Source organism: Scaptodrosophila lebanonensis, unplaced genomic scaffold (assembly GCF_003285725.1).
Source record: "Scaptodrosophila lebanonensis strain 11010-0011.00,11010-0021.00 unplaced genomic scaffold, SlebRS2 tig00000131-arrow-arrow-pilon, whole genome shotgun sequence".
Lineage (NCBI taxonomy): Eukaryota > Metazoa > Arthropoda > Insecta > Diptera > Drosophilidae > Scaptodrosophila > Scaptodrosophila lebanonensis.
The window spans coordinates 1,480,460-1,743,276 of NW_022060584.1; the positions used below are offsets into that span (position 1 = coordinate 1,480,460).

Below are 262,817 nucleotides of genomic sequence, written 5' to 3' on the forward strand. Positions count from 1 at the left end.
TCATATTTTATATATTCATATTTACAGATTATGATGAGAAATTACCATTTTATTTGACTTTAAATAGCATTGTCCTCAATAATAAATTGATAGTACATTTCATCAGTAATCCAGTAAAATTATCAAAAACATTCTATGTACGTATAAAACGATTTAGAGTCTCTGATACAATTGCAGACTTTATTACTTAATTCGCTCCGATTATCACACGTCTTCTAGTTACATCACTGATTTTTGTTACAATTCTGTATCCAGCTCTAACTAACTTATTAATAAATAATTTCAAAATAACTTCGTCGCAAGAAAATTATCAAACTGATTGTGTTATCTCAAATAAAATCATTTTTATTTTAGGGCAATGGTGGTGGAAGGACCCATTGGTGTTCCCCACCTTATATATTAATGGCATTTCACTGTATCTTCACGTCTTCGATTGCGCTCTGTCTAGAGTCTAGACATGCTTGACTTCCCTCATACGCACATGGGCTGAGTATTTTTTAGCATTTAGCACGTCGGATGAACGTCTTACCAGTTTTATTGCGTATGGCAAGAGCGCTGCCGATTGTGACCTGTTTGCTGTTGAGTCAGTTGCCTTCGATGTGTGTTTTCACAGTTAAATAATGAAACAAGTTACAAGTGCATTTTAGGTGCAAGCTCAGAAGTGCCCGAATCTGAGGGTGTTAATCAACTACAAGCTTTCCGGATTATGACTTAAATTTTGTTATATAAAAAGTAAAAAGCGATATTTTGTTAGGCATAAAGAAAATAGTTCAAATTCCTGTAGAAAAGAGCTGAAGAGTACGAATATTCTGATAATTCTATCCTAAATTGGGGAAACATTTAGGAAAAGAAAGGGGAAAAATAACACTAATGAAGAGTACGTATGTTCTGATAATTCTGATAATAAAAATTGGGGAAACATTTAGTCAAAAGAAAGGGGAAAAATGACAACTAATGAATTCATTAACTTCTGGTAGCTACAATAGTGAGTACACAGATGACACTTGGGTGGAAGTTTGCTGAAAATTCGTACCCAAAATGGGAAAACATTTGGGCAAGAGAATAAACAGAAAATCTAAAAAAATTATAGAAGAGGGTAGGTAGAACATAGAGAGTTGACATTGGGCTACTAGTTTGCTGAAAAATTGGTCGCTGATTGAGGAAACATTTAGGCGAGGAAATGATACTAACTACTGATAGCTGGTACTAAAAGAACTGATATTGGAGTACACATGTGCGCAAAATTCGACTTACAAAGAAATTGTTGTTCTTAGCACAGCAACTCTTCGGTTAAGTCGAATAAGAGTTGGCTATACAGATGCCTTCAAGAACATTTCATTACTATGCAGTAGCGTAAAAGTATTGACCATTTGGACAACTACTTAGTAGCTGCTACAAAGAGTGTCAGTTGTTGACGTATCTTGATGACCGCTTTGTTAATAATTGATAAGGTGCGGTGAAAACTTTTCACTAATTGAATGTATGTATTAATAAATCAAAAACTATTAAAACGCTGAAGGCAAATAAAAATTGTGTGACGCAATTGGCCAAGTTGACGCGATAAGTTCTGCTATACTATATACAGACTGGTCTATATATACGTAAAGCTTCTTGTGGCTGAGTGCGTAAGAATTGGCTTTGAATTTTTGTCATATGGCTAGCAGCAACTGACCGCAAAGATTTGTGATTTCAATCTGTGATAGGGACGAGCAAGCGCGCTCTATCTTATCTTATCTTATCTTATCGTATCGTATCGGGTATATTGTATTTTGTATGTTGTGAGTACGGCAATTCAAATTTACGTAACCCTGACGTAGACAGCTTTTGAGAAAACCCATGATTGGTTGGTTATCTGGAAAAAAAGTAGAACTTGTAATGCATTCGATTTGTTGTTGTTCTTTTTGGTACAATTTTTTCTTTCAACGTTTTATTGAAAATGTTATTGAAGTGTTGGATTTTGTTTGTTTGTTGTTGTTGCTTCACATTTAACATTAGAAACTTACAAATTATCTGCACGAACACTTTATTTTGTTTCCCATTCTGATTGTTTCACATTGCTTAATATTTGTAGTTGTAGAGAAATTTAATACGTACATCTAAAAATATGCAAAAATTGGTTGTTTGTGTTGTTTGGAAATATATAATTGTAAATATGTTTAGATTTAATTTGAAAATTTGTAGACTTTGAATTTTTTGTTTATTATTAAGGGAGAGGAGTTTTGGCGCCAAATTCTGGTCAGCAGCTTAGTTTGCAAAGTTTGGTCAAACAGTTCACATTAAATATTAAATTTTAAATCGTTTTAATATACTTAACAGGCCCTCTTACTCGTCTTTAAATGGCAGTTGAATTTTGTTATATTTATAAGCAATAACAGGTTAAGAATTTGTCGTAAATGAGATTCGTACTTGGTTAGTTAGCAATACAATTCATTGTTCAATTGCGATTCTTTTTCATTTTTAAATAATTTTATTCACAAACTCTGCATGTCACTCAGCAATATTAGTTAAATTTAGTTAATTGTATTTGTAATGCAAAAATTGCTCATAATTATTAGAATCAGCTTAGTTGGTAGACTATATATTTCTTTTTGTCTATAGGTATAAATGGTATATAATAAGAAGCTACATTCAAAAATTTGACTATCCAAAAAGTGTGTTAGTTTTTCAAAGTATCTTTCTATTTGCATTTCTTGGTTTTTTATAGAAAGTTAATGCCTCTCGCAGACAGAAAAAGTGTGTGTGTTTTGGTGTTCCTCTTGCTCTATATATCAGACTGTTAAGTGTCTGCTACTCTATCATCTAATAACGCCCCTGATCGTCCACATTAATCGATCAAGAGCTCATAGTGTACGGAGCCAATTCTCTCCTTGCGATCGTGAATAATGTTGCGGGCCCATGCTTTGCACTCCACATTGATGATAATGCCACCTAATGGGCAAAGTTATAGGTTTCATGTTAGATCGGAAATAGTTAATTAGAGGCCAAATGATACTCACGCTTGGGGCGCTGGAAGTGCACCGCCACTAGTGGACTCAAGTAGCCCTCGGAGTTCTGATACGGATAGAAGTAGCCGGGGAAGCCGCGTATCGGCAAATAGTTGATGGCGCCAATGTTCTCCTGATCGGCAGGGTTCTCACCCTCACAGGACACCCAAATGGTATTTAGCTACCGAAGGAAATGCAGCTTTAGAACGACAATCTTTAAACGCAGTATGTATTTGTAACCCACCTTGTGCGCCTGCGTCTTTTCGATTTCACTAATGTAGGTCTTCAGACTGCCGGGCATGTTCTCGGGCAAATCGTTCGAGTTGTTGTAGTACTCTGGTATCCAGCCATAGATTTTGTTCAGCTTCAGGAAGATGCAGGGCGAGCTTTTGTGATAGCTGTAGTTGTTCTCCTTTGTGCAGGGGGACCACGACTTGATGTCCACATCGCACACCTGGCCCTTTGGCGGTGGCTGATTGTAATCGCAATTGTAGATGTTCTGGCCACGACCATGTGTCAGGCCAGGCACTTTGTAAACTGTTTAATGGCAGAAGAAGAAAAGGCCATTAATAAAGTCCAGTAATTTCAGAAAAAGTACTATAATCCTAAACGTAAACTCCTCGCCATTTTATTCTGTTGTCCATTTTTTGTTAACTTTAAAATGTATGTGCAACTCTTACTAAAGCAGCAGGAAATGAATCAGCAAAGGCTTAAGTACCATTTCACATATTTTGTGAGGCAATGTATCTGAGTTATGGTCGTAAAAGCGACAAATCTATTTATACTTAGAAGAATGTCAATTTCGAAAAATAGAAAAGGCTTTGCAAAAATGTAGCTTTCTAATCTAATTGCAATTAGTTAAACAATTTTATTAATTGATGTGCAAATTATTTACAGCAGTTCAATTTGCTGGCCTAAGTCAAATTCAAAATGTTTCAAGATTTAAGTGAAATAAAAATCTCCAAAGCTATTAACACGTTCTCTAACAGTTTTCTTTTTTAATGTGAGAGCATTTGTTTGTCTGTACGAATGCACTATTTGTATTCAGTATATATCTGTAAATCAGTATATAAATATAAAAGCTAAATTATTTAAAATATAACTTAATCCCCACCACTTTAACGTTGCAAATTTATAAGCAAGTGGTCCCATGCGAGCAATTGTTTGTCTGTATGAACTTTTATACATCTTTTATATACATATCTAAAAATATTGGTTTCTACATTTACGGCCAAATACATAATAAAGTAAATTAGTTTTTAGGCAAACATAATCATCGAAAATGGCTGCGATGCAAAATCTTGAAGCACATCTAATTAATAAAGACCAAAATTTAGTCGAAAAGGGTTTCTTCAATAATAGATACTATTAGTGAGCTATTAAGCTGGTATTCGGCTGGCCCTTTGAGCGCACATTTTGGTCAGTTCTTCGACTGATGTTTGTCAAGTTCAGTATAAAATATGTAATGTTTGTTTTTAGGCCCGAAACTTGATACATTGTTAATTTGGAAACTTTAGCCATCGAGCCAAATACAATAAGAACTTTTTCAGTGACCTTGGCTACCCATGGCTTGGTTCTCACAGTTACAGAGAGCTTAACCCAAAAACCTATAAACTAATAATATTTTTTTGAAAATATTTGGCTTAGCAACGAGACATTGTTTGACCCCATTTGGTATTAGGAGCAGATGGAATCGATGTACAAAAATCTCAGCGCCTTCAGCATAACTAGTTGTTGCCGTGGGCTAGAAAATCGATAGTATTTTATTTTAATTAAAATACATGCATTTATGCAAAGCGAGTCGCGTGTCGTCAACCCTATTCCCATTACCCATTCCCCTAGTAACACAATAAAGCAGTCCATGGCCGTTTTGAACATAAACCTATGGCACATGCACGCAATTAATGTGCAATAATGGCGATGTGGCATGCCCCCCACACGTGCAACACACGCACCTGCCAGAAAATCATCCAGCGAGTCCGTCCAATGCTTGTAGTTTTCATGCTGCGTTCCCTTGTACCAAATCAGTGTGCTCTCCACATTGTCCACCGGAGGCAGTGGACGGAATCCAAGACCTGAAACGAATTCAAAATGAGTTGCCAAAAAACAACAACTATTTCATTCGGCTGTTCACCGCTTACCTGGATTTGTGCCAATTAACGAACTATCCAGCGTCCATTTGGGTATGCGCGGATCTAGGGTCTGGAAGAAGGCCCACATACAAATGGCCACCAAGGCGCCGAGCACGCCATAGAAAGCAATGTAGAAGATGCCGATCTTAGCTGCAATTATTTAAAAAATATGGCTGATTAGATTACTATTATTATTTATGTATTAAGAAGAAAACTCAATCAAGAAAAGATTCCTAAATGAAGCAGAATGCTGCGCTCTCAATTGAGTTGATCGAATTAATCACTTGAAGACTGACTGAGTGACTGCTTCGAGCACGCCCAGCTCAGACAAAAGTCACATGTGGGTTAATTTTTAAATTAATTGCCTCGTTGTCGTCAACGTCGTCGTCGGCGTCGGCGTCACAAGGGCCACAACTTGTGTGTTGTAGAGCGTTATTTTGTTTATGTAGATAACTGCTGGTCGGCATTGAATTACCGTAATGAGAAAATAAACAAATAACAATAACTGTCGCCAACAGCTCCACTCAAATTCACAGAAAACAACACACTGACGCCCAACTGAAAAATATTGCTGTTTTCCAAATAAATTCGCTGTGAATCATATCAAGCTTTAATAAGATATTTGCTCTCTCCAAACTGAAGCTTTGAAAAGTGCATTTGTGTATCTCCATAAGAGCTGACCTAAAAACAAGGCTCAAGAGCATCAAAGAGAAAAGAGATCAAGAGCTGATCAAATTTGAAATTAAGAGCGCGCGCACACACACATCTGCATCTGTGTTGCCAGCAACATAACCTCAACTTGGCCAACTTCTTCACTTTCGTAAGTGTTAGTGGTAATGGCTTGCAATAGAAAATGCGAGAGAACAGACAGAGAGAGAGAGATAGAGAGAGAGAGAGAGGGAGAGAGAGAGAGAGCACAAGATCGGAGTGTGAATTGACTGCCATAAAATATTAAAACAATGCAATATTTTGAAATATTAAAAAAAAACTATTGACAATCCGGAATAAATTAATGTGCTGTAATAGTTGATAGTACTTTAGCTGTAAATATCTGCATATTACGCAAAATTGGAAACTCGAAAAGGAGTTGTTCCTCTCATTTATGCAAATCAATTCAGATTCACGCCTTTGTTTCAGAGTTTCTTTTGGATAAGATGTGGCTTAGGGAACTGCAATTTGTTTATCTTAGAGAAAAAAGCTGCTTAAATATTTTCAATAATTAATTCAATGTCGAAAGGGCTCAGCTATTGAACTGTAATTTCTCCGAAAATCCATTGTATTATTTTTAATATACATATGAATATAAAAATTCTTATATTAATGTGGTACTCATCGAATCATACGGTTGTGTCTTTAAAATAAAGTTAAAATAAAGTTTATATTGTCATGTTCCTTGGATGGCAATAAACTAAGCATTTGCGATGCATTTCAAAAACAACTGTATATTCAAAAACTGTTAACAACCTTTTTGGATAACCATGGAATCAGTTTTAAAGATGAACATAATCTGAGAAAGCGTCTGCAAAACTTCAATACATTTTTGAAACCAAAGCCACTAGCATTCCAACTCACAAAGTAAACCCAATTATATAATACTTGTATTGTTTTAGGATTTTTTGTTGATATGCTATTCTTAGTTTGCTTTTTCTTCTTTCCCTATACCAACTCCGTTCTGCTCGAATATGGAATAAAATCAATCAATTTTATAATTATATTTTATTCAGAAAAGTTTCCAGTTCATATCAAAATAAATTTAATGCCATTGTTGTGTCACGATCATGCTTTCAATTTTGTTATTTCCCAACATCTTTTATCAACAACTACTGATTAGACAACATATCTGTCACTTCTTTTCCCAAACTAAATGATATTTTACGAAATTTACTCGTTAATATCCACAATTTTAAAAAAGTTTCTTGCTTGCTTTGAAGAGTTTTTTCAAATTGATTTTCTGGAAAGCTAAAAATCACAATTCAATTCCAGGTTCGCTGTTAGAGAGGTTCAAAATATATACTATAGTGGAACTAAAACTGATACAAGAAATTATATCATTTTTCACAAATCGGGAAGCCGAGCCAAAACTATTTACTATTTAAATTTGATTGAAATAGGAATCAGAAACATGTTTGATTATCTATTTTCTACAAAAATCAGAGAGTTATATGTACATTACAAATTAAAAGAATAATTTCTGATTATGTATTATTAAGAATCTGTAAGAGTAATACAATAATACATTTTCAGAATGTAAAAGTATAAGAAAAAGATTCGCATCTATTGATCTATTTGCACAACAACATTATACAAAACCTATTTATAATGTTTATGACACTTTTTAAGGAATAAGAAATTAAACTAGAATTAGGGAAAGGTAGTTCAACCAGCAAGTGAAGAAAAAGAAAAGCTCAAAAGATACAAGCTGATAGAATACATCAAAATTTATTCTAGTTCTGTTTATTGAAATTATAAACAACTTTTCTATAACAACTTGACTTAAATCCTGTGACACTAATAATCTCAACAATTGATAAACCGATAATTGGGGAAAATATAGGTTGAGTAAGTTGGCTTTTCAAAAATTGGAGCTAGCTTTGCTTTCAAGATTATTTTGATTAGATTTCTTCAGATGACGAACATCCACATTTGGACGAAATAATTACCATTAATTTAAAATAAAACTAAAATATTGGATAAATATGAAGACGCCCTAAATAATGAAGAAAACGATGTTTGGTTCCTCGAAAATATGGCAGAAATATAGCTTTCTAGTATTTTCAAAAATGTTAGATATTCCCTATTTATAGTTCATCGTTTTTCTTGTCTTTGGGCCTTTGACATTTGCCAAGAATTGAGAAAATTATTTTTAAATGGCTGCGAAAAGGCCAAATACGCTTAACGCAGCTGGTAATTCTCATCTTACTCATCTTCTCATGCCACATATATCTGCAAAATAATTTATTTTCTTTATTGCAGCAATAAAAGGCATCGATTTTTCCGCCAAATGATGTAAGCGTTCGCCTTGGGATAACCCAAATAACCCAAAGAACAAACTTCAAAACACTGGTAGAATACCGAATACAGGAGAGAGAAAATAAAGCCAACAACTACTATAAGCATCTACTTATTTGCCGCATATTTACATAAATAGTGCCAACGACGACAACAGCATAATCTCAAATATTCTCATATTGTCGCAATTGCCAAAAAGAAAAGCTGCGAAAAGTGGCAATGGAATATTTAATAATCAGCAAGATTTCAAGGATAAACGCGACTAAAACGATTCACAGCCTTTGCCAAAAGCGCAGAAACATTTCATTAAGAGTTTGGCAATGAGATTGAAATCGAAGTTTAAAAAAAATAATAAAGGGTTAACAAATTACATTTATATATTTAATAGTGGCACTTTTTCTAAAAGTTCTCTAGCATACAAATTTAAGCCTCAAGCCCCCAAAATGTTTTTATGGGTTAAATTTTGATGTTCATTATATATGACAGAAAAGTTATTCGTGCCAAGATTCAATGCCTTAGTTTTTCTCACAATACTCTACAAAAACGGCAATCATAACCAGACTGGACAGTACGAATCTGTGTACTGTACATATGATAATATTATTGATTAGTTGATTACAAGAAAAGTACAGGGAGACAGAGGACTTCAACAAGAGACCCATTCTGCAGTTTGATTTTGTTTGGCACTTTGGAGCCATCTTTTGTAATCAATAAGAAGAGCCAACTCCCGAATGCTGGGTTCGTTTTCCAAGTCCTGTCATTATCCGTATCCCATTCTGACAAAAGTGGTTGATTGTTTTCTTAGGACTTTATTGTGGCGATAAGGCTCCTTTGGAAACCTTTCCGTGCACACTCGTCCGCTTTTTTGCTGTTTTCTCTAAGGATTTAATCATTGCCTGTGCCTGAAAGACGCTGCACCAGTGAGGCATTCTTAATGACAGCAAAGATGGCATTTTCTTATAATTTCGAGCCTTCTAAGCAGTTCGAAAGACACTTCCAGAGAGTGTTGGAAAATCAATAGTGAGATTTTAACATTTCCAGTCAGCTAATGCTGCACGTCATCGGCGCTTATCAATTCAATTCTTAATGCATAAACTATATAATTGTTGTTTGTATTTAACTAGACATTGAGTAGTAGTAATCTAATTGGCGCGTGAATTATATTCTAATCGGGTAATATCCCACCCAGATAATGGGAGTTCTTTAAAGTCTACAGTTCACGTAAAGAAACAACTCGAACGTTGGAAACTCAGAAACAAACTGGGTCGCAAAGTTTAGCAAAAACAACTCAAAAGGTTTTTATATAAAAAAGACGTGATATTTCCTATTAAGTAACTTGAAGCACTCTTTTGTTCAATATTAACTGAAGCTAGTATCACACCTAAAGAAAGTTCGGTTTTGAAAATTAATTTCCAAAGAAGTTTTTGTGGCATATAAATTGATTTCAGTCCATAATATAAATTTATTTTAATTTAAATAAAATTAAATTGATGATAGTTTTGGAAACTCATTTGTTTGCAATTTATTGGCATGTCTGGACATTCTTTTAGCAGCTTACAAAACTGTACAATAGGAATGGGAACTGGTTTGAAATACTCATACATTTGCTTTTAATAAGTACTTTATGATTATTTTATTGTATTTATATAGCGCCCAATCAGCAATATCATAATTTTAGTACTAGAAGAACTAAAAGTGGAAACTATAAAATAGAGTTCCAGTGAAAATCAAAGGAAGCATACATTTGAATACTTCCTTGTAGGTTTTTTTTTTTTTGATTGTATTTCCCAAACGCTTTCAATATCACGAAAACCCGGTTGAACATAGTTCCCAATTAATAAAATTACATTTTTAGTTCTACAAGCATGAACTAAACAATTAAACAAAATACTCCTGAAAAGCTGTAGAAGGGCAGTTTTAAATATCTTTTATCTTTTTTTTTATAACATCCTATGTAAATAAAATTTCACATATCGCACATTTCTGCAACTTTTCTCATTCAACTGCCAACTTTTGCGGCAGCGAGCTAATTATTTCGCACAAATGTTATTTTTCATAGCATTCCTCCACCCACTAACCACTGCCAGCTGCATTATGTTACTTTAGCGAGTGCATAATGTGATAATAATAATAATAATTATGACTCTTAAAGTATGTCAACGATATTTTGAATATACTTGTAGTATGTGTATGTGGTGTGACTCAACGCTTATAATAAGTGTTTCGCCAGCAGTTCTCAAAAATAAAGCTTACTCGATAAATAATTTATGGCTAGGTGGGCGCTGAATCTTTCAATAATAACTAACTAGAAGTCACGTCTCAGATTTGGCTTTAACAGCAATACTATATTGTGAATGTTTATGATGGGGGGAGGGATTCATAAATCACAATTTTAAGATGAAGGTTATGACAGTTGGAGACAGATTTTGGAAAATCGTTAAGTTTGAAATATAGTATTTAAAAAACGAATATAAATCACAATTTATGGAACTGTGTCAATATATGTATGTAGCTCCAACGAATAAAATGCCGACTCTTTCTCTGCTACAACCTTTCAATCAAAACAAAAAAAAAATTAAAATCTACTAATCATTCCAAGTTTTTAAGTTTTTCGACATTCTAATCATATATGTGCCTTTAACATGGCGCCTGAAAGACGATTTGTTCGTCTGTCTGTATGAACGCCGAAATTCCAGAAAGTATAAGAGCGCAAATAACCACACTGGGAATGCACCTTCTTCTAAGTTCAATACACTCTTCAATTTTTCAAAATTTTAATTTTGATAAAAAAAAAACAAAAAAAATGTATTTAGATTCCTAGTGCTGCTTCCTTTCGTTTCTTTTTTAAATAGGACCTAAGATTTTACTACTTTTTTTAATTGTAAACAATTAATATGATTTGAATTGAATTTTTATAATTTTAAATAATTTTTTTATAAAGAGACTTAAAATTGTTTAAAATCTATATTAAACCTACATTCCAAAATAGCAATCCATTTCTAAAAATAGTATTGTTGGTATATAGGGACAAACATAGGCCAAGAACATATTTTAAATAGGTATAACTTTTTTACACCCAACGAAAGTCGGCATTGTTTTTAAAAATAGGTATAAAAACTGGCCATAAGTTTTTAAAAATAGGTATAAAATGGTTTCAATTTTTAAAAATAGGTATACAAATAGACAAATGCCCATACATATTACTAAGATTACTAATAAGTATGTCAATAACTTTAACGCTTGTTGCCAATCACCTGATCTTACAAGACATTTCGAAATTTTAACAACAACACTTACCCCATGATTTACGATCTCGTCCCATAACCGTGCCTTTCTCGGAGTTATATAAAAATGTGCTAAACTTGAATGGGATGGGCTTGCGTAACATATTCAGATCCTCATCCGTATTGGAGTGTGGCATTGGTACGGGTTTCGACATTTTGGTGGGTTTATTTACGATACTTTGTGATGTGAATTGAGATTCGTGGTCTGTGGCACTTCGAGGTTGAAGTGACAGTCAAGTTTGATTTATGTTAAGCACTATAATTTAGTTTAATAAATTACTATGAATATTTGGTGGCTGTACGAAGTAATTGCACTTTAAAGTTGTTGCTTTAGATAAGGTAAGTTTTTTAAGTAAAGGAGACCTAAGGGTTGCGTAAACGTTTCGTTCTTAAATTGTTGCGCTGTTTTTGTGATTATTTTTGATGGCAATAAGTGAAAAACCTTTTTTGAATAATTTTCCGTGTGCTTCGTATGTTTATAGCATTTATTTATTATCGGTTCTATTGTAAAGTTTTATTTATTATACTTTTGTGGGAAACTTTGACTTTCGTGTCTGCATTTGAATTTATTTATAATTGTTTCTTTTATCTTAAAATAAAGTAAATAAGTAAATAATAAATTGTTTTATTAAAATGTAATACTTTCATGTTGATGATGATATAGTCTATATCTATGTATAGTCTATCGAAATTTATTTTCCTTTTATTTATTTAAAATCATAAATAAACGTTTTTTTTAATGTTTTCGAAAGCTATTTAAAAAAAGTATAATAAAGTCTCATATTATGTTAAGATATTGATTTTTACCAAACATATTTACTGAATAAATGCAGTAAATAATATTATTTGTGATTTTCTTTTTCTTTATTCTGTATTCTAGCAGTGTTGCTAATTTGTTATAGGTTAATTAATTTAAAAAAAAAAATTCAATAAATAGCTTTTCAATTTCAAAGAAAAATAGAATCGAATATGAATCTCAATGTTGAAATATAAATTTTTACTAAATATTTTATTGAATATATCCTTTAAATTTAATATTTGTATTAAATTTGTTATATATTTATTTATATCAATTTTGATGAATTTTTTATAAATTATATTTAAAATTATTAAAAAAACGGTTGATTTCAATTTTTATTATTCATATTATTTATTTTTATTTATTATTATTATTATTATTATTATTATTATTATTATTATTATTATTATTATTATTATTATTATTATTATTATTATTATTATTATTATTATTATTATTATTATTATTATTTATTATTATTATTATTCTCTTTAATAAATAAATAAATATTTATGATTTATCGTGGCTCTAACATTTAGTTTAGACTCGTGATTATCCAAATTTTGTTTGAAATCGTTAAATCTATATTCAATTCAATATGAATATATATCTAAATTTCGCAATAAATTACAAATGTAAATGTATTAGGTGTATTATATAATGTATTGAATATAAAAACTTGAACTTAAACTTGTTTTACATAATTTTGTTTTCATAAAAGTTTATTTAAATTGTTTTTGAATTTCAAAATTAAAACGTTGTTTTCTGTTTCCAAGCAGTTTAACTTTAAATAAAAACATTTAATTTCTATATTCTAAGCAATTATTTGTTATTCAACAATTTGTTCAAACAATAATTTGGGTAAAACATTTTGAACACTTAGAAATCATTTTTTAAAATTTTAATCAATTTATTAAAAATGGAGATTGCGATTTTCGTAGTAATTTAAAGGCAACTTTAGTATGTCAATAATATTATTATTTATTACTTAACATATATTATTTATTTATTTGTTTAATATGAGCAATTGCTTCTATTATTTATTTCGATCCTTTTACTAATTTGATTGTTTTTAAAAGTTGTTTTTCTTTCTTTTCTAAAAATTATTTTCTTCACAATTTGTTTATGCATTCATGCTCTTTTTATATATTTCAGCTCACTTCCACTTCGCTAGCTTCGTTTCATTATTTTCTCTCTACACTTTGCTTGCCCACCGGATATGGTTCCAGGTTTCGTTTTTGGCGAACTTTTGGCGCTTTTTGTGTCACTGCCGTGGCAACAAGAACAATGGCAGCAACAACAAGCAACCCTCTGAACCACTCAAAGCATCAAGTTCAAATGCCTAAACGGCTTTTGCGGTTTCTGGCGCGACACAGAGAACAAGAACTGGGCCACAGATACATATAAAATACCTATGCGTATATGTACGTTTGTATATGTATCTAGATACTTTTGTGAGCCGATGCAACAGGCAAAAGGTTGGCCAAAGAAAAAATATTAGGTAGCCAGCAATATGTTAATAGGTATTTCCGCGTAGCTAACAACGTCTAGCTGGCTTCTCCAATATATCGTGGGCAACTGATAGATACATTTGTATCTTATTTTGGCATCGCCTGCATGTGCATGACAATATTTATTTTGGTTTGCCATTTCGCGGTTTGTTTTATTTTGGTTTAGTTTTTGTTTTAGAAAATGTGCACGCTCTCGCAGCACAGCTACGCACACTTAAAAGAAACAAAACACACACAGATACACACACACACACACACACACACACATTTGAATCTCTTGGGCCGCTGGTGCTCTTAGCGGCTCCGTTGCCACATACAAACAACCACACCTTTTTAAGCAGCGCGCTGCGGTCTTCTGAGGCCTCGCTTTAAAAACTGCTCAGCACCAGCAGTAGCAGCAGCAGCGGCAGCTAATACAGCCATCCGTCAGATACTTTTTGTGAGTGCGTATGCGTCTGTGTGTTTGTGTGAGTGTGTGTGTCGGGCGTGACAAAATTTTGGACACTCAATGTCTCATTGTTTTTTATATTATAATCTTATTTATTTATACGCATACTTAGCTTAGCTTAACTTTGATTAAAAGCTTAAGCTAGCCACACACACACACAAGTGAGACAAAAGGTTTTTCATTTATTTGCGCGATTCGTCAGCAGCAACAAAATAACAACAACAACAAGAACAGCGGTTGTAGCAACCACAACACACGTACACAAAACAAAACACTCCTTCTCTGCCACGCTTTTTAGTGGCTTCGGGGTTGCTTTCCACACACAACACAACACAATACCAACTACCGGCCCAAAGGACCAACTAGCCAAGCACTAAGAACCGACCGTGTCCGTCCGTTAAGTCCGTCTTCCTTTGGCGCGACCAAGCGACGCCTGATTCACTATTTCTTTAAGTAGGAAGAGATAAATATTTCTTATATTCGCTTCGTTTCGATTTGTTTCGCTCGCTCGCTCCGTCGCACGTTTAGTTGGCTCTCAAAACAAATTTCAGACTGAAACCAAAACCGAACTCTGTCAATAACGCAGCCCAATGCTTGATGTCCAACAGTCTTGGCTTCAGAGCCCGCAGAGCGGGTTTCAAATATGGGTTTGGAAAGCGCTTCAATTTATTCTACTCTCTCTCTCCCCTCCCATGCACACAGCTGTGTGTACAAGAGAGAGCCAGGGCTACGCACACTCTCTGCCGCTCTTTGGTTGAGTTTGTTTTGAGTGCAACACTTTTGGCGGCATTTCGTTTCGAGTGAGAATTGGGAGGAAAATGGCTCGTACCTTGGCTGTAGATTTTGGGTTGGGCTCTCCTCTAATCGTACTCGTACTTCTAATTGGCGTGGAAAAATTGTCGCTGTCGCCTTGCACTTGTTTTTAATTAGACGCGCAGCTGTTGTTTCTGTTGTTGCTTTGCAAATTTTGTGCAAAATTGCACTGTGCCTTGAGTACGATACTCACAGATGCACACTGTCAGATAATAAGCAGTACCTGAACTTGAATTTATTGTGCTTCAAAATTGTTTTCAATTGTTATTTACTAGGTTAGTTATAACTTTTCTATATTTAGAAATACAATTATAATGCTTTAGAAGAAAATGCCTCAATCATGGTATTTTAAATTGTGATCAAATTTTAAAACAAAATTGGTAAATAAATTTTCTAGGTTTTCATAAATGATTAAAGTTTCTTAAATTTAAAAATCATCATTAAGAGTTAACGTTATTATTGTTATGTGCGAATGATTGCTAAATATAATAATGATCTTCTACTTCTTTATATATCTAAAAGCTATAATGATTTCAAAATGCTCAAACATTTTTTGATACCCAATATTACTTTCAGTATTCTCTAAATCTTTCTAAAATTTGTAAACAATCTCCAAGGTTTGTAATCAAACATAACCGTCTGCTTGCTCTTAATATTATTTAATTTCTTTTTAATAACAAAATATAAAAATACAATTTTATTATGTTTAATAATATATGCAAACTAAGAACTAAGTTAAATATTGATTTACAAAAAAAAAAAAAACGAAGTCCTTCTTTGAATTCCGAGGAGATTATAAGTATTGGTTAAAAGCTAAAAATTACAAAAAGTTGTAAGTAAAAAGTAAAAGTAAACCGCTCCCAAAACAGAACTATATTATTTCTGCTGTAAGTGCGCTATAATATTTATTTATTATTTATTTAGAAATTTAAAAAGGAATTTAATTTATTCTTCATATTTAAAGCGGATCCTATGTTTTTCGTATTTTTTTATTTATTCTTCAACAATAACTAAATTTTTTAATTAAAAGATAAATATCGTAATGCGATATATAGTAATTATTAAATTTAAGCTGCATATGAAATATTGAAAAACTCTATTAACGCCTATTAACGCGCCTGAGCTGCTGGCTGTTGTAGAGAATAATATGTTTTAAACCATATTTAAAAAAAAAATCTGTAATACATCTTAAATTGTATTATTATTATTTATTTATCATTATTTTATGTGGATTTTTCTAGGGATTTTTCATTTTTCATCTTTTTTTAGGTTGTTTATCAACTTTTGGCTTATAAACAAATTTCTCTCACTGCACCATTACAAATTGCCTTTCATGTCTAAAAGCCACATTTAGCTCTCGAGCGTGTTCGCAAGATGCAAGTGCGCAGCTAAACGTTGTGTGACGTTCTATTTTTGTAGATGTTGTAGTCGTTGTTGCTTTGGAGCCTTACCCTGCAGACTGTTGCATGTGCGTTTACACACACAGACACACTTTTGATTGCAATTGCAATTACCATTGCACTTGTGGCGCTCATGAGTGGCCCTTTTGAGTGTTGAGTGAGAACCCTCTCTCTCTCCCTCTCTCTGCTTGGCTGCGCTCTTGGCCTTACTCTGCTTTCACTCCACACTCATGGCAACAACAACTTGCGTTGAGGGATCAGTGCTGAAGTGCGTGAGTTACAAAAAAAAACCAGCCATAAGCAGCAGAACCTGCTGTTTTGTGTCGGCCACAATTGAGCTGAGAGAAAAACCTGTTTTCACACACACACACACACACAGATACACACACGGACACATACTCCTGCTTTGCACAACTTCAGGCTCAGGCCGAAAAACTTCCTAAACGCCGAAACGACACATGAGGGTTGTTGTTGTAGTTGCTGCGGCAGCATTAGGGGTTGCTGGTTTCTGAAGCCCACCCTGTGCCGTCCTATCGTCCTGTCGTCCTCACGTCCTGCGTTCTTACTTCACAACACTCCGCTCTTCGCCGCTTCGCGCTACACGAAATGCAAATATTTTTACAATCTATGAATGAGTTTTGCACTTGTATGTGTGTGTGTGTGTGTGTGTGTGTGTGTGTGTACGAGCGTTCAAGTGTGTATGTGTGTTTGTGACAAGGATACATCAAAATGTGTGACAAGCTCTACTTGTTTCTTCTTTTTCTCTGGCTGCTTTCCTGAAGTGAAGCACATTCATTAAAAATGCGTTGCTGCAAATGAAATATTGAAGAGCCGTTTAAAACAAAAAACAAAAAAAAAAAAAAAAACAGCAGAATGAAGCGACTTCTGACTCTTTAATACCCTGTAACAGATTGCTTAATTAGTTGAATGTTTTTGTTTTATACACATTTCTTGTCAAATTAAGATTTGTTTCAGTTCGGAACTTAACATTTTGCACTCCTCCTTTCCACAAAGGACATACTACAGTTCCCATTGTCCAACAAATATGACTTTCTGATAGTTTGTTGTTTTAAGGCATAGAAGTTGAAAGTTTAAATATAACAGTAGTAATATATGAAGTATGGGGAGAAAGCATGGAGATTAAATCCAAAGATACCCTTTGTTACATTCGTAAATAGGCATAGGAAGTACATACATATGTACATATCAGAGAACTGAAACGGCATTCTCGGACATCTCTGTGACAAATCTATGACTGGTTGTGAACGAGCTCTCACCGAACCCTCAGTTCGAATCAAAACTGCAAATATTCAGAAGTAAGCAATGGTCCATCGTCGTATTTACAATCATACTCGGATGACCGCAATGTTCGCTAAAATACGGGTATTTCTCGAGTCATGACACCGACAATTATCTCGGCACTTGCGCCGACAATGATCTCGACATTGCAAATTTTCTATTGTTTTTTCGGCCATTAGTTCATTGGCGACTTCATATACAAGAATAAGCATATAAATTGAGGAAACCAACAAAACTGTTAGCGGAAGGAAATACTTTCCTTGTTATTTACAAATAATTATGCAATTTTAATGTATATTAATTTGCTTACTTTAACACTTTGGGTTGCTTTGTTTAAGAAATGAAATCATAATCAAAAATAGTAAATAAATATGTTTAGTTTTAATTATTTGCCTCTTTATTTAAAATACGTACATATAGTATATATGTTCTCGCATAATTGCAAACAAAACTGCACAATACTCGAGTAATACAAGAACAAGAACCGAGCAATACCCTTTAATTGACTCCTTTGATCAAACGCACATGCTCGATCGTTCGGTTTGTTTCGATCAGGACCCAGTCATCATAAAGGAAGTGACCGAGCCTGATCTGTTCGAAAGCAAAACAGTCAAGGCCGGTTCTCAACTCGTTCGAACTCTTTTGCTGCCAAGCAAAGATCTGAATTTGTGGCAAGGGTGGTCGAACACACTCGATGATTACAAATCATAAGCCGAGAGCATTGCTAAGGAGCGCTAAGAATTGGAGGAGTTGTAATATAATGGTAGAATGCATAGAAAAAATAATATAAAGCGAAGCTTATCGGTTAAAATAATTGTATAGTTATTCATTGGAATTCCACTTTAGAAACAATCGCCAGAACCAGCAAGCTGCGGTAGTTGGAAAAACATAGTCGTTTGCATTGTTCTTCAGTCAAATTTCTCTTCATAATCGTAGTTTGAAAATATTATTCAACATACTTGTAGGTTATTCTATGTATATTTTTCAAACAAAAGTAAACTGTAACTATAATACATTCTGATCTAGATAGTTCACTCTAATTGAAATGACATGCAAGTATTTTACAAAACTATAACTTTCCCCTTTTTACCAATTCTTTTTCGAAATTATATTGATGACAACAAAATTTGTGATTCTCTTGTAAGGGCGAACTCACGCCTTCATGTCATTTGCGTTGAATAGTTGTGTAATTATTGAATTTTTGTTAAATATTATAATTTCTGTTAATGATTGAAGAAATCAAAAATGTCGTGAAATAATTTAAAACTTGTCATAAATATTTATACATGAAGTAGCTTACATTACATATTGAAACTTAGTTTTAAAAAGCTCAAGATGTCGTGCTTAAATATAAATAGTTTCCATAATGTTCAATCTTGATCAAAAAATGTACCGTTCATTGGGCATCTTTTTATTTGCTTCAATACATTTTCCTTGTTTTAATTGAAAATAATTGTTGCGGTGCCAAGTAATAGTTTTTACGAACATTTCAAAGTAATTTGATTTGCAGTGCTTTTTATATGAAAGTTGTGTAGATTTGATATTATTTCTGAATCTTGAATAAATAGATTTTCTGAAAAGTATGCAGCCAACTCCTAGAAAAACATACTAGTATAAGCTTTTAAAAACAGTGGTATCAGTGATAAGGGCTCGCATATAAAACTGTGCATTTTTTATCTTTTCCCCGGGAGGTGGAATGTTAGTACAAAATATTTCGAGATATGCGAGTATATCAAGCAATAATTTAAACTAATTCTCTCACGGACTTGGCAGAATCTGCATTCTAAGAAACAAAAGTCCTACCGTTCAAACACTCAGACAAACCATAGACGTTACAAAAATTGAACGATTTCGAAACAGCCCTTTACCCTTCGACTAGAGGGTATACAAACTAAGGCGAACATTTCATGTGTGGTTTTTGTTTTTGTTTCTTCACATCCGTCAGCTGCCGGCGCTTTTAGTAGTTTGTCTGAGTAGGAGGTCGTACTTAGTACATAGCGCCGGGCTCTGAAATAGTCGTAACATGCTCTAATTAAGCTATCGTGCGCTAGTTTTGCATTTAATGAGTGTCGCTCCATTGAGTGGTTGTCGCTACAAATGCCTGGGATGGGTTGGGGAGTGGGTGTGTCGGGGTTCGACTCGACTTGACAGCCCGAGATGGACAACCAGATAGGAAGTCCATTCAAATCAGATAACCTGTAATGCGTTTGATGTTATAGGCTTGTGGCATGCACGTTTAAGGAAGTGCTGAATACCGGTGGTAGACGATAAAAGTCTAGTAAAGCCACTAATCTGTAAAGCCTCGTTATCTAAACTTTTCACCATATAACATTTTATTTCTTTACAACAAATAAATTTTCTCCGCTAAGAGGCAGGCACATGTGCTATTTAAGATGGCTTATCAGTGCTTTCTTACTTTCATTATCTTTACATTTTGCCAGAGCACATTATATTTGTCATTCAAAAACTGTGGAACTGAATGTTAGTTTCTAGAAGAGTTGTAAACTTTCCTATGCTTTTTTTTGAGGAACAATGAAATACATTACATTTCGAAATGTGGGCTTTCATCAACGGAACGATATAAAGTAAAAGTAACGAAGCCTAAAAGGTAATTTAACAAAATGAACTTTGCTTGAAAGATAAAGTAATGCCAGAATTTATTTTCTTTGAAGATAGTAATCTACACTTGAATGCCAATTTATTTTTGGATTTAATTCTATTATGTATTTATTTACAAATTGTGCAAGTCAATTGAAAAGTAACTCTGACCTTTGAATTAAAACATTGTAGTGGAAGCTCTCGCAAGTAAAGCAAAGGAACCTTTTCAATAGACTTCCTTTCTCTTTCTTTCTTTATTATATTCATCGTTGGTTCTAATTAGTTCCCAGAAAGAAGGAACAAAAGGAGCAAAAAATCTTAATAGTTTTTAGTATTCATCTTTACTACTTTCTGTAATAGGAATTATCTTTGTATTAAGTTTTTTTTTCCAATCGGGTTTAAAGTGTTCATAAACGTGAACTTAAGCTGCAAAGCTTCCTGAATTTTATTCAAAACTTTGCAACTCATTAGCCAAGTTATTTATAAATGAGCCGATCTAGAAGTGAGTAGCCTTTGGAATAAAAGATTAAAATTATCGAGCCCTTGGCAAAGAGGAAGACACAGAAGAAGCAAAGGGACTACAGCCCAGCTTTTCAACGACTGTTCAGCCCCAGTCTGGAGTAGAAGGAAGCATCAATCTCTGTCCAAATGATGCATTCTGGAACGAGAGAACTGGTATCCTTCCTAAGGGATATGGAGCTACTTTATTCCGCATAGGGAGCAGATAGATTTAGTGGAATAATATAACCCAAAAATTAAATGTCCCACTCCTGCTGCCACTGACTCTCTCTCTCTCTCTCTCTCTCTCTTTCCTCTGTCATATGTTTTCGAATCCCATAAAGGAAATAAGGAGACTACACACACACTTCCACATTAATGTAAACACTTCATCGAGACTATTTGTTTTATACATATGTACTACTCGTATATGTAAATACCCTTCGAGATGTGCCAAAACGTATGTAACATAGCATAATCGACACATTTCGTATTAGTTTTTGAGATTATGGCCTAATGCACACTTTTTCAACGGAGGATTCCGTTCTGAAAACTAAAAACTTATTTGCGTGAAATGCGCCTAAAGCTAAGCAAAAATATATGATATAAGAATATATAATAGCATATGATTATTTTAGAAAAACACATTTTCAAAAATTTGTCAAGACTTCTTTGAAATAGAAATATTAGAAATATTTTTCAACACACATTTCAAGTTCGATTAAATTGATTTATCAAATTTTCTAAATTTATGAGAACCATTTAAAAAATATTAGAAATTACGGCTGTTATTACAAAGTTAAGGAAGAATATTTGTTAAAAATATAAAATTTTGATAGACTTAAGAGCGCTTTTCATTTAAGGACAATTTTCTTAAAGCTGGAAATTTTTGCTGTTTTCTAACTTTATAATTTGTTTGTCAGAAGGATATAATCATGTCCTTTCTGTCATTTACTGCTTTGACTTGGGCCTTTTTTAATTAATAAATTATTGGCGGTACAAGTAAGCGCAGCTTTCGTAGTGATTTCATTCGAATTGGCAGCTATCTGTGTGGCATCCATCTAGGCGTGCAGGCAAACATAATTTGATTACATAATGACATAATTGACCGACATTATGTGTGTTTGCCCGCCAAAGGTCAAAGAGACAAAACACAGAGCACAAAACACACATCACACATACATACTTGGAAAACAATTCTGATTCAGAAGGCAGGCGGGCAGTCAGGCAGCCACTGGAGCTTGGAAACAACCCCACAGCGAGTGCCATTGCATAGGAGGATGGGTAATAAAAAAATAAAAAAAAATTGAGCACATGAGGCTGTGAGTGCGGATTTTCATAAAAATCGCTAATGTGGCAACAAAAGATTTTGATTAAATGCGCACAGCATGACAATTTTATAAAGATTTACGTGCCCGTTCGCATCGAGTGCTTTACGTAACCCACGAAATACTTGTAATATGCCCCTCTCCTTTTCTCATTCACTTACCCCAGCTCTCGATGGTGCGCCCAAAATAGGAGTTATCGTCGACATCGTGGATCATTTGTTTCAACGATTTCTTTTTGGGACGCTCTGGCGGCCTCGAATAATACTGTTGGAAGCCATCGATGCAATCCTCGGTTATGGTTGGCATTCTGCACACGAATTTCCGCCTTAAATTCTTCTTCAGCGGGAGAAAAAGAGAATCTTACACTAAGCACTTTACTCGGTATCTTAAAGATACTATTTTTGTGTATGTATTTATTCCTTTTTCTATAGAGCGTATACCGTACCCGTACACTAAGTCGTTGTCGCCCGTGCGTTCGCCTCGTACTGCGCAACTCTGATCGACACTTCCCGTTCCAGAATCTCGACTGAACTCAACTGAAGAACGCAGGAACGCAACTGAAGGCGTCGCTTGCGCATCGCGATCATCGCTCGTGTCATAATCCAATCCAAACCAATCCAAATGCCAAGTCGACGTCGACGTCGACGGAGGCGTACGCGTAGGCGTAGGCGTCAACCAGCAGCATCCATCATCATTATCAGTATTGCTATCAACATTATTATCATCATCATCGTGTTACATATCAAATGAATAGCTTCATTTATCTCGCTTTCGCCCGCGTGCCAAACACACAGATTTCCATTTTTCGGGCTTAACAAGTGCAGCGACTTCGCCTCAGTCTCTGCCTCTGCCACCGTCGCAGTCGCAGTCACAGTCGTCGTCAACGTCGGCGTTGATTCGTTCATATGCAAAATTACTGGACGTGTTGAACGCAACACACACAATTGTCACACTTAATCAACCGTATGTGTGGAGACCATAAAGCAGATAGCTACATATAGTACAAGTATATATCAGATGCATTAGTTATCTGGAACTTTTAGCTTAAATTCTGCTCGAATCACTTCACGCGCACAACTATCCGGACAAAGGAATATTGCAGAGAAAAGCATTATTATGTGGTCTGTACACCAAAAACAAACACTGTAAAAACGCAAGTCTGAAATTGAAATTGGGAATGCAGCTGCCTTAAGACTTAAAAGATTCGACAGTCTTTTTTATTTTATATACACAAGTAAACTTAAAGCCAACATAAAGCAGCTAGTCTTGGCTATGGCTTCCAAGTGGGACGGAAAACAAGCCTCTGTACGACCATCGAGCCTTTGGGAGTTTAAACATCGATGTGCTATCGAAATGGTAGAAAACTAACACAACTAGATTTTTGTGTATAGACAACAGAATTCAATCAAGAATATTGTAGGCAGCACCTGCGTTCTGCCCCAGCCATGCTTAATATCTTTGCAGAATATTATCTTGATTTTAGTTTCTAATAGAACATATCACAAGTAAACTTAAAGTATGTATGTAAACTTGTATGTATTTGAATTGCAGGCTTTTTATTAACGTACTTATATCTAGAGAGAGCTAGCTTCCCTTATGTGAACAGAGCACATTCGTTTGATATTATATATACTATACTTTTACAAACTCTCATAATAAATTAACTTTTCACTAAATGAACAATTTCAGAAAGTGGACAAATAGGAGCCAATCAACTAAAATAAACAAATGCATTTTAAAACATCTATAGATATGATAGAGCTTACCAATTATGATGGACCTTTATTTTATCGTGAATATGACAGTAATATCCAAAATGTGATATATAGCGTATATTAATTTTTAATTGTATTTAGTTAATTGTATCTTACTGATATACATTTGGATAAAGCACCGTCCTAGTTCATATCTATGCCTCGATAAGCGACATAAAGTGTCTCAGCTAATGAAGCTACTAACCATATTAGAGTATGGTTTATATATTTAGTAGATTTGCGTTTAAGTTTAAAGAGGAATACCTGAATAAAGGGGAATTTTTATAAATATTTCATTATAAAATCTCATAATTAACAACATTCCGTATAAGAATAAAATTAGGATTCACAATCGCCATGGTTCTTAAAACTTAGAGAAATTCAGTATAGTTCTCAATTTAAAATTTGTCTTATAAGGAAATAGTCGAGATTCATTATAAATTTCTTCCCACAACAAAAAAAGAATAATGCTAAATGCACTATTATTTGAGAGATAAGTAATTTTGTTTCAATCTTTTAAAGGCAAATAATTTATTTATGTAATCAATGGCCCTGCTTTTATACTGTATTATTATATAGTTTGATGTCTTTGAAATTACTAAAAAAAAATTAAGAAATCATTTCTTTGATTTTTTTAAACTCCATAAATTGTATGCATTTCTACTTTTTAGCCTAAGCGAGATATTTTTGTCCGTCTAGTATGTATATACTTGTCCTATAAAAGGGAGTAGCAAGTTAATTACACACTAATAAATATTATTAAATCTAATTAAATAATTTGCTAATTGCAAAAAGTAAAAATGATTCAAAACTACTTTGTCATTTTGTTGATATGTTATTTCAAAACTTTGCTTTACAAATCTTTTGTAATTACATAATTACAAATTCAAAATCATAAACACTCTCAATAATTTCATTCTGTTTTCCAGCTGAAACTGCTTACTGCAACCACATGTTGTATCTTACGAATTCCAACACGGCTGCCACACAGTCGAACAGACGCGCGTGACACAATTCCGCTTAATTGAATTGGAAGACAGTGATTATGTCGGGCACATAGAACTCGTATACCTACAGATATACTTGTACACATATACTATACACGCATAAATCCAGCTTCTAAGTCAACTCTGGCTGGCAGAGAATATCGGCTGACATAATTAAAAGAAATCTGCGACCGACAATGCGAGGCAGTTAGTCAGTTAGTCTAAGCGCTCGCCTCTGTCCTCGCTAATTGCCAGATGAAATATGATTTCCTTTGACACTGAACTGACGCCTCGAATTGTCAGATTCTTGACTGCTCGTACTTGCGAGTGTGCAGTACACGCGTATATGTGGATTTTTATTATTACTATATTTTTTTGCTTGCTTGTTTAACTTTTGCACTTTGCTTCTATCAAGTATATACTATAAAATACGATTAGTTGGCTGTCGCTCTATATATAGTATATTGTCATATTCTACGAAGTTGAACGTGTCTGCCATTCGCGTTGCTTGATGTGTAAACGATTCTAAGCTGAGTCTCGAATTACTTCCACCGATTTGTTTGGCTATCCCATACGAGTATAAGCACATATATATTTCCACTTACTGGTAACTGTACAAATGAAACTCTTGTACATACGTATATAGGTGTGGAAAATCAATGACTTGACATACACAAACATACACACAAATATACATAATTATTGTAAATACCGAGAAGGATACACTGTCGCAAATTTCTCCTTAGCCACACTTTGTTGTCAGAAACTGTACAGATAAGTAAGTGGACTTTCTAGGCAGTGATCTGTATTCCCCTATTTAAGATTTAAAAAGTAGCATTGTGTATATACTTGTAGTCGCACGAAAAGCAAACAATTTAATGGACTTAAGACCGATTAAATTTCTATAAAAACATCTTTCCATTTTATTAGCAGCAATTAAATTCCGCAATTAGAGTAATTGTAGTTTAATATTAATTCTGTGAATTTTTGATCACGTTCAGAAAAGTTGTTGCTGTATTTGTACAAAAAAAAAATAATAATAATCCATGATTATTAACAAAATATGCTACTCGTACTGAGCCTATTTTAATTGTCCTTGTTTTGTGTCAGCGAGTTGTTGAGACCGTTTCATCTTAATTGTTAACAGGGTTTAATTTAGTCCATTTCTTTTTTCATAAAACATACAAACATAAATACATTGATTTTTCTAATTATAACTGCATTCTATCAGCTCTCCATTTATGTGACACTTTTGTTTTTATATTCTATATTGTTTTTATTTACATATTGGCTCTTAAATTTAATTCTAGGACATTCTTCCACTGTAAATTCCACTGCTTCAATAATATTTATATTATTATGTTACAATTTATGTTGAAAGTGTATTACATTCGAACATTACATTACATTAGAACGTTATACATATATATTTATATGTATATATGTATTATATGTTCCCCTAATCAATACAGTTCAGATATTAGTTGGCAGTTGTGTATGTTATCTATAATTATGTTGCATTTCTTTATTAGCATTTGTGTTGTTTCATTCCTGATAGTTTAGTACTCTTGTTCTCTTGTCTATGGGATAAAGGGTCAACATCTTGTCAAGATAGTCTTTATATACCCTGTTCCCATAGGGTAACATGAGTATAACCAGTGAAATAACATTTTATTAACATTGTAATACATTTATCACTATTTCATTCACATATGTAGCTTTAAATAGTGTGCCTAAGTTTTTATACCAATCCTTATTTCTTTACGTCTCCATTTACTTTTCTTTCTCCCTCTATTCATGCGGCGAACCTGATGTAATTTTGAGAAGAATATGACCGATTTGAACAAGTCAAGTGATTGTCTGCTATTGGTCCTTTCAGGTCCTTTCTGATTAATATCAACCTCACGCGCATAGACTTAATTCATATGTGTCCTATTGGATATACTCGTCTCGTCTCTCCATGCTGCTATTGCTCTTTAAATGAACTGTTATTTACCACTTTTCCCCTTTTCTTTATCTGTTTCAGCTGTGTGCGTGGGAAATTGCAGAATCCAACCTTCTAGTTGTGGTGATTGCTTTTATCAAGTATCTCATATATACATAGCTAGTCAATAATCGTATTGGCATGTATTTTCCATTTTCAAATTGTTCGCATTGAGCGAAATAGAGAATAGTTAATTTGTTGTGATGAAAAACAGTGGAAAGCGGCATTATTGGCATTTATAATGGGCCATGAAATTGTCGAACATGCAATTGCACTTTTTATAGCTGCATAAACACATTTCAAGCATGAATAAATGAGTAACTGAGTGAATGAGCGAATGACTTATTGAATGCACTTTGCAAAGCGTGTGAATTCGATTGTCAGTCACTGATTGATTGTTGCTTTAATGGCAAACAAAAAAGAAACAAATTTTAGGAAATTGTAGCAAACAGTCGAAATCAAGCTTTGTTCAGCTTTGGCTTTCATTTCGCTCATTCAGGATGTATTCTTATTAATGATCGCGGGCGTTTTCAAGCATATAAGTATATGTAGTATGTATGTATATGTATGTATGCTGAAAATCGACAATTTCCTGTTGCTTACGCCCACCGAGCGCCAGCCGTGTGGCTCGATATTAAAACATTCTCGCCAGTCGCGACCTGCGAAATAATCTCAGAGGCAGACACACGGCACGGCCAATTGTTTGTCGTGGCGTTACGTCAAACTTTTCAGTTGATTACCAAGCGGTTCTTTGTGTCGCACTTTAATTGGAATGACTTTCATTAGAAATGCATTGCACGGTCGCTCGCTTATTTCAAATTTGAAATTCAAATGCCGAATTTATATCTCATCTGTAGCTGTCTGGCTTGCCCGGCGTATGCGCAATGTGGGACAGTGGCGCCACCTCTTGTACTGCCGGAGTACTATTATCATGCTGTGTCGCTTAAGTCTTTAACCAATAGATGGCGCATAAAGAAAAATTGACTGAAATACAAAATTTAAAGAAAGCGGAAATAAAATACTAGCTTCTTTGCACTGATTTTTAAAATGATCTGAATTAACATCTGCAATTAACATCACTTTCAATGAAATCAAATCTGGCGACTGCTATATTAATAGCCTATTCGATTTGATTCTCAGCTCGACCAAATGAGAGAAGGTGTTTCTTAGCTTATAGGTATATAGATCTATACACAAGTCTAGGGTAGTTAAAATATATATACATATATATTAATTAAATTTGTGAACTAAGCAAATGAACTCATGAACCAAAAATAGAAGAAAAAACCTTATTATTTTCCCCAAATACAGATTTTAAGAAACAAAGTTGTTATACTTGAAAAACAATAAATACAAATTATTTCTAATAAATCAATTCGTCTGGATTTCAATCTTCGAAAGGTTTTTAGGATTATCAGAAAACTAAAGTACCAAACAAAGAAGAGGTCAGTAGCAAATTTAATTAACATTTATTACTTCTATTAATTTGTTATGCATTTAAAGACAGTTGTATTTATTTATATTTTCAGATTACATAAATAAATACTTTAACTTATGTTACATGTAAAACTTAAGTACAATTAAATAGTACACGAAAGGTGGCAACTTGTGGCAGCAAATCTTTTTATGATTGGCCTGATTGATATCCTTCACAAGAGCGAGTCCTTGGTTATTAATATATATTTGATGATCAAAAAGCGATACAAAAATATAAGGTAAAACTGCAAGTAAATTCTAAGTTTTTCGGACATTTTTTCATCATTGATGATATTCTGGCCATTTTCATCTTCTAAAAAGGACACTCGGAATGCACCAGGAAGTAGTCTGCCCGCTGAACTTTATGTGCGATGTTCAACTATTCCTGAATGTTAAAATGCCACAATTATCTGCATTATTGATTCACGCCGTTGCTGCATTTTCAGACCCAGTTTGATACTGTTTTTTATAAATTTCGGATCAATGCAAATTAACAGAGTAGCGATTAGAAATTATTCTACTTATGATTACTCTATTTTATTGTTTACATACCTATTATGCCACCCAGTAATTTGTTTACTACTCGTATATCTGGGTTTTCAGCGGACTTATCTATTAATACATTCCACAAGTCCACGCCTTTGTGTTGTTTGCAGAACCCAATGGATACAAATTTGGAATAAGACAGTAAGTTTTATACCTTATGTATAATATTAAAGGGCGCCTCCATAATCTTGAAGATCAGACACTTCCGGATAGGTGCTTTAACATATATTAATAGTTTCCTGTATGGCACAATCCTTAGAATTAATACAGAGAGAGTGTTACAAGACCGAGAATGGAATACCCCGTACCCAAACAAATTTCCGGAACTGAGTTATATGTGTCCATCGCAGAAGCAAAACTAAGAAGAAGAAGGGCTAACTTGATGAAGCAGTTAGTGCTCGAGTATAATTGTTTTGCTAATAACTTTTCTTAGAATTAACGGCAATTGATTGAAATTTGAAACAAAAGTAGAGAATTATACATTATTTGCATGTGCAAAGAATGGTTTATGAAGCTTTGTAATCGTGGCCAGTATTGAAAAAATTCTGTAGCGGGAAATCATAAAAATGAAATAATCTCGTGTTGCCAAGTTTGGTCAATATGGGTTGAGCCGTTTTCGAAACCCAGACGGTCAACTAGGCAGACGGAGGACATGTCAAGATCGATTATACATATGTGTTAACTTTATGGGTTCGGAGATGTTTTCTTCTGCTTGCACAAACCTAAGTGTAAAGTAAGAGTTGGGGGATATTTTTTATTCAAATTAGCACTCCAGTTTTTTTTCAAAAAGTAAAAACAAGTTTTTGTTATTTTTCAATATTTCGATTTCAATATTTCGATTTATTTTTCATGAATTTCTTACAATAATTAGCAGCTGCTTTCGTATTTCGTTCTGTATTCATGTTTTGCTGTCTTTGCTTGTCACTTACTTTAGTCATTAACTTTTCGTTATGTAGCTTAATTGTGTCTAAATATGTATTGTTGTTGTTGTTGTGTGTGCGTGTGTGTGTGTGTGTGTGTGTATTGGTGTAGCTATGTCTGAGCGTGTATCTTTTCGTAGTTATAATTTAAATTATTTTTCACATATTTAATTTATAACTTTTACTTAACAATTTAAATACATGCTTTTAACACTTCGTTCGTATTCGATTCCGTTTTATTTTTGCATTAAACTAATAGTTAACGGCTAAATGTTTTACGTTTCGGTTTTATTCTTTTAATAATATTTATTAAACAATTTGCTCATAAAAAATATAAAATAATTACAAATATTTGTATGTATATATATTAGTACATATATATGTAAGTGTATGCTTTATTTAAACATTACATTGAAATGATGTTTGCATATTATGATTTATTTTATTTACAATATTTAGACTAAAAGCAAAACTATTTTTTTCGCTAAGTGCAGGCCATTCAGATGCGCGTAAGAGTTTCTGGCTATAAATGCGATAAAATACACTTAAATAATTCGCGACCATTTTGAAATGTGACTAAAAATGTTGCACAATATTTACATATTTTTTTCAACTTTCATTTTTCATTTTTCTTTCTTTTTGTTTTTCACATTAGGTAACGGTAACAGTGCAGCGTTTTACTTTTAAATACTTAGCATACTTTTAGGCTTTGCATTTGGTTTTAATCAGATGAGAGGCGAACATTTTTCGTTAGTCTGGGAAAACTACCAGCGTTGAATGTCGGAAAAGGGCTTTACTTTTTAGTTAGACATGTGTGCTGCTTATGTTATTCCTTTAGCTAAACTTTCTTTAGATTACTAGTTGAATATTAGCTTAACACTTAGTTTGACGAATTACCTGTTTTCCTTTTCATTTTAGCATTTGTGGCCAATTGACAACAATTGAGTTGTTGTCTAAAATTGAAACTGTGGGCCTTGAATCGCGTTTTCCAGCATATCAATAGCCATTACTTCTTTTTTGACATTTCATTACAAAACACAGATATTTCCTGCAAGCACATTTGTATTTCTTAAGCGAAATCGATGTATGTATATAGAATTGTGTATTCCTTCAATTGCAATTGAAAATATTGCCGACTATGTAAACGAATGAGGAATTTAAAAAATATTATTAAACAATTAGCAGCTTAGCCTGCTGATGCCTGGATTTTAAATTGAAGTATAACTTGCAGTTACGAATAAGTAATAATAATTGCATATTGGATGTTGTAGTTTATTTATAAGAAATGCTTAGAGACCTTTAGGGTTATGCTTAATTTCAGATAAAAATCAACAGTTTTTTGAAATCAGTTAATGCCAAATGCAAGCCGATTGTCAGATAAGAGGAATGTTTTTGAATAAAAAGTGAATGAGATATATGCATTATTGTATTATATCAATTAATTAATAAATTTTGAATGCAATATTTTAAATATTTAATTCACTTTTATATTCTAAAACATGCAATTTATCTTGCAAAAGATTTGGCAAATATTGCAAATAAACTACAAGTACAAGATTCATTTTATTTTCCAAGCAGAAAAGAAAAAACATTTCAGAAAAAACCAAAACTCAAGAAAATAAGGAAATAATTGTATAGTTCATTGAAAACAAAAAGAAATTTTTGAAATTGTATAATTACTTTATTTCATTCAGAGACCTATCTTTAATGCGTTTGAAGGTACATTTAAATACATTTTCTTCCAGTATTGAACGACTCTTTTCTTTTATTTATCCTTGCATCGAGAAATGGCGCTTACATTAAATTTTTGTTTTCATTTATATTAAACATTTAGTTTAGCTTTAGTTCGTTTTTAGTTTTATTTGCTTTAAGCAAGCTTCTAAAAACCCGTTGAGATAGTTTTATTATTTTCAGCATTTTTACTAAAATTTGTTTTCAAATAAAAACAAATCTATTTATTATTGAAAATAGTTTATGGAAATGTTTTTATTTAAGGTAATCTATTTGAAATAATAAGAATAGGTGCTAACATTTAGAATACTGCAAGCTTTTTAAATTGATTTTTTAAAACTGAATTTTTTTCTTAAAATATGAAAACCACCTCAACGTATGTTTAGAATTTTTTAAACATAGTTTACTTTTGTCATAATGTTTGTTAATCGTTTTAATTCTTTATTTAAAATATCTCCCGTAGTCCTTAATGTTTTCCGCTGAATTTTTCAATCAGTTACCTTACATTCTTGCAGCTAATGTTGATGTTGATGATATTTATGCCATTCCTTATTATTATTACTTTGACTGTTTTTATAACAATGTTGCCATTTTAGAAATGAAATTTTGCTATAATTCAGTTGACATTATGTTGACGTTTATGAAACAATAAACGAAATGAATTGTAAATACATGCTATAAATATATCAAATACCTCGTTAGTTCGTATGCGTTATGCTTAATTGTATGTTCTGCTATAGTTTAGTTTTCTTCTTTATCCTTTATGTATAATAATTGCTTCCAAAACATCGTAAAGTCCTCTGCGCATTTGGTTGCTGTTGCTGTTGCTTTTGGTAGGCTCGCTCACCCCATAGAGCTAATGGAATATATATTGGGAGGGCTGGCAGGAGCTGCAGCACTTCTCCTTGTACCGATGCAGCCGACAGAGACCCATGGCCCGAGCATTCCGGCAATAACGCGACGAGTCCCGACAATGCGCGACGTCTGGTGTGTGCACTGTGAAGGCAAGTTGGATTAGACCTAGTGTTCTTAGTCGACTTCTAGGGACTTACTTTTGGACAGGCAGGGCGCACTCTTGCACACCTTCATGACTTCCGGTCGCTGCTGATGTTTGCAGACGTTGCCCGCCGGCCGGCGAGTCCCATACCAGACGCACTGCAGTATGCGGTATTTGATGCCCTGACGTCCACAGGGCGCATTGCACTGCTCACACGCAGAACCCGATGGGAGAACATGAAAAAAAGTAAAACAAACACAAAGTTGAATTTTTCAATTAATATGTAATGCAGCGCTTTAAGAGTTCAGTCAAGAGTGCTGTGCAGCAAATCGCAATTTTATAATTTCTCCATTTCACAACTCTATTTGAAGACCAATCGAGTTGTTGACTTCTCTTTACAATCCCATTTCTTTCAATTGAAACTGTTTAACTTAAGCTAAAAGACTGCAGAAGTGTGAAGAGCTAACATGTAATGACCGACCAATTATAATAAGTTCTTATTGAAAACATGATTTATTTTTAGATTGCTCCTAAAATCTGTTATTATAGATTTCCAAGAACTAATAGAAAAACTAAAATCCGCCTTTAATATATATGTTTTTCATTTATATCAAAGTTGCAAGTGAAAAATATTTTAATTCCCTCTTTCTACAGAAGATTGCAGCTATTTATTATATAAATTTATTTATTATATATATGAATGTATTCCTATTGCAATTTATATTTTCTTGCTTTCTCCTCTTAATGTAGTTGCTGTCTTATTGCAGCTCTTTTCTTCTTTATTGATATCGGCAATGAACTTGCTGCCTTCTTTTGTTAGCACTTCGTATGTAATGTTTTCAGATTTTAATGCGGTCTTTTACTTTAGATAGAAAAGGCAGAAAAAGAATAATTGTTTTTTCGTTTTTTGAAATTTTGTGATTTTCTTGTATTATTTAAAAAAAAAACTATGTGTTGCATTTCTGCATAAAAGTTGTTAAAAGGGTAATAAAAATGTCTTCTATTAAATTTAAATGAACATTTAAAAAAATGATTCCTTGCAGTAAAGCATAATGCGACCCCACATTTATCGCATTCAGTTTGCAAAAAGCCAGTGGTATTCAGAAATTTTAATCATAGCCGTCTATCGGACCGTGTAGGCCAATGGCCGAACTGATCCTGTCTGGTCAAAACTTAAGCTATTTGAGCCAAAAGTGAACATATTTTCAATTCACCAGCTTATTTAGTTCAACCACATCAAATAAACTTAAAGTAAAACTTTGCTGATTTTGCGCATATATATAAATAATTAGTTTAAGCAATACGTTCTAGATATGCCTCATAGACATACGAAGGCATCAGGCATCGGTGCACTCTTATTGAAGCTATCCAGCTGAATTCGATCGATATTGACGTTCGTAATCTTAAGAAATCGCAAGCCATTAATGAATTACCTTAACAGTAATGATTAACATCGATATGTGCTCGCTGCATTTATAAATTCTTAGTGATTGTTTTCATGTCTTTTTATCGATCAATGAATCGTACATTTTAGCACACCAGTTATATACTTGTATATCAATAAAAAAGTGAAATTATTGCAATCACGGTTTCTCTCAACACCATCGCCCCCCCAACACTTACCTCGGACCAGGGCTCCACGCGCCACACGCCCTTGCAGCGTTCGTTATAGCATTCCTGACGCGCCGACGGCTTTTCGTATTCATCGCAGGCGTTGCCCACGCTCCCGTTCTCGTACCGGCACCGCACCTCCCGCCGCTGTATGGCCGTGTTGCGTCCGTGGCAGCGCGACTGGTGGCACAGACTCCAATCGCCCTTCGTCCACTGCGGACAGGGCTCGTTGCCGCAGCTCTGGAACGTGTCAGGCATGTCCAACCCACGGGCGGCGCAGTGCGCATTGTCCACAAGGCTCGAACTCGCAGAGCCGGTGCTGTTGTTGTTGTTGTTGTTCGATGCTGCTGCGGGCTCGCGCAGGCAGCTCAGCGTGCGGCGCTGCGGGGGCAACAAATGAAACATTTTCTTTATTTTTGCCACACAACAACAGCAAAAAGGGAGAAAAAATCGGAGTAATGCGAAGATTGGCAGAAGCCCCCCTTCCCACCAGGCACACACACACACTGGCTGTTAAAATATTTAATCTTGTGCTTGATTTTATGAACCTGGACCGCTGCCCCAGCACTTTGTCCAACACTTAGCCCAGCACTTGGCCCATGTGCATTTGGCTAATTATTGCATAAATGTCCTCCGTTGCTCCGGGGCCGACCATCGTATTGGACATTTTTATGGCCTTTGCTTAGCTAATATGTTTGGGGGAGGACTTCTTCGCCTTCCGACACGTCCGAATCTGTCGGGCTTGGGGCAGAAGTAAATCGTTGACACAACTTGTATGCCTCCCCATGAAGATACTTAAGCTCCACGGACCACTTCAGACGTTGATTTGAACATTTTTCTATCTTGAAACAACATTCCAAGTTTGTTCAGACTGGAAGGCATGTATTTAACGTTCAAAGGTGAAGGAGAGAACGTGAAACCTTACCTACCCAGCTAAGCGAATTTAAGCCAACAATTTAAAACTACAACGGATTTTTCTCTTTTCTATTTTCAATCATAAATTTGCTATCTAACAGCCATAAGTTCCATGAAATATTTGTAATGTAAACATCGATTTAAGCGATAATTAATGCAATTAGATGAAGAAAATAGCTTTGAAATAATTTTGTTATTATTACAAAGCACTAAAACAGCATTATATCAGTGCCTAATAATTAAGCAATGTAAGCACAAAATTAATTAATCTGCCATTTATAAGTATTTACTTAATGCTGTCATTTATTTTTCAGTTTTAATTTTACACATTAGATGTGAAATAGAACTTAACAAACGCTTTTAACTGGATGACGCCACAAAGATGAGAGTTTCAGTTATTAGGCGATTAATAAAGATTAAAGTATTAGATAATACCTTCCTTAGATGGTGTAAGGATATATATGTAACACAGTTTGTTTAATCTAGTAGAAACCTATCAAATATTATCTACAAGTAATACTCTAAAATGCGTTTTTTATGTTTCACCTAAATTGAAATAAATATGCTTAACCTATTCGAAAGCAGTTCTTAATTTTCAATCTGTTTCAAGAGTTCTTCCTGAAGTTGTCAGAATTCCAATTTAAAATCTAGCCGTACTAAATCATTACACACTGCTTTGAGTTCTTTTAAGTTCCATAAACTAATAAATTGTGAACGATGGTACTGACATCTTGAGCTTTAATATTTTTTTTAGCACTTTTCTTTTATTTCAAGCGCATCTCCTCTTTTTGCTTAGCTATTGATAGTATATTCTAGTATATTCCAGACAGCATTATTTTCTTATTTTATTTTTAATTATGTTTCTATAGATTCTCTAAGATTAGCTTTTGGATTTATAGAAAAAAACTTTTCTGTTATTTTTAATTAAGCTGTATTTTTCAAACACAGTTCCGTTTGACGGACGACGCATAACCTCGTGATAGAAAATTGGAGATGGATGCTTGCTGTTCTTCACCACACATGGTTGTTAAAAAGGGCAGAGCTTGGTTCAGAAGTTAATAAGCCCGCCAGCACCGGGTTAAATGCTTTTCAATATCCGACAGCTTTATTGGTACACTTTTAATTCATTAATTTTTTCTCAGTTGTGCATTTAAGTGTCAGGCCAGTTAGTACAATTATACAGCATTTTCTAATCGAGGGCAAAAGCTGCAGAATTAAGAGAAATCCTCAGAGTCTCCATTTCTATGATAAACTATTTGCTGAAATCCTTCAAGTAAAGCGCACGAGAGCTGGACAGGTCAAAAAAGAAAAACTCTCACCTGTGCCAAGCTATTAGAAAGAGTTTGAACTTGCATGCTTAGCTCTCTAAAAGTCGTTGTTATGCCTGACTAGATTATTGATTAATAATAAAGGGAGCTATTAATTGGAAAAATATTTGGTTTCTATCTATTCTTCAGTCTTTTTCAAGTTCCGAGCATATGATTAGGCATTTACTTAGCATGGTCATAACACGCTTTTCTATCAAAATTTTGATGCTCTTAGCATTTGAGGCTTATCTGATATGCAAATGGGGATCGATTTCACCTTGACCCCTTGAGGCATTAATCATGACAACTTTGTGGCTGCTTTCTACATTTTACTGCCACATTAACCTTCTTTGCCACTCACCCTGAGTCCGCTGCCGGCGGCGCCACATTGTTGCGAGCATTTAGACCATTCGCCCAGTTGCCATTTGTAGATGAAGTCATTGCTATTGGCCATCGTCTCCAACTCACTGACCACCAAGCTGGCCGCTGTGCTGGCCAGGAGAGTGTTGGTCGCTGTCGTTGCCGTCTCCCAACGCACGTGCGGCATGTGTGGTGGCATATCCTCTGAGCCGGTTTGGGGGGCGGGGACGCCAGCCAGCAATCGTCCTGCTTCGGTGTGCAGCTCCTTGGTCTGGACACGCGCGGGCTCATCCTGTTCGAAATTTGGCTCCAAATCGACGCCATATTTCATAGCCTCGCCGTGCAGCATGAGCTGGCCGCGTGAGTCCTTGAAACGCTGTAGCGGCAAAAGGAACTGTATGTGTGTGTGTGGGTGTGTGTGGGAGTATGTGGAAAAATGTTAGTTTAAGTGTGGAGAAATGCGCGACTCTTAAAACTACACAGCGTGGCACGGCCGCAGCAGCCGCGCCTGTTGGTATGCTAAGGTAAATTGCCCTCCACACATTGCAACAGTGAGTGTGTGTGTGTGTGTGCGTTTCCGCTTTAATATCGCGTATCGGCATATGCATCGCTCGTGCACATGTACTTGTGTGCGAGTGTGTGTGTGTGTTTCCATGCATGCACACTTGAATTGGCCTCATCAATTGCTTCGCGATGAGTGACTACGACTGCGAAATACGATTAGCCATTGACCTGCATGGATCCTGTGCCCCCTCCTCCCCAGTCCCCCAGTCCCCCAGCCTGGTCAGCCATCCTGACGCTTTCCCACTAATTTTACCCGCATTCTCTCTTCCTCGCCACTGCTGTCCCAGCAGAGCACGAGCATTTAACTTGCAAATTTGGCAAAGCTTTTTAAGCGCTTCGCGGACAATACACTGAGAGAAGCAACTTGGCTATCAAGTGATTTTTTGAAACTGGCTCTGACGATACAGTACTTAGAATTCTTTTAGGCTTATGAGTTTTATTAATGGTAGAATAAGTTTTCTTATTTCTTTACTTTACTTTATTTACTAATATTTACTTGTTCTTTAATTCTTATTCAAATAACAATAGCTGGCCTGAGTTTAAGTAAATTACTCCCAATGAGTCGAGGTCGTTAATTTCATATCGTAAATTCCTACAGCTAGAAATGATTCAATCAAAAATCTTGCCCCAACAGTAGTTAAGCTTATAAGTGAGGCATTAGTTTATAATTGATTCGTTTATATACGATTTAAAACATTTGGTTTCTAAAAACTCGAATCTACTTTTCTGATCAGCGAAACGATCAGTAAATCTATCCCATAAAAGAGTCGCGAATTCCACTTAGATTGTGAGAATTCCAAACGTATCTTATCGTCTTAAGAACTTTATCTGTATTCTGTTCGACTCAGATGAAAATAGCGACCTCAGCCTTATTTGATCAACTATAGAAGCAACCGAAACTTGGAAAGTATGTAAACATTAGGTGCAATTTGTCTCCAATATAGAAAGGAACGTTAATGCTTTCTTTCGTTTAAATATCGCCTGCTAGCTATTACGGTATTGACTGTACGTTGATTACAAATCCGTCAATCAAATTATCGTTTTCCAACTCGCACTCAATTAATACTCGTATTCAAGTCAGGTGACATAATATAAATGACACTGTGTAATCTTTAAACTGTATGAGTAGATTTTTTTCAAACCAACACAAATTTGAGTCCGTTTTGTTGGCCAACATTTTCTAACTGTACGCCCAATTTGAAATCTATCCTGGCCAGCAAATGGCTCGGTCTCTGCCCCAACCAGTTGCCAAAAATTGTACGCCGCTATGCATATGCAGTTGTCAGTTTTTGACTTTTGCAGAGCCCCCATGTCGCCCCTCCGCCCACGCCATTTGTTGTTATTGTCAAACCCCATTGTCTCTGGTAACGGCAGTGCAGGCTGTTTTCTTGTTGTTGTTGTTGTTGTTGTTGTGGATGTCATTGCTGTTGCAGCTGCTGGTCGTTTCTATTTTACAGGCACAACGTGCATCGTGCCGAGTCCTACAAAGATGATTTCCCAAGTGGCACTTGAAACCAGCGACAAATACGATGCTCAGTTTGTTGTTCCTGCAACTGCAACTGCGCTTTTATGTGTGGCAGCTGTTTGTTCGACTGCCTCTGTCTGTGTGTGTGTGTGTGTGTGTGTGCCACTGGGCCGCTGTCTGTGTCTGTGTGTGTATGCTTGCTATTGTCATTTGTAGTCACGCTGTTGCTGCTACTGCTGCTGCCTCTATCGTCCCCACCACCCCCTCCTCAACTAGCTTTTATTGTTGTCACCGCAATCGTTGCCATTGTCGTGCTGCTGCCGACTCCTGTCAATATTGTAACAGCCATGAACCAAACTATACCCGATTTTAAGCACTGCCTGGCAACCGATTTCGTATTGCCTTCTTCTTGTTGTGGTTTTCCATGGCAGCTGTGCTTCTGTCGCAGTTCTAATTAGTTATATAATTTGCCATCAAATGCAACATGGCTTTGAACTTTTGCATGTGGTTATTGTACAAGTAAGCACAAATATGTCTAATTGAACTTATATTTTAAATATACATCTAAATATATAAAGATTTGCCCATCTTCTTAAATCGAAATGCCACCCAAAGCGTTCAGCTTGATAAACTGTTCCATAAATCGCTCAAAAGCGCGGAAAACTATTAGCAAGGCTGCTAGAAATTACGCATTAGCTTTGATCCTTCACATAATTTATACAGCAATGGCAACTGTAGGAACAACCGCAACTAAGGGAAGTCGCATCTTCTTCTATAAACATGGAAAATTACAAATTATGTTATTCTTTTATTATCGAATCGAAGACTTCGTTTTATGAATATTTTTCATATTTTGTCAATAAATATATTTGCCAACTAGAAAGTTTTTAGAAGTGCTTAGATCTTTTAAAGCTTTATATATCTCTCTTCAGCATGTTAGTTTAGTTTTTTTGACAGGTACATAAAACCAATATCTCTTCGAATAACCACTAACGACTATCAAACACAATGTGCACTGGCTTTTAAACTTTACCCTTGAACAAGTCTATTAACGGCTTCACATTAATAGGAACTTCCATAGAATAATAGAAGCCACTAGATAAAATTTTCATTTGCATGAAAGACGCCTGCCTGAACGTACACAGCAATTTCTGTGAATTGTGCCTTGGAGATGCTGCTAATTAAATAATCCATGTAGCTTTTAGGCTCATTTGCATTTAGCACCGACGTCCTTCTGTGCTCCTGCTGGCTGGTCATAAATTTCCAATCCCCCCATTGACTTGCCTCTTTCATGAGGCTCTTAGCTTAGTGCTAATCTCAGCCTCTGCATTTCCATTGCATTGTTGCGGAGCCTGGACTCAAGACCAGCTCGTTAGCAGCCACTTGGCTGGCTAATAAAGCAAGGCTCTGCATCAGCCATTGATTAGATGGCGGACTGCATTCATTGATTACTGGGCTTTTATACATACTCGTACATTGAATTACTACAGATACTCATCTTCTATTCTATTGTATGCTGCCTCCTCTCCACCTCTTCTCCTGCCATCATCCTAATGTACTTTCCATGCAACACTTGTAATTGAACTAATTTGCCTGCGGGTCAGATAGTTCACTAATTAGCTAAGTATAGTGGCCATGTCAAAAAGTTTTCCATTCAGCTGAAAACATAGTACTAGGGGGCAGCGTTCTCACTCACTTTTAACAACAATTTATGGCTGCCTACTACTTGGCCTATTAATTATAATGCGCACTTTTGCTTTGCCTCCTCACATGTGTATATATAGTACCTATATAGTATATATACTTGTATATATATATTTATGTACATGTGTAGGATATTGCAATAATTCGTGAATGGCGCTGAAGCGCGTTAATAAATTTTCACAGGCACAACATATTTCCACATAACTGTCGCCATCATGGCAAGATGCGCTTTGCCTCTTTGTAGTCTGAAGCTATCCTGGCTGTACTGTGGGACAAAACACTTATAATAGTTCAAGGCACTTGGAATTCGAGCCATAACGAAATCAATGTGATTCTTTAATATAGCAATCAAGCAAGAAGTTCTAAAGCGTTTATTGAATGGCCCTATTTGGAATACATTAAGTAGAAACAAAAAATGGAATAAGCTTGAAAACAAATTGAAAATAAATATTTCATATATCATCGATTCAACTTACTAAAAATATTTATCAACAGACACACACATTTCTTAAATCTTACAAATATAGTATAATTTTATAAATAAAACCATAACAATTCATTGGGACCTTTTCGATCCGATATCAGTAAACGGTCGCTCTTATTGGATTTTTAATTTAATTTACTATTCTGCCAACATTAACGGACTTAATACGAATATGTAGTAAGTTTTATAATTTTTGGTCACTTTTGTTATTGAATTAACGAAAATGAAGTTGCTCGTAAAAGTAGAGGACTTATACGACTTAACTTGGAGAGTATTGCTAGTTTCCTGCAATGGACTTTATGGAAAATGTGCCCAAAATGCACTTTTGAACATTTCCTTTACTGCACTAATTAGAAATTCTTCCTTTCTTGTCTACAGGATAACTATCGCAAACAGAAACTCAGGAATATCATTAATTTATTTATCGTCCATTTATATATATCTTGGACCGAAATAGAGGACTCTATGACTCTACTTTATCGAAAACTATTTCCATAAAGATTTTTCAAAATTATTTTCAGAAATATTATAAATTGAGTAAATTTTTATATATCTTGAACCGAAATAGAGGAGTCTATGACTCTGTTTTATCAAAAACTATTTCCATAAAGATTTTTCGAAATTATTTTCAGAAATATCATGAATCAAGTCAATTTATATATATCTAAGACCGAAATGCAGCAGTCTAAAGCTTTACGACAACGATTTCCATAAAGAATTTTTTAAAAAGCCACGATTGGTTTGAAAAATTGTTTTCCTAAAATGAAGAGCATATTTTATTTTGGAAGCGAGCGTCCATCCCATGTGGTTCTGCAATCTCTTGCGTCTCGCTGCCTATTCCAGCTTAGGCTCCACCACTACTGTTCCTGCTCCTGCTCCTGCCTCCTGCTGCTGCTGTTGCTCCTGCATTCCTCATGTTACGCTTGCGATTTATTTGTAGAAGCGAAATGAATGCGCACTTTTGTTGCATTTAATTTGAGTTGCGACTATTTATTAATGTCGAGGCAGGAGGCGAGCAAACAAAACCCGCAGTTGCCGCAGTCGGTTGGTTAGCTATGCGCCCCACTTAAGCTGCATGCAATTCAGTTTTTAATTTTTCTCCATTTGTTGTGCTTTAAATGCTAAATTCATAATGATATGACACAGATTTTAGTTTGTCTGCGATGCGATTTCTCAGGCGTGAGAATTTAACGATGCTCGCATTGGAGTTACAGATTCGTAGTGCTGCTAATGAGGTTCTGCCAAATGTGTTTCAAATAATAGAGCTCCGACAGTTTTTCGAAAGAATAATTATTGCATTGAGTTTGTGTGGAACACATTTAAGGATAGGTTTTCTTACTAGAGACTAACGAACTAAAGGCAGCGGCTTGGATAAAATTTGTTGCTCACTAATTAAGAGCTATAGAACTGAATTTGAATATATGTCAGATCCAATAGGTAGAGGTACTATTTACTTATTATTCGCTTTATTTATTTACATATAATATTCAGAGACGACAGCTTAAAAATATGTGAAATTCTAATTTATAAAAAAAAAAATTTTGAAAATAAAATAAGCTGAACTAAATCGACATCTGTGATTTTAAAACTGAACCATTTTCCTACAAACTTTTCAAAGATATGATTTAATTTAAGTAAAGAAGGTTCCAATATTTCAAAACTGAAACGGATGATGTTTTCAAAAGGCACAAAGTATTGTATTTCTTTCTTTTAATGAAAAATTAAATTTAATATATCTTCAAAGAATTACAAATTCCTGAACAAATATAAATACAGATGAATTTAACACACATATAAATAAAAATGCAAATAAATTTTTGACCTATTAGACAGCTTCTAGGAAGTTATTTAAGCCAATTTTTTATAGATTAGTAAAATTTAATTTTACTGTGATTTTTAGCACAACACTAACAAAAACTATTTTAGCTAATCAGATAATATACATTTGTTACTAAGAACTAGATCTTTAAGACATTTAAGTTAATATTTTAAAATAAAGCAGCTAAGACCATTCCAAGATGAATAAAATTTAATTTCACTGTCACAACTAACAAAAACTTTATAAGCATTAAGGTTTCTTCGATTAGGTATAGGCCTCTTAATGTTAAGAGGCAACAATCAACACATAACCTCAGACAGTTTTTGATATCTTCCATAACGAAAGACAAACAAAATTGAAGAAAGGACAAGAATGCAAAATATAAGCCAGCAATGCAGAGGTGGAGTCTGCGGTCGAAGGCTATTTTGAGGAGCTCGTTGCTTCTCACTATAAACACAGTATCAAAAGGGGACTGTGTAAAGAAACAACAATAATTCTTTCCTAGCTTTTAGTGTTTTCAATTTTAGTTCGAATTTCAAGCTAATTGAATTTTTTTTCTTTTTACTGCTGTCTGCTTATAATCCATGCTTCATTGCACATTATAGATTTATTTCACCCACAAGGCCATTATAAATTAGGTCACAAATTAAAATCGCTTGTATCGTTTAACTCTTTATTACATTTTAAATACGTGCTATAAATTCTGTTTTTATTGAATCTAAAAACTGCAAAAAAAGCGTAATAATAAAATCCAAATAAATATAATTATCAGAATTGTGGAAAAATATGAACTACTCCTAGCTAGGAGGCAAAGCCACAAAGAGTTAATCAATGTGTCAAACCTGCTGGTTGTTGTCCACACTAACACACATACACAGGCTAACGGACACATTTTATAAAATGGCCGCACCGCCCACATCCTATGTGACCGCAGCGCGTTTTTTCGTGTGTCCTTTGGCTAACCAGAAATGTGCATCAACATTTTCAAATTATTTAGATAGAATCGCCACGATATAATGCCGCGTGCATACAAAAGTATCTAAACAAATGTAGTATATAAACATACAAACGAGTGTGGCTTACAATTTTACGGTAACTAGCTTTGATAAATGTCAGCGTCGGAGGTGTTACAACACGCACACACACCCATACACACCCATACACACCCATACACACCCACATACACCCACACACACCCACTCACACACATGCTCCGAAACTTTTCCTGGATTGCAGACACGCGCCTCAGTTGGCTGCACATCATAAATTATTTTTGGCTAATCTGCATACAAGCATACTATGTGTATGTACTTATTGTACATAAGGGTTTATATACGTACATATGTATGTAAGGCTGCCGGAGCGCTGCGATTCGAGCGTCACAGCTGATACCGAAGCTCAGACTAAGGCTTTATCGGTGTAATCTGCTGCATGATTGCACAGTACGCGCCAAAAGTTAACGAACAGAACTACTTTTAATTTTTCTATACTGAGCTTTTAACATAAATATCAAATTGAAGCCAAAAGAGTATTCATATTTTGTAATTATGGTAATGGTATGTGCAGACTGGCCAATAATTTGTACCAAAAAATTATATTTCAATGAATTTTCAGAGTTTGTATTTCAAAGAACGCATTCACCAGGTAATTTTGGTTTTTAAATAATGATTAAAAAGCATTCACCTTGTAGACTGTTCAGTTATCAAATAGAAGCTGTTAACGCAATCAATATGTATATACAAGATTTATTGTATTTGTATAAAAACAAAATTGTAACCATTGTATTATAGTAGAAAGTATTTACGACAAGTAAAAACCGTAATTTCTAATCTAAAAATTGGATGAATCACATTCTTAGTTTTTTTCTGCCAGAATCCATTAAATAAAGTAATAAAAACATAGATAAAACCTGTTTGTCCTTTAAACTACAATGATATCAAATAAATAGTATTTAAAAATATATATAATTTTTTTCAAAATAATATTCTTAATACATATTACATTAGGAACACCATCAGAAGAATAATATATTTAAAAGACATATTTTTTCGCATATAAAATGTTTGCTACTAGGCTTTATCTGCAGAATATTCCATAGTCGCCCAAATATAAATATCAAATAAAACTTCCCAAAATGTTTGGCATTAACTAAAAACTTAAAAACAAAATATTTTTAATATGTTAGAGCTGTCGTTACCATTAACTAAAGAAATGCAACATTAGTGCTCTAAAATTCAGACGAAACATACTAAATTTAAACTCCATATACTTAATAAGATCCATTCAACCAAAATCGACATTGAAACGGAGAAGAAATCAAGCCCAACGGGGTGATATACGAATATTAATCTTGAATAAAATATACGACAAAGAAGGCGTACATTTATAATTGTTTCTTTTTTGTCATTCATCGTACTATTTGCAAACTGCAGAAAAAATCCTCTTTAATCGTTTAAGTCGTTCTAAAATGCCATTAAAACAGTCTATAATCAATATTCTTCGAGATTGAGAAAAATATTAGATTCTTATACACGATATAAGAATTTTCAAGTAGCCCGTATTCATTTTTAATGGATGGAGGCAGTAAACTTGTTCATGGTTTTAAAAAAATTATAAAAATTCTAAACCTGCCTCATATTATGATTATACATATGACTAAAGTATTTGAACACTTCGAACACTTTACAGAATTTCTAAGCAAAAATATCACCATTTAAATGATATTTAAAATTAACAACTATTTTCTTTAATTAGTATAATTTTTGCTTCCAGTTTATGCAGTTATCGTTTCTCAAATGTCCTTCCTATGTGCTTCTGTCGTTTTTTTACCCAACCAGCTGCTATTCGCTCTCCTGTCTCGAGCTCTCCAGTCTCAATGGTTTTCATTTAAATTCTATTGCGTTTTAAATTTTTGGCCAACCCGACTCACACACTCATACTTAAGTATTTATAAATTTGAGCTCACAACGTCAGGTGAAAGCAAGTTTTCTATGCCAAAAATGAGCTTCGTGGTATGTTTCCATTTTTGTATATTATGCACATAACTTTGTGGCATGGAAACTCTGTTCACTGTTGTGGCGGCAAAGTTTTCAATTAATAAATAAGTTTCACAAAAAACAAAAACAATAACGAATTAAAGTGTGGCTTAATGTTTTTTTCGTTTCACCAAAGTTGTTCCGATTATTGTTGCAATTGTTGTGGCTTTGAGGGGCACTTACCTTTTACCAACACAATGCAACTGCTGCGGCACTCAACGAGCTTCTGAAGTTCAATGCTCGTCACACACTTAACGTACATTATTTTTAGTAATGCGATATTAATTAAGTAATAAATGAGCTTACTTTACATATGCCAGGACATTTAATTTCCATCATATTGGCGTATGTGTGTTTGTGTGGCATGCACTTATTGATTATTTGGTGGCATGCAGCAAAGCAACAACAACAAACATAATTATAAACAAAAATCTGCTCGTTTCGCATTTATGTGTTAAGTGCGTTCGGTTTTGTACAACTTTTTCAATATACACTTTTTGCAGTCTGCCAATTTCCGAGGCTAATTGTTAAAGCCAAGCGAAAGTGCAAAAAAAAATATAGTATGTATCAATATTTCTTTGCATCGCTGATAATTCATTATTGAACATATGCAGAAATATTTCGAGTTACACGCAGACATTTATTTACATATTTGTGTGCATTTGTGTGTGTCTGTTTGCAATTAAATGCAAATATGATTTACAATAATTTCAATTAAACTCAATGATTTATATTTCGCATCAATGCTACTTTTGGTATTGCTGGGTTAATTACGAATGCGAGTAAGCGCGTAAAATGCAATACTGAATAGCGCGGAAATGCTGCTAATTATGAAATATGCCCTAACCAGTTGAGGATAGTCTGTTTATTTATCTGTTTGAGTTTTAAATACCCTTTAATCCATGGCAATTTACATTATTTTAATCAAATCAGACAAAAGTCTTTTTGATGTTCGTTAATAAAAATTATTTTTAAAATTTGGATAACTTAAAGTTTTACATAGAAAAAATTAAACTTGATATTTGGCGTTGAATTACGGATTGGTAATTATTCTCATTAAAAATAAGAAAACGAAGCAATAATATAATATTCAATCATCTCAAAGTATAACACACACCTAAACAAAACAGTATTCGATCCAAATAATTATTTTTTTGAAAATACCTTCATAAAATCTATTTTATTCTTTTGTTTTTTAATTCACTCTTATTATTCAGTCCAAACGACGCTTCAACTAGTGTTAAAATGAATATAATTATAACGTTTTATCGCTTTGTATTATATGCTCAACAATGAAAAATAATTAATTAAATCATATTATAAATCATCATACATACTATTTATAGTAGTATGTGTGTAGTAACTGTGTTGAATTCCCAAAAATTTTAAAGTTCTTATCAGAGATATCACATTATCAGAAAAAAGACTATTAAAATACCATATTTTCGAGAAATTTAGCAAAGCTGTAAACGAATTCAACGCTGGTTTTGGAACTTCAGAGCACTTGAAGTAGGATTGCCTTTTACTATTCTCCAGTCTCTTTTTCATAAATAGACGGATATATTTCTGATCTTTTCATCAAAAATGTACACTCGAATATACATTTTTTTAATATTTTTAATTTATTACTACATTTAATTAATTTTTGCCAAGCAGGAAACATTGTGAAGTGTTCCATTGACGTCAAAATATCGCAGGAATTCTTAACTTTCTGACACTTTGACATCAAATGCCAAATGGAAAAAAACCATAAGACTGACGATTTAGTAGATTTTGATATACAAGTATGAGTATTGTCTGAACACGTAATGCATCAGAAGATGCATATTTCCATGAACCTTGATTTTGATTAATTAGTAATGAAAGCTTTGCATTTCCTAGCCCCCCTTTTCGTCTTTACAACCCTCCAATGTAATTGCCTGCCCTCAGACACATGGGTAGCCACGCAAAAGTATTTCTGCAATTATGGTTGTGGCAGCTATTTGTTGCAACGCCCCGTTAATTATATGCCAGTCCCGCAAATGAAAAGCATTTGTAGATGAAGCAGCAGCAGCGTTTAAAGGGAGCTACCTCCGCAGTCCCGCCTGAAGCATTAACGTAGCAGGAGCGTGCAAAACAAATTTCATGCACATTTTCATATTCAGTGTACTTTGCCAATTTTCTACATTTCCATTCTCCTTCGTTTTCTGCTTCTTCGTCTCATTATTATTATTATTACTTTTTTCGCTAGCAACATGCAACTCTTTTGACTCGATTTTTTGTTTTTCTTGGCTTTGTTTCTGCCATTATGCCAATTGTTTGCTCATTTCACAATGCACAGAAAAGTCAGCAGAAAATGTTTTTGATGGCGGAGCGCGCAAAAAGTTGAATCAGAGTGCTGGCTTTTAGATTTCCCAGTCTTCTTAAATTTGTTGTTGCGTCGCCAATCGATTTGTTTCGAATTTTTAATCAAATTAATGCAACACTGTTTACGCGCTTCATTGCAGAAATGGTTAATTGTTAAAAAACTTGATATGAAAAAGTAAATCAATGGAGTATGTCTTAATTGATAAAATCATTACAAAGTTTACCTACGTTGTGTTTTGGTATTTTATTTGTATGCGAATTGTCGTAAATTGTTGCGTATTTTAAAGGTGTTTCCACATTTGTTTATTGTTGTGTTTGTTTGGCATAAAAGCGCCCCCCAAAAAACGAGCACAAGTTAACGGAAACGTTGTGTCAGTATCATATAAAAAGAAATTAGTACAAAAATAAGTATGTAAATAGGTAGTGCTTCTTATTTGCAATAAGCTGGAACATACATGCAGTAACAGAGTGCAAATCATCTGAACGTGAAGAACTCACATGCAATAAGTAGAAAAACAAACCGTTGACATAAAACCTCATGTAACTCAACAGCTACATATATGCAACAATGTCAAACAATGTGCATTTTTTTGATAGACTTTCAATAAGCGAGTATATTTTTTAAGTGGTATGAATGGAATCAGTGGGTTTTCGAATAAGGTCTTGCGGAATTCAATAAAATTCTTTGCCCCACTGCTTTGATCATGAACATTATAGCTCTAAGTTTTATTTCTTTGTGAATTATTGGTTCCTGCTAACCTCATGTAACTCAGCTGCTCTATGAAAAAGCTTTCAGGTATTTACAAGTAGATCTATATATTTTGTTTTTAGTTAGCAGATACTTTGAATTAGTTGAAAACTTGTGGTTATTCGGTCTGTGGCATTAATCTGTCTAAATTGATGAAAATTGTTGATCCCATTCGTTTTATTATAACAATTTCATCCGCTTTAATATATTTATTAATGCTAGCGTCATTTAACTCAACTGATGTATGCAGTAACAAGAATCTGTATTCACTCACAGAACCTTAGATAAGTTATTTATCTTTATGAGTGAGAGCAATAATATTGAAAATTTTAATAAAATGCTTGATGTCATTGGCTGTATTTGGAATAAAAGGACTCTTAAACATATATTTCATGAGCTTATATTGAAATGCAAATTATTCTATCCTCATGTAATTCAGTGAAGAAATCAGTTACTAATGCATCATGATCTTTGAAAGTTGATTTATTCTACACCTATTTAACTCAGATACTATGTAAGGCTACATTTAGTTCAGACATAGAGCTGTTGCTACTGAATTACTCTGTATTAATGAGTGTGTTGCAAACTTCAACAAATTTTCAATAAAGCTTATGACAAATGAGTTCAATTTAGTACATTCTTGTTAGTCCCAAGTAACTCACAAGCTAATTAGAAGGAGCTGTCTCTTCTTTAGGAGGAACTGAAGGACATGCAATGAAAATAATTTGATGCTCTACGCAACACACATTCCGAACAGTAATGGAATGGCAACTCGTACCCTAAGCTCAACAATTATTACAAGGCATCTGCTGCTTTGCATAGCCAGCACATTAACGTATGCTGCTTATTATGTGAGTTACCAAGCGTAAGAAGCACCTTGTCCATTCAGACTGAAGACAAATATACACACGCAGCAAATTTATATGCAAGACCTTGCCAATTTGTACGCTCCGACAGCCCACACACAAATTACATGAAATCGTGGGTGCAAAACGATATATGGTTTGCTGTGCTGTTGGGCCATGAAGTGAAATTAATGGAAAAATTGTACACGAACAGTAAAATGGCGACAACTTTTTCTCCAATGAATGAATTTAAATCAACAAAAAAATAAAGGAGAATAAAGCAATCATAAACGAATGAACGAACGAACGAACGAATGTTACGAGCAACATGAAGGAACTGAAAAATAACCGAATGGCAAGGCAAAAAGCCACAACGAATAATTGAACGGAACGAACAAGCAAACGAACGAACGAACGAACGAACAAACGGAAAGGATGCAAAGGATACCTCACCTGAAGATTACTCAGCAATGCTTGGAAATACGGCATGGCCAGCAGGGTCTTAGTGCGGCTGCTGCCGCTGCTGGCACTCGCCGGTTGTGGTATTGTGTCCTGTGATTGCACTAATTGCGAATGCTATATAAACGGGACGATATATGTACAAGTACAGCATTCGCAATTGGTTATGCATTTGTGTGCACAGCGGAAGAAAGTCGGGTTAGGGGGGGAGAGAAATGTGAAAAGAAATTTGTCATTAATTGATACGACATTATTTACTACCAATATACAATCGTATTTGTTCTCGTGGGGTATGATTTCTAATATTTATTGTTGATTTGTGCAGGTAACGTGGTGGCATTAATTTTAAGTGTATTTCGGGTTATTGATTAGTTTCCGTTGTAAGAGCGAAAGAAATTGAAATCAATTATTCGCAAGGCAAACTCCTAAATTATTTAGTTCAATGATTTCAGCTCAATAGAAGGACAACGCTACATATACTTTTCAACTTTATGATGAATTAGGAAGAGCTTTCAAATATAATGGATTAAGCAGGACTGATAAAATTGCTGTGCCTTGAAGTAGAATATCTCTGAAAGACCAATAATATCGAATCAATTTCAAACAATACTGGAATTACGTTCACAAAAACGGTTAACCTAACTTTAGATAAAAAGAAGTTCTTGAATAATCAAAAGATTCAAATTGTGCTTGTTATGACGAAGATTTGTTTTATTAAAATCTTTACTATTTACAGAGCCGATCAAATTATGGGGAATGGAATTTTACTGGTTTTCGAAAACTATAGAGAAAATGTTTCCAATTTCAAATTGAACCATAAGGTCTCTATAAAAGAATCATTCAATAAACATAAATGAAATAAAGCTTTCAAGTGTGACTTCCATAATTTGATCGACTCCACAATCCTGAACACAAAACATAGTTTCCAACCACTAGAGCTCATCATCAAAGCATCGGCACTAATTCAACGGCTTATATAACACTTGGCCAACGTGATTCCGCTGTCTAACATACAATTTGGCTGTGGCAATAGGGGTCGTTGGAACTAAGCCTTTACGAAAATATCAACATACGAATGTAGAACAACAATATACCATAAAATCAGGTTATACTTTTTCCGCTTTGTTGTTGTTATTGTGGCCTTTATTGTCGTGGAAAGAAATTGGGAGCATTGTAAAGTGCCGTTAGATGTGCTCTGCCGCTGTCTGCCAACAACGTTACGTATACGTAATTTCATTTCAAAGCGCATTATATGTTTGGACCGGCGCGCACCCAAACAAAAAAAGAATAAAGGGAAAGGGGGAAAGGGGGGGGGGGTTCTAAAAAGGGAAACGTAAGCCAACACATACAGCCGCAAAAATCTCGACTGCCAACAAGACAGGACAATACAGTTGGATATAGTAATCTACAGATATTTGTAAAGTTGATATGAGCGCAAAAGAAAGGCAAGTGGAAAAACTATCAAATTACGTATGTTGACAAAATAGGGACGAGCCCCAGGACGACAACGACAACGACCACGCTGCCTGCCAAACAAATCCAATACAGGACAAAATTGTGTAGACTCTGCAGCCTGCAATGCAAAGGCGACAAGTTAAGCTGAACGAAAAGCAAACCATTGTTAACGAAAAGACAGAAGAAGAAAAAAATGAACCCAGCCTAAACATATTTCGAATGCGAACATGTACAGGCTGCGTTCTGAGAGTCCTGTGGGTTGTTGTGTTCTGTTCAGTTCTGTTGGCACCATCATAAGCCAGCACTCACCTCATCATCCATAATGCTGCTGTCCGCATGCTGCACACCATCAGATTTTGGCCGACGATTGCGTTCACGTCCATTATTCTGGCCAACTTGTCCCTGCTGCTTGCGACGTGTATTGCCATTTTGCTGCTGGTTCTGTTGCTGTTGTTGTTGTGAGCTGCAAATGAAGTGAAAGAGAATTGAACAGAGAGATGGTGAGTGTGTGTGAGAAAAGCTAATAAATGCATACCGAATATTTGCATAACCTTAAGCATAGGAAAGCAACTTCGAATGATCTCATAAATACACGAGGTTTGTTTAAAAAGTATGCCCAACATTTCTTGAAATCATAATTGTTGTTAACTCGTATACATATTGTGAAATTATTTTTTACATTCGATATAATATAAATTACATATGAGTTTCAATTCAACTTTTATTCTAATCAAATGATGATATGTTCTTTGATTGCACTTATTTATGTGGGCTATCTATTTATGATTTTAGATCTGTATTTAACACGAGCTTCGAAAACATTTAACACTTTTTTTAATTGTGAGACTTTTGATAATTTATAGAATTTAACATATTTTGTTGCAACAATGTTGTTTACGTCTCAATCACACCTCATTTGCATTTGATTTTCATTTGCTATTCGCTTGAGTAAACAGCATATACTCGTCTGGGGGATTTTAGCACTGTATTCCACATCCATCCTTACTTAACCCCAAATAAACACAAGCAGTGATTGTTTCACCTCTGACAAACACTTAATGTAACAATAGCCCCGTTTCGACCAAAAATAAAACAACCAGCAAACAACAATGTTTTGTTTCTCCGGAAAACTTCATAAAATTCTGCTTTTCTGTATGGCCAAATGTCAAATGCACAGTCATCCAGAATGGCCGTACCTTTCGTGCTTGTCTGTCCTCATCCTGCCTGCCACAGGATTTGTGTGTTGCAGCGACTGGCATTCGGTTGTTGCCAGCCAACGGCTTTCACACAATTTTATGCAACAATTGCGCTTCACTGGCTGAATATTTTGGTTTGTATGCACAAGACACATGCACAACAAACTACCAATGCCCATAAATTGCTTTAAAAAAATAGAATAAAATGTGTTTATTTGAAGAATATATTGTGAGTGCCTTAATAGTAGACATTGAATGTAAAGTAGAACGAGCTAAAAAGTTAAGTTGTGATTTCGTACCCGCGAACTACATATCCCGCTGTTCCCATACTTTCTTGTTTATTTGCGATTTTCTCAAGTATGATTAGCAGTTGTTATCAGGACATACTCGTATTATATGCTTTCGTCAAAAAGAAGCCTCTGTACAAAATTCCATGGCAATTAAAGTGATTGAACCAAGCAGTTGGATATTGTGATTTGGATTATTAAATTGTGGTACAATATTACATACCAAAAATAATATTCACTTCACCCTTTTGGTGAAGCGTTCTAGATACAATCTACAAACATAACTCAATAAATAAATATAAAAAAAATAATACTTACTATTACAAGCAGTAGATCCCAATTAAGGGACACTACGAATATTTTAACATTTAAACAACATTTTAAAGCGGCATAGTATATCTAATTCAAACTAGAATGCTACAATCTAGCAAACCCGGAATAGATAAAGAAAATGGAACACGGTACTGCAAATTCTGAGCGCAAATGCTTAAATGCTGTAGCAGTGGAATTGGGAACAGTATTGACAAATCTGTGTAGCGGGAGGAAGAATTTAAAGTTTTAAAATAATATAAAATCGTGTTGCCTAGGAACTAAATAATAAATCAATTTACCATACTGATTAAGTATATACTCGAGTATACACTCGTACTTTACTTTACATCGCACAAACCTAACAATTTGAAGAACTCCAGTTCCTAATATTGGAATTCTTACAAAAATTATTTTATCGTGTATGAGTGAATTAAACTTTTCAGCTTCGTGTTCATTAAATTTGTAAAACAGATTTAATTGAAAACATATTCATTCTTTTGTTGTGCTAGAGACGAAAAAAAAAACAATTTTGTTTGTTGATGCATGAATATTTCAATGCTGACGTAAAATTATTCATGTTTTTTCATAAGCAATAAATGTGGGAATTAAAACATATGCATGGCTAAACGCTACAGTATAGTCAGGCATTTAACTGCCTTCCCTTCCTTTTAAATATTTTCTTAACTTTGTGAACATTCTTATTTGTTAAAGCCCTTGATCAATATTGATTCAAGAATCAAATGCCACAGGTAACATTGCCTTCGTCAACGAGATAAAAGCCATTTCTGCATGCCAGGCCTTTGCACTATTTGCTAATGGTTTATTGACTGGACATGGTAATTGTTTTTGCAACGTGAAGAAAGCAGTTGAATGGGTTGGCAAAGGAGCTGTTTTTGTATCATATTGATAGTTTATCAATATCGTTTAGCATAAACTTCGCCTGCACCAGTAATAAAAATGCTGTACGTACTTTGAAATATATTAGTTATTAGAGCTTAGGTGTGCTTCAAAAATATTTGTTTAAATTTAAGAAATTGTTGCTTTATTTATATAAGATATTTGATAAACATTTTCAAGCAAAGATCTAAAATGCTTTAGCAGCAAGAGATAATTATAGTTGCAAGGAGCTTTAAAAATATAATTGAAATTCAACTACTTTTATAGAAAGGACTACTCCATTAATAATATTAATAATAGTTTGGCCTGATCCGACTCACATGGGTTATTGCACTGGTTCACATTAATGAGTTAAAGAAAGAATTGCTTCGCACACTATTTGGCTAATTAAGCGAATGGTAAAAATGTATCAAGAATATTGTGGGCGAGTCTACGGTTGATAGATATTTCAAAGGTAGGGTATCGAACTTAAAGGGGACTGTTTACAAAAATAAACATAACTTCAAATGTTAGCGAATCGTTGCTATGTCGCATTAAGCAGTTTTTAAAATTTTTCTAGATGTTTTTGTTTCCGTAAATCTTTCTATAATTACCTAGAAATGTTGCAACGTTAGATGACAAAGAATATAATTCAATAAAATGGGATCAACCTAATCTAATAATTCTAATTATAAGCAAAATAAAAATTCTTAATATTGACAAACACTAGCAGCAAAAACATACATTAAAAAATTGACATTTTATTGTTTTATGAATGCATATTGTTAGTCCTTCGAATTAGTTTCAGTTTACTACATAACTGTAGACCGTTGACGCATTTAAAAATGTTTAAATGCACATAAAAAATGTTACGTATGCAAATATCTTATGAAACTGTGCTGGACACACTATTGGCTCTGTCTATATCTCTCTCTCTCTCTCTCTCTTTAAAATGCGAAAGAACCATAAATAATAATTTAAGTTCATTCAGAACCATATATCAAAAAACGTTTAATGCAACACAAACACACGCCCAAATTGCGTTTAAATTGCAAAGTACGAGTACGAGCGGCCAGTATGGACAGCTAAGCAGAGGAAGAACCTGCACTGCTGGTAGTAGTCCCTTAGACCGCCTACGGGCCCTGCCCCTTGGCTCATATTTGCATTTTCATGCAGAATAAATTGAAAAAATGTAGTAGAATACGACCGAATTTTGCTCTGCTGCTGTTTGACAGAAAAGCGAAATTTGTTGACCAACGCCACACATATTTAAAACATTTGAAATGCGATCAAATATTGCCGGGGTGGCCCATTCAGTTATACTCGCATATGTTCATATTTGTTTTTACGGGTATGGCGCGCCGAAAGTTAGGCAACAGTTTTTGCAGCCGCGTCGTTGATGATGTTGAAGATTTTGATGGCAATGGTGATGGTGATGGTAATGTTGATGTTGATGCATTTGTAAACCAAAATGACGCCTCTGTGGCATGCGTGTGGCTTTGATAAAATGCATTTTGCTGTTGGCTGTTTGCTGTTTGCTTTTAACCATTTGCATTAAGCAGCAACGGCGTAAACATTTCGAATTGTTGCATATATTCCTGGAAATGTTGAAACACCAAACACGTAACCTAAATTGCAAAATAAACCGCACATACGTACACGCTGGCCGCTGGAGGGGGAACGAAAGAGCCCTTCATTGAAAGTGGAAGAGAAAGTGGCAGGTGGAAACAGCAAGAAAACGAGTTAAAATTCAGTTGCCAGTATACACGACTGGGGGCTGAAATAATTTAAGCTACACTACGTGATTTAAGCACATATTAATAAAACATTTCTTTACATTTCAACATTCCTTTTTTGTAAAGATGTTATTTTATCCAATGAGTCTGATTCGAACCACATAATTGTACAATGGTTAGAGCTGGCTAAGTTTGCAGATATTTCAATAAACAACAAGAGTTTGCATGTTTGAAAGCTGCTTCAAGTTTTTAACTATTCAATTATTTTTTATTTACCAAAAAGAATGTAGAATTTATTTTGTTTCAAAACTATACAGTTGATTTATCATTAATAGCAACTACTTCACTACACATATGAAGCATTTACTAAAACATAAAATATAATCCCCCGAATTAAATCATATTGATGTTTTGTGAATAATGCGTACAATTGTTTAACAAATACCACTCATGCCAATTTAGGTTTGATTTCGATCGAGAATATTCTGACTCGAAATGAAAAACTGTTTTTATTCAATTAACTTGTTTTCAACAATTCAGCTTTAACAACTTTCATAGTGCGGAAAAATGTATTTTATTTAAAAATAAGTGAAATATTTTTCATTGTGTATATACAATTCATGAACTCAATTATTTCCTTTCCAAAATGAAAAATTGTATTCATAAAATTCACGTGCCATTCAAAAGATTTATCATCATTTTTTTATTAACGACTAAGTAAATTGCAAAACTATTTATTTAACTGCTTTTTTAACTAAGCTATTCCATGCATCATTTTGTGGTTTATAATTCTTCTATTGTTCACACTAGCGATAAAGGGTCGAAATCAACGAATCTAAAGCCATCTACCAAGCAGATTGTACGCATCAGAAGTTATTGTACAAACATAGATTGTACCCTCTACGTATTATATCTATATACAGGTGCTGTACATGACTTATCTATCTTATCTTATCTCAAATTAAGTCCGTGGTATAATTATTATCAAAAAGTCGTCTTTTATTATACAAAAATTTGTAAATTTTAAAGCAACAAATGAACAATATAAGAAAATATAAAAAAATTAGTTAGAAAAAAAACTAGAGAAACCTATTTAAATAATCGGGTTAATATAATTTATTCTGTCGAAGCTGAGCCATCACTAAGAATATTAAACGTCTATGGTTATTTAAAACATAAATTTCCATATAGAATTTTTAACACAAATCCTAAAACATTTCAACTGAAGATATGCACAATTTCATAAAAATTAATAATTTCAATCTTATTTCTGTATCGCTTCTGTTTTTCAGCCAGATGAAAAAATATAATATCCAATTGCGCTTGAGGCTAAGAAATCATTTAATATTATTGAAGAGTGTGGCAATTGGAATAAATAAAAGCATTTAAAACTAATGCTTTTGGCATGTGTACAGCATTGCTGTCCTGAAGCAGAAGCTACTCAATGAACTAACCGATGGTTATGTGATATTGGAGTGATGGCAACGGCAATGGCAATGACAACCACCTCAGCAGTAAGATATTTTCAACTCGAAAATATAATTACGCCAACTTAAAGTGGCCCCGACATACAAGTGGGAGGTTGTAGTGGAGGGAATCAGTTAGGCAACCATGAAATTTACTTACAGTTTGCACAGGAAACTTTAATGCCAAGCAAATACTAATAAAAGGCGTGCAGGATATAACACTTAGACCACAACACGCATACGCAGCGTAGGCCGCCCCAGTGAAGGGCATTCAAGGAAAGGCTGCAAAAGTGTTGTTGGCGAAGGGAAACTCAAGTTAGATAAAGACAAGACAGGAAACAAGCGCACTGCCACGTCCAGCCAGAGAAGACCTCGTTTCAGCTAAAGAAAGTGGCGTGAAAATTGCATATTATGTATACGACAAGGTGTGCGAAGCGTAGCAGGAAATGCAAAAGGAAAATGTTGAAGTTAGATAAGCAGGACAGGAAGGTCATAATCGTTGGGCGGTCAGCAATGAGCAAAAACAACGTGCTAACCCATAACTGGACAAGGTAGTGAAATGGAGCCGTTGCGTATACGCCATGTGCAACCAACTGCAATATAAACCAGACGACCATGGTGCGATAGTAGTACGAGTGGCATAACAATACAGACAGCACATAATTGGCAACAGTCTGAACTGCTTATTGTGTTGCTGCTGCGAAAGTGCCAGGAATGCGAAAGGAATGCCAAGCGGTGGGTACTCCATGATAAAGCTTTAAATAAGTCTTCGAAAAACTGTATCTGTAGTTCATAAATAGCGGTTTAAAGAACTGTATAACATATTCAATTTATGCGTTCAAAACGAGTCGTTCTCAGAATCAATTCAAACCACTTTTCATATCATTGAAATGAAATTCAAGTATCAATATTTTCTATAAATAATAATTTCTGTTTTCCTTAAAAAACAATTAGTTAATTGGTATTATTTATTTTCTTTTGATAAGGTTTTAATATATATATTTATAAAATATCGATGAATCTATATACTTTTTAATTGACCTGCGTCTATTTAAGGATCATTTGAAATAGAGGTAAATCTTCTGCACAGTAGTTGAACTTAAGTGCTCGTTATGCAAAAGCCCCTAAACGGCTTTAAAGCAAAAACAAAGAGTGTAAAACTTATAACAAGGTCACAATGACCGTTTTAACAAGTACTCACCCATTTGGGCCGCCATCGACGTCAGAGCCAGCGCCATTTGTTGCGAACGTCATGTCTGCCGATGTGAGGGCCTCCGTGCCGCTCCGTTCACGCACCAGTCGGTCTATTTGCCCGGGGGAATAGAAGTGGAGGGTTGTAAAAATGGAGGTGAGATAAACATAAACAAGTGGCACGCTCATTACGAGGCGAGCGCTCGCACTTAACACAGTTAAGAATAGTTAACGATGTCTGTAAACTGACCTGCCTCCTGGCGCACCAAGTCCTCGGCCTGCTGTCCCGGCTTCGCCTTCACCTCGATGTGTATTTCGGCGGAGCTTAGGCCGGCATGACACGAATACACGCCCGCATCACGGAATGTTATGTCCAGTATACGTAAGGCACCCTTCTTGGACACCTTAAACTTGCGCGAACGTGCTAAGGGTTTGTGGTCCTTGCTCCATTTGATTTTCGTGCGATTATAGCGCTTAACGGGACACTTAATCTTAACTTGCGTGCCAAAGAAGACGATGCCGGCGCCGCCCACTTTAAGCGTTATCTTCGTCTTCCGGGGATCGTGTTGTATGTGCGTGGTGTTGCTGATTTGTATCACCGGCTTGGGATCTTCAGGCGGACAGGGCTTGACATTGCAGGGCTTCTTATCGGGCGGCTTGACGCTCGGACACATGGACTCTGGTCGCTCTATCTTATGCTCCTGTGCCATTATCTGCTTGCACTCGACCTTGCGATCTTTGAAGCCATAGCCGCAGGTATGCGAGCACTTCGACCATTCGCCCACTTCCCAACGCACGGGACAGTCTAGCACATTACAATATTGTCGATCCGCCGGCGGTGGCTGTGGACACATGCTATTGGGGACAACCATTGTGTTCTCACCACCACGCGTCACCTCATGAATGCATTGCACCTCTCGCGTCTTAATGCCAATGCCACAGGACTTGGAGCACGGTGTATAGTCCGAGTAATTCCAACGCGGCGGACATGGTCGATCATTGCAGGTGCGTACACGTGCCTCCGGCTTGCTCTCTGGTGTGCATAGAAAGGGCGAGACCACACGTCCATTGTCCTCACGCACACAATTTATGATGAGCTCCTCGACGCCGCCCAGACACGAGGCACTGCATGAGGTATAGCCCTGTTCGCGCCACAAATACGTTTTCCCTGGCTCCGAGACTCCCACCTTGATGGAATCGCGCGGAAATTGATCGTCATAGCCATGGGAGGGCAGCATGCACGGCTCCTCGACACAACGTTCCACCTCATCGTGTGGCTTGGGGCCCTCGCAAAGCGTATCATTTACTGTGGCAACTGTGCGTGAATATTCGAGGAATATTTTGCATTTGAAGGCCCGTCGACGGATGCCCTCACCACAGGTAACGCTGCAGGGCGACCATTCGCTGTCCTTGATGAACCTGTGTATAGACACAAAGAAGATGAACATACAACAATGAAGGGCTACTTAAATACACTGCATACAAAATGTAAAGAATTTTAATAGAATTTTATGCATACAATACAAATTAATGGAACTTATGTTTAACGTGAAAAAAAAAAACTATGCAATATAATGTATCCTTCTGCAATATTTATCTCGTTGGCAACAATGTGAAACATTTTTTAAATTAGACTGAGTACAACTTGTTTGTTTTTAGAAATATTGCATTCCACAGCATCAACAACCAAAAAGGCAGCTCTAAAAAATCAACTAAAATATATTTCGACGAATTAAAAGCACTTGAAAATAAGAGCTTTGCTTTCATTCAGCGCAGAGCACTCTTTTCAAAATTGACTATAAACGGTCGTTGAGTCGCGCACAATGCCGAGTACATTGACCCAACAAGGCCTACACTCGTACAATATCTTACAAATGTAACGAGCCGTCAAGGGCCAAGCCCACACAACAAAGTGCCGCTTTTTATTTCACTAAAATGCCTTTTCCAACTTATCTTCTGGCAGTAAAACTATTGGCGCTCTCTTTCAGGCGGCGCCACCAAGTCGCGTCTTTATGCCGCCAAATAAAAACCTTGGCCTCTGTGCCGGCGGCGTCTGTGGCGTCGTCGACTACAAACTAGACGCTACAGACAAACAAAAAACAACAAACTTTCCAGCGGCAAGCCAAAATGTCGACACGCGTTTTGGCCATGATTTGGTCTGGCCTGCTTGCTCCCCCTCCTCCTCCCCCTCCTCTTCAACCACAACCCCTTGCCGCTTTTCGTAGCCTATGCGGCATGTGAGAAGCGCGCTGTTACGAAATCAGCTTGCGACCTACATTCAACGCCTCAGACAGGCTCAGTGTTAGAGATGCTGCAACATTGGCGCCAACATTTTAGTGCTCGTGGTCGTGGCCTTTTCTACAATTTGACTACAAATCAATAATGAACAGAACAGAACGACAAAGAGGTTGTCAAGGGCGGTCAAAAACTATACGCTATGTCAACAGCTTTGCGATTGTCAACGCGGTCATAAAAACCAGTACAGCAACAATAGCAATGACAGCAAACACAATACACATAAAACTATGGCTTTGTTCACGCAAACATTTCGTAGCACGCTTTTTCGGGCAGCACCACAATGCCAGTACTACCTACTACGAACTTCTCCATCAGCAGACCCCGTCATAAACCTAAGTGCTCTGTAGCGTGAAATGAAATACTGCACAATGTCTATATACTTGTATGTTTATATTTGTGGCTGACTGGAGAATTTTCAAATTGTAGTCGTTGGCAGCAAGTGTAGTTGAGTTTTAAATTGTTTATCGCCGCACGAAATACACGGCGTATACGTAATATGTTTGTTTATGATGCTGCGACTTGCTGATAGCTAAAGTCTGCTTACGTTTAAGACTATTGCAAGTCGATAGTTTATTTATTTTAAGCCATTTACGAGACAATTTCAAACGGTTAGAGACTAATTATGGAAGACACTACCGTCCCATTTATTATTAAAATATATTATTTAACGTTGTATGTACTTATAAGCTTAATATTGTTTCGATATGGAGTATATTTATACGAGTGTTTATCGTGAGGAAAGAGCAAAAATGTAACTAGTCATTAAATTGAATTCTATTATGGGAGAAATTGAAAGGGATTTACTCTCGAATAAACATTATTGCCAAATATTTGACGTTACATTTGATGGCTTTGCAGTCTTGCTTCAGTTTCGGCAGATTAACAGATTAAACTAATGAACAACTTAAAATTAGTTGCAATATTTTGTTTTTACTTATTTTGCAGTTTAACAAATTAACATGACTTTGAAATATTTGATTTCGAAACTTCTGAACGTGTTAGTATACTTTTATTGTGATTTATTTTTTAAAAGAAAGACTTGTTAAGAAAATCTTGAATCAAATTGTTTGTTATTTACATAAATTAAAGTATTTTTTCTTATCAGATGAATACATAGCTTGATAAAGAATCGTCCAATACCATTATATTACTCCCGAATCGAAGAGGTATTTTCCTTCCTAACTACTGACGACAAAGCCTATCATTTCCTCTAATCATATTATTAGCTTCTAGCTAAATGGCAGAAAATGTCAAAGCTTGGCAAACTACAGGAAGCGCCATTGCCACCAGAACGACCAACAATACGCCCCCGTACATTATTCCAAGTATTTACACAGACTAATTTCCTCAGACATACTATACTTACTCGTAGTCCAATCAAGGCTGTAATTTATTACTTCCCCACGCACCAATTAACCGTTGAAAGAATTTGATTTGTATGTTGGGGAAGCGACTCTAATGATTTCATTAGATGCCGGCGCTCGACTTCAGCGATGTTTGAACAATACTTATATCGCGCTACTTTATCGCTATCCAATACGCAGAACGAGTGACCAGACCAGCAATTTTCCCTGGCCCAACTTTAATTGTCATACCAGGCTCTTTACTGTACTTACATGCTACTTGTCGATACTACTTGGCACTAGTTGGAAGCGTTGACGACGATACGGCTAATAGCCTTAATTTTAGGTGTCGACAATGCTCAAGGACATTATGACAAGGCATAGGCCAGGCAAAGGACGTTGACGCTGTACATGTTGTTAAGTTGTTGTAAGCCAAGTGGCTGCTGGTAAGAGGCCCAAGGAGTTGTGAGCCACCAATGTTTAAATATGTCAAGTGTGTATGTTTGTATGTGTGTGTGTGTGTAAGTACTTAAGACACTCGTCGTAGGCATTAAGCCTAAAAGCTTGTCGGCAAGGTGCGAGCGGCTGTAATATACGAGTATGCGTTTAGTCCGACTATAGAACTGTGTTTAAATTAACTTCCCCGGCAGACTGTTAAGCGCCCGTCTGCGGCTTCCATCGAGTGTCGTGTGTCTGCCAAATAAAGCATGACGACAGCGAAGGGGACGCTCAAATAGCAATATAAGTACCAGTAATTATTGCAATGTGAACCCAGCATATGGCCGATACATTAGTCAGACATTTGTCGGCTGGTACTTACTGAATTTTCTTTCAGACACTTTCTCTCTCCCCCAGAAGCTTCAAATTGAACATAAATTCGATTCACATATCTATTATAAATCTATACTTAAAACAACGCAACTGTAGATATATTTTTAAGTTTAACAATGAAATTCTACAGAAGAAGAATTCTAAAGAAGAGCGTAGGACGAGATATTGAAGAAGGAAAGTCAGCTTCCCTTTCCTACATTTTGGTTAAATTTATTATATTCCTTTTTTAAAAACTCCTCCTTCTGCAAGCGAAGGAAATGTGTGATTCAAAAATGCAGAAGTAAATTATTGTTCCCGAAATAGTTTGGTATTAAAATTTGTGTTAATCTTCAATTTGTTTTATACTTCAATTTAGCGGTCTTCCTGAAGAATACTATTTAAAACAGTCACTACTTGTAGAATTATGATTTTTAAAAACATCGATCAACATCCACAATTGTTTTCATAAATGCGAATGCTGTCATTATTTATTGATTAATGAAAGGTAAATTGTTTTATTGTTAAATTCTAAAGGTGGAAATGGAAAATTCACCACACAGGTAAAAAAATTTAGATATTGTTTCTTCTTATGAGAGCTTCTGTAACATTGAATTGAAAATTAAACGAAAAAGTATTTTCCAGCCATTAAAAAAAGCGCTGATATTTTATATTATCCCACGTATTTTAATTTAGCATAATCCTAATGTCCTCAAATTGAAATAAACTGTTTTCTGTACTCACGTTGGATCCAGAGATGGCGAAATGCTAGCGCCATTTCCTCTGCCATTCTTGTTGTAGCTGTTACTGGAGCTGCCGCTCATTAGACGCATTGTGCGCGGCTCCTCTTGCGTTTCATGTTGCAAGCGACTTTGCGTATGATGGGCGTAGCGCGGGGGCTGATCCGCATACGACAAGCCCTCACCATCATCTGTATCCTGACCCGATTCTACATCATCCATGTCATCTGCTTCCTCATCTTCTTCATCTTCTTCGTCCTCATCCAGGGCGGAACTGTCCATGTGACGCTCCGAGCGCTGTATGGCAGGACAAGTTATGAGAGTACTATCCGATTAAGATCTGCCTGCTGTCTTACCTCGTTCAAAGGACGACTGCTGCCCAGAATAATGGTACCGCCGCCCTTATTCTGGCCACCATTGCTGCCACCCCCATCGCAATGAGTGGCTGTGGGGCATTGTTGCATGCTGGCTGGCTTCGTAAGCGGATCGCATTTGGCACTTAGGCTGCCATCCGTCGATTTGCATTCCACACCGCGCATTTGAATGCCCTGGCCGCACGAGACGGAGCACTATAATGAGTCAAAAGTGAATAAGTTCGCTCGTAAGCTTTATAAATTATTTCAATATGTATGGAGCAATAAAACGGTATTTGCATAAGACGGCAGACGACATGGCATTGTTTGTACAAAAGATGAAGCTCAAGATGACGAAGTGCTGTCGAGCAGGATTCGCAGGAGCGCCAGCAATAAAAATGATGGCAAGGACAACGACATAACAACGTCGCGGGCAACAGCGAAAGTGAAAGCAAAAGTGAAAGTGGCGCGGCTAAAACAAAAAAAAAGGCAAGCCATAAAGACCATAAGCACCCTGCACTCAAACCCCTCACAAACATATGCAAATGTGCGCCATGCGTTTTTCGCTGTCAGTTGCTTTTTTTTGTTTTTGTTCGCATTTTGTCAGTCGACAACACAGTGGCACAGAAGCTATTACACTTAGTTTAAATATTAACAGAAAAGACATATTCTTCGATTTCAATTATGTCCAAGCAAAAACATATGAATGAAGCTTCTATATTTAGTTCATTTAAAGTTATCAGAAATTTTAAAATCTTAAATGAAGACAAAAGATTACAAATATTATAAATATAAATGAAAAAAGTTAGTTGATTGTTTTAAAATATAGCAGCTTTAGACCTCATAACAATTATAACCAACTATTATTACGTAAATAAAATTCCGAGACGTTGATATAAATGAATAGAAAAAGCAAGACAAATCAGAGGTTTGGGGTTTTGTACAACAATTGTACGTTCATCCTTAATCCTTCAAAGCCTACATATAAGATTGTAATTATTGAAAAAGTTGTAAAGCATGAAAACTGCTCCGTTTATTTAAATCACCCTTCCACTTCGTAATACAAATATGTACTCTTTCACTAAGTTTATGTAAATAAAGGGTAAAATCAAACAGTTGACAACTATAACTACCCCATCCCAATAATATGAGCATATATACATCATTATAGGAGCAAAATCGCCTGACAAAATTTTATAAATAAATTATAATACTACTTTCCCAACAAGATGTGCGCCATTATAGTTCATTGATTAGTGATTCTTTTATTAAAATGTTTAATGCTGAAATACACTTTTTTTTTAATATTCCATTTGAATTCAGTTTCGCTAATCAAATGTCTAAGAGTTGAATAATTTTTGATGTTAAGGTATCAATACTCCAATTAGTAACCGAGTGTATGAACACCTGGAGGTATAAGCAATAGTAATATTTAATAACCGATAGTACCGTTAAAAGTAACCTATAGTTGACGGAGATCGCCGACTTTTACGTGTAATTATAGACACATTAAGTTTGTTAAAAACCCCCATAACTGCAATTAATTTTCGTATAATTCTATTAACTTTTTTACCACTGAATAACTAATATTACGCCCCAAAAACAGGCAGCATTGGCAGCACTTATTGGTTGTCAGATAGAGTATAGTTTTGAATGCAAATGCGAAATTAATATTACTTTCATATTTATTTTAGACAAAAAAATTAATAGAAATTAGAGAATAGTGAATAATTGTTAAAATAAATAGTCTCAAATAATAGAGGAATTCAAATATATATTTGAAACAAATAAATGTTATTTTTAATAACTGAAAGGGGAGATCACGTTGCCTTAACACACTGTGCGTTTAACCATCGCCAGTTGGTTTCACGCGGCGTATGTGTAACGTGGCATGCGTGCAAGTGACTTTGCTTTTGTCGATTTGGTTTTTGTTGTTTGTGCATTTGGTATAAACCATATGGTTGTACTTCCCGCCCTATTGTTTTTATATTTATGTACTTTTTTCAACTTGTGCAAATTTTAATGGCGCTTAATTTTGTGGCATATTTTATTAATGTGCATAAACGTTAACGAGGTTTTTTATAGTCTCGCTCACTCTTACTTCCTTGCACATCCTTTTTGGTGTTCATATGGTTGCTTTCATTATGCACAAGAAGCCTTATTATGGGCTCATGTACAATTCTCATTTGTGCAAATGTATTAGCATAATAATTTTAATGTAACTTTTTATTTTTAAATTAAAGTTCTCCCCCTTTTTTTTATACGCATGCTACTATTCATTAAGTTGTTAATAGCCTACTGGGAGCTGCAGTTAAGTTGCTGTGTGAAAAGTGAAAAAGGATTTTTGCTGAACATATTTGAAATATTACAAATAATGATAAGCTGTTTGTGGCTGCTGGAACTTTTAATCAGCTAATTGGTGCGCATATGACTCGATCTTTAGGATTAAACTGACCGACATTACGCTAACTTATTGAAACTCGATTCATTTCGTTAAATGATATGCTGTTGTATTGAGAAATATGAGCCAAAGAAATACACTTCATTAATGCAAACGAAATATTTGGGATTGAAAATGTATCTATTTAAAATTTCCTATCCTTTCCATCTGCTATCAAAGCGAGAAGAGTATCTATGACTTTTGAAATAATTGTAACTGCGTGAGATTTTCCAATTACCTAAAAAGAAATATGCAGCACTCACAACCGAAAGCACCCCCCTGCCTAACTTGTCCGAAAGTTTTTCTGGACCAAAACTTGCAGTTTCATAAAAGTGGCAGCCAGTTTTCCTTAACTCTTATGGTATTTGAAAATTACTTGAAAACTTTAATTAAAGCCAAAAATATGCTGCCTGCCAAACTAAAGACAATTCAATTAAACAAAACATAAACTTGACACCCCACAGAGCCGGAGCTAACCAACCCCGCTGTGCTGCTTAGCAACCGAAGACCCAACCAAGCGTACAAAAGTATAGAAACCCACGAGCAAACATTAATAAAGTTGCAGTTTAAATGAACAGCGCGAACAGCGAAAAAAAACAACAACAAAAACAAACTAAAAACCCAAGAACGTCGAGGAACTGCAACCAGACGGGCAGACTAACTTAAGCACCGACGCCGCCAACTTGATTAAGTTGTATGGTAAAGAGAGTGGCAGAAGCGGTAATAGCGGTAGCAAGAGTCTAGCAGCTTATTACGAGCCAGCAAGCAAAGTAAGTGAGGCAATGGCCAGAACAGGCCAGAATGCACAGCTAGACATTTAGCTAAGTACACAGAGCGGACAAGATGGGCCGCCAGCTCGTGGGCAACTCATCATCGTCAGGCTCCTCAGCGTCGTTGTTGGGGTCATCATCGTCATCGTCATCGTCAGCTGAAGAACTCGAGCTAAGTGCACGATTATTACACTGTACGTCAATAATGCAGCACAGTTATAGGCACTACGCTTTTCTCATCTACACTTGGAGATGAAATATTAAATATAGTTCTTGAAACGCAGAACTAACAAATGAAAAGCTAGTTCCATTCTCTATTGAGAAAATACTCAAAAGATAATGTAGTCTTTCGGGACTGTTCAAAATATTTTGCGTTTCGACTGAGATTTGAGCACTTTTAGCTCTTAATTTACATTAAATGAAGGAAAAAACTTTAACCTTATGCTAGCAAATGTAACGAGGACTTAATTGGAAATGATTGTTACCACTTTATGGTTCTGTGGCCTATACTATTCGATATGTGGACATCAATTTATTAGGGTTCTGTTTATACAATGCTTTATCATTCGTAATTTCCAAAATACTTTATTTATTTAATAGCAGCAATATTTTACTTCTCTTTACATTCTTTTCATGAATAGAGCTAATCCTGCTTCTACTATTAGTGGGAGGAAATATGAATTCATAAATCCAACAGCATGCAACAAAAACCAAAACATGTCGGGCTTCGAAGAAAGTGTTCGCCTATAGACAAGTAAACGTTTCTAAAATTAATTAGGTGTACTAACATATATTGCATGAATTTTTGTGAGTTTGTTATAGCAAAAAAAATTAAATTTGGGATATTGTAAAAACACAGAATGGTAGGTTTTTGGTTTCATTTTGTCTCTTAAATTTTGTATGTTGAAATTTTAATACTCTCAGATTCCTAGGTCAATTTTTATTTCATGTTCAAATTGTATTTATAAAGACTGTCTGTATATGTGCCATCCCAACTACTTTAATATAAAATGATAAATATGTTCCATTTAATTTTAAACTCATTTCAATAATTAAAAATATTTGCAATTTAAATGCAGCCTATAAGGCATTCGAAAACGAGTTGGAATTAACGAACAGTGTTAGTAAGTGTTTTTAACACAACATTTTGTTTGTTTTTAGTTTTACAAATGAAAATCGTCGAAATTGCGTTCTTCTAAGCCGTATTTACAGAAAATGCTGCTTGTGGGAAAATGGGAAACTATAATCGCTCACTTCATCTTTATCATATGATCGCCAACGACATTTCTCTACGTGTATTCAACTCTATGGTACTATGTGGTTACTTACTGCTGTCCAGTCCTCCACCTCCCAGTGCGGACATTCCTCAATAATGCAGGTCTCTTGTGTTGGCGGTTTCGGTGTACGGCACATAATATCTGCAACCTGTTATGCAAAATAGGCGAGCAGAAATAACACAGTAGGAGTGTGAGAAAACATGATGATAATATATGCATAGCTCCTAACTCGGCATTGTACCTACACAGTAGTAGAGTAGTGCCAAATTAGCAGTGGCGTGAAGTGGGGGGGGGCCCGGCTAGAAAGTGCTCACTTGGTAATGGCCACTTTTGGACAACTTTACGCTGCAGTTTACAAGCCGGCCACTTTTACTTACCCTCGTTTTAATACCGTTAGTTTCCTCGGCGCAAACAACCATGCGCTCACGGTAGCCATGTCCACAGAGGCGACTGCAAGTGCTCCAATCGTCGGTTATCCAACTGTGCATGTGAGTGGAAGAGAGAGAAAAAATATGCCAAAATATTAGCACACACAGGCACAGGGCGAAGTGCAGACTCAGGCCAAGCAGCGCTGAATTAGCCAAAAATAAATAGTTGGGAAAATAGTTTGCGGACTGCTGCTGCTGTTGGTGCAGCAAAAATCGCACGCTTTTGGTGCGATGGTTGCTACAAAGGGCCGCCATACGTTGGCTAAATGTTGCTATTAGCCACGGCAAAGTAGCCAAAAAATTGACAGTTTATAAAAGGGAAAAACGGTGGGTGGTGGGTCACAAAAGCACTACACAAATGGTGTATCTTTTCATTTGCAAAATTTTAGGGTTTCAAATGTTTTCAGCACACTGCAGTTGCTCTTGGAAAGGGGGTCACCAAAACTTTTGAAAATGTTACTACTAACAAGATATTGTCCAACAGATTATTTTACAAGGATACTGGAAAAAAGCCACAGCAACTGCAGCTGTTCTGCACTGCAACTACACGTTCATTCTACATAAATAGAATACATGCGGATGTTAGGTTAAATGAATACGTAAATCTTTCGATTAACTATATTGTAACTCATCTAGCAAATTTTTTTAAGCAGCAATCTAGTTAAATTGGCTTGTTTCGGCAACTACCAAATCACCCCTAAGTTCTTAATTTCCTTACAAAGCAATCGTACTTGTATATATTGGTTCATGTTCACCCCCACCCTAAGCACAAAATGTCAGCCATTAGCGACCCTCTCCAACTATTAACAGCTCCCTCGTTGCACCCGGCGCCAATAAAAAAAAAAAGAAGAAGAAGAAGAGGAACATTGCCAAGAAAGCATAACAAAAACCTCAAGACAGCCAAAATCAAAAGCAATAATTGATGTCTCACCAACACCAAAGCCGCAACACAAACGAAAACAGCAATAAACAGGGGAACAGTGTGGGAACATGGAAGCAACAACAGCCAGAGGACAAACAGACAAACAAGCAAACAGACTGACAGACAGACAGGCACACATACCAACAGAAGGGAGATTAGAATTTGAGGCGTTGGTTGCGCGACAGTCGAAAATTGGCGTAAAGTTGTCGGTTTGAAAATGTCACAGAACGATAAATAAGTGCGGGGGAGCTGAGGCACAAGAAAGTCGCCAACAACAATAACGACTAAGCCCCAAGGCAGAACAGGCTGGCAGGCAGGCAGTCAGGCAGTGAGGCAGGCAGGCACAGCGATAATAGTGGCTCTGTAGCAGTGGGACTAGAAGTTGACTTGAACCGGAGTAGGCAATCAGAACGTGCGCACGATAACCAACGCCATTTAAATTGATAGCTAGTTGACTAGGGGCTGGAGGAAATACGCAGACTTAGTGTGGGTTGCTCCGGAAGGACAGGTGAACAAAAAGCCAAAACAAAAGCTTTCCATCTAACTTCATATATCAAGCAGGCATGCTTCCTGTTGAGTGCAATGCTAACTAGCTATCTAGGTCGGACTAAAAATAAAGCATACTTGTAGTATGTGCTTTTACTTTTTCCAATGATATCTATATCGATGCGAAAATGTCTTCATTTTTTATATACTACTCGTATATATACAAAATTAGAAGGGGGTTTCGAAATACTAAAACCTATTTAGATAACTTCCATTTGAATAAGGATATATTTGCTACACGACTTAATGCTTTAGTCTAACTAGCATATAAATAAATATTGTAAATAATTTATACCACGTTGCCTTTGTATTAAAGTTATTTATTTTATATTCACGAGCAATTCAACATTGAAGATAAAGTGTAAAAATAATTTTAAAAAAAGCCTTAGATAATAAACACAAAAAGGCTAAGCATTTTGTTGGAAATCATGAATTGTAAAATAATTCTGTGTTTTCTTCAAGTTTTATTATTAATTTATAATTACTGTATTTTAAATAATTACTACGATAAATTCAATATCTGTTATTCCTTCAATGGTTGAAAGGAAATGCAGCTTAAAGAGCTCTATGTCTCTTTTTCTCTCTCTCTCTCTCTCTCTTGCCCTCTTTTTTAAATAAAGATGATTTTAAAATGTGAATAACACTGCTGACTTAACCCAACGAGAGCTTGTATTTGAAAGTCTTTTTAAAACTATTCAAAATAACAAAACATAACTTCCGGGACCTAATAAAAACGCTGCCTTTCAATTAAAAAACTACACAATACCACTTGGACATAAACATCCTCGATAACAGTCAAGACCTAAGCACCAGCAACTGAACCCTTCCCTATAAACTGAATTAGCTAAGTATAAACATTATAAACTTTGAATATGTAAGATCTGAGATGGTTCGATATTTTGTTAAATGTATTTAGCTATTATTTGAAATATACTGTCATTCATTACAGTATATTAAAAAAAAAACCTGTGCTTTATTTTGTGTTGTGAAAACACTTGAAACACATACAAAATTTAAGGCTAAGAGTCCATTAAGATACACAAATCAATTTTTTGTTAAATTCTATGAATGCTTATCCTCTCCAAAAGCGTTTTGTTGTCGATTTCAACTTAAGTTGTATTCTTTATTCTGCCTAATCCAGAAACACTCTTATTCAAGCGCTTAATGTATGAAAGAACATTAATAAAACTTTTTTTAATATTCTGAATACTATTCCTAGCATTTATAAAAGTTCTGTTACTGTTATACGCCAAAAATGAGGTGAACAACCAGTCCCTCTTAACTCGTTATTCGGCAACAATTGTTTCCAAATCGAAACACAATTCTACTTAGTAGCAACAACGATATAAACCCACGGAATACGATTTTATCTGCCTGTGTAGGCAATTCCCACCACTGTGCTCCCACTGTGTGGTTAGTGGTGTGCAGGTGCCACTGAGTTTTACTTACCGCGGCGGACAGCTGTGTGTATTACATGGCAGGACCGACGGCTCCGGGCGATTAGCAACGCTGCAGAGCGTCTCATCGACATCAGCGCCAGTCAGTCGATTCCTGCATATAGGACGAGATATTTTGTAACCTAAAGCGGGGAAGAAAGACAAATGCACAGAAGTTAGTAAAAGGCAGAATCGCAAATGGCAGACGACAATTTTTTTTCCGCTGCAGCTGCACTTTAAAATCAATAAAAGTCATTGCACATGGCCTGGGCGGGCTGAAGGCTGACGGCTGATGGTGGATGGCTAAGAGCGGAAGGTGGAAAGGGGGGCGTACTATGCTGGCAAGTTTTGTGTTTGCAACTTTAATGTCACTTAGGCACTTAAGACAGTCACGGACACCAGCAGGCAGCACGTAGTCAGACAGTATGAAGGTTTAAGTGGTACGGAGAAGAAAATGAGAACCTAAATAGATTTTTTGTTTCAATATAAGAGTGTATCGATAGGAAGGAATATACAAGTAAATAATTCAACAATAATATATACATATTTTTAAGTACGCAATTAGTTAAAAGCAGAAACGCACATTCTGACTAAATACTTTAAAATTAGAATTTGATTTGAATTAAAAATTTAGTAGTACTAGAATAAATATCTACAATTTCACAGTGAAAGGTTTGAGAACAACCAAGAGCTGCACGTGCACGGCAAAGCTATAGACGCCCATGAACTGCACAAACCACTTCGACCACAATTTGAAATAAAGTTGTCATTAGCAGAATAATTTAGGAACGAGTCATAGGACCAACCACAAAACACCATTACTTCAGTTAAATTGACCGTGGTGCCGAAATTTAGTGCTCGGCATTCACGTCTCTTGTACTACAAGTATATGGTAAAAATTTAAAAATCATAATACAATTTTTCATAGCAACATATTACCAAAATAGACAATATTCTAATCGTTTTTCTTATCTTTATTTTACTAATCAATCTACTTTGCCCCATCTATGTTAACGAAAGAAATAATGATTCTATTTAGCTTTTTTCCTCTCAAGCTAAATATAAAGAAAATAACCATAAATTTCAAAAAATGTCTAATAACTAATAGATAAGCAAACATTTAATTACACCGAAATAATTACACAACTATAAAAACATAAGAACATCTCCATAAAATATATAAATATTTGACCTACACTTTAGAAAAACGTTCTTAAGCAAGAACAAATTCAAGAAAACAATGCTTGTATCTGTTAATGGTTTCTTATTTTTAAAGCGAGTTTTTTAAAAATATTAATAATAACAAATGAAAAGTTTCAAATAAAAAATCCAAATTATTATAAATAAATAAATAAATAGAAATTAAAATTAAGTTAACTACATTTTTAAAATGCATTGTTCAAAATCAAACTTATGCAACATTTTAGCCTGTTTTAGTTTTTAAATTTACACCAAAAATGCCAACCAATATATTCAAATTATATGTTAATATATTGTTTGTATATTCTCCGGGAGAAATTATTAAATAAAATCCATTAAAAATTAATGTTTTGCTTAAAGAATTATTATCACTGTTAGTACAATTGCTATTTGTTTACTTCGCATCAACCTCATGTAGTGTAGTGTTTGAACAGCTAGCAAGAAGAGGTTATAGGGTACAGGAGTCTATTCTAAATGCTTAGAGCACAGGAACAGCTGCAGCTGCTGCTGTCGAATTGTGTTAGCCGGAAATTGGCAAAGCAAACACAGGCAACCCACACACGCCCACACACATATGCACATACATCTGAGCACACATCATGGCGGGAGGAAGAGCGGAAGAGACAATTGTCATGCAGAACCCCAAAGTGAGTTTTTGCTGTTTGAAAAATAGCTGCAACCCAGTGTTGAGAATTTTTGTTATAAATACTCCCAGCTGCGACAATGTCACAAAGACGATTTGCCTTGATTTTGCAGCTATTGAATTTCGTTTATAAGCTTGGCAGACAGCTGAGACAGACAAGATGGCTGGCAGCGAACTGCCAGGCCATTGTGCGCTACACATCATCATCATCGTTATCGACATCATGATGGTCGCTGCCACCGCTGCGTATTCATGACACAATTGGCTTAAGGCAATTGGTAATATCCTCTTGGCATTTATGTCAATTGTTATAACGTAAAGACGACTTCATGCTCACGGCGTGCACCGTCATGTTGCATAGCTCTGCGAAGGGGAGAGGCAGGGATTGACTCCTGGCAGCACAGCAGTTGGACTAACGCGGTTGTCGAACAGAAGCGCAATGTTCGCTCTCGGTTTTGTATTCCCCATATTTTATGGTGATTTGTGGTCAGGAAGCGCCGATTCCATCAGCAGCGAAAAGTAATGTGTAAATGGCTTAAGGATCAGTTATAATATATCAAAAGACATTTACCAATCGTATTAATAGTTTACTATTTTCGAGTGCAAAGGAAATTGCAATTATGTGCTTTATTACATATGTACAAGTATATAATAAAGTTAGCTCTCAAAAAATAAATAGGAAGGAAATTTTTTCCATATTATCTTCCGGCTTTGAAGCAATACAGCTGCTTATAGCTATTGAAACGAAAAAGTGTCCGATTAAAAGTCCTCTCGTCCAATGTCTATACATTAACAAACAGTGGCGACAGAGATAGATCGCTTGCCCCCATTACTAATTTCGTTATTATTCATACAACTTGGACTTATTTGATTGAATTTCGCCAGCGAAGCGCGCTCTAAATAGAACTCCTCTCATCATAACTCGATGTTGGCACGGCATGTTTGCGGATATAATAATTGTTCAGTTCTCAGCAGATTATAACTATAAAGCTAATTACCTCTATTGTTATATATTTGTTACGTGTTCAATTTTTTAATCGAGCCGAAAAACATAACTTAAAGCATACGCGGGAAAATATTTTGCAACCAAAAGCCCAACAAATAAGCCTACCTAAGTATCAATAATATCTAATACTAGAATCAACTCATTAAATAAATGCGATTTACCATAAAGACAGAGCTTAATTTATTTAGAGAAATAACAAGGAACACAAAAGTCCTTTATAGTCATTGTAGCTAATTGCAATTTCTTTTGAAAATACATGTTTTCAAAGTTCCAAACTAATAAGTTCCTGATAGAGTAACCTATCTTTATTTAAATTGCGATATTTTGAAAAAACATTTTAAAATTATTTCAAAACTTATTTGAAACTCAATTTGGGTATTCTATCCAGCTAATAAGCTTTTAGTAACTTACTACTTTCCTGTGGGAATTATACCATAAAGGGATATTATAGTTAATTATTATTTTTAAAAAATTGGTAGAGCGTTCATAACTTATTTAATTTAAAAAGATACTTCACAAATAAAAACCAAAGGAACTGGAAATATCAAAAATTTTAACACACTTTTCATATAAAAGGCATTTTCCAGAGAATATAACTTTCAAGAGTGTGCTTACTAACATTACGAGGTTGTTCACTTTTATCCAATACATCATTCTTTAATAAGCTTCGTCCCCAATTTCTGGTTTCAATTTTTATAAGCCGTTTGACTGCTCCGCTTCTGCCAAATAGCATTAAAAATGAATGCATTTCACACCCACAGTGCTATTAACATACACTACAATCCTTTGCTCTGCACCCACTCCAGGCCCCAAGTTCATCTAAAAGGATGTCTTGCACTGACCTGAATATAAAACGTCTGAGGAATTTGTGAGGAACGGAAAACTGACATTAATTAATCTTGGCTAAAATCGATGCGAACACGATGGCAAAGCATTCAAAAACGAGCTGAACATTTTCTGGCACGCAATTTGGCCAAATGGCTTTCAGGTCGTCAATCGAGTCCCAGTCATCGTCTTCCTCGTCGTTTGTCGTTTCCAAATATTGTTTGTAACGCCTGCTCTGTGAGTTTGCGTTTATGTGCGTGTGTGTGTGTGTGTGTGTGTTTTTGTGTTGGCCACTTCTATTGCCTTCAGACTGCATGCATTTTTAATCAACTTTTGCCCGAATGCTTTTAAAACTCTATGCCAATTTCCACTGATAAATGCCGAGGCACGAGTAGTAGCTTATACGTTTGGACAGACAAAAATCAACTTGTACATTTATGACAGTTTTATGGGGCATTATCCTGCCCCTATTCCTGCCCCCTCACATCAATTTGTTTTCCAATTTTAATTGCTCTATCATTTAACGCGCACTTAGCTGCTTATTTCCCAAACGAAACCGGAACGGGTTTGGGGCGCTGCCATGGCGATGACGCCAACGATGACCCACTGACCTATGCAGACAGTTGTAGCCATCCCACTATAATTAGATTTGAGCATTTGTCTGTGCATGGGACGGTCGTTGTTTGCTTTAATTTCAGTTTCAGTTTTAGTTCTAGTTCTAGTTCTAGTTCGCACCTCAATGTCAGTTAAATGTCAAGTGCAGTGCTTAGAGGCGGGCTCTGAGAAACAAGCAGCAACCATGCTGGGTTTCTAGCTAAAGCGGTGCATTTAAGGTTTGGGCTTCGTCGTTCTACAAACGGAAATAATTGCACACATTCTACGAAATCAATTATGTCAAATTATATGTACATACTTGTACCATTTCATGTCCATATAAGTGAAGGAATTTCATGTACTTTCATGTACGTGCTAGTTTCCAAACTAATAGTCACGAAATGGTGGTCTAATTTCTTTAAATAGATACTTGAAAGTTGTTCGAGTAACCTAATATGAAGTAGCGTCGGTAATTCGTTTCTTGGAAGCGATTCAGAATGTGTGGATTAATCAAAAATATTTGTTACATTGTGCAAGTGCTGTGCTACTTAAAAATTCAATTATCGTTAGAAATTGATTAAAATTTCACTTTTAAGCCTAATTATATTTTAGGTATTCGTATTTGTAGTTTTTTAGCAAAACCAAGAATTACCTAAACCACTTCATATATAATATTGATCATCTTTGCTACCTCAAAGAGCAGCTATTGCTGAACAAATTAATATGAATCAACCATAATTATTACCATATTAGAAAAAACATTGTTATCAAATATGGGTAAAAGGTGTAAAATCGATAAAACGGCTAAGAAGTAAACGAACGCGAGGTAACACTCTATTTCGATGGCATCCAGATTAGCAGAGTCTGGGAAGGATCAGACTGACCGCGGAATAGTTTTTCAATCTACTGCTAATAGATCAATTAAAATTAAAGATATTTGCGAAACAGAATAATCAGTGAGGTGTTAACAAAAACAGGTAATCTGAAGCTGGTTCTGTAAGAGCCAAACACTCTATTCAGAATATCCTAAATTGTACAGGAAGACTTCAAACCTTTGGTACTTATCAGGCCTCATCCTTAGATAAAAAAGGCTTAGTAAACTTTCTTGATACCTATTAAACGGATCAACATTATCTTCATCAATATATATTCTCCCCACTTTCGAAGTCTCTTGGCTATGATATCGGATATAATGAGTCATTTATTTGTATAAAAATCTGAAAATTTGTGTAACAAATCATTTGCTTCAATCTACAAGTATATTTAAATAAATATTATGTTTAAAGGAACATGCACATGCAAATCCTACAGATTTATAGGTCTTAATGCTCTGCAATCTATATTTTCAAATTGTTCAGTTGCTGATCGAATTTGGTCGAAATAGCTTTAAAGCTTCTAAAGATGAAACCTGATTCAAACAACTTATATTAGTTATTTTATTAAACAAAAATCTGTCACATTGAAATGAAGTCATCGCACATAGCGTTGCCTTGCCTTACCTCATTATAATATATATTGGTTTATATAAACTTGAGCTTGACTTCCTTTCATTATTCCTTTGCTACCAAACTATTAATGCGAACAACATTAGCTGCACTTTGAAACTCTTTATTATTTTGCCAAGTTCCACCCGCTAGCTGCTTATGATTTGGCAATTTGGAGCACTTAAACTTGTATCCCATTAGGCCACCCAACAAACATATGTATACCATACCCATTCATCGCAAATATATAACCCCAATTACGAAAAAGAGGAGGCACAACATATAGTATTAGCCTAGCTTCCTTCACTGGATACCAACCCATGCAACACACATAGCCGCGCAGAACTTCAACTGGAAGCCTAATCGACAAACTTTAGTTTCAAATATATTATTTCCTCAAGACTATTAATCATATATATGGTACCGGTAGCAGCAACAAAAACACGCAGCTTTAAGCACCTGGCAGCAAATTTCAGCACAGTTTTCAAACAACAACAATTTGTGAGCTATTTCAGCACTCTCCCCCGCCCTTCCAGCAACGTCTGAATAGTTTGGGTAGATGAGTGTGGCATGCGATGCCAGCAAAGACACGATACGTAACCGACTCCTAACCGGGCTTTTCTTTGCTATTACGTACTCCTGGGTCCTGGAGGGTGCTGGGGGTCCTGGTGGGTGCCACTCGATTACCATGCAAACATTCAATCGAAACAAATTCCAATTCAATGAAAATAAATGAGCACGACAAATAGCTGCTTGCGTTTCTACGTTTCCACAATGGTTGCCGCAACGAGGGGGCGGTGCCACCAGACGTAGACTCGTAAAAAATTTGACAGCATTTTCGCGTACAGAAAACACGAGAGTCATTCCGAAGGGTTTGTCGGGGGCTGGTGATTACAAACGGCAATGTGGCACGCCAACGCGTTCGACTTCGAACACTAGACATTGCCAAGCACTATAGTAATGGGCAGATATATTGTGACACCTAATATCGGAGTTCTGTTAAAAACACTTTCTATATAAAGCCAATAAATATTATTCATACTACAAAAATCAGTTAAAATTAGATTAAGTGTTTGAAAATGTAGAACTGAATGATATATAGTAATTAACTAACAACTTTATTTTCTATCGGTGTTGTCTAAACGATAGCCGTATACTCTTATGGATTTTTCCTAGAAATATTTTAAAAAACATAATTGCAGAAAGGAAATTAATAACTTTTTTAGTTAAGAGCTTGTCGAATTGTTTAATTTGCAGTTAGTAGACCTAACTACTTCAAAAAGTTTGAAATTTAGTTTTCTATGAAAATAAAATAACATAAAATTAAATATCAACATTAAAATTGAAATGAAGATGGCATTAAAAATATGCTCCTTGATATATTTATTTAAATGTTGACTTTATATTTAAATTTTGTCAATTTCTCTATTTGTAACAGAATTAAAAATTATTATAAAATATTCAGTTATAAGGTAATAAGTAAAACTGTGTAGAATTAAAACGTTTATCTATCTAAAATATTGAAATGCGAAATTAGAAAAAACCTAATGTATTATTCTCTACAATTAAAAATTTTCGGCCACATATTCGTACATGATTTGGATAAGTCATTATTAATTCAATAGTTTAATTTGTCAAAATACGTTCAGTTAACAGTGTAGTTCGCACCACGCCGCCGCTTGCCATGTTCTTGACATATTCCACTTGTTTATTTACACTAAGGATTTGTCGTCGTTGTCGACAACTTTGCCAGAAACTTACCCCCACCGCAGGTGACGGAACATTGCGACATCGGTGCCATCTCCCAATAATAGAGCGGTTGCGAGCAGGAGTTCCCATCGCCACCACACACGCCACAGCCGTCGATTTTCTTCGTCGAGCCTATTTTCAAATCGCAACCGACGCGCTGCAAAGAAAAGAGAGGCAAGACCCATGAGTGAACGAGAGAAGGAAAGGCAAACAAAAAACAAATATAAATTCCTACGTAAAGAAGTGTAAATCAACTGTTAGCGGTATCATATCGTAACGTATCGGCAAAAGCAAACACACACACACAACCTCGCTAGGTAATAAATAAAATATGGAAATCAATGAAATTTTTGTTACATTCAGCTTTGAGCGCCATTGCTATATACTTTTGTGTATACAGATATACATAGGTAGTGTTATATATAAGCGGCCTTAGAACATAATTTTTAGGTTCCCAGGGAAAATATATACATAGTATGTATATGTATTTAAGAAATTAGACCCTGAATAGGAGGCGTGTTTTATTTCTAAAAGAAAGCTCTTGTTAGCTGTGTATGGAAAAAGCACAGAAGGATTTTTAAATTATTAATCCACTAGCTAAGTAGTGATTCTTATTTTAGTTTCCTTCGTTTCTTAGTTGTTTTTATGTTATTATAACGTTTGTAAATTTCAAATATCTGCTTAATAATTAAATAAAAATTAGCCCTCACAAAATGTGTGGCTTAGAATTCTTTCATACACTGAAAAAAATGTTTTACTGTCTTTAATAAAATAATGTTGGTATCAATAGATCATGAAATTAGCAAAAATTGAACTCAAGTGAAGGAAGATATAAAATCCTCCTACCCAAAAATGAATGACAAAAGCTATGATGAAGTTATATGTTTAAGTTATAAAATATAACATGATATCAAATACTTTCTGACCCAGGAAAAACTAACTAATACTTCAGATTTTGTTGATTATTTATACATATTTAGAGGAATTAACCAAGGATGTTACAAAAAATATATGTATATTGAAGAACAGATCTTAAAATTATAATTGGATTTAAATGAGACATTAAAACAAAACATTCAGCTTGCTTCCATAGGCATGCATTTTATAAATTTTTGTTATATTTTGCATTTCTGTTCCTATAGTTTTACTCACAAATGTGCCACAACTATCCGCAATTAGTTGTTTTTGCTTACTTCGTACTAATTAATTGCTTTCTTTAGATTTTAAACTTTCTTTAATGTTAATGCAACAAGTAATTTTTCTCATTGTTGCTTGCTCGAGATTTAAAGGCTATGAAACACTTCAAATGCCGCTCCTATTGGTATTCCATGTTTTTTGCTAACCGCTTTGCCTAATCTTAGCATCCATTTTATCTGATAGGCATCTGCTTAATTATATTCCAGTACTTGCACACAAAATCCTTTTTTCATTACCTATAATTAATGCATAGCGTGACCGCAAATTTCTGAGAAATATCTTATTTGTAATTTAAAATCCACTGACAGCAGCACAACCCAAAGCCCAAGTCATTTGAATACCCATGTCACAATCCCCCTTAAACTATGATTATGTAGAGACCCAAAAAATTGCTTTCCGGCTCTTGTTTCAATCAAGATCTGCGTTGCGTTTTACATAAACAGGAAGAGAAACAACGCAACGAGCAGCTCGCGGGCAGCATTAAAAGCCGCCAAACTGGCAACATAGACTTTTAGATTTATTTATATCAGATATAAGTACAAATATGAGCAAAAGTAATAATATACACAACAACACGCACACACACACACGCACATAACTAAGCGCCATAGGCAGCTGCTTCTAGAGAGAGGCGCAAAATAAAACACAACGTAGACCAAACTCATGACATATTGGCGTTTATTACAACAAATTGAGGTGACGATTTGCCGGTATTACCGAGAGGAGCGCGAAACTAGGCAAAAACAGGATAAGGCTCCGCAGCAACTCACAAACACATACACACTCGCAAAGCAAATTCAACCGAAACTCAAACAACTACTGAGCTGCAGGCGAACATTTTGTTGTTGTTGTCGTTGTTGTTGCTGTCGCCAACTTCGTTTTTGACATTATTGTCGATGCGAGCATGCCAGAAGGTATGACTGTGTGTGTGCATGTGTGGGAATGTGTGTTTATCAACTTTTCGTAGCATACTTTCCAGCGCATTTCATTGCCTGCTTGACGCGCCAACGCCATCATTGCCTCAAGCACACTTTATTGGCATTTCAATAGTTGACTTTTGACAGCAACAGCAGCGGCAGCGAAGGAAATGCCTTGCCGCTCTACACTGAACCGTCATACCGCCCTCCCCCTCCCCCCTTTCTGCTTACCTGACCCCTATTTTATGATTTATTTATGCTCAAAAGCATAATGATACAAAGGAGCCTTCCTTATGCAATACTCGTATACGTACAAACACACACACACACACATACATATATGGTAGGTACCGACATATGTTTAATATGCCAGAGTTACAGTGGTTCGAAAGTTAAGCTAAATGTAAAATTTAAACTGCTGGAAATGTTACCGGTATATGGAAAAAATAATAAGCACATAATTGTTTAAGATATTTTATGCTGATATTATATAATTAAAAATTAAAACTGCGCCAACAATGTTTGTGGACTGAGAAATCAGTAATGAGTTATATCAAAAAGATAGGACCACACGTTACATGTGAGGCCACGACAAACGTAAAGAAAAGAAGAATGACGATTGCGTTTTAGTTAAGAAGACATACGATTATTCAGATGAAAGGACTGACTAATACAAAATGTAAAATCGAATCGTGATCTTGTTACATTGAGAATAGAACTATATTTTAGAATTCAGCATTTAACATTCACATTTTAACAGTTTACTCAACGTGTATATATATTATTGAATAGATTATATATTCGCTGAAAAGGGAAGGGCTCAGTAGGAGTAAAGTAAAAGACAATAGTCGCGGACCGCCGTGCGTCTGTTCGCTTTAGAGTTTTATTGGAGACTGACACTTTTGCTATACATATTCTTTATGCTTACATTCGTATGCAACAGTGACAGATAACTTGTAGATAACATAAGATTATTATCTGCTTATATTAACATGCGTGCATTGGTACTTATGTTTGTATTGATTTTCAACACCCTTCCTCAATGCAAACATGTTTTACAAAAATTTTCAAATCAAATTTAACAGCTTTGTAAAATGAACATGCTTCGCTTTAGGGAGATTTTTCGTTAAAATATCAGCTATCATTTCATTGGTTGATGTATACTGTAAAACAATTTGTTCTTCGTTTACAACCTGTCTTGCAAAATGATATCTAATATCAATATGCTTTGTTCTTTCATGGTGTACAGGATTCTTAGCTAATTGTTGAGCACTTAAATTATCGCCATGAAGAATAGTTGGAGTACTCGAGTCACCGCAGCCAATCTCCACTATAAGACGCCGTAGGTATATGGCCTCCTTACACGCAGTTGAAAGAGCCATATACTCCGCCTCCGTGCTGCTAAGTGCCACGCTGCGTTGCTTTTCAGATCGCCAGGATATGGGTCCTCCAGCCAAGTAGTATACATAGCCAGTATACGACTTGCGATCGATGCGGTCGCCACCCCAGTCTGCATCCACATAGCCGGTAAGGGGTTGTCCACACTCTTTGTAGTGCAACTTCAGGTCCACAGTTGACGCCAGGTATCGAAGCACATGTTTTACACCCACTAGGTGCTCTGCATGCGGATCTTGATTCCGTTGAGCTAACTTGGCAACGGAATGCAATATGTCTGGCCTTGTTGTAAGCGCCAGCCACATTAACTCGCCAATTGAAGACTGGTAGGATGCAATGTCAACCTTTTGACAATGCTCGCTGGTACATATCACTTGGAAACCAGCATCCAGTGGGGTCGCTGTAGGTCTACAGGTCTCGCATCCATGTTCACGCAATATGTCTTTGATGTATTGCGAATTGCTTAGCGAAATTTCGCCAAGCTCACCGTCGCGCTGCACTTCCATGCCAAGGAACAAATGCAGCTCTCCCTTGTCAACACATTCAAACGATGTTGTAATGGCTGACTTGATGTTGGCCAAGTCCTCTTTTGATCGGCATGCTATAATTATATCATCAACATAAACAAGGATTAATGATAAGTCACCTCTTCCGTTCCTTTTGTAAAGACACGGTTCATTTTCACATGCTACAAAATCTATGCCTTGTAGTACACAATCGAGCTTGGAGTTCCACTCGCGCCCCGACTGCTTCAATCCATATATTGCCTTTTTAAGCAATAAAGCCTTACTTGGATTATTGGGATCTGTGTATCCCTGTGGCTGCTTCATATAAACAGTTTCATGCAGGTCGCTATTCAAATAGGCGGTACACACATCTATCTGGTGAAGGTACAGCTTCAATTCCGCTGCTAACGCCAAAATAAACCGCACGGTTTCCAATCTGCAAACGGGTGAGAACGTCTCTACATAGTTCACGCCATACTTCTGGGAGCACCCTTTAGCAACGAGTCGTGCCTTGAAACGTTCGACTTTTCCATCAGAGTCACGTTTCAGGCTGTATACCCACTTGCAACCAACTGCTCGCTGATCTTTTGGTAAATCAGCCATCTGCCAGGTTTCGTTTGATTGTAGTGCCTGATATTCCTTTTGCATCGCCTCTTGCCAGAATACTGCATGTGTGCTACCAACGGCCTGATCATAGGATGTCGGAACCATTACGTCACTAGCAACCAATGCTCCAAGCACATTGTATTGCTTTCTTGGACGACCAGGTTTACCATTTCGAACAATTTTAGGCCGGCCTGGCCCAATCTTCACAGTATCCTCGTCAGAGTCTTCTTTTTCGACTGCACTCTCATATGCGTTGGAGCTGCTGTCGTCAGAACTGTGCTCACTGTCATCGTCGTCGATGCTTCTGTCACCATCCGTGTGAGTGACATGCTCTTGAACCTCGCATGCAGGAAAATCTACCGTAACGGTATCTTCATTGGTATGACCACCACAACGCTCATCAAATAGAATGTCTCGTTTTTCGACAATCGTCCTCGTCTCTGGGTCGTATAACCGATAGCCTTTGGCTGCTACCGAATACCCAACCATACGGTACTCATGCCCTTTGGGTTTGAATTTGCCTTTACGGGGACCCTTTGCAAGTGCAACTGCAATGGAACCAAAAACTTTTAGATGGCTAACACAGGGTTTCTTACCTGTCCACGCTTCCATTGGAGTCAGGTTGTTCAGTGCACTGGTAGGTGATCTGTTTCTTATGTATACTGCTGTGTTGACTGCTTCGGCCCACAAAGACTCGCCTAGGCCCGACTGCACCAATAAGCATCTGGACATCTCCGTTAATGTCCGGTTTGCTCTTTCCGCCACGCCGTTCTGCTGCGGAGTATAAGCCACGGTCAATTGCCTTGCAATACCATGGTGTTTCAGGAAACCGTTGAATGTTGTGTTGACAAACTCGCCTCCATTGTCGGTTCGAATACATTTGAGCTTTTTATCTGTTTGCCGTTCAACCAAGTTTTTAAATTCGACGAACTTACTGAACACTTCATCTTTCTTCCGCAAAAAATAAACAAATATACGCCTGGACTTGTCATCGATGAAGGTCAGAAAGTATTTGGATCCAGCAAGTGACTTCGTGTCGAATGGGCCGCATACATCAGCATGAACCAGTTCCAACAGCTCTTCGGCACGGTTAGTGCTTACCTTTGGGAATGGCTGTACATGTATTTTGCTTAGCATACACGTTTTGCAATTCAAGTTGTCTGGGAAAAAAACCTTTCCAATACCACGCACTAGCTCTTTGCTGATCACTTCCTTCAGACTGGTAAAATTTAAATGGCCATAACGCTTATGCCACAATGTACCATCTGATTCAGTTGCGGAATAACACCTATTTTGTTTGCCTTGAAACATATAAAGGTTCCCAACTTTATTCGCTTTCAGTATACACTCGCCGTTTTGTATAACTTTAGCAAAATGTGGCCCAAAATGTATAACATTGTTCTTTTGCACTGACCGGCTGACGGACATAAAGTTGCCATTCATTTTCGGTACATACAGTACATCTGACAACACCAAGGTACAAAGTTCTGTCTGTAACTTCACCTCTCCTCTGCCTTCGGCCTTCAGGAAACCAGCGTCAGCTAAACCGATCATTTCAGTGTGCGCAATAAATTTTGAAAATAACGTCTTATCGCAACACATATGGCTTGTTGCTCCGCTGTCCAGACACCACATGTTGTTCTCTATCTTTCCAACGTCCAACGCATTTAACAAGCTGCTCTGCTTTTCCATCTCTTTCTTTGTCGATTGCTTTTTCCCTTCACCGCGAATTTTCTCACGCTTGCACTGTGCCTTGTAGTGCCCTTTTTCGCCGCAGTTGTAGCAAACGACGATTTTTGAATTCCTTTTTGAATTCGCTTTGGAATGCGCGACGATCTGCTGCGTAGCTATAAATGCTCTTGCATTCTCGCTCTCTCCATCTGCATTGCCTCTGCGCTCTCCCTCTTCCATCAGCTTGATACATAACACATCAAATGACGGTAAATTGTCACGCGTCTCAATGGCGACGACAAAATTTTCGTATGGTTCGGGCAAGCTTGACAACAACACGATTGTTTTTAACTCATCATTTAATTCGATGCCAACTGTACACAAACCATCCAGAATTTCGTTAAATTCGTGTATGTAACTTGAAATGCTTTGGCCTTGAAACATGCGTTTGCCTAGCAATTTCTTGTACAGCGACACTTTCCGTACAGGTCCACTCGGCTGATGAACGTCCTTTAACTTTTTCCATGCCTCGTACGAAGTGTTGCAATTTTTAATGAAGCCCAATTGTGAAGCTTTTACACTTAGCGTTATAATTGCTAATGCCTTTTCATCTTTTGGCCTTGAACTCTCAGTATTACTAGGTTCAGCACCTGATGCCACACTCCACAATTCCGCGTGCACTAAGACAGATCGCATCTGTATGCTCCATGAGTCATAGTTATGCTCTTCCAATTTGTCTATTTGATATAGCGCACTCATTTTTTAAATGTTATATTTCTTGAGTCACCAAACGATTACTATTTCACAATACTTTGAACTTCTCCTATGAGCCTATATGCCCTGGGCCCATAACCTATTGAATAGATTATATATTCGCTGAAAAGGGAAGGGCTCAGTAGGAGTAAAGTAAAAGACAATAGTCGCGGACCGCCGTGCGTCTGTTCGCTTTAGAGTTTTATTGGAGACTGACACTTTTGCTATACATATTCTTTATGCTTACATTCGTATGCAACAGTGACAGATAACTTGTAGATAACATAAGATTATTATCTGCTTATATTAACATGCGTGCATTGGTACTTATGTTTGTATTGATTTTCAACATATATAATACATAGTTTTCAGTAAAGCGTGTAAAAACATTAGAAATATTTTATAAAGTTGAAGTAATATTTAAGTTTAATCAATGTAGAATACTTGTAATTTTTAAGTAATTTCGTAATTTGTAAATATTTAAAAAAAAACTTCAAATTCATAAATCTGAATACTTTAAACAAATAAGATATCTTTCAGCTCTAATAGCATGCATTTAGCATGCATGCAAAGCAATGGAGATAACAGAATTATATATTATGTATGCATATATTGCAAGGTTCAGTAACAACAACAAACATACAGTTTTATTCCACTGTAATTGAGCGAGCTTAGTTAGGAAAGGAAATATGTAAGCCTTTGTTTTTCGAGTGTGCCGCTGCCGTCGTCGTCGTCATCGTCGTTGCGCTGACAACGTATAATTTATCATCTTTTAGTTGTAGGCGCAGTTAAGTGGAAGCGCAAGGAAGCCAGTCAGCCAGTCAGCCAGCCAGGCAGGAAGGAAGGAAGCTAACAAGCTTTATGCATGCACACATACACACTCATATACACTCATATACAATATATGTACAAGTAATCGTGCAGATGTGCGTCTACATACATATACGAATGTGTGCGTGCCTCACTCAGTTTGCTTTAAGTTTACCGTAACTCTACCTAAACATTATCATTACATCAATTCGTTGGCTCACTCACACTCCTGCCACACACAACACACACACACTCGGACGCATTCAGTCTGCAGTCGTCTTGCTTACCTGACATTTGCCCTGTATGCACATATCCAGGCTACCGGAGCGGCAACGTGTCCCGTCCTGCACACGCGCCGACAATTGCACAATGACGCTTTGTTCATCATAGTGTTCGGAGTCCTCGGCGTTGCCGCCAGCCGTCTCCGGGGAGATGTCTTCGGTGAGATGTGCCGGGTGTCCTCTGTGGATTACAGAAGTAGATATTAGGTCGATATGCCATTGAGTGTGCCCAGACTTAGATGCTACGAGTGTGCCCTTAAGATGCAGTTGTTTCACAAATTTTATTTGCTTGGTTGCGCATTGAATGTAGAACAGGGAAAGGTGTCGAGGTCTTATGCACAAGAAGACTAGCTCAAGAGACTTAAGTGACATAGATTTCGATAACTGTTGGAGCCAATTTTCTACTGAATCCCATTAAGTGTGACTAAATAATTGATATTTATGTGGTTTTCAAAGCTAAATAGAAAAGGGTTTTGCAATGTCTTTCAACTAAGCATGAACTCGTATGTAATACACACAAATTTGTATGCGCACCCCAATATTTTCTAAAATATTAAAAAAAATAAATTTAAAATAAGGAATATACATAAACAAATCTATTCTAAGTCTAACTACTATTTTAAAGCTGAGTATTTTTTACTGAATTCAATTTTTTTTTTCAATAACATCATTTTGAATAAAATATATATTTTCTTATATACTCATATTTAATACATATTTGTAATATTCCAATTATATTACGTGATTAATTAAAGAACGCTTGCATGAAACTTCTCGTTTTCATTGCTTTTACTAAAAATAAAATAAAATCATTTGCTAATGAGTAAATAATTATTTGTTTCAATTCCAATTACCTCCCACTGTGATTTTAAAATGTAATAGAATTCGGGTTACTCGAATACATATCCTTCATAATTTATAAATAGAAAAAAAGTAACTAAGGACTTCACTTGATTGGAATTAAATTGTTAATAAATCGAAAACAATTTATAATGTTATAACATTTCTCTTCCTTTTTACTGTTCCAAATGATTTCAAACTGTTTCGAATCTCAAAGTTAGCAATGGGTTTAAAAGATTCTCAAAGTGACCTAAAGACACTTTTTGAATACCTGTAAATAAATTTGTTCAAAAAGTCTTGAAGATTTAAGTTTTCAAACTCACTTTGTCCTTTATTTTCCATATCTTAAACTGTAATCTTCCTTATTTCTACGCCTCCCAGCATCATTTACTTTGCTGCTTCTTTGCTAAAAACATATTCTCTTTGCCGAATTGTGTCAAATGCGCTTACTAAATCCCAAAAATTTAAAGCTTAACAATAAATATATCCGTGCAAAAATGTTGCACAACCCCAACCGGATTAACCACAAAGCTTAAAACCACAAATTCCCGTTTCCAAGCCGCGAGCGAGCCCCAATGGCTGCCACTAATTTAGACCGCAAATACAAACTGGTTGCATGAAAGGAAAAAAAAAACAGGCAAACAACTTTTTTATTGCCACATCGTTGGAGTGAATGTGTGAAAAAAGCACAACAACAACCACTTGAGAACTGCGACCTCACGGATGCCAGATGAATAATGAGTGCATATCCGCCTGGGCCAGTCGTGCAGCAACAGAGGCAGCAACAGAGGCAGCAACAGAGGCAGCCACAGTAGCAGCTGCCACAGTGGACACCAAGCCAGCAAGCCACCAGCCAACCCAAAAGCCGGCGCTGACCGACAACTGACCAGAGCCAACTGGCAAGTTTTTAGTATGCAACAAGCGGTGGCAGTCGCAGTGGTGGCAATGCCACCCTTTGTCGTGGCACTCACCTGCATGTCAGCGCACAAGGCTCAACGTAGTCGTAGTGCGGCGTCCATTTGTAGAGTGTGCCATCGTAGGGCACATCGTTGTATGCCGCACACTGATTCGCTCGGAAGTCCTGTTGCTCCGGACAGGGCTGCATGTTGCAGATGCGATAGCGAGCGCTCTCGCCTCGACAGCCGTTCTGGGTGCTGCAGCGACGCATTTGCTGCATAACACCGCCGTCGCAAGTGCGCGAACATTGCGACCAATCCGACCAACTTGACCACTGACCAGGACCACTTGATGTAGCCGATGATCCTAATGAGCTGCTACCGGCATTATTTTGAGTATTTTTCGAGCGCTTTTGTTGCTGTAAGGAAGGGAGATTACAAACATGAAGTTTTGGTTAGAAAAACTTCAGATCTATACGATTTGATTCAAATTAATAAAAACTAATGATAAGGTGTAGTTTTTTAATGGCTAAGAATATGGTATATTGGTTGACTTTAATCTAACTTTATGGAGCTAAGTACCGCGTTGCAACATTGTTACTTTATATACGCATCGTCTCTCTTTAAAAGTTCAGGCATTCAGGACACTCAAGCGGGACAATCTGTGCCCCACGTTGGACGCCACGCCAATACAGTGCTGATTTTCCAAAAGCCATATTTCTTACCGTTTGTATGTTATGTTAAGGTAGGCTTGCAAGGCATTGCCAGTGGATGTTGGTTTATTCAAATAATATTCTCTTCTGAACATAATATGATTTATTTTATAATATCTTACCTCCAACTCATTTTCCAAATCAGATGCCGTATTCCATGTATCATCAAAAGCCTGACTTGCATTCAGTTTCTTTGCCCAGGTGGCATTAGTTTGCAGCAGACAAAAAGCAAACTGCAAAGTGAATAGAAAAAACCAGATGGTTAGAGAGAAAGTTGAGTGAGTGATGGGATCAACAGAGTGTTGCCTTTGACATTAAAAGTTCAAATGATGAGTTTTATTTGTGCACGTCCCCCACAAGTTAGTCACGTTAACAATTTGCATTTGACTTCAGCATCGACTTGAGCCATGTGGGTTACATCAGCGACGCATTAACCCCCCAGCTTTGCGTCACGTATCGAAAACAATCTCGACGGGCGTGTCAATGGGTTATGCTTGTGGGCGGAGTTTGTGTCTGTATGTGGGTTTGGACGAGTGTGTGCATGCTTTATCGCGTGTCAAGTCACGTGCCCGTTCTTTGGTTAACCTAATCATAAGGATAGGTGAGAGATTTTGTATACTTAGTCAATTTAAAGAGTATATTAAATTATTGACAGTTAATGTTAGCTCAAGCGAAATGTCCTTTGGTTCGTTTTTAACAATTTCATGAAATTTAACCCTTAACCCCGCGCTGATTGTGGGAACGCTCATTGGCCACTGCCCAGTAGGGAGGCATGCTGCAAGACATGCAAGGCATCCCTCACAATGACTTCTGCAGAAACTGTAGAGATGAAGAAGAGGAGGAGAGTGTCGAACAACTCCTCTGTCACTGCCCAGCACTCAGTAGACACAGGCTCTTTGCTCTGGGAAAACCGCTCTTTAATGATATCTCAGAACTGGTAAATATCGAATGTGCGAATATCGCAAGATTCGTTAGAAGCACCGGGTGGCTACAGTAGCGAGGAAGGACAAAGGGGTTACATGATATCACAAGGGGCCTTTCAGGCCTAAGTGAGCGGGTAATAACCATTCCCCCAGCCATACCAACCTAACCTAACCTTACCCTTAACAGAAACGCCTGAGCTGATTATACTTGCAAGACTAGAGCTTAGTAGGTTTAGGAAAATCTGTAGTTCATTATAGATTTCTATATAATGGCAGTTTTCTCTTTAAACCCTCAAGAGCTGAACATACACTTATTTACTCTCTGATTGCTATTGATTTTATTTGGCAGGCAGCATTCGGAAAACGGAATTCGTAGTCGACAACATCAAAGCTATGAAGATTAACAATATACTCGTAATAAAAGGTCCCACTAGTCGGCTTAGCAGCTTGTCTAAGCCAAGGCTTAAAACAATAACCCTGGACGTAAAGCAAAGGCAACACAAACACGCCTATCTTAAAGACAAATCAGCGCCAAATGGACCACACACAGCAAATGCAAAACAAATCAACATCGCAAACAGTTGAGTTGTGGCCAAGCCACAAATCCAAAACACCCAGCGCCCAGAACCCAGTACCCTTCCTCGTCAACCCCCGTACCACCTCCCGGCACAAACTGTCTTTTGCATGAAACATGACCCAACACACACCGAGACTGTCTAAGCCATTTTATTGCAGTTTAGCTTTATATGTAAAACCCATGGCCTTCCACACACTCGCTCAGTAGGGCCGACAATCAAGCAAACCAGATGAAATGTCCGATAAAGCAAGTGTAGAGCAATAAAGGCTGTAAAAGCGGAGGCAACAAAAACTCTTAACAAAATCGGCGTAAAATCTCATATGTCCATCCATGCGGTCACAAAAGCTACTAAATTACTATTTAAGTATCTATTACCACGTTTCAAGTGTTTCGGGGCTGGCCAGCGTAATGGAAAGCCACCAGCTAGGGCGTAGATAGAGACAGAGATGCAAAGAGCCAGTGACGACCTTTTGAAAGGCAAATATACAACAGTGGGACCAAGATATTCCGACAGCTCGACAGTGCTTGGCATTTTTGGGGCAGTCATGTGGCAGGTGCTTCAACAAGATGCTCTCTGTGTATACGTTTTTGGGTTGGTGGTTAGGCCCTTGGAAAGTAGGAAAAACATTATCAGACAGCGCTGGGCAAACAAATTTTATGCACAAGCATTTTGTGCGATTCCGGTAATTATTTATTTATGAGTTGAAACAGTTTCAATAACTCACTTCTCCCTAACCGCTCGTGCCGCCTCGATCTAGGGAAGGAAACAGGCAGCTTGGGCTTCGCAAACGTCAAGCTACACGGCAAATGTCGAGCCTTGTGTGCCGTAAGTGCTCAGCGCTATTCTCGACGGCAGCTACTACGTCGGCGTCGTCATGCCAGGAAGTCATTCTAGGTAGTTAGTTAATGTGCACATTGGTGCAAGAATGATGAATTGTTTGCACGCTTCCGACATTAAAGACTACTTAAAGAAGATATTTCAGCCCTGAGCTTGATGGAATTTGAATGCGCACAGAAATACAGTTGAGTTTTATAGATGGTGGGTACATTTTGAACCTGTAAGCTCTTTCGCAGCTATTTAATAAAAAAAATTTATATTGCGAATTCATCCCAAAATCAAGCAGCTACTAAAATGAAATAGCCACTACCTTTATGTTTTGAACATATAATTATTATGTATTCAAACAGTTTTCGAAAAAGAAGTTTCATGATGTTCTGATGATGCATGTTAAGAACTTAAATAAACAGTTTCTTTTTTAATGAATTGACTTGAAACTTACTAGAAATTCTTCAAAACTAAGAAATATGTTAATTGCTTCAACTATAAGTCAAGTATTTGTATTAGTATTAATAACTTAATGGGGCCTGGAATAGATCCATATGTATTTGGTTTATACAACTGAAATTAAAAATCCATTACAATTGAATATAATACTTAAAAATGTAAAAACCACTTTAAGAACATAAACCGCTCTAAAAACATAATTTCTTGCTGGCAATATATTGTTATTGAATTAATAATTAAAATAAATAAATTAAACAAAATTAAAATGAAAACACAACAAATCTACGAATTTTTTTATACATCGCTTATTTTTGCCAATGGTTTTGGTATATATCCTTATCTTAAATCAAGAGCTTTAAATTCGTTAATATCTCACAAGTTTGAGTTCTTGCCGTGGAAAAAACGATTTATCACAAAAATATAATTTAAAATGTATTATTTCAAGTACCCTTAAATCATTTACATAAATATATGTAAAATAAATATAAATTAAAAAACTGAATAACATCAAATTGCTCATTTATTTTTATTACCAAAAATTTGTTTTAAAAAAACTAGTTCAAATATAAAAGAGTTCCTAAAAGAACAAAGGTATAAAACATGATATACTTTTAAATTGCATACACAAGGTACACACAAATATTTCTATTAGAACTTATTTATTATTTGGAAAAATATATGTTAATTTTAAAATATAATATAAACATACAGTACTTATATGTATGTGGGAATTGTCTGACAAGGGCGCACTGCCCAGCGAAAAAGTTTAAGACGATTATTGAAAACAGAAGGAAAGCCGAGTCGATGGACGAGGGAAGTCGCGTATAGAGAGCTAAAGAAGTAAGACTTATTCTAAAATACATTTTTATAGTTGTTGACAAGCACATATAGAAAATGTAATCATGAAAGAAGATAGTCGAGTAGACCAATTTCCTTATTTATAGTATGTGAAATATTTGTGGTATTTGAATGTTTCCTAAAATCTTATTGACTTAATTAAAATCAATGATTCGATGCGTAATCTTTTTTATTAAACCAAAATATTGGATATAGAAATTATATACGGTACATTAATATCCAATAACGATATCAAATGGTAAATTTTGAATTTTGTCAGACACGATTATTACAAGATGATTAGATGATTACTAGGAAAATATGCTCTGATTAACATCAATAATAATATCAAGTACAAATTAAGAACTAAAAACAACTGATACCATCTTTAAATAATTTAAGGCAATTTTTAATAAATGAATTCCATTCTAAGTACTACATATACCTATATATACCCGTTGGAATTGGGATTGTTATAAATTAAAACTTATGAGTTAAAAGTAGCTCTCTCTACAAAATCAGCTTCGAATTGCTTATATTTTACAATGGATGAGTGTTCTAAAATTCTTCTCTGAATTGAAATTTATATTAAATGCAGATTTTTTAACTTAATTTAATAATTTAAAATTGAAACCATGTGATAAATAGTTTTAAATTATTATAATTAATAAAGTAAATACAATATATTAAACATCTCTGATTAGTCTTATTTTGAATGCTCCAGTTTCTACTCTACGAGCCTTTTTGTGACTTTCATTTAAATATTTATTTTTAAGCCTTAGCCACAGTGCGCCCGCAGGCGATTCGGGTGGAAAAAAGAAGCAGCAGACAGAAGGTCTATTTTCAAAGTATTACACAATACTTGTGGAACGGCAGCTCAAAGTTACAGGCAGCAGAAGGTAATTTTTGCATAACTGCTGGGGCGATGGAAATGGTTGGTTAGGTCGGGAGGTTTGCCCGCCTCATGGTGTGGAGGATGGATGCTGTACGGCGGCTGAGACCGAAGCGTTCCGAGTAGCTCCTTCTCTGTCTGGCATGCCCTATTTGACAGCCAGTGAGTCAGACGATTAGATTGTCACTCAGCGAACGAAGTTGGGCTAAGGTAGTCATTATATATATGTGTGTGTGTGTGTGTCGAGCACTGTTGATTGTATTGTAACTGTACAAGTTTGTGTGTGTGTCGTGTGTGTGTGTGTGTGTGTGCAGTTGGGTAATGTGTCTGTGGCATCACGTCAGTTATTCAAAGAGCGACAGGCGGCATAAAACGTCAATGAGCAAAAATTTCCGTATGCAAAGTCTTTGCCGCCGGAGCGAAGGCGGGGGGTGGATGTGCCGGAAACAAAGGTAGCATTACAATAACTACCATACCAACAACAATGAAAGCGATGGTAAAGTTTAACACGAACTCGAGTTGGTCGCTATGGCAACACTGAGAAGGCAACGTCACGACAAAAGTTCTGACTCTATGGTATATATAGTACATGTGTATGTGTGTATGTTTGTGTGTATGTGTGTCGTGTCACTTGACAAGGGATGGATGAATATTGTTTGGCTTGTTGTAATACCATTCGGCTTGGATTGATGTTTGGCGGTTCCACAGGCTCTTAGATACACAAGGTCCATATGCCTGTCTAACTGTACTCTCCCATATACACACACACACACACACACACATAACCATTCGTATATGCCTGTCTATCTATTTGACTGACATTACTTTGTCATTAATTTTCGATGGCAGAAGTTGACGTGTTGCCTTTACTTCCCACACATAGACACACAAAGGTCAAAAGTCAGCAGCAGAGAGTAACCGAGTTTCCATCTAAAAATAAAACTATGCTAGCACAATGACGCAATAAGCGCACCAAAAATAAATAAATAAAAAAACGGCGCTGTCCAACACACCAATGTCTAATACCATTTAACAGCCCTAAGTGCTTCACGCAGCTTAGCCGTTATTAACTGTTTCCGGTTTGCAGCTCCACAACGTATGCAACACTAATTTTGCAATCGGAGCATATTGGCTAACCAGTCCCTTATATGTAGCTGTGAATACGCATTGCTTTTAAGTCATAGCTCATAAAGGAAGCAATTAAAATTTGCCATGAACTGTAAATGCGATTAATAATCAAAAACTGCAATATGTAACATACCTCATTGCTTACTGAGCTTACATTTAAGCAGATGTAAAAATTTAGATCTAATATTTATTTTTAATTATTCATTTTTCATTGTACATATTAAGTTTTTATGCTAATAGGCATTTTATAAACGCCATAATCAGTTGAATAGATGTTGATTGATTCCTATTTAGTTAATATTAAGTTAATATCTCAGTCTAACTTTAGCTATACATATTCTGATTTTTTTATCATGTTTAAATTATCTATAACGATAACTTTTAGACAGTTTTGAAACACGAATAGCGTTTATGAATTTTTGAGCTGTTGGTAATCATTTTAAGATGCCTTTTCCCATACACTTCGATGTTATATAAAAACTTGAACAGTTTTGATTAAAATATTTAATAATATAGTATATATTAATATATATATAGTATATAGACAAGTCAAGTAATAGTCAAAGTAAATCAGTTTCTTTTAAACTAAACTCAATTATTCAGGTCAGGCTCATTATTTCAGGTGCTTTGCCCACTAAAATTTTGCAATCGCGCTATCATTGTTTTACCATGGTAGTCACTTATTTATTCAGCCTGAAGGTCTTAATTGCTCTGGCTATAAACAAACTTGCAATTTGGGATAGTTCTAGGTTGCATTTATTTTCCAAATGTATTCCAATTAATATTAATTTCATATTATTCTTAAAGGAATAGTAAGTATTTTTATTTATTTTTATTTATTTATTATTTATTCAGCCTAATGGTCTTAGTTGCTCTGGCTTTAAACAAACTTTGCAATTTGGGATTAGTTCTAGGTTGCACTAAAATAATTTTCTATTATTTTCTTAATTTATTTCAATTATTATTAATTTCATTTAAATTTTTATCATTTTAAATGATTATTCTTCAATCTTAAGGTTTTTTTCATTATTGTGAATATTTGTTTTCTTTTATACATACGAGTATCTTATATTACTTTTTCATTATCGTTTATAACTTTCTAAAGGCTTACAATTTTCTATTAGTTTTTTAATTTGTATACAAGTATTATATAATTTTTCTTTTTATTTTTCCTAATATATATTTTTTTATTATTTTTTATAAAATATTTATATTATGTTTTATTTCTATTCATTTTTATGTTCATATATTTTTTCAGGTTTTATTTCTTTCCAATTATTTTTCGAAATCAATTTTATTTCATTATCTTGTATACCACTTTCCCAATTTTTAATAATTTAATAATTTTATAATTTCAATAATTTTAATTATTTTATTATTATTTTAATTATTATCATAATTTTATCATCGATTTATATTCTCTTTTAATCTAAAATACTTTTGTTTAAGTCACACATCAAAAAGTGCAAGCAAATTTCTGCAAAAGCTTGCAAGCGTATGCAAGCTTCGACATACAATATCTAGTTTTTTAACGCTATCTGTCGCTTGCTTTTTCCCTCTTTATCTCTGCACGCTTAAACTACTACTATGGCTTCCCATAATGGCGGCGGCGTCAACTGTTTGGCTGTTCGGCACACTTCGCTGTCCCCTTTTGGGACACAACTCTGTTCGCCCTCTAACACGCTTTTCATTTTATTATTTGTATTTTTTTTTACTCTACTCTCTGCCTCAGTTGGTGGCGCTGTGGTTGATTTTTTTTCTTCCCCAACGTTGTAACAACTTTTAACGTTCGCTTTAAGGCTGACTGTCAAGCTAACTGCCTTTTAATGGTCGCGCAAAAAAATAAAATAAAAAGTGAAACTTTTTTGACATTTACAGCGAAACATAAAAAATATTATGAGCTAAAGTTTGTCAATAAATATCGTTCGGCTATCGATGGCGTGCTTTTACGTTGAAACAATCAAAAGGCAACTGATGACACCAAACTACAAGATTTCCTTTTTGCAAGATGTTTTAGAAGAAAATGGTAAAATTTAAAATCATACTTGTAATACCCTATGCCTATACCCTATAATAAAAAATGCCTTTTGAGGATAAACGTTCTATTCCCAATCAGAATTACAATAATAATGACACACTAATTGTTGCCTTACAGACCTCTACATTTCACCATCGTATATAAGTAGAAAGGCTTTGATAGAAATCCAAGAATCAAGCAAACGTAAACATAATTAAGAACGTTATTTTTCATCAAATAATTATTAAAACACATACCTCAATGCATGAGCTACGACATTGGGCAGTTGAAAATTAAATTAAAATACAGGGAAATCGTCCCAAATCTGGTTGTTGGCGGAGCTGATTTTTGTGTCTAATGAATTTTCCTTTCCTTCTGATCAACTAAGAAGACTCAACTAGTCTTTGAAACGTTATTTAAATCCATTTGTTAGATCATCTTAACGGTAGTTTTCTTTCTAAGCGAATTTTATTGCTCCTTGATTTAACATTGAAACTTCAATGTACTTTAACTGCTGATACATGTGAGCCCTCTTGGCTTATTCCAGATTTTATACAATTTTTAAAAATCTGAGGTATGATCTTTATTAACTGACTGCATCGTCCATCACAGACCAGTTGGCCAATTTCTTTCAAGCCACTTATTCTTCAAATTTTTGATTTCAATTTAAAAGAGAGGAAATTCTTCTTTTTTTTTGTAGCACAGTGTAATATGCAGTCAATTGACGAACTTCATGATGTCGTCAAACCCCATCCAACCCCGTTTTATATGCCATCTTTAGTGTGCTTGGAAACTCGCGATATTTTGCATGTCCTGCGGTCATTAACTCAAAAATCGAATCGAAACGAAATTGAAATAAAATGCACACCGACTGGAGAATAACAGCCGCCAACAATAAAAACAACAGCAACAAGAGAAGTCGTTGTCAAATGAACTACATGAGAGTGTTAAAAATTCGTTGCCTGTTCTACACGTCGAGCTACAACGGAAAACAGAGAAAGGACTACGCTCGTTAGCTTGTTGCTGTTGTTGTGAATGTTGTTCTTGTTATGCTCATTGTTTTTGTTGTAGTTGGTACGTGCCTGTTTGCACAAAAGACCCGAAACCGGCATTTTAAGTGGCAAAGGCAAATGGTGTGGAGTTCCCGCCACTGTTTCCATTGCTAATGGCTTGATGGGGGGATGCTTGGGTCGGCACTGGGTACGCAAAATTGAGTTTTCATGTACACTATTTCCATTTATTAATTGGTTGGAAAGTGTGAACTGTGACAGTCAAAGTGGGGACTGCCTATTAAATGTGAGCAACTCAATTGCAAGTATGAGGAGTTCAATGTTCGAAGTTCACGTTTATAATGAAGTAACGCTTTAAAGAGATATACATATATACCTACACAGAAATAAGTAATATTCAAACATTTTTATAATATAAATACATCGTTTTTTTATCTATTAATGTCTACAAACTGTGTTTGTTAACTAAATAAATAAAAAGTAACCAAGAGAATTTAGTGGTAAAATATAATGATAAAGATCTCCAAATAAACAAAAAACCGAAATGACTTTCTTACAGCTGACTAAAGGCAATGATCAAATACTTTATAATTTAGTTATTATTTTATTTTAATTGGAAGATTACATGTTTTTTTTAGGCCCAATAAATTGATAATAATTTAAACAGATCAATACTATCGTTATCAAAACATACATACTTTCTGTACCTAACTGATATTCGATATAATTTAGCTTCGAATTTTCAGTTTTATATAGAAAGAAATTCGATATAATTTAGCTTCGAATTTTCAGTTTTATATACCTATAGTGTAATCTGACTAAATGATATCTAATGATCTAAAATATAAATTCAATATATTACATATAAGAACAAACTAAGTACTACTAGATACAAAGTAATTTTATAAATGCATATAAATTACTTTTCTCTTTCATTATAAAAGCTCTAATATTTAATTTCTTTCTGATGGCTTTCTGAAAACTTTCTATTATATAATCACATTCAGAAACTAGAAGAAGGACCTGTCCATCATTCCAAAGTTGCAAAAGCTAATATTTTGTGGATTTAAGATATATATAACTACAAAGTACTGGATATATTTGAACCAAAGCACTAAAGATCGTAAAATATATATGAGTTTTATTGGGTATTAGAGGTATTATATAATTAAAACTTGGCCGTCATTTTACATTTAACCAACTCCTTATTTTTTATAAAGTTCATTTCCTATATTCTTAGCTAAAATCTACTACATATGCTGCCTAATCAAAACATATTTTAATATTTTGTTTTCCTTTGCAAATGAGTTTTTGTCCTATTTTGTCCATATATTCTTTTTCAATCAACTTACATATTGTTTAATTATTTTTTTCCATTTTTCTGTCTACTTTTCTCTCGTTTTCCATAACGACATCTTATTTCCTATGCCTTGCTCATCCTTAGTTCATGTTTATTCCAATTTGTCTGTCCTTTACTTTTATCGGACCATTATTAATCCTTTTCTGGACTCTTCTGCAAGGCCCCGTTTCCCATTTTATTTGTATCAACTCTTTTAATATTCATCTCCACTGATACAGAATAGTTCTTTTAAAGCAGCTGCCCGGTTTCAACCTTCAACATGAACAGCCACCCCATATTAATCATTTCAGCACAGCTTCGCCTGCTACTATGTGGCTGCTGCTACTATTTGCCTTAATGCTCTACCACTTACACACAAAAGTTGTCAACAACGCCTAGGCCATTAACACGCCCTCGACCACAGAACAGAACTGAACAGACACACCAACCACACCTCCCAAGCCAGCAAACCAATATTCACGCAGCCAGACAATCGCATGCAACCTTACGGATAGACGGAAAGGCAAATTGCAAAAGAAGTCGGAAACGAGAAAAGGGGAAAAGCTAACAAGAAAAGTATTCACTACACAGACAACCTAACAATAAATCCACTCGGGAGGGGTATTAGTCGGCAGGAACATGAGTGGAAAATCGCTCCGAGTCCGGTTCTCGTGGATCATGGCCCACATTAGCGAACCCTTTTCTGGCATCGACTGACTGGCTGCCACACGCCAAGTCCATTTTTTATTAAGTGTAACGCACACTTCGACAAATTGATATCAAGATTAAATCTTGACCACGAAGCCGCAGTATGCCAAGAAAGTTATCCAAAAGGCAAGTCATTCTAATGGCAGCGGCGACTCATAATTCATGAGACAGTAAGAGAAAAAACATTTTGCGGTAATTAAATTTAAGATAAATTATTGATAAACCGCCTGAAGCCAGTGGCTAGCAGGTGTTAAGGGTCATGCGCTGGACTCCGACTAATTATCAGTCATTGGCCAGCTCAACAATGGCCGCCCTTTTGGCCAGACGCCATTTCCAATTTCAATTTCCTGCTACAGCTCGATTTTTCGACTCATGTCGCGCCACAAATGACGCCAAATGTCCAATGACAACGTCGTCGTTACTGGCCCGGCATTAAAATTAATTACCACAAATGGGCAAGTCTCATTACGGGCGTTTCTTTATTTTCGGCGCTGTATGTGTAACATACAAATACTTGTACATATAGTATTATACAAGTAGTGTGTTTATGTTTGTATGTGAAAGAAGTCGTTGGCGTACGAGCATACAAGCCATGGCTATTGTTGAAAACTTGGAGCGAGTAGGGAGCTGCACTCAAACAAAAGACTATACACAAAAGTAACCATACTAAATCATTAATTTCTGTGTCGCATACAACAATATTTCTCGGGCATATTAGCAAACTTCCCAACCAAGTTGAAAGCCACACAGACACTAAAGCTTGAAGAACAATTTCTAGAACAGTTTTCAGAGTTTCCGACTGAATCGAAATTAAAAGCTATTATTTTTCGCAAAACACAAAAATTATTAAATGGTGTATCAAGTTTTAAAAGAAAATTGTTTGTAAAATATTATATATAAATAAAGATCTGTATGCGAATATCTGTAAAATTTGGTATATATGTCCCTTTGATCCGAATTTTTTCTTTTCCTTACATACAACTTTAGCATTTAATAAATTAATATAATAACAGTATGTAAGTAAGTAATAAAGTATGTAATATATGCAATGAATAGGAATCCCATTCCTATATAGCATAAAATAAAATATTAGCATACTTTTGGGGATCGTTTTTTAGATTCGTAGAAATGATTTAAAATGGAAAGCATTTGATGAAAATAATTGTAATTCATCATAAACCAAAAATACAGATTCAGTTAAAAATACAAATTATATTCATTGCTGATCGAAAATTCCTTATTCTTTACTTTATGAAAAAAGTAGAGCTTAGCTGTCAATGGAAAAATATAAATTTCTGATTAGACACACATGTACAGTAAATAGATAATAAGGTATAATGCATATACCTTTTATTTGTAGAATTATTTCCAATTGCTTGAAAAAGTTGTGCATAGTAGCGTATTAATTGAACGTATTCTAACCGATAATGTCTGCCACAAAAAACCACTGATGTTCAACTTTCAGATTCCCCCATTTATAGCAACAAAAACCGCGCCACTTCAGCATTGCCGTTGCCATTGTATTCGACAGACCCTGCAAACAAAACGCAACTCAACTGAAGAGAACAAACGACCAAATGAAATGAATGACTAGATGAAAGAATGAATGCAAGTGTGCCCTGGCAATTTAACAGACAGACGAGCATACATTTATATACAATCATATATATACATTTATATGGAGTAAGCTATCAAATATATATAACTTTATGTATATATATATACACGTATGTGGAAAAGTAGCAAAAAACCATGAAATATTTCGTACATTAACAATTGTTACACATACTCGAATATGTCCGTACCTTCTGCCTGACCCATCTTGTAACTTGCCAATAATAGTTGCGTTTGACTTTGTTACAATATGGGAAGAAGGAACGAAAAGCCAGCAGCCCCAACTTCGAATATATTTCATTACGACTGCCCGACTTATGCTTTGTGCTTGACTTCTCCACAGCCACCCCCTACTTCCTTTGTCTGTCTTGGCTCGTTGGCCGGGCAATTACTCAAGTTTTTTCACTCAACGCAAAGACCAAAATGATTCAAAAAAAGTTATGCATTTCAATTTCAGCAACAATTGCCAAATTAATTTGTCATTTTGAAAAATTAAGCTCTGGCGTTTGCCACAGACCACAACAGACAAAAGATTTGCTTAAGTGCCAAGCGACATTTGTTTATTGAATTTTGGCTAATGAGTATTCGCTGATAGCATGACTAATTGTTGGTTAGGCACTAGTTAATGGCTAATGACGTTGAACGGTTGAAGTTTCAATTAGGGGAAGTAATATTGAAATTTATTTCATGCAATATGTGAGCTTGTCCTTTTTCTTATTTAAGAAATAAACACAATGTGTTTGGCATTTTTAAATACAAAGATGCTGCAAGGAACCAATTTCAAATAACTTTTTGGTTATTTTTTTCAGCTTTAAAAGGAACTTAAAAAGTCCAAAGCCGATAGATCCTACAGTCCTTACAGTTTGAAATACTATCTTTACCGCCCATATCTGTTATGGTATTAAGTACATTTTTTTAAATGTGATGCATTCTTAATAGCAATACAATGCCGATTTATATTTAATGATAATATGGGAATGAGGCATAGAAATTAAAGAGTTGTTTTGGCCAGACGTTTCGGTAGACGGATCCAAGAAATGCCGTACTATCGCCAACGACTGTTGGACTTCTTCCTGCTGCCACTGATTGTTTCTCTTTTCTCTATCTCATATATTGTCCTATCCTTGCGTATTATCTAGGGAATCCCTCACATATATGTATAATTCTTCATAAGAACGTATATTTTCACAAAAGTTTTTATTATTTTCTCTTAAAATTCTGTACGCAGAAATTTTTGGATTTTAATTTTATTATTATTCATAGCACATCATTCTTTATATTTTTTTAAAATTTTCAAAGATGCTTTAAGTAAGTCGCAAAATACTTGTGTATTTTGAGCAGCAAATATTTCAATTCATTAATTTTGATGATGGAATTGATTTGGTTATGTTTGTTTACATTTTATTTATATTGCATGTTATTATTTTATTGAGAATAATATTTAGAACTATTCCGAAAGTATAATTAAAACTACGAATCAAATATTTGTTGGTGTTCTGTTGACTTTTATTTTTTGAGAGCAGTACAGACCAATACAACAACAATTTTAATGCGTACTGTATATTACCCTAAAAAAACTTCAATGTTTGCACTTTTATTTCATAAAACACAACATTAATAAGATTTGAATTTGAAGTGCTTAGCATACTTCTTTATTACATCCGAGTGCCTAAAACAATAGCCCTGTTAGCTGCATTGTTATTTTCGTTCCTGGGGAACAATACTGTAAAGTAATAGTACTACTTAGTGCTAACATAAGTTTCAGTAGTAATTTCAGAAAATTACATTCATTGCGATAATGGAGAGCTAACAAACCTACGTCAACAAAAATATATGCAAAGGTCACCTTAGCATGTGTGTCATTACTTTAAAATGTTCACACGCGCGTGCCATAAAAAATAACAACAATTTCAAACTGCTGCTCACGCGTGCTCACTTAAATATGCAACAATTTCCGCATAATTTCGTACACACCCACCCACCCAGGCAGGCAGGCAGGCAGCTAATCACGTGACTGACTAGCACAAACTATCTAGTGCCTATCCACAGCCATGCCTACGACTATATAGATATGCAGATATATGTGTGTCCTGTAGCTAGCCACGTGGTTGAAGCCGAACTTATGGGCAAGCAATTATTACGCACCAACAGGCAGCCCCACACAGCAGATAAACACACACGTACACACAGGCTGTTCAGCAGACAACCTGGACACGAACCCAATAATACACACACGCTCGGACACAGACACAGACACACCCACATCCATATTTATATAGAAGTAGTCGCTGCTGCATGTGACAGGCCATTGAAGTTGCGGCCATGCGGGCACTACAACATGATTAATATAAACAATTTTGTGGGCGTTGCGTGAAAATGCCGCGCGATTCTCCAGGCCCCGATCTCTCAACTGTTGAGCTTTTGTGGCACACTGAAGATAACAGTGAGTTGATTTGAATATTCATGCAATTTTTAAATGCATAAGCTTTTCAATCAATAAAAAAAAGCTAATCGGTATAAAACAAAAAGTAAAACATATTACAATTTGATTTGACATTTAAAAATATACATTAGTAATAATAACCTAGGGTTTATAACCCATTTTACTTGAAACAGAAAGCTCAAAATGAAAAATAATAAAATAATAAAATATTGTATAAATGAATAAATTAAAATAAAATTGCTAAGACTTTTCAACTGGAAAAAATGTATATGTTCAACACAAAGTGAGAATTTAATTTAATTAAAGTTAAATAAATTTCTAGGTAGTTGTTTTCATATATCTACGTCAAATAATTTTGAAATTTCTAAAATACTTGTATGTATACATGTATGTATTTAATATAATGAAATTATTTAATTATTTTATTTTAAAAAACTTGAATTTAGGCCAGTTTTATTATTATTTAATATTTTAATATGTAAGGCTTTGTACATTTAATTAGAATTCTCATTTCATTAATAATAAAACTTAATTATATTTATCTGAAACACAATATGCAGATATATTTATTATCAGATATGTACATATATTTAGTGATTCTGAAATGATATGCATGCTTCCTGAAGTCAATATTTTTTTTTGAACTATCGAAAATAATATTGATTAATATAGTTAGGCAACAATTATGTTAGTGCAAAGCCAATCTGAAGAGTATTTCAATTTATTGTATATCTATCTAGCATCTGCAACAACTTACAACAAACTGTGGCAATGCACATTAGCGACAAAATGGCCAATTTAATTCGATCTTCCTCGCACTGGAACGTTATTCTCAATACAATAAATCGAACGAGTTTTGTAAAAATGTGTTGAGAAAGGCCTTTAGATAAATGCTGACCAAACAAAAAGCATGTTGGAAAACATCTCTTAAAGAGACGACTATGGAGCAAGGCACAAAAGTAGAAATATTAGCTCCAAGATATCAGACAAATACAAGAAATCGCTGCAAATACTGGTAAAATGTGTTGGAAAATGCCTTAAAAGTGAATGAAAAAATCTGCCACACCGTTTGAAAATGGCTTTTCGCAGATGAATAGAAAGGTCTTAGCTTGTCTTTTAGTTGGATGGAATATGAAAAGCAAATTGTACAAAATATATGAATAAATAAAAACTTATTAAATGTAAGTTTAATGCTTTCAATTCTCTTTCCTAAACTTTGCAATAGTATTTGTGCATTTTCAAATTTTAATGCCTAAAACCAAGGATATTCAAGTTAAATGGAATACACTGTTTCAATTCAATATTATTTATTTATTTATTTGTTATTATTATTTCCTAGTACTACAAGAAAAGTTGCTTATAAATTAATGCACTAGTCACAAGAAACATACAATTCTCATTGGACAAATTTAAGACGATCTAACCTACTTAACCTTTTATGTTGTTAGTTACTTTTTTTTAAGAACAAATTAAATTTTTCCTTGAATTGCGATGCACTTGTTGTCGATTAACAAGAAACTGAAAATGTCCAAAACGGATTTTAAATAAGATCCATTATGCGTTACATCTCCCTAGCTGATAAGTCCTACCTATAAACAGCAAGAACATAGTTTTTCCATGCATCTGATTCTTCTAACAACATGATTTCATTCCCATCTCTAATGCAGCTAAGTGCAGATTCTTTTTTGAAAACTTTTCGTGGCCTGCTAATGTCAACAGACTAAATCAATTGTTCTTTTCTGAATACTCGCACAATTGAATTTTTAATGCCACCAAATAAACAGTCCGATGCACAAAGGCTTAACACAAAACATCCATTGATTGGAGAGCGAGTTTGTCTATTTTGGTTTTAGCTGCGTTTTCAACTGTTTTGGCAGCTCATAAAATATGCCCATCTTTTCGGCATTGTATTTGGTATTGTGGCTGCCATACTATTTGTGAGAAGAAAAAACTGTTTCCGTTGCGTTTCATGAAATTGTGGCTTTTAAATAAAATGGCTGCGCTTTTTGCTTTGGACAAAAGTTGGCCACAGTGGCATATAAAAAGTTTATTTAATTGTTTCAAAAATGTTTTTGCTTTATGTGTGCTAATAATTTATGCATTTATGTACATACATGCATTGTGGAGTGTGTCTGAAAATTTTGCCATTTCAGAACATTATTTAAATGTCTGCTAAAGTCAAGTATTTAGTGTCGATCATTTACAGCGCTTTTGCGTTGAGAACTTTAGTCCATTTTTGAGGCCAAATGGTTTAGTCATACAGCGGTCTATACAGAAATGCAAAAAACAAACAGTTGTGGCATAGTTGGTTGCAAATTCTAATATAAACGCTTAACTTTTCAATGGGATATTTTATTAAATTATAACAATTGTGAAACAATAAACACACAAGCTATTTCTTTTATTTAACAATACTATAGAGACTATACTTTAACATACGAAAAATAATGATTATTTGAAAGACATTTGTACAACAATTTAATTATGAAACCTGCTGTTTATTGTTAACATGGAAAAAGCATTATAAATGCTAAAAAATTTAATTAAAATCAATAAAACTATGCATGATATAATAATTTATTATTAGGCGAGAATTACGAAATTCATTTAAGGTAAAATATTGAGTTCAAAATATGAAGTTAGGTAATGTTATTGATTGTTCCAAAACAAAATTGTATGCTTAATTTAAATCATAGTGTAGCTAAAAGCTAAAACTAATAATGAATATTTAACTGCGTAGGTTTTCCAAATTAAAATAATAAATGGGAATCTGCATCGATTAATAATATTAAAGGTTTTTAACATACGTTTATAAATCATTTAACCAAAAACATTAAAGAAACTTAAGTCAGTGTTGTAGATATGAAAAGCTCCCCTAAAATATAACGGATAAAGATCAATATTAATCCAAAATTGACGATTTCTTCCCCATATGTTATTCAATAATAAGCCCATTTTTATGAAATAAATATTTGTTTCTAATAATGCATACAACATATAGAACTATGCTATTCAATATTGAATACAATTTTCTATACCTTTAATAAAAGGAAATTAATTTTTTTCAATTGACAAAGAAAAGCAATTACACAATTAAACTTAAACTAACTAATTCGACCGAGAGAAATATTTGTATCTTACGATGGGTCCTTTTTCTAATTTAGCTACAATGTTTATAATTTAGCAATTATGCAACTAAACTGATTATAAGTGCAACTACTATATATTATAAAATATTTTAAAATATTATAAAACATTAAAAAATACCTTGTTAAAAGCAAATGTGTTGTCCACAAAAATTACTCTTCATTGACTTTTATGAAAACCTATCTGGAAGTATTTTAATTCATAAAATTTTAAGGCACCAGGCAGAGAAATCTCAAGTCCCTACTCAATCGACAAATGAAGCACTTTAAACAGCATGTCCGTTGTCTCAAATAAAATCCATTTAGCTGATATGTTTCAAAATCTTTACCCTACACCCACTTGGGTGTTCAGTTCAGCGTTATTTACATTTCAAAATCAATTCAACCATAGGTCCACCCCACACTCACAACCAAAACATATGGCAAACTTTCAATATCAGAACACATAAATACAGACAGATAGAGAGACAGACGGACATGGCCATTTACATAACAAGGCAGGGGGAGGAAAAAATACGTACAAAGCTTAACATTAAATATTTATAAATATTACGTATACGTAATCGAATTGATTGATTTTGCAATTTCACGCAAGCCGAAACAATGCCAAATCGAACAAACTGCCAAGAAAGCACCACGAGGCACCCCAAGAGCCAACGGAGCGACTAAGCAGAACGCTGTGCATGTAACTTGAAACTAAAGGCAAGTAGGGAATCGCAGGAAGGCTGTTTAGGGGAGCAGTAACTTGGGATTACGGGCGTAACGGAACGCAAAAAAAAAAATGTATGAGCATCTTAAGTGATTTCTAACGGTTGGACTTGAGTGACGGTTCGACAGACTGGTCGATTGGACAGTCAGATAAAATACATTATGGTAATGTGCACACAGTAACAAGTTGTACACACACACACACACACACACACACACACACACACACACACAAACACATACGCACACATGCTGACATTAAGACATACGTTACATGCCAAATGAGGTTGCGGCTGGCGTAATCCTTTTGCTTCTTTTCACACAACACGCCCCCACACACACACTCACACACACTCAGACAGTCAGTGGGACATGACGGCTGGCGAAGCCAATGACCAGCACACATTGAACTCTTGCTGCATTCAGTTGCTGATTAGAGATGAGCGCGTGATAGCGCCGGATATTCCATTTCTATTCCATTTGCCTGCATGCAAGCGCTGAATCCTTTTTATTTCATGATTAAAAATATGAAGTGCCATATAAAGCAATAAGTAAAAGATACTTTAGTCCAAAATTTAATGAGTTTTGTAAACTGTCTCAACTCATCCACTGTCATAAATAATTTTATAGTAGAACCTATGCTTCTTTAACCTTCTTTTAACCATTTTCTTAGCATGGAAAACAAATGGAGATAAATCAAAACATTTGACTTAGCCTTTAGCTTTGTGGGGCGTTTAAGTAAATTTCGCAGCATTAATGCTTGCTTTCTAACACTTGAGTGCTGCTATTTGTTGTTGGATTAGAGTAACAAATAGTTTTAGTACCTTGGGAAATCATAAAAAAATTTGTGATAGTGTTTCATTATGGATGACGTAGTATAAGCTATAATTGTGTCTTACAAAGTATATTCCCAATATGTTCTGATATGACTTTGTAGATTTTCAGTTTCGAATTATTAATTTTCGTTTTGCACGCAAAGCGATCATTTACAAATTTCAAAAGGCTAGAAAATAAAACAAGTGTTGATAATATTCAGCAACCTTGGTAAACTGATTATCAAATTTTTCGAAAAACAAAATAAATGCTTAAAGTTCTTTAATAAGGAAATCTCAGCCCAATCATCATGTTCCCTGAAATGCTAGTTTATGAAGTTTTTATAAAACTTAGTACACCAATGAGATAATTATAAGAAATATATGATTTCTTTAAAAGATCTAATAATGTTGAACACTGTGGAGCATTATGGGTTCAGTTATCTCTTAAAAGATTAGTAAAATTGCATTATTATAACAATAAATGTAATAAAATGTCCTCTTCTTCTTTTGATAGCAATACCCTTCTCTGGAAAAAAATTCATTATAAAGTATGTATGATCAATATACATAATTACGGTTTCTTTAATTATTTATAATTGAATTTGTTATAATAATTTCTGGAAATTGTTGCTTCACAAAGTCGACAAATGTAATTGTCCGTTTTATTTCTTTTCATTTGAGTCACGTATGGAGTCCATCGCTCCCACAAAGTCCTCTGCTTTGATTTGAGTTTGGTGCTCGACCTCTTGATATCCTCCCTATACATAGGGTTTGCGTTCTAAATACTCAGCTTGTTGCTGCTTGCCGTTGAAAAGTATCCGCAATCTTTTACTGCTGTTAGCCAAAGAAAAGCAGTCAAGCGCAGTGTAAGGCCAAGAACCAGTAGCAAAAAGCAAGGGTTAACACTTTGCTTTAGTAGCCAAATTATTGGTAATTTGATGTTTTATTACATTAAGGGTAATTTCGTGTGCAGCCCTTTGTTGCTCCCGTTTGCCGCGTGCCTGCCTGCCTGTCTGCCTGTCTGCTTTAAAATTTATGAATGCTACGCTTTTGACGACCCAATCTGTGGCTTTTAATTGTCGAATTTTGATGGGAGTACTCCTTTTATGCTTTGCCGTGCATATTTCAGTTGACATTAAAACAGAAGGCAATTTATTGCGGGTGTGAAGGATTTAAAGTGAATGCTTAAAATGAATTCCGGTTGTTAAGCCCTGACAAAAATAATTGATATTAAATCTTAATGGGTAAAGGAAATTAAGGTTAATAAGTGTATATGAATAGAATTATTTAAAAATATGCAATTCTGTTCCATCAACAATGGGATAGCGTTGATAACAACATGCCACCTAAAATAATCAAGGAATAAGGATAAGACCTATTAGATCACTTAAAAAGCCATCCGAATACCATGAGCCATAAAAAGTTTTTTAAATTGTTAATATCATAAGATAAGAGTGACTTCGTCAACACACATTTTATTTTTTATTTATTTTATTTATTTATATTTGTTCCCTATATTTTAATGAAACTTAATCATTGTCGAATTCTATCATCGTCAACAAATTCAACTTATGGTACAATGGAAAATTAATTCTATATTGAAATATGTTTAGTAATCGCATTCCAATTGTGTCAAAACCAGCAACAGAATTGTTTCCTGAATTGTGGATATTTACCAATTTCATTTTGTCGCACAATTCAATTGAATTTGGAAACAGGCTCAATTTATATACTTGTATTTTATAATAGTAATAATTATCACCAAGATTTAAATATTATAAATCTTTTCATTACTATAGGTGTAGAGGAAAACATTAGAATTGTAGCAAAAGCTTTTTAATGTCTGGAAATATTACCACACAGAGAGATTAAAATGTAGCTCTTGGTTCGAAATATGACTGCGATTAAATATTTCGCGTAAAAAGCGAGGAGTGCTGTGTTTTGAATTTATTCGAAAAATTTGTTAAAAATAATAAATCAACTGTAGGAGCCTTATGTGTCTTCGATGAGGTAAAGTGTGAGAGACGAGGAAAAAAGATCATAAAATTGTTTTTCAAACGTTTTGTAAAAATTTCAAAACAATCGGTAAAAACTTTTGAAACAACAACATGCATTCATATTTTTGTTTGAAAATATTTCAAACTTTACAGCTTTATTGTTATCTTAAGAATAAGAAAGAATGTTGTTTGACATTTAAACTTTTATTTGAAAAGAAAAATTTGGTAAATGCATTTCAGATTATTGATTAATTTTAAGGAAATCTGACACAACATGTGCTAAAACTCCGTTCTATTTCAAACCCATACACAGAGTATGTACTTGTATATATGTCTGCATTATTATATTATTCTTATTGTGTTTATTTTAAAATGATTTTGATTGACTTACCACGAGCAAAATTGCCCAAATTTGTTTTATCTTCCAATTAATGTGCGTTGGCATTTTTATCTGCATTTTCTGGGAATCATGATTTTCACTGCAATGAAATAAAAAAAGAACAACGTCGATTAATTTAAATCAAAATGCGAAGGTAAATGTTAACAAATTTTCCTGTTCATTAGAGTTGAGTTGTGAACAATGAAAATTAATTGCTTGCCAAACAATCAGAAATTTCCCGACTTGTGCAAACCTCACCTTGCACCAGCCCTTCCAACACAAACACACAATTAAGTTTTAAGCAAATAAGCAGACACAGCCACGAGGGCAACAGCGTCACCCTCTCGGAGAAGTTAAATCAATAAGCCGTCAACATTTGTTTGTCTTCTCAAGCCGCAGGGCCGCTCTGCCGTTTTGGGCAACCCTTTTTCTGATGCTGACATAAGAATTTTACATAATTAAGCAAAATATTGTCCGATTAACTGTTCGTAACCGTAACGGTAAAGATATACGACAAGCAAAATATCAACAGCACAACAGAAACGTCGACTCTAATAAATACGTTTATGGCATTACTAAACATTTGTCATGACATTATTCATTTCCCCAAATTCGAAGGACTTTCAAGAATATTCAAGCAACAAAATTGTCTTGTACATCCTGCATTTGTTTGGAACAAAATTGAACAAAGTATGCCGATTTTCCAAATTGAGCGAGAAAATTATAATCTAGATTTATGTGTTGTCTGCAATGTTCGCCAAAAGTTTTGTTATTATTTTGTATTGTTAATGATTCTCTGGTCTTTGACTAAGATAGATAACAAAGAAGATCTCCTACAACAAACGGTTACTTTAATTGGAAATAATGTTACCTATTTTATAAAAACAAGTACTTCAAATACTTATTTTTCTGCTATAATTTAAATTTGTAATCCTCTAAAAAAAATTTCAAACTTCCTTATTAATAAAAAATGTCATTTGAAACAATTGTAAACTTTATTTGAAATTAATTCTGCTTTTTGTAATATATTAATCTGAAAAGTTAAAAGAACATTTTTTCAACCAATTTTGGAAACAAATTGGATTAAATTTATGTTTTTGCTTTTTAAACCGAAAAGTTAAAAGAATCTTTTTTGACCAATGCTGAAATTTTTTTTATCTTCTTTTACCTTGAATTGTAAATGTTTCATTGTTTCGTATGCGTATTTATTTTCATACTCAAAGTTGAATTATTCAACGCGCCAAAACCCTTAGGGAATTAATACGTTAGTTCGCAAACCAGAAGCCACAAACATAAGGCACATAAATATTTTCACGCATCGACACCCATTCATTAAAAGCAACAAATAGTACTCGTTTCGGTTTTTATTAATGAACCCCACTTATGAAGTCGAAAAAAATGTAATATATATTTGTGATATAACAACATCCATGCCAGTCAGAACGAATTTATGCCACAATGGTGGGCGCCCAGGCAGGTGGGCATGGTGTTTACAAACTCAAATACTCATTGAATGACACACTAAAAAAGATGTGAGGATATGGAATATAATTATTAATGCTTTACAATTTTCCAAAAAATCATTTGCCATCAAGTTTTGTGCTAATTGGGTTTGCCATACAATGTATTCTGTTATCGCTGTATTTTTAGCATGTTCCACATTTTCCCAACTTGTGTTACGTGCTCGGGGACTTTAAGTGCTCCCTAGTGTGTATTTAAATTGGTTGCCAGCGTTTAAGTTTGCTTGCATTTGCTTGTATTAGGGTACATAAATTATGGCGATTAATTGATTTGTTGGCATGGGAAAACGCTCGAAGACACAGAAGAGATATCGAGTGGGTAGTGCTGGAAACACTGTTGCTGTATAATGCAATTATAATCTCAAAATGATTTTTTAAATCAATAATACAAATGAAGGTCACATGAAATAAATGATAAAGAGTTTATAAATATAAGATAAGGGGTCGAAGATAATGTTTTATACATTAAGAATAAAATGTTGTAAAAACTGTCTAGCTAAAGCGAATCTCTAATTTAATTTTTAATCACTGCTTCATATAAGAATAAACCTTGAGGCAAATTAATCAAAAATAACTAATAAATACAAATAAATCGTGCTAAAATTTTGTTCACCTAGGGATTAATCTCTGCTAAAATAATTGAGTATTATGGTCTTCAACATCCACCTTTTGAAGCTTCTTTGCATTGGATTTCCAACTAAATTTTTACTTTGCAATTCGAATATCCAGTATCTAAACAACTCAATGATTTTTTCACAGATTGAATATACATACTCCTATATAATATCTCTGGTCATAGTGCCTCTTTATTATTCATTCTATTTATACAAGTAAATGACCTCCCCTCAATCTTATATGTATTCCCGCATATTCATACACGTAGTCGTTTTCAGTCTAATTTTAAAAGGCACTCCAAGATTGAGCTTTCCAGAAAGGAATCTATAATTTTATGTTCTGTAGAAGAAGAAATGGTTGGATTTTAGACACTACAAGTTGTTTCTGAAACAGATTTTTCAATTCCCTTAACACTGAATGAATTAAAACAAAAACATATTCTGTAGAGCGTGTTGCTTCGTTAAAGTTAAGTACATAATTAGGGGATTTGAAACACGGGAATTTTCTTGGGCTCCGATATGTCAGATTTACGTATTACGGCTCATTGCAGCGATATTCATATTACAGTAAAAAGTCTTCAAATACTTAACTATAAAAACGCAGTGTAATATGCATCAGGATTGGACTTAATCAGTTCAGCAAAAATTCCCTCTTTTTGTCTTCGTGTCCTAAACTAATAATGATTTACCACCAATTTCTCTTTATAAGAATGAACTAAATGATAATAAGATCTTTATAGACCATTAATAACTTATAATGTAATAGGAACTTATATTTTTTTCATTTTGTTTATAAATTTTACTACTTCTTTTATATTCCTTATGGGGAGCAAATAATCTGTTATTTTGTTATTTAATTTTACAACTTCTTTCATATGCTTTATGGGAAGCAATTAGTTCATCTGATCCTGTATTATTAATAAATGAGTTGTTATAAAGGAAATGCATTTCTGTACGCGTAAATTTATTCTGTTATTAAATTTACGATTGAATTGTAAACCATTTCTGCAATATTTGGTATACAGCCCGTGGGTATTTTGCATATCGTTGTGCAATTGATTAAATAATTAAAAACTGATTTCGCATGCCATTTTAAAACAAAGGCCAAAATCAGCGTTGTAACAGCCAAAAGCAGATACAGAGAACAGAATAAAAGGAGGAAAACGACACACAGAGGCCGATCGAAATAAATTAACTATGTGTGCTCTTTTTTATGCATTTTATTTGCCACCCCAGACAACAATCGCTTGTTAACATTGTGCGCCTTGTTGTCATTGTCAATGCTGTTGTTGCTGTTGTTGTTGTTGTTGTTGCTGCTGCTGCTCTTGTTTTCGCAGTTGTTGTTGCTGTTGGTATGAATGTTGCTCATTGAACTTTTAATTAGCAAATGCGCCGGCAAACAAGCTGGCAGGCGGTATTAAAGAGTAGGCGAGAGGGAGATAGACAGTCGTCTACGCTTAACCCCATGCTGCCAACTGACAATCAGGTGACATGCCCGATTGGTGGGGGGTGGACAACAAGAACAACAAGAACAACAAAAGCAAAGTTAAATTCATTTCTATGCACAGATTGTTTGCCGGCTTGTGTGTTTGTTTGGGGGTGTTTATGAGTACTGCTCGCATATGTAGGGTTATGAAGCCGCTGGCAGTGTACAACCGGGCTGCTTATAGTATTACTCGTGTGTATTCTGTTTTCCCGTTCATAAATAATGAACAATTAAAAAGTATGTTTGGTGAAAAAGGTGAAGGCGCATAGCCGACGGGGCAGGGTCATGACTTTGGAACAAGCAACAATAATTAAAATTGTTGGAAATTGTACTTTCCTCATAAAAATTTAATGTAGGCATACAGCTTGTTATGGTTTTTCTTCTCAAATAAAGGAAACTCAATTTGCAAATGGAAATATTAATATATTCACTGCTAAGACAAAACATTAGACCCGTTTTTTACGCTAGCTTAAGCTCAACCTGAATTAATTATGAATAGTCGGGTTGAAGACTTCAAACATGAATGTCCCTCTACGATCTCTTATTAGGGTACAATTTTATATGAGCCTTCTCTATAAATGATACAAAGACTCATACATCTTTAATAAAGGGAAGTCAATTTTTCAGTCCTTTCTGAGATTGCCAATTCTTTGAAACAAAATTTATTTTCAACAATATTTAGGCTGATATGTCGCCTAACTATTGCCAAATACAAACTTCTAAGGTACTTCAAACAAAATGGACTTCTCTCCAGCTCTTTCCGAGGTGAACGGTTTTGTTTGTAAAAGAAATCATTTTTTTATATTGCTTTCCATCTTCAAACAACATCTGTGCAATCAATCTTTATTCATAGTCAAAGACTTAAATCCCCGATAACTTTTTGCATAAAAAATACATAATAAAAAATATCTTAAATATCCATTGTTGTAATGTCCGTTTGATTATACATTTAAAAGCCTGCTATATTTGACTTTCCTGCTTTAATTATAAATATGCTTAAAACAAAATTAAGAAAAGATTATTCGGCAGAATATCAAAGCCACAAATAAGCTAAGAAAATATGATCTGCAATTAAAGAAATACATTCCTGTTTTTCTGAACATATTCTTTATAAAAATTCAATGTGAAAAGAAACGACTTTTGCTCATTTCCGTAAAAATATTCAGATATGAACACTTTCGAATCGGAAATATCATCGAAAATATCAGCCTAGTTCATCTTCATCGTCTGCTGTAAAAATGTACATAAGTTCCGTTATATGACTTAAAAGTTCGACCCCAGGCATAATTTTTGTGCTCCCGATATGAAAAATAATTAATACGGCTTATACAGAAATGGATTTCTAAACACTCTTTAAACTCCTAATATTTCAATTGTATTTTTTGTCGTCTTAATCCAAATTGTATGATATCGAAAATAGTAATAAAATAGTTATTATTATTTACAGAAATTGTCACAATATTTTATTTATTTTTATGCAACAATTTATTATTAACTTAATAATATAACGTTTTTTAAATAGAAATTTATAAAAGAATATTTAAATAAAGCACAGTTTCTTTTTTATTTTGTATTTTGAGATGTTTTTGTGAGTTTTCTTCGCAAAACTTAGCATCTAGTCAACAGTTGTTATTTAAGTAATTTGAATGGAAATAAATTCGTCATAGTTTGTACATCTAAGAAGCCTATGTCCAAAACGCAAAACAACCGCGTTCAGCCTCGACTTGCTGGGGGATTATGAGAGGCAACAGTGCCCACCAGGAGGCAACGTCGTCTAAAGACAATGAGCTGCAATATGCAACGAAACCGCAGCATGTCTGCCTTTCGCATGATGGATTCAACGCGGGGAAATAGACAGCATTCCCTGAATCTGAATCATGCCAATAGCAAGCATTCGTGTAAATTGTGCGCCTACCAGAAACCCTCAACCAAGGTGCCCTACAAGCAGCACAAAAATGTAATGGGAGTAAGTATATTTCCACTTTCCCCCAAGAGCACATTTCCCATTCTCATGAAACCTTCCCTGCAACGATCAGACGAGTAAGGGCTGGAACTATTCGGTTCCCACGTGGCCGAACAACTACAATGTGATGCCGATGTACGATCAGTCACCGATGATGTCTCAATACCATCCCCAGCACATGCAGCAGTCCTACTACATGCCACAGCAACAGCAGCAGCCATATTACTATGCCCAGCCCCAGAGCTGGGGCATGGGCATGCCACAACAGTCCTGGTACAGCTATGCGCCGCAGCAGCAGTCAATGGGCTATCCCCACTATGGCTGCTGGTACGGCGAGCAGGCCAAGCAGGCCATGTCGCAGAAGAATGTGGATCTGAATGCTGGCCTAATACCGAAATCCTTTTGCCAAAACAAAAACGTGCCCCAACAGCAGCAACAAGTCAATCAGCAGGCACAGCCGCAGCAGCAGGGGCAGCAACAGCAGGTGAGTAATATCGGATTCTCTATACTAAGTATATAAAGAAAATATAAATTGGGCACACAAGATTTTGTTGATATCAAATTTCTAAAAGGTCCAATTAACTATCCTTAGAATCAATTGCATTTATTGCACAAATTACTCAAATATATAGTACAACTGTTATTATACTAGGAAATCGGAAATAATGTAAAAATTCCAGTTGTTTGGTTCATTTGGTTTTGATTTTAATTAGATTGGATGTCTAAATGTTTATTATTTTTCAATAAAAATAGGTTTCTAAAATACATTTTTAACAATTTCTCATCTCCTAGTAAATAATAATTAATAATTTAGCAAAAATATAAATTGCTTAATTTATAAAATGTTGTCTGCTCAAGCAAATAGTAATGTTGTTGTTTTTAGTTCAAGAGTTTTGAAAAGTATGAAACGATTTCTATGAAGCACATAAGAAAGGTTTTTTTTTAACAAATATCATCTCAAATTTTATTTATTCTTAGTTGATCCGGACTGGTCCATTTCAACTCATTTAAACCAAATTCGCAAATTGGTACCACGATCTTTTACATCCGTGTACGGTTTGAAAAGCTTCTCATCGGGTAATTTTTATAATGGAGCAAATAAACAAGTTTGCTTGAAATCTTTGTTTTGAAAATGTTGTAGAAATGTTTTGGGGAGTCTTTAATTAGGGTCGTGAGGTCGTCGAAAACTTGACACTTTTATTAACGGTAAAGTGAAGGAAATTGTGCTGGAAAATAGTCTTAACATATCTCAACATTTCTTATAGAGCGAGTAAACAGATTATGATTTATTTTTTGTGTATGAACACCAGAAGTTTTTCCAAAAAAATCAGCGGGTAGATGTCGAAACTTATGACCCATGCCAATGAGCCCTATTAACCAAGCTCCAAATGCCACCGTATTGGCCAATTCTGGCTCGCTGTGACTTCTTTCGGTTTCTGAAGCTCGTCGACCCTGATACCAAAAAAAGTCATTCCCTGAACGAACTTAGAGATATCCGGACTGAGGCCTATAACAAGTGGTATGCAAAATGGAAAAAGTGTTGGCTTACAGAGACAATATTTTGAAGGTCATACTAAAGATTTATATTCAAATATATAATCAAAATTCTTTAATCAGTCCGGGTCGATTAATGTAATGTTAATTTAACCAAAGGCATTCAAAGTTAGTGTTCTGCTACAAAGAAAAACATTTTAAGACCTACTTTTGAGGGACTATTTAGTAGGAATATTTACACGCCATCTAAAAGTTTCGATTTATTTTAATTCTAAATAGATCAAAAAGGTCACCCAACAATTAATAAGCCACTCAACCTATCCACACAGATTGCCGAGAACACTAGTCAGTGCTCGCAGAATCCGTCCTGTAGTGCAGAGAGCGATGCCAACAAACACCGTCCCACTGGTGGAGGCCGTCAAATGCGTTGTCGATCGGGTTACTATGCACCATGTGGCATGCTGCAGCCCCGTCGACAGTTTGTGGAACAGCAGCAAGCGCCCAGCAACATCTCATTGAGTCGCATCGATAGCGTGAATAGCTTCAAGGATAAATGCGGCTCACGCAGACGTGACTCCCAGCAGGATATGATCCAATACCAGCGTGTAGCTGCGCGCACTCTGCGCTCGGACGATCAGGTGAATGATACGTACTCGGAGCAGACTATTGTGGACACCATTTCCATGGCCAGCGACGTCTCTGCCAGGCCGAAGAAGCGGCACAAGTTGAAGTGTAAGTGTAAGAAGTCTTCGCATGGCGATGACGCCATTTCGGCGGCCATTGGCTCGCGTGCGAGCAGCTTCTTCCGGCGTCTGGGCATTAAGCTGAAATCGGAGAAGAGCAGCACCATCTCGATACGCAAGCAGCCGCGTGCCAAGCCGAAGCCACAGCTGGTCAGTTGCTTTGGCGAAAGACCCAGTGTGGCTGGCATGGCACGAAGAACCCAAGGTCTGCTCACGATAAACAGTCACGAGTACTATCAGCAGTGCCAGGCAGCACACGATGGCTCTCGTATGCTGGAGCGTCGATATGGTAAGGCCATGCAGTCCTATGGTAATGAGGACCCGCCATCAGGCGCACAAATCCCCAAAAACCGCACCAGAAATCCATTCGTGCGTATGCGAGATAAAAGCAATGCGGCGTTTGCTTTGCAAACCCATCGGATGACGTTGTCTGGATGTGAGCGAGGATGAAGGCAACGGCATAGGCTTTGTAAAAATCATAAATAGTCCGAAATGTTGTACCCTTATATTGTTTCTGAGCTCACCCAACCAATAGCCCAATAAATTTTTCTCACACACCACCAGTTGAAAACCTCGAACCGACCTACCGCACTCACAAAAGAATGCTGATGATGATGTAAGCAATTGCTCGTTAAATACCCATCAATGATTATTAATTTTGACATTTTAACTGACCACACATATCATTATCGAGCCATCAACAACTCGTCAGCATAATGAAGCAGACAAATTCCGAAAAGTTGCGCTGCCAACAGACTAATCAGCTCGTTACCAAAATTATCAAATCGTGGCTCTTTTTTTGAAAACCAAACAACAGCACGCCAACCAGGCATAGGTTGAGTTGTTGAGACAAGAGGGGCGATTGATGAGTTTCGCTAAAAGAAGTGGCATGTTACGTTTAAGCGTTTAAGATTTTCCAAATAACTAATATATACATAGAGATATAGTAGTTGTTAGAGATAGTTAAAAATATAATTGATTGCATTTTATACATAATAATTAGTTTTGCTAAAGCGTTTAAGACCATTTCTTATTACGGATCAATTGGTTGAATTTTAAGAAATTTTGTTTCCACGTTCTAAAGGGCAACAAATTTTTTTGAAATAGCCATAAATATAAGCAAACATGGGTGGTTTTTAACGAACTTCTTAATTAAACATTATAAACAATTCTAATTAGCATTTCAAAAGTTCCAATGCTATGACCAGACTGGCAAATAGTTTACACACAAATTTGAAGAATTTCACAAGTCAAGAATGTAATATTCAATTAAAAGTAATAAGAATTCTCCAGTAAAACACAAGTAGTTATCTCCTCTAAAACTTCACAGGAAATTTTGTGTGCAAATTATTGGCAAGCCTGACCTTAGCTTAAGTTTTTTACAAATTAAAAAACGTGGCGACCAATTTTTAAAGGAGAGAAATCACACAGCTTTGACATTTATTTGTGAACTTTATTTACATAAGTTTTTGAAATTTCCATTAGAATTTATTTGTATGGATCATTAGAAACTCTACCAATAATATAATAATAAGTGCCATCACCAAAAAAGATATTCTTAATAAAATGTAGCCTTATTTAAGCAATAACACTGCAAAAACAAAAAATATTCTACTGCAATATTTTGTTCCCCCCTTATAATATATCTTTATTTAAGAACTGTCCTAGGTAGGACAATTATTAAATTATATGGTAACCTTTAAATTTATTTGGAAATAACATTCTTCAAAAATAAGACTGTATTTGATTGCAAATTGTTTGCACGACTGACCAAATCACCTTAGACCAAGCAGACTCGTATCGCTTTTCAATAATTTCCAAGCAACCCATTAAGGTTTTTTATGATGCTTGCCACACTCTTTGTGCAACCCATTTACACGCTGGGAGTGGCGGGCGATCTTGTCTTTGGCTATCATTAGTAACGCCTGAGAGCAGAAGGTGCGACACGGCCACAGAAAATTCAATGCTCGATTGGAGCGCACGCACAGGTAACTGAACGGAAAACCGAAATTGTATTGCAGTTGCAGCTGCTGTTCGATTTCAATTGTCGGAGCTCAGTGGCAGTCGTTAAATGACGTTAAATCTCTGTAGCTGAAATAAATACTCGACTCGTATGCAAAACAGCAGCCAAAAAAAAAAAGCATTGAAATGGGGCCAACACGAAACTCGTTGGCCCCTTATGACTTCCCACAAATAAAATGTTTGCTGCAAACTCAAGCGGATAAAATACCAGAAATGTATGGAATCAACGCGACTTGACGACGCGTCGTCGCGACTTGGCCATTGACAGGCGAACAAGCAATAAGTTTCAAATAGTGCCGCCAACTTCGCGTCATCGCTTCTCAAGTCAACGAGAACCGGCACAGAGGATGCTGCACGTGCTGGAGAAGGATGAGGATGAGGACGAGGATGATGCTGACATGGAGATGGAGATGGAGACTGAGACCCAGACCGAGACTGAAGCGCAATCGAAGCGTCATCGTGTTGTCGACTTCGATGTTGATGTCAGGTCATTGCGATTTCGATTTCAATGAGTTCCGTTGAAGAAGCACTGTGAGAAATTCTTGTGACTAACTATGGGGCATCACAGCAATACATTGATATTATTTTTATCAATGCATTATGATATTCAAATGAGTTTCAACAGATTTTAAATTTAACACACAGAAATGTTCTGAAATTAAATTCAATAGATGAGCAAAATTTTTAAATGAATATAAGAATTTAGATTCATTTAAAATTTAGATGAGGTCTTATACTGAAATTAATTTCGATAGTAGATAGATTTTAGAAAAAATTTGAAAATTTACTTAAAAATTGGGAGAATAGCTTTAATAAAAAGATGTTTCACTAAAATAAATCATCTAATGTATTAGCTTATTTATAAAAACTTGAATATAAATGAAATGTTTTGTCCTTTAAATTACTTTAAACCTTAAATAATTACATTTATTACTTCTTTTTCATACATAATTTGCAGCTTTAACTTGCGAATATAAACTGTTCTTACTACCCGTTTTATCTTATAAATGTTTATATTATTGTTTTATTCAATTTCTCAAAAGGAAATTGGCACGTCTGTTAGTGGTAAAAATTCCGGTCTTTTACTAAAAAAGCCTATCGATATCTTATGATATTAAAGGATATGCCAAATTGTTTTAGCTTATGCATTTGAATAATTTCACAACATAAACTATAAAATAATTGATTTGAGGCATCCACAATTATTAATGAAAATAGAGGTATGTATCTGAATCATTTAATCAGAAAAAAATCCAGAAAATTTGTAAAAATCCCATCGAAGTTGAATTCGGATTGAAATGAAAATAAAAGCTGTTTCATCTCGCAGCTATTTGCGAGTCTTGAACAAGAATCGTATGAATTTCATCAAGAATTTACATTTGAGAATGATTGTTGTTGAATGTAATTGTTACAGCATATGCATTTTTCTTTAAATCTTTCTTTAAAACTTAAATCTTCTTTTAAATTGTATAAATTAATTTAATTCACAAAATACTGTATTCATATAAAATATCCTGAAACCAAAGACAATGTACAGAATGGGAACTTCAATCGCTATTGAAGCTTAACTTTCTCAAATAATATTAAAAATATAATAAGATGCCAATTAAAGGCATTTATAAGCCCATTGTTATAAGTTACAGTTACAAAAGTTATTTAACACAATAACTTATAACAGGCCTTAACATATGAAAGGACATTTCGATCAATTCATTTATAAATCAAAGGAAGTTATACATTGTTGGTGGAACACCTTTATTGTAAAGAGATCTGCAACCTGTTAATAGAAATGATTGAAAAGCTGTAAGTGATGGACAATTGAAAATCTTCTGCGCACGTGCATAACCCTCTCATATCTATATATTTGTAATCACTCTATTATTATTTCCTTAAGGCAGTTTTCTCTATCCCTGTTAGTTTAGTAAATTATTTCCATACAAAATATATACATAAAAATTCAAAAATTTTGCCTACAGTTTTACATTTTAAGCACAAATCTATTAATACTCAAAAAAAAGGATTAAATTAGTTTTTAAATAGAGCCTCCCCAATTCCAGCATGTTATTATTATTTATTTTATTTCCTTCCATGTAAAAAGTATAAAACAAATTGTTTTCTATTTTGAGAATCTTTACATAAGTATGTATTTCTAGTATACGGTCTTCTTTTCGTAATAAGTATTTACAACATTTTTGCCGCCTACGAGTTGCTACGTTGCATAAATAATTTTGATTAAAAATACCAAATTAATCTGAATAGTCGCTTCATGCAGCTTAGGGTAAATTCCTTGCCAACATTTTTCGTCCCGAGCACCAGCTAAAGAAGCACTTGGCCTGGCAGGACGAACAGGACCAGCAGGCAGCAGGCAATAAAGAATCTATTGCCGCCAGCAGCCACTTAAAAATGGTCGGTCGTCTGGCAACCGAACAACCGCGAGCCAGAGACTGCCTGGCAGACAGACTCAGGAGGAAAACCATTTGAAGAAAAATTCTAACCAATAAATTATTTACCATGTATAAATCACGGGGCAGACGAACCAATGCCACCAGAAGCCAGAAGGCAGATGGCAAACGCCAGACGGCAGACGGCAGAGCGCAACGAAACTTGCGCTGAAAACATGTTAAAGCCATTCAAAGATTTATTTCGAGCTCGAGCATCAAAAGTGCCACGTACCGGGCCAGGAACCGAAGCTGCATCTGAATCTGAAGCAGGACTCATATATAGTAGAGTGGTAGGAAAAAATAGAAGAAGTACAAGGAAATGGGTAAAGTTTTACCTCTGTTACCACTTTTTATTTTAATTTTCACTCGTTTCAAAAGATCTCCACGTTCTGTACTTTTTCTAAGGAGGACGGCACAGCCGAGGAAGGTGAGGTTGTGGATATGTGGGTGTGGGTGTGTGCGGGTATTTGTGAGAAGTGTGTGCCGGCTCTGTCGCAATGAATATGTGTCAGGGAAGGCAGAGACAGAGTTGCCGTCAACACATTTCTGCTCACACCACTACCCTATTAATGAACTCACAGAGTTGTGCCAACTGAGTAGCTCAAATAAAATGTTATTAATTCAATACTTCTTTTGCTTTTAGATTGAAATACAATTATTTAGTGATCGTTTGGTCATGATGCAAGCTACAACTAAAATAAAATCAAAAAGCATATTCTATATGCTAGTTCAAAGAACTATTATTTAATATTATTGCAGTACCTTTTATTAAATTTAAAATACTTCAACAAGTACTGTAAAATTATGCAAAGGAATAAACTTAAAAGGCTTAGACGTGCTTTACATTTGAAAAGAGGGGCAAAAGCAGAAAAAAAAGATCAAAAGCTGAATGCAGCTTTCAATATATATTTATAGTTCAATATTTAATATTTATTAAGTAATTCTTCTTAGCTTAGAAAGACTTTAACAAGTACTCTAAAATTATGCTTAGCTAAGAAATAAAAATAAAGAAAAGACCAAGACATGCTTTACAATTGAAAAAGAAATTTAAAAAAAGATTAAAAACGATCAAAAGCTAAATGAAGCTTTCAATTATATTGACAATGCAACATGCAACTTAGAATTGAGTTATCTGTTTTCAAGCCAGATATAGCCTTATTATTTTATATATGTAGCGGCCATAGGACCGATCGCTTTATCGATTGAAACATCTTAAACAGCTTTAGTAACCTACACGTTACCTATAGTGCCTTATCATATTCTAAATTATAATTATAAAGCAGTCATGGGAACGATCAAATCAAAAATCAATCTTAGTAGCAACAACTATTTTATTGATAATAATATCGTAACTAAAATTGTTTGCTGTTTATTAAAAGAGAGAGTGAAAGTTTTATTAACATCAATTGAATTGATAGACTTTGAATGGTCGTAGCGGGAAAAGGCCTCTTACAGGGTATTCAAGAGTGGGACTGGCACGACACTAATACTCTACTCGTTTCTTTTTATAGTAAATTTCTGTCAAAGACTCAGTTTAAAACGCTGATGACTATTGGAAACTTGAAATCAGTAGCGAAATTATTGAACAGACAAGTTTATAGTCAAGCTTTATATTTATTCACACATATTCGAATTTGGTTGCCTAAGGAATTTTACTCGCAACTTTAATCGCATTCGTGCTCCTGTTCATCCATGGGAATCACATATTTCTCGGGCTTCTCACAGGAGCACGAGGAATCGTCAGCTGAAGGCGGTGGAGCGGACTTCGAGCCCCGTCGCATGCGGAGATAAATGAAGAAGAGCGCAATGGAGGCGTATGTGACTTTGGCAACCTGAAGGCGGGCAATTGGATTATCTACATTTTACAGACGCGGTTAACATTTCTTACATTGGCGCGGCCATTTATGGTGGTGCTATTGAAGTATTTGTTGAATCCCTGCGCCATTTCTCCCTCCCTTCACCGCTCAACCAGCGTGCTCCGGAAAATTGTATGCTCCACACAATTGCTTCGTGTTGCGTTTGAAATCTAACAAATGGGCCTACTTGGTTTACATTTTAATGTACCATCTGCCGGTTCATTTCAATTCGTCTCGATGAACCACTTGGCATTGGAACAGAGCAACTCTGTGTGGCACAGAGCACCTGAATTATTGTATGGCTGACTTGCTGTTTGATTTCGTGGTTGCTTCCAAGTGTTTAAGTTTCTGTTGTTGCCGTATAGCGCGCAACTTAAGCCAACAAAGTTCGTGCCACAACTTGCCGCAGTTCCATAATTTACTGCCTGCCTGTACTCGTACAGCGCGGTACCGTTAAGCAGCTGCATTAACGTTTCTCAGCTCGAAGAACAAAAATGTTGCCACCACATTGGTGGCGGTGGGCGGTTGGCAGTAAAATCCAAGCGAGTAATGCCACAAATGCATATTGCTCATAATATTCGCTTATTATGCGGTTAAGCAGAGCAGTTCCTAAAGTCAACTAATTGTTGCAAATATGCTTTAGCCGCTTTAAAAAGATGGGCATAATTCGAATTGTTCGTAAGGCGCTGTAAAATCAACACAACACACATCCTAGCAATTTGAGGTTCTTTATGGAAAGGAAGAATGGTTCCTAACATGGGCACTTCAAAAAAAAGTGCTTTGTGTTTTACACCTGATATATTGCTAATAACTATTAATCATTTTTTACAGATAGAGTAATTTTTTTATGTTTGTTGCATTTAAATAATTATGAAATGTTTAAATATATCTTTTAGTTTTTCGAGATTTTTGCTTATGTTTTTAAATTTAGAATTTCAACAAATATTTGTTTGGCGATTTGTCAATTTATAAACTATGCATTTTTTTAAATTTTAAAAATTACCAAAGCAGTTTTTATTATATCACTATTTTTTGTCGAAAAATAAACTTTATATATTTTTTAATAATTTATTTTTAATTTTGAGTATAAGTAATTTTTATTTCAAGTTTGAGTTTTAAATAGAAAGATTTTGTGTAGATTTATGGTAATTTTAATTTAAGTTTGTTTGCAAAAAAGCTTCGAATTATTAGTTAGTATTAATAGTTTTGCCTGTTCTGAACTAGTTGGTGTATTATCCGACTACGTGTTTTTAGCAGAGAGATAGTACTTGCAATAGAATGTAGAGAAAAGAAAAGTATGGATTTAGCAAACATTTTGTTTACTTGAATATTGAATTATTTTCAAATTTGGCAGTGTTAAAGAAGAAACCATTTATTAATAATTATCTATTAAATATACTATTAATTATTTATGAAAATATATTTAGTTTACTAGAGTTAAAACACTTTTGACCAATTTTGATTTTGAATCGGTAAATTAAATTCCGCCTAACGTGTCGAAGGCGTTAACATACATTATTATATAGTTGTTGGAATATTTTCAAGGCATTCTTATTCTTTTAAGTTGAAATTGTAACGTAATGTTCATTGTAAGCTATATTTATTGAAGAAATAAATAAAATAAAATTTATGTCGATTGAATGCCCAAGAATGTGTTATAATAGTGATTCGAAATATCTGTGAAAAGCATCAGCTTATTGGAGACCATTAGGCCTTTATTATGTTAGTTATTACAAGTATTTCCCGTTTTAGCAACTCAAGTTTTATAAGCAAACTATTTTAACTTGCAATAAACGAGAAATGTGTAATAAAATACGGCTTTCTTTGTTTCCAAAGTTATTAAACCAGTCAAAGGTGTGCACTGCCCTATTGGCAGTGGATAAAAAATGCTCTTAAATGGTTGCCACACTCGTAAAGCTCTCAGAAACACCTAAAACTTTTACAGCCATGCAGTTAATATCTCTTTACCATTTAACCGAGCAACTGCAGGAATACAAATTTGAGAATAAAGACATTATTACGAGCGCATATGCACAAATAAATGTGTGGCAGATATTTAAAGCAATATAAATTGCTATAAAATCCACAGACACACACTCATACACACATCTGAAGCTAATCAGAGCCCCAATCGTGCACATTTTATATGCGAGTACTATGTGGAGGGACTTGCTTCATAAGCTTAAAGAAGCCGACGCTGTCTAAAAATGTAGAATGTAGAGCTCACAAATGGCATTATAATGAAATTCTCTGCCCTCGCACTTGTTCCCGCTTCTCATCATCATCGTCGGCGTCGCCGTCGCACTTTTTTAAGTAAATTATAAAGCATTGAAATTTGAAAAGCAAATAACACAAAAAGTATGCAAAAGTCAGGCCGGAAGTTGAAGGAAACGCAGACAATGTGGCTGGCTGGCTGGCTGGCTCGCAAGCTGACTGCATGTGTGAGTTGGTGAGTTGATGAGGGAGGGGCGGAGGGATGGAGGGATGGAGGGGGTGATGGCCACTAGGGGGCGAGTTCAAGTTTTATGTGAAGGCAAAAGCTGCTGCAACAACGAATGTCTGCGTCTCTCAGTCTGTCCAAGTGTAAGCACGTCTCTTCGTCTGTTCGTCTGTTTGGAGGTCCTTCTGCTTACATTCTATGCTGTCTTTCATTTGCTGTCGCTTCCTTCCTTCCCCCCTCCTCACTCTCTCTCTCTTTCCTTTCTATGCATATTGTCTGTTTGCGTGTGTGGCCATGTCTGTGTCTATTGTTTGAAGAGAGCTGACTTCTCTTGCCCGCAATTTCCAGCCTCTGTCTTAGACCTGCTTCTTCTTCGGTTGACTATAAATTTTTGTCGTTTCGAATACCCCACCAACTAAATGCAGATTTAGTTTCTAGTTTCACTCTAAACTTGATGATTTTTTAATTGTTGGTAGTTCGTAAGCATACACAGGATTTGAACAGAAACAAATATAAAAGGCAAAGGCCTAGCCTGGCACAAAAACATTCCCAATTCGTTGCCTTATTGAAGCCATTTGAAATATTACATTTATTTCACTTAAATTCGTGTTGATTTTCCAGACTTCTCAAATATTTTTGAACAGATATAGATGTGTTCCAAATGTGATGTTGTGGCCACATTCCCCGGACATAAATCTCATTGATAACATTTGGGGACTAGTGTCCCAAAAGTATTTGGCGACGGAAGAAAATTTGACAATTATGCGATTTTTTTTAAATTGTTAAAAAATATTAGAAGTTCTGGCAGAAATATATATGACAATATATATATATAGTTTAAAATGCCAAATCTGTGAATTGTTTGATTTTAAAGTGTTTCAAGTTTCAAGTTTCGAAATAAATAATCATTACTGGGTCTGTTTATGGAAAAAATTTGGAAATAAATTTAGTAATATATTTTATTAATAAGTTCAAATTTTAATTTCAAAATGTAGATACAATTTTGTGTAGTATCCGCGAAAGCTTGACGGATAAAACTTTCAACCTCCTATTGTTCCATTTAATGAACGAATTGGACCTCAACATTGGCACGTCCATTTCATAAATAGATACTTTGTTACGTTTTTATAAATTAATGGTAAGCATTTTCCAAAATTATAAAATAGAAGAATTATCTGATCTCAAAATATAGACAAAATAGTTCTTAAAAATACGAAATTTGTCGCACTTTACTAAAATGTACAGTATACGGAATAGCTCTACAATAAAGTTGTAACTGTTTGGACTAAAACAATCGAACTTCTTATCGGATTGGGTTCCTTTCTGACTTGGTTCAGAATTCCATTTTCGATCACCTTTATATTGTAACTCTCGAAATTTGGGACTACTATGTAACTGGTAAACATATCTGCTTCTCACACACAAAGAACAAATTCAATCGCAGCCCAATTATAATTAATTGTTGAACATAAATCTTACACATATGTACACACGAGTATGTGTAAGTACTTTAAAGTAAGCAGTGAGGTGCTGTCGACAGCTTTACTGTAAAATTAATTACAATTAAGTGCAGGTAGGGCGAAAAATGTGTTTAAATGTGTAAAAATGGCCGAGGGCCTGCAAAACAAAAGAGAAAGAGGGAGCACTTACAACGTCACAAGTTGAAACAGGACTTTTATCCGCAAACTGCTCAGTAAACGTACGGCACTAAATCCCAAAAGCGTTTAGCAGTAGATTGATGTGAAGTGAAGAGTGTAGCAGTAATGGGTGGCGAAAAAACAGTAGTTGTAGGCGACTACAACAAGTGGTGCCGTTATTTGCTTATATTGCTGTTCTTGTTGTTGGGACTGTTTGTTCACTCTGTTCTTTTTTTGCGCGGCTGCTGTTGGGTTTGTTGTTGTTGCTGCTGCTAATCCACTTTAACAGTTCTGCCTGCCTCTCTCACTCTCAGTCCGCTCTCAATTGAGCTTTTTGCACACTGCACTTTTTGCTTTTTTTTTACCAAATCCTAAAGGTGCCAAAGGCAAGCCGGCACACACACACACGCACACACGCGTAGTAATGTACGCACACAGGTGCAAGCTCGAGGCTGCAAAAGTTTTTGGTGCACTCTTTGTTGTTGTTTCTCGCACTGATTGTTACACACTAAAATCGAATTAAACTTGCCGTCGTCATCCTCAGCCTCATCGCCGTCGTCGACGTCGTCTTCGTCGTGTGCGACGCTTTTACTACAATTTGGCTGTTGTTGTTTCTGTTGTTATTGTTGTATTTTTGCCGCACTTTCCACACGTTGCACCAGAACTTTCGCTCTAACTTTTACTTTGTTTGCTAGCGGCTAAGAAAAAAATGAGAACAATTTTTTTCTTTTTAATTTTTTGCTCAAAAACTTTTAAGACATACAATTTTGCTCTTTTGGGCACACAACATTATTTTTTTTTCATTTTCATCTCCTTCTGCCTTCTTGGCAGCCAACACACACGCACGACGTAAGCTGAGCGCGTAAAAAGGATTCTCAAATGGGAAACGCGAAACGCTGACAAAAGTTGTCGCCCCTTCTTCCCAGAATCCCCAACAAAACGAAGTCGCGCTTAGTTGGCGTTGCCTTCGCCGTTTTATGTTATTTTTTAGTGGGTTGGTGTTGCTGTGGCAGTTGAGTGTTGTTCTTCTTTTTATGATGTATTTATTTATTATAATTATTTTTTATTGTTTGTGCGCCTTACTTTTCGCCGCCCTGTTCTGCTTTAAGATCAAAGACAAAGCAGGGCCAAGCAAAAGTTTTCTGTAAAATGAGAGGGCGCAGTAATTTTATGGCTTAAATAAAAATTGCCAACAAGATTTCCTTCATTAATATTCATTTAAGTGATTTAAATTTTGCCCACAGAGCTACCGAAGTGCCAAATAGGATTTATATTAAGCCAATTTAGTTTACAAGTTAGTTTATGCGAAGAAAATGTTGCCGAGCTGCCTTACTTAGAGGTGATTGAAGTCTTAGCTGTGCAAGGTGTTGAAAAGTTGCTTCAACTTCTTAGGAAAGAGGAAAAGCTGTTAAAGTGTTATTTACTAGTTAAGTTTTTTAAATTAAAACACTTTGCTTATATTCGAGCATAGAAACAACCGAAAACTAATTTCTAATTGGGTAAATGGGGAAAACTTAAATACAATCGAAATTAGGGAGCTTAAATACAAATTATTTATTTCATATACAATATATTAAATACTATAAAGGCAGCGGTAAAGTTTTGGAATATCTTGATGATGTAAATTTGTAAAATTATCTAAAAATATATGTAAGTCTAACGGTTTTTAACTTAAGCCGCATAATATAGCGCCGAATTGTATTTAGAAGTGTGTTTGAAAAGAAATTAGTATTTTGAGGTGCCTTTGCTGGTTTTTAAATCTTGATTTAAATATTAAAGTAGGAAGAAGGGATGGAATATATGCCATTATTGCATTGCATTATTAAAATTACTTCTAAATCGGCTAAATCGATAAAATTGGACAAGATATTGAAATTGTGTTACCTTGTTAAGGTAGAAGATATGCAATTTGTTCAGTATTTCTTTGGCGATTTGCTTGATTCAAAAGTCATTTTATGGAACCCTTATGTTAATATTAATACTTTTTCTAACTCCGTTTTCAACACCAGGAACAATTCATTCAAAATATTTGAGGTTGGAATCTGTAAATACTGCATTGTACTCTAAAGATAAAAAGATCATATGAATTCTTCTACCTTTTCATCGGTTAATGAAGCTTATACCATGGCTATATTATCGAAATTTATGGAAGGTACTGCTGCTATTTTTTTCAATTTAAAGGTAGAACATAATATAACACAAATTTTTGAATCAAAATAAATGATCCTTTTGTGGTTTTGGAAACATTTGTAAACTCCCATGAGGGACAATTATAGGCAATCTTGAACCCAGAAATATGTTTATTGTTTTTTTTTTCACAGTTGATTTTAACTTGTCTTTTTAAAATTATATTTTGTGCATTACTAAGTAGAATAGAACACAAGCTTTTCTTGATTTTGAAAACTGGTTTTAGCTCCCATGCAAAACAAATTTGAAGCTGTTTTAAAATTTATTTTTTACAGTCCAGTCCAACTTTATGATTTATAATAAAAATTAGGCACTAAAACGATTTATTTTTTTGATCACAATTCTTCTTCTTCTTCATGGATCTTGAGAACAAATTTACAATCTCAACTTTCTGCATATTCAAATAAATTGATTAGATTTTCAGCTACTTATGCAAGCAATTGAATTTATTTATTGCTGCATCGCTCATTTAATGCACAATTGTGGGGAATTTTTTTAACAAAGCCGGCGCAACAATCAAATATGCAGCCACCCACAACCACACACACGAACACATCGGCAGCGACGAAGGCAACGGCAACGGCGACAGCGACAACTACAACTACAAGAACAATACGAGCGTTAGATTTACCGTAAACACAAACCGTACGCACAGAAAACCTTTTTCAAACTGTTCGTCGCCTTTTGAAAAACAACAGTCGCAAGAACTTGGCCAGCAACAATGTTGCGGCAGCATGATGAAAACAAACATGTTTGAGTGGAATTAGCAGTGTGTGTTGCACGTTTGATTGCAGCAGGTTTGAGCGAGTTCCATGTGCCACAAATGCTGCAAAACGTGGTGAGTTTCCGCAGCAACATTTTCATGTCTACACAACATGTTTCGCAACATTAAAGTTGCTATACTTAGTCGTCATGTTGCAAAGCACTGAAGATGATTTGAACTTCTTTTGTTATTCGATGCATTCAGATTGTTTTGATCAGAACAATAACTTTTTGAAAGCGTGTTAATGTGCAGACAAATTAAGCAATTAGATTGGAAATCTTAGCGGCATGAGAGCGCACTTTAAAGTGCATTTTTATATAATTTGATGAAAGCAAAGAAGACAGAGAAAAGTTTTCCCAGCTTCAGAGTTAATGTTCTATTAAAAAACATAACAAACTTTCAAAACGCACTTCATATCAGTAAAAATTTGCCTATATGTATAGGGATAAGTTAAAAGTTTCCTGGGACCAGCTAATAACATTTGTCCTTAGCAGCAGAAGTATCACAATAATTTTTTATTTGGAAATATTTTGTCCCTTTTTATACCCTTTACCCGTAGGGTAAAAAGGGTATATTAGGTTTGTGCAAAGTATGTAACATACAGAAGGAAGCATCTCCGACCCCATAAAGTATATATATTCTTGATCAGCATGACGAGAGAAATCGATCTAGACATGTCCGTCCGTCTGTCCGTCCGTCTGTCCGTCCGTCTGTCCGTCCGTCTGTCCGTCTGGATGAACGCGAGGATCTCAGAAACTATAAAAGCTAGAATAACAAAAGTTGGCATCCAGATTCTCCTAGGTCCGAGTAAGGACGAGTTTATTTTTTTTTTTTAAATTTTCCCCCCCTTCCCCCGCTGCAGAATTTCGTCAATAGCGTCCACATTTCAAAAGCTACCTAAACCAAACTTTGCACTCATCATTTATAAATAATTATCTACTGTTGTTTAAAATTTTATTCAATTCTGTCAATTCTAAGAAAAGTTATTAGCGAAACAAATTCTTGCCAGTACAACCCCCCCAAACTGCAACAAGTTCGCTCTTCTTCTTCCTCTTTTTGCTGCTGCTTTGGGCGCATATAACTCAGTGACGGAAGATTACCTGGTTACAGGGTATTACACTGTCGGGCTTGCTCGACTGTAGCGTTCTCTCTTGTTTAACTTAACATTTAGGTATAGCTCAGCGATCTAGCTTAATCACGTCACAACCATCATGAAGAACGTATGTTTGAACAAATCTAATGCTACCATATAATTCAATTATTGTCCTCCTTAGGACAGATTGTAAATAAAGAATAAAGATTTAAAAAATATATATATTTAGGGTTTTTTTTTATTTCTAAGTATTTTAAAAATATTCTTACGTTCCTTTATTTTCTTGATAAATATAGTAAGTAAAAAAATAAATAAATATGATATGGTTAAATCACGAAGGATTGGAAGACCACGCTCCTCCGCATAAATTAAGTCCATGGGCTGTGGATTTTTCATTTATGAAAATTCAGTCTTTGTGTTCATCGGTGAGGGAAAGTAATAATTTATCTTAAAACCCATTAATTCAGGCTGCAGGAAAAATTCCAAAAGCCATTATCTTTGCGCGGTCATTTTAATAAAGCAGCTTGAAGATATATACCCGTATATACTTTTATGGAATCGAAGTCTTTGGTAACGGTGATGCCTTAGGTCAGAACAAAATAAAAGTTGCTTTTAATAGCTTAGTACGATATATTTTTGACACAAAAAGAAGAAGGGACGCTAACAAAATATAACAAAATATAGAAATTTACCATAAACTCTTGGATTCAATTTAGAACCCTCATTCTCGCATATAACCACGAAAGAAACCAAATTATTTGTATTACATTAAAAAGAAGAAATAATAAAGTACAAAATTGCCAGTTCTAACAGGAATATCTTTATATTCTCCTGTTCGTCTGTGGAACGAGCTATCGCGTAAGGTAGAGATAATCAGCAGTGAAACGCGCTTAAAAGTTAAAATAAAGCACACTTGCAATAGAAAAACTAAAGGAACGCAACCTTTGTATTATTATTATTAAAAAATTGTTACAATTTTAAAAGAAGATAGAAAACAAAAAAATAAATAAATATATCGAATAATATTAGTAATACACGTAAGTATGTACATACATATTATAGTTACATCGAAAACTAACAATTTTACAATTTTAAAAGAAGATAGAAAACAAAAAAATAAATAAATATATCGAATAATATTAGTAATACACGTAAGTATGTACATACATATTATAGTTACATCGAAAACTAACACTAGTCAAGGTTTATAAAAAAGTAAATTGAAATAACTAAGTATATGGGGAGTGGGACCAGGTAGAGGGGAGCTCATTCATAAAAAAAAGTAATCAATAAAGGGCCTTAAGGCACACCTGATGATACAAAAAACGGGCTTAGAAATGTGAGGCATGAGCAACATCCATTGGGTCCTGCTTTTCGGGACGAATTCCAACACAAATAGATAGAAGAAAAAGGTGTACGACATAGCTTAAAGAGCAGAAGATCATTGCTCGCAGAGTCCAATGCTTTACTGAAGTCGTTGCAAATGACATTAGTTTGCCTTTAAAGAAGGTTAATACCAAGGAGGCCTGTTTCTGAAACCATGTTGAGCAAGAAAAACCTTTTATAATACCTTTTTTATACCGTGCACCCTTAAAAAGGGTATATTATATTCCTAATCAACATGACGAGACGACACTGCTGTTATCAATCTTTTTTTTTGTTCATCTGCTTAGAACAAAACTTACGTCTTTGTGCTTAAATCGAAATTAATTCACCAGAGCTTAGAGTTTCAAAGATATCGCTACGATCAGCTACAACCACTTTTTCCTAAACAGAAATAAAATGGAAAGAGTTACGAGTGAAATGTGAATTTTTATATTATTTTTATTAATAGTTATTTTTATTAATAGTTCGTTAAAAGCTTTGGTCAGTTTCAATAATAACGAATCGGTATGTACTTGTATATATACATTTTATTCGCTAAAATGTAAATTATAAACGTAGAGTAAGCTTTTTTAATTGCAATTAAAAGGATACTTTTTTTACGTTTAATATGATGTGCAATTAAAAATTTTAAGAAATTACTGACTTGCATGTATTGGAACACAACTGCGGAACCTACTGCTTTTAACGTCACAGGCCCACAATAAAATATATCGCTCAGGAAGTACATCTTAATCTCAAAAATATTATTATTTACACTCTGAAATTCTAAAATGAACTTTTCAAAAATAATACAGAACAAACCGAATTATGCTGTTTAGGTAGCATAATTTGCAAATATTTTAATCACTCAGAGAAATCGTTTGAACCCAAATATTATATAAGCATATGTACATATACTTCCACTTCAGTCTATATTCGAATTTTATAAATAATTTACTTTTTAAGAGCTCAAGGCGCCAGCATTCAAAGCTAAACTTTCTGTTTAATAACTAATAAACAATGAAATGCTTTGAACATATTAAATAATATCGTTTTAAGTTGATATTGCATAAACATGTATTATATTTTGTCTTTTCCTTTTCTCATTCGATATTTTATCACGTCAAAAAAAGTATTTAATACTATGAATTTCAGTTAAATTTTATTTTTGTATTATATTAATTGGTCGATTCGGTTTAATAAATCACTTTTTTAAATATTTTTATGTAATGAAAATAAATTGTAGAATCTTCACTGCTTGTGAGCGAAACATTTTGGCATTTTATGATTTTCTTTTTGAGTATTCAAAATAGTTAATGTGGTGGGGACATCATCAAATAATTCGAAACACTGTCTTATTTTTGCAAAACTTGGAATTTTCAACTGCCCAGATGGGAGAGCACGTTTTTCGAGCATATATGATATTTTGAAAAAGGTTATTAAGTAAACTACATTTGATTTCAATAACTAAATCTAATTGTGAGTAGACTAATCGCATTTCTCTCGTTGCGTTAGACATATTTTAATTAAATACCGCAATTTGCGCTCCTAATCGATAAATGTATCGTCAAACTGATGTCGCAGTACAGAGCTGCCACACTGCAGCAACAAATGCAAGGTGGCAGTTGAGTTTAAGAAATTGTTTAGCTGAAGAATCAGGTACGCTTTTAATTATAAAGCCGGCCATCCACACACGAATTGGCTCGACGAACTTGTTAGGCAGCTAAAATCCTTTTTCCCACTGACGAGTCGAACACTGTTTGCAAACATAATTTGATAAAAAATTTCAGCGAGAAAAAACGAAAAAATGGATGTGGAAAAACACTAATATGCGTAGAGCGACAAAATGTGCAATTTTTCCATGCTTTTTTGCGCAAATGTTTGTTTTTGTAATATTTAGTTTTATTTTTCCAAAATGATGTCCTATTTTGGAGGCAATCAATAAAATCGAGCAAAAATTCTTTGCACAAATATTCTTCACAAAGCCATACACTACTGAAGATTTTCGAATTCGCGACTGTGTGGCTCGCTTTCAAAATACTAAAGCGATTAAAAGCGGTAATTTGCGTGCCTACTCGATAAGTGTATCGTCGAACTGATGTCACATAGTAGAGCTGCCAGACTGCGGCGGCAAATTTAAGTTGGCAGCACCGCGGCGAGCTGTCAAACAGCGGCCGAGCACACACACAACGTTGTTCGTTCTTTTCTGTCAATACGCCAGTGCAGGCGTGTAGTGTTTTTAAAAGTTGGTCCACGAAAATCACTAAACATCCAAAATGGTAGGTGAAAAAAATAGAAAATAAGTGCTTTAATTGCGACTCGATACAATCCAAGGGCGCAGCGCTTAAGTATTTTACGCAAATGTGCTGAAAAAAATGTAATAAGTGAAAAACTACCGATGTGACCTAATCTGCAGATATATGGTCTGTGTGTGTGTGCGAGCGAGTGGTGAAATGCAAGACAAAGGCCGAAATGCATGAAGAGAAAAAAAAGAAGAAAGTAGTGGGAAACTGCAAAATGACGTGTGCACTTTGCGTTTGATAATGAAATACTTGGCTAGCAACGGCAGAACATGCTGATAGGTGTGTCCGTGTGTCTATATGTTTGTATATATGTATTTTTATGTGGGAATTTCTTGTGAAATTCCACGGCATGTACTATACAACAAATGGCCAACACAAGTGGCTTTTGTCTAGCCCTAACCTCAAAGTCGCACACGTATGTCTGTCTATATATGTATGTAAGTGTATGAGATTGATTGTACATACAGATGTAGCTGAGTATATGTAGTTGTGTGTATGTGTAGACGCCATTTTTAATGAGGCCAACTCTGACAAAGATTTTTCTTCTACTCTCCTCTCTTCCCTTCCTTTTTGTTTTTGTAGGTCAACTTCACCGTCGACGAAATCCGTGGCCTGATGGACAAGAAGCGTAACATTCGCAACATGTCCGTCATCGCCCACGTCGACCATGGTAAATCCACTCTGACTGACTCGCTGGTGTCCAAGGCTGGTATCATTGCTGGTGCCAAGGCCGGTGAGACGCGTTTCACCGATACGCGTAAGGACGAACAGGAGCGTTGCATTACCATCAAGTCGACGTAAGTCCGTCAACAAACCACGCACTCAATGCCCACCATGACTAATTCTCATGCAAACACATACATTTCTATATATATATAAATGTAGTGCCATCTCCATGTACTTCGAGGTTGAGGACAAGGATTTGGTGTTCATCACCCATGCCGATCAGCGTGAGAAGGAGTGCAAGGGTTTCTTGATCAATCTGATCGATTCACCCGGTCACGTTGATTTCTCCTCGGAAGTGACAGCCGCTCTGCGCGTCACCGATGGTGCGCTCGTCGTCGTCGATTGCGTGTCTGGTGTGTGCGTCCAAACGGAGACTGTGCTGCGTCAGGCCATCGCTGAGCGTATCAAGCCCATTCTGTTCATGAACAAGATGGACCGTGCTCTGCTCGAACTGCAATTGGACGCTGAGGAACTGTACCAGACCTTCCAGCGTATTGTGGAGAATGTGAACGTCATTATTGCCACCTACAATGACGATGGCGGTCCAATGGGAGAGGTCCGTGTTGATCCATCGAAGGGTTCGGTCGGTTTCGGTTCGGGTCTGCACGGATGGGCCTTCACCCTCAAGCAGTTCTCTGAGATGTACTCCGAGAAATTCAAGATCGATGTTGTCAAGCTAATGAACCGGTAAGTAGTCAGTTAAACAATTCAATCACGAGTTTGGTTTCTATTTTTACAAGCAACGTAACAAATTAGTGGACTACCGATAAACTAAATAGATCAACAAAATTCTAAAAGTTCAAGTGATTCGCTATTCCATTGAGCCCCAATCTACTAATTAATTGTCATATATATTATGCGTTAAGGTTCTTCTTAACTAACAGAGCTCACAGTAGACGTTCACTTCAATCCCAAAAATGTACAGCTTCTATATCAAAGGAAACGCATTGTCATCTCATTATAGTAGATATAAATGCAATATTTTGTCCATTGGGAGTTACGTAATTTCATAGTTTGATTTGGAACTTCATTGCTTTTAGCACAAAACGTGTGACGCTGAGCGTACTGCAGCTTTGTGGTCCTTCGGGACCTTTTAGCTCAGCGCGTGCGGAGGGCGCCACAAGTGCATGAACAATAAAAGCAGATGAAAATTGTTGCTAGCTCCGTAAGGAGTATGCAGCATGAAACGCCGCTGCTGAAACGCTACGTCGCGACCTCTTTCCTAATGTCTTAACGACGCATGCTAAGGCAAGGGCGTTACATTTTAAACGGCCATCCAAACTAAATCAATCGCACACATACTTGTTCCTAAGAATAACCATATGGCTATATCTCTTTCTTACAGTCTGTGGGGTGAGAACTTCTTCAATGCCAAGACCAAGAAGTGGCAGAAGCAAAAGGAGGCCGACAACAAGCGCTCCTTCTGCATGTACATCTTGGATCCCATCTACAAGGTGTTCGATGCCATCATGAACTACAAAAAGGAGGAGATCCCTGTGTTGCTAGAGAAAATCGGTGTGACGCTGAAGCACGAGGACAAGGATAAGGATGGCAAGGCGCTGTTGAAGACTGTGATGCGCACCTGGTTGCCAGCCGGTGAGGCTTTGCTTCAGATGATTGCCATTCACTTGCCCTCGCCTGTGGTGGCCCAAAAATACCGTATGGAGATGTTGTACGAGGGTCCCCATGACGATGAGGCCGCCGTCGCTGTAAAGAACTGCGATCCCGATGGCCCTCTGATGATGTACATTTCTAAAATGGTGCCGACCTCCGATAAGGGTCGTTTCTATGCCTTCGGTCGTGTGTTCTCCGGCAAGGTTGCCACTGGCCAGAAGTGCCGCATCATGGGCCCCAACTATGTGCCCGGCAAGAAGGAGGATTTGTACGAGAAGGCCATTCAGCGTACCATTTTGATGATGGGTCGCTATGTGGAGGCCATCGAGGATGTGCCCTCTGGCAACATTTGCGGTCTGGTTGGTGTTGATCAGTTCTTGGTCAAGACTGGTACCATTACCACATTCAAGGATGCGCACAACATGAAGGTACGGGCCAGAACCACGGCACCTGAAATCTGATCTACAATAGACTAAACATATTTCCTTTTTTAACTCGCAATAGGTCATGAAGTTCTCCGTATCGCCTGTCGTGCGTGTGGCTGTGGAGCCCAAGAACCCTGCCGATTTGCCCAAACTTGTGGAGGGTCTGAAGCGTTTGGCCAAATCCGATCCTATGGTGCAATGTATCATTGAAGAGTCTGGCGAGCATATCATTGCCGGTGCCGGTGAATTGCATTTGGAAATTTGCCTGAAGGATTTGGAAGAAGATCACGCTTGCATCCCACTAAAGAAGTCCGACCCTGTTGTGTCTTATCGCGAAACTGTCTTCGAGGAATCCAACCAAATGTGCTTGTCCAAGTCCCCCAACAAGCACAACCGTCTGCTGATGAAGGCTCTGCCTATGCCCGACGGTCTGCCCGAGGACATTGACAATGGCGATGTCAGTTCCAAGGATGATTTCAAGGTGCGCGCCCGCTACCTGGCTGAGAAGTACGATTACGATGTGACCGAGGCCCGTAAGATCTGGTGCTTCGGCCCCGACGGTACCGGCCCCAACTTCATCCTCGATTGCACCAAATCCGTGCAATACTTGAACGAAATCAAGGACTCCGTGGTCGCTGGCTTCCAGTGGGCCTCCAAGGAGGGCATCATGGCCGATGAGAATATGCGTGGTGTGCGCTTCAACATCTATGATGTCACCCTGCACGCTGATGCCATCCATCGTGGTGGTGGCCAGATCATTCCAACCACGCGTCGTTGCCTGTACGCAGCCGCCATCACCGCCGGCCCACGTCTCATGGAACCCGTGTATCTGTGCGAAATCCAATGTCCCGAAGTCGCTGTTGGTGGCATCTACGGTGTGCTCAACAGACGTCGTGGCCATGTCTTCGAGGAGGCTCAAGTCGTGGGTACCCCCATGTTCGTGGTCAAGGCCTACTTGCCTGTCAACGAATCCTTCGGCTTCACCGCCGATCTCCGCTCCAACACCGGTGGCCAGGCCTTCCCACAGTGCGTCTTCGATCACTGGCAAGTGCTGCCCGGTGACCCGTGCGAGCCCTCAAGCAAACCCTACCAAATTGTGCAAGACACGCGTAAACGCAAGGGTCTCAAGGAGGGTCTGCCCGATTTGGCCCAGTATTTGGACAAGTTGTAAGCGAGAACAACAACAACAACATCGAGGTTGTGCCGCCGGCTGAGCGAACAAACAATAGAGGCGGCATGTGGCCGGAACAAACAACAGCAGCTTTGCAACAAACAACAGCAAACAATACACGTTTAAAGAAATTTTGATGATTATTAATTGTATAACAGTGAAAACACAACAACAAAATAAATCAAGTAAATGATTATTACTTTTAAGTTTATATATAAAAAAAAAACAAACAAACTAGAGAAAAAATACACACAAAGAGCACGCATTTGTACTCGAAAAAGAAAACAAAAGCCAATCAAAAACAACAACAATGCATACGGGAATTCTGCGAAATGCAAGCAGCGGCGGCGACTGCAGCTTTAGCCGGCTGCGCAGTCGACGTGGCGTGCTAATGAATGCGCACGCGTTCTGCTGCGCTAACGGTGGTTTCTTGTTCTGGTGGTGGGCAGTGTTGCGAGCTCTCGAGCGTCAGAAAAGGCTAGATCAGCAATTGAAAAAAGCTATAAATAAGGTTTAATGCTGATAGGCTTCTTTTTTTTGTATTTTCCATAAAAAAAACAGCTGTAGAATGCCACAAATGCCTAATTTTCATTTGTATACGACTGTTCAGCTATTAATGAATTTGATAGTGGGAAACATTACTAGAAATCCCCAATTGAAAGATACATGGTATATGTATGTTACGATATCCAATTTAAAACCAATATCTTCAAAGGCAAAAATATGTTTGGTGAGACTCGTTTAAAGGCATTATTCAAATGACTTCTACAGTATATACGTAGGTTGTCAGGTTGGACTCTATCATACATCCTACTCTGATTTACAAATGTAAAATGAAAAACACGAAAACAAACAACTATTTCCCAGCCAACGCAATGGGCTTTATAATTAAACATAAAAACCGAGTGGTATAACAGCTGTTATTACTACCTGTTTTGAAAAAGTCACTTGAACTTCCATTAGTGCTATAATAATTATGTTCGACATTAGAAAAACAAGAGGTGGCGGGAAAATGGCTAAGCCAGCAACACTGTTGGTGGGATGGGAAGAGTGGAATCAGAGCTGGACGCGACTGCACCAATGAAGCGTGCATAAATGCGACGCGTGGCGCCTGCCAGCAAAATCATCAGTCATTTGAGCACATAAACATATTAATATATGTATGTACATACTATATATACACACAGCAAATCAATTTTAATGATTTTAACAAATGTGCGACATGCGTCCGTTACTGCTGACTGGACGCACGCATGGCGGAGCTGTCAGTTCTTGTGTCGGAAAATGCTAGATCAGCAATTAAAATTATTTAGAAATAGCAAAGAAATAATATGGCTGGTAAAACGATGATAATACATTTTTAGAACACCTACTTATATTTACAATATATTGTATTACAATATAAATTTTGACGTCCATGTCTTTCAGTAAAACTGGTTTCAAGACTTATTTTAATAACTTCTACATGATACAAGTGGTCTACCCTAGTCGGTCAAAAATCGTTCTTCAAAGTATGAGAAAACATATCAAGTTTAACTCGATTTACATACAAATACCTTCTAATTAGTACTTAAACTTCAAAAAACGCTGGAAATACCTCCAGTCATAGAAAATATTTGCCAGCATCTGCATTCGAAAAACTCTGCAGATGGTGGGAAAATAGCTGAACTGGCAACACTGATGGCGGCAAGTAGAACAACAAACAACAGTGGCAAGAGTACCAGGCCGGCAAATAAACAAGTAACGGCGCCGTTTCCACCTCCCACACACAAGTTCAGAGCGCCCGCTCTCACTAACATGCGCTCTTTTTGGCTTTATGCCGCATACAGTGGTCAAACGGCCATATTCCTAATGCAAATTGTTGACTGCTTTTTCTATTTTAGTTTTTAAATGAGTATAATAATAAATTAAATATAATACTCTATATTGAATAAAAGTAATAATTAAATAATAAAGGCTGCCCTTTAAATATCTCAATTACGTAATACGTTGAATTAAATTACGAAATTATTATAAATATGTATACTCGTATTACAATACATTTTTCAAAACTGATTGCTTTTTGGGCTTTACAGTCAGATATTCTAAGTAGGGCTTGTTCGCTGCAGCTCTGAATTAACAAAAGTCGATGGGTGATGTGGTGGGGTGGGTAAAAAAAAACGGTTCATCCGAAGTCCAGTGAAAATTCTTTTATTTAGGCGTCTATGTGTAAAATTGTGGGATACTTAAAGAAAAAGTTCACAGATTCTTTGCAGAGGTGTTTAGGAGAATTGTGTTGTCTCAAATTAAATACTTATATTCGATTGTAAATAACCCTTTAATATCGTACTCCTGTAACAGAAATAGTTAACGAACTCTATAGCTCCATTAAATATTACTAACTATATTGCTAAATATTGTTAACTATTTCTTGGTTTAAATTATTTAACACAATTTTTTACTTCCGCACTGTATCTTCATTGTTCTATTTTCATAAAAAACATTGTTTACAACTGATTCAAATTTATGACAAAACAAACTTCGCATAATACGGTTATGCCATTTGTAATAAAAAATAAATAAAAACAACAGCTATTGTAACTTTTATTTATTGTTCTGACTATTCCGGTAATTGATATTTATTTATGTAGATACATAACATTTAAATAATTGAACAGCCAAAGTACATAAAGGTATAACTTTGTTTGGAAATTCCATTTCATTTGACCAATTTGAAATGGTCGACTGATTTACATTTATAATAGTAATTGTAATCAAGTCTTGTTACAGAACTTGTAATAATAATCGAATGCTGTAAATCGTTTCTCAGCCACTGTGCGCAATGCATGTGTATGGCTGCTTGGGATGTTTGAGCTGCCGCTGTCGCGGCCTGCCTGCCTGCCTATGAGTATGCTCGCATTAGACAATTTTCTTTATTCAGTCGCAAATTAAACGCGCAACGTTGCGCTACGTCGCATGTTTAGTTTCCGTGTCGTTGTTGTTGTTCATGATTGCTTTTTATGGTCTTGGCAACAAACAACACAAAAAAAAACGCGACATGTATGTATGTATATGCGTGGAGTGTTTTTGTGCCTCATATTCATAATTGCAAAATACAATTCATACACAAACGTTGTCTTGTTCGGAAGTGCGTCTGTTTTTGTCGTTATTGCTGTTGTTGCTGCTGCCACTCAAGTACAAAAGGCACAAAGCCGAAGCCGCCGCGTCTGTCAGTCTCAGCCAGCTCTCTGGCATCTCGCTCGCACACTCAAGCTTATTTCATTCTTCTTTCTTTTCTTTTTTTGCTATTTTTAGCAACATTTCCAATTGGAAGATTTTTGATTTGACCTTTCAATGCGATGATGGCAGTAAAAAGCTTTTAACTTTAATTATTATGCAAATGTGTGCGTGTGTGCTATGCCTGTGTGTGTGTGTGTGTTTGTGGATGTGCGGCAATAAAAATCAAAATTTTGAGTGCTGCTGCTTTGTGTGTGTTTGTATGTGTGTGCGTATATATGCATATGAAAAAATCGATGCCAGACTCCCTGCGACGATGACAGCGACAGCGACGTCGACGTCGAAGCAGGGCCAGCAACTTCATTCAGTAAAGTAAAGCAGAGCCGCCCCCTCAGTAAATTTAACAGTTAGACAAAGTTACTTGCCGATGTACGCGTGCTCATATGTGAGTGCGAGTGTGTGTGTGTGTGTGTGTGTGTAGGTGTCAACGCAGCGTTGGAGTGGGTGGCAAAATTGTCGGCTAACTAACACATACCCAGGAGGGAGTGTGTGTTTGTGTGTGCGTGTGCATTGGTTTATAGAAATTTTGCTGATAAACCGGAAATGGAATTTTTCGTTTTCGTTTTAGAAACTTAAATAAATTGCGCGCTGTTGCTGTTGTTGTCTGCCATTTCCGTTGCTCGCTCGTAGAAAGGATGCGGCAGCTTTTTATGCATTAGTTAAGCATATCTACAAATCTACATATGTATGTACATTCGTATAGTTGTGTGTGTTTTTGTGCGTTTGTAGGCCACCCACAGCCGCATAGTTTTTATTTTAGCGCTCTAGCATTGTGTGTATACAATTTCAGCAACAAAAGTTTGCCTTCCTGAGCAAAGCAACAACAAAGCGTTAGCAGCGCCATTGTCTATATGTATATGACTTGCATATACTATACAAGTATGTACAAGTATATAGCTATAATACGTGCATATGTGTCTGTGTGCATCGAGTTCTATATACATAACTTCTCCCTACAAACAAAGTGTATAGAAAAATATGAATGAAGCGAGTAGTTCTCGCACTCGCACTTTTTTCGCCGTTTTCCCTGTTTTTCACACACAACACACGCACACACACACACACACACCACACTTCACACCTTGGCACAACGTGAAAAATCAATTCAAAATTGTTGGACACTTTGTGTTGGTTATTTAGTGTTTGTGAAGTTTTCAAAGTTACTCGCACAAAAGTTGTACACGGAAAATATTGTTTCCATTTATTCGAGTGTCTGCCAAGTCATAAAGTTGAAGTGTGGACGCAGCTGTCCAGAATAAACTTATTCCAACTAAAAGGCACTACAAAGTGTGACACAGCATGTGTATCTAGACCGGCTCCACATAATTGGGTGAATAATTTAAGAGGATACTACCATTCGTTGAACCCCAAATCTATTTATAAAAGCGTTTAACCCATCACTAGTACTTCAGTTCATGTTCTAAACTTAAACTAATTAAGCACAACACTTGAGTTTCATCCGAATATCTGAATTTGTAAATAATTAAAAAGAGGAATGATATTCGTTGAACCTCAAAGTCAATTTGTTATATTTTAGTAGAAATGATCGAGCATTGCGCTTAAGATTTTTTCTCAAACAATTGTTTAACTATTCCTTAAGCTGAAATTAATTATCGTTTTTTAGTTACTTTCTGGTATCTGAACTTTTGGTTTAGTTAAAAACCTGAAAAACAAACCGACTTTGCACATTTAGTTGAACATTTAAGACGATTTCCAAATCAATTTATTTAATTCGGAAATTATCGAACAATGCGCCTAAAATGTCAATCCTCATAACTTTAATTCTTCTAATGGTTTGCTAAAATTTTTAAAATCACGCTTTAGTTTATTTAGGAACAGACAGGTGACATTTTTTAAGGGGGGAACTCCAAATTTCCAAGGCTAAGCATGAATCAGTGCGACAAATACTTTCGAACTAGATCTTACATTTGAGCGATTGAAAATAAATGTTCAATATATCTTATTTTGTTCAGCAAAAACCTTTTTAATTTGTTGATAATATTTGATTAATGAAACACCTGGAAGCGACCTTCTTCATCAAAGTTATCTTTCAAGTTAACGGTTTCTATATATTTTCAACTCATCGACTTACTTATGTGGTCTAGAAGCATATCCACTTCTTGTTTCCATTGGTTTTCAAATCAAAATCTTTCTTTTTATAAAAAATATGTTCGCTTTTTTTCTGCTACGCATAAAAACGCAAGACCCCTGGCAGGCTACAAGCATTTAGTCCAAGTGTTAAAATTGTTATTTTGGAAATATTTAATTTAATTTCCAATAATTTGAATACATATTTGGGTTTCTCTCTAATAAAATTATGCGTGGCTCTGATGTCATATTTGGCCAACACAAGCTTAAATTAGCCAACATTTGGGTCAATCATTGCCTCTGGTCGCGACCATCTTCTTTTTCCAACTTAGGCAGCAAACAAAAGGTGTTGGTAATACTATTTTATTTTACTTTAAAGCTTTTGTCGTTAATTAAAATAATTAATTTACAAAGAAATACTAATTAACTAGAGCTGGAAATATGCCCACATAACTGACATTATTCTGTACAATAGGAGTAACTGCACTGTTGTTTGGCCTGTAATACTATATTATCAGGAGAAATACGAAGGTATCCTTACACGTAAAAGAAAGCCAAGAATTGTGTATTTTTGCCAATTTGTCAATTGACAACTTTCCGCAGTTTAGTTTTTGTTCTTAAGTCTAATTAAAAACAATTACAATAAAACATTTTCAATTAGCTTTGTATTTTTAGTTTAGTTTAGTTTCGTATAAAAATAAACAAATGTCTGTCCATCCATCTGTTTCATTGTAAACCCATTGATGCTGAAACTTTACACCTACAAGTACATATGTATATGTATGTTTATTTCTTCCATTTATCAAAACATGAACTTTTATCGGAAAGAGATGCAAAACAGCTGCTATAGTGACCAACTGTTTTCAAATGTGTTTCTATAGAAAAATGATTTAACAGATAGAGGTACTGAAAATATATTTGAAGAAATGCTGCTTGTTGAAAAAAGATGAAATTCTAATTAAATGGATGGGAGGCACAAGTCCAATGGCGACTGAACGTTTAACAAATAATAATAATAATATCCTAGAAAATAGTAGTTATTATATGAAGATTAAAGAACTATTTGGCATTGATGGAAAATATTTGAAATCAAATAACGCCTCCACGCTCCACAGGCAGGAATGTAGTCAGATGGAAATTAGAAATTGAATATTGAAATAAAAAATAAATAATTATTAACTTTTAAAAGAAAATAAAAAGTTTTTGACTAAAATAAACTTTGAAGAACTAAAAACCATTATTGAAAGCTACATTTCTCGAACCATAATGCATTCCTTTGATATTATAACCACGAGATTGTCTGTTCTTCGATTTTTAACAAACTCATTTGAGTACAACACTTTGTTATTCATTTGTCAGTCACTTCCTCATTTGCTAAACAAATAAAACGCAACCCAACGGACTGACTCTTAAGATACTCGACTCCTCATTTAAGAGACCCCTCAAGGTACGAATTCCATTAATTGAACTCACTTTGCTCAAATTTGAATAACAACTGCAGATAGTGCTTGAGAGAGCTCTTAAAATGTTCACCTTTTCGTGCAAAATATGTTTGTAATGCTAATGAGTGTCAAATAAAAAATGGTACGGTCAAACAAAGGTCATAACCTCGCTCTCTGGCAAATGTGAAACAGTCGACAGTGCTTAAATGACGGCTTTTTAGACCCAATTGTTGCACACATCTGCCAGCTAATGCTGATGCCCTGTTTTGCTTATCATGATTGCCTTCATCATCATCAGCAACCCCAAGCTGGCTTTATCCGTACCCCTGCCCTGCGCTGCCCTAACCCTCCCCCACGCGCAGCGACACACGCAAGTCACTGATATTGATACGGATGGGCATATGAGATTTAGGAACACACCATTTAATTGGACATAATGCCATCAACGGCAGCTCAAAATCAATATTAATTATTTATTAATAGCGCTGTGAGTTGGGAAACTTTGCCGCAATGTCGGATTACAGCGACTTAAATGTTATACATATTCGTATTGGAATAGTTGATAATACTTGTGGGGAGGACTACAATTCGCAATTCTTTGTTGTCGTTTTTTGCAGTTTAGAAGCAACACTGAAGCAACATTTCGATGACGAATTTAATGACCTGAAAAACGAAAAATATTCACATATACTCGTATATACGCCAATCACTTTCACACACTGCTTGGATGAAAATTGAAAGAGCAGCGACGGCGACGACGACGACGACGACGACGACGAGGTGGTGGACAAACAAAGAGGAGCAGCGGCGGGAGGGCGCATTTATTACATTTTCATAATCAACGAACGACGAGGCAAAGGTGGAAAGAGAAACAAATCCAAGCCCGTTTCCAATGAAAATCGCATAATGGCAGCAACACCTGAATCGTGTGCCGGCGCCCGCGATTCAAGCGACATCATTGCAGAGGCGTTGGAGTCAGTCGCGCAGCCAGCCACGACCGCTGACATGGCAACCGGGCAGTCCGAAGAGCTGGCAGGCCTGCATGTGGAGTCGCCCCACGATACCTCCGCAGACGAAGCCGATGCTGTTGCTGATGCCGATGTCGATGTCGATGCCAATGCTATGGCCAGCAGCTCACCGACATCGCCCCAACAAAAGCAAAAGTATGTCGCAAACATTTCGAACAAAGCCCCAAAAGAAATTGTAACTGGTAGTGGGTCACATCGTTGATGGGTTATTGCGGTTAGTCCGGGGGTATGTAACGCTAATTACAATTTCATTTCAATTTTGCAGTGAGCTGGAGCCACAGTCGCTAGAGCCCCAATCGTTAGAGCCGCAGTCGTTGGAGCCCATCTCGATGGATGACATACCCGAACCCATTAAAGTGCTGGACGACATCATTTCCGAATTTGAGGAGGCAACAACGAAACCAGTGGCCTTGCACAGCAACAGTGGCGAGAATCAATCCGAGGACGATGGCTACATGAGTCTGAGTCGCAAAAAGTGAGTGATTGAGTTTAGTTGTGCATACAGCAGATAGATAATGAATATAAGCAAAGCAGTTAGTTGTGTTTTGAAAGCCCTTTGCAATAAAGGGGTGGACAAATTGGTTCCCGAACACGAACGTTACAATAACGAGACTAACAACTCTTAAAGATAACAATACTACTCTTATTTGATCTTTAAAAATTTACTTGGAAGAACTAGAGACTAAACTCTACACATAACTTTGAATTCGCAGACTAAACTCTCCTTAAGGCAAGAACATTTACTTCATTCGAACTTTCGATCGAACATGGAAGACCTTTTCCCTTGAAGAGAAACTAACTTCTTTACGTTTTCCTTTTCATTTGGTATTCGAGTCATTGGGCATCGAGTCTAAACTCTCCACACTATTTTAAATTCAAAGACAATTCTTCTACAAATCCAGCATGTAGTTTAATTGAACTTTTAAAATTTAGTTAGAAACGAACGCTCTAACTATTATCAATTGAAAGACTAAACTCTCGATTACTTGGTAAACTTATAGTTCTTCACTTTCCAAAACGAGACTAAACTCTCCACTCTTTTTTCAATTGGAAAACTGAACTCTGCCCTTTCCCTATTCATAATTTCGATACTTACTTGGTGTATATCTCCTACACCTTTCAATCTAAATGCTCTAGACTATTTCTGATTGGAAGACTAAACTCTACACTCTGTCAAACGTCCGTAAGGCAATCTTCGGGTTATTAGTAGCCAACACTTTGTAGTCCGTATTTTGAAATAGTATTACTATGGCAAGTAACATTAAAACACATTAAAACTTAACCCCGATCAACGTACTTTTCATTTTTATGTCAAATATCTCCAGGATTAAGCCACAGCTATTCACAATTTGCACTGTTTTAAGCGAAGAAGAGAATACTTTTTTAAAAACTAAAGTTTTCAACTGTAAATGGATAAAAATGAAGTTGGATTTGAAGTAAATGATCTTTACAAAATACATTTTTGAAGTAGAATAATTAACTCCAAAGTAATTGGATTTTAACTAAACTAGCTTCAACAACGACCATATAAGGAGTGTTATTTCACAATGTGTGGTTTAATGCTAATCCTTTGCATACGAGTACCCCTCGGTTTGTCACATCTGTGTGTACATATTTGATAAGGCAGCTCTAATGCTTGGAATTATAAACCACATTATTATTCAGCACACCTAACCCCCAACTCTGTACTAAATCAACACTCCACTTAATCTCAAAATGCCACGCTGTACTTTACTCTTTACTTGTAGCATGTCGAAGAAAGACTCCGAGGATGTGCCACAAACACCCAGCACAGACACGGTGCCCGAAGGCAGTTTCAATGAAGTCGATGGCACAGCCGAAAATCTAACGAAATTGTCGGAGGCGGAGCATAGCCAGGAAACAACAACGCCACTCATACAAACAACGCTGGTGAGTAGATCCCTCCCGTCTGACAATCCCCAAAACCTTAACTGCTTCATCGAAAAACCAATTAACAAGTCACACACCCTCGCAACCCCCTTCCACATCACCCATCACGCACAGCCCAAGGCACGCAGCGCCAACACTACGCCAGCCACAAACTCCAACTACTCCAGCCTGCCCTGCTGCGGTGCACGCGCCTCGAACTTGGGTGGCGCTTCGTCCGGCCACGCCTCCGGCGCCCTAGCACCCACACGCACCGGTAGCTGTAATGGGGAGCGCAATGCGTTGGGCATCGACATCAGTGCCGTGCACAATGCCGTGCTACGCGGCAATCTGGCCAAGCTCCCCGAGCCCATGCTCAACGAACATCCGGTGACCATCTATCCAGGACCATCGGCTAAGGCGGCTGGCGATGGCGCACGCAGCAAGCGACTACAAAACTCCGTGGAGAAGCACAAGGAGGTGTGCCACATGCTGAATCCACATTCCAATAGCACCACATCATCATCCGGTTCGCAGCACACATCAAGCGGCGAGGCTTCGCCCGCTGCGTCCAATATAAATGTGGCGCTGGCGCCCAAGCCTATCAAACACGATGACTACTCGGACGACTCGCTGGAAGAGTCCACCATATCCACAGACCTGACGCCAGTCAAACAGAACGGTGTCGCCTGGGAGATACACTTCAAGAGCAATAGGAAAAAATCCACCAAGACGGCAAGTGCAACGAGCGGCTCAAAGAAGGCAACAAGCGCATCGACCAAAAAGGTGGGTAAAGAAAATCCTAACTCTCCAAAAGCCAAATAATCGAAGGCTAATTGATATGAATTCTAAGGAAAATGAATCGTAGAATATGAATACTCCTACTTAGTTTTTCAATCGAATCTTATGATCTACGATTAAAACCTAGTAGACTTGATGGCTTACAATTCTCACTCATCAATAGAGCAGTCTCTACACGGTCAAAATCTAGATTTTTTGTCATCTACAGAATACTTACATGGCAGACTATAGCCCCCACACAGATTTAAATTCCCTGATGTTGTTAATCTTTCACTTCCTCAATTACAGCATCAGGCACGCTCCAATAACCTTACGGATTTCAATAATAGTTTTGCGTACAACGAGCAGAGCATGTTAGGCAAGGGCACCTTTGTTATACGTCGCTCCACGGCCAAGAAGCCACCACGCGCTGCTGAAATCTTTAGCATACCAAAGCCACCACGCACCAGTCTGGGCGGAGCTGGAGCCATAAGCAACGATTTCTACACAAGCGATAGTGAGCTCAGCGAATCAGCCCCACTGCCTCCACCGCCTCCACCCTGTGAGAACTTCGTTTACAAAGAGTGTGAAGCGGCGGCAGCGCAAACGCGTCGCGGCTTAGAAATCGCGGCAGCTCAGCGAGCCGCTCTGTCGCTGGACATTGGCATTGGTATTAGCGTAGGCGAGACGGAGTTGAACAAACCGGCCAAGACTAAGACGGCCATGTTGCAGCAACAGCTTAACGAGAAACGTCTGAGCGCCGAGTCCATGCCGGATAATACCTCCAGCTCTGAGGAGTTCGACGAAGCGCGCCTCAATGGCAATGGCTATGAGCTGTTTGCCTACAATGGCAACCCCTTGCCACCCCAGCCACAGGAGTATGGTGAGTGAGACGGAAATCAACTAGAAACGCAACAGCAACTCATTAACTTTTTGTACCTACCCGCTCGCAGATCATCGTGCTTCCAATTCTACAACGCCACACACCGATTTGGCGCCCACACTAGAGGAGGACGAGGAGCTCTCCGATTTCAGCTACGGCTGTGCGCCACTCAAGCAAATCGAGCACAATATAAGCGCTCTGTTACGCGGCGATCTGCCAGTCGTGGGTCAGTCCTGCAATGCAGCCACTGGAGGAGCTGTTTCAGCCGCCGCCGCGGCTGCTGCCGCTGCAGAACTACATGCCAAGCGCATACTTGAATTTCGTCCTGGGGTGCACAAGTCCGAGAGTGCCAAAGAGATGCTGCTCTCACAGAATGCCGCTTTTGGACCGTTGCCACCATCTCCGCCCTCGTCCAATCCGGATATATTCGACTACGATGCACCGCTACCGCCATCGCCGGTGGATGCGCCGCGTAAGCAGCTAGAGCTACCCACCTCTGTTGCTTCAATGCCCCCCTATGCCGGCGGTCCCAATACGAACACCACCGTTGTTGAGGTGCACGCCACAGCGTCGGGGGCGACGGTAGTTAGCAGCAGCCATATGCGACGTAGCCGCGATAATGTGGCCGCTGTGCGTCATTTTAATGATGAGCTGCCCGCACCGCCGCCACCTGCGCATCAATCCTCCAGCTACGACGTGGTCTTACCATGCGCGTTGCCGCCGGCAGTACCGCCACATCGACTGGGCGGTGGCCATTCAGCCAACACCATGAAATCCTGGTCGATTGACTCGCAGTATCGCAAGCGTTCGCCAAAACTTTTTGGTTACAGTAGCGGCAGTGGGATCACAACTCCCACGGGACTCGGTCCCATGCCACCGCTACCAGCACCGCCCATGGGCTGCGGCACGACAGGCTCCTGCGAGGGTGGCAGCGGGTCGTATCAGCGCCGGTACATCAACTATGGTACCAAGCGCAGCCTGAAGCAGTCGCCACGCGAGGAGCATCGCCTGCAAACATCATGTAGTCTTCCTGAAACGCCAATATTTGCCAGAGGGTAAGTGAAACATTATTATAAATGCCCTTTACTTATTAGCGACTCATCAATTATGCCTTGATTTATAGCTGTGACATACCACGAACGCCATATCGTCGCCAAAATGAGCCTGTGCCCGTGAGCGGCTCACGCACAGCGCCCCGCTCAAGCACATCGAATAGCATTAATCTGGGGACTTCCATAGTCGGCATAGGTGGTTAGTTCGCAGTATAACTCCACAATAATGCATTGTCTTAAACTCATTTCTTCTCTCTCTCGCTCTGTCTCAATACCAGCTGGCACCTATGGCACAGCGCAGATCTGCCGGCAGCGTTCCATCAATCATGCCTTAGCCTCGAACGAAATGTTGCGCATGACCGGCGCTCCTGCACGCGGCTGGTATCCAAAGCAGCGCTCTCTCCGTCCGGCCTCTACGGAGAATATTGATCGCTTAGCATCGGTGCGGGTGTGGGACAATCCAGCGGGGATGTCCGGCACAGGTCAGTCCCGGAAACCGCTCACCTTGCCGCCAAATCTGACGCCTTCCTTTTTGAATAAGTCGCCTCGTGAGGCGCTGCGTCGTGTGACTAGCTTGCTAATAACTAAGAAAAGTAAGTAGTCGCTGCACTCCTTAAACTATTAATAATACAAACACTCTATATTTTTGTATCCATTCCATCCAATTATAGAGAATAACAAGGAACGTAAACACAAGGCCTATAGCGATCAACCCATGGATGACAGCAATAACAAGCATGCCTACGAATTTGATACGAGTAAGTTAGGCCTAACATGCTCTTTATACCCTTGCAAAGAGTTTATTGAGTTGGTATTTGTTGTTTGTAACGCACCGAACAGGCTTGGCCGACCCCGTGAGCCCCATAGGTCTGTTTGTTTCTATGCAAATTAAGCTTTCACGTATATCGTTCTATGTACAAGTATATTGCAAATACGTTTATTATCGTTGTAATCAGATTATTTTTCCAAATCGATTGAAAAGGAAAACTATATCCTTCTTCTGCGATATAAGCCATAATTAAACGATAGAAACATTGTTGTTGCTTGAAATTAAATATTTGCAAGGGTATAAAAAGTTGTTTTAAACTTGTTTTTAGATGAAGAACTCCACTTAAATGCTAATCTAGTCTCAATTGTAGGTTCCACCAAGCGTAAGGAGAACAGCAAATGCAAGGACAATGGCGCAGGCAGCTCGACCACCAATCCCAAAGTCAAAAAGAAGGGTCTTTTCAAAACACTATGGAAACGTACGAAAACCACCTCCCTGGATCAGTAATAGGATCCGTCAGAGGCTTGGACTTCACTAAAGAACTAAAAGCTGCAACACTGCCCCCCAATAATTTGGGATATGTTTTCTAACGAAAAGAAGCAAAAACGATTAATGATAATAATCATACTTATATTATACATTTGAACGAAGCCGTGTTGGCTAAATCACTCTCACCCACTACACCCCTCCCCCCATTCACAGTCACCACTCACTTAGAACCATTCACCCGCTCAACACTCTACACTTGTAGTTTGGACTTTTTCTCATGCTCCTCATGCATACGTGCCCGTCACTTTAGAATTGTCACTTAAAAATGCAAGCAATTATTATAAACAACACACAATCTATCCTATATCGGTCATAAAGTAAATGAGACAACTAAAAAGAATTCAAATGCACAAAGCCGTGAATCGTAAAGACTGAAAAGAGAGTTAAAAAAAAAAATTACAAAAAACAAAAAGTAAAAAGAAATTATGGAGAAAAAAATGATATAACACAAAATTTTGCACACCAAACCGGACACAGCATAACTTACAGGTCTATACACCACACATACATATATGTATCTATATTTGGGCGCTTTGTCTACCTTTTATGGCAGGCCAAAGGGTCCGAAATACCGGTTTTGAAACAAACTCCCCTTGACCGAACACACAAAAGCACGCAACGTTGAGCAACTTTGAAAAAAAAAAAACCCAAAAAGAAAAGAAAAAATAACAAATTTAATAATTATACAAGCACTGAATTTATATATAACTCTATATAGTTCGGAGTAAACTGAACCGTTTAGGGTTCTAAGCGGCATACTTACTTTATATACTTTTTACGATGATCGAGAGTATTGAGTATGTTTGAAATTTACAACTAGTTTTCAGCTGGCAATTGGAATGGATTGGAACCGATGAGATGAGTTGAGTTGAGTGGGAAGGGCGGTAAGAAATTGGTTGATCTAGAGTTATTTAGAGAACGTATTTGCATGCATCGACTTATATGGGGCAGTGCAATACTTGTACCCTATGCCTGAACTAAACTTGAGAATTTTATTTTTATTGAAACCGTTTGTTGAGCTCAATGAGACAGACTTACTAAGAGCAGCAGCTCCCCAGACCCCCAGCACGAGTCAATAATTAGAATCAACAACTTTGCCATCTTTAGCAATGCAGTTGCCATAAAGAAAGTAAATTAAATGTTGATACTTCAATAATAGTTGAGGGAGATAATTAATTCATCAGCCCGCTCTTTTGCTCACCACTTGAAATATTTTCAACAACTTGATAGACAGAAAACAATAATATATTTTATTTCTAAATTTTGAAAAGGGAAATAATGAAATACGCCAAAACGCCCTCCATATTTCAAAGAATATGTATTGGATTATACAAAAAGCAAAAGCAAAACAAAAATTTAAGGAATTTTCAAAATTAAATGATAAACATTTTTCATACAAAACTCTAAAAATAATAAAAAACTCCCAGCAAATGCTCAACATTTACTTTACCAGTGAGCATTTCGTAATTTTTACTTTCGATATTAACGATATCTGAACAGAAAAAAGAATGCAATAAATAATACAAAATGAATGGAAAATTATGAAGAAAAGCAACAACTGCAAACGTTTACTAGTCATTAAATATTAATAAAGTATTTATATAAATAATATGAGAAATATTTGCATATTATTTTTTATTAACAACACAAACACACACTGACAAGCCAATGCCAAGAGGTCAACAAATTGGCTACATTTTATGAATGAAAGGCAAGTTGAAAGTATTATTAACGAATTAATTATTATTGTATGCTATAGCGCAAGTTGGTATTTATTACAATTAATTATATTTATATTATTGAATATATTTTTAGAAAAGTAGTGAAACAGAAATAAAACTAAAAACAATGGCAATGGCATTTATGTGTCGACAGTTTTCTTTTAAAATAAATATATATATTCTCGTTGGTACAAGGGGAGGGTTACCTGCGTTTCGCTACTCCACAGAGTGCAGACGGATCTGCCACCATCCTTTCCCCCTCTATATGTACGCGATAAAGCTACTTAGCTAATAATAAAGCCTTAGACCGACATCTGCATGGAGAAAAAGAGCACGTACCCTGAAGTTCCGACACACGGAACCTCACAGCAAAAATAAACTTCGAAAAGGATTGCACAGCAAGGATTTCCACATATGAAGGTTCCCGCACTTGAAGTGATAGTCGAAGGCCGGATCTACTCACCAGAACTGGAGATAAAACGCTCTTTTCGTCTCCCGAAGCACTGTAGGTGTACATAAGGTAGAACTCTGGACCCCAAAAAAGACTACAACGCTTAGAACTGGCAATACAAACATAAGCTGTATTAAGAGAAGGTTGAAGACCCGCCAGCACGTCTTTAAATACTCTGTATCCAACGTTTTCCTCGCTACAGCCATTCAATAAAAAACACGAGTAGAAGGCTGAAATAAATTGTCTGTTAATTAAATCAAGTAAAGAAAAAAAACTTAGTAACAAATAGAGAACTTTGCTGAAGCTTTAGACTATGGTGAGGCATAATTTTAATATTTAATAACTTGGATAGAAAAATTCAAACTCTAGGATGACGGTCATGGCATAACGCTTTCCGTTCATCGGCAAATGCATTTTCCGGACGGGGTAAAATTCGGGCGAATGCGGGGAAACAATAAGGATTAAAATTCAATTTGTTAAATCAGTCACAAGTGCCGACCGATGAGAACAATTGTTGGTTATCAATTAACTTGTGGGGAACAAAGCAAGAACCAGGCTCAATTGTTCAATTAAAATGAGATGAATCGTACGTTTTTGATATTTAGTTCCATTTCAATAAATTTCTCAGAAGATTTTGGCCAATTTTTGATAAGTTCATGCACTGTTTTCGTCAAAATCCAAGACATCAAGACCTAACTTGAATCGCGAAAACCTGTTGCTTAAATTTTGCTATTTTTTAGCCTAATGGGAAATTAAGATATTTATTTGTTCCCGACATTTAACCCTTTGCATTCTTTAAATATCACACATTTAATTGATTTTTTGATAATCAAATATTGAGTATCTTTTAAAAATATAAAGAAAAACTGATCTGCTCAGTTATGGTTGGTACGTCGAGCTTTTACTGTCTTTGAGGTAGAAGAAGTGCGCAGACAGACGGATTAAATTCCATTTAGGTATAATTAAATCTAAGATTTATCAGCTAGTCTATTAAAAATATGAAGCAAATTTCGTCTGCTCAGTTAAATTGAAGGCAAGCACTTACTGTCTCTGAAAAAAAGGGTAACAGACGGACGAACTAAGTTAAGGTTAGCATATACTGTCTCTGAGAAAGAACGGACGGACTAAATACCATTTAGATCTAATCTAAGGCGTATCATATATCACATATTAATACTTAAAGCGCTGTTAAATATTTACATCTTGTAAATATTTGTATATGGCTATTATAAAGTGATTTATGAAATATCAGTTCGAGTACATTTTAAAAAAGCTTCTTTATTCACAAACCTTGCCAGTCATTATAGTGTAGGCATCAGAAGACAAAGGATTTACATTTTGTTTTTTTCTTTTGTGTTGTCTTTTATAATTTCATTTTTTATTACACTTTCTTGCAATTTATTTGTAGTCTGTGTTTGTCTGTCTGTGTGTGTGACCCGGGAAAATAGGATAGATTAGAATAGAATAGAATACAACACAAAACATACGTTTAACTAAAACACACGCACAGTTTGTTAATAAAACACTTAATAAACTAACTAAAATTAAGAGTTTTTAGTTAAAACAAACATTTAAAGAATTAGTTATATATATATTATGTATGTATGCATGTATATATAAACAGAAAGTCGTTTACCTTAAGGACATACATCATTCCAGTTTTACTCGCCAAATTAAACAAACAATTTAAGTCGAACATCTCCAGACTATTGTTTATCAGACAAAAGTTGTGTTTTTGTAGCTGAATTTGCATTTTGTTGTTCCTCATATAATGGGATTATAATCGTGATCTATGGTTGTGGTTGTGTGTGGGTGTATTGTGGGTGTATTGTGCATTCATGGATGATAGTCATGATGGGTGATTTAGGAAATTTAACAGAAATAAGTCATTGGGTGATTTACAGCAATATGTGGGTTTAATTAGTGTAAGTAATCTCTATGCTGCCCCCCTCGTTATAGTCTAAGCCATATAACTATATTCGTCGCCCGAATTCGCAGTACGTTCTATATATTGTTTATCAATTAGTGACTCCACACATTTCTTGATCATGGCGATATTGGGCGTAAAGCTAACTTTCGGTAAAGAGAGCACCTGGAAAGAGACAAACAAAGTTTTGATAGAAATACAATTAGAGATGAGTTTATAGAAGCTTTAAAAAGTTCGCAAAACGACTTTTCTAATAAAAGTTGTCAATAATACAGGTTTTTTATAATTCCCATATTTTGAAAACAAATATTAAATAGTAATGAAGTCCATACTCGAAAAACCATTGATAGCTATAAGTCAAAATCAAAGAAACCTATTTTTGACTTTTGTGAATCCTGAGAGTTCTAAATAAAGCTTGCCAGACATTAAAAAAAGATAACATATCAGAAATCAAGCAAAGATACATTAGGAGTATCGAGAATAATTTATTCTTGAGAGAAAATATTTATTATTGATGACCAACGAGTAGAACCCAATTTTGAGTCCATGAGAAGCGGACTTGCTCGTTCTATTCAGAGCAGAATCGAAATAACAATCAGACCTAAGCCTGAAATGCAGGATTAGTGGCTTTCAGATAAAGAAAACTGTCATATTTATAGATATTAGACTATAATTATAAATGAACTTTTGAACTTTTTAAAATTAGATCTATCGAAAGAATTTAAGGTATTATATAAAAACGAAGTGTTTAAACGCTGAAGCTCGACATGTTAAGAGGAAAGCCATAAAAGCCGTCGAAGAATTCATTCAAATTAAATTACAAAGGAGAGAGTTAAACTTGAAAAGTTTGTTTATGGGAGTGGCTATTCAAAAACATTTCGTTTTCATTAATTAAATTAATCAGATTATTAATTATTAAACAAAGTATGGTTAACATCACTCAAAGAAAAGGTTCGAAAAAGCATATTTTAGACAAATTTAGAGTATCTGATAGTTTAAAGATAAGGGAACAATAAATTTCAAGAGCTAATGAAATAAAAATCTTCAGAAATCAGAAATAAACTGAAGTTAAAGAAAACTACAGCGTTAATTAGCTTTTTTGGAATACATTGAAAAATCAAAGAAAACTATATTCTTCAAAAATCAATTAAAGTTATGGAAAACTACAGCTATAATCCTTTTTGGTCCTCATTCACGAATCATAGAATCCTAAAACATAATTTAGTTCGTAATATAAAGTAGTTCGCAATGAAGAATGACAGAAAGCTAAGAGATGACATTTTTTCACATCTTATTTGGTTAACATTAAAGAATCATAGAATACTAAAAGATATGATTCTTCAAACATCAATTAATCTGGTAGAAAACTTGAGCTACAATGAACTTATGTGGCTAAAATGGAATAATCTTGGAACGTTACCGGACGATTATCTAAAATTAAATTACATTAATTCAGTTATAATCATGTTATGTGGTTCACATTAAAGAACCCAACAAATGCTAAGACATGATTATTCCAAGATTTGTTTGAGTTCTACGAAGCTACAGTTATAATCATCTTACAACATTGAAGAATACTACAAACGCTAAGACAGGATTTTTCTAAGATTTTTTTAAGTTATACGGAACTGCAGTTATAATCTTTATTTTTTGGTTTACATTGAGGAATCCTACAAATGCTAAAACATTATTATTCTAAGACTTATTTGAGTTATACGAAGCTACAGTTGTAATCATCTTACAACATTGAAGAGTACTGCAAACGCTAATACAGGATTTTTCTAAGATTTTTTTAAGTTACACGGAACTACAGTTATAATCCTTATTTTTTGGTTCACATTGAAGAATCCAACAAATGCTAAAACATTATTATTCTAAGATTTCTTGGAGTTATACCGAGCTACGGTTATAATCATTCTTTGTGATTCACATAATTTTTCTCATATTTATTTGAGTTATGCGGAGCTACAGTTATAATCATCTTTTGTAGCTCATATTGAAGAATGATAGGAAGTTAGACGAAATGACTCTTAAGGCGACATGGTAATTAAAATGATAAAATCAAAAACTTAGTACTAGGCTCACCTCTTGAATCAATGCATTGTGCTTCAGCACTTTGCGCGATTTCATAATACGCACAATGGCAGCTTGCAGAAACAGTTTTCGATCCTCATCCACAGAATTGATGGTGTGTTCCACCTACAAACGATTGAAGATTAACAATTGATCATGGTGAGATGGCTTCTTTTTAGAATGGCCTCAGTGGCAGCCTTACCTCCTGCGGTGTTTCCTTTTGCAGTGCCGAACTAATTTTAAACTTCGTCCGCTTATTTGTATAATCCATATTTAATTCGATGCGCGTCTCGCCGGTGAGATTCTCTGAGCTGGCATTCAACAGCTTGGACTCAATCATGGGCTGCATGTGCTTCTGAAACGTTTCGTCGTTCAACTGCAACGTATTCTGTATCTCACGACAGCTCAGGCTGTCGCACGTTTCGAAGAGCAGCATGACGGCCATCTGGTACGTTTGCATGGTCACAATGTAGGATTTTTTCAAATGGCTCAGCTTTAGCTCACCATGACACATGTGATGGAGCCAAGTGAGCTTCCGACCACTGAATAAATTGTGGTAATAGTCCTCGAACTAATCGAAGTAAAAGATTAATTGAATTAAGAAGTGTCTGTTGTGAAAAGTTAAGGCAGAGTGACTCACCATTTTAATCGATTTCTCAAATTCCTGTGGCACCGCAAAAGGTATAACTTGGGTGGACCCCAACGGCCAAGCGCCTGCCTGCAGCACTTTAATTGAGAGATTGATGCCTATTCGAAGAGATTCTACATTAGTTATTGATTATTCGGGAATAGTTTGCATTAAGACTTGCCCAAATCGATGCCGGCATCTTTTAAGTGATTGTTGAACTTATTATTCAAGTCAGCTGATACTGAAATATCCGTAAACATGCGATGCAGCTTGTTAGTGAATTCATAGCCGCACGCTTGCTGCAACAGACAGTACAAACGATTTAGGAGATATATTAAAAAGCGGAGCGTAAATAACAAAAATAATTAAGGCAGCTGCGGGTTAAAATATATATATTTGATTGATTTTGTAAATGCACTGATGACATATCTTATTATCACAAAATTATTATTAGAATCTATAGGTTTTTTTTTTTGTATTTTTAAAATACTTGGTAGCGATTTTGTAAAATGTATATTATTCCATTACATACAAAATTTTGGACTACGAGCGCTTTATTCGATCGTTTTTAGGGTGAACTGACTTTGGCAAATGGTAACGAATTATAAGAAACCAATAAGTACACAGAAAAGTTTATCTTTAAACGATCGTTCTGATGTCAGTTATTTAAATAAGCTATCAGCTATATGAATAAGACAAGTCGAAATAACTCTTGCGGATCAAAAGTTCCTGATGTTCATACAAACAGGCAGATTTTAGATGATTCGTGATTCGATTAATGAGCCTTTATATGATTTCTAAAAAACATGATTTGGTGTTCTTAACTCTTATGGTTTAAATGTCCTCGCTGTCGCATATACCTAAATACATATGTATGTTTATATATTTAAGTATAGTACAATATATTATGGTATGTAGCGTTTATAACAAACTTTATTCCAAAAATGTACAACAATTATTTCGTTTATTTAATTAACATGAAATACATGCATTTGTTTAATTTTTAGATGTGAAATATTGTTGGCAATGACGGTAATTTCCAGTTTATTATTATTAAATTATATATACAGAGTATTTAACAAAACTGTACAGCTTTACCATTTGTCTTAAAGCAAGTTCTTCAAATTGACAATACTATCGATCCAATCAATGTAGTAAGAAACCCTAATGAAGATAGACTCGGCGTCAACGGTGCAGCCTTTTCCAGTCGAAACAACCCCCACCAGAATCCCGAGGCACGAAGAATTTGGATGGAGTAAGAACAAAGGTCCACCAGAATCACCCATACAGGTACCACCAAATCCTTGTGCTCCTTTTGTATATATTTTCGAATCACTAATAAATTTTGATTCCTTTTTGTCAGTTATATTGTTTGACACTTCAATCATATCAACTTTATATAAAACTGATGAGGGTTTGCCGTCTCCGTTCTTGCCCCATCCAGCTGCCGTTAAACGTTCACCCGTTAATGGCAGCGCAATTGGAGCCAAACATGCCGGTTTTACGTAGCGGCTGAATGTGGCATACCGTTCCAACTCCAGCACGGCTATATCATGGTGAAAATCTGGGTAAAAGCTAAAGTTTGGATGCATTTTAAATTCCAGCACATTTATATCCTGCGTGGCAGCGTTATCCCTTGCCTCAAGATCGTGTGTGCCCAGACGAACAACAAACTTTCTGTTTGGTTGCAAATGGAACGTTAATCGCTTTTAAAAGAGCCATGTAGTAGGTACTCACTTATCATTTTTTTTACAGTGTGCCGCGGAGATAAGGAATTTTGGATGAATTAATGTGCCACCACAACGATTCCATTTTATGTTTCGATCGCCCACCCTTCCTGCAGCGACCGAAACTAAAAAGCGAATTTCGTTTGAACTCGCTTTCTCGCCATTATTTATAAGTTCTTCAGGTGGACAAATATCCTTACTTTCGCTGTATTGTTGACACACTTAGAAACGAAAATTCAGAGATAAAATCACACCATTATGTATTTCCCTATCTCTTTTAGCACACCTCGTTCAATGGTGGTGTTGAAGACAGGTTTCTCCGACATGACGGGACAGCAAACTCTCGTGCCAGATCTATTACATGGCTCGTCAGACTCGAATTTGCATTCATTGGCGTATTTGCAAACTCCAACGTCGCATGTAAAGTCTGCATTAACAGTAGAGCCAACAACGAGACCAACAAGCAACCACAAATGGTTTACGTCCATATTATAATACACTCCACAATAAACTAATCACATCAATTTTTCTATAGCATACAGACATAACCGAACGAAATCGCGTTTATCAATGCCTGGAGTAGAGTGCGTGAGCGTGAGCGATCGTGAAAAGCTAACAGTACATTTCGTTAACGTGATGATTTTCAAAAAGAATGGCTATTTACTTATTTGCGAAGCTTACATTTTGCGTATCCAAGTGTAGTTATAGAGTAGCATCGCTATATCTATCTTCTTGTGAATAGGCAAATAAATGAACTCGAATAATAACTTAACTTAGACACAAATCCGATCTGAACGTGCGGATAAGGACCCTTAAAAATAATAATTAAAATAAAATTTAAATAGTATTTATTCTACAGATACGTAAAAAAAACAGACGAATTCATGACCTCCTCCTTTTTTGAAGTCGGTTAAAAATTGTTTCAAAATCAGGGCACCCGACTTCAGCTTTTCGACTTGTTATAGTCTGTACTTAAAAGGTATAGACCCCACAAAGTAAATATATATTCATGATCAGCATGTCAAGATGAGTCGATCTCCGAGACTAAAAGTGCTAGGAACACAAAAATAGAATCCCAGATACCCAATAATAATACAAAGTACGAGTGCATTTAAAAATTTTCTTACTTCCAACCACTCCCCCGCTATTAATAGTTTTCCATAACTTTCGTAATTCTTGGAATGTTGTACCGAAATTGGGCAAATAGTTCCAGTTATTGATTGTGTGTCCTCATGTCATGTCCCCATGTGTGTTCATCCTGGTAGATCACATGTAAAGGAACCTCTACCATTCATTTCAACTAATTATCTATTTAGAAGCAGATTAAATGTTCAAATCAATGTAGTTTCGATAGGTATAGACGATAGGTATATAAAACTTGACTTATATCGAATATACTGTCTTTGGAGTAACATTGCCAATTATCGTATTATGGCCATAACGTTATATAACGATTAAAAAACTCAACACGAAAGTTCCCACATTTAAGGACATAAGTTTTCCAAAGAAATATAATATAAGAACCAAAGACACATACAAGCTATTCTTATACTCTGTACTTAAACGGTTCTATAATGGTATTTTAGTTTTCTGCAATTTGAACCTTTTAACAGAGAAAAGGAAGCATTTCCGAACACCTCCATCTCAGAGACTATAAGAGCTAGAGACAACTAGAGAAATTATGCAGAAAGATGCCCCATGGGTGTACGCACAATAATAAAATATGGTCATACAAGTTTCAAATAATCATTTTCTTAATGAAGAACTAAATTTATACATAAGAAATAGCGTGGATCAGATTTAGAAAACGCTTAGCATCTCTTGTGAATTCCATAAAATCATAATTTCAATAAAACAGTAATTCCCACTCACCTTTAATCTGTTGATCATGCCTTCCTCTGCATCCATACTCTGGCTCTGCTCGTGTATCAGCCGTTTGGCCAATAGTCTGCTATAAAACTTCTGATAGACATCCTTGTCCTCAATGTATTTAAATATGGTTATGTTGTTAGTCAGTTTCTGATCAATTTCCGCTTCGCAGGTTTTCGATTTTTTTAACAGCGTATCACAGTATTTGGCGACATATTCGGCGCTGCGACATGGTTGTCGTTCACTCGGACGTCTATTGATCACACTGGCACAGGCCTTGTCGAGGGCGCTCAGGAACAGGGAATCGTTCTCAAAGACGGCGGCGATGAGCTCCTGATATTTCTGATGCACTTTCAACATGTTCTCCACGAAGGCAATATGTATGTTCTCGCCCTTGAGCGCATTAACAGTCTCAAGACCCTCGTTCTTGATGTGCTCCAAGAAGGTTTGTATTAGTTCAGCCTTTAAGTTGTCGGGTATGGGCTTCAGAACAATGTACATGTTGCGCAAGTCCTGGCGCCGCTCCTCGGAAACCATTTCACGACACTCGGAGTATATGAAACCCAAACGATCGTTGATAAACTTTTCCTCGCATTGCTTTCGCAGCTTAGCCAGCGAGCTGACGTGCAGAAATTTCTTGGCCCGCTTGCTTTCGCACTCTAGGATCTTGATAACCTCCTGCATGTATTCCGAGACTGTGCAGCGTTGCAGTAGCTTGTTGGCCTCATTTGTATAGTATGCGCCGCTAGCCTCCAGCATGGGTGCCTCAAACAGGTCCTGGTAGAGTTTAAGCGAGCCGGTCTTTTTGTAGTCCTGCACCTCTACAAAACTGTGAATGACGCCATTGATGGTTTGCACGCGATGCCAGTCCAACGTGCCATTGCTGGCTCGATCCACAGCTATGCCTTCGAGTATGTGACGCACCAGCTCCGATGCTAGAAACTCCACCATGTACACCCGCCAAATATCCAGACCGAGCTCGCCAATTTCCATTTGCTCGGCTGCATCGCTGGATAGATTGCCGTAGAAGGATTCCGTGTCGGTGATCTTTTGTTTCTTAATGTGCTGCTGATTCAAATAGCTGCAAAGGAATCAGCATCAATAAGATGTAGAGCAGACTAAGAACCTCTCACTCCTACTACTCACATGTACAACTGATGCAAATACTTGATTCCCTGGCTATACTCCATCCACGTGGTATAATAACGCTGCAGCAAATCCGACGTGGCTTTGTTATCCTTCTGGTCTTCGCGCGTGTCTTCCAGTACCTTTCTGGTCAGCATCACCTGCACATGCGATTCGAGAAATTCTTTGGTCTCGTTATAAAGACGATCGGCCATCGGCTCTGGCTGTGCCACGCATAATGTGTAGACATCGCTATAAAATTAACAAAAATCTGTATATTTTAGCAATTCACTAAATATACATATGTACATTTGTATATGCATATGTATGTATGTATATGTGTCCATCACACTTTTTGGCAACTCATGCTGTTTGCCACTTACCTGAAACTTGTGTTCCAGATGGCACGTTCCACCTTCCTTAACGTTATCACCGACTCCGCAATGCCACGCAAACGCGGCCAGACTTCAAAAAATTCCACTACTTTGGGTTTTAGCGACATTTTTTCTGTGGGGTGCTGAGCTCCTTACGTACTGGGGTCGTCTTTTTGTATGTTGATTGGTTGGTTGGTTGGGGCTACAATTTTGTTTACTTCCCGTAAATGTTTCTATTTGGTGAAAAAGTTCAAATATACAACATTTACATTTGTATGTAAATGACACACACACGCACACATTTACATAAGAAAAGAAAATTGGTTGTGCTCTTTCTGGCAAAGCTTTTCAATTCATTGCCTGTATTGCTATACAAGCGAGGACAAGTGTATGTGCGTTTTAGTATAAATTTAGTGAAAACTGCGCCGCCAATTTTGATATACCCCCTCTCCTGCGGTGCTATGCAGCAGCAGCAGAAGCAGCAGCCACCACCAGCAGCAGCAGAAGCAGCAGCCACCAGCAGCAGCGGCAGCAGTAGCAACAACAACAACAGCAGCAGCACCACCAGCAGCACCAACAACAACTATCAGCTATTTTATTTGCTCAATGTCACTAAGCGCCAAAAGCTGCTGGCCTTGACCTCAATTGTGCACACCGCCTTGGGCCCATAACTTACACTTTTAATCCGTTTTTATACGTAAGTTTCAATTATTTTGTAATTGCTTCATTTATACTTAAAAATATATTAAACAGGGCTGTTGATATTTTTAGGGTTGCTGATATTTTTCTTCAATTTATCGATATATCGATATTTGGAGAATGCGATATGACACAACTGCGTGCTGTTACCGTTGGTGCAATCGTCTCAAAACAGATGTTTTTGTGATATCTTAACGGAAAATGCGAATGAAATATTAATTATTCCGCATGCAAAGCAGATATTTACATAATCGTCGAAAATTCGAGCTGTGTGTGAAGCAATTAAAAATGCAGCGGTTTCATAATTTAAAATTGGAATTGAACTTGCTAATGAACTAAATATTTTCTTCTTCTCTAGGTAAAAATTGTTGCCTATCGGCCATCACTGGCCATATGGTCGAATAAGCATATCAGCGAGCTTTTTGTGTGCAAGTGTCATGTTTAACCCTTAGCTGGAACATAACCACAATTCATGGCACTGTTTTTTTTGTTCCGTTGATTTAAATAAAAATTTGTATTTGGTATAGTATTTAATATTTTCATTTATTATTTATTTCGCTATATTTTCGCTAATTATTATGTTCGTTTCGATTTGGAGTTGACAAATGCTTTCGAAATGTTTTTCGTTTTAAATAATAGAAAAATACAACGGCTAGCTGCACTTTTAGTATTTACTTAGTGATTAGTTCAATAAAAAATTTGTTAATAGCTTTAAACACAACACAGACAAAAAGGATAAAAGATTAGCTTAATCAATTTGCTAGGAATTTCGCAATCTGCATTTACAGTAGCATATTCGATTTATTTATATTTTATTTCTTATTCGGGGTGTTTCATTAACCAGTGGGCCAATTATGCTTTGACTTTTTCGTTGATTGTCATGCTTTTAGCCATTAGTATAAAACAATGATTTGCGTATAAGTATTTGTGCATAAACATAAAGTACATTAGTTACCAATTTCTTCTTTGTTTTGTTTACATTTCTTTTTAATATGCTTGCTGGCTATGTAAGTTCGTTTGTTCGTGTTTTACTAATTCGTTGAAGTTCTCTACTAAGCATGCTCTTCTATATATGCGTATGTATGTATGTGTATTCACGTTTAACTATGTATGTATATTTGTATGTATAGTAATGCTAGTCTATGTTATATGTTGTTGTTGTTGCTTGCGATTGGTACGTTACTAATGCTATGTTTAAGTTCATACGTTAACTATCCCATAATTAGTTAGTCAATATTTGCCTTCAATTCGTGTTTATTGGCTGGGCCTTATCCAATTGGTATCAACTCACACTATGCAACAAAATTTGGAAAGCATTCTCGGCAAGGGTGTGTTTTTGCTTCCAAAGCTCTTAAGAAACAATACAAACTCGACCTTAAGGGCACATTAAAAAGTACAAAAATAAATAAATAAATAAATAAAATAAATAAAAAATAATATTTTAAAAATATATATTATATATAAATTACAATATTAAAATATGGAAATATAATTATATCATAAAGACATAAATATTACACGTTTAAAATTTATAATGTTTAGTTTTGGATACTTAAAAATGTTAAAATTTAAAAAATACACTGAAAATATGAAAATTTAAATGTTTGAATTTGAAAATTATAATATCTGAATGTGTATATATAAATTGTGTTTTAAGTTCAATTATGTATTTTTTAAACGAAGTGAATTAAAATCTTTTTATATTTATTTTTTTTACTAAGATTTTATGCTTCTTTACACTTGTTGCTTTAGAAAATTATTATTCTTTATTATTATTTCTTTCTGCCTATGAAAAATATAACCTTTGATAAATGTATTTACTAATTTAAATCTGCGGAGCTCACAACCAAACAATTAAGTTCTACGTTTTTATTACGGAATTATTTTTACTTTTCATTTAAAGCTGAAGTTTACCTAAATTAAAAATTTTTATTAATTAAAAAAATTATGTATTTAGTTTAGCACCAAAATACAAAAATAAGAAATTGTTAGTTTCTTTTAAAAATAGTTTAAAAATATATAAATAACTAAATAAGAAAAACATAAATTAGAAAATTATAAAATAATTATAAGTTCAACAAAGGGTACAAAAAAAGTTCAACTGCTTTCACATAAATAATTGTTTTTGTTTTTATATAATTTTAACATTTAAGTTTTTCCACTGTTTAATTTTTGAAAATTTTTCTTCAATGATTATAGAAAAAAAAGTAAATTGGGCAGATATTTTGCTTAAGCTGCGAATTTGACGATTATGTATAGTGTTCTTAAAACTACGCGAGCACTACAGTGAACATTGATTAAAGGAAACCTTTTTAAAGATGGTTTTCAAACATAATATACTATGGAATGTAAAGTACCCTCGTAATTTTGTTGCATAGTATAAGAGATTTATAGTACAATATGTACATATGTACTACTTGTAAGTAATTCTAACTTTAGCTTTTCTGGCTGCTGTTTGGACTCGCTTTCTAAAAAACGTGCTCGCTTGTGGGTTGCATTTGTGTGGTGGGATACGGATTTGTTCTTTCAATATTGTATGTATATATAGTATATGACTAGTTTAAGTTACTTACACCTATTATAAATCATTTATAATTACAAATTATTTTGTTGTTGTAATATTCATCCTCTTTTTTCGCATAATTGTATATATCGCGCAATGTTATTTGCAAAATAATTTACACACATAGAGTTGGATTTGTTTGTTTGTCTAACATATTTGGTATTGTTTTTTGTATAAATTAGCATTAGTTTGTTCACATTATTAAGTACATGCGAATATATATGTATAATGTTGAATGATTTTTGCTATTCAGTTTATTATTGAACTACACATCGAATGGTTTGTAAGCTTATCAAAAGAAAACAACAGCTTGAATCTATTATATTTTATATTATGACTATTATTATTATTTGTTTAAAACAAACTGAAGTTTCACATTAATTTAATATACTTAGTTGCAGATTTAGGTACACAGTTGACGAACTTTTCCAAAGTAATGAGCCAGATGGTACAAACTAAACTATAAGATACTTTTTGTTTCTATAGCAGAATATCACACGCTTGTGCAGTTTAAATAGGCAAATCAAATGTAGCAAGTTAACGGTAACAGCGTTTCCTTCTCTTTTTTTTAACAGTCAACTTTCCCTTTTTCCTTTCCTAACACATGCGCACCAAATACGGATTCACACACACACACGCGCACATAATGTATATATGTATATGTATATATAGTAGCAGACACACAGCGTCGAGTTCGAAGCTGGATCAACATCCTAGTCCTTGTCCTTGTCTTTCGCCTTTCCCTCTTCGCCTTTACTCCAACAAAGCCTGTCCCTCGCCAGTGGCGTCTCCGCCTCCAACTGCAACGTTGCCATTGCCCAGCGGCTCCACGCCGTTCTCTGCCTTGGAATCCGGCGCCTTGGACTTCAGGAGCGGCGTCTTGATGTCCGCCTCCAGCTCCTGGCACTCCAAGCTGTGCGCCGGCGTCTCAGTTTCCGTTACAGTCACAGCTTCAGTCGCCGCTCCATGCGTCTCCACTGGCGGTCCAGCATCTGCACATGGCTGGGCCTTGCCCTGCAAAGTAGATGGAGGAGGGGGTGGAGGATGTGTCTTAGGCTTGTAATAGTTTCTAATCGAGTTTGGTTTCATTTCGAAAAACTAAGCACTAATTAATACTTCTTGTAGATGTGTTTGTGTGTAAAGTTCGATTGTGACTGAATAAAAACTACACCTACATCTGTCTGGCACTTCCAAAGTGGGAATGACTTGTTCCTCAAATGCTATGCGATGGAGCTGTTAGACTTTTGATAGCTCTAGCTGGTTGATTTTTTCAGCAAGTACAGCAAAAATGTAAACGAATTTGTTTTGCTTAACGAGTAAGTATCCAAGTTATTGTATGGCTCAGCGATTTGGAACTAAGTTTAGCCGATTCCGAAGCACAACTTCAAAAAAAAGCCATTCCTCCAGACCAAAAACATAAAACAAAATAAGCTTAATTACAAATATCATGAGTATTATGATTTTCAAAATAAAGAACCTCCCTTGTTTGCTGAGTAAACTATCGTAAAGAAAGAAAATATTCATTGGAGGGTTATGCAGATCTGTGCAGATCATAAAATATATTGAAAATATGAAAATTTTCAATTTAAAAGGCAAATCGTGCAAGGAACGAGTAAGGATGTATTGAACTTGTAGACATATTAAATGGTTCCCAAACGATTTCCACAACTATTCGATTGATATCCAAACTCAAAGAAAATATATATACAAATGGAATAGTAAGTACATTGTTCTTAGTAGTATAGATATTTTTTGGTAGCTAAGCTAAGACATCTTCAATTTAGTTGATTAAAGATTAAAGACGCTAGAAGAAAGTAGGACGGTTTTATCGAAATTGTAGACTTTTGAAGTGGCTGATAAGGGATTAGATCACGCTTCATATCAGCTGCTAAACAGATTATATCGCTATATACATATACATATCTTTGACAGAAGATGATAGTAGCTGCTAAACAGATTGCTTTAAAGACACCCTACTGTACTACCATGAAAAAGAGGCATCTATCGCATCGAGAAAAGTAATCATCTTCAATCAAAAATTGTTAAAATTCTTCATCTAGTTCATTATCTCACATCATTTGGCAAACTATTTTCTGAATCCGAACATGAATTTCGAATATTCTTTTAAGATAATGTTAAATCACGCAATAAAAATATTTAGTTTTTTTTTAAAAAAAAAGTGTGTAAAATATATATGTCCCGAAAAAAGTTCTAAGTCGATCATTTAAAATGATTATTTTATTTGAAATTTTGTCTTTAATTGACTCTTTTTTGTTTAATATTTCATCCGATCGATTTTTACGATCTGAACTAAACGTTAAGTCAAAATTTAAGAAACAGCTTCTGGCTTCCTGTGAGTTATATCGTTATATCGTGGTTTATACACAAATATTTCATTAGTCTCTCCTCAAACTTAGATATAATTCTATTGATATTAAAAAAAAAAAAGAAAAAGAAAACACTCAAACATTTGGCTGATAGAAACCAGGGCCTAGTTCCCACCTAAAAATCAAGTGTGACAAGTTTAACTCACCTGCAAATAGTAGGTCATTAGTTGACCCTTGCCCTTGACTGCCACCAAGCCGCGCTGCAGGAAAGTGTATCCGAATTGTTGGAGGATGTTGCAAGTCTCTTCGGTAACCTGTATCGCACCCGCCTTGCCGGTGCTCTCCATGCGTGAGGCGACATTCACGGTGTTGCCCCAAATATCGTAGTGCGGCTTTCGGGCACCAATAACTCCAGCTGTGATGGGACCATGGTTGATGCCCATTTTGAGGACAAAGTGATTGAAGGACTGCTCATTAATGCCCTGCAGTGCACGCTTCAGCTCCAAAGCGAACTCCACCAACACAGCTAGATGGGACCAACGTTCTGTAATCGATGCATCGTTGCGCAAATTGCGTTGCAAGTTAATGCCACTGGCCGCCATATATGTGGAGCCGATGGTTTTTATTTTTATAATATCCTGGAATTGTGGAAGCTCCAGCAGCTAAAAAGAAGATAACAACAAAGATGAGCACTGGTTGTTAAGAGAAATGTTAAGAGAAATGTCTAATCTGTAGTCGAGTCTGTCTAAAATGAGCGCTAAAGGAAATAACAAATCAATCTGAAGACCTAAAGAAACATTCCACTCTTCTTCAAAGCTAAATACTTCTTCACGATTCTCGAATTTATAATAATTATAATTTTCAAGTCGCAATGCCATTTAAAATACATTTTTCTACGGAGCTATCCCAAGAAAGTAGATGAAGAAGGTCGCAGCATTTGTTTCTTTGATTTGAAATAATGGTCTCATTAGGAATCATCTGCCGGACATGGTTGAAGCGTGAGGCAGATATCTAGATATCTTTAGCAAGAGCAGGGCTCGTATTTCTCAAAACCCAGACTACAATCAGTGCAGCATTTGTTCTCTCTTCTTAGGCAACTTTGAAGAATTGGAGCTTGAATGGACACCTAACTTCCGTCCAACGAATTTAAAGACCACAACGCCATGTCTCAGTAAATGTTTCTGGGCCTATCTAACCGAATCATTATTAACCGTAACTCACCGCATCAAAATCAGAAATGACTTCGTTTAGAAATCGGAGGCACTCCAAGCCCTGGTTGTTTACAGTTTCCTCCGAATAGAAATCTGAAAGCAATGAGACCTTTATGCTGAAATCCATTACAGATCTCTTCACCCATTTACCCGAAAAGTTTGGCATGCTGGCAAATAATACGCCCACCTCGGCATAACTTTGCGAATAGAGATCGTCGTGGGAACGTTTTGTGTTCTTCATAAAATGCTCTGCCACGTGAACGGGTAAAACATTATAAACCAAAGCCTCATTTCGTTGTCGCATATCATTGGCAGTTTCCTTTTGCTCGGCTACCTCGGTTTTCCATTTGAATATGACGCGATCCTCATGATCCATCTATAAAATGAGAAGATATTGCAAACGAAGAACCTCAGTTGGGTGCAGAGTTGAAGACTTACATGGCGCGCCAATGTGCTGAGGGCTAAGGCAGCCACAAGAAGTAGACCGGAAGTGCAGTAACGGGTGGATATAATGCTGAGAAAAAGTATCTTAAGGTTAACACCTAGCCAATGGATTAGGTATAGTCTATGGACTTACGGCTGATGTGCCAGATTATCTTCCAGCGCATACAAGTCCTGCATGATGAAGATGTTGAAGTAGCAATGGAGCGCTGCGGAAATAAAGGATCTTCTATTAAGTAATTTTTAAGGAGCAAAGGAGCGTTTAGTGCTCACCTGCTATGGACAGGAGCAACAGTATTTTGGTCAGATGGGTTAATTGTGCAATGACTGCAATGGCAATAAGTATGAGCACCGCAAAATTGCTCAGATAGGACGGATAGAGGACACGCTCCGTAGGCACCGCATTGCGCATTTGCTCCACAAAGGACACGGGTAGTAGGTGCTCGGCATTGGCCTCCAAGCCACTGGTCGTGGCATTGAATTCGCTCTCGCTGACAATGTGCTCGGTGCGCACGAAGGTGACGAAAAAGAACTGCAAGGATAGAAAATCAATAAGTACCTACTGAAAGGATACTCGCACCCACACCAGCACCAGCACCAGCAACTTACCATGTCGACGACATTGCTTAGGCCAATAGTAAGTGCTATAATTATGGCCGCCAGTTCGCGCACGAAGGTAATGTCATTGAAGCGCTTGCTCACATCGACAAAGAACTTGGGCAGCATGCCGGTGAAGCTTTCGGCTATGGAAATAACCACAAGCATGGCAATGGGGACAAGTGGTGCGGCAATGTTAATGAAATGCAGCGTGGAGCGTGGCAGCACGAGGTAGGAGTACAGGACATCGATGCATTGTACCAAGAGTGCGGCCAACAGCGGCAGCGAGCTGTACGGTTCTCGGTAAATGGCGTATGCCTGTTCCAGTTGCGGATTCTTGAAGCGCAGAAAGATGTTGGTGTCCTTGGTGAGGTTTCTAGAAAAGGAAACATTCAGCGTTACAGGGACGGATTTCGATCTACTAGCACTTGTCTCACTCGTGTCCATCACGCGTGACCAGCTCGTCCTTTAAGCGCTGCTTGAAGTTCTCCAACTTCAGCTGCTCCTCCTCATCCTCCAGCGGGGGTCGCTCGTTCGTGACGGCGCTCTCTGCCAATAGTTCCTCATCGTCTAGTGTGGCATCTGCGTCGCCGTCGTTGTTCTCATTGTTGGTGTTGTTGGTGCTGTGATTGGCATTTTCCACTTTGGTTTCGTTGATTTTCTTGGCGCATGGCGAGGAAAACTGAAATGGTGAGGCAATCGATCTATTTTTAGCTTCCTCGCACGCATTGAACAACGAACATGGTTAGCCATAATATAGAGGTCTTTATTCGAAATTGAAGGCATACCATATACGAGTAGTGTATTGCAGGCTTGCGGTCAGACAGGCAAACAATTTGTACACTAAGCTCTGTTGTTTGAAAAATAGTTGCCAAAGAAATATGTTAAATCAGAAAACTATATTTTAGTATAGAATTCTTGAAGATAAATTTGTGTGCAAATTATTTGCCCTTCTGACCAAACCTTTAATAACTATTAGATAATTAGAAAAAAAAAACACTAGATGATTCCAATTTAGACTTTCAGAAACAAAAATACTTCTACAGACAACAATTCGTTCTTCCCCTAACGTAATTCCTATAGGATTAAAGCAGTATCCAACGGTAATACAAATCAATACCAAATATCAAAACATATAACCTTTTACACGAAAAACTCAATCTTAGCAATATTAAACTACCAATGATTATTAACTACAATTCCTTAAAGCTTCTCCTGCGATTTTAATAAGTAATTATTTTGGGAATAAAGCAGTATTAGAAGAGAGCGCTACGACAAATCAAAAGAACTGATACACAATTTCTAAATTGGAAAAGTCCAGAAACCTATAAAATATATTAAATTACCAATGCTTTGTAATTTTTAAAAAATGTTAGCTTTATAAATAATTTATTCTAAGATAAAAGAAGAAAAGAAAACAACTATCTTTAAATAATATTTTTAAAAAGTTCAAATTCCGGCCAAGTTTTTGAAATGTGCATTGGAAAACGTTTCGTTTTTCGAATTCAAATTCAGTATGTTTGAATAATTATTAAGCATTTCTAGCACAGCTAAGAGAGTCTTCTTAAAATGATGTAAGTGTAGGCGACTATCGACTCAGTCCAGCTTTTTGAAAAACCTTCCCATTTCTCCCACACATAATTTCGTCAGAGAGAAGTAGAGTTTTATTCTTAGAGCTAACCATTCTGAGAAACAAATAGAAGGGAAACATGCAAGCAAAAGTTCGCTCGCATTTCAAAAGTTCCAAAAACACATTTTCAAAACTTTTACTCACTCTAAAGCTAACAAGATATACCAGATGGAAATCTCATACCGTTACACTTACCGGCTTCAGCACTTTCTTAATGAAAAAGGTCTTCAGGCCAGCAATGCGCAACAATTCCTCTCGTTTCTCACCAAAAGCCGGCTCCACTTCAAATTCTCCATTGAGAAAGGCCAAAGTTTTGTCCGAGATGTGCACGCGTCTGCAGGTAAAAAAATATAAATAAGAATAAGCAATAGCATGTTTAATGAGTGAAGGAGCTGAGCAAGCCAATTAACTTGCTTCCCCATAAATTTGCATAGAGATGAAAGACAAGGATCTGTACTTACTGGGGCTCAAGAACACAACCTCAACCTCAACCTCTACCCAACAGCCCTTTTTGCTAAGCTCAAGAAAAACAAAAGGAAAGCAAGCTCGTTACTTGTGCTTGTGACGCTCATTAACACATTGTCAGCTTATCAATTATGCACCCATAGTTACGAGAATGAGAATGGCACCAAGACTATACTCACCCAGCCTTGCCGCTCGATTCCATTTTATTAGCCAGCTCAACGTCCTTGGAGTACACATCAAATTGCCATTGACGCTGACCCAGTATGCCAGCAAGTACAGCGCCAGTGTGTATGCCCACACGCATATCAACAGGTGAATTAGCCTTCTGCTGTACATACCTACACACACACACACACACACACGCACACGCACACACATACAAATTGACACGCAAAGGTAAAAAGGAGAAAAAGATTGTTAATACCACGCACAAAAAGGTACTAGTACAAGGTGCGTTTCAAAGCTCACGGAGCTCCTAGCAAGAAACACTTATATGCTGCAGATTCTTAACAGAAAGCGCCTTTAGTCTAGGTATTCCCCACACTATCAAGACGCATTCCTTTCACAGCCAAATTAACTGTTTTAGGACATGGAAGTCTGGTATTGGTCTTCCTCTTAAAAATTTGCGAAGCCTAAAAGCATGCTGCAGTTTTCTCTCTATAATATCCTTTTTTTTTTTTTTTTTTTTTTTTTTTTTTACATATATACAATTTATTAAACTAGTTTTCTACTACCAATATGGCAGCTTAAGCTAGTTGAAAGTTAGGGAATACAAAAGTTGTCTATAGTAAGCATCTATAGGACGCACTTATATCTATGTACATATATACAATATTTACAATGTTTTACATGAAAAATGATTATATTTTATGATATATACTATGTATTTTATACAAGGGCTCTTGTGGGGAGATCCTTTGGATGGCACTTCTTCAGTCTTCTCTTCTTAGGTTTGGACAGGAGCCGCCTCGCTAGTGCGTTGGGGTGACTGCCGAGTCGCTTCTCGTAATTGCTTGCGTGCATTTGAATGACATCGCCAACCTTGGGGACACATAAGTCTCTTTCGATGTCCCTAGTGCGCATATACCAGGGAGCGTTGCATATTTTTCTAAGTATTTTAGCTTGCGCAACTCTTATTTTGTTTAGGTTTGAAGCAGCGGCAATGCCATAAATTGGTAGCGCATACTTCCATATTGGACTTAATATGGACTTGTATACTGTCACCTTACTGTGCAGGGACAGCTTGTTGCATGGTGCAAGCAGCCATGCCATCTTTCCGGCTTTCGCCATGACCGATCGCTTCACCATTGTTGTATGCTTGCTGAAGTTGAGTCTTCTGTCCAGAATTACACCAAGATATTTGTGCGAATTTGTATGACTGAGCGTGGACCCCAACATTGTGATATCTCCGCATGACGACGGCCTTGTTGTAAATGTGACATTCGCACACTTGCTGGCGTTGATACCAATGTTCCAATTCAGAGCCCACTTCTCGAAACTACTTACATACTGCTGTAAGGCTTCCGAAGCTACATCGATATCTCTGCATCTGGTAAGCACCGCAGTGTCGTCTGCGTAAGTAGCTATTAGTGCGTCATCCTCGTCTACTCCAAGGATCTCTTGCGGTGCAGGCATATCAGCAGTAAATAATGTATACAGGGTAGGACCGAGAACACTGCCTTGGGGCACTCCTGCACAAATTGAGCGCCTCGTGGATTTCACTCCATCAACAGCAACTCTGAAGCTTCTGTCCCTTAGAAAGCTTTCGATGAGTTGAAACAATTGAGGAGTTAGCATGCCTTTCAATTTGCAGAGGAGACCATCATGCCACACTCTATCAAAAGCTTGTTTAATATCCATAAACACAGCCACTGAGTACATCTTTTGCTCCATGGCTTCCAGGGCGAAGTTGACCACACGGTGGAGCTGTTCCGGTGTTCCGTGACTTCTTCGAAAACCAAATTGCCATTTTGGAATTCTGCGCGTCACGGCTTCGAGCTGGAGAATCCGGTCCAGAATCACGCGTTCCATCATCTTCCCGAGGGCAGGTAGCAGACTAATCGGCCTATATCCATCTACTTCAGTATGCTGTTTCTCTGGCTTTGGAATCATCGTAATTAGCGCCATTTTCCAGCAGTTTGGAAAGTGCCTCAGCCTGAGTATGTTATTCATGAGCAAGACAATATACAGCAGAGCCCTTGTGGGGAGCAGTTTCAGCGTCCTGTTGTCTAAAAGGTCTTCTCCAGGCGCTTTTTTTTACCTTTAGATTTTTTATCTGCTGTACCACTTCTTGAAGTGTAACTGGGCTTGCAGGCAAGGCCATTTGGAATGGCATCTCCAGCCTAAGCTCGACTACCCTTCGCCTATCTGCTGTTGTAAAGTCAAAAGGCTTAAATCTTTCCTCTAGGCTGTTTGCAAAGATTTCAGCTTTCTGCTGACTGGAGTAGCTCCATCCACCTGTAGGATCCTTAATTGGAGTCTTAGGGATGACCAGCCTCTTAAATCGCCTCGTAAGCTTCCAGAGCGAGTAATTAAATGATGCATCTGGACCAGCACTTTCCAATATGTCATCAATTCTGCCTTGTCTGATTTTAGCAAGCTCTTTTTGCAGTCGATTGGACAGTCTTTTGTAGATTTGATGAATGCGAGTATCTCCAGTTCTTGCATATTCTTTCCTGACTCTTCTTTTCAGGCTTAAGAGCGCAGCAGCCGTTGGTGGTAGACTAGCTTGACTATGTTGGGTTGGCAAGCGTAAAGTTTTCGGTGCAGCAGAAGACGCAGCCAGTGAAATGTTCTTCATGAGGATTGATATCGCGTCTTCGATATCCTCTGGGCTGTTAATTTCGACGTTCAGGTTAATTCTTCTTTCGAGATCGGCTTTAAAAACATCAATACGGGAGCCAGGTGGTAGAATATATTCCCTCTTGGGATTATATTGCGGTGCATGATGTAGCGTCGCTACTACTGGAAGGTGATCCGATGCGAGCTCATATTTTGTTTCAACGGTGAGTCTGTTTAGGGCAATCCTGTTGACAATAAAGAAGTCTAGTGCAGAGGGGTTAAGTCGTGTGTTGTAAGAGTAGAAAGTTGGCTCTCCAGTAGCAAGAACTTGGCAAGTAGTACTAGCTATGGCCTCTTGCAAACACCTTCCTCGCCTGCAAGATCTGGAATTACCCCACCATTGGTGTTTTGCATTAAAATCACCGCCTACAATAAACTTATCTCCTAAGGTTGCAAGCAATAGATCAAAGTCGGCCCTGCACCAAGCTTCATTGGGAGGAAGATATAGGGAGGAGACTTTGATGCTTCCACCATTCGTCGGTATAGTTACGCTGGCCGCTTGGATGCTTGTTTTTAGAATTGGCTCATTCTGTGAATGAGCGATACTTGATCTAATGATGACTGCAGAACCACTTTTAGCGGTGCCACTAGGATGATTAGCGTAGTACTGGTCGTATCCTGGCAAATATGCGTTCAAGCCAGGACGCATATGCGTTTCGGTTATTAACATGATATCGATCGAGTTTGAACTTAGGAAAAGCCTGAGTTCATCATTGTTTTTGACCAGGCCCCGTGCGTTCCATAATCCGATTTTTAACAGCGGATTTAACATTTGGATATTAGTTTTTGTACCAAGTCACGGAAGGCTCTATTGGAATCCATATTTTCCTGTATGAGCTTATACATTTGATCCATTCTTGCGTTTAGATCTAAAATCGCCTTTTCCAGCATACTAAATTTGTTGTTTAGATGCCAATCTTCGGCGGAACTGTGTGATCGGGGCGAGTTTTGGTTTGTTGGCGCGCTGGTACGTTTTTCTCCAATTGGCCTAGCTGCATCAGCATAAGAGAAGCCACTCTTAACAGTAGAGTTTGAGATAAACTGTACTTTAGTGCCTTGGTTATTTGGGTAACTCCTATTGCTACCGATAACTAGTCCATCTTTCGGCAACCTCACAGCTGGCTTAAGTTTTTTGGCTAGATCAATTCTTACCTTGCAGCCTCTGAAGCTCGACATGTGGTCTTCGCCGCAATTAGCGCATATAAATTCCCCATTATCATTCAGGTTACATGATTTTGAGCCAGTATCATGGTCCCCCGAGCATTTACCGCAAACCGGCTTTTTAAGGCAATAGTTCCTCGTGTGCCCGAAATCTTGGCATCTGAAGCATTGTACCAGCTCTTTACTCTGTTTGGCCTTTGATATTGTAACCCTGTGTCTACCAATTTGAGTTATTTTTAGTGCCTCAGCAACGTTGGGTGCGTTCTGGAGGTTAACGTAAAACATATTTTGTCTTGTTTTAACATTATTTATGTCCTCACCATCCTCCTCATTAATTTGAATGTTACGCCAGTCCGGTTTTCTGGGGCAATATATATTCAAAACTGTAAAGCCCTTGTCGGTAAAGGTGCGCTCTATTAATTGCCTGGGTACATTGGGATGAATATCTCTGAGCACCAATCTGCAGGGTTTGTTCTCCTTCAACTGGTGGTGCCAGAATTGACAATTTTGATTGGACAATAATTTGATTATTGCACGAAACGCATTCGAATTCTTCGTATAAATACGCGAGATCCCAGATTTCGATGTGCGTATGTCGTAATCGTTAGGGGAGACAGCAGAATTGAGCGCCACCTCCAGCTTATCCAATTTGTTGACTTGTGGCACACATATAGCAGGAGGCTTAGGAATACTACTTCCCTGCTGGAAACGGCTGGCTTCATTTTGCTGGCTCGATGGATCTTCGGAATCTGGCTCTTCCATTTCCATAATGGAATCAGCTTCTTCCGAAAGGGCTGCAAATCTATTATTTTGAAGCGCTGGCGGAGAGGAGGACGCAGTTCGTTGTCCCTGGGTTGTATTGACAGGAGTTGGCTTATTTTTTTGAGCCGATTTTAGTGACTCGACGGCTCCTTTCCGCTTCCTATTAATACCGGGTACTGGCATTTGAAACGAGCAAAATTTGTCCAGAGTTGGATTTGCAACTAAGTTTGTCATTGAAGCCGGTGTACTCACAACGGCGGGTGTGGAGCACAAACTGCCATTTGATGTCGCTACTGTAGTATACATTGATTGAGAGTTCACCACAGAAAATGTTAGGGTACTTGTAGTCGATGTACAAGTGGTTGAGGCAATCCAGTTACTGGTTGAGATTGACGGCTTTAAGTATGGTTTTCCCATTGACATATGCAAGTCCTTGGTTATTTTTGCTCTCAGCTCCGAAGGTGATTTACCAGAAATTTTTCTCATCTCCACGTACTTCGGCAGCTTATTGACTACTTCCTCAGCTGCTCCGAGAGCGGCCGAGTCTTCATCAGCATTCATTTACGTGAGATAAGATGACTTGCAAAACAAGCAAAGAAGAAAAATTCTGGGCTGTCTCTGCTCCGATGACGTGTATACGTCAGCAGAGCAGCCCCATACAGCAGATTAATTGTTGATTGGAATCCAAGAAAATAAGGATACTAAACGATTGCCAAAAAGCCAAGGTGAAACTAGGTTTCCGGGTGGTTTTTTTTTTTTTTTTAACGCACTATACGCGAAATAATTGAAAAAGAGGAATTTATTACAATTTTTCACGGAGCGCACAATAAAAAGTCGACTAGTCACTTTGACAGCTACCAGGGTTGTGTGTAATATCCTTGTGTTCTCCTTTTTTTATATTACTCACAGGATCTCCCCACGTGTAAAATATATAATATAATATCATAAAATATATTTCATATTTAATCTAAAAAAGAAATATTGTAAATATTCCATTGTTTATATATATAGATTAGAGTGTGTCCTGTAGATGTATTCCCTCCTTGTATTTCTTATTGTTAGCAGAATACTGGTTTAATAAATTGTATATATATTTTTCAAAAAAAAAAAAGCTTTTTTAATATTAAGTCTCTTGTTCTTACTGTTCGTTTGTCGATTTCGCATATTAATATTTTTATTAAATTATATTAAGTCTCTATTAAGTCTTGTCTGTGAATGGAAGTAAGGCTATAAATTGTCTTGCATTGAAACATTAGAATTAAAAATAAATCAGTAGCTTGAGCGCTGCATTTCAAGGCCTTTATTTATTCACACTACGTTGCAAAACTTTTTAAACTTTTGATTGGAAAGAAGTAAGAGCGATTGGAAAATTCTTGCAGACTTCGAATAAGTATCAGCCTTTGATTGAATAATTTATATAAGTATGCATTCCTTGAATTGTAAATTTATTTATCAACAAAACAAAGACTTTTGTTTCAGCTTTTTTAATTAGTTGAATCGATGTATCATCGAGTCCAGCTCCACATCTTCAATTTCTTAACTTTCAATAACTTCGCTGGTACCTATGGAATGGGTCTGATTCAAGGAAATGTCATTTGTCTCGCAGTATGAATACCTCTATTTCGAAAACTATAGGGGCTGGTTGCACAACAATGAATATAAATATTCATAAGCTGTTGTTGCAAATAAAGTTGTCTTTCGATCCTTAGTTTGTTAACCTCACAACCCCTTACTTCGCTTACAGTGTGCCAAATGTCATTAAATATTGGCCGAGTGTTGGAAAACTCTTAATAATTTCGATAGTAATAAGTTTACTTTGATACGCACCTTGTTTAATGTTATGTTACAAGAGAAGGGAAAAAATGCGAATAGCGCGTGCCATTTGATGGACACAGCACCAGCTCCCTAGAGATTGGGGGAGCTCGGAGAGCGGAAGTGGGGGCTGCTTTTGTCGAAGCGTGGTTGAGTGCAATTAAAATTAATTGAACCAACGTTGATTTCATGTCCTGTTTTTTGTTTCTGTTTCGGTTTTTGTACTCACTTAATGGCCTTCACCATCGACAGTCCCATGTGTACGCAGAGGACGGCATGATCTGGTCGCTCATCGGGCGCTCCACTAATGCAATAATAGCAATCACCGAGAATTTTAATACGTAGTTGTTGGTATTTCTGTAATCGAAGCACACACACACACACAATTAATGGCTTAGTTATATTACAACGAGCTAATGGAACTGTTAGATTCAATGAAATTTTAATCCATTAATGTCTGTCGTTGGTATTTTAATGCTCGGGCTGTACTGAAAGTTTCATAAAAAACCTATAATTGATTGCTTGACCAGAAAGAGGAAGTATGGCCGCGAATTTGGTTAAATGTTTTAATGTTTATCTATCTTAAGTGAATTTATATCAAGTACATAGTGTCCCAAATGACTTCGTTTGTTCCGGTACTGGTATTTTTTTCTGCTTATTGGTTTGATTCGATATCTCAGATAAGATGCTTTGTTCCTGCTTATAAATGTCTATATACACATATTTTCTTTATCTCTTCAATAATATATAAAGTACTTTTTAGCACTACACCGGTTGGTAAGCAATCGACGCTCTTCGAAATCCGCAACGGAATCGAAATAGAAACTAGAAAAGTTGTTATCCCTTTCGGGATTAGTTTGTTAATTGACAATTATTTGTTAAGTATTGAAAGAATAACTTTTTCGTGAAAGTCCGTGAAATGAACGTTTGAAAACGCAAATCCGAAAAGTGTAGCTCTTATTCTGCTTATAATTGATAATGTAATATGTTGTTAATAGAAATGTTCCACAATTTTTGAAATGTGAGACAGCGAAGTCGAAAAGTATATTCTAATAGGAGTATGTATATATTTCTAGTTTTTCTAGTTTGTCAAAAGAAACGTTTCGCAATGTTTCGAACACTTCAAAATAAATTTTCAAAACACGGTAACATGTTGTTCATTAACTTACTCGACAACAGTTGAAGACCTCTTTAACCTTTCCGTAATATCTAACTCGCCCCACTCTTTATAAATTGCTTGAGTGCAGCATTTTAAAAGAAACGGTGGAACATAATGGACAAACATAAATTTATTTAGTAAGTAACTCTTTCCCTGAAACTCCACTAAGCTATACATTTTATTCCATGTCAACTGAATGGGGAATTGCCAAAAAAAAAAACATTTGAAACAATTAAAAACAATTTATATTTTCACCATTTTAAGAAACAATTCGAAGTACTTATTACAAATTGAACTTCTCCTTCTACTTTCAGTACAGCCCTTTAATGTAAGAGACAGCCACAAAAATGCCGCAAAAGTGCAGTCAAGAAATCACAGAGAATATCAAATCAAATAAACTGCAAAGTACATCAAAATATTGTCAAATAAAAAATGGAAAATACCCACAAATCAGTGAAAAGGAAAACATATAAGCCAAGCGAATAAACACAAAAATAAACCTATAAAAAAAAAAACAAAACCCAATTCCGCCAGCAAATCGCAAACGAGAAAAAATCAAGTCGAAACATTTCACACGCCTGACTGGGCGTAACTTTTGTTACCAATGGCCAATGGCCCAAAAGCAACAAAAACATAACGGCACAACGAAAACCCCAAAAAAAGGGAGGTTAACAAAATTATGCACCGGAATAAAACGAAAAAAAGAGAACACAGTCAGAATTCAAATTAAAGTGTGAAAAGCGCAAATAGAGGAAATGAAAAATTCTCCGATGCTTATCTTAAACGTCATAATCATCATTATTAGAACAGTTATGGGGTACGAGGGAATTACATAGCTGGAAAAAGAAAAGTTTGTTCTTCTTTTTTGTTGTTTGTTGTTGTTATTGTTACCTCGGCAAGCCTATCGAAGCGTGCGAAAAGTTCGTTAAGCATTTTAACCAGGTCTTGAGCGCTATACGTTGACGAGATGGCCGTAAAGCCGACAATGTCTGCATACAGTATGCTTGTGGGTGTAAAAGAGAATGTATATGTAGACGATTAAATGGCAAAAATGGCTAAATAAATAGTTGACGCCTAAAAATATGCTGTGCATTTATTAATAGCTAGTAAAAATAATAAAGCTTTGTACGGCTAATGGGTTGATAACGTGGTATGTTTGGACGGATATAAGAGTATATATATACTCGTACACATAAAAGAACAGTTTACACGACAAGTAACGATAAATTTAAAAAATGTGTTTTCAGTTCATTTGTTACCGATTTTTTTGGGTAACTTTTCCTAGGCAAAATGTTGGAATAGCATTGTTAAAGGGGCCAAGTCGATTTAATAGATGGTTCTGCTTTTATGGAGTACAGTGGAACCTGAATAATCTATTCTATTAACAGGATTAACAGCTGGTTAACTGAGATGTTGATTAGTTTACTTGATACTTCTATTAACCATGATTAGTCTATTTATCTGATTAATCTGCATGATTAATCTACTATCTGAAGAGTTACAAAACTCAAGAAAATGAGGATTTCGAGGATTAAGATGGAGGAAATGTGGAAACGCTTCCGGATTGTAATAATGCTTTGTTAAAGTCTTGCTCAAACTATTATTTTAGAGGATGACAAACTGAAAATGTATCCCATAAATAACTTATTATTATTTACTTGAAAAGCAATTAAAAGCTAAACAGAAAAGACAGACTACCTTGAAAGGTTGTTTAAAATATGTAAATGTATTTCATGGAGTAAGATATTAACCGGGATTTTCAATTATCCGGCAATGCACTCAATGCCGAGCTTCATGTTGAATTGTAATGACCCTTCAACTAAGCTACTTATCTATCCTTATGGAATGAGCTATTCACTTGTAATTTATAAGTGCACCAATTGGGAAGTCTCTGTACGAGTAAAAGAAAATTTCTGGTTTCTAAACATTCTCGGGATTTACTTATACCAATAGATATGTGCCTGTATAAATTATTATTGGTAATCAGTATAGCTTAAGAATATGTGTGTGTCGCTATAATTTTTTGTTTTTCTGCTAAGCTAGAGTAGCTACAGGTAGTTGAGTTAAACAAAAGCTAAAGTATCTGATTGAAATGAAATGTTTGTCTACACAATATTTTGTCTTTCCTTATTTAGAATTGAAAATTGAAAATATTTTTATAATCAGATAGTATTTTATGCATAGAAAAATCCGTTATTTTGAACAAAATTCACTATTGCTTTTGAAAGAAATAGCAATCGTTTAATTTAATAAAAATCTTGCCTGTAAAACTTTGATTAGTCTGCTCTGAAATGTAGATATTTCGTTTATAATAAATAAATAATAGGCACTCTTTCATTTGAACAATAAACAAATTTGTCGTGCAAAGCTGTCCTAAAATATCGCAAACTAAATACACTTTTATATGCTTTGTTTACTCTACACTTTAAAAGATTGCTGTGTGTCTCAATAAATAAATAAATACAATAAAGAAAGTTTATTATTAAATTAAATGTCCTTTAGCGTTAAATTTTCTGCTAATGGTGGGCATATATCTTTAACTGAATGGGGCATTACTTACCTCACATTCTCGTGGCGACTCATGTAGATCTTTTTGAAAGCCTCCGAACTGGAAGAGCCCAAATCCTCGCGCATCTTAATAGCCACATGCTTGGGAAGCACAGACAGCAGCAATCGTTCCTGCCGATCATTGCAAACATTGGAAATCCATTAAAATATGTTCCGAAGCCCATTCGGAATGGCACGCACCTGTTCTGCGGATTGCTCCTCGATGACCATCTTCACCTCTAAGCTCTTTTTGGCCTCCAGAAAGGCGCGTTTCTGCTTCGCCTCGCCCATGAAGTAATACAATAAGCCGATTAATGCCGCCGTTATAATGAGAACTGCATTAGCAGCCGCCTGGTCCGAGAGCATGGGATCGGACCGCGAGAAACCCACCGGCATGCTCAGGCAATTGAAATACGTGCAGAAGCCAATGATGAGGCCCAACGAGATCAGCGGCACCGGCAACGTCACGTAAATCAAAAAGTTGAGCAGTATGCCCCAGCCGAGTAGATCGCTAATAAAGGGTATGACCAATTTAGCAATTCAAATGGACTCCCAAGTTCCCTCAGCTACTCACCGCGGCGAGACCGTCGGCTGCAGCATGGTGTAGGCCGCAAAGTGCATCATGGCCAAGTACCAGAGAACGCGGGGCACTATCGTGAGCAGCGACTGGTGGAAGCGCCGCAATGCTGGCTGATCCGAGTGACGTCCAATGTGGAGCACCGCAGTGAGCGCCAAGTAGGCAACAAGCATGGCACAATGCACCACTACGTGGGTTGGGAAGAGGGAGCGATAAAGGCATTTACAACAAATAAATAAAGTTTTTATAAACTGTTACAAAATATATGTTTTCTTTCTAGCACTTTTTATTATAAACCTTTCCCTGGACTAGAAAACCTATCAAAAAATAACGTCAAGTATACTCCAATAAAAGCCAATTCGGGAGAGTTTAAGAACTCTTCGCTTTTCAGAAACCTATAGAAGATCAGTTTGTTCATTAACCATTTTTTTTTATAAAAGTAAGCCCTGAACTATCAAAAGACAAAACTTAAAGTATTCTTAATTAGAAGAAAAGAAGAACTTTTCGCTCTTGATAAATCGACTTATATAAGATAACTTTACTAACTCTTTTTATAATTTAAGCCATCCCTGAACTATCAAAAAAGAAGAACTTAAAGTATTCTTAAATAGAAGTCAGTACGGGGGTGTTAAAGAGCTTTTCTTTCTTGGGAAATATACATAAAATCCAGTTTCTTTGCTAGCCCTTACTATTATAATCTCTCAAAGAAAACGTATTCTTTAATTCTTTAATTAATTCCAATTCGGGGGAGCTTAACAGCTTAAAGAAATCTATATATCATAGATCTAAGAGATTGTGTAACTCAAGCAGAACTGGTACAGATTGAGATTTTTTTAAAGTTTCAAGTATCTTTTATTTACCAAATGCCAAATAAAGACTTTAAATATCTTTTAAGGACCTGCGCCTAAGGTAAATTTTAATTTTTATGAAATATGTATATCCCAATATCATAATATTAAACGACAAATTATTAACTGTTTTTCTTTAAAGATTTAAAAGTTAATCTTTTCTTTTCACAATTTATCTTAGGTTTTCAAGACTATACTAAAGTAGAAATATACTTAATAAACCCGCCCATATATTTAATTTCCAAAAACTAATTGATCTTCGTAGCGGGTACATTTATTGTAAGTAGCCTCCCTAACCTTTTTAAACTTGAAATTCTTTCGAAATACCTTTTTCACCTGTGTCTAATAACAATAATAACAAGAAATTTCGAACCCTATTTCAAAAATATTTCGACATTAGGATCAAAAGTTGGAAGAGTAGATATTATTCATTTCCACTAAAATCAGAAGAAGAATTTTTAATTTTTAAAAACCACCTTAAACTAAAGCTTATTGGTAGTTCTATTAATGACTACAAGTATATCCCAATATATCCGATATACAAGTAGTATTAAAAATAGCATACGATTTTTAGCTAGAATTGTTTTTTTGTTAATTAGTAATTATAATTATGAAATAGAAAATATAATACATATTTTTAATTCTACTTCTAGGAATATATATTTATGTGTGGCATACAATGTTTGACTAGGGTTTTATCTAGGAAAAATTCTTTTTCTTGAGCGCAACAATTCGAATTTAGTTTTAAAAATGTTTCTACTGCTTCTAATTCTCCATTTATGACAAACCCATGCACAAAATTTGTCATTTGTCTTTTTAAAGCGCTATTTTCGTGAGAAGTGTCCTCCAATTACGGTATCTAATACAAAATTATAAATCTGACTTTCTACTATATATGTTCCCCTTTTTTGATATTTCTCTTTTAGAGATGTAGATTTGCTGAGAAACAGACTCACCTCGCGTGGGCCATTCCTGCTCCCAGGGTATGCAAATGGCCCAAGCGTTGAAGAGGAGAGCCGCGAATACGAACCACTTGAGGCCGCTGCGGCGCTGCTTGATGGAATAGTTGTGATACAGTTCGTTGAGCACATGCTGCGGGAGTATGACAACCCCGCCCCCGGTGATGCCGACCCCCCCGGCCACAACTTCATCGTCGTGCGGGAGCCGTCGACGCGTGGGCGTCTTCTTTTGTGCGGCCGGCGATTGCTGTCGACCGCTCGAGTTGCGCTTCGCTGTGGGTGTGGGTGTGGGTGTGGGGGTGGATGTGTCGGCGGACTTCGTTGGAGTCGCAACTGTTTTCAGGCCATTCTCAACGGCTACCTTTTCATCCGGCATTGCGAGGTCTTGTGGTCGAGGGCCGGGGTCGAGGTCTTTGACTGAGCGGCTATGCGCCGGTAGTTAATTTTTCGTTGATCACCGCTTGGTTTATGAATGAAGCACGGCCATTTCCGGTGCCGCGCACGTCCTTATTTATTTATAGATGGCAGAGACAGAGGCAGAGTCAGAGGCACACAGACTGCTCGACGGCAAAGGAAATGGTGTCCCCGATGTTGTCGCTTTGGGTAAATAAAAAGTATACGAAGCAGAAACTCAAATACAAAACTTGTACAAAACACAAACGTTAACGTTAACGCTAAATTTAAGGCTTAACAGAGCCTATCAGCCTGTGCTTGTGTGCATGTGTGTGTGGGAGAGAGCGGGAGAGAGAGAGAGAGAGAGAGATGCAAGGCGGAAGCGTCCTTGTGGGAGAGCATAAGCATGGCCGCAAGCCTTTTGCGCGCTCACTGAAAAGCTTCTACTGGCGAGTCACAGTGGGCGGCAATTATTAAAAATTATGGAAAAATTAATATATGAATTGTTCTTCCTATTGTTATATAGAATAATTTAACTTAATTTCATTTAATTGAACCTGTATGTCGATTTTGATGATTCCATAACTTATATATACGAATATAAACGCGTTCATACAGTCGAACTATTAGGCCCTTTAACTAGCTGCTCATCTTTATTAAGTTTACTGTTAAGCCTTTAAACATTGTTAGACCTAGTTACTAATCTAAAATTCTGCCAAAATGGAGAAACTTCTTACTGACTCTGCATCCGGAAATAATTAAAACTATTTCAAACACAATGTGATAACATATTTATAAATACCAAAATTATTTGTGATAAGTAAACATTCCCCAATATCAAGTTTATTTCTAGCTAGGCATTCAGATAAGATAACTACACGTAAGTAACAGACCAAAGCAAAATCATTTCCTACTAGAGATAAGTTTTAAGAACACGCGTTGCATTGTGTTATCTAGAAAGGTGTTATATCTTCAGCGAAGCCTGTGTAAATATTTCATTAATGAATAATTTAAACTTTTACTTTAACTAAAGAATTTTATTTCGAAGTAATATTGCGAAGTAATAAAACTTATTCACAAATGAAACTATAATATAAAATAAAACATAATATGTATGAAATAATAATCTTAAAATAATATAGTCATTAAAACAAATAAATATTTTTTTACGATAGTGAAACAGAATAACAGTGAAGAAGAGCGTACTATTGAGTTAGCTTGAAGGTTTCCCTGCACATGTGCCCTTCAAAAACACTTGTTGAACACATTATATTGAAAGCAATGAAACTTTTAAGAGTACTGCAAATTAAATAAATATTTTTTGGCATTCTACCAAATTATTTCCAAATGCTTCTTTACCTACAAGTATCTGTTGAGTGCATACTAAAAAGATTTCCTGCCCATGTGCCGTTTGAAAACACTTGTTGAACACATTAGAAATGAAACATTTCACATTTATTTAGGGCGCACATATGAAATCGGAACAAATAACGGAACAAACGAAACTTTCCACTAACTTCGCAAATAGATTTGAGTTTCAAGAGAAATCGGCAACCGGAACAGGTCTGATTATATTGCTTTGAATGCTGACTAGCGCATCAATAGATAAATCATGTAGATGAATAGTTTTTAATTTTTCTAAATTTTGAAAACTCATTTACAAACAAAACTATGGCTCGAGAGTGAATACAAATTAGAGTAATTTTCCAAAATATGAGAAATATTGTTTTCTAAGTGTATTCACTTTCATATGAAATTAGTGAATAGTTCTTTCTATCCAATGTTTAATACACTGATCCTACAACAAACAAATATTAAATATATAAACAAATTTGTTTACCAACTATTTGTTCGTCTGACCTTAACTTTAAACTAATAATCTGCATACTCATTTTTTGCTTTTTGTGGAAGAATACCTATTGGATTGCATCGAGTAATATTATATTAATGACAAAACTGTGTGCAAAACATTTGCATGTCTGAACGCACTTTAGAATTGAGTTTCTATTTTCTGACCACTCAGCTCATTAGTTTGTTAAACTTTCATGATATTCGAGCGAAGCTCTTGCATAAATTATGGACCAATTTTCATGGTACACAGCCCACGGTGGCCCGAGAGGCCTGTCTCTGCGCTCTCTCACACGCACGCACACACACGCACACACACGCACACACACGAATGGAGGAATATGTTGTCAGGCTGCCTGCTGGCAATGTGCTTCCTCTTCCTAGCGCAACGTATCCTTATTGCCGAAATCGACGACTGTAGCATAACGGTGCTTTTTGGGCATAAGAAAAGCAGAAAGCATACAAAAAATCCTTTACATTTACTAACTAAATGTATGCATGTGTGTGTGGGTGTGTGCATTTGTGAGCGTGTGTGTGTGTGTGTCTGTGTGTAAGGTTGATTTGCTCAAGGTTCGTTTTAATACGAAGTGATTTTCTTGTTTGTTTGCTTCTGTGTGTACACACACGCACGCATTGACAGTGTTTTTTTTTTATTATTTTTGTTTCTATTGTTGTTGTTGCTGTTATTGTCGGGCTGGTGGATTATTTCGATTTTAATTTTAATACATAAAGGACGCGTCGCGAGCCAAATGCATACACACACGCACACTAACGCACAAACGGAGAGCCAGAATATCACGAACGAATATCTGAAAAGGCTGCTACATTTTTTTTTCTTTTTTTTGGGAGGCTGCGCTCAGGTAACGGTATCACAATTTTTTCACTAATTGCTTCATTCGCCTTCATTTACCTTTTCCGTCTATTTAAATATTAACGCACATATATGGAGTTATGTTAACATACTTGGAGTAGAGCTTAATGATTACTGCCTCCTTGTTGTTTTATAATTTTATGCTAAAGGAATTTGCTTCGTTGTGGCTGCTTTTTGCCTTCTCTTCTTCTTGCTGCTACTCTGCTGCTCACTGTGCTCGACGCTAGTATTTACGCGATTTTTGAAACTAAACTAAGACGCACGATAAACTTGACTGATTGTTAAGTGAAAATTTTTGACAGTCAACAGCCAAAGCAGCTAGGAAGGACTTTTTGCGGTGCCACTCTCTCACGCACGCTTCTCTCCCATTCTCGCTCCCTCTCTCTCTCTCTCTGCCTATCTCTCTCTCTAGAACAGAGCGAGCTTTTGCGCAAGCTTTGTAGGCGCATGTCCGCGAGAGGCGAATGCAACTGATAAGGCAGCTGCGGCCGCTTAAGTATGTGAGGGAGTGTGTGTGTGCCTTGATAAGGTGCAGCTGGATGCATTAAGGTGCGGTCAGACGCGCAAATATTTTGCACGAAAAATTGCTTAAACTGAATAAAACAGTGTAATCTAAAGTTTGAATATGAAATCTACTCGCATGTCGACGTGTGATGTAATCTAATCCATAATAGTGTACGAGTCCATGCTAAAAATTCGTAAGGACTCCAGGGCGCATCTGATCATATGCACACCCTTTTTATACTGAACTAAATATTGTGAACTAAGTATATTTAAAACTAGAAAACTATATCTTCTTGAACTATTGATTTTTTTAGCAAAGGCCATGTCGACTTTTGAGGGTTTTAGGATAACAGCCAATCTATAATGGTGAACATGAAGAAGCATGCAAATTATGATTAACCAATAATGGACACTATTTAATTTTTAACTAATTTATGCAAACATTTATTTTATGCATAGCACGTCGTTTACAAGTATCAGATGAAATTTTTTTAATTAGTGATCGAATTTCCATTTCCACCATAGTTACGAAATTAGGTGAGCCACACGAAATCGATATTCTCAAAATTCTTTCTTTTTTTTTCAGTTGCATCAAACTGCTATAAATATTTACCATAGTACTCAGTATAAATACAGTTTAAAATGATTGTTCGTGTAAACTTCTTAATTATATTGTTCATAATTCTGGTCGGATATTTTATTGCCAACATTTTTTGAAAATTCCACGCAAGGAATTTGCCGTTTGAACGCAGCTTTAGGAGCAGATTGTAGAGAGAGAGAGAATAAGTATGTGTGTGTGGGTGTTTGTGTGTGTGTATGCAAATGCCTCATAAGCATAATTACTCAAATTGCCGCAAGCACATAAAATTAATTAGGAAAAAACGACGCTCACTAAATGGCAATCAAGTGACGGGCAGCTGCTGCTCTCTACTCCCCTCTCTTCTCTATCGCTCTGCTCTGCTCTGGCCTTGTTGGCAATGAAAATGAAAATGCTGCTGCTACTGCTGTGTGTGTGTGTGTCTGTGTGTGTGAATTGAGGGTGCATTACAAATGCAACAACATCCGCGGAAGTGAGAAACACACACGGGAAGGCACATTCTGTGCATTTGTAGTTTTTGAACTTGAACAGATGCACATTTATCTAGTAAGAAGTCTTTCAAAAGAGTGCTGCCAATTTCACCAATAAATAAGCAAAAGCTGTCCAAATAAAAGTAATAATGGCTTTAATTTAATCAAAATAATCTGCAGAATTCACTTTTTGCCATCACATTGCTTTTTGTATATAGGTACATACATATATATATAGGAATGTTTTAAAAAAATGGGTTTAAATTTATTGTTTTTATTAAAGGTGTGTAGTTGGTATAAACAAAGATTAACTGCTTTTTTAATTTGTGGAATAAAAATAGAATAGTGTTTAAAAACAAAAACAACATGCCTAAGACTATGGTATGAATTTTAACAAAAAAAAATCGACTTCAAACAATTCGAACACAAATTAATATGCGCTAAAAAGCAAAAAAAATAATTGTGTATTGTTCTACAGTAATGTAGGTAGAATTATTGTTATTTTTGGAGTCGGTTAGATTTTTTCGATTCGACAATTAAGACGAATTGATAAGCTCCTCCCTTTTTAAAGTCGGTTAATAACATTTTTGGAATCTTAAAATGTAAATGCTATGTATATATTTTTATTTTATTTTTTTATTTAAAGTATAACATTAACTAGAGTCTTTAAAATCAAATCAGAATGGTTATACCTTTGTTAAGTAACATTAGAACCTTGGAACGTAAATTCATTCCAATTTTACATAAAATATAACAAATGCTAAAGTCATAAAATTGTGTAAAATTAACTATCGATTCTAGAAATTTTAAATAATATAGATTGCAGTGAACATAATCTAGAAAAATTATATATACTAGTCCTCAATGTAAATATTATACATATTGTAGAACACTTGAATGAAATTACTTCTAAGCGAATATACTCGTTTCTAAAAGGTTTTCTAATCAGAAATGGAATAGCTTCGATGGAAAGGCTAAATTATGTAATCCGTTTATCTTTTCAATTAAGCTTATAATGTGTTTCTTTTGATTATAGTCGTGCATTGACTATGATGAAAAAATGGAAAAGCTTCGATTAATAAACGGTTTTTATTTTCAATATGATATGGTGTCTGGAATATGATTATTTTTAAATTTTGTAGTATATTCAAACATGTATGTTTGCGTTAAGTATTAAATAACTTTTAATATTAATTACTGAATTAATTATTGATTGAACAACTAATTCAATAGTTTACATATTCGATAGTTTTGCCAAAAACCTTTGTACTCATTGATGAGAAAGCTTTAATTATATATCTGGTTATATTATATTTAAAGTGAAAATATGATTATGAACATTACTTATTGCCTTTTTTAAGCACAACAGTCTTAATTCAATAATACTACAAATGCATTCGTCTGCCCCCCTCTCCGTTTCAAAGCTTTTTCATTGCAAATGTTATCTCTGCTTTGTAGAGGCTCGACTGTACTGCTTGCTTTGTACATACATACATATGTACTTACATATATACGTACATATTTCAGCGCTGACGGCGCGAGTTCGAAGCAGCTGCCTCTGCTTTGGAGTACCGGTCACACACATGCACACACACACACGCACAAGAACGGCGCACAATAATGCAGTCGGAAACATCTTGTAAAAGGACATGTGTACCACATTCACAGCCAGACAACAATAAAACAGCGTCAAACAGCTGTCCTGCAACACAATGGCACGTGTGGATTCTGGATGCTAGCCTAATCCGGAATCTTTAAGCGGCTGCAATATATTTACCTGCCTAGTCTAGACAGCCGTCGCTACCTGAGTGAGAAAAAGGTGCGCTGGAAAATTGTAATTTCCGTTTGCGCGCGTTTTTCTTGTTCACCTTAAAAAGGGGCTTGCAGACATTTAAAGAATTCCTACAGCGCCGTCTATCTATTATTATTTGATGAATTGTCATCATATGATGTTTTGGGCATTCTGCTTTGATTTACAAAATCAATTTACATGGCATTTTGTTTTTCTTTTATTATTTATCAAAGCCAGAAGTTGCGCAGCTGCTGCCAAAACATAAAAGGCATTATTATGTACATACATACATACATATGTATGTACATACTTATTTACGATGTAATTATCTTTTACCGGCTGCTTATACTCGACTCTCTTCGCTGTTATTCTCACGCTCGTGTAATACGTGACTTCTGCTTAAATAAATGACGTCAACGTTATTTATAACTTAATATATTACTAATTTTTGCTTATTTACACAACATTGTGTAAAGCTTTTGCAGTATATGATATGTACACACACATACATATACGCATATTAGTATGTATGTATATGCATACATACATATGTATGCATGTGTATGCGCTTCCTTATATACACACATATGTATATACACACATGCATGCATAAATGGGAACGCTACCCCACACATCGCAGCACGACAGTGTTGTTTGAAATTGCAAATCTGTAGTACAATAATGAATTATGCCATTTAAAACATTACATTATATACATTAATTTACATTCATATAAAATGATTTTTTGATTGGACATAGAGTCCATATAGCGGCGCATTTTGCACGATTTTGAAATTGAATATTTTGGTAGGGTCACACTTTACGCAGTGATGCCCATACTAAAGAGCACTATTTGAATTTCAACTGTAAACGTGGCCGGGGCTCTCTCGCTTTTTCTCTCTAATTTGAGCGCAACGGGTACCGATTCACCACAAAAATCTGAGAATCGCTCTCAATTTTTTGAGGAGTCTCGTGGTGAAGTTGATAATTTGAACTGGCGCGCTGAGCGCTGCCAACTTTTGTTGATAAATGCCTGCAACACAGAACTCGCTCTCATTCGGCGTTTTTCTGCGTAACTGTGTGGACGGTTTTTGAAACGGCAGGCAGCAGCAACTTGAAGCGAAGCTACATAAAATAGTAGTATAAAGCAAAAAAGCAATTTGTACAAATTTTTAAAATTTGCCTATTGTTTTAACTACGTGTTGATTTATACATCGACGAGCCGTGTGCGTGTGCTTATATTTATATATAAATAAAACTAAACGTGTTTTTCGCGCTTCGCATTTGAAAACTACAGTTAAACAAAAAATCAAAATGGCTGATGTGGCTGAGCAAAACAAGTGAGTAATATTTACCAAATGTATAAGACAACAGGAGTGTGTGTGTGTTCTGGTCTAGTATGTGTGAGTGCGTGTGCTGCATTTGTTTAAACAAATCAACATGCAAAGCAGCAGTCTGAAAATTTTCGCAAGTGTACACTTTTTTTCAACGGTTTGGAAAATTTTCTTTTTGAATTTCTGTGTGTGTCTATATACGCAAAACGTTGGCATTTATCGACTTGTCTCACTCGCACTGGGGCCAACTAAATGAGCGCGCAAAAACCGACGCCGTTGAATTTGGCGCGGCGTCATCATTCGCTCTCGCTCACACTCCGGCCGGCACATTGTGTGCTCGACGTTGACGTCGTCGCAGCGCCGGTTGAGGCGCATGGTTGTTGCTGGGAACATGGTTGGCGATGGTCGAAGAAGAAGTGGAAGAAGAAAAGAAGTAAAATGTGTTTTGTGTGTGTGTGATGCGGAGTGCGCAAAATGTATTTAAGTAGTATATGCATGTATGTATTGTATATGTGTCTACATTGTATATATGCCTGTATATATATTTGTGTAGCAGCATTCAAGTTGCCGCTCTTTTTTCTTTATTTTTTATTTTCTTGTGTCGTTATATCTGTTTGCTTTTTGCTTGTGAGTCTTTAAATTTTCGGTAGTCTGCTTTTAACACATTCGTTTGAAGCTTGGCTCTTTGTTAACTACCTTTTGTCTTATCTACTACTAAATTCGAAAGGTAGCGAACCCGCAGCCACTCTCTAAGCACCTTATTGGTGCTTTTGTGCTAATGAGTCGTCGCCGTTGTTCAGCTCGCAAGTATTTTGTCATTGCCGAAAATAAGCATAAGGCTATACGCTTCTGGTTGTTGGTATATGTCAAGATTGTTAACTTTTTTAACATTTGCGTCGCAACTTTTATCATCCCTGTCGGCTTAAAAACCCCGTTAACGTCAAACCTTTTGTCTGTTGTCTAAGGTTGTGTGAGAGCAGGCGGTTTTCGTACTGTTTACCAGCAGGGGGAGGAGGGCATCCAGCAATATACAATAGTGGGTGTTTGTTGAGCCTTTGACCGTTATTTTTGCCGCCTTGCTCGCATTGCATCTGCTCTCATTTAAAACTGCCGCTGCGCTCAGCTTGAGTACGTGACGCGAGAGGTTTTGTGTACTTGTTATGTGAGTGGAGGCGAGATGACTATAGTGTGCATAGTATAAACCAGTTTTTCGATGTATTTCAAACAAGTCGCGCTTCTTTTTTTTGCACACTTTGCTCTGCCGACAGTCGCGACTCAGGCATGTATGTATGTATGTACTAGAGATGGTCATGGGCCGGGTTTTCGGCCCTATCGGCCTCAACATTTTGGTGAAATTTAAAATTACGTTGTTTTTGAATAAAGTTGAGGACTTGGCATAAATAATAACACAATGTTAAGCAAAATTAAAATGTTTTAAAATCCAACATTGCACTGAACGATAGGTATTTACTGCCACAATAATAACCTAATTGGAGGAGTACTATTCAAGTACCCATTGTTTTATTTAAACTTTGACATTTCATTAATGATAATGACGATAATGAGGTCTGGCATAGCGCAATGAGGTACCAGGAAGCCCACAATGTTTGTTTCTGAGTAAAAATTGAATTATTGTTCAACCCAGGACTTGAAGATTAAAGTTAAATATTGGAAATAAAATCGTAAAGTACATATAAGCAATTGGTTGGCAGATTCTATTTTCAATTTGTAGCTTTTTCGTGTTGTGCGTGTTTTTGTGATTTTGAATCAACACAAATTTTTTGCGCGTGCACGCAGTGCCAAGATGAGCAACGAACAAAAACACGAATCATGCCCATCCCTACGGTGTACATACATATATGCTCTTTTAATATGAAGAAAAAAACATTTTTATATGAAGCACACGCCGCCAGTGCCGCTCACCTTTTGTATCTTCTTTTTGCGTCGCAGTTTCCACGAGTTGTTGCTCCCATTTATCATCGCTACGGTCTGCGGTGGTCGCAGCGGCGTCGGCAGATGTTACACTGCGGCCGCGTTTTCGTACTGCGATGGTGGTGGTTGTAAAAACGCGGCAGCGGAAATGTTTGCCGGCCTATAATTTCCTTGCAAAGTATTTCGTGCGTTTTTGTAATTAAACACTGCTCTACAAAATTGTTGAACATGGAAATGTTTTTTAAATAAATACATTCATTTTTTAATGATTAATATTTGCATTTATTCTCATTTTAATTTCAAATGCATAATCATTATTATGAGTAATTAAAAGAATCAGAAAGATCAAGGTCAGATTAAAAAGCGTGCTCTTAGCGTTGAGGATGCATACTATGGCTAGAGAGATGTGTCTGTATTCAAAACAGCTGTTGACTAGTGTACTAATATTGCTATCTCTTTCATCACTCAAACAGAGAGACCCCCGTTGTCGAGAAGGTTGCCGCTGAAGAAGTGGATGCTGTGAAAAAGGATGCCGTAGCTGCCGATGATGCTGCAGCTGAAGCAACAACCACAACAGAGAACGGCGGTGCCGCCGAAGAGGAATCCAGCAGCAGTGCTGAGGGCGCCAAGGAGAATGGTGCCGCTGCCGCCGATACCGCCGCTGCTGCCGATGCTGTCGCGGATGCAGTCGATGGTGAGAAGGCCGCTGCTGCTGGCGATGCAGCCGACGCAGAGAAGAAAACAGCTGAGGCGACCAGCGAGGCAGCTGCTGCTGAGAATGGCGATGAGGCCAATGGAGACTCAACAGGTAGGCGGTGGTGAAAACAAAAACCAATTAACATCAACAGCTCACTCTCCTCTCTCTAACTCTCTCTTACCCACAACTCCTACACATTCCCATTTAAAAATCACTGTTATCTAATTATACTTTCTACATTTTACTTTCTGTATTGTAGATGCACCCGCTGAGGCCGTCAAGCGGAAGGTTGATGAGGCCGCTGCCAAAGCTGATGAGGCCGTTGCCACGCCGGAAAAGAAGGCGAAGCTGGACGAGGCCAGCACAAAGGATGAAGTTCAAAATGGTGCCGAAGCTAGCGAGGTGGCTGCCTAAAAAGCATTATCGTGCTACACAAATTTCGGCAGCTGCAGCAGCAACACAACAACAACAACAAGCGCAGCAGCACTAATACATTAAATACTAACACACAAACAAAATGAAAAACGAAATCATACACAAAATGCCCACACACACACACACGCACGCACGCACACAGAGACAGACTATCAACCCACCCGCTACCACAACCTCACCCGAGAGCCGCCTTCAATATAAATATATGAGTATGGATGTGTCGGCTCTATGTAAGTGTGCGCGGGTCCGTGTCTGTAGGTGTGTGTGTGTGTGTGTGTGGCAGGTTTAATAACAATCCTGTATAGGAGCGTAGTCTTAAAAAGTACCGATTCTCTGTCTCTCTACTAACACGCAAAAAACACACAAAATCCATTATCATTTAAATTACTTAAAAACAAAACTTAACTTTAAAGCAAAAAGTATATATATTTAAAAAAAAACAAAAAACAAAAAGAAACGAAAAGCGCAAGCAAAAAGTATGATGCGACACACTACGTTTTAAGCAAAAAGTATAAAGTTGTAAACAAAATCGTAAACTAAATAATAAAACAAGGAAAGAAAGAAATTTGCAAAACACTTATTTAAGCGACAAAACAAAACAATTGAGTAACAAACAATTTCGCATTAGCATTTTGTCATTTTTAAGTATAAACATATGTATTTCCTTTTATAATTTTATGTACGATGAATCCTGATCCTATATTATACATTATATATATATAAATATATTTCTATTTATATAGAGCTCTTTATTTGTTACAAAAGTAATGAAAATGCAAAACTTACAACACCAACCAACAACAACAGCAAGCTGCCCGCTGGCCAATCAACAGTCGGCGTCGAAAAGTTGAGACCACCAGCTAGCCAACAACAATAATTATACATATATATATAGAAATCAAATTGCAAATATCATACGAAAACAAAAAATGAAGAGAAAAAAAAGGAGAACAACTTTTTGTATAGCAATAAAACCAACTGCCGCACACATGGGGCATGAATTATATACAACATGTTTGACAAAACTCAATATATATATATACATAAATATATATACATACGTACGTGTACAATTTTGTGTTCCCTATATGAACCATATACTTGTCTTAAGTTTTTCAATTCAATATTCCAAACTCAAGTTAAATTTTGCATTCAGATTCAGTTAACTGTTGTATATTGAAAATTTACTGAAAATTACGAATATTACAAAACTGGAAAACGTTCAACATTCAACAGTTTAAGCAATAAGAATTGGGCTAACACAGCCAACAACAACATGAACACAAAAATGAAACAAAAATCAAGCAACAAAAACATTCGAGAACATTCAAAAATAAATGGAAGAAAAACATACAAAAACAAAGTAAACCTCTGTATCTGTTCTTTGGCTGTTCTTTAAGCAGGGTTGTGTGTGTGGGAGGGAGAAAGGAAGTGGGCTCCAAAGCTTTCCAGAAACTTCGACCGAACCACGCTTTTGCTAAGCAACTGTTACTGTGCACTGGTGTGCTTTGACATTCCACAGTCGCGGCTCAAATATTGGGCAGGGATTAGAGGTGCTGCTGAAATGACACACGTGGCTTTGCTTTTATACATAGTACAATATTTTGGAAATTAGCAGCTCTACAAAACCGTTGGATTTAATTTAGTTGGATTTCAGCGCATTTAGATTTCAATTTCACAAAGTTTCTTTATCTGATTTGTTCTCGTTTCTCATTTCTATTAAATGAAAAATTGAAAAGTTTGTTCTTTCCAAAGAATAACTGACTATTAGATGTATTTTACAAACAACAATTTCATTTGCTCCAATATTAAATATATAGTGATGATTTAAAAGTGTCACTTGCAAGTTTCGTAAATAATAACCCTCGTCAGAAATAACTTCGTGATTTAAGCATTGCAGAACGAGAACAGAAGCGTTCGAATTCAAAATCAGTTCTTAATTTCGTTTAGGGCCTTAACCGCACGGCTATAATTTCATTTAACTATGTATCTACAATAAAAATGTAAATCCATGATAACTTTGTCCAACCAGAACGAAACGATTTGAAATTAACTCTGGAAGCATCTTCAGTTGCTAAACGGGAACATTAAATTGAAAATGAATCGAAAATGGAATTGTTAAACTTTTTAAAAGTAATCGTAATGAAAACGAATCGAATGAATTTTGAAAAAGTCTTCGATTTCCAAAAGTTAAACCAAAACCAAATTAAAAATATCGGCATTGCATAACTTTTTGAAAAGTAATCAGATCCGAAATTTGTCACCTTTTTGAAATGATAAAAGAGTTCAAATAGATACATAGTTGCAGTAAAACCAATACAATTTTGGATTTTATAAAATATGTTTTTTTTTGAGTTTTGAAACCATTTTACATATGCATGTATGTACAGTATTGATGTTTGAAAACAAAAATTACTTTAAAGAAATTAAATAATATATAAGGGTTAAGCCCGGAACTGATTCTTAACTTTTTTTTACTGATCATAAAGTTGAAATATATGCTTTATAAAAAAAAAAGTACATTATTAATGCTGGAAATCAAAAACTGTTTTTAAAAATGAGGACGAGATATCCAGCAATTGTTTATTAATTTTTCAGTACTGATATAAAAATATGGTAGTGCGATATTAATGAGCAACAAAATCTGTAGATCAGGCTATTCTAGTCATCATTATGATCAACTTATGGTATGCAACTGTATTTGTAGTTATATTTATTAATATTTCGCTATTTCCCTAATTAACAAACGGAAATTCAAAGTATATAGTATTATATATTTGTCAATTGGAGAATTATTTTAAAGTAAATGCAAATTCATTTTGTATTTTGTTTTCTAGGTATTAGTCAACAAAACAATAAGTTCTTGGCATTGTTTTTGTTTTGATGTTGGTGCTGCTTTTGAAATTTTGTAGGTGGTTTGACTGCTTTTGGACTCCAAAGCTTTCCATTTGTGTGTGTGACGGAGCGCACGTAATTTCTCAGAAAACTATGAAAAACACAACTGCGATGATAATTTTTTAGAAAACAACGACCTTCGTTATTTAGATAAACAAAAACAAGCTATAAACAAGAAAATAAAACAATTTCTAAGTTCCCGAATTATTTTATATAATACTTGTATTGAAAAAAAGTAACAAATATTTTTAAAATTTTTCTAATTTAGTTTCAAATGCTTTCTTTACATTTTAATTCGCTTGTAACGCGACTTTTAAATGATTACTCTAGACATTATATATTTAATTATATCGAACCATTTGCTTCCATTTAATTATATTTGGATCCAATGTAATAGTTTCATTTGCTTCCATTAATTTTGTTTGGTTCCATTTGCTTCCATTTAGTTATATTTGTTTTTATTTAGTTTTGTTCGGTTCCAATTAGTTCCATGAATTTCCATTTTAACATTTTTATTCAGTTCCATTTCGTTCCGTTAAGTTCCAATTCAATAGTTTGTTTGAAAAGGAACAGTTTTGCCCTAATTTTAAATGTTCTCCAAAGTAGCGTTAAGAAAAACACAAATTACAAAAAAAAATCCTAAAAAATCCTAAATAAATCTTAAATAAAGATTAAAAATTAAAAAACATAAATAAATTAATCTAGTAGTATTCCTCAAAATAAATTAAATATTGAAATAATTATTTATTAAAATTAAGGTATTATTTTATTAATTTAAATTAAAAACAAACATTTTTATACATATGTATTTCAAGTAGTGGCGCGTGGCATAGCAACCAGCCTTGGACTATGTGCACTGCACCAAGCAGTTATTTCTGATAATCCTGAAATGTTGGACTGAGAAGCATTGAAAACAACACCAACAAAATGAGCGTCAACAATCCTCGGCCGTTTTCTCTGGCTGCTACAAAAAGCTCCACACTCGCGTCGATCGCTTTGAGTTACAGTTTACACTTCGGCGCGAGTGGTTGTCTGTTCAGTTTTGCGGTGCAGAGTGAAAACGAAACCGTTAAAAATCTAACAAGGCTAAAATACAATCATTAATATACACACACTAAATACAAAAAGAGATAAAAGCACTATATTTCTATTGTAATTATCATACTTAAAAATAAGTGACGTCAGAAAAAAGCAAACGAAAAGCGCAAAACAAGTGTTGTGCTGTGTTCTTGTTGTTGTTATAAACGTTGCCCCCATATATGCGTGTTACAGTTGTTGTTGTGTTTGTGTTAAACAAATAGTGCGCAAAGAAAACGCAAAAAAATATTGAAAAGAGGAAAAAAAAACGTTCACTCAAGTTGTTGGTATAATTTTGTTTGGGCACAACGCATGCAAGTGAGCGCCAGGCCGAGAGCAGCGAACAGGAGAGCGCCCCAAAATGTCCAATAATTTACAAACGGTAAGTGTGCCTTTTGCACTGCTTAGCCTTATAAGGCAATACAAACTTTTGTATACCCTATAATCAGAAAAGGGTGCGGAAAGGTGGTTTGATGGGGACAAATATTTTTAGGTTTTGTGTTTTTGTTTTTTTTTAATAATTGTTTTTAAAATGATTTTTAAAATTAAATGTAATGTAACGTAATAGGTAGTTTAAACTGAAAACATTTTTGGTATTTTTCTTATGTATCTTTCCGATATCTATCTCAGCTCAAGACAATTTTAAGCCATATTTTAAGGCTGACACGAGGTAAATCGGGCCAAAATAATGGAGACTGTCTTAAGTAAAGCTTTATTGATTATTTTTTGGATTTCAGCAATTAAAATTTAGGTATGTGCTAGTTTTAATCAAAATCGATAAGCGGTGTTCAGTTGTAGAGTATTTCCCAGCAGTTCCGCGCCAAGGTTTCTCCCCCATCAATGCAATCGCTCGTAAGTTTAATTCAGTTTTGGCTTAAAGAGTATTGTAGAGTGTTTCCTAGTCAGTTCCGCGCCCTGCTTTAACCTTGTTCAGTCTTGGCTCTTGTGCCTCCATCCTTCGTTCGTTTGCGCTTTTCGTGCATTGACCGTTGCGCGTCGATGTTGTTTCGTCTCCGCGTCTGCTCTCTTCCTTTGCCAACACTTTGACGGACGGCTCGGCTCGGCTCACTCACTTTGTTTGTTGTTGTTATTGTTTCTCAATCGTTCAACACACGCTTATCGCAACCGCTCGAATACTACTTTGTCGCGTGTTTTATAAGTGCAATCTCTTCTGCTCTTTTTTTCGCTTAATTTTTTTACAACTGATAAGCAATTATTCTGGGTTTTTTTTTTCTTTTGTTCCTGGGACCATTGTATTGTTTGTCTGGCCGCGATCATTGTCGGGCATGGGCGCTAAACAGGCTAAGGCGCGACCGTTGCGGTTAATGACGACGACCCGTCTTTTTGGCCAACATCGCGATAATCGTAGTCGTTTCAAGCCACGTGTTGCCACGGCCCTGCAAACCCACAATTGCGGTCAGGTAAATGGCTATCGAGTCTAGTTGGTTTGTTGCGCTTACATAACAACAATTCCATATAATTATTGCTCATTATTCAAATGTACTGAGTAGTTCCCGACCCTTACTGGGAATTCTCTGATCTTGAGTGTATAATTATATACACAGTATATATTGGCTGGTAGTTCAAACCAGTTTAGGTGTGCAGTGAAAGTTAGCTGTCGAGATAAGTTAATACTTTATTTGATACTACGTAGCAATTACGCAGCGTTCTGTAATCAATCAATTCCGTTGAGGGTTCTAGGGGAGTCAATGATTTATATGTATTTGTAATTTTAATGAATCAGTAAAGAATTCTGAGTGGGTAATTCAACACATCAATATTATTTATTTAAGTTTTTTATTTATTTTATTTTATTTTGTAATTTATTTAAGTAACATTTAACTTTCAAACACATCACAATTTATATTATTGATTCGTGAAACCAAGAAACCACAGATAGGATATATTTTAAAGGCTCCTCTCGTTGGGTATTTCTTTTTAGAAAGTTATATTAAAAGAATCAAATTCGTTAGATTATCTCGAGATTAGTAGCAAGCTTAATGCTCACGAAAGTCAGCAGGTAATTTATTTAATGAACTACATTGAAATAGATGTACAATTTGGAAGGGTATTTAGCAATAAAAATAATTTTCAATATGATTTTTCCATTCCCAAATCGACAGTAATGCAAATACATAAGTACCATATATAAATGCTTTTTTATAATAAACACTCTTTAATTAATGATATCCTAATCGCACTTCAAGAACTCTGTTAACTCTTTTAAATCAAAAGCTAAACTTATTTCATTTTAAACCAAATCATACCGATTGATAAAGTTTATTTTATGCATACGTAATACTGCCCGAAATTGGCTTATCACAGAGAATGAAAGAGAGTGCACTGACCTATTTATTGCGATCTACTATATGCAATTAATCAGGTATTGCTTTTTTCAGCGATGACTGAAACAGCTTTTACGCGTCATGTTTTAAATATTTGCTAAATTTTTGATCAGTTTTTAGTTCTGGGGTTACGTGAGTCATTAACTGCCGGCAGCTTATATGAATAATATCGCTATACATGAAAGTTGAATGTGCATATTACATGTAATACGCACAAATGATTGTACAATTGCACTTTTCTATAGTTGTTAGTGCTGATAAGATTCCACAATTCATATCGGCATATCAGGGAACTTTGAGATTTGCGCCATGCGCGTGTTTCGCCTGATAATTGAATGCCTAACCTATTGGGTATAATAATTATTATAATGCCAAATGGGCGGCACGTGCTATAACTACCAGGTTACTTTTCCAAGCGTCATAATTGTTGAATGACAATTCATTTATAGAGTGGTATGTAAATAGCTATACTATTGTATAGAAATACTACGGTAGCAAGTTTATAATTTTCCACACTTCGTTCCGCTTTTGTTATTGTTGTTTACTCGCTTAGTTGGCCTATTTGCGCCGCGCGGGCTGATAAGACTTTACAAGAGACTTTGGCTTGTAAGTGTGGTAGTGGAAGATTTTATTTTTAGTAAGTCACTGTGTGGAAAATTCCATGGATTATACTATACGGTAGCATTTGGTGTAAAATAAAGAAGTAAATAGACGAAAAAAAAAGCTACTTCTCTTAAGAATTTTTATTTTCTATATTAAGGAAAACATTCCTAATACTAAAGTATTTTCCAATTCAGTAATTGTAAGTTATGCACAACATATTCCGGTTTTATACATTTATTTAAAAAACATTTTCAAATGTAGTCGAATTTGTACGAATTTTAAAAAATGGGTTTCTCCTTACATGTAGAAAATCAGTAATATCTTAATGATTGTCATAAATTAAAGTAACTTTTTGATATTTGGTCGAATTTATAGACAATTTAAAAGCAGATCTTCTTCAAAAAGTTCGCCTTAAAAATAGAAGGTTTTGGAATTGTATTCCTGTCTACTCTAGCTGGTAATAGTACGCCTTAAAAGATATTATCTTATTTGATAAGATTGTTTTCAGTATACCGTATAAAGTCATTTTTAAGAGTTCTCTTTAAGAAGCAACGTGTCGCAGAGAGAAAGAGAGCGTGCGAGAATAGTGGATTAAGAGGTACAGGGGTAGGCTGTAGAAAACAAAAAACAAGTATGGATATGGGATTTCTTTTTTCAAAATACCATCAATTATAGGAAATGCAACATCACGAGGGTATTACTCCAATTATAGATTACAGGTAGAGAGAGAGTGGGCGCAAGGGAGAGGAAGAGAGCATGGAGAGTAAGCCATTTATAGAGGCTGTAGGGATTAAGAGGCAGAGAGGGTAGGTTGCAGAACTGAAAAGTAAAGGATGGGTATGATTTTTCTTATTTCAAAATACCTGCAATTTAAGGCAATGCAACATCCTGAGAGAGAGAGAGGGATACAGAACAGATAGAGAGCCAGCGAGGCGATTAAGATGGAGAGAGGGTACGTTGTAGAAAACAAAACAAGAGAGAACGCTACAGTCGAGCAAGCCCGACAGTGTAATACCCTGTACCCAGGTACTCTTCCGTCACTGAGTTATATGCGCCCATAGTAGCAGTAAAAAGAGGAAGAAGAAGAGCGAACTTGTTGCTGCAGTTTGGGGAGGTTGTACTGGCGAGAATTTGTTTCGCTAATAACTTTTCTTAGAATTGACCGAATTGAAAATTTTGAACAACAGTAGACAATTATATATAAATTATGTGTGCAAAGTTTGGTTTAGGTAGCATTTGAAATGTGGACGCTATTGACGAATTCTGTAGCGGGGGAAGGGGGGGAAAATTCCAAAAAATAAAATAAACTCGTCCTTTCTCGGACCTAGGAGAATCTGGATGCCAACTTTGGTTATTCTAGCTTTTATAGTTTCTGAGATCCTCGCGTTCATCCAGACGGACGGACAGACGGACAGACGGACGGACGGACGGACATGTCTAGATCGATTTCTCTCGTCATGCTGATTCAGAATATATATACTTTATGGGGTCGGAGATGCTTCCTTCTGCATGTTACATACTTTGCACAAACCTAATATACCCTTTTTACCCTACGGGTACAGGGTATAAAAAGGAATGGGTATAAGATTTCTATTTCAAAATACCCACACTTAAGGGCATAAAACATTCTAAAGATAATTATGTACTCCAATTTCGCTTCTCAGGTAGCATTTTCGTAACAGTTTCTTACTATTCGTAGCCATTAAACATGCTTTAAATAGCTAGAATCTATCAGCTTGAGGGGTCAATGCACGTCTGTAATTCAATTTCGAAGATTTTCTCGACGACTTTCGTTTGAACAATCAATTACTCACATTTTCGAGGTGTTAGCTAACCAAACGATAATTCGTTTATCTTATCTGGCCGGTCGGCTCAAATAACAGTAGTCCAGAAATCATTTCCCCCACTATTTTTACCTGTGCGGCCTGTGCGGCCCTTTCGGCATTTTCTTCAACATCTGTTCAAAGTCTCAGCACGCAAAAGGTATTCAAAAGCTGGCTACCTACCAACAGACCTCTTACCATATGTTTAGCCTGTCAACCAACCGATGAGGGAGGGGGTGGCACCGAGATTTGTCGGCAGGGGTTGCAGCAACCAACCACTATTGTTGCCAATACGTTGTTGCAGAGCGGCAAGAAGAGAGCACAAGCGAGCAATTTCAATGTCGGACCCGGGGGCTGCTCACTTGCAGTCTCTCTCTTCGACCGGTGTGACGATGGCAGTTCATCAAATATTTGAGACCCGGACCCGGCGATGACTCAGTTTGTTTTTGTCCGCCCAGCTGTGCACAACAATCGACTAGAAACTAAACTGAACAAAGACTGCGTTGCCTTCTACATTTTTATTCGTTTTGGCCTTTACTCGAAAACTTTTCTCTTTATATAATTAGATTAATATCGAAATTTGTGGTTTCATAAATTTGATAAATTTAAATACGCCTAGTATGAGAAAACGTAACCATAGCAATAAAAATAAAAGTCTACGCAAGCAACAACAACAGCAGCAATTAAGGGAGCAACAACAATCTGCTAAAGGAATCGATCAGGATTGCTGTATTCGTAAACGTTGTAAATATGAACATATCTGGCAACATTTCCGACGCAACGTAAGCTAACTGGGTTTAATAAGAGTGTGTTCTAAAAGTTTTAAAATAAATCATTGCTTTTAATAGCAATATGGTGCTTTTAGTGCGTTTAAGAACATTTAGTACAGCCAATTGATACAAATAATTTTGTGCGGACTAACAATGTAAGCTAACTGGGTCAAAAGAAGTGCGTTCTAAAAGTTTTCAGAGAAATTTAAATTGTTTTACAATTGAAACATTGTGGTTTTGCCTCGTTTTAGGTCATTTAGTACCGCCATAATACCGTGTGTACTAACATCATTATTGTTTTGTATCGTATTCTTGTTTTTAGTACACACTTCGTTGGTTAAAGTCTTTCCACTGTTCTAGTCCATAAATAGATTAGCATTTCGAATATGGTTCTGCTGAGTTTGTATTTAGTACACAAATCGAATATTTATGTAGAAGCACTTTGCTTTTAGTTAAGATTTTTTATTTTAGTACACTCCTTTATTGCTTAGTACTACCTAAAAGTATGCATAATACCAAGAGTACACAAGCTGACTGCTTTATTTTCTATTGTTTTCATCCATGAAGAAATCAAATTTTAATTTAGTACACGTCTCTATGTTTTTTAATGAGACAAAAAATTACACATGATGATAGTTTTTGTTGTGTACACATAACTCTTTTGCATAATTTAATGAATAAAAGTAGGTCAATTTTATTTTAGTACACTTCTTGATTGTACACTTTATAATTGTTGTTTGTTTTAAGTTAGGTTCCTTTTGGCAATTTTCAATATAAAAGTAGGTAATTTTATTTAGTACACCTGTCTATTTCGATTTAAATATTATTGGTTGTTTTGGTACTATTTTCTTGATTGAAATTGTAGTTTAGTATATATATCTTGGTTGAGTACTAATTATTATTTGTAAAAAATGGCGCATATTTTTTACGTATTACATTTTTCTAATTTTTTTTTTTTTATTTTAGTACACATGATAATTTGATTAGAACAGAGTAAACATACATGAAAGTATTAATTTTAATTTTAGTACAATATTGATCTAGTATGTGGCAAACTTTTCTACATAGCACATTTGTAATTTTTAGCACATGTTTAGCCTGTATTGTTGGTCAAGTTTTTGGCAATGGTTTCTGCATACCCCACCTCTGATTTTTAGAACATGTTCAGCATTTTGTCAGTTATTGCATTTTTAGTACACATTTTTTCTAAGTACCTACCTATTGGTCGACTACTGGGCGAATTTTTCTGCATACTACATCACTAAATTTTAGAACATATTCCGCTTTATATTTAGCAGCTCTTGCATTTTGAGCACAAATGCAATATTGTTGCTCAACTTCTTTAGTATAAATGTTTTGTCAATTTAAATTTGAACACGCAAGCAATTACCCTTCGATTTCTCACTCTTCTCTCGTTCTTTTCTCTCTCTTTTGCTCTCTTATTGGACACCCACAGGCCACTCTCGAGGAAATACGCCATGCAGCGGCGCGTATATGCCGAGACTATCTAACTGGACGTTGGAAAGTTGTGACACCGGAACAACTAATTGTAAAGCGCATCAGGTGTGTATTATGGTTTAGGTGACTCCCAGCTTGTTATAATTCAGACCCTTAAACAACCATTTTTCCAGTGGAGGTCTATCCAATTTCTTGTATTACGTAAGTCTACCCGACTTTGACGATTTCGATGAGCAGCAGTTGTTGGAATCGCATGGAACGGCCAAGAATCTTACAGACGTCATAGTTGCCGCGACTTTGTCTAAAAATAGTAGCGTGGCCCAAGAACATGCAAGAAGCGTTGAAAACACGCCGAAGGGGGTCTACGATTTGGCCACAGAACTGGCACATGGCCATCAACGTGCGGGCGTAGGCGTGGGTGCGGGTATGGGTGTGGGTGTGGGGGCCGATGATGACGACGATTTGGGGCTAGGCCTAGCCGTTAAGCAGGCACACAAACGTCAGCGTTTCGACAGCGATAGCGGCGATTCAAGTTCGCTGAAACGTTTGCACGCCCCCAAACAGGAACCTCGTGAGGTAGGTTCGGGTTCAGCCATTTATTCTACTTGTATATATCTATTTAATATTCAAATGTCTTTTTGTTTGTCAACAGATCTTGCTGCGAATTTATGGGCAAACGCACGGCGAGCACGCGTTGGAAAATATGATCACAGAATCTGTAGTATTCGCACTGCTCAGTGAACGCAATTTTGGACCCAAGCTACATGGCATATTTCCCGGTGGACGCATAGAGCAGTACATACCGGTGAGTAAGCTGTCAGTCAACAGAAACTATCGGGCTAGGAATTTGTTATATCAAGGTTACTTATTTAAATCTTAGTATAAGAAGAGCCCGGAAACATTCCGGTAACTGAACTATAAGTTCCTTTGTCTGCTTCTTCAAGCACCCACAGCTAAAGCCCCCACAAGCACAACAAATCTTAATTATGTTTCGACAGATTACTATAGTTTTTAAAACCCGAAAACTCGATTAATTTTGCCGAAATTAGGGCAGAATTCGATCGCATTATAAAGATTCACGAGTCTAAAAAAAGGCGAAGTAAAGAAATTCAATCTAGATAACCCAGAGACGACGTACAGAATTTATATTTATGCATATATGTGTGTACTTATATACATAGATATATATTTTTCTCGTCTGGGAGGTACTCGAACAGCGAGCTATTCGTAGCTAAATATAGTCAAGGACGCTATTAAATTTTTACGCATTCAATAAGGAAAACAAATTTAATGGAATGGATAATAATTTTAAATAAAAATAAACAATATGTAGAAAGGTGATAAATTATTATTTATTAGAAATATTGCACTAAATGAAAGTAAATAAAAAAAAAACAGCAACAGATTATAAATAAAATGAATTGAAGCTGAATTATTTAAAAAAGGGTGTTAGTGAAAGAAATTAGCAAGAACAAAGATAACACAAATTATAGGAGAAAATAACTAAAAATAAGTAACTAATAATAAATATAAATAAATAAATAAAACAAAACCACTAATAAATGTAAATAAATGCAAAAACATCATACAATACATTGAAGAACTTTTAATTAAAAATTAAACATATTTTGTTGTTTATACATATTAAAGAAAAAAATATAAATATATGTACATATTTGATATAAATACAAGTATATATAAAATAAATATAAATTAAGAGAAGCTAAATAAAAATTAAAGAAATTGAAGCCTAAATTTTCCTTAAAAAAATCAAAAAATCTTATAGTTAAATAGATGTAAATACAGGAACTTAGCATCAGGAGCTTAAACATCAACTAGTATAATTACTATACTATATTAGTCTGCCAACTGTAGCTACTTTATATTGGACACTACTTTTTTATTCCCCAGTAATTTTATGACGCTTAGGATTTGTTTAATGTACGATGACTAACTGGAGTTTTATTGCCAAATTCATAAATTGTTGTTATCCTTTACGATACATATTACAATTAAAATGATTAAGAATGAAGTAGCTCGTTTCTATTATGTACTGTCTATTGGAGCTGTATTTGTACGATGGCAGGATTGATATCCAGGAATAACATTTAATTCAAATAACTAAAAAGCCAATTTAATATTATTATTATTTAAATTGTTAACAATATTTTGTTTTAAATATGTATTTATAAGTCTTGCCTATCTGGGTCGTTATCATTATCATCTTGAGGCTACCGTGTTTATCTAAAATAAATATTCTAACAATTGAATTAAAAGCATAAAATCTTAGATGGGTTTGATTGAAAGATTTTACAAAACCCAACACTATTCTGATGCGGCTTAAAAGTTAGTTATTTTAATTATTTTCCTTAAAACTAAAATTGATTAAATTTATAATTAATATTAAAATCTGCATCAATAGGCACGTTCCCTGGCCACCACCGAGCTGGGCGACTCGCGTATATCCATGAAGATAGCCGAGAAAATGGGCGAAATACATAGCTTGAATATACCGATGTCGAAGGAGCCGGATTGGATATGGAATTGCATGGAGCGTTGGCTCAGGAGTCTGGACCGCATTGTCAAGGGAAAGATGAAGTCGGTGCCCGATTCGAGTGTCCTGCAGAAGCAAAGGGATTTGATGCAGACCATAGACTATGTGCAGGAGATGGCCTGGTTAAGGTCGGTGATTGAGGCGGGCTCATATCCGGTGGTCTTCTGCCATAACGACCTGCAGGAGGGGAACATATTATTGCGACAGGCAGCTGCCAGCCAGGAGGCAACATCCATCAGCAGCTTGCGGTAAGCCCAAGGAGACTAACAAATAATTTAAGCCTTGAAACTAATGAACAATTATGTCGAATAGTTCCAACTTTGATGAGACCTTGGGCGATAGCTTGGATGGCAATGGGAATGCGGACTCAGAGCATAAGTAAGTAACGACACCAATGTGATGTGTAGTCTAGTGCTAACCCGTATTTTTATTGGCCGCTAACCAGTATTCCTTAGCATTATGATTAAGTCTTAAGCTAAGCTTGTCCATATATATAACTACCTACAATTTTAGATGCCTCGCTGCGTTCTGCGTGATTTGATTAATAGAGTTTTAACAGCTGGTTAAGAGGCTGGCTAAACAAAATACAGGTTATCCATGCCATATCAGAGCAATCAAAACATAATGCATACTAATCGGGCTTTATTTTGTTAACTGAACCAGGAAATCGCCGAGCGTTTCGCCCTGCCACGAGCTGGACACCACGGATGATTCTGCGCTGGATGACAGTTTCATTTTGGATCCAGAGCCGGATCTGATTATCATCGACTTTGAGTATTGCGCCTATAACTACAGGGGCTTCGATTTGGCCAATCATTTCATTGAGTGGACCTTTGACTATACCAATCCGGAATTCCCCTACTTCTATCACCGCAAGCAACAATATTCCACGCCGGAGCAGCGACGTGACTTCATTGTCACCTATTTGAGAAAGTATCACGACGATGAACACTATGAGCCCCCCGTGGAGGTGCTGGAGACAGTGGAGGCCGAGATACAGCTATTTACCATGTTCTCCCATCTTTTCTGGAGTCTCTGGTCGGTGGTGAATGTAACATCAGCCATAGAGTTTGGCTATTGGGTAGGGCTTTATATTGAATTTTAAAGATTTCCTAAGCATCTTAGTAATTGTATTATTTGATTGCAGGAATATGGAATTGCGCGCATTCTGGAGTATCAGCAGCTGAAGGCGGCCTATTTGGCCAAATGATATAATGTTACCAGTCCTGGGTCCAGGCTACGCTCTGCACTGAAATCGAATCGTAAATCGCGTACTTAAGTGACCTTAACGAACACCAAACCCAATGCACTGCACTACACGGCATCATATCTAATCTAATCTAATAATTAGTTATACTTAACGCATAAGACAGCTTGAATTTTTAAATACATGCACCAATAATTTGACTTGGAAGGCTGTATGCACCCCATACATAAGTGTTAGGGCTAAGGATAGCGCAAGCATGTGCAGGTCTATTGTAGCGCCTATATAGGGTATATAGTAGAACATTTTTGTAGCTAATTTATAATAATGCTGAGAACGGAAATTCAAGACGTATTGTAGCTGTGATTTTAAGCGTGAGAGAAAAAAGTCAACTAAACTTAAAATTATATTTAAACCGAATTCGAATCTAACATTTCACTTTTCAACTAGCCCGAAACTTGCTCTAGAACTGACTTTCTGCCCTTTTCTGCTCACCTAACAAAGTTCACACACACACACACACGGACATACCGACAAATTCGAATTTATTACTTGTTCGAATCGAACTATAGTACTTTATTCACAATATTGGCATTACAATACTTATATATTTCCACCAAAAACTGTTAACACAACTGGCAACAACAACAATCGAAAACAATAAATTGTAAAAATATCTTTGTATGCATATACTTTAATTTACAAGTACGATATATAAATATAAATTATACACATTTAGACTAATACTAATGCAATAAATATTTGTGTCTATTTAAATAATGCTGCAGTGTTTTACTTTTCATTGTCAACCTTTTAATTTTTAAATAATGTGAAGAAGTAACTCAGAAGAGGGAGAAGACATCTGATGTGCAGACACCTAACGTGTTTAAATATGACGTTTGGACATCTGACTTGTGAACATGTGTGGAATTTAGACGTAGAGACACTGACGTGAACTTCTGATGTGAACTTCTGACGTGAACTTCTGATGTGAACTTCTGATGTGAACTTCCGACGTGAATTTCTGACGTTTTAAATATCTGTGGTGTGGATTCTGACGTGGCGACTTTTGAATACGTTAATAATGAGGAGAAGTGACTGAAATAACTGAACGTTATATAAGTCTCTTATTTTAATAAGATTTATGCTTTTTTTTGTCGAATTATTAAGTTGGCCGACCTCGCTAAAGAAACCGAGGAATAGAGATCAGGCGCAATCAAAGGACAAGCTGAATGAGATGTGCATACACATTTGTTTATCTGATGGAACGAGGAAACATATGAAGGAGCTGTTATTAGTGAAATTCTGGCTAGAGCAGAAAAAGTTCAGTGCAAGCTCGGCGACGTCATCTTGGATGTCTTGCATGAAATCACCACAAATGGTTGAACCTTTCTTTCTTGAGACACTCCAATCAATAACAACCGTTGGATACCGTTTTCCTCACTTTGGAGTTCGAATTTTCCAAACTCTTTCACTGTAAAAGGAAACTTCTGTCCAAATTTCAGCTTACCGTTTGGGCTGTTCGTTGATTGCCAATCAATTAGTCAGTCAGACTGGAGAAACTGCTTTATATATATAGGTAACTCTAAAGCATGAAGAAAAGCTTTTGATTCAGTCAATCACTACAAGTTGGGCTCAAACCAAATAACAAATATGTATCTTCTGGCGCATCCTGGCTCTTTATTGTTACACAAAAACCAAAGTCAGTTTAGCCACTTTGTCGCCAATGAAACATTAACATCCAACAATGCTTTCAAAAGATCCGCCTCTTATTCTCACTTTAGCGTTCCTTTTAATGCTTGATTAAATTTGAATGACAACAAACATATAGCGCATGTATTCGTAATTATAATGAAAAATGTATAAAAAGTATAATTTATTAAAAGCTAACAATTTTCGATTGGGCTTAGTTTTCCAATATTCCACATATTAATTACAATTAATTACTTTCATGAAATCGTTTCCTCACTATTGTATGATGAAAATTTATTATTTTCATAAATTAACTTAATTCGTGTACAATTATGCCTTGAGCAAATCGATTTCCACCATTTTGATGGAGGTCGGAAACGGAAACAGTCCATGATTGAAAATAAAAACAGAGTATTTATAATTCAAATGGGAACAGTGGCGCCAATTTCGTGAAGTGACGCTTTTAGTCAATACAGCAACCATGTTGTTTGCTTTGACAGCCAGATGGCGCCACAAGCACCTTAATTGTTGCCAGACTCTTTAAATCGAATCGTTGTTTCGAAAAAGAATGACAATAATCTAATAAATAATGAATAATTGCTTTAATATTATTAACTTGGCAAGAAATTGCTTATTTAATAGTATTTCTTACGTTTTTAAAAGGATTTAATCAAACCTCTTTACGAAAACTTATAGCATTTTCTTCAAAGTATTAATCATTGGCTGAATAATAATTTTCTTATAGACACTGAAATGTTTTTTTTTTTTTTAACTTAGGAGTTGCTATTCAGATTACTCAAATAACGAACAGTCGATTAGTAAATAAAAATTAATTTATTTTCAATTAATTTGTCGTATTATTGTTTTTATTCAGAAATATTTGTTTTGCAATTTTTGATAAAGTTTTTCATTGAAATACCTCTTTGAAAGTAAGTTTAGACTCGATTTTATTTATTTTACGTTGTTTTTAATTTATGTAAAAAACAGTGTTCTTTTTTTATTGGAACAAAAATTTGTTTTTATTTAAATTACTGATTTTAAATATATAAAGTTTCTGTTCACTTTACATGTGGAATTAGTCATAGTATTAGATTGTACTTAATGTTTCCTTGTGTTTAAGTATAATGTTGGCTGTCGTGTCTTCAAAAATATATTTTAACTTCGAAGCCCAAAGCGTAAGTTCCATATACATTTTTCTTGATATTCAAACATTTTAATGAAAAGTTGCAGGAAGTTGTAGGAACAATTAATAAATATGTTTGGATTCATCTCCATGGCACTTATATCAGATTGGAGGCAGAAATATGAAGTTATTTTCTGACAGAATTTTAATTGCAATGGGAAACACATTAAGTCATTTGTAATATAATTCTATATACTTTGTTTACACATACTGGTGCCGTAGTTTAAAGTTATAGTTTGCTGAAATATGAACAAATGATCAATAGAAAGCACACCTTAGTTCCATTATTAGGGGACCATTACAATATCAGAAAATAGTTTAAAATAAGTCTCATTGCCATTTGAGCTTCTACAGGAATTCACAATTTATAAATATTTATTTACAGAAATATGAATGGAATTTAGTGACCATAAAGCAACAGATTCTGAGTAAATCAAGAAGGAAAGCGTTAGTGTGCTAATTTCCTAAATAAAGACACCGCCCAATTACGTAAATCCTTTGACATTAATTCAAAACACAATGAGCTGCGACCACCGACGACTACCAATCTAATGGCCAGAGGGCCATAACAATGGGAAGCTACTAAGGCGCATAAAGGGCTCGATGCATCTTTAATTAATGCAATAGAACAAGCGAGACGACGCAACTGTCAGCTGCACAGCTTCTAAAAGGGGGAGAGAACAGGAAGCCAACGGCAGAGCATTCGAACAGCTTGACAGTCAGTCAGTCAGTCAGTCAGTCAGTTGGTAAGTCCTGCCCCATCCCCTGCCATGGCAACCCACACTGTCCTTGTTGTCGTATCTCGTCTTGACTTGCGGTTGTGCAATGCACTTGAAGTGCAACCAATTTTCGGGCCACCCTCTAACCACCCACGGCTTGGCCTTTATTATGTAATGTACGCCTCAGTGCAGAGCAATTCAAAGCAATTGTGTGCTGGTGGTCGGGGCGGGTCGAGTTGGGGGCTCTGGTGACTGGGACAGGGACAACTATTGTTTAAATACAACATTGTTGACACTGGGAATACAAAATAGAAAATGCTTTCGATGCGATGCGATGTCATGCGAGCTGCACCGCACTGGACTGGACTGGACTGGGCTGGTGGTATATGGCATGTGGTTGTGGATCGAGGTTTAATGAGCACACCTGTCCCATTTTCAATTGTTATGCTGTGTCTGCACACTCAGCTGTCCTGTTCGTACTGTTCGTCCTGTTCGTCCTGTTCTTCGTGACCAAAACCAAATCAGCAGCCTTGCATGGCAACTATCCAAATTAACTGGCAGTACACTCTAGCTGATTGGGCAGACAACGTTGTTGTATGACGTGCAGACGATATGTGAGGGATAATAATCAATTTGTTCAAGCGGCGTATATTTTCTCTTTTTCTGTGCACTTTCCACCTGGTTCAGCAGCCTGTACGAACATCGATAGCTTCTACTCAGAATGATTTATGAAGTGCTTTTAGAACAAAGCTGAAAAGGGCCCTATTAGATGTATTCACGTCAGATCCCTATACGTCCGAGGACTAAAGCAGAGATATCTACACATCTACAAATGACTGCAAGTCAGATCAACTTTTCCGGGTGCACTTGCGTTAAATATCTCGAAATTAAATATGATTAGTTGATTATTTAAACACCTTTATCAACTGCTATAGCTAAAGACTTCACCAGCGTTGCTAGGAGTGTGTGTTTGCCGGCAATAAGAAGTATTTAATTATGATTGTAAAAAGGCTGATAAAATACTAATTTACTAACTCTTCTTTTGAAACGAAACTAACTGAGGGCTAAGGCTCATTCGATTATAATGAAGATGCATTGAATGTTAATTATAGCGAGTGGAGTCGCATACAAATTACGACGACCTCGCAGCACTATTTAATAGAAAATTTAATGATTCGCCTAGAAGAAGAAAATTATAATTCGAAATGTGAAATGTTTATATAGATTTCTATATTTGAAAACTCTGGATTCATGTTTGTTCCTTTAATTGTAAACAGTACTCTTGTTTTCATTCCCTTCGCTAAAAAATAAGAGACCTCTGTTTTTGGTGAATAAGTTTGTAACACGCATGAAGGGTTATGGTAGGTACATACTCGTACTTTTATATATATTATGAAAATTTAAAAAATAAAAAACATTTAAATGAATTGTCGAAAAGTTTTAATGGTCGTCCCTTAACACCATGTGTCCAGACTCTTTATAAATATTATATTTGAATTCGTCAGTAAAGATAAGGTTCTTCAAAAATATATTATCAGCATGATTGTCTGTCCGCCTATCTCTTTCAGACACAATCCCTTTCGCAGAGTGAAGAGAACAATTGAAAACTGTTGGAAATTGGAAAAGAAATTGCGAGCAAATTTCTTTTTCGATCTAATAATTTATTGAATGAAGAACAGATCAGAATGAAATCGTTTTTCTCTTATTTTCTCACTCAAAACCCGATTTTTGTTTCAAAAAACTTGTTAAACGAAATCACAACATTCTCAATAATGTAAGAAATGCTTACTAAGGAAAGAAAATGAAGTTCGGAAACAATACGAAATATACTTCAGGGAATACAGTTTTATTGTAAGACACAGTCTATAACCTTTCTTCGTTTCTTTTTCATTTGTCCGGGTACCCAATGATTCCTGATTCTATTATATACATATTTGTTAGATTTTAATATTTTCTTTTGTTTGTTGTTACAGCTGTGGGAAATTGTTTGATTTGTTTTGCTGGAAATCTTTAAATTCGCATACTATTTAAATCATTAGTAGGTTTTTAAAGTTAAAAAACACTAACTATGTTGTGTAGTGCAAATCGTGATGCTAAATTATAATTATGTTAAAGATATTTTAATTTTATATTTATATTTCCGTATCGTTAACCATTTCTATATTCTATATCAAGGCCCTACCAGGTCCGCAATTCTTCTTCACAGCGCTGATCCAATCAAAAGGCCAACAAAGCGGCAATCTTAAAGCCACAAAACAAACAGCAAGACTTTTGACCATTTGGGCGAGCTATTTTAATATACAAAACAATAAACAAAGCCGGAGCGGCAAAGTCAAACGAAATGAAAAGGCATGGTACTGGAAAAAGAAAACAGAAAAAACTGCCACAAAGTTGTAAAAATCCAAACAATAAATCAACTTTTGCTGCACTTCGTCCGACGTTCAACGTCGAGATGAGCTGTAACTCTTGACTGGGTTCTGGGTTCTGGGTTCTCGCTTCTGGCTTCTGGCTGGCAACAGGCGATGCAGGATGCAGGCTGCCTGGAACGCATTGAGAGCGAGATAGGACAGGGAAGCCGATGCTGAAGATGAAACTGAAAAGTTACAGTCTAAGGAAAAACAATGCCACGGAAGTTGTTCACTGCTTGCAGTTTTTCCTTTCTTGTAAGCGGGTGATGCGACGCAGCACAGGAAAAAACTTGGTCAAAGTAATTTAGAAGCAGTTTATATACAGAGAGCAGCAGCAGTTGAGCTGCAAACTTTACACAAAACTGACCACAGATACTATAAACAACAATAACAATAGCAACAAGCATTGAGCGCCGGAAGCTGGCGGAAGGATGTGCGTGGTGGTGGACTAAAAAATTGAAACTAAAATAAATTCTAAAAGTGCTGTTTCCTAGGCCGTTAAATGTGGCCCTACGGTGAGCAGACATGCTTTGATTTCCAAAAATGTCAGATAGAAGATAGTACCGTTTTAATTGACTGATTTGAGGCAGCGTTTCAAGAATAACATTTCTCTATGAATTGAAGTTTTGTGCAAAAAATAAACTAGAGATAAGTATTTTGGAGAGTATTTTTTTAGTTTTAAAATAACAATTCTATACAAAAATATAGTTTTTATATATAGTATGTAAAAAAATGATATAATTTGAATCCTCATTAATTTCTCATGGCCGGTAGAATATTAATGTAAAGCAGATGTCTTTTCTATAATTATAAGTAGTGTGGTAAAACGATTTCAATTATTCAACCGATGTTTCAGTGCCTTTGTAAATAGCTGACTGAAAAGAAACACACGAATGTAATAGATATCGATGTATTGGAATTCCTATGCTAAGCTCTCATTATAGAATAAAAATTGTTTCCGACTTAGTTAAATCAGCAGCTGCTCGGGCTTTTTATTTGGCGGTTTTTCGCGCCGCATCTGATTTAGGAAGTTGCGGAATAAATACACTTTACAAGATGTACACGTATTTTGTAGAGTTAATAATATTTGTTTAAAAATTATTATCTGTCTAGTTTACGAAAAAAGCAGATGGATTGCACAAATATTTCAAAATCTTAGACAGGCGTCTTAAATCCTGTTTATAAGTTTAACGACAACGCCATGCACCACCACCTATAGATTGGAGAAAGAGCTTTAAATTAACGACAAGCGCTACTAAAAATTAAAATACAAGCTATGTTTGTGAAATTATAGAATAGACTCAACTCCTTTTTAAAACCCGCTTTTTATTTTTTAAGATTATAAATCGGTCTGCCGATTTAGGTTACAACACAGCATATGTGTTAGGATATGTAGGAATAAGGTATTATTTAAGAATATGTAGCCCTGGTAGGTTAATGTTCGCCCAGCCCTAACTTTAAGGTGAATGATCGATTGTAAAAGAGTTATCGAAAAGAAGTTGAGTTGTGAAGACAGAAGGAAAATTGTCGCATGGATTTTTGTTAAATTAAAGCGCTAAAATAAACGATTAAGAATATTATTTAAATCTTAAACCAAGTGTTTATTTCCCATTAAGGAAAATTAAGGTATACATATGTAGTAGGAGACCAAAGTTTTAAAATTTGCCATTACATTATGTACATTTATAGCGAAATAATATAATTTTTTGACTTAGTTGTTGCGACAGACGCCGGTATGTGAGTCCTAAACGCCAGCCTTCGGTCGAACGAAGCTGCTTGGCCTAGTTTTCCTGCTGCAGCAACTCTCTCAATGTAAAGCATATGTTCCGACACTTTGTTGTATTTAGTCGAATATTCCATCTGCGAGCCAAGCTCTGAAGCAGGTGGAAATACTCTTGTACTCCATCTGCTGCCTTGTACTCGCATGGCGCAGATGCGAAAAGCATACAAATGGAGCTAGCAAGGATTTGTCTGCTATTATGCCAGATTGCTCCCCTTCTGGAGCGGGAAACCCGCTTCTTGATTGGAAGTAATATTGTCACCACAAGGCCCGAACTGTCTATGAATGGGAACGGAAACGTGAAAATATTGACAGATCTAGGCATTTATCTTTGGATTTTAAACTAATCGCTCTTACTTTTCTAAAGAAAAGGCTATTATTTTAGCTGAGCTGCTTTTCTGTACAAGAATTTGAATAGCTACTTGTAGGATAAGTTTGTCTAAAATATGTAAATAGCGAATAATTATAATATTCTAATGATGTAATTTAATAACCTATTTGGCATTACTTATCAAATGAGCAACATATGCCAACGCACTTTGTAAGAAACTATTTGAATAAAGTATACTGTGTTTGTAATTTAATACCAGTACTTAGACTAAACATATATGTAGATAAATATGTAATTCCATTTTCGTTGAAACGTTAATCAGATAAAAAGTATAAGCCTTCGAACTTTTTCTTTTTATAGCAAAGTAATGTTTTTCAAAATATAAATATAAATAATTCATTTATATACCTCACAAAATTTTCAATCCATGCCTTACTTTTTAAATTGAAAACGCATGTTCAAGCAATATATACTAAGCTCCGTGCTAGAAATAATCATTTCTAGTTATGGTATGACAACACGATGTAGAACGCAGTGTAAGTCACAGGCTAACAAATGATATGCGAATTCTTTCCTGTCAGGTCACACACTTACAAACACGCATACATGGCCTTCTTTGCCATTTGCCTGATTTCTGGCATACTAATTTTGGCGTTGACAAAAAGGCAAGGCTAGGCAAGGCAATGGCTTTGGATGAGATCATTTGTCAAAAGGGCAAAAGGAAAAGTTGCAGCAGCTCCATTACTTTTCATCTTGTGTGTGCGCGTAGTTCAAAGTTGGTGTAAAAATGCAAGCAATTGCTGTGCTTCTAGGTGTTGGGATTGTTTGAAGAGTTTAGGCATAAGAATAAGTAAGGAATTACAATTGCATAAAAATGTAGCATACTTATGTGCGTTGTTACTTAGAACTATAAAACATGGACTTAACTACATATAGTACATGGCGGATTATATTGTTTATTCTTTGGAGTTTTCGATTGAGCATGGGGAGAACTAAATATAGCAATCATTATGAAATACTGTTTGGAATTATAAAGAATATGATTGGACTGTTCATTTAAAGTCTGTTTAATGAATTCCCCTCACCTATCATCAATATCATCAATATTAACTTTTTGCTTAAATTATGATGTTTTTTTAAAACATATCTTTATTTTAATTTTTAATATTATATTGTATATAAAATGGTAATATATATCGCAATATAATGTATCGACCGCACTACTTGTTGATTTATTAAATAAAATTAAAAATACTCGAATTTGTCAAGAAAAAATATATTCACATACAATTTTTGCAAAAATGTATACTCTGATAGGTTAATTCCTATAAGGATTGACTTTATTTTACACGATTAACTTATTATACGTGCGTCTGCTCTCATGTGGTGCTGAATTACATCTGAAGTTCATTATCCAGTTCCGATGGTTCATTCATCGGAACCACTTAAGTGCTATCGGACTTAAATACAATCGGACTTAAATACTATATGTCGGCACTACCCATACAACATATGTTGTCGGTTAGTTATCGAGTGCATATACAATCCAACGACTCATAAAATACATTTTAAATAATAATTATGATTTAAAATGTGTGCGTTATATATTGAAATTTAGAATAGCAAATACTTAATTAATTATAAAATCAACAGAAGAGTACGTTAAGTTCTAACGTTGCTTATTATGCCAGAACCTAAAAACAGATTTATTTCCATTCCTAGCTTATATGTGGCTCCAATTTATTTTATCCCATGTAAATTTCCAAGGAGCCCGTTTATTGTAGCTTGTTGTATGAGTCGTTCCTTTCCCAAGTCCCTTGAAAAGAAATTAACCCGAATTACTCTATTTTTCTACAAATACAAACACCTAGCCCACGTGTTAAGCGAAATCGTGTTAAACAAGACACTGGTGAGTAAAAGTAATACACTTATTTTTTTTAATATTTTTCAATTTCTATAGTTTAAGAACGGGGTTTTGAGCGCGTTAAAAGATCAATTTTTAATCGTGTTTTCAGTCAAATAGTTTAAAGAGGTCGTGTTAAGCGAGGGCTAGTAGCATCCATGATCTCCTAATCGAAAATAATTTTGAGTATGTATAACTTTTTATATAGCAATGCCATTTGCTTCAATATGCTGCTTTTAAACGCGGATATGAAAAGAGAGAATGTTGAAAACTGGCCTAATAATGGAATAAAAATATGTCTTTATTGTAATAAAAGATTAATTTGCAATCGGTTTAATGCAAGTTCTAATTCTTTCTCAACAAAACAAAAAAAAAACATTATAATAGTTAAGCTTTTACAAACAAAACTAAAAATAATACAGCAACTTAAGGCAGTAGATATAAAGTAGATAAAAAAAACATTATAAGAGTTAAGCTTTTAGAATAAAATCTAAAAAAGAAACACAACTAATGCTCATGCTCTATAAAATGATCTGCTCAAATAAAGTCCTCAAAGGCAGTAACTATCAAAAAGCTGGAATGCCTTCTTTGGCAATGTTTAGCACTCACAATAAATAGGTCAAAAAAAGGCATACAGATTAATGCAGCACTCCCCAGCTGATCTCCAACATCAGGACACATTAAGGACCAATTTGAATGTGGGGGCTCCAGCGCATTAATGTGACCTAATACTCATGCAAGGTGTAGGCTCCGCCAGCCATCAGCAGCTATTAAAGTTGAATTAGCATAACATAATTAAATAAATTAATAAATTGTCAATTGAAAGGGAATAATAATTGGACAAATGTCAATTTCTGTGTCAGCCACAGTGTCAGTGTAAATGAGCTCTTAAAGTTTCCTTTGCATCAATGCATAATTGGGCTAAATGGCAGAGGAACATCTGTCAGCTGGTATGTCAGTTAGAAATCACATCGCTCTCAAGTGTGTGATGTTTTAAGACATTTGGACGTTTGGGCTCAACATCGATACCTTAAAGTCAAATCTTAGCTGTCCGCACTTACTATATGTATGTATACAGTTAATATCATAGCTGTGTGGCTACAATATTGTGAGTGTGAGTGTCAGTGTGTGTTTGTGGGTGCCTGCAGCAAACCAACCGCAACAGTCATCCAAACAAGGCACATTCCACACGCCACATTATGATAAGCAGCCATGGAGCCACCCAAGACTTCCTCGAACAATTTCATGCCCCATGCTCTGCCACTACCAAGTATGTATGTGTGTGTGTGTGTGTGTGTATATAGCAAGCTTTACGCATTCGTGGCACAGTCAGCTTGGCATTTTTACGATTGCAGCTGCCACGAACGAGAGTGTAACTAAACAAACAGCTCGAGGGCGTAACAAATTATAATGTGCATGGGCGACATAATAACAATGCGACTCACACACACACACACATACACATACACATGTAATATGTATATACATATACATAGACACACCTAGCCAGCGGCACATACGCTTGGCTAAAAAGCAACTGCACTGACCAACATGGTGTCGTATACTTGATATTTAATAGCGAACTTTGCATAATTTTGTTGCTGTTTGTTGTTTGTTGTTTGCTATTTGGCACTCTTCGGCCCCTCAATTGCTCTTCTTTGTTGCTCTTTATTTTCTTTTGCTATTTTCGCTTTGTCTTATCACTGACAACTTAGCAGAAGGCAAGCAAGGAAAAAAACAACGAGCAATAGCGATAAGTCGCAAACGACCCTCACATACACTTACAAGTGTTGTTTGAAGGCGAATATATTTGGGTTTTGCAGAAAACATTTACTTACCTTATTTTTAGTTCGAAAATATCTATCTTAAAAGTTGCAAAACTATATCTTCTGTCTAGTTAGTATGTGCACTAATGTAATGAAGATAATTTAAATAAATGACAAATTTTGATAAAAAAGAATAAAGGATTTTAAAACTACTTCGAGATTGAAGAAAACAAGATTTGGTACAAGAGTACATGAGTTGTTTCTACTATTTGACGAGTTAATAATAGAGCTGTACACTTTCGAATATGTATTTTATTTCCTTGGACTGTTTATTCCGTTACCAATACTGAGCTTTGGCGCACTCTAGAGCTAATCTGGTTCCATAGTGTAGCGGTTATCACGTCTGCTTTACACGCAGAAGGTCTCCGGTTCGATCCCGGATGGAACCAGAATGAGAAATTCTCTTCAATTCATTTTTATTTGAATTATGAGAAATGTATTTACATTTTAGGTTACAAATATAGGACAAATGGAAGAGCTAATGTCAGGTGCCTCGACTTTGAAATACTCTGTACCTATCTCGGGATTTGATCTCACGTAAAGGGTGTATGACTAGACATTTGCATCGGAATTTTATCTATTCGCGTCTATTTCAACAACAACACGTGCTTGCCGATGCTGGGGTTTTTTTATTTATGACTATAACTTCCTTTAAAATTGAACTATTACGATGACATATGGAAATATAAGACCATAAGTAATGGCCAAATTTGATAAACAAATTCCAAGAATTACGGAAGTTATGAAAATGTATAGTACAAGAGTGCGGGGAATGAGAAAAATTAATAAAAAAAACTTTTATCGAGTACCTATATAGGGCGTTTCTATGTAAAATTATCTTTTCGTAGCTCTTATAGCCACTGAGATATAGTTGTTCATACTGCCAGAATTTAAGCATGGCTATATCCAACGTAGACTTTTTTCAGTCAAATGAAATATTCTTTTTGTTGAATGAAGAATGAACCGCCTTTTTTCACAGATTGAAAAGAGTTTTGTGTCATTGTTTTTAGGACAGGAGTTTTCTGTTTCTTTCTTAAAACTTTCAATTTTATTAATGATAGTGAACATCAAATCTCAATTGTTCAAAAAACTATAAGCCAATTAAATTTAATATCCAACTTCGCCGCTTTATTTGCTCAACACGAATAATAAATGATTCGATAAGTGGGTGCAAAAAAATAAAGTTTATATGCTATTTTGGTCTATTTTATAGAACTTAAAACTATTAATATAACTCTTAAATATCAATGGCGAGAAACATAACAATAAGAAAAACAATAAATATATTAATTAACAAAAAATATATAATCTTTAATCTTCAAGATAATACATTTTAAATGATTAGAAAGCACGTCACCTGGCTAGCAAAATAGGCTTAATTATAAAATAACCATTAAATATAAAGTTAGTTTGTATTACAAATTTGCTGTTATTGCTAATAATATTGATAAAGGGTTTAAAAACTTTATAAAACTTGGCATATACATTTTAAAATTCGTTAGAAAGGTGTTTTTATTTGTAATTATTTATTATTTTTACATTATTATTATTATTATTTTATTGTAATCTTGTGTGTTAGTTGAATAGTTTGTTGGATACTTAAAGAACCATAAATGCTTCATTCTAGGCTCACTAACCTGATGATAAACGGTAGGTGTCACAAAAGAGCATAAAAACTCGAAAAAACGGGAGCAAAGTGTAATCTGATTGCAGTTGGCAGCAACACAAAAAGCGATGTAGAAGCAGAGGTGGTGTTGATGTCAGAGGATGCTACTAGCTGCCCAACTAGCTACACAACTCCTACTGCCTCGCTCCCTGCCTCATATCCTGACTGCTTGCCAAAGGCATTTTGCTTAATCAAACGTCGCTCTTTGTGTCAGCGCTTCGCACCTTTCATTTGCGTTCGCTGTCGAACTGTCTGCCATTCTATTTCCCTCTATGTCGTCCAGGTGTTGCTCTCAACTCAGCTCACTCAGTCAGTCAGTCATTTATTCAGTCAGTCAGTCAGCGAGGCAATCGGCGAGATTGATTATGTCTGCTTTAATCTTGTAAATGTAATCAACATGCTTATGGGTTTTAAGCCTTGAGGGCGAGCTCCACGCTCTCACAATATGTGTTCGCTGAATTCATTTAGTTTATTTTACACTTTGACGCCGCCATCTTGTTTGCGTGTGTGTGTGTGTGTGCAAAATTTTAATGTGATTGTGTGCGCGTATTCAGTAAAGAACTTTAAGGTACATTTTTGGCGGTAAGGAGTGGATTATAATTCGGAATTGTTATAATTTCATAAAACTCCAATCTTTATCTTAATTCGTTAAATTTTGAAGCGATTTATATGTTTGAAGTCAATTTTTGATTCCACATTTTTCATATACTAATCAAACCTTGAAGATAATCGTTCGTTCATAATGGACTGTTCAAATATGAACATGACATACAAGTTTTTATTTTTCGTGTTGGTCTTTGTTTAAAATCTGTTTCGAGTTAATAAGACTAAACTGCTAGTTTAAGCTGTATTTGTATTTAGCTATAAGTTTAATTGAAGTTATTCAAATAAAAAAAAGAAGTTCTGAGTTGGACAGCTATTAAATTTTTAGAATTAAACTTGACAAATAAATTACTTAGAAACTATTTAAAGAGTAGGGGAAAGCCAGCACCTAAGGCTCTTGCCTAGTCAGTTTATGGCCAGAGTGTTGTTATGTGCAGAGAGCCGATCCACGGAACCATAGTCTCCCATAGTCTGGGTCCCTTTGAATACAGATGTTGTGCATCTTATCTTTATTATACATTGCGGCTAGCTGTTGGATGCCGTAGGTTTAGGCCAGTACAGCTTTCCATACTTGGTGTTGAGAGACTCTTCCTTGGCTATTGACAAAAGGCGCCTATCCAGATGAGGCGCAGGCATCCTGTCGAAACAGCAGGTAGAATGAGTTGAGGATTGAGGACAGCCCAGGCGTGTCGCTGTTAACGCTCATGATACACGATTAAAGGTCTTGATAGCTGATATTGAATAGACAGCTAACTAGATTGGTAGTGGATGTCTAAGTAGAACATTAAGTTCAGCTTAGCAATGGGACCTTCTGATATACGAGATTCTACAAATTTGACGTTATGCACAAAATTGAATTTTATATTAGTCTGACAATAGAAGCCTTAATAATAAGCATTAGTTTTAGAAGTTTTAAAATGGAAAGCTTAATTTTAAAACGAATTCAAAAGCAAACGGAATATTTTTGGAGACTCAAGAATTAAAACCAAATATAAATTTCACATAAATAGCGGAAAAACAACAAAAATAAATGAATCGATGCATCGATTTTTTGTCGCGATTTATCGGAATACAATCGATGCCACTTCCCGATAGATCGATTGTGTTATTTACAATCCTAATAAATACTAAGAAAAATGTAAGTGTTGCTAAATATATATATATATATATTATATTTTTTAAACTTGCTCCTATATGGTGCAATCAAGCATTACTTTTATATACGGCCTTAGTTTAGTGTCATAAAACCATAGGCGAGTTTAGAATAATTGCAAAATAATGACTGCTATAAATACCAGATCCGTATTGGTTACAACTCTTCATTCATTCTCCATATCAAAGGGATCCATTAGCCTTATACCTTACATCCACGAGTTTTCAAATGATTTGAAAGCATTTCGCGGCAAATTTCCGCTGAGAAACTGCGTTTTTCCATTTCCATTCCCAAAGTAGCTTAACCAAATCTGTAGTATAGATTTGAATAGCGCCATCAGCCCCCCACCGACTACGTTCTGCCTGGTGCTTGGTGGCTGGTGCTTGGTGACTGGGGGCTCAAGCGAGTGCGTGGCATATTTTAATGTCTCTTTGGCTTTTGTTTGCAAGCAGAAAGTTTCCGCCGCAAGGCTAATGTGATTTTTATTGGATTTATAAACTTAAGTGTCAACTTCCGTACTTTCTACTGAATTCTCTGCGCTTTCTTTGTCGACTTCTCGCTGCATTTGCATGTTGAACTTTAAAGAAATTTAAACGGTATGCTGCTTCCCCATTAAGTTGCCATAGAAACTTCTCCATAAATATAGTATGTTTGTTGGCAATGCTTTTGTTGAGTTTTCAATTCAATTCGCATTGTTCACAGTTACAACATTTTGCGCGAAATGTTCAACTCTCAACCATCACATACAGACATCGGCATTTCAGTTGCTGTCTCTGCTTCAAGTTTCGAAACTTTTCCACATTTTCCAATGCAGTTCATTGCAGATGCCAAGCGACTATCTGTCTGTCTGTCTGTCTGTCTGACTGACTGTACGCAGTCGAATTCAGTTCGTTTGCTTGCATAATTAAATTATACATTGCATTAGCAAAAGTTGCTCGCTGCTTGTTGTTAAACATTTCTAGTTTCTAAAACTATGTTCTTCATGATTCTCATACACTTTTCAATTTAGTTCAAGTTCTACATAAATAGTTTCATTGTGGAAATCAAAGTTTGTCTTAGAACAATTATATACAAAGGAAAATGATATTATATATATTAAGATATTTATTATGAATACTTGGGGTAATTAATAATCTGATAATTATGAAATCATTCGTTTTATTATTGTACCTTTACTCAAGCTGTATTATTGCTATTATTATTTTATTTGTAATTCATTTTTTGTCTTTTGTCTTAAACTACCACTATTAACATTGTTATATTAGATGATTTTATTACTTTTGCGACTTTATTTATTACAATATAGGAGAATCTCTTCTCGACTGATCTCTAAAAACGAATGAAAACAAATAAAAAGAAAAGGGGCACCTGAACTTACATAAGTAGAATTATACGTGGAATACGTGGTTTCACTCCAAATTTATGCGAGATGTGTAACAAGAGATGCATAAGGCATTTCCTCTCCTCAAAAAAAAAACCTGTTATTATTTTTATACCCTGTACCCAAAGGGTACAAGGGTATATTAGTTTAGTGCGAGTGCACATGGAACACACAGAAGGAGGCTTGGTAGACCCCACAAAGTATATATATTCTTGATCAGCATGACAAGCCGAGTCGATATAGCCATGTCCGTCTGTCCGTCTGTCTGTCCGTCTGTCCGTCTGTCTGTCTGTATGAACGCAAGGATCTCCGAAAGTATAAGAGCTAGAATAACCAAACTTGGTATACAGATTCTCCTGAGACCGAGAAAGGACGAGTTTGTTCATTTTTTCTGATCCACCCCCCCACTCCCCCCCTATTAACGATTTTCTATAACTCCCGTAATTCTTGGAATTTTAAACTAAAATTTGGTAGTCACATTAGGTTAGTAATTATATAACCGTATACCAAGTCTCATTATGATAGAATGATCGGAAAGAAAGTTATAGCCATATAACCAGGCTCAATGCACACATACATACATATGTACAAGTACACAAACACGCATAGACACGATTCTGATGTAATTGTAAATGTATGTATGCATGCATGGAATATTTTATATTTAATTAGTTAATATTTAGTTAATTAATTAAATTAATTTAGTTAATTAATTTAATTAAATTAATTAATTTATTTAATTACTTTTTTGTGGGGTGGTACAGGGTATTTAAGAGTTGAGCCTGCTCGACTTTAGCATTCCTTTCTTGTTATGAAATGGTAAAGGGAGTACAAAATCTAAATCTAAGAAGAGAACTGGCAGACCCCATGGTATAGTTACATATGTATATGATCAATGTGGAATTAAAAAATCAATCATTAACAGTATCTTTCTTTCTTTCATCAGTAACTCATTTAGTAATTACATAATTTGTTTGCAGCAAGCAAGAAATTTTACTTTATATGACAATCAGTTCAATCAATATATTATATATAATCAACACTTGTAACCACACAAAAGAAATATTGAACAACAATTAATGACCTATTAGGAGTTCGCAGCTTAAACAAAGGGGGAGTTGGTTTCAATCGTTTGTAAGCTCGAATATATTTTTTAACCTTGAATTATTGAAGAACTTATCTTTGAATATTGAGTTGATTATTGATTGATTTCTTATTTAACACAGTAATGATTAAACTTAAATCACTCTTTCAAATAATTTTGTACGACTAACAATGCTGGAGTTTTTAACACTATCGAAGAACTTTCCATCCATGGACATCTTTTCATAATTTTCACCTTGTGATATATAAATAGTTTATAGTGATTAAAAATAGTTTATTTTTGAAATTGGTGAAGTTAGTTTTAGGCATTTTCTCATAAATTTATACAAAAATTCCCACAAAGATGTGTCTTTAGTTATCTGAATGCATACTATCAATTAATACTAATTATTTGTCCAGACAATAGCATTCATTTAAATAAAAGCACACTCAAAAGAACGAGGCAAAAACAAAAATGGAGTGAGCAACAAAACTATTTGATGTTTTTAATTTAATAAAGACTTGCAATGCGTTTTGGTCTTCAAGCACGCCTAAAAGCAGACCACACAAACGGCAAACGCACATACTCCGGCACACACACACACACACACATACAGATACACAAATATATATATTTTTATGTATACATATACACATATACATATATATGAATGCAATGGCATGTGCTCTGATTCCATACCTATTTTTCTCATTCTCTTTGGACTCTTCAATTAGCGTAATTAATACGAGTTTTTGAGTGCGAAAAAATGGGAAAAATGAGAAAAAGTTATGTGACGCATGACGTCCGGAGCTCTTTGTGTGCACGGATGTTTGTGTATTTATATATATATATATATAGATATATATTTATATGTGTGTGTGTATTCAGCCACATTGCAACTTTTATTGATGTCATCAGCAACCTTTAGCCATCGGCTTCATCAGCAACAATAACAGCCTTTGCCAGAAAAACGTGACATTCGTTTAAGCTCAACCGGCACTTTGATTTAAAAAATACTTACATACATACATATTGGATGTGTTACCACATATGCCTTTGTATATATGTAAGCATGTAAGTACATAGTGGTGTAAATATATAGATGTGCATAATGAAAAAATTGGGTCAATCGGCGAGTTCTGCAACAGATCTACATGCTGTACGAATATTATTTATGTGTGTATATATTCGTATGTTTTAATTAACGTAACATCTTTGTATACTTTTATCGGCAATATGTTTTCATTAAATTTCGCGGCGGTACTGATAGAGGAATCAAAAGTATCTGGTTTGAAAGAAGGGTATGTATTCAGGCAACGCGAGCTTGTTTTGTTTTTTTGATTTTCCTCTCCCTTCGGCCGTTATAGAGTTCGTTAATTCTATAAATAATGATTAACTTTTGCATTCAAATACGTTGATTCTAAGAAAAGATATTAGCGAAACAATTTCAACCCAGAACTTCTTCTTTTTTCTTTAGCTATGGGAACATACTTGTATACCTCTGTTATATTTCTATACGAATTAGCTACTTTAGATAATCAACTAATACGTAGCGTTTTCATAGAAGAGTCTGCAATGTCTAACCGATTAAAATATATGTGTATATAATTGAATTTAGATTTGTGACAATTGAAGAAGCAGTTGGCACAATATTTCTGTTTTTTCGCTTTCAAAATGTGCAGCTTCCAATAACACCTGATGTTTCCCTCGTTCCATTTCTACTTTTGACTGGAATTGGATGCATTTACTAATAAATTTCTAATAAAAATACTTTCTGAAAAGCATATTAATACATAAAATTGAAGGAAAGAATAAAGTGAAACTTTAAAAAGTCTTAATTCAAAATAATGGTTTCAATTTATATATTTAAGATGCATGAACCCCAATAATAATATTAATAATTATTACAGTTGTGGTTATTTTGCATTTGGATTAAAAAAATGATTGAAAAATGTTTATTTAAAAAATCACAAGAGCTCAACTTGTTTGTTTTCCAGTTTGTTTTCTAAAACTTTAGACTCAGATTTCTGCATTATGGACTAAAAGTGACTTTTTATTATTATTTTTTATTTACTTTATTCTATTTTATTTATTTAATTTGTTGTATTTATTTTTTTTATTTTATTTATTGTGTTTATTTAATTTAATTTATTTTATTTATTTTATTTATTTAATTTATTTTATCAATTTTATTTATTTATTATGTTGATATAGGTAAAACAATATTGTTGGTTTTAATTTGCAATTATTTTATAATAGGTCTTCTTCTTCACAATGTCATTTAACTCCTGCTACTAATGCTATTGATATAACGTATAACAAATTTAAAAAAAGCAATGTTCAGCGAAAAAAATAAAAGTTATAAAATAGCCTTACAAGCTAGATAAGCTTATGTTGGAAAAATTCGAAAAAATTAAAATAATATCTAATACTTTTGAGCCTTAAAAGCTAGGAAAGCTAATGTTGGAAAAATTCAAAAAAAAAATACAATAATTTCTAATACTTCTGATTATTTTTCGTTATGTATACAAAAATTATAATAAAGGCAGATTTCCAAGTTCATTTAATTTAATTCTTCTTGCATTTCTGCAGATGGCTGACCTCGAATGGCGTGGAATTTGTTAACCGAATATTTGCATTCCCATTGCCCGACTCTTCGTTGCCAATTGTGGCGTAGTCCTTGTTATTGCAGCAGAAATATGAAGCGGTCTGCCGCGTAAATCACACAAAACTAATGATGATGTATCGATTGTTGTGTTTCTTGCATTTGGTTTTTGCTTTATTATTATGCCCTGAAATGAAATGTAATGAATGCCTTGATTATGGCCATGTCTGGGCCGAGGTTGAAGGCTGAAGATGTTGAAGCAGACGATTTGTTTTCATTTACTTGTTGTCTGACTGTCTCATCACTTGGACGCTTGTCTCTCCAACGGATATCATTAAAAATTTCCGGTTTATTTGGCCGCAGCGAAACATCGTTACTCGCAGCTCCAGAAAAAGAAGTAAAAGAAAAGAAATAAGAAAGCCACCAACAAAAAAGAATAAAATAAGAAACTGCTCGCCAAAATTCAATAAGCACAAAAGCTTTTTAGAGTTTTTATTCCGCCGCAACTTCTTGGGCTGTGAAGTTTGCTGCACTCTGATTATGTTGTTGTTTTTGTTGTTGTTGCTGTTTCTGTTGGTCTTTCATGGAATGAGGATGGACAGAATCGTTTTAGCCTTTACGAAGTTAGGAAGTGTTGGCGGTCGATTGTGCAGCTTTTCCTTATTGTCGCGGCCTAGCGATGAGCGCGAGACAGCCATGACCGTGAACATTCGTTTCGATTCGCCCATTAACAACAGTGTTCAGGAAGCCAATATTTTCTCGTACAACGCAACTCTCTTACTGTCAAAATCTTGACAAGTTTCTTGCATCCCCACAACAGTCCGTTAAGGTAATGTTAAAAAGCCAAAAAGGGAAAAATATACTCCAAAACTGTCAGAGAACGTTTGCTTCTGCTTTGGACCTCCAAACAACCAAGAAGCCATTCAAAGATTAAAGATTCAATAGACCTAACACTCTCATTATTTAATAAAAATTATAGCTAATAACAAGTTTACTTACAAATTTTAACATGATATTCTTATTAGAAATATATTGAATCTACTATGAGATATTGGCCAAATATTTCCCAGTCTTTTTCTGATGAAATTGGAACCCGAGAAACACGCAATATGCTGAGATTTACTTTATGCCCTTACTGCTATAGCCAACTTCGCAAGGACCAATACTATCCTACTGCCATCAAAACAATACTACAGTTCCTTCGACATAACTACAGGTCTCAAAAATAAAATAACTCTAAAACAAACTGCTCGCTTCAACTAATCGCAGTACCAGTGACCAGCAAAGCAATGCCACGCAATCATTTAACACTTCTTGAACTTCTCAAGAACAGAACAAATAAATATTATTTATTTATTTATAGTTAACAAAGAACTGTAAAGTTGGCAAGAAAAAGAACAATATAAATATAACATAATAATAATAGGAAGAAAAGAACAGAAAAAACTTATAAATATACAAAATAATACTATACTATATATGAAATAGTTTAACTTAAAATAAAATAAAAACCAGTAGTAGAGTAATCAACATGCCTCTGTTAGTCGACAAAAAGCAAAATAAAAGAAATAAAAAATCCCTCTGGACATATCTCAATCACATACACACACAATACATACACAATGGACACAGCACTAATTAAATATTGCCCTTTCTGCAATAACACGCTAATTAACTATGAAACCATCCTCATATGCATTTGTGAGGAGAAGGTGCAACCATTTTAATTGCACTTATAAAAAGGTATGGTAAAATAATTAAAAGTAATATAAAGTTGGCTTGCGCAGGCATGGCAGGTCCTATTGTGTTAAACATTACTTGGCGTATAACAAGAAGGCGGATTCCTAGAGGAAACATTATCTGTACTTCAAAGACCAGGAATAATATGGGAACTAAATATTATTTCGAATGGAGCCACAATGAAAACTTTAAGGAGCACACATTTGATTAAACCAGCACACAGTCTCTAGAACAGCAAGGCATATGGTAGCACTTTAGAGAGAGAAATAAAATAAATATTGGAAATATAACCTAAATAGCATAAGAATATTTATAATTTGTGTTTAAAAATTAAAGGTTTATCAAAACAACTTCATAAAATTACAGCGCTGTTGGACTTTAAAACCGAAATGCTTTTAAATATATGTATATATTTTGTCCTTAAATTGCAAATATGATTGGAATACCAATAAGCGAATTCTAAGCTACTTAATTCATGCATTCACATATTTTTATCATTTTTACATAGACATGCAAAGTGAAATAAAAGTGATTTACAACAACAACAGACATTATTCCATTAGAGACCTCTATTCTTGAAAATATTGCCCTTCTAGCGGCTCTTAGTTCAGAAATCAATGGCAGTGTATATTTTATTTATTTATTTATTTGTAATATTTTAACTAAAAACTTCTAAGAGCATTTGATGCGTTCATAAAAATAAATAAAGTCCGAGAAATGTTTTCTTCCTCTCCAAAACCTAAGCTTTGCTTTTAAAGGTATTTCCTTTCCACAATCACGTGGACACGCACTCCTCTCTAAGGCCGGAGCTGTTGTTAGCTAGCCATATTTTCATTTTGCTCTTTGCGGGCGGTTAACCCGGTTAACAAAAGGGCGCCAGGAATATTCCCACAGCACAATCGAATTTCGTTAAACCAATTTGTACGCAAATCATTTTATCGGCTAGCGCTGAGCCAGCAGCGCCATCTAGCGACCGAAAGTGCTGAATAGGAAGGGTAATACGAAAAATATAAGCATGCGATTGTCCTTTTTTCTATTTTGTGCTCTCCTTATTTTGCATTGTCTGGCATACCGGCGAAGGGACTGACTTGGTGACTGACTAGGGAGGCGCCGATTGACAAATGCTAATGACAACGACAAGGACAAGGACGAGGGGACTCTATATATGTGTGTGTGTATGTAAGTGTGAATGAGCTGGAATGTCTGTTTGGCTGTTTGTCTGCCTGTATGTTAAGTCTGTGTTTGTGCATTTGCATTTGCCATAAAAATATGATTGTTGTGTTTTCCTTTATTACTATTATTACACCCATCCCTCCATTTCCCATTTTTCTACAACTCTGGCTTGGCTTTTCTTTTGGCCAAACTTGTTCGTTTTCCGAGCGCTGATGTCCTCGTGCTACCATTTCTTGCCTTCCTTTTATTGATGTATGTACAACTACAATTTACGAAAAAAAGGGACATGGCCAGCGGGAATTGACGATTTATCATTTATGATGATGATGCGTGTGTGTGTGTTTGTGTTTTTCTCTGAAAAGTTTACACAAGTTTTACACTAATCTGCACAATTTCAAAACGGTTTCGTGATAACGCTGCGAAATTTGCATATTTATTTAACTTTTTGCGTTGCGTTCATTCAAGACAAAAAAGTTTAGAGAGCAGAAAATTGTGTGGTGACTTGATGGGAAACAAAACTTTGAGATTACTGCTAAACGCTAATACATGGCAAGAATATAGGTTAAGATTGTTTCTCCCTAATCTTGAGTTAACCACAAGAATACTGCTAAGATTATTTTGCAACAAATTTGTGGTCTGGGTGTGAACAGCTTGAAGAACTACTTCATTTCTTGGGAAATTTTTACCAGAACTTTTGAAGAGTTAATGAAGCTATTGTTGTAAAGAAAATAAATTATAGAGAATTACAAAATTGCTGGTGTAGAATTGTAAAAAGTAGCTATTTACGATTGAAACAAATTTGTATATAAGTTGTGGCAGAAAGCATATTTTGCAACCAGATTAGTTGATGTCCATGCTGCAGAAATAATATAGACATAAATATATAAATGCTGATTTATTGGAATTCAACCATTTTTTCTCATGCACTATCTGCCTGTATAAATAACATATTTAAGAACGTCGTAGATAAGTTATCACAGAGGAAGACAGCTGGGCTTATAGACGATCTGAGCAAAAAAGCAAAAAAGGAAGATGTTCTTGAATTGGCAAATATATGATTAAATATTTAAGTAACATTAAAATAAAACATCCACTTGGTTAAAGGAAGTTATAATTGCTGGGAAGTTCCACGGGACTACTGATATTGAAATAAGGATCCGAAGTCCAAGAGGGTTTTCGAGATGTGCTTGGCCAGCTATTGGGAATAGTAGCTAGTCAAAAATTTCTAAAGCACACTTCGTTTGCAAGAAAATAATTATTCGATTCTGTGGATCAAATAGCAATTTTCTCTGATCCATATTATTTCTAAAATTGCAATTAATGTTTGGGATTATATGTCCCATTCAGACATAATGGTGAATAACTTGGTTTTTGTTACTCAATTTAATAAAAGTTGTGTCCTTATTTATAATGTTAAGAATGCAATGGCATGAAACATATCTCGTTCTGGTGATCAACTGGATCAGCATGTGTCTTCAGTCATTTTCAAAAATGCTGAGCTAGGACTTCCGCAGCTCCCCTGGCACAATTATACGAAATGAAATTGAAATTTTTGGCTCTCAGTAGAACCGAAACGTTTAAAGACAAACCTTATTTAATGTGAAATAAAATTTCTTTAGAATTTATGGAAAATTTTATTGGTAATATGGTATTACGATTTGAATCTTCCCAATTACTCTCTAGAGCTAAAATATATTTGCTCTCCAATTGAAATCGAGCTTTTCAAAACAAGTATCAACTATAATGCTTGTGTCTTGGTGGCATTCTTACGCAAATAAGTTGTCAGGAAGTTCGATCTTTATGCATTTTCGTCTTTTGTAAAATCCTTCCCAATTTCTTTTAGGCACTGCAGAAATATCCTGCCTCTCATTTCTACTGTGTGCATCAGTAAAGACATTCCAATCGAAGCTCTAAACTCGCTTTACTATGTCTTCCTTTGACAAGCCTTTCTCTTGTGGCCTCATATCTAAATAAATAAATGACTACCATTGGCCAAAGTTAATTTGAATCCAATAAATTTTAAAATTACTCACCGGCTGTTGGTTTTGAACTTGGCAATTGAATTTAAATATTCAACTTAACATCTGCCGAGCTCTATATGTATTTTATTAATAAGTATTTGCTTATTTTTTCAATTCAACAAAGTTTGCGCTCTTTGGTAATAATTCTTTTCCCAATAAATATTGTTTTTTATAATGTTAGATAACCAAAACAAAAAGAATGCTGTCGTTACATTTTAAACTGCCAGAATTCCTCTCAGACAACAAAGGGGTCGAAAGGGTTAATATAGCTCGAACAAACTACTATAATAATAAGTTCATTCATATTTGTACTTTATTGCTTAAATTTTCGTATTATTAATTAAATCAAAGCTAATTGGTCCTATTCGACTTTACAGCTTGAATAAAGTTAATTAAAATGTCAATTGCACGAGCTAATTTAGATATCCTGCAACTAAATAAGACAGCTCTGAAATGTAATGTTTTGGAACACGTTCCAGCCTAACTAACACGCCAATTCTAACCACATTGTAGTTGTCACCTACACACCTAAACACATAAATACACACACACACATACACATGGAGCTCTTAGCCTGGTCGTGCGCGTTCAAACAATGCCGCCAGTCATGACCATAAATAATTACATCACTTAAACAATTCGTCAATGTGTGCGGAAAAATGTTGAACGATTTTCGTGGCTTTTCGCGAAAAGCGTGGTTGCAACAAAAACAAAAATCCCAAAAAGGACAAGAAAACAACAAAAAACAGTTGCAAATTTTATTTTATTTGCACATAAATTTAATTGAAAAACTTTTTCGAAAACGCAATTGAGGGGGAGAGCTAAAGGAGCGGAGGGAGGGAGCAGGACCAGCCATTTTAGTTGAAATGCCAACAAGCAGTGGCCATTATAAAGCATGTGTTGAGTGTGTATATATTGATTTATGTGCGTGTGTGTGGGTGTGTTTGTGTGTGTGTGTGTGTCTGTGGACGCCACATATGTCGCACACAGCTAGGGAAAGAATGAACGATCTAGCGCCAACAAACCACTACCAATATGACTTAAAGTTTTGGCTAAAATTTACTTTAGAACAAATTAAAAGTTCAAGTTTGCTTGCCGACGTCCTCAGCGACGAGTGTGAAGTTTTACAAGCGCCTCGCCCGGCCGGCAAAGTTTTGGGCCAGCCCCAATCCTAGCCCCAGCCATTTGCCGAGGAAATCTTCCAGCGTCATACACTTAACTTTTGTGTTTGCTCCGCACACGTGAAGAACAATGAGCAAGAGAGAGCGGGAGAGCGAGCAAGAGCGGAAGAGAGAGTTAGTGATGGGTACGAGTAGGCTGTCTTATAAATCTATTTTGTTTGAATAAGGTTAGGTTAGTTTAGGTTACTCCGGTGGATTGCAAAGAGATTCTTCCTGTGTTACGAGATGTTTGAGATCAGTTTAGAAAGTGGTTTAGCGAGCAAGAGTGGAAGAGAGAGTTAGTGATGGGTACGAGTAGGCGAAAGCTTCGATCCATAATTGAATGCCCTATATACCTATTTTGTTTGAATAAGGTTAGGTTAGTTTAGGTTACTCCGGTGGATTGCAAAGAGATTCTTCCTGTGTTACGAGATGTTCGAGCTCAGCCTGGAAAGTGGTTTAGCGAGCAAAAGTGGAAGAGAGAGTTAGTGATGGGCATGAGTAAGCGAAGAGTTTCGATTCAAAATCGAGTGCCTTATATACTTATTTTAATTGAATAAAGTTAAGGTTAGGTTATTCCTATAAATTGGTTCTTTTTGGTTCTGTATCACCAAAAAGGTCCTTCCCTTGTTACGGGGTGTTGGAGATGAATGTTGAATGTGTTTTAGCAGTCAATTAGCATCTTCCTGCTATTTGCCACATCCTTCATTTAGGCAAGCCTATGCGTGTTGAAGAAGTGTTCCCTAAATGTTGCGATTGTTGGGTGGAAGTAGTATAATAGATGTTCCAGCGTTTCGATTGAAACCGGTTGTTAGCATAACCAACGTCTGCCGTCTTTTATAATGCCTAGCTGATTGAAGAAAATTACGTAAACTTGTATGCTTTAATGCCCATTATTGTCATTAATGAATTTTAGAATACATCTTATTTAATTGCTTTAGTGATGGTAGTACTGATCCAAAAGAATGGATGTAGATTTGTAATGTAAATTAATAAAATTATATAAATGAAATACTTGAATGTCGTTTGAAATGTAGATATACATATTATATTTGAATTAACGTTCCTTAATTTGAGTGTCTCAGCACATTGACGACATCATCGATCTTAACAATAATACTTTACCCAAAAAAGCGCTGGACGATACATTTACCCCTAGGCTATTATGAATCGCATGACCGCGGGTTAGAGATGCTTCCTTCTGCTAGCGTTTCTCAATTTTTTTCTGAGCTTAAAAATTTTAAATAAATTTGTAGATGTTAACAATTTAATATACAAATTTCAAATAGATGGCCACTTTAAAACACCATTTCGGTGGTTGTTTAAGAAATTTAAAATGGGAACTATAAAATCATTTAAAAATCTAACAAAAACTCAAATATCATCTAATAATAACACATCGACACGGTGTGAATAGTTTTTGTAAGAAACACTAGAACTAAATTTGAATTAAATATTAAATTATTTTTTAGAAACTTACTACTTATTTCTAGCAGTAGTAGATAGTAAGTTTCAAAAGATGGCTTTTAAAATTTGGATAGTTTTTCTAAAAATATCATAAAAGTTAAAAGAAAAATAAGGCAAGCAGCGTGTTTTGAAGTGATTTTAATTACAAATTAAATGTTTATTAATTAATTACTGAATATTTATTAAAATGTAATTTTTATTTTTGGGAAATTAGATCAAAAATGTGATATTTTTGAAGATACAAATGTAAATGTAAATAAATTAAATGAAATATTTTTTTAAAAAATCACATTTTTTTGGTCCCCATCCCATGCCCACATTTTTCCTAGCTTTTTGAATTCAAACCCAACTATTACCCATCTCTAGTTTGATTGGCACACGCGAATAGAAATGACAAAGACAAAGTGAAGGGGTGGGGAGAGTGCGAGAGGGCGTGAAGCTCTAAGTTTGGTTGTAGAATGCGAATGCTAGTGGCACTCAATGTTGTATATATATATATATATGTATGTATGTATGTATGTATGTATATATGTGTGTGTATTTGTGTACTTTACTTTGCAGTTTATGCGCTGCCGCACAATCATTAAAGTTAGACCCAAATGGCTGGACAGGCGCCCTCTCCTGTGGAGTGAGTTACTGCTTCAGTGTGTGTTCGAGTGCTTGTGTGTCTTGTGCTGGTCAAAGTTTTTCTTGTGGTGTGACTTTTGTTTGTCATCTTGCTGCCTGGAATTTTATATGGCTGCCATATGGGTAGTTGACAAAAATGTCAGCTCGTGTCAATTACCCAAACAATAGCCAGCTGCCTGTTCGTCCAAGATTTGATAAATTGCCAACTAAATGCTGGAATTGAAAGATGACTCGGCTTACGAGTCTTCCTTCGTTGTGTTTTCTCAATTCGTAATGAATTGAAGGCGGACTGTCAATCAAACAGGTGTTGAACTCATGAACCAATAAACTATTAAATTAGCATAAAAACAAGCCCACATTTTAAGCACTTCGCCGCAAAATCAAGCATTTGTATATTTATATGTGCTACTACAGTGAATATCTTATTTATAGAACTTTATCTATTGATGCTGAATGAATTGTGTTTTTCTTTTGACTAAAGCTCATATGAATGGAGATGGACTAGAATTGAATGTTTAACTTGCGCAATTCATCTTTTAAATTTCTTTCAATAGCAAAAGATGTTGTTAAAACTTTTAATTGAATTTGTAGATTTATTGAACATTAGTCATGTTTTTCAATTATTTTACTGAATACTTTTATATGGTACTAAAATTTTTTTCATCTTTTCATTGCTTAAACAATATTTTTGTACAATTTGGTTGTGCAATTAATAAATACCAGGAATAATTATATAATGTGAAACGAGATATGTTGTGATAAGTAAGGGAAGGAATAAATTGTGAAATTCAGTTTGTACCGTTAAGAAAACCTATATAGAACCTATATAGAACTAAGTGGAAACTGTTTTGACTGTGAAGTTTCATTTGATTAAAAATGTTTGATAAATGGAACAACTTTTAGTTTTTGTGAACATGACAATTACTTGAGACCAATAGAGAAGCTTTATCCATAAATATACTTCAATATCTGGTGATAGAAAATGTGGATTAATTGAACAACATGATAATTTTTTAATAGCAATAGATAGATTTACTCCATTGAGGACAGTTTTCGGACTATTTCTTTAGTTTGTTTCAAAAATCTAAAGTTAAAGCGGACGTTTGAAAAGAATTTTCAATCAATTCAATTATGTTTATTTGTTAACTGGCAGTTGAACGATTATTATCGAGATTATTCCTGATTTATGTTAAATTAAAAGATATCGACGTTCAAATATAACCAGTCTATCCTAAGTATTATATTTTAGTAAAGAGTTGAGCCTAAAGTTGAAATTGATTTGAATTGCATTGAATCTAATCGAAGAATTAACTAACTAGTTAATAAAAGAATGGGACGTTGGCAAGGTTTAGTGTTAAGCTATGTACAGTATTATTAGAACAAGGAGTACTTGTAAAAAGTCAACGCTTTAGAAGCATTCTTCAACTGTTGTTCACCCCTCATTTTGAACTAATTCTCAAATTCCCAAATGAACCTTGCAGAAGATTGTTAAGAGCTGCGAACTCTCCATATTCGTTTCAGTTCCAATTATCAGCTCACCTATTAGTGGAATGGTCCATTGAACAACTAGACATGCTGTTTTCAATTGATTCTTTTCATCGTGCCTCCACTGGCCATCCATTCAGTCTATACACACTGTAGTAGCGGGAATGCGCTCCAGTGATGCATTCAACTACTTATTGCTGGCAAGAAAACTATCGGTGAAAAGCTCGAGTGCGTGACATTAAGAGCCCTGAATGCCGCATTGAAAGTTGCATGAATAAAGGAGGAAGAAGGCCCCACTTGAGAGTGGCAGCTCAACTCATCATCAATGTCAGTTGCAAAAGTTCGCGCCTGCATTACGTAAATTTCGAAACTACGAAATGCAGAACAACGGTGGAAACAAACAGTTAACAGCTTCAGTTCAGCTGGTTCAGTTGGTGGCGCCTCCCGCATAAGAGGCAAGTGCTTGCCACAAATAAATTTGATTTGCATGTGCAAATGAACGTGGAATTGAATTTTCTTATGCATGAAATGTGTGCATAATTGGTCTTTCGAACACACACACATACACACACACACACACACACACACAAAGGCACTGTAAAATAGACGTCACCTCTCAACTGCGTGTCTGTCACGTTGACAGAGCAGGCGAAGAAAGCAATTGCTTTATTATTGCTTATGTATAAAATTATTGCTAGAGAACTACTAAAAGGCGTCAGAGCATTATCCTTATACTAAATTCAAATAAAACTAATATATTTACTTTCCTGTAATTTTCAATATTGGAAATAAGTATAAGCAGTTGGAAAGTCCTTTCTATTCACTATTAAGCGCGTGAATGTCTCGCCCAACACGAATTTATTTATGGAACTTTTATGATGCAACTCTCTGTATCCTCCTCAAAAGCGGCCTATTTTAGAAATATTATAAATAAATTTATATTTAATTTATTATTTATACAACTTTTCCATTTATAATTATTTTCTTAAACTTTATATGGGGAGACATGCTGTGGAATGTCCCACAGCCATCTGAAAATCTAAAATGTGTTTGATAAATAATTAAAAATTAAAAAATTAATTTCTGATGTTTACTTCTTTATTGTATAACTACAACGAATAATTAGTCTTAAGCTATTGGTATTTTATAGTAACTACTTTTATCTTTAAATATTTGCACTAACCAAACAATATTATTCTTAACTGATTTTTATACCCTATATACGAAGGGTATACAAATTAGTATATTATTATTAAAGTATATTATTATTAAAATAGTATGTTATGTTTGTGTATAAACTATGTATGTCCGTCTGCCTGGATTTCGGAAACAATTGAGCCCACACTGGGATGTAGACTCTCCGAAAATCCATTATTTAATTTTTTTTTTAATTTTGTGATTGTGCGGACGAGAAGCGCCATTAGAAAATAGAGGATCGGGAGAAAGTCTAACAAAAGATTATTCTCTGTATCTTGGTCTTTTTTTTTACTTAGTTCCACACAGTTGGTTGCAAAGAGACGATGGAGACGGAGGCGCCAATAGTTTTAAGAATTTACAACTCATCTTGGCATTATTTATTTTTTCACTCATGAATATGATCAACTACTTCACCCTTGGTCATTCCCCAATATAACATCCAGCTGAGCAAATGTCAATATTTTCAGTCCATACCATAACTACTGAATTGATTTTACATTGTACTGAAGACCTTGTGAGCTCGATTGAAAATTCTTTAGATGGTATTGTCCTGTAAGTTAACCGAAATATCTCTAGATATGTTAAATTATGTTTACTAAATTAACTTATAAAGATAAAAGAAATCAAGATAAAAGAAATAAATGCACCATTTATATAGTTCTTAAAAATGATAAAAAACTACCGTCTTCAAATCCGTACGCTTATTAATTTTGAAAGCCTTGTCAGTAAATGCCATTCACCCATCAAATGTCACAAAAGTTGATATTTTAAGAAATTGAATAAACAATTGTGTACAATTCGGCTCAATATTGGTCTGCCAATTTATATGAGCAAATGTGTCGAGAATTTCTTTTCCTTATGTGGCTACGACCCCTGTGTGTGTGTGTGTGTTTGGCATTTGTCAGTGACATCATTTCTCTTGATAAGTGGTCAAGTGGTGGCCACTACATTATACTAATGCCATACAATGCCAAACAAGGCATACTATATAGTATATCTACATACAACGAGTTGCACTCGAAAACTTGAATAATTAAAAATACAATATTGAAGTGCAAACAACTAACAAACTGGAGCACAGCACTTAGCCAAAGATATCCACTTACCGAGGATGAATGTAAGCTTGCTCTGCCACTTACATATGTATATTTATATATTTATTTATACATATACACATGCATACGAGTATGTACATGATGTGTGCAGATGCTGAGAAAAGTCGGCCCTCTACAAACTTGGTGACAGTGGAAATACTCGGAAGCTGTACAAACAATCGAAGCAAAAGCTGGAATGGCATAAAAAATGCTGCAGTTGTGTCTGTCCAAAGGGGCAGGAGGACAGTTCACATTTCCATTCACCGGATAACGAGTAGCAGGGTGAACATAAATTCGAATGCATTGGCCCTGAGAATTGAAAATAAAAGTTTTCAACAATCAAATAATAAAAGAAATGGGTCATTAAACCAAACTTAAAAAAAAGTCGAATTATAAATGAAAACGAACATAGAAATAGTAGATTTTATTTTAATATAATAGAAGTAGATAATCTAGATAATAAGTTCGTATATCACTGAGTCTAAAAAGCCTAACTTTGTTTCAGGAGAAAAGGAGAATTTATCGAGATATTTATCAAATTAGTTGAGATTCTAATAACGCTTTCCTTGAATATAAAAATTATTTCTTAAAGAAGAAAATGTTCTCGTTGCACATAACCGGACAGCTTTTGATTGTGTTCCTCGTTAACTCGATTGCTGGATTGGTTGGATTTGGAAATGTGGTAGAAACGACTCAAAATATAGTGAAAATATCTGGTTGTCAATATTTGTTCGCAATATTTCAGTACTAAAATAAATATTTATATCCTACATATACTTGTATATCCTTTTTTGTTTAGCTTTGAGCTTTGATGAGTTTGTGGATACTGAAACAAACTAATCATTCTCCAATCCTCTCAGTCCTTGGGTCATTTCGTTTTTTTAATTCTTTCTGTTCCATCTCTAGTTAGTTCGGCCATTTATTTCAGTCTTTGATTCATAAACCAGGCGGCTTCTCTATGTTTTAGCAATACGAAAATGTAAGTAAAATATGTATCTAATATAATAAATGAATCACAATTGTATTTTAATTTGTTATGAGAGGAGTTCTTCAAATATAAATTAGGAATTTCAGTCTCTATGCATAGAGCTGCATAAAACGGGCGGCTTCTCTAAGTTTTAGCAATACGAAAATGTAAGTAAAATATGTATGTAATATAATAAAAGAATCAGAATTGTATTTTAATTTGTTATGAGAGGAGTTCTTCAAATATAAATTAGGAATTTCAGTCTCTATGCATAGAGCTGCCACTGCTTTTTTTTCGTGAATTTTATTTAAAAATTGATCGTTCAATAATCGAAATAAGTTACTCTAACGAAGCTAGTTCATTAGTTTCTTTGGAAAAGAAATATGAATGAAATGAAACTATCATATGGTTAACTTTTTAAAAGAAAATAGAAAACTTCTTTAATATGTTTTCCTAGAAAGGGGAAAACTCTTAAACGGCAATGGTATCCAATTTCAAGTTTTCAATAGTCGAAATAGCTCACTAGAGGCACTTCATGAACTAAGTCAAATCAGTTATTTTTTAAAGTCGAGATAAGTAGAATTAGTTTGGATATGAGCGACGCCATAGAAATTTGAATACCTTCACAAATATCTCTCTGACAAATGACAAATACATACTATGTTACTTTTGAAAAAATTAACTGCGGGTAATAGAAGAGTTCTTCCAAAAAAGAATATACTGTTTGGTCGGAAAGAGGCACTTCAAAAATATATAAATGGAAATTCCACCCAAGTTTAAGTTCTCCTTTTATCTTCGTGAATTTCGTCGAACTACCAATTTAGTTTAATGGTGGAAATAACTTAATACGTACGAAGCCAGTGCAGTAATTCCTTTTGAAGATGCGAGTATTGGAATTAGTTCCAACCAGACGGACGTGCCTAATTTTAATAATTTGGAAAATATCAGGAACATATCCGATGTGACCAATATGGGTTTAGGTGCGTTTTTGAATATCATCGTAATGTTTTTCTTTCGGTGCACTCTCTTCAAACAAAAATAAACTGCGACTGGGGGTTATGGGTCATCCCTGCGAGTGACGTCGCGTCGTTGCGCGTAGAGTGTCAGCTCTGTCTGCGCTTTTAGCTCTCTTCCTCTTTTTCTTTGTCTCTCCCGCTTGGTGGCTGTTTGCTGTTTTATTTATTGTTTGCTCTCATTTGAGTCAATTACGACAAACGGAGATTGTTAATTGTTTTGATGCAGCCCCAAAACCCCAACCCCAACCCGAACCCAAAACCAAACCCTAACCGCCACAGTCGCTCCTCAAGTCCAAGACAAACAAGCCACATCCTGTAAACTGTCCTGCGACTGTCGATGGGCGGCTGGGGTGGACGTACATACATTTTATTTCATATTATTTATTCGCATGCCGCCATTGCTTTTGTTTTCTAGTTGCTGGCTGCCGTTGCCGCTGCCTCTGTTGTTGTTTGGCTTTTGGTCTCTGCTGGCCTTTGTTTGTTTGCTTTTGGCCAATAAACGTCAAGTGGCAGCTACAACAACAACAGTAGCAACAGCAACAACGGTAACAACAACAAACGCGTTTAATGGTGCGTTTAACATTTCATTGTGGGACCAGCTCCGACGTTGCGTTCCGATCTTGTTGCTACATTTTTTCATGACTTCTGACTTGTTGTCCTCGCTGGCGTCGTCGTGTCTCTGGCGTAAACTTTAATTGACTGTCAGCATCGTTCATTGAGGTAAGTTTTAATTAATTTTTGGGCCTATTTGCTACACTTGGCCACGCTAATATTTTTGCCTCTGTGTGTGTTAAATGGGCGGTTATATGAGTTCTGGTTGCTGCCTACGACACGGAGTGTGGCATTCAAAATGAGCTGCTAATTGTTTTGATCACATTTTCCAGATACTTTATCTAGCCTGCTAATCTAAAATCAATGGCAATAATCTGAAGTAAGTACAAGCTACATATATTACTATGTAATGCATATCGGACAGTTTGTGGGATTCAAACCGAAAGAAATCGCAAATGCTTGCAGAACTGTGTTACATATTTCGCAAATAATTTGTGACTAGAATATTTGTAGAATATTTGTAATTTATGTAATAACAACATATATCTTTATGGGGTCTGCTACGACGCCTCTTGATATATTTCAAAAACTAAAAAAGGAACACTCTCTTCGCTTTTGCAAGCAAAGAATAAGAATAGTTGGCTTGTTAAAAAATGTAGTTGAAGAACAAAAATAAACTCTCCCTATGTTAAGGTCAGAAGAATCAGTCTATCAATTTTGTGGACTCAGGCTGACACAGTTAACGAGATTTGCGGGTTCATACAGACAGACGGATGAACAGAAAAAAACACAACCTTTTGACTTCAAAGGCTGATCAAAGTATAATTTTAGAAGGTACTGTTGAAGAAGACTAGATTTCTACATTTCAATAACAATTTTTACATTGAAACTAACGATATGTTGTCAGTGAAGCCAAAATATGTGACGAGTCGTTATGATTTGCATTACGTAACTGAACTTCTTCATCCATCCATAAGAAAGACTGTTTATAGCGAAAGGCAATTAATCAATCGATATTACCAATTGCTAGGCTTAGCGTCTAATTATTTATATAATAAGCAAATTCCTTCCTTCGAACAGATATTATTTTAAAAGCTCTGGAATCGTTTATTTTTCATTTCAATTTAATTCAGTTAATTATTAATTATTTATTTCATTAATTACATTAATTAATTAATTAATTACACATTTCATTTAGTTTTATTTAATATTGAATATCACAATTACAATTAAGAATTTTTACTATTTGCCCTAGCTTTAATTATTGTTTAGTTATTATATTACTATTTTTATTATTTCTTATTTTATATGATTAATAATAATTGACATATGTATTTTATCATATTTAAAATTGTTGCATTTATGTGTGCTACAAATGTAAGTGTATGATATATGATTAGTAGTGATGATGATAGAGTATTTAGATGTGCTATTGCAAGTGTGTTTTAAGTCTAAAGTGCGTCTCGCTGGTAATTGTCTTCAGGTAATGCCGAAGATCGTCTTCCGAGCTGGCTAATTTATATCTTAATAAATTATTTCTCGATGTGGAGAAGGTGATTTTTTCTGCGTGCTATAATTCTATGCAAGAAAATGAAAGTTCTCAGTTTTAATCTATTTTACTTTTTATTGACTTTGATAAATTTTTATTTTCAGCAATCTTCCCCACACTGACTGTTTTTGAGAGAAGTTGATGTTTTCTTCAGAAATCTGTTGAGATCCAGCGTGTTCCATAGCTCTCTTAAGGCAATAAACTCAATGTCACAGCGCTCATGAAGTGCCCCGAAAGAAATTGCTTTCTAGTGAAAGTTTCTTGTCTTTAGAGAGCGCTTGAACATGCGAAAAGGAGTTTGCATATTGCAGTCTACTGTCGTCTTCTAAATCGAGAGTTTCAAGGATAGTAATAAAATATTAGCCGTAAATACAGAAACTGGCATAGATCCTGCTTAAAATTCTAGACGTGGTATATAGTTGCCATCTGTGGGAAGAAGGTTGAAGATTATCTTTAGTTGGCATATCTGCATATCAGCTCTATTGTATGTATACTCACCAAAGTTCCAACTTCGCTCGAGCTTATCCCGCTGCATTACGGCCAACTTCTCAACCTGCAACGGTACCAACATCTTTAGCTTGCGCCGATTTGTCTTACATATAGGTATGGCTTTGCCAAGTTCCAGCGGCTTTCTCTTCGGCTTCACAGGTCTCGAATAATGGCCGAGCGGTACCTTAAATGTTGACTGGTTCGTGTCTTCTTCAATCACCTCCGACTTTGACTTGTGTGGGCTAAGTCCGATTTTGGTGTTAATTTTTGGTAATTTGTAAATGTGGTTGGGAAAGGGAAGCACGTTCACATCACATTTCTGATCAGCTGGTTCGGGATCATGTGGCAGTTTTATTATCCATTTATTGGCATTATTGAAAGGCTGCGGCTTATAATCATAGCTGTTGCGCTTCTTCCATCTGCTTCCATGTTGCAATATTGGTGTGCCGCTCCCATTGCCCTTATATTCCTTCACGCCTTGCGACATGATATTCATGAGCTTGTGCACTATATCCGGGAAACGTTGGGTTAGCTTTTCCTGCGCCTGAAGTGCTCCGTAATGATGCTTAGTCAGCATTGAATTGGAACGATTGAGCTGAACGGTAGCATGATCGTTCTCCATAGATCGCGGAGGCCCTTTGCGCTCATGAATCTGCTCGCAGAGAAGACTGACTGCGGACATCCGATTGTAGACAGATGATGGCAGCGACTCTATATTATTTTCAGGCATGGCATGGGATATAGCTGAATCGCGTGATTTCGTTTTCAACTGAGCGACGTGACTGTAGGCGGCTTGACTCGGAACTAGATGTTGGAAATACTTGTAAGTGAACTGTGAGGATCACACTGGCTGGCTACTCACATTTAGTCCAGCGATTTGAAATGCCAAGCATTTGCGCTCCTCTAATTTTGCTAACACTCTTAGCCATCTTAACAGTGTCTTGCCTAATATCAAATTTTAGGTAACAACGTTTAAATTTTGCGTTTGTGTAAAACAAAAATTTCGTAGTTTTCTTTGCATGTGTCGAAAACACAATGACAATGAAACTGAAAGCATCGCACGACTTGCTTAGATATAGTATTATAGCGATAGCAGTCTAGAAAATGGAAAAATAAAAATAAAACAATTATAAGTAACTAGAGACTGTCTAAAAAACCCCTTAAAAGCCCTACTAGAAAATGGCTAGAAAAACAATTATAAGGGAAAAAAATCCGCCAAAAATCCACCAGAAAATATATAAAAAACGAACACAAATAGATGGAAAGAGAAAATGGCTAGAAATACCGCTATAAATAGCTATAAAACCCGCTAAAAAGTTATGGTAAAGCTGGTCCACTTTATGTTCATTTAACTGCTCCTGTAACCGTACTTTGGTTTCGTCACAGAAAACGTTGCCGATCCAGCATTCAAACCCCTCACATACGAAGTTTCACTTCAAAAACAGAATTGTTTGTCTCCACATCAGATATCTATACGTCAATTATCTTCAGATCAGATCTTTACGCGCTAGAATTCGACACGTCTGATGTCTGCGCGTAAGATGCCTACATATTAGATATAAACACGATGTTAGTTGTTAGATTGCCCAACGTCATGTGGTGATACTCCAGATATATCCATACGCCAGATATATCAAATGTCGTTGCTTTTAAACGTAATATAGGAGTACTTATATTTCTAATGACAAAATCCAAGAAGTGAACTACAAAGGTTTATTTCTTGAAATCCGTTAAACATCCATAACTTTATCCGGCTCGTGAGTCCCATATGTTCGCCTTACTCCTTTACTAGTTTTGAAAGGTTTACTTAGGTCGGGACATTCCAAGCACTATGTAAAGCAGAGAGTATTTATTGATTTAAACTATTCAATAATCTTTAAACCATATAATCGAGTTGCTTAAGCTCAGAAAGGAATCTTTTTATCATTTTCGTAGCCTGAACCATTTTTAAACAGGTTCGGTTAAAGGGATTAAGAAATGGAATTTGTTGAAAATCCAAATGATACATTTTCCGGATGTTTAAACTAAGTCTCGAATTCTGTCTGCTTTGCAGATTTATTTGTTGAGCGTGGAATAAAATATTGAAAAAGATTTCAATCGTCTTACTTGGTTGTAGCAGAGAACTACCCGTCATAGAAATCTTTTAATTTTTGTATTGAATTAATATAATATTTTCGACATATAGATGTCTGATGGTAGCTTAAGATAAACAGACAATATTCTAAATATTTACTATTTATCTACTGCTTGTTTTTTACACAAAAGATTCCAAAACAGCTGCCTTCTAAAAGGATCAATTTAGTATGACTTTTAAATGCGATCCCATTAGGCGTCTCAATTAAACATTTCCGGAGCCTAAATTGAGGGTAAGTTGAGGGCCAAACTCAACTGAACAGAGTTCAAATTAATGCCATTTGATGTCCATTGATGCCCATCGCTTCATTTGCCAAATGTGCTGGCAATATTATTTAAGTGGCTGCTGATGGAACTTGCCCAAAAAAGCATTAAGTTTTTAATATTTAACGTTGAGGGAAAAGGTCAGAGGATAATGAAAATGACCTGTCGAAGGTAAATGGACTTAAGCCATTTTGGCCAACCAGCCGGGGCAACATCATCAGCAGTGGCCGGAACGTGCTCGAGGTCTTGTCTAAATCTTTTGTTTTGTGTTATTTAGAAAAATTGCTCACGCACGGGTTCGTTTGGGAGATCTTAAGTGTTGAAGCTGATGCCGTCGTTACTGTTGTTGTTGCTCCTGTTTGTGGTGTATCATGTCCTGTAGCTTGTTTTGCTTTTGATTTTGGGATGTTTTTTATTTGTTTTTGTTTTTATTTTCCTTTTCTTTTTTTCTAGCCGCTTTCGTATGTCGCTTAAGCGCATTAAAAGTTCTTGTTCTTGTTGCCGTTGTGCAGTTTATTGAAAGCACATCACGTTTTGCACCTGATTTGCTGACAATCCTCGGACATTCTAAACAGCTCACCTGGTCGACAGCTTAAGCAGTTCCAACTTTTTGTACCTGCGCCGCATACTAAAACATTCTCTTGGCCATCATTTTGTGGCGCGTCAATAATTAAGACGACTTTGTTGCTTGTGGTTTAAAGAAAAATGTTCCTTTCCTTTGATTAATATTTAAAGCCTAACAAATGTTGTCTCAGATGCAATAACAAGCTAGGCTTTTATCGATGCTGGTCAATTAGATGGATGACCTGAATAAGTTTTAATTGACAGGCAAATGACAGCTGCCGGCTGAATACGTTCGACAACACTTGAATGGATAATGGCATTCAATTTTGAACGTTTTGCGTTGCTTTTCGAAGCCCAAAAAATCAAACAAAAGCTCCGCTTCTTTCAAAGTTATTTCCCAAATGAAGAATCTGAACATTTAGAAATCAAATGAAAACCTAATCAAATATATTTTGTTTATGATAAATGTAAACTGCTAAAAACAAATACAATTTATTTGTAAAACAAATGTCCGATATTGCCTTTAAAAATAACTTGAGGATCTGGCGTACTTTTTAAAAAACTTCTTTCTCGAATTAAATGTTTTGTGCGCTGAAAATCAGAAATATTTTCTGTTAAGTTGAAAGTTTAAAACTATTTTTTATTCCACGTCAAAAATTGATATTTTATATTTTAAAGAAGTTTCAAGTTTTATCCAAATCGGTTTATTCAAAGAAAAGCCCACAAACTGCAGGAGGGGACTCCCTCTGCTTCTTTTTGCTTCTTCTACTATATAGTATAACTCAGCAGCGAAAGTTTGATTCGCTAAAGGGTATTTCGCTGCTGGGTTTGATCGACTATATCATTCTCTCTTGTTTAAATTTAAAATCAATACAATTCACACAATAAAATTAAATTAAAGCTTAAGTAATATAGTTCTAATTTTAAGTTAGTATTCATATAATAATGTTTATGTGTTGTTGCTTGATTTGGTGAACATTGAAGCTGCTTGAATCAGAAACAGAACAGTGTGATTAACTTAATGGCCTTCTTAATTTTGCTGCCATGACTTGACTCGATCAATTAGAACACAAAGCAAGAAGTCGATTGTTTAGCGGCTGACTTGTCTTGAAAATACTGCTTAGTCACGTACAAGGTCGTAGCATCGCGCCAAACAGTGTTGCCAATAGCGAGCCTGTTTGCTTGCCACATCCGCCACATCGATGCGTACTAACAGCAATGCCTAGCCTGTTGTTTTGTGGCCTGTTCGTGTGGGTGAACTAAACCAATACACACACACACACCCATTACCCACTACCCACCACCCAGCACCCAGCACCAACAATACCCACACACCCAACAAACAAAGCAGCAATAATTTGGGTAATTAGATTGCGATTACATTACAACGCGGCGTATGCGCAATGTGCGCGTTCGTTTAAAGCTACAGAAGTTGCAGTGGAAATTGCCGCTTCCACCATTTAGCTAAGTGGCTCGCTGCGCTTTATACAAGTATACTTGTAAACTGCTGATTATGTGCTTCGGAGGAAAATAAGAATGCAACTGGAATGTTGATTCAGCAACTGCTTTTGGCAATTGAATTGATCAAAAGGCGAAGCTATCAGAAAGAAGTAGTACATAAAAGAAATAGTAAAGAAAACTTCACTTTAGTCTGCATCCTGCACTGATATGCTCTGCTTTGGATTTATTAACTGTTGAGTTGGAAAAACTGCAGACAGAATGGTTAGTGTGCTCATGTCTGCGTGTGTGTGTGTGTGTGCGTGTGTGTGTATGCACCATTAGTTTAAGCCAACAAGTGCAGCAAACGAAGCGAAACCGCTGCCGGACTCACTGCTGACTAAGCAGGGCCCAGCGCGTATCTTCTGGACAGCACTTGACTGCCCAGGCTTGCATAAAATTGCACAAAATTGATGATGAATACACAGACAAATTTGTATGCGTTACAGTTATGCGAATCAGTATGCGCACGCTTAGGCCATAAGTCAATTGAAAGCGTATACAGTACGGACGAGTATGTCAAGGTTTAAATACACACAAAAGTGATTACTAAAACTTCAAACTAGAATCCTCTTCTCTCTTCCAACATGTACAACAAGTTTTCAATACAAGTTTTCAGTGACAAAAAACACTCATTCAAGATTGAGTTCAACTTAATATTCGGGTTCTTAGCGGCCTATTATGGCGACTAAAATACCCCATTAAGATTAGTACTGTATTACTACATTTCCACCCCCCCCCCCCCCACCTCCTTCTTTTTTAAATTATGTTATAAGTTTTCTTTTTCTTTTGTTATAGTATTAACTTTAAATAAATAAATTATCTCTTAGAAAATACATATAGCGGCGACGGCAATATGCTTTACAAGTAAATACAACCAGGGACAAAATTATGATGCATCAAGATTTCTGAAACTTTCACTTACGAGCTCTAAGCTAGACACAATCGAAATTTATATTGACATAATTAAATAATCAATTAATATTTATATTATTAATTATGCATTAAAATTGACTCCGTTTTTTTATGTGCATCTCAATTCATAATAGTATCAGGAGCAGTAGAAAAGAACAATACGGCGGTTAAAATTGGATTCTTTTGAAAATATAAAGCGTGACCGATCAGGTTCAGTTATATAGTATTTTCCATATTTTCCGACATTGTTCCATCTGATTGAGATGCGTTAATTGTTCGAGATGCAATGTCGCTTCGTAAAATTGTCTGCTTCTTTAAAACTATTTATCCTATATTTTTGTATCCCCGCTTTCTTTTCATTTTTTTCTGTCAGCTACTTATTTACCTTCCACGTTAATGGGAAAAACTATCCTAGCCCATACAAAATAATCATGCACTCCTGTATTCTGGTTGGAACTCGATCAAATTAATCGCTTATTAAATTGAAAGCTAATACAATTCAGTTAGTAAACACAATGTTGGTTAGTAAAATTTGGAAATATTCATATACACTTTTTTTTTCTTTGCGAAATAAATTCTTCCAAAATAGTTAAAAGTATTTTCCATTCAACATTAACTTTACCAATTGTTTATTATTAGCAATTTAGCTAAATTCGAATGATGCTGCTTCCTTCTGTCTTGTACATATGTATATATCCCATTTTTATCCTTCAGGTACAGAGTATAAAAACGAATCGAAATTCATCAAAAAAGTATTCAAAAATGGAAAGAGCCTACCTACTTATTATAGTTTTCTTTGCACTTCAATTTTTTGCTTTAGATAAGGTTTTGTATCGCAATTAATCTGTATTTTGTAACTGAATTTCCCAACTATTTTGCTTAAAAAGAGAATGAATTCGTCTTAATTTAAAACGAGGATTGAGTTTTAGTTTGGAGTGACACATATACTATGTAAAAATAAGAATTAAAAAAATTGCTTTAACATTGTAATTAATGTTAACATAGGCAAGGGTGTCGAAAACAGAAACTAGTTACTTTATTCTCCTAATTCAACCCAAGCCTTATATACTATACTTAGTTGAAATATTGCATTAAGAGCTTTCCATAGCTAGATGAAGGGCAACAACATTGCCAATTAAACCAGCATAGAGCTTTTGAATAAAATCAGATTCATACTCTTACTAAATATTTTTATTGATGAGATTGATTAGCCGGAAGTGTACGTATGCTCAGAAAATGCTTTAAGTCGAGCAGACACCACTAAAGGAATCGAACAGAGTCCAGGCGAAGCAGGCTCTTTTCATATTTGAAGCTGCAATGGGTTGGTTTTAGTTTATATTCAGACTATGATTTGTATTTGTGTGCACACCTACCAATGCTTAGGTGTGATGCTCGTTTCCAATGCAACTAACAACGCCATCCGCAAGGCACACATGGCCCACAGGGTCCACAAATGCCAGAGCAGCCGCCGCAGTAGTTGTTGCAAGAATCGCAGAAGCCTGAGGGCCCACAACCGCCACAAGAGCCGAGGCATGCGCCGGGGTAGCACGGATAGGAACACATTTTTGTTAGTTACTTGAAAGCTAAGAAATGAGAAACTGTTTATTTTTAGCAACGAATAATTTCTATTATTGTTTTTTTTTTACACAAACTTCGCCTGGAACTGTCTCGAGAACGTGTACAATTTAGTAGCAAGGCTGTCGAAGGAATGAGTTTTCAGTGCTTAAAAAAAATCCACATGAGTTATTTAAAATTCAAAGCCTGCTCGGTTGCCGCATTTCTTATAGGAGTAACAGTCTCTAAGAAAATATTCTAAATTAATGTTAAAATATTCTTAGAATATTTAATAAGATATTTGGCAATAATTGAGCCCGGTTTAGGCTCTTCTTGTGAATTATCGATATACGGGCTTTCAATTTATTTAATAAAGTTTTCAATTAAAGTTTCGAAATGAAATTGATTTGGTGAAATTTAAGGCCAACAATTTTTGAAATCTTCGTGTTCATACTTATAGAAAAATTGACTCATCTCCTGAAAAATAAACACGTTTCGATCTAATGCTCTTTTTTCATTCCTTTAACTTTTTTTTGTTTCTCCATCCCCCTCATTTTTAAGGAGAGCTATGCCCTTTTTTGTTGGTCTGGGCCAAACCAAATTTGGTAGCTCTAGCTCTGATACTTTTCATTATTTTCTTCGTGTTCATACAGACAGACAACTGAACTCATCTCCTGGTGACGAATTCATTACTCTAGCATTTAGATATATTTAGCAGAATCCAAGCTGATGAGCTGTGAGATGGATATAAGGAAATGGCTTTATAGACTCCTCTAGTCGGAAATGGAAGTCAGACGACGGCGTAGTATGGCTATTCTTACCAAATATCACATAGTGGTCTCCCAAATATACAACAAATTGGTTAATTAACTTAGCAATCATTTAACAAAAAGTATTCTTCAACAGTTGTATGTAAAAGTAAAAGTGAGTATTAAAAGCTTGTATATACAATTATAGAAGAAATGTTAACAACAAAAACAATAAACGGGATTCACTTTCATCTATAGACGCCAGAGGCAATTCAAACAACTCAGATTAGTAGGCCTCGAAACCTTTTAATTAAATTCTTCCCAAAGTTTCAACTGATGTGGATTCCAGGCCACGTAAACATTAAGAGCAACGAAGTCGCTGACACCACAGCTGAAAGTTTTATGAATCTATCACGCATATTAACAGCAAATCTCAATCAATGGATATTCAAAAACATATTAAAAACTCCAATATATGAATACCATTTAATTATTTTCTCAAACGCTCAAATTGTAACAATATATAAATCTTGATAAGAATTTGTGCAAAGATTTCTATCTACATACGGAACAAAAATGTTCAAGTTTAAAAATTACTTAAATGTTAAATGTTTTATAGTTATAAGACATATAATTACTTGTTCCAATTATAATCATATAATCAATACAATAATTTACTCTCGACAGAACTCTCTCTAAATTGTATCAAAACTGTCCTCTATACCCATCTCCGGGGAAATCTCTGCCCACTTTGGCTGGAGATTTTCCCTTTTTTCATTTTTCTCTTTCTGTTACATTTTACTTACTTAGCTCTTAAGTAGAATGAAGTTTGCTCCTCTACTATATATTTTTTTTAGTGGTGTAGGTCTATAATGTCTCTGACAACATATGGCTGTGAGTCGAGGTATTGCTGGCCAAATGGCAAATAAAACTCCCCCAACGTGTCGGAGGCATTAATAGACATTAATGTATAGTTATTATTGAGGCTTTCTTATTAGTAAAGTTTCAATTGTAAATTAAAATTAGTAAAATGTATCGGCAGAATTATTTGTTAATATATTAAATAAATAAATAAATTCTGTATTTATAGGGAGCTGAAGGCCCCGTTAAATTCTAAGCTAACATTTAATTTGTATTTATATGTGGTTGTAGTAAATAATAATAATGTTAACAAAGCCTAGATGGCTACGAATTCATTGTCATAAGTAAAGCTATGAAATCACTTTTGAACAATTTTGAATATTAGATAACTCAAATATAAAAACATGGTGCTGAATCAAAAACAAGTCCACAGTTTGGTTTTGCAATTGTTTATTTTATTCGCTCTGTTTTCTATTTCATACTGACATTCCAGTTCCAGACTATTTACAGTAGTTTCTTATGGCTGAAGATGGCATCTGCCGGGTTGTTGCGTTGTCTACCCGCCTGGAATGTTGTGGCATCATCTTGAGGTTGGAGTGGTTGCTATATGGTGCGACACAGTTGGCTCCTGAACTTCCTTCTGAAGAGAGGTTAGCAGCATCCACCGCAGCCACCGCAACCGCCGCATGGGCCGCAGCATGGCGAGCAGCATGGGGTGCAGCAAGTATAGCAGCAGGTGGTGTAGCAGCATGGTGAGCAGCAGGGGCTGCAGCAAGGGCTGCAGCACGAGTTGCAGCATGGATAACACATGTTGATAGATGTGATTGGGGCTGTGGGCGCTACAGCAAACACTTTCTTTATAGGAGCCGCCTTTAGCTAGTAGGCTTGGGGCTTACCTTGCTGCGCACTTCTTCACGGAAATAGGAGGTGTGTATTACACCGATTAGCCTCGATGCTGTTGTTTGATGCGATCGAACGTTCCAGGCGTGCTCCGGATTGGGCGCATCAGTTGCCGCTTACCTCATGTGGAATGTTGCGTCTCATTAGGCTGAGTTATGTGCAGTAACCGATCAATGATATTGCTAGACAACCTGTTGGATAATTCAGCGATTAGTCTAAATCTGGGATATTGTATTTTCCTAATTTTACTTACATGCCCCGAAAAATTTTGTAAAACTGCAAAAAAAAATATTTTTATGGATGTTTACTGTATGAGCTCTGGAAAGCGAATGAGAAATTGTAGAAACATGTTTATGCTTCTCCCTGACAAAGTACCGATTTGTATTTCAAGGCATACTGTATGATTTGAATGGACTACCTTGATGACTGCGTTTGGTTTTTAAAACTAAAATTTTTTCAATACATAGTACGACTGCCTTAAAACATGGTTGCTGGCTTCTTTGTAGCATGCTTACGTATGCTTAATACTATATAGCAGTACCATGAATTATCAAAGTGGAGTCAAAATGGATACACTTAACTTGTTACTAGACAGAACTTTCATGAAGCTAAAATAAACAACGATGTTTTGAACCACAATGTAAATCTGAAAATAAGGCTAAGGACTGTAAAATATGATAACGCTGTTGTTGCAACTCTTGGACAATTTAAATCCATATGTAAATTAAACATTAATGAAAATGGTGATGAACAATAGGTGTATAATTTGTCTATTAATAATGATATTGCGTTTTCCAAGCATTGCTATTTCCAAGTAACATTCTATTTTGATCAACCAATGCCATCAAAATAT

General features: G+C 35.8%; 11 protein-coding genes, 1 long non-coding RNA gene and 1 other non-coding gene across 23 annotated transcripts; 6 read left to right on the plus strand and 7 right to left on the minus strand.

Moving 5' to 3' along the window:
• Positions 1 to 1,999: 1,999 nt before the first annotated feature.
• LOC115629055 (sodium/potassium-transporting ATPase subunit beta-2) lies at positions 2,000 to 22,646 on the minus strand. Of its 7 annotated transcripts, none has more exons than XM_030525366.1 (7): positions 22,549 to 22,646; positions 22,265 to 22,439; positions 5,126 to 5,266; positions 4,940 to 5,059; positions 3,229 to 3,521; positions 2,997 to 3,165; positions 2,000 to 2,928 (listed from the first exon to the last, which is right to left on the minus strand). In XM_030525366.1, exons 2-7 carry the CDS (start codon positions 22,407 to 22,409, stop codon positions 2,825 to 2,827), a joined length of 972 nt encoding a protein of 323 aa, XP_030381226.1. In that variant the 5' UTR covers positions 22,410 to 22,439; positions 22,549 to 22,646; the 3' UTR covers positions 2,000 to 2,824. The 7 variants fall into 7 exon arrangements, with proteins under 7 accessions (XP_030381226.1, XP_030381228.1, XP_030381229.1 ...); XM_030525368.1 differs by lacking the exons at positions 22,265 to 22,439; positions 22,549 to 22,646 and adding exons at positions 11,423 to 11,772; positions 14,429 to 14,555; XM_030525369.1 differs by lacking the exons at positions 22,265 to 22,439; positions 22,549 to 22,646 and adding exons at positions 11,423 to 11,665; positions 14,429 to 14,537.
• A 9,229-nt stretch (positions 22,647 to 31,875) lies between these two features.
• Positions 31,876 to 130,780, minus strand: LOC115628974 (protein madd-4). The gene is made up of 19 exons (XM_030525252.1): positions 130,172 to 130,780; positions 111,955 to 112,042; positions 90,247 to 90,357; positions 89,487 to 89,830; positions 87,682 to 87,856; positions 79,552 to 79,696; positions 72,052 to 72,181; positions 69,084 to 69,186; positions 68,759 to 68,854; positions 64,223 to 64,435; positions 63,871 to 64,163; positions 58,929 to 60,097; positions 58,689 to 58,791; positions 51,924 to 52,077; positions 50,154 to 50,276; positions 36,692 to 37,066; positions 34,121 to 34,489; positions 32,553 to 32,703; positions 31,876 to 32,496 (listed from the first exon to the last, which is right to left on the minus strand). Exons 2-19 carry the CDS (start codon positions 112,018 to 112,020, stop codon positions 32,357 to 32,359), a joined length of 4,260 nt encoding a protein of 1,419 aa, XP_030381112.1. The 5' UTR covers positions 112,021 to 112,042; positions 130,172 to 130,780; the 3' UTR covers positions 31,876 to 32,356.
• Positions 117,155 to 120,325, plus strand: LOC115628971. The gene is made up of 3 exons (XM_030525250.1): positions 117,155 to 117,528; positions 117,599 to 118,009; positions 119,349 to 120,325. Exons 1-3 carry the CDS (start codon positions 117,346 to 117,348, stop codon positions 120,210 to 120,212), a joined length of 1,458 nt encoding a protein of 485 aa, XP_030381110.1. The 5' UTR covers positions 117,155 to 117,345; the 3' UTR covers positions 120,213 to 120,325.
• On the minus strand, positions 125,820 to 126,243 carry LOC115628973 (ATP synthase membrane subunit DAPIT, mitochondrial-like). The gene is made up of 2 exons (XM_030525251.1): positions 126,114 to 126,243; positions 125,820 to 126,057 (listed from the first exon to the last, which is right to left on the minus strand). Exons 1-2 carry the CDS (start codon positions 126,168 to 126,170, stop codon positions 125,890 to 125,892), a joined length of 225 nt encoding a protein of 74 aa, XP_030381111.1. The 5' UTR covers positions 126,171 to 126,243; the 3' UTR covers positions 125,820 to 125,889.
• Positions 130,781 to 137,722: 6,942 nt separating the features above from the next.
• Positions 137,723 to 142,004, plus strand: LOC115629057 (elongation factor 2). The gene is made up of 5 exons (XM_030525372.1): positions 137,723 to 137,845; positions 138,452 to 138,666; positions 138,755 to 139,282; positions 139,941 to 140,637; positions 140,714 to 142,004. Exons 1-5 carry the CDS (start codon positions 137,843 to 137,845, stop codon positions 141,803 to 141,805), a joined length of 2,535 nt encoding a protein of 844 aa, XP_030381232.1. The 5' UTR covers positions 137,723 to 137,842; the 3' UTR covers positions 141,806 to 142,004.
• A 2,747-nt stretch (positions 142,005 to 144,751) lies between these two features.
• Positions 144,752 to 157,435, plus strand: LOC115629078. Of its 2 annotated transcripts, none has more exons than XM_030525393.1 (11): positions 144,752 to 144,844; positions 149,229 to 149,774; positions 149,905 to 150,114; positions 151,388 to 151,550; positions 151,665 to 152,312; positions 152,616 to 153,189; positions 153,260 to 154,244; positions 154,313 to 154,440; positions 154,520 to 154,834; positions 154,913 to 154,999; positions 155,369 to 157,435. In XM_030525393.1, exons 2-11 carry the CDS (start codon positions 149,518 to 149,520, stop codon positions 155,515 to 155,517), a joined length of 3,516 nt encoding a protein of 1,171 aa, XP_030381253.1. In that variant the 5' UTR covers positions 144,752 to 144,844; positions 149,229 to 149,517; the 3' UTR covers positions 155,518 to 157,435. The 2 variants fall into 2 exon arrangements, with proteins under 2 accessions (XP_030381253.1, XP_030381254.1); XM_030525394.1 differs by having other exon boundaries at positions 155,381 to 157,435.
• A 1,866-nt stretch (positions 157,436 to 159,301) lies between these two features.
• LOC115629079 (cullin-2) lies at positions 159,302 to 167,664 on the minus strand. The gene is made up of 8 exons (XM_030525395.1): positions 167,464 to 167,664; positions 167,102 to 167,332; positions 165,959 to 167,036; positions 162,541 to 162,658; positions 162,372 to 162,478; positions 161,934 to 162,302; positions 161,744 to 161,857; positions 159,302 to 159,823 (listed from the first exon to the last, which is right to left on the minus strand). The coding sequence occupies exons 1-8, from the start codon at positions 167,580 to 167,582 to the stop codon at positions 159,692 to 159,694; spliced, it is 2,268 nt and encodes a 755-aa protein (XP_030381255.1). The 5' UTR covers positions 167,583 to 167,664; the 3' UTR covers positions 159,302 to 159,691.
• Positions 167,665 to 171,033: 3,369 nt separating this feature from the next.
• On the minus strand, positions 171,034 to 190,327 carry LOC115629077 (adenylate cyclase type 3; the record flags this gene model as incomplete). Its single annotated transcript, XM_030525392.1, has 17 exons — positions 171,034 to 171,730; positions 173,250 to 173,705; positions 174,265 to 174,347; positions 174,405 to 174,630; positions 174,693 to 174,768; positions 174,832 to 174,904; positions 174,969 to 175,227; positions 175,305 to 175,668; positions 175,730 to 175,974; positions 177,118 to 177,256; positions 177,567 to 177,725; positions 184,193 to 184,320; positions 186,014 to 186,125; positions 187,683 to 187,801; positions 187,871 to 188,180; positions 188,244 to 188,433; positions 190,051 to 190,327. Coding segments are annotated over 17 exons (3,477 nt in total), but the record flags the coding sequence as incomplete, so codon positions are not given.
• A 7,275-nt stretch (positions 190,328 to 197,602) lies between these two features.
• Positions 197,603 to 201,661, plus strand: LOC115628983 (myristoylated alanine-rich C-kinase substrate). The gene is made up of 3 exons (XM_030525262.1): positions 197,603 to 197,869; positions 200,269 to 200,603; positions 200,752 to 201,661. The coding sequence occupies exons 1-3, from the start codon at positions 197,844 to 197,846 to the stop codon at positions 200,904 to 200,906; spliced, it is 516 nt and encodes a 171-aa protein (XP_030381122.1). The 5' UTR covers positions 197,603 to 197,843; the 3' UTR covers positions 200,907 to 201,661.
• Positions 201,662 to 204,880: 3,219 nt separating this feature from the next.
• Positions 204,881 to 216,340, plus strand: LOC115628970 (choline/ethanolamine kinase). Of its 4 annotated transcripts, none has more exons than XM_030525247.1 (8): positions 204,881 to 205,281; positions 211,897 to 212,003; positions 212,072 to 212,474; positions 212,551 to 212,703; positions 214,321 to 214,700; positions 214,765 to 214,830; positions 215,116 to 215,533; positions 215,600 to 216,340. In XM_030525247.1, exons 1-8 carry the CDS (start codon positions 205,261 to 205,263, stop codon positions 215,660 to 215,662), a joined length of 1,611 nt encoding a protein of 536 aa, XP_030381107.1. In that variant the 5' UTR covers positions 204,881 to 205,260; the 3' UTR covers positions 215,663 to 216,340. The 4 variants fall into 4 exon arrangements, with proteins under 4 accessions (XP_030381107.1, XP_030381108.1, XP_030381106.1 ...); XM_030525246.1 differs by lacking the exon at positions 204,881 to 205,281 and adding an exon at positions 210,181 to 210,452; XM_030525249.1 differs by lacking the exon at positions 204,881 to 205,281 and adding an exon at positions 210,398 to 210,414.
• Positions 216,341 to 227,814: 11,474 nt separating this feature from the next.
• On the plus strand, positions 227,815 to 227,887 carry Trnav-uac. The gene has a single exon. It is a non-coding gene; the product is annotated as a tRNA-Val (tRNA).
• A 24,206-nt stretch (positions 227,888 to 252,093) lies between these two features.
• LOC115629035 lies at positions 252,094 to 253,542 on the minus strand. The gene is made up of 3 exons (XM_030525337.1): positions 253,390 to 253,542; positions 252,537 to 253,331; positions 252,094 to 252,464 (listed from the first exon to the last, which is right to left on the minus strand). The coding sequence occupies exons 1-3, from the start codon at positions 253,454 to 253,456 to the stop codon at positions 252,433 to 252,435; spliced, it is 894 nt and encodes a 297-aa protein (XP_030381197.1). The 5' UTR covers positions 253,457 to 253,542; the 3' UTR covers positions 252,094 to 252,432.
• Positions 253,543 to 261,497: 7,955 nt separating this feature from the next.
• Positions 261,498 to 262,349, minus strand: LOC115629039. The gene is made up of 3 exons (XR_003995859.1): positions 262,218 to 262,349; positions 261,961 to 262,155; positions 261,498 to 261,903 (listed from the first exon to the last, which is right to left on the minus strand). It is a non-coding gene; the product is annotated as an uncharacterized LOC115629039 (long non-coding RNA).
• Positions 262,350 to 262,817: the final 468 nt, after the last annotated feature.

Coding starts and splice junctions, on each gene's coding strand:
- LOC115628973 (XM_030525251.1), bottom strand. CDS start 126,170: ATGGCGCAGGGATTCAACAAATACTTCAATAGCACCACCATAAATGGC. Junction 126,058..126,113: donor CCATAAATGGCCGCGCCAAT/GTAAGAAATGTT, acceptor GCCCGCCTTCAG/GTTGCCAAAGTCACATACGC.
- LOC115629079 (XM_030525395.1), bottom strand. CDS start 167,582: ATGTCGCTAAAACCCAAAGTAGTGGAATTTTTTGAAGTCTGGCCGCGT. Junction 162,479..162,540: donor AGATGCCGGCATCGATTTGG/GCAAGTCTTAAT, acceptor CTCTTCGAATAG/GCATCAATCTCTCAATTAAA. Junction 162,303..162,371: donor TTGAGAAATCGATTAAAATG/GTGAGTCACTCT, acceptor TACTTCGATTAG/TTCGAGGACTATTACCACAA.
- LOC115629035 (XM_030525337.1), bottom strand. CDS start 253,456: ATGGCTAAGAGTGTTAGCAAAATTAGAGGAGCGCAAATGCTTGGCATT. Junction 253,332..253,389: donor TTCAAATCGCTGGACTAAAT/GTGAGTAGCCAG, acceptor TCCAACATCTAG/TTCCGAGTCAAGCCGCCTAC. Junction 252,465..252,536: donor CGAGCGAAGTTGGAACTTTG/GTGAGTATACAT, acceptor TTCTTCCCACAG/ATGGCAACTATATACCACGT.
- LOC115628974 (XM_030525252.1), bottom strand. CDS start 112,020: ATGCAGATAAAAATGCCAACGCACATTAATTGGAAGATAAAACAAATT. Junction 69,187..72,051: donor ACACACAGCTGTCCGCCGCG/GTAAGTAAAACT, acceptor TCACATGCACAG/TTGGATAACCGACGATTGGA. Junction 60,098..63,870: donor TCGCCATCTCTGGATCCAAC/GTGAGTACAGAA, acceptor GTCTATACACAG/GTTCATCAAGGACAGCGAAT.
- LOC115629057 (XM_030525372.1), top strand. Junction 138,667..138,754: donor TGCATTACCATCAAGTCGAC/GTAAGTCCGTCA, acceptor ATATAAATGTAG/TGCCATCTCCATGTACTTCG. Junction 139,283..139,940: donor GTTGTCAAGCTAATGAACCG/GTAAGTAGTCAG, acceptor TCTTTCTTACAG/TCTGTGGGGTGAGAACTTCT.
- LOC115628971 (XM_030525250.1), top strand. CDS start 117,346: ATGAGCTGCAATATGCAACGAAACCGCAGCATGTCTGCCTTTCGCATG. Junction 117,529..117,598: donor AGCACAAAAATGTAATGGGA/GTAAGTATATTT, acceptor TGCAACGATCAG/ACGAGTAAGGGCTGGAACTA. Junction 118,010..119,348: donor AGCAGGGGCAGCAACAGCAG/GTGAGTAATATC, acceptor CTATCCACACAG/ATTGCCGAGAACACTAGTCA.
- LOC115629055 (XM_030525366.1), bottom strand. CDS start 22,409: ATGCCAACCATAACCGAGGATTGCATCGATGGCTTCCAACAGTATTAT. Junction 5,060..5,125: donor GTTAATTGGCACAAATCCAG/GTAAGCGGTGAA, acceptor AATTCGTTTCAG/GTCTTGGATTCCGTCCACTG. Junction 2,929..2,996: donor GCACTTCCAGCGCCCCAAGC/GTGAGTATCATT, acceptor TTTGCCCATTAG/GTGGCATTATCATCAATGTG.
- LOC115628970 (XM_030525246.1), top strand. CDS start 210,291: ATGAGAAAACGTAACCATAGCAATAAAAATAAAAGTCTACGCAAGCAA. Junction 210,453..211,896: donor GGCAACATTTCCGACGCAAC/GTAAGCTAACTG, acceptor GGACACCCACAG/GCCACTCTCGAGGAAATACG. Junction 212,475..212,550: donor CCAAACAGGAACCTCGTGAG/GTAGGTTCGGGT, acceptor GTTTGTCAACAG/ATCTTGCTGCGAATTTATGG.
- LOC115628983 (XM_030525262.1), top strand. CDS start 197,844: ATGGCTGATGTGGCTGAGCAAAACAA. Junction 197,870..200,268: donor GATGTGGCTGAGCAAAACAA/GTGAGTAATATT, acceptor TCACTCAAACAG/AGAGACCCCCGTTGTCGAGA. Junction 200,604..200,751: donor GGCCAATGGAGACTCAACAG/GTAGGCGGTGGT, acceptor TCTGTATTGTAG/ATGCACCCGCTGAGGCCGTC.
- LOC115629078 (XM_030525393.1), top strand. CDS start 149,518: ATGGCAGCAACACCTGAATCGTGTGCCGGCGCCCGCGATTCAAGCGAC. Junction 150,115..151,387: donor ATGAGTCTGAGTCGCAAAAA/GTGAGTGATTGA, acceptor CTTTACTTGTAG/CATGTCGAAGAAAGACTCCG. Junction 155,000..155,368: donor TGCCTACGAATTTGATACGA/GTAAGTTAGGCC, acceptor ATGCTAATCTAG/TCTCAATTGTAGGTTCCACC.